General features: G+C 37.5%; 12 protein-coding genes across 17 annotated transcripts; 6 read left to right on the top strand and 6 right to left on the bottom strand.

Moving 5' to 3' along the window:
* The first annotated feature begins 65,905 nt into the window (after positions 1-65,905).
* Positions 65,906-71,988, top strand: LOC134680228 (fork head domain-containing protein FD4-like). 2 transcript variants are annotated; one of them, XM_063539317.1, is made up of 4 exons: positions 65,906-67,186; positions 69,862-70,083; positions 70,702-71,223; positions 71,382-71,988. In XM_063539317.1, the coding sequence occupies exon 1, from the start codon at positions 66,398-66,400 to the stop codon at positions 67,181-67,183; it is 786 nt and encodes a 261-aa protein (XP_063395387.1). In that variant the 5' UTR covers positions 65,906-66,397; the 3' UTR covers positions 67,184-67,186; positions 69,862-70,083; positions 70,702-71,223; positions 71,382-71,988. The 2 variants fall into 2 exon arrangements, with proteins under 2 accessions (XP_063395387.1, XP_063395386.1); XM_063539316.1 differs by having other exon boundaries at positions 70,702-71,988.
* Positions 71,989-85,071: 13,083 nt separating this feature from the next.
* LOC134680299 (uncharacterized) lies at positions 85,072-205,219 on the top strand. 2 transcript variants are annotated; one of them, XM_063539408.1, is made up of 2 exons: positions 85,072-85,083; positions 204,899-205,219. In XM_063539408.1, the coding sequence occupies exon 2, from the start codon at positions 205,000-205,002 to the stop codon at positions 205,150-205,152; it is 153 nt and encodes a 50-aa protein (XP_063395478.1). In that variant the 5' UTR covers positions 85,072-85,083; positions 204,899-204,999; the 3' UTR covers positions 205,153-205,219. The 2 variants fall into 2 exon arrangements, with proteins under 2 accessions (XP_063395478.1, XP_063395479.1); XM_063539409.1 differs by lacking the exon at positions 85,072-85,083 and adding an exon at positions 204,489-204,818 and having other exon boundaries at positions 204,993-205,219.
* On the bottom strand, positions 107,618-109,357 carry LOC134680227 (fork head domain-containing protein FD4-like). The gene has a single exon (XM_063539315.1). It carries the CDS (start codon positions 109,218-109,220, stop codon positions 108,474-108,476), a length of 747 nt encoding a protein of 248 aa, XP_063395385.1. The 5' UTR covers positions 109,221-109,357; the 3' UTR covers positions 107,618-108,473.
* On the bottom strand, positions 139,794-140,947 carry LOC134680560 (fork head domain-containing protein FD4-like). The gene has a single exon (XM_063539673.1). The coding sequence runs from the start codon at positions 140,853-140,855 to the stop codon at positions 140,121-140,123; it is 735 nt and encodes a 244-aa protein (XP_063395743.1). The 5' UTR covers positions 140,856-140,947; the 3' UTR covers positions 139,794-140,120.
* LOC134680225 (electron transfer flavoprotein subunit alpha, mitochondrial) lies at positions 143,020-149,206 on the bottom strand. Its single transcript, XM_063539312.1, has 6 exons — positions 149,049-149,206; positions 148,791-148,931; positions 148,184-148,664; positions 147,588-147,739; positions 146,612-146,722; positions 143,020-143,121 (listed from the first exon to the last, which is right to left on the bottom strand). The coding sequence occupies exons 1-6, from the start codon at positions 149,088-149,090 to the stop codon at positions 143,056-143,058; spliced, it is 993 nt and encodes a 330-aa protein (XP_063395382.1). The 5' UTR covers positions 149,091-149,206; the 3' UTR covers positions 143,020-143,055.
* LOC134680226 (6-pyruvoyl tetrahydrobiopterin synthase) lies at positions 149,404-151,732 on the top strand. Its single transcript, XM_063539314.1, has 4 exons — positions 149,404-149,673; positions 150,141-150,220; positions 150,568-150,713; positions 151,419-151,732. Exons 1-4 carry the CDS (start codon positions 149,606-149,608, stop codon positions 151,626-151,628), a joined length of 504 nt encoding a protein of 167 aa, XP_063395384.1. The 5' UTR covers positions 149,404-149,605; the 3' UTR covers positions 151,629-151,732.
* Positions 159,618-166,188, bottom strand: LOC134680292 (alkaline ceramidase). The gene is made up of 5 exons (XM_063539400.1): positions 165,961-166,188; positions 165,728-165,884; positions 165,349-165,448; positions 160,915-161,052; positions 159,618-160,397 (listed from the first exon to the last, which is right to left on the bottom strand). Exons 1-5 carry the CDS (start codon positions 166,051-166,053, stop codon positions 160,076-160,078), a joined length of 810 nt encoding a protein of 269 aa, XP_063395470.1. The 5' UTR covers positions 166,054-166,188; the 3' UTR covers positions 159,618-160,075.
* On the top strand, positions 169,383-178,490 carry LOC134680277 (uncharacterized). Of its 3 annotated transcripts, XM_063539375.1 has the most exons (17): positions 169,390-169,555; positions 169,712-169,871; positions 169,944-170,163; positions 171,532-171,662; positions 172,071-172,202; positions 172,974-173,091; positions 173,178-173,244; positions 173,337-173,402; positions 173,983-174,044; positions 174,125-174,848; positions 175,075-175,120; positions 175,196-175,293; positions 175,410-175,988; positions 176,220-176,312; positions 176,717-176,866; positions 177,702-177,826; positions 178,262-178,490. In XM_063539375.1, exons 1-17 carry the CDS (start codon positions 169,498-169,500, stop codon positions 178,418-178,420), a joined length of 2,988 nt encoding a protein of 995 aa, XP_063395445.1. In that variant the 5' UTR covers positions 169,390-169,497; the 3' UTR covers positions 178,421-178,490. The 3 variants fall into 3 exon arrangements, with proteins under 3 accessions (XP_063395447.1, XP_063395445.1, XP_063395446.1); XM_063539376.1 differs by lacking the exon at positions 173,337-173,402; XM_063539377.1 differs by lacking the exons at positions 177,702-177,826; positions 178,262-178,490 and having other exon boundaries at positions 169,383-169,555; positions 176,220-176,275; positions 176,717-176,871.
* On the bottom strand, positions 178,788-183,191 carry LOC134680284 (proteasomal ATPase-associated factor 1-like). Its single transcript, XM_063539387.1, has 6 exons — positions 182,948-183,191; positions 182,079-182,398; positions 181,450-181,666; positions 180,948-181,080; positions 180,212-180,376; positions 178,788-179,683 (listed from the first exon to the last, which is right to left on the bottom strand). The coding sequence occupies exons 1-6, from the start codon at positions 183,001-183,003 to the stop codon at positions 179,390-179,392; spliced, it is 1,185 nt and encodes a 394-aa protein (XP_063395457.1). The 5' UTR covers positions 183,004-183,191; the 3' UTR covers positions 178,788-179,389.
* Positions 184,701-200,414, top strand: LOC134680223 (sorting nexin-17). The gene is made up of 8 exons (XM_063539310.1): positions 184,701-184,890; positions 185,032-185,221; positions 189,150-189,504; positions 189,828-189,990; positions 191,299-191,514; positions 193,161-193,313; positions 195,231-195,377; positions 196,203-200,414. Exons 1-8 carry the CDS (start codon positions 184,831-184,833, stop codon positions 196,347-196,349), a joined length of 1,431 nt encoding a protein of 476 aa, XP_063395380.1. The 5' UTR covers positions 184,701-184,830; the 3' UTR covers positions 196,350-200,414.
* Positions 201,514-202,925, bottom strand: LOC134680297 (cytochrome b-c1 complex subunit 7-like). The gene is made up of 3 exons (XM_063539406.1): positions 202,812-202,925; positions 202,657-202,704; positions 201,514-201,808 (listed from the first exon to the last, which is right to left on the bottom strand). The coding sequence occupies exons 1-3, from the start codon at positions 202,840-202,842 to the stop codon at positions 201,561-201,563; spliced, it is 327 nt and encodes a 108-aa protein (XP_063395476.1). The 5' UTR covers positions 202,843-202,925; the 3' UTR covers positions 201,514-201,560.
* Positions 205,220-205,307: 88 nt separating the features above from the next.
* Positions 205,308-216,750, top strand: LOC134680282 (lipoyl amidotransferase LIPT1, mitochondrial). 2 transcript variants are annotated; one of them, XM_063539385.1, is made up of 4 exons: positions 205,308-205,851; positions 206,271-206,378; positions 208,152-208,353; positions 215,546-216,750. In XM_063539385.1, the coding sequence occupies exons 1-4, from the start codon at positions 205,312-205,314 to the stop codon at positions 215,932-215,934; spliced, it is 1,239 nt and encodes a 412-aa protein (XP_063395455.1). In that variant the 5' UTR covers positions 205,308-205,311; the 3' UTR covers positions 215,935-216,750. The 2 variants fall into 2 exon arrangements, with proteins under 2 accessions (XP_063395455.1, XP_063395454.1); XM_063539384.1 differs by having other exon boundaries at positions 208,140-208,353.
* The last annotated feature ends 24,783 nt before the right edge of the window (positions 216,751-241,533 follow it).

The following is a 241,533-nucleotide window of genomic DNA, read 5'->3' as shown; positions in this document are numbered from 1 at the left end:
ACAACTGAGGATTAAAACTGTAGCTAAACTTAGCAAACAGAGGGGCTACCGCGAAAACCGAAATTCGCAAATTGCGGGGATTTTTCCCTTTTACTCCAATGAAGGCGTAATTAGAGTGACAGAGAAAAATGCCCGCATTTTGCGAACTTCGATTTTCGCGGTTATTAGTCCAGTGTACAACGTTCGACATACACGCAAATACGTTTACTTATAGAATATAATAATAAGCAAAATGTCCAGGGGACGAAGGGGGTGAAATTTCATTTGTAAATTTCACCTAAAATAGCTAATATTTATTTAGAACGTATCTTAGGTTCTTACGAGTAGCTAATACTTACACGCTGTCAATCTTGAATGCTAAGAAGTCAAAACGTGCCTTGTTCCTTAGTACATAAAATAAAACTCTGTAGTTACTAACTCTTTCGGTTTGCAGTGAATGAGGCACATTGAATTATAGTATGTAATGTAGGTACATAATTCTTTACAGAACTATGAATCATAGAATAACACTAAGTATGTTCATGAATTTGAATTTACAACTTAATACCTACTTACGATTATTTTTTAGCTATTTCAAAGGTTTGCGCAAATAGGTTTGATGTACCTACCTATTATGTAAAGGCTCATAATAAACCTAAATCAATTACTTAACCCACAATTACGACAGAAAGCACACGATTAATCAAATGTTAACTCGCGGCGTGTCCAATTAATTAACCGAAGATTAAACCCCGGTTAATGTGCGCTCTATTCATAGACAATGGCACATACATTTTGGTGTACAACAATACCTTCCATGTTACCGAATTTGTCTCCCAGCGGGACGCGTTTCCATTTATTTATGGCTTACCAAAACATTTACCCTATTACTGTTATGTTATGGCTGTATTAAACTGCAATAAAATTTATGATGCTTGCAGAAATTTGGCTGAACAACTTTGAAGCTTGACTAGTAAGATTTAGAGTATATTTTTGGGTAAGTGAATTTGTAAGTAGGGTAGGATGACAAACGCGACAGGGCCGACCCCCTCGATTATGGTTTCGCAGGCGAGAAGTCACCGTGACTTCGACTCAGCATATTGCGCGTCGCGATTGTAGGGACATTATAGTCACTGAAGGGGTTCCCTGAATGGCAACGCGGCAAATTGATTGTGCCTCGTAAATGGAATTAAATTCTTGAAAAGATTTCACAAAGCAATTTCATGTCAGTGTAATTAGCTTTGCCTCCGCTTTCAATAGGAGCCGTTACATTTGTTAAAGAACGGACTAGGAAAAAATTGATATCAAAATATGAAATGAACTACAAATTAAATGTGAAACGACTGTGAGTTTCTTCGTGTGTTACTTAGCTACTACTTATGGCAAACAAAACGTACCGATAAATATCAAAAAAGGTATTTCTAAACTTTACATATCTTTTATTATTGCTAGAGAACAATATAAGTTATTTTATTTCATATTTTGATTCATAACTTTAGTTTCCTATTATCTTGCATTAACAAATTAACACAGACACTTATTTAATACAAAAACCTAAAATAATATTAGGTACCTACCTATATTTTATTTTTATTGATTATAAAATATTTAATATAAATAGCAGTTGATAGCAGCCATTAGATTCCTCTACTCTCCACTAGATGGCGCTGTTTGTGCAATTGTCCTACAGATTTTGTTATACTTATTTTTTTGAGGTTTAATTACTACTGTTAGATGATTTGGTTTAATAATTTAGCAAAAAATGTATCGGTATTTCGTTCGATTAATCGATGGAGCATATTCATGTTGTTTACACTCGCACTAGTAGGTAAGTATTTTAGTATCCGAAAACCAAAGTTTCATAGCATTAGAGTCCATTTTCGTATTAAGCTGCATATATTCGGGTAATTCCGATAGATTCCGATAACTCCAATTTGGAATCGTTAATTTTACTACTAATATTTTATACTATTTACGTAAATAAATTTATGTTTGATGCTGGACACAAAAAAAAGCAATCGTAATATGGACCCTCCAAACCATTCTTAGAAACCTAACAAAAACCCGAAGGCACAACTAATCAAACAAATTTTCATTATCTCATCCATCATGTCAAACTTTAATCTCAAGAAGCTCATTAAGGTTGTACCCAGTTAGGGGCAATCAGGACTGGCTGGACCCATAGCTTACCGAGTACTTTCCTCATATGACCCATCATAAGGGTGACCCCGAGATCTTTAAACACGCACGCTTATCTACTGGTTCATTGGAAGTAAGGTGAAAGGAATGGGAATACTCGTAAGTACATTACACAGGGCTGCTCCATATTATGCCACTTATACACTCTCGCGTTTTGTACACATATTTAATTACACAAACGGGTCTACCACTTTTCATTAAGCGGAACGTAAAGTATGTGCTTAGTAATAGGTTAATATAGCTGGTCAAGCAAATGTTGTCAGTAAAGAAAGGCGCGAAATTCAAATTTTCTATGGGATGATATCCCTTCGCGCCTATATTTTTCATAATTGCCGCCTTTTTCTACTGACAAGATCTGCTTGACCAAGTATATGCAATAATTCAGTAGGTAATTTACATATAGCTACCATCGTCGTATCGTCTATGTCTTAAAGGTCGAAAACGTACAGGGAAATAATATCAGGATTATCGCTAGTTCAAGTTCGTATGGATACCTATCCGTGTGGCAACTATATGGATTCTCTATGGACAACCAAAGTTTGGAACATTTCAATACCAAGTTAAAATACTGGCATTACTTTTTGTGTCCTGACAATGGGATGTTCCGACCCTTTCTCTCCAAGAGCGCGATCCTCTTCCCGCTGCGCCGGCGCGTCTGCTCGCGCTGGTCGTTCGAACTTCGAACAATGCCCGAAACTAATTATATACAGCTTGCAATCAAAAGGCCTATAGGGTAAAAAACATAGCTAAAACCCCTGTTGTATGTATGTGAAGTGTTTGGAGAGACATTCCAACATGTAATAATTTACTTTGCTTAAAAGTTTGATTTATCGGTACTGTCTAGTGACTTGTATTACCGTGTCAACTAGTTATCAGTAACGTGAGCGATTTGAGAGTTAATATACCTACTTATAATAATACTCGTATAACTACATACTTAGTTAAAAGGACTAGGAATAAAAAAAAGTTTTACTTCAATTAGGTACCTACCGATTGTACGGCCCTGGAAGTTCCAGGCTGGATCTCCTTGAACCACATTTTATGTATGTGTAATATTATTACATAGATACCTACATGCATATGATGCATATTTATGTTTGGCAGCAAAAATTACTTAATTATAAAATAAGTTTGACTATTTTTTTACTTGTATAGAATAGAATAGAATTCTCACTTTTACTTGTTTGGTGCTTCTTAGACGTTATTTCTCACATTACATTAAAACATTACCTACATTAATTATGAAAACTTTTCCCTTTAATTAAGTAGGTATATATCGCACATACAATGTAAACCTCCACTTATCCACTCCACAGCTCACACTGTCAAATAACGCTCATAGTCTTGTTAGGAGCCTGCATGCGGCCATTAAGTTTATACAGAACTACCCAGTACAGCCGTACATCAATAACTCTCGTAATTTGTGGAGTGAGTTTCAAGATGAGTGCGCTCGGAGTGCACTAGTCGGCCACTACGGCCAGTGATTTATTTATTTCACTTAAACGGAGTCGTAAATATGGCTCAACTGGCCGCAGCGCAGCGTTTGCAAACTATTGCGGGCTGAGCTATTTTTTTTTCGGTATGTCGTCTATGTGCAGTAAAGCAGTGGTGGCCGAGTGGATATGATGCCCGACTTTCAATCCGGAGGTCGCGGGTTCAAATCCCGGCTCGTACCAATGAGTTTTTCGGAACTTATGTACGAAATATCATTTGATATTTACCACTAGCTTTTCGGTGAAGGAAAACATTGTGAGGAAACCTGCATACATCTGCGAAGAAATTCAAAGGTGTATGTGAAGTCCCCAATCCGCATTGGGCTAGCGTGGGGACTATAGCCCAAGCCCTCTCGCGCATGAGAGGAGGCCTGTGCTCAGCAGTGGGACGTATATAGGCTGAAATGATGTCGTCTATGTACTGAAAAACAATCGTATGCGAGTTATACCTACCTACTTAGTGTGGTACCTACCAAAATAATAGGCAGGCATAAAGTTTTACGAGGCCCACAGATTACCAGTTCGCCGGACGATATCAGCCTGTCAGTTGTTCGGAACTACTGTCACAGAGCGCGGCGCGCTCATTCTTTCTTCCGTGACTGTCACCTTCTGCGTTTAACTGACAGGCCGATATCGTCCGGCGACCGGCCGGCAGGATTAATCAGTGGGCTCCTTTAATATATAATGGAGAACAATATCTATTAATAGGTAAGGTGACGTGGGGTAAGAGAAAACGGTGTTTCTCTGGGACAAGAGAAACGGTGTTTCTCTTGTCCCAATGTTTCTTATACCTCATTCAACCTTACATTACTTTTATTCTTCTCAAAGACGGTTCTCCGCATGTACCGATCTATTTTTTTTATTGTAGTTGAAATGTTTATTTCGGTGAAACATCTTACCCTAACCCTAAACTATCACATTGTATCATTCGTGTTCTACATATTCTTCCGTTGTTTTATCCAAGAGGATCTAAAATCGATATATGTACATATTTATGTACTCACCTACCTAGGTACCTACAAATCACCCAACTTTCCTTCTTTAATTTCCAATACATAAATCGCCTTTCTTTATTGCAATTTAAATCTCATTATTCAAAAACGCGAGTCAACGTGCATATTGATAATTTAACGCGGCGAGGTGTGATTTTTCACGTTTTCTCCCGAGACGTTAACGTGACCCGAAGCGGGCTCTATTTATGATCGGTGCACCGAAATGGCCGACAAATGGCCGGCAAATGAGAGGCTTCGTCCGCCGGTGTCGGCCGCTGCTCCTTTCAACTGCCCGCTTTTTGAACAGGCACTAACAACCTCTCTTTAAACCAAGGGATCCAATACTCGCGACCTTCACAAGCAATGTAGTTCTCCTGTATCCAAAGCAGCATTGGAATACGTATTACAAAAGTTAATCTGTGACGTGCAGTGGTAGAGGCGGCCTGGGGCACATTTGATTATACGTTGAGAGAGGGCTAATCGCCCTCGACGGGCGAACACCTCGAGATCAAACACGAGGCGCGCCGCCAGATATTTTTGTTTCTATTAAACAACACCCGACGTAATAATGTTTAACAATCGTGCAGCGATAATTCGAATAGGGAAATCTTTGGAGTCATTGTCATTAAAACACTAATCTCACATTTTATGTGATTGCACGAGTCGCTTCCAAAAACAGGATACGTGCACAAGCATATACAGAGAGGATTTTTTTACGCTACTAAAAATAATAAGGTAAAATTAACTAAAGCTCTACCACATAACGCAGATGAACCGTGAGTTCGTTACGCGGCGATTTTTCTAATCTGACATAATTGTATTCTAGGCGAAAAGTATGAAAATAAATCTGATATTAAATAATTAGTTAAGAGTTTTTTCAATTTATAGTTATCTATAAAATTATTCCAATGTTTCCAATTAATAATGTTAAATATGTGCTTGTTTGCCTAGATTAGCCGTTTCTCTGGGACAAGACTTATCTGAGTGCAAAAAAGGCTTTTTGCAGAAGTTTTTTGTTTAGGTACATACTTCTTGCTTTCAGTTTAGCTTAACATTTAACCCCATTAAATGTAGTTTTAGTATTTTTTTTTAATTACTAAGCACAACACATATAAATCACTTACTCCCAAAATCAGTAGGTAATCACACCGTAGTCAATTATCGAAAATAACTTGATTTAAAGATAGCTTTTTGCAGTTATCGTTTGAAATATTTTTACTAGTGTAATTTATACCCAGCCATAATATTAATCTTATTTTTATGATATATACGAGTGTCGACTCCATAGCTCCCGCAGTTCCGTTGTTTAGATAAGTGGTCCATCTCAGATCCTCGGATTGTTATTAAATATTTGTGTTGTGTGCGATTAGCGCACTCACCGGCCAATTCACCCGGCCCTCTCGACAACTACTACCTTAATGTTATTTAATATGCCAGTACTTAACTACGAGTTCTGACTCAAAAAGAAGCCGCTACGAATCAAATTAAACATCCGCACGCTGCTATACGGAATTTAAACATTATTACGTTACTTCATATTAATTATTTGGTATTTTTCTATGCTGTGGGTTTTAGTAGGTGCGCTCTACATATATATATTTTACAACCGAGTATATATTCAATCCGTTATATTTTAGGTGGCCACTTTCGAGCCTTCCAACAGTCGAAATAGCGTGGCTGCAATCCAAAGTCGGTCCGTGAATGTCAAAAACGTACAATGTTTAATATTAGGATGCCGTCCATTTGGATGAATCCATTGTAACGGCTGCCATTTTGGAAGGCTCGTCAGTGGCCTGCTTACAGTTCCTGTCCTTTTGACGCAGCAATTGGGTTAACCGATTGAGGTAGCTGCGGCCACTTATTTTGCCTAAATTGGTTTCGATTACAGTATTGCATACGAATGCTGAATATAATAATAATAATTTGGCCTAGGTATACCTATACGTCCCACTGCTGGACACAGGCCTCCTCTCAAGCACAAGCTCTCTATAAATATAACAATATTTTTTTTCTATTTAGGTAGTCCGATTTATGCCATCAGTTTAGTGGCTGCGTGCGTGGTACATGTGTGTGTGTTACAAAAGAAAGGAAGTGTGTTACAAATTTACGACAGGAGCAAAGTCATGATCAAGATTTGAAGTTCATGCTTGAATAGCACATATACCTATAACGACAGCGTTTATGATTATTATCTTATATATATGCCGGTTATTATAGTGTAGTGTTGTTCCCAAGCCGACAGATTACCAATACAACATAAGTAACCAACGTTTCAATCCTTAATGAAGGCTAATCCTTATAATCATAAAACACTCCCGCGCTAATGGCGCACAGCAAAAACAAAACGGTTTATTCACATATTAAGTGGTGCTGTTTCATTGCGCGTGATTTAGCCGATCCATATATCTCTGCGAACCATTGTGTTACATAAATAAAAACGCTAAACACCGCTCATTGTCTATTAGGAATTACTTTTCTCCGGGCTTACAATGGTCGGCTTCTCAAAGGGAGATGGTTATCGTACGAGTTACATTAATACGCAACGGGCACGCCCCGATCTCGAAATACTAGATCCGTTTGTGTTATGATACTCGCCGGTAAACGTTGATCTTTATTTTATTTTCATGGTACATTAATTTGTTCGACGCTTGGGCCGTGGGGGCCGAAATGCTTCTGCATATTGTTGCCCTTAATTGGGGCTGTATAACATTTATGTTTATCGTATATGTTTCCAATGTAAATAATAATAATAAAAATACCATATTGCATAATGATTAAAAGTATTTCTACAGCTCATAAGCCTACTATAGTATCCACATATTTAGTGACTGCTTGAAATAATCATATAAATACACAAATTAGTTGTTTTTTTTTATCTGGTGGAAAATGGTACGCAATGAAAAATCTTGACTTGAAAATTAATCTCTCAGAAATAAAGCATGACCCCATACTTTTGAAGAAATCTTAGCTTAAAAGAAACCTAAAACTATAATTACATAAACGTTTTATGGCAATGTTGGATCGATGCGCTCGAGTCCCGATCGATCGCGCGGTAATCGCGTAAAATTGCGTCGCACGCGCTTCGCAATTATTTACATTACCGCCGGATTGAATCGACTGTAAGTTAATGCAATATTGAGGCTCGATTACCGCGAACATCGGCTGTTTTAAATATATCGCGGATAAATTACGTGCAGGAGAGCGGGGACAGGTGACATTGGTGTTTGAATTTGTGACAATGTCAACTAGTTTGGTAACTAATTTGTTTATTCATTATAGTGGCATGCGAGACATTGCTAGCTGAGCATGTAACTTTGGAAAATAATATTAGGCTTATTCAAACGGTTCTTGGTTAAACCTGAATTAGGCTAATAGACATGCTTAAGTACCTTACGTTAGGTACCTAACTAAATAACTGCCAAACTTTATTGGGCTCAATTGTTTACCATAAATAATTTCTTCATGTTTTATCATTGCGATAAATAATACCAGATTTCAAAATTTATAATTATTTAATAGTTTTGCTCACAGCATTAAATTTTGCCTTCACAGCATTTAAAACTTTCGCTTCTCGAAGTAAAAATGAACTTTTTATGAGTGAATTATTGTTAAGCATAATATGACTCCACAGATTGATGACCTAAAAGTTACTTGCCAAAATCATATAGTTAGTTCACGAAAAATGAATCATGATATTATAAATTAAGATGTGAAAGACATTTCTGATTATCATCTAATCAACTTTGCCCAACCTACCCATCGTTACAAGCTTTACATGTAATAATTTCGTATACTCATAATTTATACAAAATTTGTTCAACCTTAATACCAAACCATTTTTTGCATTAAACCATTTTGTAAACGCGTTTATGAATGAACTGCGTGCAAAATGCTTAAACACTTCAAATTACACCTATGAATGGTTAACAAACACAAATTTGAAATAACACATGAATGAAACAAAAGGAAAAAACATCGTATGGCACTAATAGGGAAGAACATCCAATCATGTTTTTAAAGGGGTTTTATTGCATAATTGGCTGCATTTACAACAATCCCCGTGAGCACGACACCCGTTTCTTAGAATTCTATACAATAAATTTGTAAACGATACCACAGAACTTCTGTCTAACAAAAAAACCGGAACCTCTAAAAAATATCTATTATCTATGTTCATGGACATTGCTGTTTGGGATTGAGAGTCTGTCTGCTTGTTCCTTGTGAAACGGGCATTGGATACTATGAAAAGCGATGCTTACGTTCGAAAGAAATCTGATGTAACGTTAGAAGAACACCTGTGTACGGATACCTTTTATGGGTTTATAGCACTGCCTACACCTCCGTTTAGGACACTATAGTAATTGATCCATGAAAGCCTCGTAAATGGATCAATATAACTTCGGTGATATTAATTTAGCGCAATTATCAGTTCACATGTTTTAATTAAATATTTACTAACTTAAGTAATTAACTTGAACTATAATAGTATATCAGTAATAATATATTCTGTGATGTTTTAGTATGATATGTGTAAATGTTGTCGCATTGGGAATCATTAATAATGCTATACTTATTTATTAAATAAATCACCACTTTCCTTTTCAAATTTTGAATGGTGGTACACAATTGAAAAATCCTATTATGTGCGTAAAGTCAAGGCAAATAACGTAAAGCGTTTTGTATGTGGCCACACGACGTCGGACAATGGCACAAAGAGCGCCGGCGCAGGCCTCGTGTCCACATCGCTAATCGAAAATCTGCCACACTGTAAACCAGGATGAGTTAGATCTCGAGATATATAAAAACTTTACGTAAACCGACGTCACTCTAAAACTTATAAGCCTGAGGCGACCACTCCGTTACCAATGGGAATATAAGGCCGCGCGGTAATCTCTCGTCATTAATAAGGGTTCTTCACACGTTGAGTGTTAACATGACAAATGCGGTGGCCACAAAGCCGCCGCGCGCTGCGGGCCGTCCGATTTCGCTCCCGATTATCATTTCCACCTTGCCACACAAATTGAAGATGGATCTCTAAAATTATTTGTTCGAAACGGCACCATGCTATTAGAATGATAGAAGAAAAAACTTGTTACCTTTTTTTCGACTTCGGTCTAAGGTTTATATTAATCACATACACTACAATTGTTTGTTGGGGCAACCCTAACTGAAACTTTGTAGAGTTGTAGGCTAATCCAATCAGACAAGTTATCATAAATAGTGAAACGATTCAATTGCTAATGTCGCGTGCAAATAACAATCGCTCACACACAGCACCTAGTGTACAAATAACTCTACAATGTCGTGTAGTCGGCCCCCGCTGTCCCGGGGCCACTCGCTGCAATTATTGTGAGTAGAAAATTAAATTAACACACACGCACGAGCTTGCCGTGTAACCCGGGGGAGACTAACCAGATAAACTTGGCCTCGGGGAACTCGTAAACTCCGCGCTAAAAATGCAGACTCCTGAACGCAGTTACTACGGGAAGGAGCTCATGCACCTTGGTCGAATTGGCAGCCATTTTGCTTCGTCCACTAATTGCACCCTTCGTAGTTATTTCATCGCTACGTACGTCTTTCTGTCTGTACTCATTAGCTTGTGGTTTGTAGTTTTCGAATTAGCACTTCTATCGTTTCCGTTGTTTTCTGTGGTCTATTGTTATGCGTGGATGATTACAGGCTGTGACAACTGCATGTTATGTCGTTACGCTAACAGAGGCCTTGGTACATTAGTTTATGTCATGCGCTCTGTCATCCATCTACTTGCTTTGCAATCTGTTATTACTTGCCTTTATGCATTATAAGCTCAATGGAATGGATTTTATTATTTTATTCCATACCTATAGGATAGGTAAATACATCTAGTAAATTTTATATTTTCTATTTTTAATTACACAAACGGGTCTACCGCGATATAATTTCATTGTGTTTGTTTACCTTTAATTCCGACGTTTCAGCTGAGTTGCAACAGCTGTGGTCACGGAAAGACTGACGTCCCAACAAACTCAACTCAACTCAACTGAAACGCTGGTGCAACTCAGCTGAAACGTCGGAATTAAAGGTAAAAACAATGAAATTATATCGCGGTAGACCCGTTTGTGTAATTAAATGTGTACAAAACGCGAGAGTTTAAAGTGTTATATTTTCTATTTTGTTGATATATGCTCGTATTTTAGTATTTAAAATTGAATTAGCCTGATTTTCATTGTTCTTATATTTACGTCTCATATGCGTTAGGTTGGCACGTTGAGTCAAAACGTCTAAAACTGAGCGTAGACAACTAATAAAATTTCAAATCGACTGAGAATCTTCGATGTTTTTTAATCGAGACCGTGCTTGATTGGAACCAATCAAATGATGTAATTTATAGCCTGTCTCACATGCCCAATCCAGGAGCCCAATTCTGCTCTAGCATTTTGATATGCCTTTCATCTTGTTTTAATACGACCTTGGCCGTGACCGCCAATCAGCATTAGCGGCTCTCGCTGACTGATGTTGACTAAACGCAGTGAGGATTCGTCCCGTAAGGCATTTCATTCGCTCTTATTGGTGCGCGTGAGATGCATGATAACAGGATGACATATTTAATTATAATATAATTTAATTGTTTTTACCTTTAATTCCGACGTTTCAGCTGAGTCGCACTAGCTGTGGTCACGACACTCCACACTCTGACTCTGGTGACTGTGACTGTGGTGGTGTGGTGTGGTGTGGGTAGATCCGTTTGTATAGAATTAAATTAACAAAACTCTAAATAATCTATCCCCTACCTAAATATGAGTGTAAGAGAAAACTTAAGTCTTGGTTGCTGTCATTAGACTATGATCAAACTGAAAGCATCCTACATTAATATACTCAAATACACACACAATAAATAAATAATTTCTTTAAATATAAAATTAAAAACAAAATGTAGTAGTTAATAATAAGATTTGAAATTCTTCATACAGTTTCTATTGTCTGGGAGAGGACACTGACTTCTGTAACACAGGTCTTTACCTAGCTCAGAAGTCAGGGACTTCAACACCTACCTGTAACTTGTTTTTGTCAGTAAAAATATTTTTATTTTATTTTATTTTTATATTATTAAATATGTGTACAAAACGCGAGAGTTTAAAGTGTTAGATAACAGGATCATATCAAAATATATTAATTTGTTAAAACAAAATCGGCCTCCGATTGTGTCCGAGAGTGTTACTGACCTTGACCTTCGTGAGATGGAGGTCGAGGGATTAATCCTTCGTGACGAATTGCGAGTTAGACGCGGTGTATACCTACTGATTGGATACGTAATAAACGCCTATAAAAAGAGTCCACCGGCATCCGATGCCTTCGCGTTAAGAGGTAAGGGGACGACCGCTGCTCTATACAAACGTAGTCCCCATTTTTTCCTCTGGATATGAATATTATAGAAAGTATGTTTACACAATTTGATGTATATTGACCATAGCTATTACCTCTTAGTTTGCCTTTTTTCGTTTTTTTTTTTATAATTATATAATTTACTAGCGAAAACATATCTGTATGTGACTGTTTGTTTCCTAAAATATATAAAAAAAATAACCAAAATTTTTTGATCTTACAATGATTAAAACTTCTAAATCAAAATCAAATAGGGCATAGCTGTCATTTTGTGGTGTCATATTATACTCGTATTCATTACAAACCTAAGAAAAAAAAAATCAATTTAACTTAAACTAAATTTAATTGTTTACATCGAATTGTGTTAAAATATTTTAATATCCAGAAAGGATGCAATCTTAACCTTTAGTGACTGGTTTTTAAAAAATTATTTACGTGTAAACACTAATAAGACTAAATTAATATTATTTAAATATAACTCGAAGAAGACAGACAAACTTGACGTGTCTATAAATGGAGCTGTCATAGATGTAGTAGACCAGATAAAATGTCTCGGTGTGCGCATAGACTCCCACCTAAATTGGAAACATGAGCTGGAGGTTGTCGAGAGCTCTATTGCATCATCATGCTATGCCTTACGGTGTCTCAGGGAGGTCATGGGAATTGATCAGCTCAAGTCAGTCTATTATGCTTTGATAGAATCTAAGCTAAGATATAGCATTAAACTCTGGGGAAACAGCTACCAGTATAATATTAACAGGGCTCTTATAATACAAAAGAGAGCAGTTCGTACTATGTTTCGCATACCTCCTTGGGTTTCGTGTAGACATTTTTTCAAAGAATTAGGAATTCTCACGGTGCCTAGTTTGTATGTCTTGCTACTGCTCACAAAGCTTCTTAAGAACGAGTCTTGTGAAGAGCAATATGAACGCTTACTTACGCGCACCAAAAATATGAAAGTTATTTTCTGTCCTAGACTCGAGGTTGCTGCGCATTCCGTTGCTCATCAAGCCATAACCCTTTATAATAGATTGCCTACTGAACTAAAAATCATTACGGATCACTCGCTGTTTCATAGTGATTTGAAAAGATTTTTATTGAGAAGTTGCTTTTACACAGTGGATGAAATTTATGATAATGTTTAACATTTATGATACCTACATTATTATCTTTACATTTTATTAAGTGTCTAATAATTTTAGTTTTAAGCCATGTATTTCAAACACAATACTTGTATTGTTTTTTTGAATAAATATATGACTATGACTATGACTATGATAATGGAGACTACGTTTGTATGGAAAGCCCGTTTCGGGGCGGTTGTCCACTTTTCCTCTTAACGGGAATAACAGGATTAGACCTAAATTCATTAGAATCATAACTTGGAGCTTGTTATCATGTGCTTGGACACTTGAATGATTAAGGTGATCGAAAATTATATTTCAGCGAAAATGAGCACACATCTACGGAATACGTAGGTACAAGATACCTATTACATAACTTACTTAGTAATATTATTTGTATTACATTTGTGTAACATATGCATCAATGTTATGAATTGTATTGTGATGTAATTAAGAAGTAGAGACTTCTAATACAATAATCAATAAGAATAATATTTATTTCCTTAAAAATATCCAAAATCATAACAATCGTAATACACTTAAATAGAACTTAACAATAATCAAATTACAGATACAGAAGGCGCTAATTTTGGACACGGCGCGTATAGTAAGTACGTCGGTTCCTCACTCTGCGGCCCTGACCACCGGCAGCTTGGGCCCTGCCCCGCTGCCGGCGGCACCCTAGGTTAGGTTTTTTATAATGTGTTGATATGTATTTTTTATTGTTTTGTGTTTTTATATTCATATTATAAATAACCTAACTTAAGACGAAAAATAAATCAAGAGAATCATAATACTAGCGGGAATCGATTGGAATATAAGCACCTACCTGCATGTGAACGCACTTTGCTATATGCTACATCGATTAATCAGCGACAAAAAACGTCGATTAACCTGATAATACGGGAAGATTGCGGGCGAGATGGTGTTATACTTAATCAGCTGTTGTGGTGTCAGAGGATCCATAACTCGGGGAATTGGGCGCGATGCGGGCGAAATGTGATAGAATTAATTCCCAAATTGCTGGTTCTTCGGGCCAAACCTGTTTTTTTTTGTTATTATTTAGCCTCGCCGTACTCTGTTATTTGGACAATTTGAGGTGTATTGCACCTGCTAACCTGTTTAAATATTTATATTGTTATGAAACTTGGCCGCTATTACCGTTACTTCTGAAATTTACTTGTTTTCTAAAAAAGTTTTGTTAAATAAGTGGTTATTTTGTAAACATTTGAAAGTTTTCTTTCGCGTTGTCGTACAATTTGTGACATAGAGGTATTATAATAATAATAAAATATTTTGACACACGAGATATCGATGAAAATAAGTTACTAAATTATATAAATTAACACAATAAATTTAATAATCAGAACAGACAGCAGCCTTTGTCGTTACCAGTATGCATGCGTGAGGTCAGGATGCAAGTCGCTTTCTTAAACATAAACAATTCTTGGGATTAGGTTGCTGAGCACAGCCCAAGTTTTCTAAGTGAGCCATGGAAAATGCCGGGATAGCAATTATAGGTAAATGATGATGCGTGAGAACTAATCATACGATACTGTTTTAGGTATATTGCCTACTATTTTATGCAAGATGTTGTATAACAGTATCGTGACAAAGAAAGTCATGGGATTTTTTTTTATGTAATAGTCAGCAAACGAGCAGACGAGCCGCCTGATGGGAAGCGGTCATCGTCGCCCATGGACATAGCAACACCACAGGAGCCACTTAAGCGTTGCCGACCCTTGAGAACCCTAAATACCCGCTTCTTGAAGAATCCCATGTCGTAGCTCAAAGGAAATACCTCAGGAGGCAAGTCATTCCACATTCTGGAAATCGTTAATAAAGTAAAACAGTACCCATAGGTACTAACATAATTTCTTTATATCGTTATTAGCGCTCATATCGACCCCGCCCACACGTTTTGTACTATTTCGAGGCGTCCCCTACTTCCGGTGGCTTTTGTGGGGGCCGCTAGTTTTGTAACGTGTCGTTTATGACGAGTACATTATTAATTAACCTGTGATACTTGGCGTGGCTTTTGTGTTTGCAATTATAACTAGAATTTATGAAAATGAAAAACTATGATAACGGTGTAATGGGATTACGCCTAAAAGAGTTCTCTACGGAAAAAAGTAGAAAAGTAGAACGGTGCCAGACTTAGCGGAAAATTAGCAGCTACTTACCGAGAAAGACGACGAGTGTTTTAGCCGGATACTTGTAAATTGAATTGAATTTAATTTAATTTAATATCCTGGAGGAGGAAGATGATAATTGTTTGCAGAAAACAAATTAATAGATAGATAGCGTTTCGTTTCTCTGCGAACGATTGTCATCTTTTATTTAAGTAATTCCGTTCTGTTTTCGGCGGGCTAAGTACATTAGAATGCTATCCCATCCAGTAAAGTTTAAAACCTAAATTGAATCTGAAATGTAAAAATATGTGCTCAATTAAAATGACGGATGACACTCACGCTATAATTAGTTATGTATAATATACTGCCACCATGAACGAGTCAATTTTATAAATAAAGGTTTTGTATACAGTGGTAATAATAATATCGTATACAGGGTGATTTCGGGGTCGTGGAGCAAGAGAGCCAGACATCATACAGAATCCAAAGATGAGCCTAATGATGTTGTTAATTACTGTTTATCACCAATAATGATGATTATTTTCCAGATGACAAGTAGGAAAAAACATGTTTGCATACAATTTGGTGACCCTACTCAATGTGACGTCTTGTCGCTTTCCATACGGCGTATGTCAAGTCATAGAGTGACCATAATTACTTAGTATAACATTAATTTTTCTTGATAAATAAGAATAATTAAAGTAATTATCTTTTAATCAAATACTACCATATGATAATGTGGATCATTTACAGAGTCAGAAAAAGTGATTTTGGATCACGACCCAGAAATCACCCTGTATTATATATAATAGGTTTGGTTAGGTATGTGGAAGAAATTACTAAGCTTATTGTTCTGACATTACAAATTATTTTTACTAGACTTCCACAAGGATCAGATTTCAAAAGATTTCAACGGAAATTCGACCTTTGTACCTACAACGTTCGCACGGTAACTTCAGTCTAGTAATAAGAGTGTTGAATTCAAAGATACTTTTCGCGTGTTGCGTGAAATCGGTATCGAGTTAAAGTGCATATCCGTTTTACAAATGAAGCGGTATTTATTAATTTCATAGCACATGCCGCGTACCAAATGGCAATCATAGAGGTATACCTATACCCATTCAGCCGGTGAGCACGCGACCAAATGTGTAAAAATTCATATACCCCATTTCTGAATCTTCCATTACACCTATCACCATCGTTGGATTTTTAACCTTAAGTGATCGAAATAAAGTGCAAGTTGCTGAGAAAATATATGTCTGATACAAAGTGCAGAAAGTAAGCAGTCAAATTGTCTTGACCGACTGGAACTAAGTGTCATTCCAAACGCTTGTCAAGTGTGGGGAAGAATCACTCAAATCAACCTGTATGAGAGCGTTTTTAACTTCGCATAGGATTTACGAATGTCGGGGTTACGTTAAGCTGGTTATCTTTAGAAACCAATACGATTGGGCTCTCGCGTCTAACTATAACACACGACCAGCATAAATGCAGATGCCGCACCGGTAAAGCACGCGTCTCGATTGCTCGATTACTCGATTACCACCAAATCGATTCGAACGGCTCGTACCGATCCGTAGACTCCTGCTATTACAATTAGGTACACTCGTGCCACGAACATTCCTCTATTAAATAGAACGTTTTTGTTTAAATCTGAGACGAATCGCTAATTTGAATACTGTTGTTATTCGGACTCATCTTATTTACCGGTTTTTATGGAGCCTTCTCATGCGACGGCAATACGGAATGTGTTTATTGGTTCACGCTCCAAGTCCAAGTCTCTACTCATGGATTTCATACTCGATGTCCTGAAATAAAATTCGTTATGGTAATATCTGGGTTCATTTGTACGCTTTTGTAGAATTTGGTGCATTCCTTTGTTTTCTAAATTCCTGTTAAATTAATCCTTTGAAGGATAGAGTGTGGGAAATTAAAAATGACGGGGATTTTTTTTATTTGAACCGTATGCTTTTCTCTTGTGCTATAGAAGTGAGGTAGAAGCCCTTCAATAAACCAGATTTGGGACATATTTCCTACCTACGTTATCTGATCAAAATAGCTGCTAAATATTATAATTTTTAATACAGTCTTTTATTCCTGACTGATTTCATGATAAATTTAAGCAATTGCTCTTCGAGCTTGTAATGAGCACAGACATTTTTTTTTTGCGTTTTTTGTACGGTAGTTCAGTTCATTTGGCTAGGTACCTTCCAGTTGGCATTTCGAGTAAACCTTTCAGCTCTTTTAGACTCCGGGAACTGGTTCTAATTTAATATACCTATTAAAAGTTTGAACAAATAAACACACAGTGACCGAGTGAAATGTAGGTGTAGAAAAATATCCACGAAAAGAGTAAATGACTAATTTCGCTGTTAGACACGCGTGCATTCGTACAAGGACGGTCGAAGTCCTAACTAACCTACCTTTTAGTAGGTTATTAATAAATTAGATATAATTTCCTTGTTTCAACTTAACGGAACACAACGGATGTCTATCTATGTGGTACAGAGATAGTGCGAGAAATGTATTCATCATTTTGTCATTTGAAAGCAAGGGTGAATGGTTTCAGCTAGACAAAGCGTAATTTTTAATAGTTAAACATTGTGTGTCCTTGTTACGGTAAAATCGCATTTTTCCAAAACGCTAGTTGCGCTTCACGGCACATTACGAAGCCATAAAACGGAATGAAATAATGTTTGTTGTGACAGCGCTTCCCGCATGACAAAATAAGCCCATTTATTTCAGACAACAATGTACTAAACATGGAATTTAATGTCCGTGGCGCGATTGTCGCGAAGTAGGTAGCCTTTAATATTGAGAATACATATTGCTACAGTTGTGTAATGTAAGTAAGAATATAGGCTTAAAAAAAGATATGCTATTTCTTATAACCTTTGGGAAGTGAAAGGTACCCGGTTAGTTAAGGGCCAGTTGCACCAACCACATTTGACAGACTGATCAACGTCAGCCGGCGCGCCCCGGCGCTTTACTATGAAACTTTCCATACATAAAAATTTTGCGAACTCTTTAACGATACGAACAGTTCGGTGCAACCGACCCTTAGTCAAACAAATTTTAAAATTAAATAATGACTAAAAGTTATAATCCCAGCGCCGCTAAAATGAAGTATACCACCTGAAGCTGGCATAACACCATAATATAAGGAAGTCATTAACACAGTAATGGTCAGACTTTAGAAACATAACTGACAACAATATAACTCGATACATATTTTATAACGATATGACATCTCGCGCATTGTCCGTTTTCTACTTCGTGCAAAACAAAAAGCCTTTTTATTCGTTGAAAACAAATTGTTTTCATACCGCCGCTGCGGGAGAGAGACGTAACCCGCATCGGGTTTGTCACGGCGTGAAATACGGGACAAGAGCGGAATGGAATCGAATTTATTTGTGCTCGTTCTAATAAATCGGGAGGAGGCGAGTCAGGGTTCACCGCAGGCCCGTAACTCATGTGCAATGTGCCGCGAAATCAATAGAGCTGACACTTCGAACGCAATGGCGAGGCCACTTGCAAACTTTTTGGTTTACGCTACCAGAATTTATTTTATACCATAGGTAGATGGTAGATATTATTACGTATTTGCACCGTTTTGATAACTATGCTAACCATCAATTTCATAATTACTTAGTGAATCTACAATTATTGTGTAACTAATAGATTATTCACCAAGTTTTAGATTAGTTTTATGTTAACTTTTGAATTATTTAAATGTTTTATCATATTATCACCTGGTTTTCAATGACAATTGATGTTGATACTAACCTCAAAATTACAAAATAAAAAAAAAACCATATAAGTGTGAAAAAAAGACTAACTAAAGTTAAATAAACACAAATTTATAAATTTTGTTGCTGTCTTACATTTATCACACAAGTAAAACACATTTCGCTCAATTTACCTTCGTTTTTTAATATGATCTGCGACACTCATTATGTTAAAATAAAATTAATGATTACAAATAACACTTTCTACGTGATTAAAAAAAATATTTTGGCATCAATTCAATAACACACACAAATCATTATCAGATTACAAGCTGTCAATACTGAGAGGCATTTCGGCCGCGAATCGAATAAACTTTAATGGAAACTCGGCGTGTAATCAAATGGCAAGAACAAGCATTAATTTATTAAGGACGCTGAAATATCACCGCATAAATCGCTATCTCGGCTGTCAGTTTATCGACAATTATTCTTAATTGGATTATGAAAGCGGTGCATGCCGTGCATGGTGTCGTGTCGTGGCGGCCCGGCGCGGCGCAAGGGAGAAGAGGTTCGGCTCGGTTCGGAGAATAAATTAGATATCTATTAGACATCATGAAGTTACGATATGGATAATTTAAAGATATTTGTAAGGTAGATATTATTATGTCAAATTTGACGTTTCCGCGATTCTGGACGTCCTCTTGAACGATTTCCACAAGTTATGACTTAGATATCCAAGTCACATCTAGTCGATATCTAATGTAGATCCCAAAAATGTCTAGTTCGTCTCTAATCTTGCAATTATCTCGTTTCCCGAATACGCCTGCTAGTGTGGCTAGTAAAATTTGTTGACCTTGGCTTGTTACGAGTAATTTTACAAAGTTGCGGGATACGAGTATAAAGGTGGCCACTGACGAGCCTTCCAACAGTCCAAATAGCGTGGCTGCAATCCAAAATCGGTCCGTGAATGTCAAAAACGTACAATGTTTAATATTAGGATGCCGTCCATTTGGATGAATCCATTGTAACGGCATCCATTTGGAAGCCTCGTCAGTGGCCTGCTTAAGGATAAATACCTATGTAACTAAAAAAATACCTAAGGATCCTACCTAAGAGTAAAATTGCTCCAAATTTAAATTTACCGAAGTATTTTGTCAGATTTACTTTAAATAGGTACCTGTAGTAATTGACCGAAGTTTAAATTATTTTGGAACAATTTTTGATCGCGATATTTTACATTTTTAACCGGCACGGCAATTAGGTAGGTACAGTACAGTCAGCAGCAGAAGTTGCTAAGCGGGCGCGGTGTTCAAAATTACCTTGACACGCTCTTATTCTCTTAACAATAAAGTCGCGTCAAGATAATTTTGAACACTTACCCCGCTTAGCAACTTCTGCTGCTGACTGTACAGCATTAACTAAATGAACTTTTTAACCATGTAGGTATATTTTATTTTATTGGTTAAAAAAAGGCTGCGCGTCCACCAGAGATGTGTTAGACCAACCACAGTTAGAGTCGGACCAAGCTAACTCTGCACGGCATTTGCAATGACATTGCATGTTAATGTCATCATTCATGTCAAATTTATATGAAAAGCTTAGACGAACTCTAGCGGACACCCAGTCACTCTCAGCATGGAACTATGAAATTTCCCATTTAATAAAATTTTCAAACGCTTCGGTACAACCAACCTTCAACCAGCATAATACCTAATTTAAAATACATGTATAACGACTAAATTAATAAACCTCTAATAGAATGTCAACTAATTGCCAGTGCCATCTTCGGCGCGGGCGACACCGCCGCCTCATTGGCGGAGGAGAAAGGGGCGTCTTGCAGAGACCCGCCTTCACTCTCCTCATAGGCAATGTCAATAGAGCCGTAAACAGATTTTTGAAATACAATTCAATAGTTCTTCTTCATAGTACAACGTCAAAGTAAATATATGTACAAGGAATACGCATATTAAGCAAAACAAAAAGTATCTTGTAAATTTTATAGTTCCTTGTAAGTGTAAGTAAGGTTTGATGGATGGAACTGATGCGAGTATAATTTAAAATTAATACAAGTTATGTTAAAATTTGTATGTTTTTGTTAACACTTGTTTGATCTAAGTTATTAAAGGTCACCCCTACAGCCACGTTAAAAGGTTAAAAATAAATCACAGCTATTTACTTTTAAAGTAGTAAATTAAATACTCGTTTAATATGCTTATCTTGATTATAAATCTCCACACGTTTTAACATACAAACATTTACGAATTTAAAGTTCGTTAAGTAAATAACTAGTTATAGGAACATACCTACCTTCAGAACTTAGATACAATGATAATATAGGAAGATATATTCATGCGACCTACCGGCAAGCTAGTTCAAAGTCTGCCGTCGTGGCATTAGCACACTAATGGTCCTTGATTATGATATTTACTACTAAACTCCGATACCAGTTACACGACAGTCCTGCCACGCGAAATACACATTTACTCACTAGATATAAGGTCTCTCTCGATGGTTTTCTAGTTGTTTTTCTATACATAAGTTGGCCTTAAGCCGAGTTTAAATATTTTCACTGCCTGTCATCAGTAAGCGAGTGTTGGCTTCAGACGAACCGGCTAGTGTATAATCCCCCCGTATTCATCTAAGGCCCCCCCCACATCTGGCGTCTTTCGAGCGTCGGCGTCTGTCGGCGTCGGTCCAGCGCTATGGAAAATGACGTCGCTGCGCAGTTGCGTCGACGCTGCGTTTACGTTGCGTCGACGTCGGCCCTAAATATTGCCTCTATCTCACAAACAAAAATTTTAAAATGACGTATAGGGACAAACGATCACCATCGGCTTGTTAGATTTATATGAATAACGCTACTTAAGACATCTTTCTTTAACAAAATGAGAACATGTTTTTTTTTTGTTGATTGCCATAGCATGGTCGCAGAGCCATATTTTTTCGTTAGGGTGCCGTTTTTGTTGTTAAAGATTTTCAAGACAGTGGCGGGCTTCGGGCCAAGTGTTTTAATAAACAAAGCCAAAGACCGGGCTCTTCACAGGGCTGAAAGACCGGAGTGTCCGAGCGCTTCCGAGAGCTAAAGAGGAAAGCTTAGAATTGGATTTCAAGTAGTATTCTTGACACGAATGCTATGTAAGTGAACGCAACTCGCGGCCAGCTGATGCTTCTACTAAACAAACTTATTAAGCAAATGGACGCAAATTGATGTGTTTAGGATTATGCATTACCATTATGCAGTACACGTGCAAATTGTGCAACTGTGTCGCCAACCGTTCAATGGTAAAGGTTGTAACTGTCATTCCAGGTTGAAATGTTTCATCGAATATTGATGAGTAGGGTATAGGGCTATACACTATACATTGACTAGAATCTAAATAAGGCAGGGAGGGAATATTGGACTGGAATGGAATTCGAAGGCATAGTTAGTAGTTTTGTAACAGAGCCCGGCGGCTAATCCTATTGTCTATTGTTAAGTAAAACCGCACGTGCTACTTACCTGCAAAAAAGGGTCATACTCATTATATTTGGCACCTGAGCGCAGGCTAGTCCAACGCTCAAAAAACCAGTGTAGGTGCGCTCTCCGATAACGCGCCTTTGTTACGCATCTCGATGACACATTTTAGACTGGTTCTGTAGTATTCGACTCGCCGGCACTCAGTAACTGAATTACGCAGGTTTTTATGCAGGTGGTTGTGGCACGTGGCACGAGCGGTTTTACTTAACAATAGACAATAGGATTAGCTCGGGCTCAGTTACAAAACTACGAACTATAATAGCGTCAAGTTCAATGGAACCGAATGAGTTTTTGTGTATGTACATATATACTTTATCGAAAAGGGCGTTCTTTACCAATGAAGGATTGATTATGAAAATAAACAACCAGTCACAAATAAAGCCAATATAGTAAACATAATCCCGAACTCTTATACTATCCCCATAAACATTTCAATAGTGCGATGTAGAAATCGCTACTTACGGTACAGCGCCATCTCGCGTGATATTTGGTTAACATCTTTCTATGAAAGGTAGGTACTTTACGGAAGTATGGACGCGAACACATTGATACACAGATGACATGTGTGCTAAAATTATCAATGATATGCTGCAGTAAAAAAAAAGTCAACCTAACTATTTAAGGGCTACTCTGTTCTCTGCTCTGTCTGTTTGTGGGCTATTCTGTGGGATAACCCTGATACGTATGAACAGCGGTAGTATAAAAAACCAAATCCATGAACCATAATAACTACCAGCTATAAACGTCACGATTAATTATATCCTACATAATTATATTACATCAAGTTTGAGTGCATGGTAGAGTAGGAACAGCTTTTATAGTGGAACCGAACCTTATGCAAATGAGGCGGCGTCGAGCAAAGCGTTGCCTAAATATTAGTTTAATATTTGGGAGATTGTATCACAGACCGGCGGCTGACTGGAATAATGATATAGCTCATTTGCACGAGCTTTTAATAGGCAGGCTGTTGAGTGAGACTATTTGAAATCTCTAGTATTATTTGGTAATGTATTATGTGTATGTATCATAATTCAAAAATAGATCGATTAATAGTGTAAATACACGATTAATAGTTTAGGACGGGAATAAATATTCGGCTTTAAAATATAAATTGTCATTCCATATAAACCCGAGAGTTTTAAGATTCAAATACACGCAAGGCATTCTGCTCGATTCGGACTTTAAGATACGTCAATTAAAAGATCTAGCGACGATATGAATGAGATGTGTCAGTATCAAAAGTGAAGTATTTGTTTGAAGAAACGTCACATTTGACACTGACATATCTAATCCATATCGTTTCTAGATCTATTAATTGACGTATCTTAAAGTTCGAATCGTGCCGACTGACAGCCCACAATTTAGTTTTCTATCCTAATACAATAAATAATTTTCATTGACGCATTTCTATTCAGGACAGTTACCTATAAAAACAACATTAATAAAGTTACAAGTTCAAGTCGGACTCGCGCTTCTATTGATTAGGTATCGAAACTGATATTAATTTGCCGCGTAAACAAAATATGTACATACTTTCGTTTGGCACAAAGAATCGGACAAAACTTTTCAAAGAATCAACAAAGTTCCGTGTGTTGATTCAATGCACTGACAAAGTTACAACCGCCGGGTAGTCAGCCGAATAAATTATGTAAATAGTACGAGGCGGGGTCTCGCTTTCTTGTAAATGATTTGGCGTTTTAGCTCGATCTAATGGCGGCTCGGCCACGCACCTCATCTACATATCCACGAGTCCTTTTCACAAACTCCTATCTTAACCTAACCTGCCGCTGTAAAACCTACCTTAGTCCCTAGTAAATAAAGTTCAAATATAATTGCAAAATGACTGATATGTGAGTTTTATTACGTTATGACAGTATTAATGCCTCAAATTATTTAATTGCCCTTTACTGCGGCTCACACGCAAACCTAGCCTTAATAAACAATGGGTTTTGTTTTATGTCAACGGGCTTTTGATTATTTTAGCTAATTGCAAACAAATTAAGGTAAGTAGAGTACTACTGGTGTCACGATTTTGCTTTCGTATTTAATCTATTAATCAATATGAAACCAGATAATGAGGCGTAGAAAATATAAACACAAAATCATGTTAAGCTTTAAGTTTGAGTTTAAGTCAATCTTAAAGCCAAAGCCCGTCGCCGGTACACGTGAAATTCAAAATATGAATAGCAGCCGTATTCGAACAATGAGATACGTCAAATACTAGATATTTAAACGATATGGATTGGATATGTCAGTGTCAAAAGTGATGTTTTTGTTAGAAGAAACGTCAATTTTGACACTTGTTTGACACGGACACATTATCCAATCCATATCGTTTCTATTAGAAGTATTTGAACAAATTAAATTATTTCAGTCCATATCGTTTCAATATCTAGTATAGCATTGTTCGAATACGGCTGTAGATAGGTACCTACTTTTTTATCAAAATGTGCGTTCTACTCCTAGCCTTAAGATTCTTAAGAATGACTCACGCTAGACCGGGCCGTGGCCGGGCCGAGGCGTCCGACATGTCATTTTCTAAAACGGCTGATCGAAGATCACGTGGTGCTTTCCATATAAAACGAAGCGCTGGAAGCTCCGGCTCGGCCCCGGCCCGGTCTAGCGTGAGTCATCCTTTAAGTACATACACAGGTACGCTTGATCTTGTTACGAGTTCTCGAGATTTCTACAGCCACACAAGCGAAAGCCTGAGCCTTCAATTCGCACGAACCCACGAGGCGCTCGGAATGGCACCTCTGAAGTGCCAAGTGGGCGGGCTCCACTTTACCCCGTCACCTCGTTCCCAGATCGTGAAAAATGGTGGCGGCATCTTTCATCTGCTCAATTCACAAAATCCCTGCTAATGGAATAACAACTCTGTTAACAGGGGTTTAAGGTGCACGTTGCAATAAGCGGGTTTTAGGAAATGTTGGAATGATAATGCAATAACGAAATTTGGAAATAATCGCAAATAGCCTTTAAATGCCCCGAGGGAGATATTTTGAATTAAAAAGTACCTACCTGTGCCAAAATGTTATTATAAAGGGAGACAGATAATAAATATAGGACACACAGATTCATCAAATTTCAATTTTTTTTAAAGATATTAAGGTACATATACGCAATGTGCAATTTTTCATATTTTGTGAACATTCCATTGTTTTGAAACTGAAAAACTTAGATCCTCATTTAAAGCAGAACTTTCTTCGCCATCACCGATTCCCCACCCATGTGCCACTGCTGGGGCTCAGGGCTATAACCGCCAAAATCGAAGTTCGCAAATTGCGGGCATTTTTCTCTATCCCTCTAATTACGCCTTCATTGGAGTAAAAGAGAAAGATGCGAATTTCGGTTTTCGCGGTAGCCCCTCTGAGCATCAGGCCGCTTACCATCAGGCGATTCATATACTGGTTTGCCTCCTATATCATAAAATACTAAATTCGTATTTATCTGCCTCTCCATCGCTCGACTAAAATCGAATCGAAAAAGAACGTTTATCGATTTTCGATTTTGGCGATAGATCCTCTGCTCTCATTGTACAGTCGCCATCAGATATATCTGAGCGGCCAAGGTGTTCACAGTATCTGAACGCGCACACTAACGCCCTGACAATAGAGGCGTAGATATTTGTGAGCACCTTGGCCGCTCCGATATATCTGATGGCGACTGTACTTGTACAAGTTAGTATACAGTTACCTCATGCAATAATATGTTACATTCGAAGGGCATAAAATATCTTATATGCTCTTATGGCTCTACAAATAAGATCATGTCAGATATTTTTGCGGCCCTCGTTGTGTAACATTTTATTGCTGGTGACTGTACGCTACGACTCTGACATCAGAAATGACTACGATCTGTAAAAGTATGTACAAAATGCTGTTATTAAACATTAGATGATAAAAAAGTGAAAGACATGTTACCATATACACTGATTTAAACTTTCACGATTATTAAACATTATCAAACTGCACAACGGGACTTAATCGCGTATTTAAGTTTTAAGATTTACCTCCGACGTTTCGAGGACGGCGTTGTCCCCGTGGTCTCGGAGAAGACTGGCTCAAGTTGACATCAACATCTTCTAGCCGCGCGAGTTTTTCGAACTACCCGCACTTGGAAGATCTCATCCACATGGAATCCAGTCATTAGTAAATGTAAGCGGAAACGAATATCGACAGTCGATAAATCGAATATCGTTAGTGTTGTGTGTCGACAGAGTGACATCCCTAGTGCGCAAAACGTTCAAACTGATAAACAAGACCAAGTGCGGGTAGTTCGAAAAACTCGCGCGGCTAGAAGATGTTGATGTCAACTTGAGCCAGTCTTCTCCGAGACCACGGGGACAACGCCGTCCTCGAAACGTCGGAGGTAAATCTTAAAACTTAAATACGCGATTAAGTCCCGTTGTGCAGTTTGATAATGTTACCATATACTTACCGTACGCGCGTTGATTCGTGGTAATGCCGATATCAATCGTCCGTCATTACATACTGATGCCTCGCAAAATGATTAAAGCATCGCGAAAAATTAAACGAATCCCGTAATTACAGCGAGTCCGACTCATGCATAACAACGATATTTGCTAATTCCGACACAGATAACATTAACACTACAACAGATATGGCACTCACATACACGCTTCTGGAAGGTGGCAAGCTGTATATTAGGTGGGTGGTTTTCGCATTCTGTAATGTTTAAAAAAATTCTAAATAATTATAATAAATTCAATTGGGAGTGAACATAATTAAGGATGATTCGTTTTGCAACAGAGATTAAAGCTGTACTTGTCTTCGCATGTAGCACTGCCAGTGTAATGTAATGGAAACGCAGAATTTAACATAAGTACGGTCACAACCGTTAATTGTTGATCCATTTAGGGTTCAAGCTAATTTGGTTGTCAATAACTAACGATATGAATTGTCCAATATAAAGTGAATCCTAAATGGCTCAAGAATTAAAGTCCGTGACTGTACCTAATATTTTTACGGTTATAGTGGAATAAATAACCGATAATTGGCAGGAAACAGCGCAGGATAGGGAAAAGTTTAGTGGCGCTCTCGTTTTGGAGGTTTTCGTTTTGAGTCGCTGAGCCATATTAGTTAGTTAGTGGAATAGATGAGACGAGGCGAGACGACGCCCAGGATCGCGCAAAGTGGAGGAAAGCAAGTAGGAAAGTGGACCCTGGCAAAGGCCGGGATAACGCTAGGTAGAAGAAATTAGTGGAATAAATAATTATTTTTGTCTTCCACAAACGAAAATTATGTGTTGTGGGTAGTTATTATTTGTACATGATACCCGCATTCATGTGAAATAAACAGTTGCTGTTTTATACTGACGTGTTTCATTACATGGTGGCAGCGGTGTTAGTTATTTTAAATAATTTTGTGGTGCAACGATTACAAATAAGTTGAAGTGCAGTGCCCAAACACCGGACAACTACAGATAACAAAGTTCTTTTGTGTAACACAGTGTTATTGGCGTAGTTAAAAAGATGGAACACGCCAGACCACCACCTGAGTTAAACATGGAGGGCGGTCCCGTTACGCGGGCCGATGCGTGGAAAAGGTGGAAACAGCAATTCCTACTTTTTGTGAAGGCCTCCGGTGTGAGCAGCGAGTCCGCCGCAGTACAAGCCAGCCTGCTTGTTAATCTGATAGGTTCAGAGGGTTTCGATGTATTTCAAACATTTACATTTGACGCCGACTCGGAAAAAGACGACGTACAAGCCATAATTAAAAAGTTTGACGGGTATTTCGGCGCCAAAGTAAACACAACGCTAATGAGGTACAAATTCTTTACACGTAACCAGGAGGAAGGCGAATCGATTCAGGCATATGTGACAGCGCTGAGGCTGTTAAGTAAAAACTGCAATTTCGGTACGCTGGGCGACGATTTTCTTAAGGATCGCATCGTGTGTGGCGTTCGGAACGTCACCGTACGAGACAGGCTTCTACGCTGTGAAGACTTAGATTTAGACAAAGCTATGAAGATGTGTCAAGCCGAGGAAGCTTCCAAGGAAAGCGGTAAACAATTAAGTGTCGCGAGTGAGGGTTCCAGTAGTGCACAGGTACATGCGGTGGAGCGGCGACGGGCGCGCGGCGGCGCTCGGGCCGCTCGGCGCGGCGGCGGCGGCGGCGCGGGCGGCGAGCGGCGCGCGCGCGGCGGCGGGCGCGCCCCGCCCGGCCCGGCGGCGGCGCAGCGCCAGTGCGCCGGCTGCGGCGGGACGCGCTGCGCCAACCAAGAATGCCCGGCACAGTACGTAACATGTTTCTCTTGTGGTCACCGTGGACATTTTGCTCGTATGTGCAGATCTAGGTTTATCAACGATGACAATGGAGTGAAACGAGTGTATGAAATAGAAAAACATGGTTCCGTGAGTAGCGATTCCGATGAACTTGAACCATTTTTTACACGACTGCCCAAACAAAAAGAGTGTATTGTTTTCAGGGTTCATGTTTGTATGTGAGTTTCTTTATTCCACCATAACTTCTGAATGCCTTAACCGATTTAGGTAAATGATATATCATTAGAATCCTTACGTCATCCCGACTAACATAGGCTATGTGACGTCATAATAAAATCAATATGGCGGACATAATACATGATATTGCGTGATGTTTAGAAAGAAAAATCTTGCAAACCTATCGAGTGGGGCCTCAAAATGAAGAGCTTTGAAAGACAATTTAAAATATATATGCAACATACGCGTTCAAGTCTTATTTTGGTAGAATAAGGATTCACAAAATGTGCTAAGAAAAATAAATCCTTCTATCTTGTTTAGTGAGCTATCAAATGTAAGGGTTTTTACCGCTGATCATATAAATATATATAAATCATATGGTATACCTAAGGTAAATACAGGAACTAAACACAAACATGTTCTAAGTCGCGCGCGCTATTGAAATCTAAACGTGTGAAATTCTATTTAAGAGATGGGCTTCGAATAATTTCTGGCTTATTGGATTCTTATATTTCTTGTGAATAAAATTATCCTTGCCTACTAAACCTAATTGGCGAAAAAAATTGATTTTGTTTTAACACGTGCGTAGGTACTAAACTAATTTTCATAATAGGGATACTGCAATGTTCTGCCGAATATGCAAGAGTGATAGCGAAATTTCGATTTTCTTATTTCGCGGTAGAGCCCGAGATTGTGATGGAGTGTAGTAGTGGCGCCCCCTACGCAGAGTTTCGCGTAATATTCCCTATTGTAAGAAGTATCTATGAGACAATGTTTATACATATTATGTCTCTTCCTTCCCTCTCAAATGCTTCGAACCTTCCTTTATTCATTCCTAACCTAACTAGTAGTAGTAGACATTTGTCTAAATTCAAAAGCCGAAATATGAGCTCCGCGTAGGCTCCAAGGGCCAGAGCGCGCGCTTAGGGGCCAAAGGCCGAGCTGCAAGAGTGTTGTGTTCAAACACAGACCAATAGAAGAATTAGTGTCTAGATGCGCAGGCCAAAGTCCGAGCTGGGGTAGGGTCGAAGGCCAGGATCATCTGACAGGTGGAACTCACTTACTGCAATTTCCCCTAGTATAGCTGCAATCTCCCCTTTTATAGCACTAAAAAAGCCTAAACTTTGTGGACGAACTAAATGTCCGGGTAATCTTTATAAATGATAGTTTTAGCTCGTTTTGTCACTAAAATGTGTAAAATAAAATAAATTAATTAAAAAATTAAAAACACGACTGCTGAATTTTAAAGCGAACTGAAAAGCTGAAAATAATGTTAATATGTTAGTTACATAAGGGGTCATGCACATTTATGACCGTGACTGTAGGTAGGTACGTGTGCATTTAGTTTCGATTACAGTCGGGGGACCTTCATTTACCTACTGCATTATTTCATTTAAAAGGTCCCCCGACTGCAATCGGCAGTTCATCATTTGTAAGTAGGTAGTAATTACTGCCACATAAAGATGTTAGCGTCGCGTAGACTGAACAATGAAATGCAATCAGACGCATAATATGATTGTTGTTCGATTTGTTGCTAACAACGTGCTATTTAGCCTAGGGCCATGTGCGTTCTGCTAAAGTCGCATCGAAGGTAATCGAGTCAATAACTTTTTTAGTGGGAGTTAAAGTTATGAGTCTTTACTGTGGACCTTCAAACCCTCATGGACATGTTAAAAACTTCTACTTCTTTTTAAGAAGCTTTAAGGGAAAATGTCAAATGTCCCATATCGTGAACACATCCACATATTATCCACAGAAAAGACGCCGGTATTCCGGAACGGTGAGTTTAATTAAAAGGTTCCAGTCCCAGGAGCTAATATCCACATAAAGAGAACTTTGTGGACAAACTAAATGCCCGGGTAATCTTTATAAATGATAGTTTTAGCTCGTTTTGTCACTAAAATGTGTAAAATAAAATAAATTAATTAAAAAATTAAAAACACGACTGCTGAATTTTAAAGCGAACTGAAAAGCTAAAAATAATGTTAATATGTTAGTTACATAAGGGGTCATGCACATTTATGACCGTGACTGTAGGTAGGTACGTGTGCATTTAGTTTCGATTGCAGTCGGGGGACCTTTTAAATGAAATAATGCAGTAGGTAAATGAAGGTCCCCCGACTGTAATCGAAACTAAATGCACACGTACCTACCTACAGTCACGGTCATAAATGTGCATGACCCCTTATGTAACTAACATATTAACATTATTTTTAGCTTTTCAGTTCGCTTTAAAATTCAGCAGTCGTGTTTTTAATTTTTTAATTAATTTATTTTATTATAGACATGGTTTCGTCTTCGAGCGGTAAAGGGCGTTGGATGGAAACTCTGTTTTGTGAACACGGTTCTGAACGATTTAAACTCGACTCGGGGGCAGATTTTAATGTTATGTCTTTTGATAAATTTATATCACTAGGTTTCGACGAAAGTATGTTAAAAATACCGAAAATAAATCTTGAATCGTTTACTAAACACAAAATTCCTATAAAAGGTGTGTGTAACTTAATATGGTGGTATAAGGAAAAAAGTTATAACTTGCCGTTTGCGATTGCCGATATGGAAGTTGGAAGCGTGTTGGGACGAGAGACATGTGAAGATATGGGCTTAGTAAAAAGAATTAATAGCATACAACTAGATGATTATTCTGATCTATTCACGGGTTTAGGGTGCCTGCCAGGTAAATACCATATAGTTGTAGATAAGTCAGTCCCGCCGGTCATAAGCGCTACTAGGAAGATTCCGTTAGGCCTGAGAGATCGACTGTATGACGAGCTCAAAAACATGGAAAAGATGGGGGTAATCAGGAGAGTGACGCATCCTACTCAATGGGTGCATCCCCTAGTTTTAGTTGCCAAAAAGAATGGCGGCATACGCATATGTCTTGATCCGCGCGAGTTAAACGTGGCGGTGCGACGCGCGCACTACCAGCTGCCCTCGCTCACCGAGCTGGCCACGCGCCTGCGCGGCGCCACCTGCTTCTCGGTGCTGGATGCCAACTCGGGCTTCTGGGTCGTACAGCTAGACGACGAGAGCGCCGACCTGTGTACGTTTGCTACACCATTCGGTAGATGGCAGTTTTTGCGCTTACCTTTTGGTATTAATTCTGCTAGTGAGGTGTTTCATGGTAAGATGCGACAACTTCTAGAAGATTTAGAGGGAGTAGACAGCTTTATCGATGATATTATCGTATGGGGAAAAACTAGGCGCGAGCATGACGAGAGACTAGGCGCGCTTCTGAATAGAGCTAAAGAGATTAATCTTAAATTTAATAAACAAAAATGCAAAATAGGGGTACAGTCAGTAACATATTTAGGGCATATTTTCGACGCAAACGGAATGCGGCCTGACGATAATAAGGTTAGGGCAATAAAAGAGATGCCGACGCCACACGACAGGAAAAGTTTGGAAAGGTTTTTGGGGGCAGTGAATTATCTATCTAAATTCATACCAAACCATTCGCAACGTGCGGCGCCGTTGACAAATTTGTTAAAAAAAGATAATGACTGGCGATGGGAGCAGAACGAGCAAAAGGCATTCGAAGACTTAAAAGAAGTAGTGTGTGGGGCAGGGGTATTGGCTTTGTACGATGTGGAAGCGCCGGTGCTGCTGTCGGTTGACGCGTCGCGTGACGCCCTGGGCGCCGTGATCATGCAGGGCGGGCGGCCAGTGGAGTTTGCTTCGCGTACCCTAACCGACGCGCAGCGCCGTTACGCACAGGTGGAGAAAGAGCTTTTGGCGATAGTGTTTGCATGCGAGCGCTTTCACCAGTACATATTCGGTAAGGAAAGGGTAGTCGTAGAATCGGACCATAAACCCCTAGAGAGTATTTTTAAAAAGCCGTTAATGTCTGTCCCAGCACGCTTGCAGCGCATGTTGCTGCGATTACAACACTATGACTTGCATGTCACTTATAAACCAGGAAAATACATGTATATTCCAGATACCTTGTCTCGTGCCTCGCTGCCGGATCTTTACAGTGACGATGTGCATAAAAACAATATATGTCAAGTAAAATTACTCGTGGGTAATTTACCAATGTCAAATAACAAACTTTCGCACATTAAAAAAGAAACCAAACGTGACTCTGATTTTTTAAAATTAAGCGAGTACATAAATAAAGGTTGGCCAGATCACAAATCTGAGGTCGTGAGCGAATTAAAATTGTACTGGTCATTTAGAGAAGAGCTATTTATAGTGGATGGAGTAATATTTAAAAACAACTTAGTATTAGTACCGCGAGCGCTAAGAGCAGATATGCTCGAAACTATTCACGAAGGTCACATGGGTATTGACCGGTGCAAGCGACGCGCGAGGCAAGTCGTATTCTGGCCTGGTATCACGCAGGATATCGAGGCATTTGTGAAGCGCTGCCGCACCTGTCAGGAGAGTCTAAACGCTCCCGCGAGAGAACCACTGATTCCAGTTGAGATTCCTGAGCTGCCATGGCAAAAAATCGGCTCCGATATATTTGAGTTACAGAAGAAATATTTTTTAATCATTGTAGACTACTACTCTAACTATGTAGAAGTATGTAATTTGCCAAATATAACTTCTAACTTAGTAATACAAAGCATGAAAGAAGTTTTCTCTCGCCATGGCATCCCAGAAACCCTGATTAGTGACAACGGAACTCAATATAGCAGTCGAGAGTTTAAAATGTTCGCTAGACAATGGGGGTTCAATCATGTGACGTCATCGCCAAACTATGCACAATCGAACGGTAAGAGCGAACGCGCGGTGCAGACAGTAAAATCTCTTCTTAAGAAAGCGATTAATACAAACGGCGATTTTTATTTAGCCTTGCTAAACTATCGTAACACTCCCAGGGACGGTTTAAGCTCTCCTGCACAGCTTCTGATGGGTCGTCAACTTAAATGTAAGCTCCCGGTGCACCCTAGGTTGTTGACCCCGCGGCCAATTGACTCATCAGAACATTCGACAATGTTGCGTAATCAAATAAAGGTTAAAGAATATTACGATAAACACACAAGGACACTTCCTTCGCTTCACGCAGGCGATGAAGTCGTGTGTATAGACGGAAAGACGAGAACTCGAGCTACCGTTGTAGGTAACGCCGAGACTCCTCGCTCATATATAATTGAAAATAAGCTAGGTGGTAGGTTTAGGCGCAATCGACGCCATTTAATTAAGTGCGAAACTAGTACTAATGCACCGTCCTCGGATTCGATGCAGCCAGTGTCAGCTGATGCCGACGACGAGTTCAAGGACGCGTGCGAGGAAGTAGGTCAAACAAGTAAAATTGAACCTAATGCTGTCGACAATAAGGTTGATAGCGGCAGTAGGCCTACTGTTATAATGACTCGTAGTCGAGCCAAACTTATTAATCAAAAATAATCATACAGCTAGACTAAGTGAACATAAACGATTACATATTTATTTAGAAATATAGTAAACAGCCCATTTTAATTTCATTAAAATTAAAAATACAAGAGTTATGAATATGTAATCGTTATGTCTCGATCGCATATACTTACCTAAGTATTTTTATTCTGATAGTCTGTAATTTTTCTTTTGTGTACCTTTTACCTAGTATTTTAAATAAAATTATGTAAAGGTGTGTTAGGTACGAGTATGTCATATCTTTGGGTAGCAACAAAGATCTAACATGCTAATAAAGGAACACAACAAGTGAATCAGTATAGTCGCCTTCCTATGGATATAATTAATAATTTTTACCATCGAAGTTTCACTGATTCAATGGTCTGTGAACCTTATTGCTATGAAATAAGGTCTTGTCATGATCGATTAAGAGTGTTATCGTGTGTACGTACGTAGGAAATAGCGTAAACTAGACAGATAAGTATTAAACATAAATATCCTTATGTACCTAACGTTATTTTAAGGGGAGGATAGGATGGTAGTCAAGATGCAACAAAATATAATATCGTATACATATATGTTTTATAAGACTACTGCTATCTACATTCTTATGTTCATGTCTAGGCCGTGTTTATGAAATGTAAAATGGATAACTTAACTTAACTGTATTGCATAACTTTTTGGTGTTGGGTCTTATGTATACCTTTTGGGGGAGATGTTGTGGGTAGTTATTATTTGTACATGATACCCGCATTCATGTGAAATAAACAGTTGCTGTTTTATACTGACGTGTTTCATTACATAATCTGTGATTCCGCGGAATCCTTGCCCATTGTCTAAGGGCGATTATCGAAATGGCGCCCCATTACATTGATAGTCGCTTCTGCGATAATATGCCTTAATGTGATACGCGTAATTACATACATGCGAGGGAATTGCCTTACAGTAGCCGATGAAGATGTAATGGCGACTTGTCGTTAAAGCTAATAGGTGCGTGATGTGCCAGTTTGTCGTAGGTGGCCTGGGCCATAGAGAAAATACATAGAGTGCACACTCCATATATCAGTTTTAGTACCAAAACGACTATTATTTTCGTAGTCGACACCTAGCATCGAGTGGGGAAGTGAGCACTCTATTTAATTCTTATCTACTATAGGTATTTACGAGTATCTATGCCTGGGTTTAGGGCGCATTTGCATTAGCTCAACGAATACAACAGCAGGCCTATTATGGATAGCTTTATCCACGTGACAAAATATCCGTCGTACACTCGTACTAACTATTTAGTGTAGGTATGCCTACCTGTGTAGGTACTAGCGAGTCAGCGAGATGCACAAGCAATGATACGTAAATAAGTAAGATTAAATTGAAATAAGTAAGGTTAAATTGACATTATTTTTCCCTAGAGATCCTTAAAAGGTATTTCTTGTTTTCGACTGTACTTTCTTCCAAAAGTTTTGTAAAACTTAAATAAAAGTTATAGGTACTTGTGTTCATAATAGTTCTTATTATGTTGATTGCGAAGCATTGTTCATACCAAATTGTAATCATACTTTATGTTTCTGAATATACCCTAGAGGGCCTACTGTGAACCACGTTCGACGTGTTGCCTCTCTGCCGCACTTGTAAATTCGTACATAAGTGTGACAGGGAGGCAACACGTCGAACGTGGTTCGCGGTAGGCCCTTAGAGTAGGGAGCTTGACGGGCTCACTTCCGCTTGCTATTCAGCCCTCGGTGCACACAAGAATGCATTTAAATGTCAACCGTCTATTATTTTACCTTTATCAAAGAGCTAACTAAATATGGGTTTAGCAATTGAAAAATTATATTGTACGCGTTCCTTGCTGACATGCAAATTAGTATCGTAACTGAAGCAGCTACGAATCAACCAAGTGGCAAGTAGAAGTTACTATTTATGTGTTCCGTATAAAAGAGGTATAACGCTAAAGCTTATTTATCACAACGTAATTTAAGGTAATTTTTATAAATGCTATTCTATTAATTTTTGCAATTTATTCTAAACCGCCATACAAATTCATCGTGCAGCGAAATTAGGGACCGCTTTTGAATTTGGTAAAGTCCCAGATTCACTCGTTGGAATTTCGTTGGGTGACAAGCAAAAGTCACTAAGTACCACCACAAGTTCATAGCCATAGTGAACCATATTAGTACTAAAACAAGGTTGATTTTTGTTTAATTTTTTTTAGTAATTAGCTAATTAGAGACTTGCTTGTCACCTGACGATTTGCTACGGGCCCCGCGCTTGCGTAATCTAACACGGTCAAATGAAAAAGCTTTCCTGCTTAGATCATTATATACCCACAAATTATAATGGGTCTAACCGGAACCCTAGAAAATTAAGGTCACATTTCGACATTTTTCATGCAGCTCGTGATACAATTTTACAACGTTTAGGACGCAAGGGACCAAACAGCGCATTTACATGTGAAATCCAACTAAAGACATTCTTATTTTGTCGTTGAACAATTATGATCTATTATATTATTTTGCGTTAGAAAAGAAATAGAAAATCCTTTAGGGTCAAACAGATCACTGTGTTACGTTCTTTCCTGTGGACATACACAAAGTTAAGGGCTATAAAGGTTAATTTTCTTATTTAACCCTAACCCACGTAAAAAGGTCCTCCTTTTATTTACAGAACTATGATAAAATCATTACTTACATGCCCACAAGCTGTTAACTATTGCCCACAGGGGAGAAAAATGTACAGTTCGCGCGAACACGCTAGTTTTCTCTCCTGTGGGCAATAGTTAACAGCTTGTGGGCATGTAAGTAATGATTTTATCATAGTTCTGTAAATAAAAGGAGGACCTTTTTACGTGGATAAGGGTTAAATAAGAAAATTAATCTTTATGGCCCTTAACTTTGTGTATGTCCACAGGAAAGAACGTAACACAGTGATCTGTTTGACCCTTTAACAAATAAGTTGGTTTACGCAGGAGCAGCCCATTATTTAATATCATCTGCAGCAAAAAGTGTTTATTTGTCTTTAACGATATTTATTTAGATTTATAACAAACAAAATAGTCTAAACCTCAATTTACCCAACCCGTCATTAAATCAAAAACAACTTATTTTTTTCATAAACACGAAACTCAAAGGCGCACAAAAAGCCAATCAAAGGTTAACATTCAATTTGTAATTTATGCGTCAATCAAACTTGTTTATTTTAGTCAGAAGTGGATCACATTGAGCAACGGCCACGGCTTCTGTGCTATAATTATGATGAAGCCTGCGTTCATTCGGACGCTGTTTTTGGAACTACCTGTCATTAATTGAAGTTACCTACTAGTTATCCAACACGAGTTTGTTTACGTATCATTCAAAACATTTTTAAATGCTTTCATACTAAAGCCGACCACTGACTAACAGTCCGCCGGACGATATCGGCCGGTCAGTTGTTCGAAACTGTCAAATTTTTGTTCTAACTGACAGGCCGATATCGTCAGGCGGCCTGTTACTCAGTGGTCGGCTTAAGTAGAGTGTCGCGCAAAAATTCCGATGTAATGGCACTTAGATATACTGTCGTATAAAGTGCCAGATTGAGTTCAAAATTGCTATCTGAAGATCGAAGAATAGAGCTGAGAACTATCATCGGTCAAAGCTGTCTGTACTACAACGAAACCTCTAAAAAGCTCATCGTGTTTTATTGCAACAGCTACCAGTACCACATTGATGTAGCTATTATTTACCCATATTTATTAGAACATTTTGGCGTTAAAAGTTTAAAACATAATGCTGAGCTGTGTCTTTCTTTTTCCTCTCTCTCTCTCTCTCTCTCTCTCTCGGTCCAGTTGCGTTTTTAATTTTCCCGATAGGTATTCCTTGCAGAGTTGACCAATATATTTTCCAAGACTTTTCGGTTATAGCCTCTGCTTCGGTGACCATTACCTACCTACTGAGTGAAAAAACGCAAACTACCTACTTCAGATTAAGGATTTTTTGGGATATTTAATTTATCACCCAATCTGTCAGATAATTGCTCCTCTTGTAAGCAAGGCATGTAACGTTCCCTTATTAATCGCAGTTAAGGAAGACAGAGTTATGATTAAAGGCTTACAGAATTACCAAGTTAAAAGAGCTATGTTTCAATCAAATTTGACACTTATTTCAATATGAAAAGGGTTTAACTTTTGTGTTGTTTGTCGCGGTTCTGCTAACCACGTATCGCGCAATTATTGTGTAATTGCGGCTTGACGGGCTCAAATTTTAATTAGTGGCAAACGCATACGTAAGGAGTACCTAGAAGCCGGTAGTTTCCATATAACGTTGTGCGCTATTCGTTACTGCCGTAAACGACGCTTTTGGCGCGCTTGCGAGTTCTGGGACCACATTGGTCAGGTCACAGACTTAGAACCGGTCTGTGACCTGAAGTCTGTGATAGTGAAACGTTGAAAATAGATGACGTTATGAAGTTAAGCGAACAAACTGACAAAATGGCCTTCAAAAACAGTAATGTCCTCATTACTGCGTTACTACACGAACGATCTTTATAAGAGATTAACAGTCTTAATTATTTTCTTGTCTCTGTTTACAAATAAGTGCCATTCCAAAAGGCGTCAATCAGCAGTGTTGTGGGTTTGCGTCTCTTAGTAGAGACGAACCAAGCTCCACACAACCAAGGTCTGCACAGAATTTGCGATGAATAGGTGTGGAAGTATCACCATAAAATAAACGTCAAGTTTCTGTGAAAATATGACACTTATTTTGAGACTCCCATACTTTGCCACGTTAAAGTTGGCGTAGAGATAGCTTAGACGGAGTCTAGCTATTTCAGTCAGTATAAATGGCTTAAAAAGCTAAGAAGTGCCGTTAATGTTGCAAAAAGTGCCACACATGTATCAGTACCTTTACTATACAACACTTAGTCTAAAGTGCCAAGCATTGTTATTAACAAGAGACTTTAAGATGCAACACGTCCATACAATTGCGTGGTTACACGCCATAACACCTTTGTTCAAATCGGAACAGCATCAATTCATTAGACTCGTCAAAACAATTGAATATCTAAAACACGAGCGCAACAAATCGTGACCGCGTGCCATTTGAATCTAGCATTCAATTCGTTAACCTCGTATCTTCTATAACACGCCATTGTAAAGTCAGTCTTACGGTTTATGTAATAAAGGTGGTATTTTAATTGTAGAGTATTTATGTTACGAGGTTTAGAAACATAGTGGAGAAAAGATTTCACAGTGCTTGTTCGATTACATACATAACGCCGTATTTTGACGTTAATAACACGGATTGAATCTGTCAGCCATTTAACAATATTGTCTCTGACCAATTGTCGAATTGGCTGCGCACGAGCGTTAGATTTCTGTATAATTTCAGGATCGTGATCACTAACGATTAACGATTTAATAGGAACATGTCTTCGCTGGTTATACTCGGCAAACTTTCTTTAGCATTTATTTAGACTGCTCTAGCTATGCTGTTCCGACAGTTGAATGTACAAATTCATCTGCATTTTTGTAAGATTTTTTTTTAATGAAAATTAGTGAATAGGTTCTCCCTTTTCTTCACGGTAGTGAGGAGGAAATTTATATTTCGTTCTAGTCTATCTTCGGCTAAATATATGAGTAACATAAGAAATAATAATTTAAATTATGAAGAAATATTAACAATATAATTTAAGAAATCTTTTTAAATATTAGGTACAATTTTAAAATTAACTGAATGAAACAAAATTATGGCTATTTATGAAATAAAACTAAAGTCTAAACCTACACACACACACACACACACACACACACACACACACACACACACACACACACACATATGGACTTGCAAGTCCATATTCTCATTAGGTTAAATTAAACTTACTTAAGTATAAGAAATTATTTTTGTTTTTTGTTATTCTCTCGTGTGAAATTTTATTTCATTTAATATCTATGTTAATTTTAAAATATATACATAACAAGGAAGAGCGGTGCCTCTTAACACAGGTATTTATTACTTAAAAAGAGGCGCCAACACTTACAATTGTATAAGTACTTCGTAAACTGAATAAATATTTTTTTTTTTTTAATAAAAAATAAATAAAAATACCTAAAATAAAGCCCGACCTCTTGAGAAGATGCCCATCACGCATGCAGGCAGCATTCCCGCGCTGTATTGCGATAGCAAGCCTTTGCGCGAGAAAGCTTCCCGCGCGAGGATCCCCCGTATTCTCCCCACAACCGCTTCCCGATTAAAATTGATTGTAAATTTAAAAAAAATCTGATATTTTATGTATTTTTTTTATACGCAATCCTCACAAACTTCTAGCAAGGTTCGTGTATTTGGCAATAACAAGTTCGCAGATTGATGAAGTGACTAGGTCAAATTCGTAAGCGAAAAGCGGCGCTTAAATGTGACTGTGTCACGCCAAGCGATGTCATTCCACGATTTACCGAACGTTTGTTATGGGCCCGTCGCACGCGCCGCTATTTAGAAACGTATAACTGACATAACTGTACGCATACCACACACATGGTGAGTTTCAGGATGCGGGTGGCAAAATTGCGATTTTTCTACAGTTACCTACTGACTGGGCCAGTGGTATTTATCAAAATGTTTAGTCGACAGGGCACTTTCGAGTTTATACTTTAAATATTTTTAATAAAGAATTATTATTATGAATTTTAGAATAATGAATTTTAACTTTCCTTCAGTGTACTTCGTTTTAATACTTATCTCATCATCTCATCATCTCAGCCATAAGACGTCCACTGCTGAACATAGGCCTCCCCCTTAATACTACCTTAATACTTATCTACCTACTTTTTATTATTGGTAAACTTACTAAATTCTCTAACTAAGTCATAATTACTGAAAATCTTAGAGTCAGGACTTGGTGCCCATATTCGCATCTAAAACTTAATAGTCTGATATCATCGATGATATGGAACTAACTATTGGTTACCTATGTTATTATTATGTATTTACCTACAGCCCTGAAGCGTAGCGTAACTTGAAATTTTTAGTTCAGGATTTTTAGGTGTCGATGTCGTTTAGATACCTTTGATTTTGTTGCCAGTACTACTACTAGACACATATACATACCTAAATACGTACTGCATATTAGCACTCAAGTGCCAGGGGCAAATCTTGCTCATCACACAAATATTAGCACAGACCGGGAGAACGTTCTCAAAATTCGCGCATGTTTCCCCATAGATCGTTTAGGTGTGTAGCGCTCTCGGGGCGTCAAGAACGCTCTCGGGGCGTTAAGAACGCTCGTTTATCGAAGGCACCACGAACAAAGGCTGCCTCGTCTTAATTATTATGATTAATGACGCGGGCCGCGGCGCGTTTCAACTCGCTTTACTGTTGTAATCGAGAAATAAATTAATTTTATTAGTCGCCTTTCTAATAGAATATGACCGTCAAGAACTGATGAGAGTCGTAAAAAGTTTGAGAATGCTGCTAGTTTGACAGTCAGATTAGTTTTCAATTAAGATACTTATTTTTTTATTAATACATATATACTTACTGTAAGAGTGCGTATTATAATTATGTTTTCAATCTATTGCTTATTTGGAACAAATAAACAATGTGAGATATTTTTCCATATAATATTATACACCGTGTTTTTTTTGTTTTCCGTTAATTTCAAGGGTGCATTCCTGAGCTTAAATCAAGTAACTTTCTCAAAGACACCGATATTCTAATTAACTCCATTTCGGAGATAATCAATATTTTATTTTTTTTCCTATAAGGCCTCTACACGCGTGTACACTTGCCTTAGGGCCGGTTTACATATTGATTAGTGTTTAGAATGAGTTCATACATTTGCGAGTAAACTTAAGCACAATCTCGGTCGATCGATGTTCGAAATGGCATTGATATGTCACAGATTTCAATTGTTTGGTTGAGTTAAATGTAATGCCCGTTTTACAACAACGCTATATGCTACATTGCATACAAAATTAACTATGCCATTTAGTTATCTTAAATGTACTTAACCATACCCCGAAGTTAACGGAATTCAATAAAAACACGGTGTATAGTGTATTTACTTGGCTTCTTATGTTACTAAATAAACATACGAAGGAACAATGTCTTTCTAGTAATATTGGATCGCAAACAAATGGAAATAATGCCGTACAAAACAAAGAGACTCCACCACTTGTTACCATTTCGAACATTTTCTCATGTGTCTAAGTGAAGCCGCGTATCTATGACAACAGTTGAATCCAGCATGCTTTATTACCGTGAGATAGGGATGCATTTTGATTGATTTCCCACAGCCGCCTTAGGGCGAGATCGTGGCAGAGATAATTAGAGGCCGGCTCTGTGGGAGCCATAAAAACGGCAAATTGACCGGCGGGATAACCAGAAAGGCACAATGTGTTAGATAATAATTTCCAAATTACAGGTTATGTTGGTTTGCGAGCGAGTATCGACGCGCTCTTTTTTGACCGAGGTGCTAAGGGCAGGATAATTATTATTTGGGTATCAGAGCGAGGTTTAGTACAGCTGCTACCTGTATAAATATTTATTATTTAAACTTCCAACGCCAATTTTGATGGAATCCAATTTGTGTGAGCTAATTAAATCGGCTATAAATATTGGAACGGGTTGCCGATGTCCGCGCTAGGAGCCGTGGGTGCTGTGCAGTTGCTAAACATTTTTTTTTATAGTTTTTATTACGACAATAAAGTTATGTCGTATCTTAATAGCATTTTGGGGTTCCTTTGATATTTATGATATTTAACTTTTTTGGTGTACGTTTATTATATAGGCTGCTTAAGTTTGGCATTGGTGGTCAGATTTTATATATATTTTTTATTCTTTGGCGAGATTGAAAGGCTTCGCTACACTTGTCATTCCATTTAATTAGCCTACTAACCAGTCACCAGTCACATTGCCTTGCAGTCACATCCTTGTTATCATAAAACTGAATTTCGGAAAAATAAAATAGCCCAATGTTTTCTTTTTGCTAGCTTATTAAGGTGTCCCACTGTATTTAATTTATCCCAATGTATTTAATCCGTATTAATGTAATAACACTTTGGCATTATCTAATCTAAATACGCGGAACCCGCATCATAGACAAGGAAGTTTCATAATAAACGATTTTTTCCATTAGCTCTTAATGGATCCAAATCTATTGAGATTGAAATAATTTTCGTGTGAGAATCACAATTAGAGAGAGAGGATTAGGTTGCATCCAATTCTTTCTAAAACGACTTCTGTAAGCATAAAACAAGTTGTCGAGCGAGATCGAAGGAGTAGTTTATATACATAAATTATTCATAAGTTAAATATGGCTTTCGTTTAATTGTAAACAAACTTTATTTATAAATTTTTAGATATGCCGGAATAAATAAATAGATACTTAGGGGAGCCCGTACCTATTGAGGAACCAATTCTGTTGGAAACAGAAGCAAATGAAATAAACGTTTTTATCTAATAACTTTAATTGGCTTGCTAACGGATTGTATTTGCTTGTAGAACCTTATACCATACCCAGAAGCGGCATCATGGTCGCATTGTTATCACGTGTCATGCCATGCGTCACTTTCGCACTTACATTTTTGTAAGAACATGACAGACATGGTGACAAATGATAAAAAGCGGACCATCTTAGCCCTACTGAAGGGTTCCAAACCTGAACCCTTACAAAACATTTCCACATTTACACACGACACAACATAGTTGCACTGATGATCTTCAATTAATTGCGACATTTATTACACTTTATGGCCAAAAACGAGTTCCAATAACGATGGGTGTTGTTTGTTTTTGCACGAGACCAATCAAGATAAACATTGTTTCCTCTTATAACGACACACAATACATACTCATGAGTGTGGGCTCGATTCGGATTTTGAAATAGATATCTATTAGATATCTTTTAGACATCACCAAGATACGATAACGATATGTTTAAGATCTAACCTGTCAAATTTGACATTTGCGCGATTCTGGAAATACTCTTGAACGATTTCCACAGGATATGAGTTAGAGATCTAATTCACATTTAATAGATATCTTACTCTATTTAACGTAAAGGTGACAATGGTTGCCCGAATTGCGCTGCAAAAGAGAACTAGTTGATATCTAAACTAAAACGTATCTAGAATGAATCTAGTACGTGTCGTCTCTTGTGAATATCTTGAAGTTCGAATACGGCAGTGTTACCATTTATTGATATCGGTTGTATATTATACTGGAATTGATAGGGTTTTACTGTGTGAGAAATTCATTTCACCTATAACATGAGCCTTGCACGAGTAGTTAAGTCAGTATCCAATTTCGTCAAATGTCGTGAATAGTTATTTGTACAACAAGAGATCAAAGTTTGATATTTCTTCGAGTGCTTATTTTGAGTCCCGTGCAAGCGAAAGATTCTATAATAGATTCACGAGCGTAGAGAGTGAATCTAATTTAGAATCTTGAGCGTAGTAAGGGATTCAAAAGCGCACGAGATGTAAATAACTTTGATCTCGTGTATAGTACACAAAATTTTTCACCCTAAGCAGTGAGAACATACCTAGAGGGACAGAGATAGGTAATAGAACCCAAGTATATCGAACTTGTATTAGACCCCGCATGTTGAAATGACATTTGACTATAAAGGTCACTTGAATGTCATTTTGTCTCACTCAGTGAGCAAAATAGCATTTTGCTCACGTAGTGAGACACACTCAGTGAGCAAAATGCGATTTTGCTCACTGAGTGAGACAAAATGACTCAGTGAGCAAAATCGCATTTTGCTCACTGTTTTTAAGAAGCAAAGTACCCTTGTTCGAGCTGCTGAGGTGAAAATGTATTTTTAAGTTTGATTTTATATTTTATTTAGGTACGAGTACCTACCTGTTTTATTTCTGTGTTGCCATTAATATCATCCCTTTTCATGACTCCTACTACTTATCGTATCGAATCCTTTCAAAATTTATTTGATGGTAACACAAGTTATTTTGCTAAGGCGTTTTGGGGTGATTTGGCTCAAAATTTACATGTTATGATTTTATTTATACTGATGCTATTATGTTTGGATATACCTGCCTATGGATTGGCGCTTTATGACAGAACTGTTCAAAAGTCATCATTATCATCTTACTAGCGTTCTCCCTTTTTGACAAGTTTTGAAATTTTAATTCAAGCTTAGGAGATTAGCACAGGGAACAATCCCCTGAATGTCTTACGGGTATTAAAAAATAAGTTTTTTTTTATTTATTCCCCTTTACACTGACAACAAACTGATAACCTAAATACCAGTAGGATATACATACTAGGACCGTGATCTAAGTGAAATCCGGCCGCTTTAATATGCACTAATGTTTATTTTAAGCTCACGCAAACTAACGCAAACGCTTCACTCACCAGTTTGCATAAGGCGCACTATCGTCCGTCGCCATGAAATGTCACAGGATGGCCCGCGGTAAGACAATCGTGGAGAGCAGCTGGTGCAGGGCCCGGGCGCCGCCATTGGCCCGGGCCGCGAGGGCGGGGCTCCGTTCCCGCCTCCGCTGCTTTCCTAGATTAATGTCTCGTTAAACTGACATCCTATTCTCTTTGAGGATGTCGAGACATTTCAAGTGATAGGTAAGCGTCTTCGTTAGCAATGGCATTATGAATGTCGTGAACAAAGCCATCGTATTCACTTTACTGATTAGTGATACCTAGCTGTTGTTCTGGCTTGCGGTTGCATCAATAAAAAAGAATTGGAATTTTGATGACAGTCGACCAATCAAAATGTTGATGGAATATGGAAGCCGAGTTCAACATAATCTACCTATTATAACGCCAAATTTAACATTAAATTAAATATAAAAGGGTAAAAAAAATTATGAACACTGAATTACAGAAAAAATAAACAGTTTCTTTAATAATAATTATTATTATTGCATTACGTGAATAAAAAATGACTGTTAATTAATACAAAAAAAATATCCGTCCGTTGATCTGGTGGTCAAACATATAAAGAGACCTCAAACAATGCCAGATATCAAAAGAAACAACCCAATATAGACTATGTAAGTACTTACTTGGCGTAGAAGAGTGAAGGGAATTAAAGGGAACAGGGAAAAAAGAAGAAGAAGAAACCAAGTTAATAAATAACCTAAAATTAAGTTAGGGGATTAAAAACTTAGGTAATACAATGCCAGATATCAAAAGAGACAACCCAATACAGAGTATGTAAGTACTTACTTGTCGCAGAAGAGTGAAGGGAATTAAAGGGAACAGGGAAAAAAGAAGAATAAGAAACCAAGTTAATAAATAACCTAAAATTAAGTTAGGTAATTAAAAACTTAGGTAATACCTATAAAACTAAAAATCTAATTCTATAGTTGGTTCTGTGGCATGGTGCTAAAAATGCTGACAGCATTTCCTCTCCGAATCGCAATACTTACCTAATTATTACGTTTTATTCTATAATGCTAAGGAACAGGCAATTTATTTGTTAAACTATAGCGACGCGCCCCGGCTTCACACCGGTAAACCTTAACAAATTACAGACCTAAAACTTCCTCGGGAATCAGTATATTGATAGATGAAAACCGCATGAAAATCCGTACAGTAGCTTTTTGAATTTATCGCGAACATACAAACATACGGACGCGGCGGGAACTTTGTTTTATAAAGTGTAGTGATATTGTGAAATATTGTGCTGAATTTTATGCAGAATTTTGTCGAGTATTATAGCTGTGATCCAGAATCACTGGAGTATGTATTCCAATATGTTTGTCCACCAATTTTTCGAGCCCTGTCGCAATACAATTGTATTTGTCAATGATAAATGGCCGCGGTCCTTTTCATCTCCTGCAGTCAAAGGCACCGACGCCAACACTCTCTCCTCGATTGAGAACCTTACATGTCATAGTTATAGAGTTCTATATTGATTGTCAATTTATAATTACAACACGGGACTAAATGATACGGTACTAATCAAGGCCGGGAATAAACGCGGATAATGCGGTTTAATATCGTTTGAAAAGAGCCTTTCGGCGGGTAGTCGCATTCAGACATAATGAGTTTATTCAAGGTTTTAATCGAGTGAATCGTCGTAAGCAAACAGTACTTGAGAGGTGCCGGTGTGGAGTGGCGCTGCGGGGGCTCCGATAGTAATTCGTTTTCAATTTATTTATATGTGTGAATCAACAATAGTGCAGTCAAGTATACAAAAAAACTAGTAACGCTTTAACGTAATGGTACAAATGAGATTCATATAGTCAATAAATTACATTGAAATCATTATTTCAATATAAAACCCAAAATAAATTAAAGACTAAGAAACATTCCTACATCGCCTGATCTAAAGGTGCCAAAAATACTACCGGCGTTGCCGCGTTGTACCTACCTACTTACGTCAAGCAAGATTTTCTGTACCAGGTAAAAGTCGGAACGGGGGTCACAAACCCCTTTGCCTAAAATGCCGCTCTAAAGTGTTGATGAATAATTTGGCCTGAATGAGGCCAAACGAGGGGAAATCTGGTGAATCAAAGAGATCTCAAGCATCCCCAAAAATCGAAAGAGGGTATAGCCAAAATAATAGGAACAAGCAAAAGAAAAGGAGAACGTAAATTTTATGCATCAATACTGAAAATAAGAAGCCCTGGACCTGCAATATTGATCAGTTGATCACTAACTTAGCAACATATGTAAGTATGATATCAGATTAGTTAAATATTTAGTTGACAGTAAAATAAAAAATATGTGTAATGATTATAGCGAGTTATTCCCACTTTGTAAAATTTTACCTGTACAAAAAAAAATTAAATACCTGATTGCTTTAGAAAATTATTACTTAGATGAGTATAAACGGCCAGCATTTAATAAATACAACACGAGGAGGGTACGTGAAGGGAAGTTAATACAGCCTGCGGCGGTTAATTATTATGGGAAAAGGTTAAATAAATATTTAGTGCCTAGGCTGTTTAACGAAATAGGGTGGTTAAGAGGTAAACCTAGGTTAAGTAAGCCGATCCTTAAAAAGAGATTAAAAACATACCTTTTAGAAAATTAAACTTTGAGACAATGTGAAGACTTGTTAGGCATCTATGCATGTTAGTTTTTTATATTATAATAAAGATTTCCTATTGTTTAAGTTACTAATTGTTTTGTTTAGGTGCATGATTCGATTAGTTAAGTGAGCGCTTCATTCGCCAACAAACTGGTTACAGTTTGGCGATATTGTAAATTTTGTTTATGAGCATGTATATGTACCTTTTGTGTAAATAAATTAAAAAAAAAAAATGTCACCGGTGGCGATAGGACTAGTTTTAAGACTTTTAAGTGGGTACCTACCTCCGTTACCCTCCTACCCTTGAGATAAATACATTAAAACACCACCATCACACACCACACACGCATTACCAAGCGACGTAACTTTAGTATAATAATTAAAAAGCTATGTGAACTAAAAGCCTGTAAATGATTCAATCTGCGAGCATTTTCATTTAGGAACGAAGATACATTTTACAATATACCTAACTGCTTACCCAACTCACGACTTTGACACATGTACAATAGCACGATATGCGTAATCGCGCTCCAAAAGACATTTGCGGTTATTGCCGACACAATAAATTCAAGTAAAATTACCGCCATTTCTCGACAATAATGACTGTAGACATTAAACAGGAGAGTTAATGCATTTAAAATCAATGCAGGGATTGTTGTAGTACAATGGTTGCCGGGAGGTGTGCCGGGATCGTCTCAATTCGGCACGCTCCGGCGGTGCCGTGACAACGCCACAATGCGCGAGAGCATGCCGCGATTCAACGCGTTAGATAAAAGATTAACGACGCAGGTTGTGCATTCCTATTGTAGAACAAGCTCTTGAGTAACCGGTCAAGTGCGAGCTCAGGATTTGTAGCGACTATGTGTAATCTGGGGGCGGGCTTATACTGGATATGTCGAACCTTCGACTCGCCCAGGGTCGTTAAAAGAGGTTGAAAATACATTTCAGGACCACCTCGAGTGAGCGCCAGCCATTTGTTTCAATACACTTTCACCACACGCGCTTTGATAGAATATTTATAATAATATGGCGAAACAAGCACGCATATTTTAGTTGCAGTGATTGATTGGTAGGTGTGGGAGTGTTAGCTAAGCTGCCAGGTACCTACTTGTTCATCAACTTAATCGTAAGTGATAGAATAACTCTTGTAAGAACTGACCTGACTGGGACTTGATACCTTAGATAGGCACATAAACAGCAAATGCGGACACGGATACGTTCTTAAATTCTGAAATTACTTATTTTCAATAAGGTTTTACAATAACAATATATCCCTTTACCCGACATGGCTTTTTCAAACAGTTTTCACCAGCCTTGATGCTGACTGACGTACGGATAGATTAAATTAAGCCCGACACTATCGCCAATGCAGTTACCTACTCTATATCTTTACAGGTACTTGAATAAAATTAAACAAATAATTTGTAAATTTTTGGGTCGTTATAACATTTTATTGATTAACCAACCAAATACAAAACTAGGTACCTGGATCTGTCACTGAACGAACTGACTTTAACCTACATTATTTGATCATGTAATGGTTTCATCTACCCTAAACTGGCTTAAGTAGCCACTTGAGGGTAGATTTTGCTTACTCCTTTTTAAATACCTAAAGATAACAGTATACAGTGCGATGGCGATATTGACCGTGACGTGAAAAACCGGATTAGCACAGGATGGATGAAATGGCGACAGGTCACGGGAACCATTTGCGACGCCCGAATGCCTCTTCGGTTGAAGGGTAAAATTTATAAATCAGTCATAAGACCTGTCGTCATGTATGGATCAGAGTGTTGGGCCCTAAAGGTGACGGATGAAAAGAGATTGCACGTAGCGGAGATGAGAATGTTGAGATGGATGTGTGGCGTGACGAGAATGGATAGGATAAGGAATGAGTATATAAGAGGAAGCCTGAAAGTTGCACCCATAACAGAAAAAGTAAGGGCAAATCGCCTAGCGTGGTACGGGCATGTGATGCGGAGGGATGAAAGTCATGTGACGAGAAAGGTATTACGAATTAATGTGGAGGGAAGTACGAGGAAAGGAAAACCGAGGAAAAGGTGGATGGACTGTGTGAGAGATGATATGAAACGAATGCAAGTGAATGATGAAATGACGGGCGACAGAGAGGCGTGGAAGAGAAAGACATGCTGCGCCGACCCCAAGTGAATGGGACAAGGGCAGGAGAATGATGATACAGTATAAGAGTAAATCTGCTCTCCCACTCTCGGTCGTTTTTGCTTTAATTTTCGCAGTGGCTATAAGCCACCGACTTGAACAACTTCAAAACACATTCAGGGATTCAGAAACAATAACATGTTGTTCCTGATATGTAAATGTAAAGTTGGAGGTAGATTTACAGCCAGCATTAAAGTCTCACAATGGCGTGCGGTCGGGAGCAATGCGGGTGCGTTGCGCGGCTTTATGCGACCAATTACCCTTTACTGCCACTTTTACTACCCCGCGTATTTAGTAAACATTGTCCCATTCTACATAATACTCGCTTTTGCGACTGTTTCTTTGGTTTTACCCGCCCCTAACTACCGTATGCGAAACTACTAATAATGTGCACGAAACACAAGACGCAATGTTGCTGGACACAAATACTCTGGGCAGCTACAATAGGTGTTTAAAATTATACCTTTCACATTACAAAATATTCACAAAAAATGGCATGGCAATATGTACTTACTCACTTAAATGTTTGCTAATTAAACTTACTTGCATAACAGGTTTTGAATATCTTCACGCCAGATTGATACCTACTACTTTCAGATTGATACGTACTTATTGATATATTATGTCACTAGCTAAGTACCTAAGCCTCGACAGTGGTAAGTAGGTAGTGAAATGCATTTCTGTCTTTCTTATTTTTCATCTCAAATATATTCCTTTGAAACTGATGTTTTAAAAATTATAAATGCCCATATCTTTTTACACTTTGTAAAATCTCTGACAGAGACTGCATTCCTCGTCCACTTTCGGAAAGTTTTTAAAAACTTGGATAAATTCTTGGATAAAGGGAGCATTTATGATATCTGGTATTAAGTTTTTGAGAAACTTTCTGCAACTTGCACACGTGTAAATTAGTGAATCTACTTTTAATACATCACCTTAAAAACGTGCAAATTCATAAAATGAAATCGGCGGATTTAGTCACCGCCTGGACAACGGAGGAAACAATAACCAACCGTGTTAAGTGAAAGTATAAAACACTTGGCGAGTACACGTTTGATAATAATTGTTATAAACATCCAACACCCTTCACACCAAACTCATAATTAAACCTTAATAATAAACCCAGGAACAAAACCAACATGATAAGTTTTAGTAAATTACAGCTGTCAGATCGACAGCAAAACGCCGTAAACCCTGTTTCTGGCTCGAGAAATATAAAAGTGAGTCAGCCCCTGTAATTAGGAGGATGCTCTTTCCACCGCCGCCAAATGGTCTGCCGGCAATCAATTAAAACAATATTTGAAATAGTGCCCAAAAAAAGTTAAAAGGAAGTGCTCGAGCTATAAACATTTTGTATTATGTCCGATACGTGTCGGCGTCCTCGTCTCTCGTAGGGCGTCTCGCTCACTTGCGCCGATACGTCTACGTAGACCGGGAATATTATTCCCATAGCATAGCACATCAGGCTTTGGTTTCAATCTAACCAGTAATGAATCGTATTCTGATTTAGATTTTAAATTAGAGTGGGATTTCAAGCAGACTCTTTTTTATTTGGTTTTGCATAAGCTTTTTTTTATTTTATTTTTAATGTTTTATTGATTTCTTTAAGTAGCTTTGATTATACCTACTGTTCCTATTTTTTTATTTAATTTCACTTTTTTGATGTGAAACCAAAACATACTTACCAATAAACAAATAATGCTGTGTATATTGTCTACTGTGCCACACAGTATTAGTATGTATCTGTGTGAGTACTACTACAGATACTAAAACTTTTAAATAAGGGCCCCCCCACATCTGGCGTCTTTCGAGCGTCGGCGTCTGTCGGCGTCGGTCCAGCGCTATGGAAAATGACGTCGCTGCGCAGTTGCGTCGACGCTGCGTCGACGTTGCGTCGACGTCGGCCATAGAATTGTAGACGCCGACGCTCGAAAGACGCCAGATGTGGGGGGGCCCTTAGGTATATGTAATAATGTTGTAACAACCAGGATGCTACTAATCATTTTTGCATTGGTTTTGTACATTTAATGTATCCCTGTTGTAAAAAAATACGCATAGTTATTATGATTCCCGTGGTATTTTGCTGACACTGGTTTTCCCTGAGGCGATTGGTTGCCTGCCCACGGTAATGTGTAATATGGGGTCGGCACAAAGAAAACGCGCTCGGATGAGTTATGGCCGCGCGCGTTACCGTCAAAGCCTCCTTGTTTGAGAGAGCCGAAAGTAATTAACTTCAACTTAGTTGAGATTACGACTTTTAAATCTCCGCAAGTGATCATTTTTGAATAGTTTGTGAGGTTTGTACTCTAATCGATGAGGTATGCTTTTACATAATTGTAATTTTACTTTAAATATAGAGTTGCGTCCTAACCAGATAATTAGTTAAAGCAGCTACGTTACCTCTATTTACTGTATGACAAGTAATCGCAACCAGTAACGGCAAAATAAATTCACTTCCGGTAAGTGCTTCCCTTATCGGCCTTATCCTATGCTTTTATTGCTTATCCTTTTTATGTTGCTGATTATAATAAATAGCATAAATTGTTTAAATAAATAAAAGCATAATTTGTTTGTATAAATTTAAAAAATATATTTACGGGTCGTTGTAAATCAATTTTTGAAACAGTTATTAAACTTACACTTAGTTACTACATATATAGCGAATTAATACACTGATCAAATAAATAAATAAATATTATGAGAGATAGTAAGCTGATTAAGGCTTGTGTTGTGGGTAATAGACAACTTTAACTAATAATCTTACTTAGCACCTGACTAATTAACTGTACCGCGGGTGTGGCCTGTAACATGAGCAAATAATTAAAACATAGATTGTACTCCTCAAACGGTGACACTTTAGTTCAACAACTTTTAAAAATTATGAAGTATTTAGACTACCTATTTTTCATACAAAATAAATATTATCTTCAATGGACGCCATCGCCACGCCATATCATTGTGATTGACGTTGCTTGACGTTGCTTATCAAGCCTTAAACATAACAAAATTCGCAATACATTGCGTCTTTGAATAACCTTTAAAGTGTATTAAAAATCAAAGTACAACTTATTTTCAAAAGTCGCTGAACAAATGCTGATCAGTATGAGGAGTCCAGCCTACATTTAATTTTTTTGCTTATATTACAGGCCACACCCGGTATAAGTACCTTCTTTATGTATAGTCATTAACTGTTGCCATAAGCAACAACAGCGCATTGCTACCGAACTGCACAAATTAGACAAATGCCTTCATTTACAACAAAATACAAGAATATTTCAAATACTTAGAAAATAAGAGCTCTGCGAACAGTTTTGTGCGGAGCTCTCAAAAGTTAGGTAACTTAAGGTAACATTCCATTTCCAACGACAGCTGCACTACCGTCAATTTTACTATGGAAATTGACAATGACAGCGACGCGTTCAGTACCGGTAGTGCAGCTGCGGTTAGAAATGGAATGTTACCATTAGATTCACCCGCTGCTCTCCTATGATTTAGACCGCGTATAAGAGGCACCATTGAAACAGCTAATCGAGTTTGTCGGCCGATGCTATCTCTGACCGTGCGTTAATAATACTAACGCCTCTGCGGCTATCGTGTGTTATGATGCAGGATGACCTTCACTGATTTATGAGAGTCTAAATGCCTAGTTTAAACACGAAACGTTATAAGGTTTAGATATTTTAGAGTATTTAGGGATAACTATGCAATTTTATCACAGAGAATATGCAACACCCGAGAGTTGGCTTTTTCGATTCGAGTCGATTTTAAAGAGTGTAAAGAACTTAGAAATATGAGTCTACCCTAAAACATTGTAAGCATAAAATGGTAATTTCAATTCTGATAACAATCAGCAAAACACTGATTTTAACTTTCACGATTTTTCTCGTGGAACCCAGCAATTTGTACTTATTTAAGCGAAAATTAGATCAAAAACTCGCGCGCCTAGTAGATATTGATGTCAACTTTAGCCAGTCTTCTCCGAGACCACGAGGAGAACGCTGTCCTTGAAACGTCGGAGGTAAAAATTTAATTTTACGCGATTAAGGGCTGATTTAGAAGACGCGCGAACTCGCATGCGATGTTAGTTACCTACATTGCGGACTGTTACGTCCACTTCAACCGACCGATCAAAACCCGCTGTAATGAAACTCGCATGCGATTTCTCGCATCGTCTATAGTTCGTTTTTTTTAGAATTAGAAAGAACTTAAAAGAAGGTAAGCGATCTTGGCATGTCTTTTAATTGAAAAACGCTTTTTAAAAATCAATAAAGTTACTATTACTTATGAAAGCAGAAATATATTCATAAATGATCGTATTAGATTCATATATAATTGTTACATATTTGCCGTAACTTATTTTTAAAACGTGTTTTTTAATTAAAAGACACATCAAGATTGTTTACCTAATTTCTAATGCTAAAAAAAACGAAGTATAAATCAGCTCAAAGTCCCATCGTTGTAAATAATATAATAGTCAGCAAGTACAGCGACTGCAGGCTCCTTTGCGCTCTACATTGAACCACCTAAAATACCTAAGATAATAAGGGCATGTCGCCGTACGACACGCGGCGTCACTGAGGAACGTGCCATCACTGCGTCCACTCGGAAATGGAATAACACCTTTACTTTTATTACACCGATAGATAAAGTTGCGAGTACCTGACATACATGCAATCATGCCCATTAATCAGGACAGTTTCGCTGCTCAGTTTGTCCGGAAGCAATACTTCAGGTACTGTTGTTTCATAAAAGCATCCATTTGTTTCAATGTAATATAATACCTATTGTTCCAAGAGGCCTATAAAGAATCGCGGGAAGCTATTTGCGCTTATCGTTGAATATTATTTTAACTATACAGAGATATCTGGGTTAGATAAGGTGTAAATAATACAGGGCCGCTACGCTATTCGGTCGCGTTAAAGTAACATGCAATGATTCAGATTGTATAAGATAATATATCAAAATAAAGACCTCCAATGAGGTGTGAAAGGTATATTACTCATAAGACTAATATGGTACCAAAATATTAGAAAGACAAACCTTAGCAAGATATGAAACAAGCGGCTCTCTATTGTAGGAACCAGCATATTTTGGTGATTGAAAAGGTTATTCTCCGATTTTGAAAAGGCCGTGTTTGCATAAAAAATGTGAATACATTTATTCCCTTCCAGGGTATTAAGCTTGTTTATACCTACGTAGTAAAAATATGCTTAAAATATAGGTAGACACAGATACTTTTGATAGGTACTCATTCTAATATCATGGAAAAATGTTTAATTTTTTGTAAAACATCTACCTAAACAAAATTTTAGAATTAGGTGCCCTATAAGTATACAACATGCTGTGGTTTATTTTTCGCGATGTAAAACTCTAGAATAATAAAATTGGCTACAAACAGAAGCTGTATTACTTTTGCTGACGTTTTTATTATACCCTTAGCGGAAAATTTGAAAGAATATTGAAATTTCAATTGTTTCCATTATTCTTTCAACTTTCCTGTTATTGTTGGGGTCGCGAAGGAAAATAATGGATAGATGGTGTTACTGCTTATTATTCATTGTACCAAGGGGCTGGGCGCCGTGATTTGGCTCATTTTTTAAAGTAACAAAACAAGTACCTAGCGCCTCTCGAAATATTGCCATGAAAAGTTTTTCTTTCTGACAGGGTAATACGGAAGCCTCTTTGGAATAAAAAATATTTTCCTTAAAGTGGGTTATTGATTATGCCTGCAGTAGAAAGAAAATATTTTTCATCGTGGTTTGTGTGACTTTCATAACGGAGGTCGCATTAATTCTGGCTTCTAACTGAACCATTGCACGAGTTCGCAGAACAGAACTCATATAGGTAAGACTAATACCCACGAACTAACATTATTAATGGATTTTAGACTCAAGAGAGCATCGTGGGAAAATTTTATTAGGTATATCTATCTACAAATTGTAGATATATGAAGTTTTCTGCATGGGGACTGTCCGGACCGGACTACATCAGTTCTACTTATTCCTCTCGTGCACAGGAGAACGCGCAGGCGCGCCTATAACGGCTGATGAAAAGAATGAAACCCGCTACCGAAGCGTTTGCTATCGTCTTACTATCCGCTCGAGCGAACACAGCCACTATTCCTATTCAATCAAATCAAAGGCTTTAATCAACCTAGCCATATTTTAAATCAAACATTCAATTCAAATCGAACTAAATCGATCTGCTACGCTCATAATCAAAAGTTCGTGATGCAACAAAAAACTAATTGACAACAATCAACAATGTTGCAACAAAAAACAATATTTTCTATCATTGTCATTAATAATGGTTAGAAAAAAGTCATTCACACCTTTGGAGCGCTAACATGACAAATGCGGCGGTGCGGCGGCACAAAGCCGCGCCCGCGCCGCGCCGCGGGGCGCACTGCCTAAATATTAATTATCTACAACACAACGAACACCTTTTAAAAGATTATCGCGACTTGTTGCTGTGTACAACATCTAGATAGCGCCGACTGCGCCTGTCTTCTGTGTGGCGGGTGGGGGAATTAAGATAACATTTATTATACCAACCTTGACTTGGCACGACCGTGCGGTGACAGAAGGTAGAAACCTGATCTAATGATCTCTAAATAAATAAAGTAAACTACGACATATTGGAGCTACCTGATTAAAATAGCAAACGTATTTTACGGATTTGAATATATTTTCAGCTATTTCTATGTAAGGCTAGGTACTTACCGTGTTTTGCATAGCCAAAGGGAGTCATAGGTCATAGATGTCGCATACCGTATAAAACTACACGAATCGCGTGCCCAGCGGCGACTGAGGCTGGTATGGCCTGGTAAAAACCGAATCTGCAGAACTCCCCCTCCTCTATCTTCTCTTCCGTCCATTATCTCCTCTTATATCCCTCTTTTTCTGACTCTTTTCCTACTACTGTACATGATCACTCCTCAAAGCTACAATGTTCAACGAGCATAATTTTTCATAGGTACGCCAGAGCAGAGAGAGAGCATTGTCCGCAGCCCCGAAGCCGTTGAAATTATTATAGTATTTCTATTTGACCAATCAATATCTACTTATTACGATTAGTTAATTAATAATATTCTTATTTATACTTTCACGATTATTAAACATTATTAGTGCGGAGTGCGGGTAGTTCGAAAAACTCGCGCAGCTAGAAGATGTTGATGTCAACTTTTGCCAGTCTTCTCCGAGACCACGGGGACAAAGCCGTCCTCGAAACGTCGGAGGTAAAGCTTAAAACTTAAATACGCTTCATTACCAGAAATTTATTTTTGGCAGTATTTAGGATTTTAACATAGCTTGTGGTCAGTGTACAAATGTGTTACAAATCGAGCCGCAGGCGGCGCCATGTGTGCGGGACACGCACTGCCAACGAAATGTGAACAGATACAACTGTTAATCTTACTTTTTATTAAATATCCGGTCGATAGTTTCATAACATCAGGAGCTTAATAATACCTACACATACTACATAATTTTTGTGACTATTAATCTCCTATCATGGACGAATTTGATGCACTTTTTATCATTCGCATGTGCTTCTTGCTGCCTAGTACGTGTAAAAAGTTAAAATGCGAGTGTGACCGCTAAATTGCGTAATTTCATATTGTTTTATCTAACACCTTGTCTATTGGGCATGTCAGATTAGAAGTTGACGTACTACAACTGAGAACGAGCTGCCACTAAAATATGCCAATTTGCATCTTTAGTGCGAGACGAGGTCATTTTTTTACCATTGGCTTATCTACTGGTAAGATTTTGTATTTATGAATTCATTCGTTATGTTTAATTTAAAATATAACAACTAACATTTAAATCTGCCACTGGAAATAGACGATCACACTGACCTTAGTAAATCCATCTCACAGAGGACAAAGTTTATTTACATAACAAACTGTATTAGAATAAAATACTAATCAAATATTGTAATTTGTGAGTTCAATACAACCGGCCTGACAACAGACGCGCCGACATAAGCCGCGACAACTAGTCAAATAAATATCAAATAATTCTAAACTTTCCGGCCTTACCGCCGTCTTTCAAACCAATCTAATAAAAATTGGACCAAGTAATAACGTATTTAGGGATTAATGTCGCGTTACAGTAAATAATAAGCTGGCTTAAGGGGAATCGTAAGGTGATGCTCATTTGCGTCGTTCAAAAGGTTCCTTTTTGACTGTTTGCTCTTCTAGCGGAAGCAGTTATAAAGTCGACCCAAAAAATTTCAATTTTTTTTTGTAAAATTCATCCCCTAACAGGGTTAAAAAGGGTTGAAAGTTTGAATCCATTACAAATCCGAGTAGACGCACGCTTCTTTTTGCCTCCCAGGCTAGAAATGCTTAGAATTACTCAAATATCAGATGTGATGAAGCTCATAGCTTAATAAAAGAAATTTGGGTCATGTATGGCAGCGATACATATATAACTGATTCCAGTATTCCAGATAATGAAACATTATCTATTGTCCTGGTGATTAAATCAGATCGAACGTATAAAAATATTGGAATATCAACCGATATACAAAAGTTTACAAGATTTTGGCTCAAGTCAGAGTCAGAAACTAAAGTCTACATAGACTTGAGATGAGTTTTGACCTAAGCTGTTTGTAAAAAAAAGGTTATATAGACTTAGCTAATAATACAAGTTTTAAATATTTAGATAGAATACCAGCTCATACTTCCTCTTAAATTTTACTTAATTCCGACGACGTAATGTACATTTAAACTTGTCAGACAAAAATCAATTTTCGTAGATTACGATAAGAATTAAAATCGGTTAATCATACTAACACGTAAAGTTTATGGGAACGTTAAAGGTGGGAGATCCGAAATGAGTGTTAAATCTCCAGCTAGCAGATGGCGGCTCGACGTTGATACAAACTCAATTATTTACACTCAATAAAAAGGACATTATACGAGCATTAGAAAATAACCTGCTGAAGGGCTCTTGAGGTCTTATTCCAATCCCTTATCTAACCAAGGCAAACCAGTACGGTGTGCTCTCAGATTACACAAAATAGTTATGGTTTAAGAGGTCACATCTACATTGGTTTGCTAAGCATTAGACTCGCCTGCACTCCTAAAACGATAGGAATACAAGGCCAAGACAGAACAGCGGTTTACGATATAAGAAATTATCTTTGGCAAGTGTTGTATCATTCCAAGTCGGCTTTGTTCAAACAGTTTTTAATACTTACGTCTTTTAACGATCGCAGTATTACTGAAAATACCTTATTCCCTGAGATAATGAAGCGGCATTGTGTAAAAAGCTGAAGAAAGTAGGCGTCCCCATCATGTAGCAAGCTCTCATCTCAGATAAACCAGTATACAAGTGATCTCTAATTACGAATATTTAGTACCAATATCTAGGTCAAACTTATAATGGATCATTCACTGGCTTATAAAACCTTAGTGAAGGAGACTACGAGATGCGCCAAACACGGCGCTTGTGACGCGCCGAGCTACCCTTCAACTGCTTGTAATGTAAGTACGTAAATACCGAGATAAACGGTCCACTCTGTAGCCATGACTTTGTATTTCATTTCACATTCTCATGGGTATGATAGGGACATACATGCTAACCCCCTTATTCATAAAACTTAGCAACCGTTTACAAACCCTTATTAAATTTTGTTTCTTTCGAACAAACCAAAATGACAAAATGACGGATATGGACAAACGATGCATAACTACGAATAATAATGATTCATCCCGCAAACAACCAGTAGGTACCTATATAAACAAGTTATTTACATACTACATATCTGCTTATTGATACTATTGTAAGGAATTTAGTACCATCAATTAGAATAGACCTGGAAACGAAACTAATCTAGTGACTCACGTTCAAGTTCATAAAACCTATTGGGCTCAGCCAAAACACGACCGAGGATTAGTTATTAATGTACTGTGTTTAATTAAAATTAGCATTTATAGCATCCTTGATCCCGTCATAGCAAATATAACAAATGTTGCTTGAAAAAACACAGGTAGACGCAAATATTTGTGAACAATTTGTAGAATTCACACTTAATAACGTTGATTTTTTCCAACGAATGTTTAGGAGCGGCGGCGCATCAAAGGAGCAATCATTAGGGCGATATGACTATGAGTGAGGTGCTATGATTGCTTCTTCTCTGGGATACCGCAACAGGTGACAGCGACCTTCGAGTAAAAAATGATAAGTAGGTAATCTAAAGTGGTTTCATTGTTCTTTTTTATGTTTTAGTTTTTTGTGATGTCCGAATGACTTTGGTTCTAATATTTAACGAGATCAGACACGTCATTTATGAACATACAAAGAGAGTACTTAAAGAGTACCTATCAATAACTATACTATAACGTATATGTACAGTACTTTTTGTACTATGACTGACTGAAGAAGAATCCTTAATCCCATAACACAAAATATGATTTCATGCATTTTGTATTAGTATCAAATAACAATTGAATTATACTCTTACGTACAGTTTTATTATTTATGGTATTATACCAAAACACGTTTCAGTTATTTTGTAAATAAAATTGTGTCATAGTTATGTACCTAATGAAATTTTAAAAGTTGATTTTACGCTGCTCATAATTGTGTAAAGCAAAGTCTAATGAACTAGGAAGCAGTTACTTATGTGTAAGTACAGGATCTATTTTATCATCCGAATTCCTTCATAGCGCCCAGTTCATAACGGCTGAACTGATTTTATCGCCATTTAACCTATAAGATGTAGATTCTCACAATTTTCTTCTAAGAATCGTATAGTGACAACGGCTGATTTTAGTGGAAATTTACCATACAACAGTTTAACCACACGTCGCCTCCATTGTGTGAAGCTAAACGGTCTAATAATACATTTAAGTACTTACATTAAGGTAATTTATGTAATTTGATACAAGAAGAAAGCTGATCCTTCGGGTAGGACAATAGGAACATATTTGGTATACAGAGCACGAGGAAGCCTCAGTGCTGATGCTGACCCGCTCGGTGTTAAGTTAATATCTCTAAATTACATAGTGGACGGATAAGTGACGCTTCTGTCCTCTTGTAGCGGGACCGATTGAATTTAATGGCCCTATTTGCGCAGACGCCGATAATTTAGCGCGACGTGGCTGGCGTACAGATGGATGGAGAGATAATGCCGTGGCTGCCTATTATACTATTAGGATGGATCATCTATGACATTCTGTGTCTCGGTTTGATAATGTCTTTAACTATACCATGTACAATCGTAATATCACTGCTTGTTGCCATGCATATACACACGAGAATATTCGGCATGAACCAAATAAGAAAAAATTCAAAAGCGCATTAAAACTGTACCTACTGCAAACACTTAAGTGACAATTGCACGCGTGCAAGTGTCACTTAAGTGCTTATAGTGCTTATACATATTAAATAATAATTAAGTATAATAATATACATGTATGTAGAGACTCTTACCTGCAGGCAAACTGTAAATACAGTTTTGCAGGGATCTGTATAGATTTAAGCTCTGTACTGTGTATTAATAATAAATAAATAAATAAACACTGTCAAGAACACGTTAGGAGTTTTCATTTAGTTCCTATTGGAAAATGCCACTACCTAGTTGTCACTTAGTGTTAAATTAAAGGCTTTAATTAATCAGCATGCTTAATTCTTCTGAAAATAAGAGTAATTATCACAGAATCATACTCATATGCCCGCAGATTGATACCTTAATAATTCACTAAGATCTACTCACTAAGATTATATTTTTAGTGACCTAATATTTACTATGCACCCGGATCGGTGGGCCAAGTTGGCTACCGAATGGACACCGCAGATTAGCCGGGGCAGAGGCAGATCAAAAATGAGATGGCGTTGCAGCGACTGGCGGGATCATGCAACAAACCGTGATGAGTGGCGGAAGAAAGCTCTGAGCGGCTTTGCCCAGCAGTGGGGCACAAAATAGGCTTATAAAAAAATCTTTCACAAATCAGTGCGTTTAGCTTTCATTGGATTAATGGTAGCTAATTTCTTCACTTGCAACAACGCACTAAGTGCAAATTTTCTCCTTTCAAGCCAGAAAGGCAAGTGGCAAGTAACAAATCTGGCTTTCTAAAAGCTTTGCAAATACGAGGGCGTTACACGACGGGCCATTAGAGCCGAACAAGTGAGGGTAGTTAGCACCCCCGCATTAGTCGGGGACTATTTACTCCCGAGTGCGGTAATCCAAACACAGAAACTACAAATCACTGTGCTTTTACTTTATTTTATTCTTCGTGTAACTTTTAGGGATTCCAAATCGGCTTTTTACTGCAGTAGGGTTCCTTTAGCGTACCTACGTCTAAATTTTGAATGATTTTAAATTAAACAGTATGTATCCAAATCAATACTTATATTTTTAAGTGTTTTATTAATATGTACTTATTGTAGACACATTTGAGAATCTGGAATATTTTTTCGTACTAGTGTATTGTAAGTAATATATATGATTTAAGTGAGGAGAGTAGAGTCAACAATTAATCCCTTTTTACCTGACATGACAGCGCGAGGCAAAAGAAGGTAATGTGTTTATCAATCAATGTAAGTTTGTATTTAGGTATGTCCTTTGTGGCACTCTAGGGACCAAACGCGTGGGCTGAGGAAACAAACACAAATAAAAATAAAAAATTGATAACCTCCTTCTTTTTGAAGCCGGTTAAAATTAAACAATGGTGACAATTAAACACCATATTGTTAAAAGAGAAATAAAATCGAAGTAGGTACTGTTTGAGTGAGGTATACTACTCCTAAAAATACGTGTGATACCTCATCAGATTCGTCATGATGCCTAGAAAAATGAATTCGGAGAGTGTATGAGCACAAAAAAAATATCAAAATTTATAAACAAAAAAAGGGGGGAAAAGTAGCTATTTTTTATTTCCCCAATATCTCAAAAAGTATTAATAATTAAGAAACCAAAATTTATATCATAAAATAGGAGGATATTTCCAATAAAATATTCCATATTTGCAGAACTGTATCTTTATTATTTATACTTTTTATTGAACACTGAACACAGCGTGAATACTTTTTTTGATATTGAGGAAATAAAAAATAACTAATTTTCTTCCCCCTTTTTTGTTTATAACTTTTGATATTTTTGTGTGCTAATACACTCTTCGAATACATTTTTCTAGGCACCATGACGAATCTAATGAGGTATCACACGTATTTTTAGGAGTAGTATCTTTATTTTTCACCGTTTTCAGGATCTAGAACAGACTACGTACAGTTTGGCAAAAAAGAGTAGAAATTAAAAAGTGGCATCACTGTAGTGTCGTCCCTTTCAAACCAATTAGTATAAGAAAACGGGACGACACTACAGTGTTGCCACTTTTTAATTTCTACTCTTTTTTGCCAAGCTGTAGCATCTATTATTTGTCTGCGATCACGTTTATAACAGCAGCGTTATCCGCGCAGCACGTCGTCGATCACAACGTCGCCGCCAGCAGCTCGTTCGTCGCGAACCTTAGCATTTTCGCGGGCCGCAGGCGCACGTTGTGTTAAGTGTAGTGATGTACCGGTCTCGCATGTTATCGACAACTGCCCTTAACGCTGGCCTAGGAGTGTTCAGTGCCTTATTTATTTTGTATTTTTACCCCCTTATTCATAAACGCGCTACAAATCTCAATTAGTTAATAATCGTTTGTCCTTATCTGTCATATGGACTTATGTATCTGTAAGAAAGGGATAAAGCATAATTTAACTAAATCAGTCCCGTAAAGTTTTATGAATAAGGGGGTTAATGATTATCATTTATTTATCAAATCTAGACTGAAAAAACCTGATTATTGGCACTGCATGGTACTACTTTTGTACTCAGGTCAATTTTTGCTTTAAATTAAGGTTGTAAGTTCAAACGGTTTCAGATATGTAATAATCTACACTATAATGGTCCCTGCAAAAAGTTGTTTAGGGCTAAAAATTTAACAAATCATACGAAACTCAAGAGAAGACCCGAAGATAAATGGGGAAAGGGTAAAAGTTGAAACGATTATAGTATTATTACATGCAGGAGGATCGAAATCTTTTACTCAACAATCTTCTGTGATTAGGAAACTGAAACAATAGATTGTGACCTGTTTATGTATTTATGGCCTTCTTCATTAACATGTCTTCACTAACTTTCCGGCATATGATACTATCTATTCATCCGCAGTTCATTTATTACTTGTAATATTTTTCCAGGAATGAAAATATAGGTAGCGGCGCATCACTATGCGAAGGAGCACTGCTAGTCTACGAGCTATAGGGATGAAATAGTGAGAGATTTATTGTAGGCGCTAGCAGTTTAGAGTTATCGGGAGCATTATGCATGTTATTAGGAATATGCTCGAATATTTTAGTTTTAGATTTGAAGACCTCTGCAGGTTTTTTTACATGATATTTACAATTTTTTACGACGATAATTGATTGCAAATTAAGGAGTGCCATAACTGCGATGTCGAGCCTTTGTCCGAGGATCATGAGAATTCTCCATGTTGACAACGTAAGGCAGAATTTTATACTTAATAGGTAACTTACATATTAGGTAAATGCGAAAAGTTACCGCTCTAATGCTAATTTATTTACCTAATACACAGGACTTAGGAAAGTTAAGAAAGAAGCTTTCAACAAAATTAACTTTACGTCCGCAGCTATAACTGACGTATTGTCATTAAATGAAAGGTCATTACGATATTGTCATTTCATGAATAAAATATGAAAAACAATAATTTTTAATACAGTTGCTCAAAAAGTGCTACTTTACGTAGCTGTTTAGCGTGCGGAAAGTTGGTTATCTCGAACTAGTGCTTTTTACTTTTCCAATTTTTTTAAATTTATACCTGTTCCAATTCACGACTACTTATTGATGAGTGTTAATATTAGTTTCCTTTAAACGTCGTAATCAGCATAAAAACCTACCGTTAATGTAAGAATACGAAAAATATTACATATTTCATATTTAATTACTTACCTCTTCATCATTATAACACGTTTATTTTTTAATATCCAATATTGAAAATTCCGTTCTTAATAAGTTGACTGAATGGAACGGAATAGCTGCCAAACGCCCATAGATATAATATACTTAAAGACGACGTCTAACCGAGCTGTCACTGTTACCACTTTTGTTTAGTGTACGATTAACAATGTTTTTCTTATTTTTTCGCAACTGTATTAAAAAACGTCGTTCGATACACGTGCGGAAATGTCATTCTTCCGCACTAGCATCGAAATGTACTATTACAGGCTTTTAAATATCAAATTGCAATTAAATAAATCCATAACTAAAGTTAATTACAAAAAACACACCTTAAATAAAATAAAAACTTCTTTAAACAAAAAAATATATATTAAATATATGTACATATATATACCTACATAATATTATGCACTTACATAATTCAATATTATATAGCAGAAATTACAAATATAAATTCTTGCAAAATTGTAACAGTATCCCTCTATTCATATGACTTCTAGATAGTTCCACTGTTGTAAAGTGCCGCGAGCTCTAGTTGCACACCCGCTCCGCTAATAGGGATCATCTCCCATCATTTCAACTCTCTCACCCAGCATCGATAAGTACCCACCTACCTACTTCTTTAATCATTGCAATTTCGAAACAAGCTCAAGCGTTGTCGGTGTCGAATAAATTTTGTATAATGTAAACGTGATAACAATTTAAATTCCTCTGTAAAGGGTCTCGAGCCGACAAAAACAACAAACAAACGGAGAGGCGCGCGATTGGCGCAGCGGCAAGGGGCGGCGCCGGCGGCAGGCCCCTCCTGCCTCATGCGCCAGTCTCGCTCGCTCGCCCAGTCCTTATCTTCCACTCCGCTGCGGGAGACGTGTGATCAGCCAATTTTCAATTGACAATAATAATCAAAATAATAACGGGTTAGTGATAAACTATGCCTCGACCCACACGCGAGTCCTACGGAGACCAAAAACCACCGTTCTCATACATAGCTCTGACCGCCATGGCCATCTGGAGTTCTCCAGAGCGCATGCTGCCGCTCTCAGAGATCTACCGGTTCATCACGGACCGCTTCCCGTACTACCGGCGCAACACGCAGCGCTGGCAGAACTCGCTGCGGCACAACCTCTCCTTCAACGACTGCTTCGTGAAGGTGCCGCGCCGCCCGGACCGGCCCGGCAAGGGTGCCTACTGGACGCTGCATCCTCAGGCCTTCGACATGTTCGAGAATGGCTCGCTATTGAGGAGACGCAAGCGGTTTAAGTTGCATAAGGGAGAGAAAGACAGTTTGAATGCGGAGCTGGCGGCGTTGGCAAGTTTTAATCGAGCGTTTTTGGCGCGTCAGGCGGGCGGGCCGCCGCCGCCACCGAGTATGCCGAGTGGAGGATTGTATGGCCCCACTGTGAACCTATGTTCGAGGTTGAGTCCCGAGCCACTGGAAGCGCCGGATACGGCAGCGCTACTGCCGGCGGGGACGCGGCCGCGGCGCGCGTTTACGATCGACGCGCTATTAGAGCCGGAGCCGCGGCGCTCGCCATCACCACCGCCGCCGCCACCCATGCAGCCGCACTGCCCGCTGCCGCTACCTCCCGCACCCTACTTGTTGGCGGCGCAGCGCTACCACGCAGAGCTGCTGGCCGGACTGCAGCAGTCTTGCCTACCCCCGTTGTGGACGTGGAGAGACACAAACCAGTTTTCACATTATACGCTTAATTCATGAATGGTGAGTGTCTTACATATGTAAATTAATAACTTACACGAATAACATACATGCACGTATTTTTAAATGGCTTAAAGTACTAGGTACCTACATACCTAAGTGCCAACAAGACATAACCTACCTAGTCGTACTTACAATAACATTAATTACTAAGGTGGTAGCTAGATACAAAATAGCAAAATACCTAACTACTAGTACAATCGTATTAGGACAAACCTCGAAATCTCAGGAACAGTCTTGAAATTTGGTATGTATGTTAATTAAAGGCCCTTTATTCATATCCATACCATGTGACATTTGGGGACCTCGAGGAACCGCCGCCATCTTGGAAGATGTGTACCATCTTGGAGAAATTCGTGTTATACTCTGAATCTACGTTCTCCATAAAAAATATGGCGTAAGGAAACATTGAAAGGTTATTAAATTTCACACACAAAAAAGTCTGATATAAGTCTGATATGAGTCTGAGTCTGATATTTTACGCCTTTGTGGAAAAAATACATATTGTTATAGAAAACACTTACTGAATCCAGATTTAACGTTTATACTCTTCCAGGGGATATTCTCTTCATATGAAACTTGGAAGAATGGAAAAAATATTTTTTCTATAAATTTGTATTTGATCTAGCCCAATATCATAATTTTACTCGATGGCGATTTAACCAGAAAGAAGAGTATTGAGCTTAAGTAATGATGATTCCATACATCCTTACGCTAACGTTTCTTAAAATTAGAGCTTTAGGGACCACAGGGACCAGGCACCATCTTGGAAAGTATGCGCGTTTTTCATTTACTTATAATATTATGTATTATAATAAAATGCAATTTAGGTACATACGTATGCTGTGATATATTAGTAGTAATCTATTCATTTACGGATTAATCTAGGTCTCTTTTATGCTGCTTCCTCTACAATCTCTTGCTTTCTTGCTGATAATAAGAGCTTGGGGCTATAAAAAAGATGGAAGTGGTAAATATAATTCAATTCAAGAAAATCCGAAGATTTTTAATAAAGTTTGATGTGATTTGTTTGATCTTCAAAAATGAAATCTTTTTCATAACATAGCTACTTACCATACCTACTTATGTTTCTAACCCAATTTCGGCTCTAATCTTGATTAAATGACATAAATTTAATATTTACTTATAAGTTATATATAAATAGAGTTGCATTAAAAAGTTCATGATAATATAATGGCCGTTGCGTTCAGTAACGTACGGATCAAACGAGGGCCAATGATAGAACTTCTTAAAAGCTACCAATATATATATAGCATATATGTTCAGTGAAAATTTATGGAATAAAAAACAATATTAAAGAAAAGAAAAAAGCTGTAAGTTTATGTACCTACAAAGTTATATTTGTATTTGACGGCATATGTCATTGTATGAAGACAACTGCAAAATAACGTTTGTATCTCACTTTGTCATCAAAATACATAGTGACAGTAAAATGATGAAAGTACAATTCGTATTCGTTAACGTATTATTCGTTGCATAATTATTATCATGACAATGTTTAGTCAAATAAGCTTAATGTGTAGTAGATTGAAGTTTCTTGACTTTTATTTTGTTAGTGCATATATAGCACTTACATTCATAAATTTTATAACAAATCAGCAAAGTAATTAAGTTACAAATGTTAGGTTAACGGTTACTCGTACACAACTACCCAATCGGTCCATAAATTCTGTCGCAAATTTTTTACTGAAAAAAAATGTATAGGTATGTAGTACCCATATAGGTATTATTCGTGCATATGGTTTAAAATCTTATTTAATGGTTAATTACAATATAAATGAACTTAATTTGCTGTCACAGTTTTGCATAAAGGCCGAGCCACACCGGCTTGCGTGTGCGTGACGTGCGCGTGTGCGTGCGCTAAAATGTTGGAGCCGCACACGCACACGTCACGCAAGCGGTGTGCCGTTTCTCATAAGGATCTGTATACTACAACGCCGCACGCGCACGTGCACGTCACGCACACGCAGCCGGTGTGCACAGGCCTTAATTCTATGAACCTAATATTCGGAGAGAGTCATAAAGATACACGTCAAAAAGACGCTCCCTGTTGCCTTAGTGTGATTTTGATCCCCATCTATTTATTATTCTATACTGTATATGTTTTATTACCAAATCTTCTCGTTGTATGGTAATCAAATCGCGTGTTCCTAAAAAGTTTGAAAGGTAATGGCTGAAGTACAGACTGGTCGGAGAATTAAATGCTTGAACTGTGAGAGTCAGGATGGCGGGTGTACACAAAAGCAAATTAAGTACACTGGCTAACCCCCCTTTCCTTTTTTTTAAGAGGAAAGAAGACGGCCGTAGGTATCTCCATAAAAAAATTGTACCCCTTTTTCCTTTTTGGATATTGACATTAGGTATGGAAAATATCTTTACATAAGTTGATGTATGGATGTTGATGGATGATATTAACCATATCTATGCCCCTACGTTTGATTTTTTTTTCGATTTTTTTTATTATTATTAAAATTTGGAGCGACTGCTAGGAACATCGAAAAAATAACGTAGAGGAGAACGAGGAGGAGAACTTTGGTTCTTTGTAAATAGGTAGTTACTAGTAGGGGGTATGTAACATTGACTAATTCATAGTACATTTATAATACATTAATTACTAAATTACGTATTGTATTGAATAAAATTTTCTTTGTCTACAGGTACTTAGATCAACAGATTTAATTTAAAAACGATCTCAAGATAACTCTAGACTTAGGAAAAACCTAGAGTCTGTTTCATATTGGAAATATCTAAATAAATCAATAAAGGAGATTAATTAGTGGAATGGACTTAGAACTTTACACTATAATAAATTAGACTGGGAGGCCGATGGTAATATTGGCATCGAGTCTAATGACCACTAACGGGATAACCATAACGCGGTAAGTTTCATGTAGTGCCTAAGTACCTATCACACACACAAATTGTCAATTTGAGGATTGACACAAATGTGTGTTCAGCACGTGCGTGTCATTTGAAAAACGTATTATGAATATTATCAACAACAAAATTGGGCCAAAAACCTGCATCGCCAAATTCTTTTTGTAATTTCTACACAGTACAGTGATAATTAAAACAGCTTACAGTTTTTAAGAGGTTGCCGACACCTGAGCCTTAAAAGGCGGGTGCACAGTTTATATACTTTATAAATGACGTACTATGTAGCCTTATTTATTTACGTTTTCATATGTTAAAATAACAGAACCCCTGCACTAAAATAAAATAGAGGAAATTGTAAAGTTATTCGATTTTTTTTTTACTTTTTGCTATGATAATTCTTGATTTTTACATTAAGAACAACAAGATACGAATTTTACAAGCTTTCTTTGTTTTCCCATAAACTTTTTCTTTCGACAGTTATTAATCATAAAAATGTATACCTAGTTTCGCTTTTGCAATTAGCAATAACATTGCACACCTCAAAAACAAAACATTACAAAGCATACTAATGAAATTATCAAAAGTTTTGAATTGAATTGATGTGAGTTTTCTCTTTTCAGGTTTCGCGTTTTGCTACAAACTACAAATTAGTGAAAACCATTGAACTCGACTGCCCCTCATGCCCAGATTTATTATTAATTGCCTTGTCGATTTATTTGAAGGAAAAAATCTATGTCCAGGCTAGAAAAACTTCTACATGTTCTAATTTGTTTTTCCTGTTTCTGAAGTTAGCATTTCCCTATGTAAATAACAATTGCCATAATAACAAGGTTTTCATTGCAATGTCGCATAGCGTAGGTGAAAAAGTTAGAGTTAGGCCAAAATTCTATGAAATTATGACGTATAAATAACACTTGCACCGCGTGGGCTATCAAAGTTGCTGCAGACTTTTATTGGTGCGACTATACCCTACTGCTATTTATAATTTCAAACCCTTAAAGTGGATTTGTCTGACCGCAGTTATAGTCACAAAAATAGATTTAAATTAAAGCATAAAGCATTTTGAATCTTTATAAAAGGTTTAGTAATCTCAAAACTAGATGGCGCTATGGAAGGGGCTGGATTCAGCCACCAAAAACGGTGTTACTCCGATGTTACACCATAAATCGTCTGCAATAGACGAAAAGGCCTATGAATGAATGAATAAGAAAATAATAAAATGCCTAGAATGCTTTTATTGTGTTTACACCTACCTACTTTTGTGCATGTGATAGCCGCCAGGAAAGTGGAATACGTTTAGAAGTCATAAATAGCAGTACTAGGTAATAATCGGATCGGTGTTGAGCGTAAAAAGTTAATATGGAAAAATCGTGATGTTATTTGGAGCTTATCGGTCTTGATTATTTTACTAGTCTCTGATATTATTTTGGCCTTAATTCTACAAATACTTAAGCCGATGCAGCGGTTATTTTTTAAAGATCAAAATAAAGCTCCAATGTCTATGCTATGAACTTTCAGAAACTGGAAAAAATTTTGTTCGAGTAGGTACAGTCATCAGCAATAGTATCTTACACAACTAGGGCCCCAAAAATATGTGACACGTTCTTATTTGGAGCGCAATAAGAGCGCGTCATATATTTTTGCGGCCCTAGTTGTGTATATTGCTGATGACTGTACCTACTCGAACAAAATATTTTTATGGCCCAACTAAACTAGAAACGTAAACATTCCTAAAGTAGTAGCGAGATTGTTTAACTGTGATATTCATGCTAGAATGTAGATAAATTATGAATTGTAAATACTGTACAGCTTGTTTAGATAAATGTACTTGTTATAATAATTTATTTTAGAAAATGTAACCTGAGGTAAATCGAAAAAATAATATAGAAATATTGTGTTTATTGTTTTATGTTGGTTTGATTTCTAACTTCCTTCCTTGTGTAGGTTGTAAGATAAAGGATTAACTAATTAGTCTTATTACCTATTAGTGTTCTCTATAGCGTGTTATATTGTACACACATCTGAAAACAATTAGCCAACTGAACTGATCCATCCTAAATTGCAATATACTTCAAATAATGTAATTAATTTCATACATCACCAAGTGCATGTCGGTAGATGGACAAGCCCAAATGGATATGGTGGGATAACCTGGACACCTTCCTTGACAACTGGCTGGAGGAAGCTTCTTAACTGGACGACCTGGAAATTAAGGGGAGAGGCCGTTGCCCAACAGTGGGAAACTCAAATTGGCTAGTTTAATAAATATTAATAAAGTATACCTAGTTAAAGAATAAATGCGTGTAAGTACAACTACAAGAACATGTTAAATCGCATTATATTTCGTTTTTAGGGTTCCGTACCCAAAGGGTAAAACGGGACCCTATTACTAAAACTTCGCTGTCCGTCCGTCCGTCCGTCCGTTCGTCCGTCTGTCTGTCACCAGGCTGTATCTCACGAACCGTGATAGCTAGACAGTTGAAATTTTCACAGATGATGTATTTCTGTTGCCGCTATAACAACAAATACTAAAAACAGAATAAAATAAAGATTTAAGTGGGGCTCCCATACAGCAAACGTGATTTTTGACCAAAGTTAAGCAACGTCGGGCGTGGTCAGTACTTGGATGGGTGACCGTTTTCTTTTTGCATTTTTTCCGTTTTTTTTTTGCTTTATAGTACGGAACCCTTCGTGCGCGAGTCCGACTCGCACTTGCCCGGTTTTTATTTAGCATTAGAAAAAAGATAAACAATCTTGAAGTGTCTTTATTGAAAAGCACTTTTTAAAAATATGTCACGGCATATATGTAACCATTATGAATCGATTATGATTATTTATATTCTTCTGCTTTCATAAGTAACAGTTATTGATTTTTTAAAAGCGTTTTTCAATTAAAATAAAAGACATATCAAGATCGCTTACCTTCTTTCTAATGCTAAAAAACGAACTATAGTAGGTACAACTCTCTTCCACGTGATAAAAAAGGTATTAGGATAGGCGTAGACTAGAATAAAACTAGTATACCTGATGACAGAAACATATGGCAGAAACCATATCTCAACGGTGGAACCGTTCTCTAAGCACCGTACTGGGCTGGCTGAGATGCAGGATCAGTATCGCCGTTATCCGCGCCACCAGCATGTGCATCCGAGGCACACGCCACCGGTTTAAGTCCACCGCCAGGTGGCTTGGGTTCGACGACGGTGCCGCCCTTCCACACTTCGAATGAAACCCCTTTTCTACCCTACCTACATATGTCTTACCTAACCCTTTGCCTATGTATTACTTATGATTGTTGTAATGGGTCATAAACTCGTAATAAATTTCCAATAGCATAAGTGTATACCTATGACTCAGAATGATTCTTGTACATAGTTCGATGGCTCAAACTATTAATGTATAAATGTAGTCATAAAAACCACCACCTGTTCACCAGCAGCTGTATATGTCTAATAGGCTATTAGGTAATACATATAATAATGTTCATTTGTTAATTAACGATTTCTTGCACAACAAACATTAAACATTATCGCATAATATCAATAATCGATGTGGAAAACAATAAAAAATATTCGATATTAAACTTTCGTATACGACAACGGTTTCACTCACTTGAATTTCGCCAATAGCGACTAAATATTCAAGTGAGTGAAACCATTGTCGTATAAACAATTTAATAAAAAATATATTAATTTTGACACATAATATAATATTAATTATTTTCATGCACAGCTGTGTGAAGTATAATAACTGTAAATAAGGAAATGAAAATCGTGAAAACACCTTAGATAAATTATATTTGAGCTTTTCTATTATTCTTCTGCATTACATATTATTAATTTACAGTAGATATGGTGCCTAAATACCGCCCTAGTGCGGTAACTAGCACTATACATAATACTATATAACACTTTCAACTCTCGCGTTTTGTACACATATTTAATTACACAAACGGGTCTACCGCGATATCAAACAACAACAACAATGAAACAATGATATTATATCGCGGTAGACTCGTTTGTGTAATTAATATATGTATACATAATACTATTAGTTATTACTTATTCTGTGACTGTACGTGAGTATGTCGTTAAAGGCTCATATGTACCGTAAAATATATACTCGTGCGAAAAGGTACATTCATGTCGATTAAAATACTCCCTTCGGTGGTGTTTTAATTTATCGCTACTCGTTGCAAATTTCCTACTTTTCACACTTGTATCTTAATGTAATGTGAGTGTACTGTGTGTGTGTGTGGTGAACTTTGTTTTCAGTAGCCATTACCATGACTTGACACTTGACGTTTATGATCAGTGACAGAATTAAATTAATATATTTATCTATTTACACCCGCCTTATGATGCCACCGATGAGAGTAACGTTATTTTGGTGGACAGTGTCACCTATATATTTATATAAATGTTAATACTAAAATATATATTATGTATAATACATGAACGCAATACTCATCAACAATGATTAATTAAAGGACTGACAAAAAACTTCCAATTATACATGTAAATATTAATAGACGTAGGGAAGGTTTGAAAAAAGCATCCCATCCTTTACACGCTGAAGCATGCTTTAAGTACCTACATAAGTATTTCACATATTTTTAAACATATTCACATAATACATAATATAGGCATGTAAGCATGAGTAAGTAATGCGATTTTAATTGCGTTAGCCATTATGTGCTATATGAAAGTAACGGGACATTACCGAATTGGTCACACCTACCCCTTTACCAATTGTATGTATGTTACCGTACGTGTTTTCATGTTCGTGATTTAAAATTAACTCCTTTTTAATGGTTCCGTAAATGGCATTATTCATAATGGTCTTTAAAGACCTGGTTTAAAGAAAAATCATTTTTAAACACCGTTAGCTTGTACCTATTGTTATTATTATTACCTAAATACTTAGTAATTCGCATTGATTGCGATTGTCAATCTCGCGTTATTGAAGCAGGTGATTATCAGTCGCAGTTACCTTATATAATAAAATTGCAGACAATTGGCAGAAATGTTGATTGTCGCCACCAATTCTTTTAATGTTTATTTGGGCACAAACGGTACAATAATTCTTACAAATAGTACCTATTATTAGTTAAATAATATTATTTATATATAAAATAATTATTATTTCTCACTTATTATTTGTTTATGTTTGGCAGGTGTGAAGATTGAAACTCAAAGACGTATGAGCATCGTGTCTCGATTGAAATTGTATCAATAACTTATCTAACTTATGTGTTATTGGCAATCGCTATTAATCGTATAAGAACAACACGTCAGCTGCCATAGTTCACATATCTACAAGTTACAGTTACGTATCTATTACGTCTCGTCTGTACTGTAAGTATAATATGTAGAGTTGTAGACTATGTAGTAGCAAATTATGCAGATACTTAAACGCGTATTTTTTATCATCAACAAGCTTAAGTATTAATAACGATATTTGTTAGATTAAGCAGAAAAGCAGCTTCTAATAAGAGTTGTTTCAATTAAATCCTGATTATGCAACAATATTGGAACGTACAAGTAGCATCATGTGCAAACTATTGAAACCTGACTTTGAAATATTAACCATAGCGAAAATTGTCTGGGGTAAATACGAAGTATACTTACCATCAGTACCGTCTTTACCATAAGGGTACACGGGGCCCGTGCCCAGGGCCCCCAACCTCAGAGGGCCCCGTAGGACAGACAGTAACAGTATATATTATTTGATTACCCATAATAAATAGAAGATCATATGTAGTAGAAAAATGTTAGTTTAATTCGCTTTCTTTACTTTCCAAAAGGGCCCCATATTCTTATTTGCCCAAGGGCACAGGGACAGGGACAAAATAATTACTTATTTGAGATTAATATGGTAATTACGCAGATCAACAGAACTCACAGTCCTAATATTCTATTTAATACGCAGGCACTAACTAGACGAAGATATTTTATACGTTATAGTTATACATATATTTAGATAAACAAAATACTTATACATAAAGTAGGAAACATCTTTAACTTGGGAACAAATAATATAATAGTTATACTCGTAGGTATAGGTATGTATTAGCTGATGTTATAGAGGTGTTTAGTTACATATTGCATATTTTACAATCTTTGTTAAGTACATAAATTGTACATGTTTATGGAAACATTGTCTCATTTAGAAAGAGATCTGACGGTTTAAGAAAAGTACAGTCAGTGAACATTTACAATATAGGTACATAATTTTTATTTAATGTTGAAATCCCCTTTAAATATTAATGTAAATTGTATGTTGATATGTTTTGTTATTCAACGGAACCAAAACGACTGAATTTATGTGTGGTTTGCATAAAATTTGGTAGATAAGTATTACACAAATAGTTTAACTTGGTTTGAATGTGGGTTTAAAATTTGTATGGGAGTGCCAAGAATCTTCGGATAGAGACCGAGCGAGTTCCAATTTAAAATAAATTGCGTGCCAGTCTTTATACTCGTTTAACCGTCAAACGTCTTAGGCCCACTTGCACCATCCCACTAACCCGGGGTTAAGCGGTTAAACCGTTTTGTACGTGATTTGGTCTGAAACTATAAGCTTGCATTATCAAATAAATGAAACCGTTAACCCAGTTGTCAAATTGTACTGGTAACCATGGTAACTTCAGGCTTACTCGGTTAACCCAAGGTTAGTGGAATGGTGCAAGTAGGTCTTAGAAGTAAAGGGCCCTTACAGTATGATCATTCATATTTTTTACCATCGAATATTCACACTGACTGTACCTCTTAGCATTTCAATATTTATGGAGACATTTAAATGCTCCGAGGTGGTTGGTACTCACTGTAGGCAATTTCCCAAGCTATTCAAGAACGGCTATAGTATTTCTAAATAACGTTAGTAATTCAATATGTCATCTAGTAAGGTTTCATAATTGTGTGTCTAGGTATAGGATAGGTAACACAAGAAGCCAAGTTTCCATCTTTGAAATTGACTGTGCAATATGAGTTACACCTTCGAACTGTAGTCTGTACAGTTTACAGTATTACCTACTTACCGTTAAGGATGACTGACGTTAGATCGAGCCGTGTCCGGGCCGGAGCTTCCGGCGCATTGTTTTCGATGGTAAGCATCACGTGATCGCCGGCATGTCAAGAAAAGTAAGCTCCGGATCCGGAAGGTCCTGCCCGAACACGGCGGTAGGTAGATAGCCAAGCTAGCAAGGCAAAAGGCGACTGGACACAAGCCGTGGGTAATATAGACTCTGACTACGCTAACTTTGCACAAACTTGGCAGTAAGAATGCATATTAGTTACATATCCCTAGAAACATCATACTTGACGTAGGTACCACTTGGCATGAAAACTTACCGTGATCTAACTGTAATATATTAAGTATTAGGTATATGAACCATTTGCGCCACTTTCCTTTTGACCTTCGCTCACAAACACTTAGTACAAAATGTACTCTGCGTGTCCGGCTAAATAATTCATGATATATACTTTGTTGCACCCTAGTCGTATGTCGTAGTGTCGGTGTAGGTATAGACATTAAACTCTCAGCTCCATTATAAACAGAATTCTTATCTCCGTGCTTTTTACCTCCTCACTAAATTGCAAGACCTAAGTCTTGCGCAACTGTAAACACGGCCCTTTGCATCTGATTTACCTGCATAATAGCTATTCAATGGCAACAAAGCTCAGTCCATAAAACATTTGAAGTCATACGTCAGCTATGTCGGCGGGCGGCCGACAAACGATATGTCACGGCACGTAGTACAATGCAAACAGTCGGCGTCTATGTCGGCGCGTGTGATGCGTTGTGCGAGTGTCACAACAGTCGCGGGACGGCGCCGCGACCGCGGCGAATCGCGCGACAATACCGCCGGACCGCCGACGCGATGAAAGCCTCGCGGTGGCCACAAAGCCTTTGTGTCTACACACCGGTCATTTGCGCGGCGCGCTGCACCCTCGAATCAGTGACTCGAAATTGGTTAATGTGCCGCTTAGATTACAAAACCATATACCACCGCTAAGAATAATTGGTTACATATCAGAATACCGAAAACTGATTTACCTAATGTTGAATCACCTATGCTTGATTCACCTATTTTTAAATTACCTATCGAACATTTTACCTAAACATTGACTGACCTCTAAGTTTATAATACCTAAGCTCAAATAACCTAATGGACGAAACACCTAATGCACGATATACCTAATGCACGTTTTACCTATTGCACGTTTCACCTAAAGCTATTATACCTAATGCACGAATCACCTATAGCTGATATACCTAATGGACGATACACCTAAAGCTGATATACCTAATGAACGATGTACCTAAACTTGATTTACCTAATGGACGAAATACCTAAAACTGTTAAACCTATCGCACGAAATACCTAAAGTTGATATACTTCCTGCACGAATTACCTAATGTCGATATGCACGGAATACCTAAAGTCCATATACCTAGAACAAAATTCATATCATTTTGCCTAATGATCAAGTGGCAATTCCACCCAATAATTCGTATGATTTCCCAATCTTACAGTAGAAACTGTTTGTTCGGATAGCAACTTAAAAATACACTTTTTGAAACGCTACTTTTTAGGTAGTAGAATGATTTTGTAAGTCTGATACAAAATTCGTTATCTTATCCTATCTTATTAAAAACTTAATTTTTGTAAGTTAACATCATGACGATGAAATAAAAGTCGGTTTTGGCACTGTTTGGCCGCAGTTAACCTAACACGCTCCTCCTCGCTTTACTCGTCGTCGCACCTATCTCGACTCTGATAAATGACTAGACCTTATATTATAGTAAAAAATAGCCAATTGAATGATTTGGCTAAAAAATGTATACTAAATGTTGTATGTCCTAGTAATATTCTACTAAACAATAATTATATTTTTTATTTTAGGTACATATTTCGTTCATTAAGTGCATCGACTTCAGGTATTTCGTTCATTAGGTATGTTAACTTTAGGTAATTCGATCATTAGGTATACCGACTTTAGGTAATTCGTGCAGTAGGTATGTTAACTTTAGGCAATTCGATCATTAGGTATACCGAGTTTAGGTATTTCGTGCATTAGGTATATCAACATTAGGTGTTTCGTGTATTAGGTATATTAGCTTTAGGTCTTTCGAGTATTAGGTGTTTCAACTTTAGGTGAATTGAGCATAGGTATTCTGAGCCTAGGTAAACCAATTGTAGGTGAAACGTGCCATAGGTCATTCGTTCATTAGGTGTTATGAGCTTAGGTTAATTGATCATTAGGTATTTAAAAAAATAGGTGAAACGAGCATAGGTGATTCAACATTAGGTAAATCGATTTTCGGTATTCTGATATGTAACCGAATAATTCAGAACTAATCTGTGAAAAGCAGTCTGCAGCTGATTATAAACTATGGATTAGTAAATTTTGCGATGGAGCCCTAGGGGCTGAATAGTTTCTTAAAGAAAACAGCATCAAACACAATACGATAAATGGGGAAAGGCATATTCACAAATAAAAAATAAATTAAAATTCTGGCTGAAAGTTAAAGTCCAAAAATCTTCTATCTATCTATCTATATCTTCTATACATATAATAAAGCTGTAGACGGTCGAAAGTCTGTACATGGAAGATATTTGAAAAAAAGTTGGCTGGGGATACTTAGAATCGATAACAGAACACGTTCCAATAGTTTTTAGAATTTTTGTCTGTTTGTCTGTTTATCTGTTTATCTGTTTATCTGTTTGTCTGTTTATTTGAACGCGCATCACGTGAAAACGGCTGAACGGATTTTGATGAAAACTTTACTAATCTGTCGAGAAAATCTCTGGCCAGGTTATAGGCTATAAAAATTCAACCCCTATAAGGGGAGGTAGTCACAATACTAGCTTGATTTAAGTTTGCCCCTGAATCTTATGGCGCTACTTAGGAAGGAGGGGCAAACTTTTTTGCGCCTGGTTGGGACTAAAAGCAACAAGACCGAAGTGATCCCATAAGTGTTCCGTAAACAAAGTTTTGTACGGAACACTAAAAATGTACAACTGTCTATCAAATTGCATTTTTTATATCGAAAAATTTTCGCGCTCGCTCCGCTCGCGTTTTCAATACTTACTTTCTGCGGTATGATAAGGATGATATTCCGGTGACAACTGCAGCAGCATTACGACTCGTAATTTACGAGTAAGTACTCTGTTGCAACGTTACTGCTGCAGCACTGTCAATTTTCGTGATAAAATGATGTGACTGATTTCCATGCTGAAAGTAAAAAACTAAAACTGTCTATCAAATTACGGTTTTATATCGAAAAATTTTCGCGCTCGCTTCGCTCGCGTTTTCAATTACATTCTATGATATGATAAAGGTGATATTCGGTTGGCAACTGCAGCAGCATTACTCTGTTGCAACGTTACTGCTGCTGGACTGTCAATTTTCGTCATAAAATGATGTGACTGATTTCCATACTAAAAGTAAGAGAATGAGGGTACGTAAGTATGACCCAACGTACGCATTTGATTTGACCTTACGCGGACGCCCTTGAAGTCACCGAAAAAATCTTGCTTTCGGGCTTGCGGCCAGCCGATTTTTTCGACATAGGTTACCGATTTTATAGCGAATTTTGCGCTCTTGCACGGCAGATTTGTCGGCCAAGGCGAGTTGCTACTTAGCCGCGATCCTGAGACCTAACTGTCAGAGTGATAACACTTTGGCAGATAGGTCTCAGGGGCCCCGTGAAAGCCGACAACTAAAAGCATCCTATCAAGTAGCGCTTTCGAGTGAAGCCAAAGAGCGAGCAGTAGAAGAGTCGTGATTACGTGCATAGATTCGATTTCAAGCCACTCTTTTGCAGTTCGGCGTTAGGTCTTATGCAAGGCATTCTCCCTTACGGCAAAGTTGATCTTCTGCCTTAATTACACTTGGGCGTGGATCCAAATCCAAGCTTTCCTCTTTCGCAGCTGAGCCTTCTGCCTTGCTTACATTTCGCCAATTCAATTCACTTGGTCAATTCCAAGCTCTGCTTTCTTGCATCTTTTCTGTATGAAAACAACCTCGCTGAGACCCTTAAATATCGAGCTCTATGCGAAGCTAGGCTGATAGAAAACTGTCCCATCCCGTCTCTGTATGAAATCCTGGATTCGCGCCTGGTTGGGACTAAAAGTAAAAATGTACAACTGTCTATTACGTGTTGCGTTTTTATATCGAAAAATTTTCGCGCTCGCTTCGCTCGCGTTTTCTATAACATTCTGAGATGTGATAAGGGTGATATTCGGGTGGCGACTGCAGCAGCATTACTCTGTTACAACGTTACTGCTGCAGGACTGACAATTTTCGTGATAAAATGATGTGACTGATTTCCATATCCAACTGTAATGCAGCAATGAACGTCACTCAATTTACCAAAAAAACTTCAATATAATTTTGATGACCTTAGAGAGAGGGGGTACCATGGTCTAGAAATGCTTAGGGCATCAAAATATCTTAATCCGGCACTGGTCGTTTGCGGAGTCAAACGATTTGGAACTCGCATTTTATACGCATTACCATGCCTTCCCCAAAAAAATCGAATGATTCGCGAAAGTCTCGCAACGCATTGAGGTTACAAGGGGCACGTGGTCTTCCTCAGGAGTCTGGGCTATAACCGCGAAAATCGAAGTTCGCAAATTGCGGGGATTTTTCTCTGTCACTCTAATTACGCCTTCATTGGAATAAAAGAGAAAGATCCCAGCAATTTGCGAATTTCGGTTTTCGCGGTAGCCGCTCTGAAGAAGACCACGGTGAGTGGCGCTTTAGCCAGGCAGGCCGCTTCACTTTCGCTCGCGCGCGTATACCTTACTGTATCGTCCGATATACACGTACTACTCTGTCGTTTAAATCACGTGTATAATTTGAATAAGGGCGAAAAAACTATTAATTTTGGAGTGTAGTTTTATTTAGTGGCACCTAATTGTAAAATATTTTATCTGGACTACAGTCCCCTAGCATATCGATCTGTCAACTTTACTTCAAGTTCCGCCTCCAGGGGAGAGGGAGAGAAATAGAACAGACTGAATTCCACGCGGGCGGAGCCGCGGGCACAGCTAGTCTGTAATATGTAGGTACCTAAGAGCTGTTTCCATAAGAGTCAGAGGCACGACACGACATATCAAAACGTTCGAATGTGAAGAAAGAGTAGGAATACTGTACAGCAAATTATTACTGAAGGTGAAAATCCTTCAAGATATTTATACATGATATATATGGATGGATTATTTTACTTAATTTGCGCTGACGTAATTAAAGCAAAGAATTATTTAAAATAATTATTAAAATGCTCAGCATGACATTGAATAACACGTTCAATTTAACGTGTTATTCAATGTTGGTGTATTAGGTAAACAGCTGGTAATATTAACAACAGGGTAAAACGTATTTTGTATTCAGTTATCACCGCACTTTCATCGAGCACCATTAATATACCAGCAACAAAGTGTAACTGGTGAGGCTGGTATTTTAATTGGTTCATTACGATCGCTCGCTTTTGCACATATGCGCTGTCCGCTAGATGGTATCGTGTGCCCATAACCACCCGTAACACGAGTAACTGCCCTATTCGAACTTTAAGATACGTCAGCTAATAGATCTTGAAACGATATGGATTAGATATGTCAGTGTCAAAAGTGTCATTTTTCTTTGAAGAAACGTCACATTTGACACTGACATATCTAATCCATATCTTTTCAAGATCTATTAGCTGACGTATCTTAAAGTTCGAATAGGGCCGTAGTGCGCTCTCGGTTCCGACAAGATTGCAAATCTGACCCAATCATCTGTCAGCCTTTATTAATCCATTCTTCATTAGATACCTACCGTCAGATCCGCCGCTTTCAATTGAAACAATATTTTAATGCTTTGCCGCCACAAGAATAAAATAAAACGGTAGAACCATAAACATTCCACATTTATATTCGACCTCAGACGTTCGGTCGAATGCGGCGTCTCGTTTTGGCCCGTACGGTGTCTCATTCTCTCTGCGCCGAATCGTCTGCGGGAACCGTGCTCCTCAGGTCCGTTTAAGATCCGAGAGGGAGATAAAAATTGTATGGCTCATAATGTTTTAACAGTCTCATCGTTTGAGAGCATCGAGCCGAAGCCCAATTTAATTTTCCTCCTCGGGTTAGTAATAATTGAGTCGATTTGTTCTATGAGACGGGAGCCCGCCGCACCTCGTGAGCGATTTAATTAATTCATTCTACTTGTGCATTTGGTGCAATAATACGATTTTATTTTTATAGTAGGTAGTATTTATAATTCTCAACTGTATTAATATACATTTTACAAAAACTATTCTAGTAGCTTTAAGGTTGATTTGTAACCCACCATAGAACCTTTACACAGTAAGTGTCACATTTTTAAAATCAATGTAATGACAATTGTAGTACATATGAAAAGGTTACACAGTGGGACAGGAATCAAGTCGTTAGATAGATTCGAAAAGTACCGGCTTTTGCGGAGATAAGAGGTTTGCGACTTTAGCCATCGACATTTTTTTTTCTAAACTGAAATACAATATATATACAGTGGTACAACTAAACGAAATTAATAACCAGCTTAAATCTAAAATAGGCCCCTGAAACACTGTACCAAGGATGCTGGCGGCATTTCCCCGCTGTATCGCAATACTGATACTTTGTGCGAGGTAGCCGCCAGCTCTTCGGTCACCAGTTACGTCAACCAGACGCTTCGCGATTTCTGCGAACAACTTATGCGCGCTGGGACCCCATGGACCTAGAGTTTCAACTCCAAATGGTACAAAATGGTACTCTCTACCGAGGCTCTTAACTCTCAACTGAAATGAATGTCATATACTACCACAAAAAGTGACCAAGGCCTCCAGTGCCCCAGGCTGGAATCGAACCAGCGTCCTCTGCTATCGCGGTAGGTGCCTGTTTGTTGTTAGAATTATCATTACATACCTACATCATGTACATTTTTTTGTTATAATTATCATAAAAAAAAATATCAACTATATAGTTCGTTTTTAGGGTTCCGTACCCAAAGGGTAAAACGGGACCCTATTACTAAGACTTCGCTGTCCGTCCGTCCGTCCGTCCGTCCGTCCGTCCGTCTGTCACCAGGCTGTATCTCACGAACCGTGATAGCTAGACAGTTGAAATTTTCACAGATGATGTATTTCTGTTGCCGTTATAACAACAAATACTAAAAACAGAATAAAATAAAGATTTAAATGGGGCTCCCATACAACAAACGTGATTTTTGACCAAAGTTAAGCAACGTCGGGAGGGGTCAGTACTTGGATGGGTGACCGTTTTTTTTTGCTTTTTTTTGTTTTTTGCTGTATGGTACGGAACCCTTCGTGCGCGAGTCAGACTCGCACTTGCCCGGTTTTTTTTAGCATTAGAAAGAACTCCGCAGAAGAAAGCGTGCAGTTTATGTCAGGCTCTTTAATTGTTAATAATTATTGAATTATCTAATGTAGCATGGTCAATACATATAATTTACTTCAAATTATTACCGCTAAAAGTGCCGGATTTGGAACCACAAGCTTACTTCTGCGAAGTTCTTTCTAATGCTAAAAAAAACGGACTATAGATAGATACATGTCTCTTATAGTGTCTAATCGGTTCATGATCGAGTAAATATTAATTTGCAAGTAGGAAACGAGGGTAAGTTACGTTCTTACGTCTTTTAACCGTTGTAAAATATCAATGTTTGAATTTCTACGGCAACAACCTGATTCGTAAATAAAAACAAAGGACGAGCGTGTACTGACAAATATTGTAAATTTTGCAATGTTATTATCTCACAAACAGGGATTGGTCACAGTCCGCGCTGAATAGCCCAGCCCAGCTCCGCCATTCAACGTAACATTTGTCGGCACGCCGCAAAGACTCCTCGAGTATACAAATAAATAACACGGGAACAACAAATATTTTAATAAGCACCTCTAAAGAATTTGTTCTACGCTTAGTTACATATGAGTGTGACACACATCGCGTCGCTTACCCACCTGCTTGTACGCTTGATTTCAACCACCAACGCATTATGACCCAAAACTCTTTAGCCATAAGAGTGTGTTTCGCATGTACGATTCGGGTTCTTTAAGAAGAATGCGCGCAGACAGCATGACCAATGTCGAAGTGTGGAGTCGACCGGTAAACGTCGGTTTTTGAAAACAAGTTTTATGGCGATACAAGGAAGAATCGACGGAAAATTGGGAAAGGTAAGCGTGAAATCTTAGCAGATGTGGGATCGCCGTAAATCAGGCGGGTGGTATCTGTTCAGGCTATTAAATTAAATTCTACATCTGGACAAACACTTAATATAGCAATATGAAAAAGCCCGGATGATCCTATTCAAGGACTATAATATTTGTAGTTATTTGTATGAATCGAATGTCCCCATAACCACCACCATGTGTGTGATCACTATAAGTTCTCTTAAATACTTTACTCATGAAGCAAGGTGGAACAACATTTGCACCGATAATTAAAATTCTAAATATATAGTGTGCTTCAATTTCAAAACAGTAGCATTGAAATTGGACCAACAGTCTTATCCGAGTTTTAGTTATTCGATCTGTTTCCGATATGATACTGATCTGTTAGTCAAGACTTATATCGACCGGGATATGAACCGTGGTGTGTATAAGTCTAGTGAAACTAACCGTGAATCATTCAAAACTGTGATCTGCTGACACTGTGTTAGTGTCAAATGTGACATTTCTTCAACTAAAAACGTCATTTTTGATACTAGCGTATCAGTATCATATAGAAAACAGGCTGTATAACTAAAACTGGAGTTGGCCTATAAGTATAGCCTTTGATAAAATCTTCTTTTGCGGGTGGATCTTCAGTAAGATATATCACCAGATCTTTGATAAGAAAAGTCTTATAAACTGAAATAAATGTCATATAGGTACTAAGAAAAATTCTAAGAAATTATTTTTCTTAGTATATGACATTTATTTCAGTTTATAATTTATATAGTAGTGTTTCTACTTGATAAAAACAAATTAAAATAATTTCTGAAAAATAATTTAATTAGTTCAAATACTTCTAATAGTAAGAAAAGTCTTATCTAGCTACTAAGTAACCAGTACCTAACTAGTAAATCGTTTTTGTTTCTCCAGGGGCCGGGAAATACAAATAGTGGGTCACGCGCAGACAACCGGGCGGGCGCGGCAGACGGGCGGGCACCACCTGATTTATACCCCACAGATAACTTTAAGGTAAATAATATAAGGTACTGTACTTTTTACGTCCATTTGTAAACCAGCAGTAATACACTAAAGAACAATAAAACACGAATAACTTAATTTTTCATAGAAATCTTATAACAACTCCTTTATTTTTTGGGTTATACATTTGGTCATTTAGGCATGCTGTGATTGCCTTTAAGTGGGGGATCAATAATAAATGTGTCCTTTTAGTACATTAATTGTATCTTCTGTTGGTGATCCTAACAAACAAAAAAAAAAAAGAAAATCTGGCTCATCAAAATCACCATACGTAGAAAACCAAAAACTGAGGCCTTTCTAAATTCGCATAGAAAGACTGTGGATGCAGTCTACGAAATTCTACGCCGCTACGCATTAGCTACGCCATGTCTACGCCGCGCCACAAGCTTTTAAGCTATTTAAATTCGTGCATCATCGACGTCGCATTCATTTAAATCATTTCATTGCATAAATGTTTTACTTTACATGTAAATGTAAACCGAGTATTTGTGTGAGTGGTAATAATGATTATTAAAGTAGTTTAAAATTTAGTGGCATAATTTTATAAAACATACATTAATGATTAATTTTCACACTCTACCCAGAACGTTGGCATTTTTTTTGTTTCTGCCTGTTATTTATGAAAAAGAACATTACGCCGAGCTCGCAACACATAATAGCTTCGCTTACTAATACCGCTCGCAAAATGGTTCGCTTTCATCTCGCTAACTTTTTCGCGTCTTTTTGGCCCCGAATCCATCAATTCTCGTGATGGATGGACCATTGGACCCGGCTGGCAATCGAAATTCAAATTCGCTAAATCTTCCCACACGGCATCAAAAACAGGTCGGGTCGTTAACAGAGTACGCCGCGTTGTATTTGGGTTTTTTTCTGTTTGCTCTGGAGGTATTCGCCTGGAGGCGCGGGGCGAGGGGGGTGCGTTCCGGGCAGGGAGGGGAAGGGGGACCGGCGCAGACGCACGGGCAACAGAGGCGTGATTACAGGGCTGTGCGGCTAATCACTCCGCAACACGGCCGGGCACTCGGTGCACGGAGCACGGAAAGTAACGAGACTGCCCGTAATAACCATAGGTTGCACTTACAATATGAGATAATTGCAGCCTCATTATATAATCTGGGTAGCAAATTGATAAGCTATAGCGGCACTAGTTAGTGGTCACTATTTAAGTCAGCTGGCCAAAGTTACATTGCGGCTAAATAATCGGAATTAACTAGTTAGAGAGCCAAATAAGTGTAATTGACTTGCAATTGAATTTTCCTGTCAATAAAATATGCGATAAACTGGGTTGAATATTAGCGTAACTAACTTGCTGTCAGTTAACACATTTATGTCTTTTTGATGGTATGACACGATCTAAGCCTCTTACTAGAGTGATTATGTAGCTGATTACGCTAACCGAACCAGTAGGTAAGTTACTCTCAGGCTCTATCCTAACTTTTCTTCTAAAAGTCCATTTCTGATCAATTTGTAACAAAAAATATGTAATATGCACGAGTACAATATCGCCGACAGCCATTCGCGCATTCTTAGTTAGCTCGTCTTCGCTGCCATTCAAAAGCTACACGAAATCGTCTACTCTCCGTACTTTCGTCCTCCCATCCACGGAGGGTCGGCTCATTGCTGTTAATAACAAACAAGGCAAAGTCTCACCGTTAACTACACACGTTTCTCTGCATCTCGCGTTTTTTCATCGCCGACGATAACGCATGGAATATGATCACAGTAGAATTAACATTAGCAGCACCTTGACTTTATGGAAAGTCGTTAGGCGATTCGAACACAGCACTATTCGTTTTATTATCTCTAGTTTACCCTCACTTATCATATTTACTTATGTACTTATGGACAGTTTGAAGTATTGAAAGCTCCGGAGCTGAAGAACAGTTAATAATTAATGTAGAGTATTACAAAAGCCTACAACATTCGTCCTTGCCGGTTTGTTATAAAGACATAACCCTCAAGGTCGAGGTAATATTGTTAATATATTGTCACTAATAATAACCACATACCTTATTCTAACAAGCGCGACAGTCGCTATTGCATGTTTGTCATCTTAGCGCCACTTGCACTATACCACCAACCCGAGGTTAACCGGTTAAACTGTTAACCCAGCGTCAAATTGTACGGGCAACCATGGTAACTCCAGGTTTGACCGGCTAACTCCGGGTTAGTGAATGGTGCAAGTGGCCCTTAAACATATAAACTGAAGCTCTCGATGTTCAAAGTCAATGTACTGTTTACGATATTTATTCCGTGATATGATGCGCTGTCCCCCAGAGCTGTTCGCCGCGGCATAAACGCTGGACTAAAGACAGAAAATTAGGTGCAATGATCGCTCCTCGCCGAGTGTGATTAATCTTCTCTAAATAATTCTCCGACCCTGTTTATCGTAGTATTCTCGCCGCCTAGTTTACTCATAGCGAAGAACTATGCTGTCAGATGTGCTGTGTGGGTTTTTGATTTGTTGAAATGTTAAGTTATGGTGGAACTAACTATCTTTTAGCTAACGGGACGGTCACATATATGTTTGTTTGAGTAATACTAAGCGGAATTATGTTTTGAACAATCATTTCACATAGGTATCAGTAAAACAAGTAGATACTTATAACAATGATAACATCGCATCGCGGTCTTAACACAACAAACTTTATCGCGTTCCTAGTCAGATTCCCCAATAATGTGAATTCAACTAGCAAACAATCAATTTGTTTTATGAAACATTTTGTTTTGTGTTATTTTATATGTACTAAAACTAAATAGATGTCATGCATTAAAGACTAAAGACTTCAATATAACAGTCATTTAATTTAGCCATGAGATCCACATTAATGTTAAATACTTAGGCCCACTTGCACCATTCCACCAACCCGGGGTTAACCGGATAAACCTAGAGTTACCATGGTTACCAGTACAAATTGACACTAGGTTAATGGTTTAACCGCTTAACCACGGCTTAGTGGGATGGTGTAAGTGGCCCTTAAAATAATAAATAAATATTGGGGACAATCTTACACAGATCGACCTAGCCCTAAACTAAGCAAAGCTTGTACTTAGAAGTATCGTTAAAATTATGTAACATCCTAACACCGGGATACATAAATGTATACGAGTAGGTTATTTAAATACATTTTCATCTGTGTCTACTATTCAAGTATTAACGCACCATTACCATGTCTTGTGATAATCAACGTTGTCTTAAAACCGATTAACCGCCTTCATTAACTTCTATTCGAGCTACTATAATCATTAATTCGACTATAATTACAAATAAAACAATGTTGAAACATTACTTAAATTCATTTCTTGTAACCAAGTGTATTAACTAACTGTTGTTAGACAGTACTAAAATTTATACAAACATATGCATGCATTTATTTGTCAAATGATGAAATGTTATTTTTATTAATCATCATCATCATCATCATCATCATCTCAGCCTATATACGTCCCACTGCTGGGCACAGGCCTCCTCTCGAGCGCGAGAGGGCTTGGGCTATAGTCCCCACGCTAGCCCAATGCGGATTGGGGACTTCACATACACCTTTGAATTTCTTCGCAGATGTATGCAGGTTTCCTCGCGATGTTTTCCTTCACCGAAAAGCGACTGGTAAATATCAATTGATATTTCGTACATAAGTTCCGAAAAACTCATTGGTACGAGCCGGGGTTTGAACTCGCGACCTCCGGATTACAAGTCGCACGCTCTTACCGCTAGGCCACCAGCGCTCTCGATTTTTATTAATATCTTTAATTAATTATTTTAGCTACCTTTTTACTCACACAACATACCACGTTACTATTAACCTGTTTTTTTACACAATAAAATGTTGTTTTTATTCAAATAAACCACAGACAAATGTAGAAAAACCTGTCCTGTTAGTAGTAGTAGAAATACGGTGTAAATAATTGTTATATTTTGAATAATGTACTTCATTTTCTGCCAATATAACTTGGACTGAGCAGTAAATAGTAGTATTTAACTTCAGTGTTGCTACTGTTAGTCAGTGGATTAGCTACCTAATCCAATCCAGGATACCTTTAGGGCCTTGTCATAAGTTGATGAATTCTCCGCCGGGTAACGATCTTTAAGAACAGTTACCTAGGTGTAATTGATAATTAAGTACATATTTCTTTTTGTCCATGATTTTTCTGGAAATATTCAAAACCGGCAGAGCCTTAGTGGGTTCGCTAGTCTTCAAATCGAAAAGTCTATTTAATAAGAATATCAAGTTAAAAAGATTTAAGAGTCACAAAAATGAATTAAATGTAAACAGGTAGCTATAAGAAGTAAAAGAAAGAAGTAAAGAAAATGTAATATTAAGTCTATTTAATTATAGTATGTACACAGATTTTTAATTTATAATATGGATCCATTTTCATTGCTCATGAGTGTACTTAGTTCTTCTGTCATTTTAGTTAGACGACACAGGCGCCTCGAAGGCGACCTGCCGCGTCGCGTCAGCCATCACTGTGACAGCCGTCAGCCACGCTCGTCAAACTTTACGGCCGCAATATTAGAGCAAAATTTAATTCAATCCCGCGACATTTCGTTCACAATGCGATTGCTTCTCATTACGACTTCATTTTGTTATAACAACAATACGGGCGCGTTTGCATTCATCCACCGAGCTTGACAGCCTTTGTGCGGGAATCAATCTTGCGGCCATAATGTAATGATGCAAAATCAGTTCCAGTGCGCAATAAAGAAGTCACTGATGTTGTTTATTCCTTTATTTCTTTCTGAAAGGGAAAATCATGAAAAAAAATATATTTAATTCAGCGTTCTAATAAATAAATGTGAGAAACTACTTATATTAAAAGTAAAAGTCTGACCGCAACTGTTATGCGGTTTGACATGACGTAAATATTGCATCATTTCCGTTAAAAGATTTGCACTTGTTTCTGACGTTTCAAAAATTACTCTCTCGAGAACATGAACTACAAAAAGTACAAAAACGCTAATAAGTTCAAAGTAGATTTTAATGGAAGTGTTTTAACGGGCGGCGCGTTGCGTTTTTTGTCGCAACCCTTCGTCGATCCGACATCCGACACTTGGGAGCTAATTCTGAGCAAATAGTCGCAGGCGCCAGCCTGAACACACAGTAATGGGTAAATAAAGACAGGGTGCGATCTCTGCCAACACCCAGCCATCTAGGAGCTCGTTTATTTGCTATCTAAAGAAGCAACCAGAAAAACCTGCTCAGCGAGTCTTTCTGAATTATGTTCTGACTTGATGCTTGTCCATTATCCGTGGGCATCTGCCTGGCGTATGGTGTCAATTAGTATCTATGCTGCTGTTTGTAATGTTTAGTAAGTTTTTCCTATATGCACCTATGTCTAAAAATGTTCTAAATATTAATATACATAAATTCATTAATTGACTAACTAACTGAATCAAATCTTGAAATATTTATATTCGTAAGCAGTTTTTACTAAATTCTAAGTACTTAAAACCTGATTAGAACTATATCTTATCTATTTCGGTTAGTAAATTACAATCAATTTGTATGATTGATAGCCTGCTCCCTACTAACTCCAACAATAATAGTAATTCATAAAGAATTGATCAATCATGAGCAATTGAGGTCGGTCGTGCATTGAATTCATAATTACTAAAAACAGGCATTAAATATAACACGTAAACAATGAACTAGTTTTTGTACAAAACCGATCACAAAATGGAATCACTTCAAAATCGTATTACGAGCTCGGAATTCAACAATAACAAACAAAAATGAATTAACAATGGTTCCCTACGTGTCAAGTCCCACACACTCGGCATTACAAACATCCACAAAAAAGAGGTTGCGTCCTAAACGCACGCTACAAAAAGTGGCTCATACAAAACGGTACCGGCGGCGTCTTCAAAGCGAGAACAGTCATTTTACACCATCATCCTGGCGGCCTGCTTTGCGTGACCTAATGACAACTGCAGCGCATATTTCACGTATGCGCCGTCAAATGACACCACATAAATTAGACTCTATATGTATTGCATGTAGGTGTCAAATAGAATCAACTAGTTTTTTTGCGGTTTACTGCAATTATTTTATGAAATTCGTTGCAAAAAATAAGATCACTACAACGCTAGAGAATAAAAACTTTTTACAAAAAAAAGAAAACCGACTTCAAAAAGGATGAAATAAAATATTATCCTTTTTAAGTCTATGCGTTACCAACTGATATGTTTGAAGTCGGTGCCAAGCCAACTTTTGAAGCATACCATTATTTTAGTGCGATTCGATAAGGATGTACCTTGGATTGCCTTACAATGAACGTACTTTCTGTAGGTACAGTCGACGTTAAAAATATGTTTACACTTCTCGTCTTATTACAAAGGAGTAAGGTGCAAAAGTGTATAATACCTTTCTTTGACGTCGACTGTACCTAAGAACACACGATCACGATCGATCTTCTTGGCACAGTCCGTACCGTATGTTTGTCGGCATGCAAGCGTGGGATTGGAACTGAAGTTATTTCCCGTACCTTATTCAGAGGACTACATTTCAAAATATAAAACAATTCAAAGAATTTACGTTCTTGCCAAATTTCACCTAAAGCGGTTCAATTGTTTAGCCATAAAAAGGTGACAAAGAGGCAGACCGAATTACTTACACATTTATAATAGTTCTAATGGTACACTTCTAATGGGATTTATAGTCATAAAGCTGATTATTTTTGACGGGTATTCTTTACTACTTGGCTTGGCACCGACTTCAAACATATCAGTTGGTAACGCATAGACTTAAAAAGGATAATATTTTATTTCATCCTTTTTGAAGTCGGTTTTCTTTTTTTTGTAAAAAGTTTTTATTTTTCCATTTTTAGTTTTAACGCATTGTTAATAGCGCGACGCGTGAATGAAAAACATCATGATTAACACTAAATTCGTGTATTTACTTTAATAAATATGTAATCTGGAATTTTCTCGAGTCCGTCTGGGAAATTATAATTCCTGTCACTACACTAAATCCATCCTCCGCCCCGCCACTGACCCAATCCCTCAACCCCCCCGATCACTCAACCTCATAGCGTATCAACCCCTGATCCATGTACCCTTCGGCCCTGAACCAGCCGCCCTTCAACCACCATTACCCGACCCCTTAATCCCCGACCCCTTAACTCCTAACCCTAACCCCCGATCAGTAGCCTTACCAGCTTACCAAGAGTTTGACATTGATTTATTCGCTAGCGCGTGTGTGTAACTTACTTTCTTTGCATCTCGCTCGTACTGGCATATTAGTGCGAGCGAGGTGCATAAAAAGTAAGTTACGAAGACGTTAGCGTCGCTAACTTAGCGAATATGTCAATGTCAAACTCGTGGTAAGGCTACACTTGCACTACGTCAAATTGGCGGTGTTCGGAAGCAAATGCTCGAGTTACTTTAGAAAACACCGAAATCACTTTACACGTGCCTTTAAAAACTGAGGAGTTCCCTCAATTCCTCATCAGACCAGAACCAAAAATAATACGGAAACACCTTGGAGGCAACTCCTTCCAAACAAAAAAAGAATTACTCAAATCGGATCACAGGTGCCGGAGTAATCGCTGAACATACTACATTTAATAAATCATCATCATTATCATCAAAACAATCATCATCATCAGGTCTACTTCATCAAAGTGGTGGTTTTCGGGAGAAAATGCTCGAGTTGCTTAAGAAAATACCCAAATCACCATGCATGTGCCTTTAAAAATTGAGGAGTTCCCTCAATTCCTCATGGATCCCATCATCAGAACAGAACCAAATTAAAATGGGACCAACTCGGAGGTAGCTCCTTTCAAACAAAAAAAGAATTACTCAAATCGGACTACGGATGTCGGAGTAATCGGTGAACGTACATAGAAAAAAAAAAATAGCCACAACCGAATACAGAACCTCCTCCTTCTATGAAATGGAAGTCGGTTAAAAATAGCTTTTCTGGACAGGCGAGTACAATTTATACGAAGACATATTTACATATACCTACATATATGTACATATCTTTATTGTGTTATAGTTATAGAATAAGCGGCTATGATTTGCTTGTCATTGTATTTTAATAAGACAAAAGCCATGACTTTCAATATGCTTTAATAATATTTATTGGCTACACACTCAAACAATACTCTAGGTAGGTCCACAAAGTTCCGTACTTGTTTCCTTTAAATGTTTTGTTCTGCTATTATCGTCCAAGGTAGTAATTAAAATTTAATCTATCGTAAATAATCCATAAAATATTAAACAAAAGGTCTTTGGTTACTATTATACAAGTTATACAATGTTCTGTTGACGGAAGTATTTAAGAAGGAATAACGCTTGATCGAGCGTGTCATCTCGGCTCCATTGTTTTAATGGTAAAGTACCGGTTATTAGCTAACAGTGTTTTTGAATAATAGCGTAGGAGTAGGTACAGTCAGCAGCAGAAGTTGCTAAGCGGGCGAGGTGTTCAAAATTACCTTGACCCGCTCTTATTGCCTTAACAATAAAGTCGCGTCACAAGATCATTTTGAAAACCTGGCCCATTTAGCAACTTCTGCTGCTGACTGTACGGGAAATTAACACCGCGTACGGATACCAGCCACCTATGCATTTGGCCAAGACTGTAACTTAGTGTTACAAACTTGTTTAAGTAGTAGGGAACTAGTCTTTCAAAGAAAAGTCTGAATTCCCCTTCGGGCAGCCTCTTTCGTAAGAACTAATGCCTTCGACGATTCTTGGGATAAGGTTACCAAAACGCTAGAGACGAAGGGATCGAAATCGTGGGATTTGAATCCTGACTCGTACTTACCAATAACTTATTCGGAAAGTACGTAAGAATCTCATTTGGTATTTAGTTATTTACCAACTTCAACGAAGAAAAACTATTTGCTGAAAACTGGCGCGCGATTCAATAAACAGCTTATTACGGTTTTAGATTATGTTTTGATACTTACGACCTTGAAGTTAATGTCGTGCACGCCAATCACTAAGACCATCTTCAAGGTCGTATCAAAACCACAACAAATTCATAAGATAGAATCGACCTCATGCATTTATCAACGAAGAAATTTCTATTTAAATTATATTTATGGACTCTCGGAAGCGAGTAGCCTTAAACATTCTTGTAAACTGAGAGAATTCATCTGCCTGCAGTGGTAGACGTATAGGTAAGTATAAGCTGGCTATAACCATGACAAACACAACATAACATGACAATTTTTTTTTTAAGTACTTATTTGCTCTCGTCGTCCTTTATGTGTATCCAAAATTCTCATAGTGCTATTTGTCCATATTAAATTGTCTTTCACCTGTTAGTATCTGATCCTTTCGCATTTTCTCAAAGGTTAGCTGGAAGAGATCCCTTTTAGGGATAAGTTCGCCTTTGTACATAACATTTTTATTTTTGTTTTGTTTTTGTCCATTTTATGTAAACTTGTTTATGTGCAATAAAGTGACATACATACATACATACCTAAAAACTCTGAGAAACAAGCATTACAATTATTGTTCCTGCTAACTTCACCTAGAGTACCCACATACTTACATCAGGAGCAAAACAGATTAACAATCACGTCAATCACCTTTACTTTGTAACATCCACTTTCCTCACATTATCCTATCAAAACAGTACAAGCTACTTTTCCTCATAGAAAATCTAAGAGCCGTCAAATTCTATTAAGCTCACTCTCAAGTTATCCATTATAGTCATGTAAGTCAAGTGTAAAGTGCCTAAAGGGGCGGTCCCCACGACACAATCGCCGGAACCACACGGCGGGACGCCGAGAGGTCGCCCATTCAAGCGACCGACGATTGTCGGCTGCACCGACTAGACTCCGGGGAGATACCGACAGTACCGACACGACTGTCTTCGTTTCGTTGATGAATATCGGACTAGACCTCGATACTTACTGGCTCGTTATGCGCTTGGTCAAATTTTAGATACCTGCCTAACTACTTTTCAATTACTTTTGTAGAAATGTCAAATACAATATCAAGTTTATAAGTAGGTACGGAATAATTAACAAACTGCCGTATTCAAACTTCAAGATATTCACAAGAGACGACACGTACTAGATCCATTCTAGATACGTTATAGTTTAGATATCAACTATAGTTCTCTTTTGCAGCGCAATTCGGGCAACCAATGTCACTTTTACGTTAGATAGAGTAAGATATCTCTCTTCTTGATCGGAACACTCTTGACAGAGCGGTCGTGGTCATCATTGGAAGTCTCCCTTTGTGAAACGTTTGACGGCTCGCCTCCACTCCTCCCTGACGGCTGCGCGTTTAGCGCATTCGTGCAAGGGGCCGTCCATTGCTGCCTTTATTTGGTCCGTCCACCTCATGGGCGACCTTCCTCGCGCTCGGGTACCTTCTACTCTGCCCTGCACTACCAGTCGCTCTATGGACACATCTCCACGTCGAGAAACGTGTCCAAAGAAAGTGAGGATGCGAGCTTGAACGATGGAGGATAGACGCTGCTTGATGCCGAGCTCTTGGAGTATGGAGACGTTGGTGCGGTGTTCGGTCCACGATAGTCCAAGCATTCTTCGCCAGCACCACATTTCCAGGGCATCCACCCTCTTCCTCTCACTCTCCCGCAGGGTCCACGTCTCAGCGGCGTAAAGAAATATGGGGAATACGAGTGCTCTAACGAGCCGGATTTTTGTGGATTTTGTGATGTTACGATTCCGCCATATTTTTCGTAACTTGTCCATAGCGCTTCTAGTAATTGCCATACGACGTTTGATCTCGTCTACACATCCTCCGTTGTTGGAAATCAGAGCTCCCAGATATACATATGATTTTACAACGTCACAATTCGCTATGTGTGTGACTTCGGGCGAATTGTCGTTGACACGATCGATAATCATTATCTTGGTCTTACTGCGGTTGATCTTTAAACCAAATTCCAGGCTAACCCTCTCCATTCTGCGTAGCAGATCCTCCATATAGCCAGCACCAGTAGCGAATAAGGTGGTATCATCCGCGTAACGGAGGTTTGAGATCTTTAGTCCTCCGATTGCAACTCTGTCGGGCCAGTCTTCAAGGGCAGTTCTCATGATGAGCTCCGCGTGTAGATGTTAAACAGGAGTGGAGATATGATACACCCCTGTCTGACACCCGGACTAGGGTGGAAGTGACTCGACAGGACATCGTCCGTTCTCACCGATGCTGTTCCATCTTCATCTTCGTAAGATATCTATTAGATGTGAATTGGATCTCTAAGTCATATCCTGTGGGGATCGTTCAAGAGTATCTCCAGAATCGCGCAAATGTGAAATTTGACAGGTTAGATCTTAAACATATCGTTATCGTATCTTGGTGATGTCTAAAAGATATCTAATGGATGTCTATTTCAAAATCCGAATCGGGCCCAAAGGAACTTTTGAAAATATACCTAGTTAGGTACTAGATTTTTAGAGAGTGCGCTTGCCATCATAGTCATTGTTTAATAGAAAGCCTGCCAAATTCCTGCCTGTAGAAAATTAACGTTAGTCAGACATTACACATTAGGCGTTAATGTACAAGTAAGTTTGGTCACTACTGCACCAACAGAAACACCAAATAATTTATATTATAAAAAACAATAATTAATATAGGTACCTATATCTAAATTCCGGCTCGTGCTTCTTTTAAGTATTGATAATATCTGTACCTAATAAAAGATACCGCTCTTCCACAAGAAGATACATTTTTTCTTTCTTTACAGAGATTTGTGTTGTTCAATTAATAATTAATAAATATATAAGGTTAAAAATATAAGGTTTAGCCAGTGTTAACTACAAGCTTTATCTACTTACACAACTGGTTCGAGTGAGTGCTCAAATGTTCACCTGCCTAGTAGGCAAGTCGAAAACGCAGGCGTGTGAATAAATAGCTAAATGAATTTTCAATTACAGGTCTAGCGGGCCGGGCGCAGCGCAATCACGCATTAATCGTTTAACTGTGGTTTACACTCGCTCGGCACTTCACTTACTGCCGTATTCGAACTTCAAGATATTCACAAGAGACGACACGTACTAGATCCATTCTAGATAAGTTATAGTTTAGGTATCAACTAGTTCTCTTTTGCAGCGCAATTCGGGCAACCAATGTCACTTTTACGTTAGATAGAGTAAGATATCAATTAGATGTGACTTGGATCTCTAAGTCATATCCTGATGAAATCGTTTAAGAGTATCTCCAGAATCGCACAAATGTCAAATTTGACAAGTTAGATCTTAAACATATCGTTATCGTATCTTGGTGATATCTAAAAGATATCTAATAGATGTCTATTTCAAAATCCGAATCGGGCCCTTACTTCCCAACTACAAGTTTCATCAGCATAAACGTGATTACATTGCCCACTAGTCATTTAGCTCGAGTGCAGACAGATATGCCTACGTAAGGATACAGACACGGAAATTTAAAAAAAAATTTGAAGAAATCTAAGAAATCACCAATAAAAGCGTGTGATGCTTGAATTCATTAATGGGCTATTTAAAAAAGCAGATACTTCCAAGAAACAGTCCATGGAACAGATTTCTCTTTTATTATTTATTAAATATCAGATTTATTTACACCGAATAAAGCAGATATTGCCTTAAAATACTATTAACTATATCACAGTATAAATAATTAGCAGTTAGGGTGTCGGTAAAGATATAAAAACAGCAAATTGAGGGACGGATGGATAGACACAATGTGTTAGATATTAATTTCAAAATTATAGACTACGGCTATCTGTGCCAAGGTGTTTGGGCAATAATACCTACTTCCCAAGCGTGTAATTGGCCCTCTCAAACAGCTGCCTCTACAAATATTTATTAAGTGCATAAGACTTGATTTGGGTTCACACAAAAAACTTTTGTGTGATTGTAATGAACTAACAAAAGACAAGCGGCGCTCTGATAATGACAGGCCATTGAAAGAATAGGTGTTGTTGTTGTTATACTTATATTCTTAAAAAAGTCCCGCTCGTCTAAGATATATTTACAAGCTTTTTTTACTGAACAGACTAAAGTTGGGAATGGGATTCTATTGTACCCTCCATTAGAAAGGACTTACCTACATATATTTATTTATGTATATATATATACATACATATTGGAAAATATGAAACGTCAATCCAATATAATAACTAAACAAATTCTTTTATTCTAGAAATAGTAGGTACTTCGCTGATTTAAATTTTCACAATTTTTACTCATTATTATTCACATAATCCATATTCCATAACCTAACTAGAAAAGACAGCAGAAAAGGACGAGTGACATATCTTTTGATAGGTCTTTAAAAACTACTATTAAGTTTCTAAGAAATATATACAAATACATGACGGATGGCACCAGCAGCAGCATGGGGTATTTACACAGGATGGCGGGTGGGCGTAGTATCTCAATGTATTACTTCACAGCTAACTCAGTATGCTACCAGTGCATGAAATAAACTTTCGGACTTGTTAACCATACTAGTGCCTACTAAAATGTCTAGTCGCTATTGGGATGTATTTGGATTGCACTCAAATAAAAGGATCACAAAAAATCGTTCAAGTCTTTATTCACATCAAACTAGGCCGGCTCCAACCGTACACCTCTGACCTGAGAAGATTTAGCCCTTTATGGGACCGGCAACAAACTCAGCGGGACACATCTTTTCAAAACAACACTTCTTCTCTTTATTTTACAAAGGTAAGCTTCTAATCACACGTAAGAAATCAAAATAACACTTGGAATAAAACACTTAGCTAAATGGTTAAAGAATGTTGGATTCTATAAGCTTTCAGAATAATCCTTCAGGTATAAGCCTTCAAGAACGTGGCGAATTAGGCACGAGGTTGGCTAACGTCCGATCTCTAGCGCGGTCCGATCAAGTCTGATTACGGAGCCTCACCGCTCCCGCCTTTTAAGTCGAGCAGGCACACCTGCTCGACCGGTCCACCAACATAACGTCAAAACTACCAACTCGTGCCTACCTTCACCCAAGAGAACCCTCTTGACGTTCCAAAGCCTTCTACCTGTCATCTTAGTTCAACAACACGCCAATAGATGGCGTTACTCTCTACGCAACATTATGAATTTCGTTACAATCCAGTAATACGTAGCCAAACATTGCTAATCGACTTTATACAGGCGTCTTTAACTATGAACTGTAACGCTGCAATACGTCCTTCTGGAGTCACGCTCCGACACGGCCGTCCTGCGGTACACACGTCCTCGTGTGTGGGTGTATGCATTTGCTTCTGAAACAAGGTACACAGCACAGTATCATATCGCTCGGTCACTCCTGACCAACAATTTGGGTCTCATTCATCATCGAATAAAATCAATGATCACATGTGATTCTTATTGCTCGGCTAACCTGACCAATTATACGGTCGGGGTAGATAAAACAAAAACAGGGTCACCAAAGACAGTCTTTCAATCAATCTAGATCTAATGATCGCAACAGCAATTGCACAAATGTACTGTGTTTAAATTACACTCGTTAAATCTATAAAGGCTATAAAGCTCACAATGACCACCATCATCATGAACTCATGTTCGGACCACCATCCGATCATCTCGCAATGCTACACTCACAATGACAACCATCATCATGAATGCATGACCGGACCACCATCCGATCATCTAGCAACGCTACACTCACAATGACCACCATCATCATGAATGCATGACCGGACCACCATCCGATCATCTAGCAATGCTACACTCACAATGACCACCATCATCATGAATGCATGACCAGACCACCATCTGGTCATCTCGCAATGCTACATTCACAATGACCACCATCATCATGAATGCACGACCAGACCACCATCTGGTCATTTCGCAATGCTACACCTAGCAACTGAGTCACAACGGCCCCGCTCATCTGGTGACCATAGAAACAACTGCCTTCATCCGGCCACAGCTCCAGCCGATCACACAGACCAAACGCACGCCACCACTTGTGGCCGCACAGCAACGGAAAAGAACATAAAAATCTACTTCCGGTGTTTTACGCCTACGTCTACGCTTGGTAAGTGTAATCTGACTGACTGTAACTGAACATTATGAATTGCACGATAACACATTTTAATCATTACAACTACAATAGACAATACCTTCGCTCGGTTATTCTGACCGTGCGCACTTGAGACCTTGTGACAATGTGTATTGAAACTCATAACTCCAAACGATCGCATTTAATCTCTATTCAAATGGTATACCAACTATACCATACACATTAAATTTCAACATCCATTGTCACAAAATTATCTTAAATCAACATCAAATAGCGCCGCACCAACGGCTCATCTTACTTTCGCTTTCTACTTTAGCTTTAAACAAAAACTCGCTCAAGAATTCTAAACCGAAGTAAAACAACTCAAAATAATCCCAACAAAATGTGAACTGCTCACCAGATTGTCCAGGTGTCTAAATCAAAGGTTGTGGTGGTGAAGACCAACCCAAGCACGAAGGCTGATGCTTTCCGCCTTGCAGTTGCCGTTACTGTGGCAGATGGCGAGATGCACGATGTGGTTTATCGTAACTGGCTGTTACTGAAATCATCATTTGCACGGTATCAGTTCTATCATGTATGCAGCTTAAACTCCAAGGTTTGTGAAATGCCCTAGTAGCGCACACAAAAGGCATGTTACCAATGGATACAGGACTTTTAAAAACTCAGAATATGATTTAAACTTCAATGAGTGTGTTTTATTTTACTCCATGAACAAACACGTGTTCCTAAAATGAGTAAAAAGGTAAAAGGGCCAATACGAAAAGTGACAGCTAATTAGTTACGTTCGACTGTTATGCTTCGCCATTACACTCAAAATAAAAATCACTAATAAACAATCAGAACGAAACCTGTCCTTTTATTTCCAAATCTCCATCACAGACGATACTGCACAGCTGCTTCTGTGTTACAGGCGTGATGGCATCTGTAAGTTGTCTCTGCTCAGGTTGCAGCACACTGTAACATAAATTTTCACATGCGTAGCTCATGTTTTCAAAGTAAGCACGATTTGTTATCTATCACGCCATTACGGGCAATGATTTGTCACAACTTGTTAATTACAAAACGATACAAAGGATGTCATAATCTTAATAGGAACATTTTCTACCAGTTCATTTCTATTTTCATTAAAAATCCATTTTTGAGGGTTGATTCACAAGTCAGCGATGAAATAATATCACGTCGTGATAGTCAATAATTGGTTTTAATTGAGAATATGGATTTCACAACAAAATAACTCAAGATCACTTTGATTTACATGGATTATAAAAAACAATTACAAAGAAACGTGGCGATACCAGAGATAACGTCACGTCACGACTGCTCTGTTAGACAGTCTCAATCATAATTCACAATTTCACAATAATTCACATCAAATAACATAATGACACTCACCTCAATTCAGCTTAGACACGTGAGCTTACCATTACCACGTGTCCAGATTATAGCATGTAGGTTACCAAAAACACACCGTAAATACACCGCACTCCCACGTGGCTCTGTAAGCAATACATGAGACTCGGCATCCCACTTCTGATGACGGATGGCACCAGCAGCAGCATGGGGTATTTACACAGGATGGCGGGTGGGCGTAGTATCTCAATGTATTACTTCACAGCTAACTCAGTATGCTACCAGTGCATGAAATAAACTTTCGGACTTGTTAACCATACTAGTGCCTACTAAAATGTCTAGTCGCTATTGGGATGTATTTGGATTGCACTCAAATAAAAGGATCACAAAAAATCGTTCAAGTCTTTATTCACATCAAACTAGGCCGGCTCCAACCGTACACCTCTGACCTGAGAAGATTTAGCCCTTTATGGGACCGGCAACAAACTCAGCGGGACACATCTTTTCAAAACAACACTTCTTCTCTTTATTTTACAAAGGTAAGCTTCTAATCACACGTAAGAAATCAAAATAACACTTGGAATAAAACACTTAGCTAAATGGTTAAAGAATGTTGGATTCTATAAGCTTTCAGAATCCTTCAGGTATAAGCCTTCAAGAACGTGGCGAATTAGGCACGAGGTTGGCTAACGTCCGATCTCTAGCGCGGTCCGATCAAGTCTGATTACGGAGCCTCACCGCTCCCGCCTTTTAAGTCGAGCAGGCACACCTGCTCGACCGGTCCACCAACATAACGTCAAAACTACCAACTCGTGCCTACCTTCACCCAAGAGAACCCTCTTGACGTTCCAAAGCCTTCTACCTGTCATCTTAGTTCAACAACACGCCAATAGATGGCGTTACTCTCTACGCAACATTATGAATTTCGTTACAATCCAGTAATACGTAGCCAAACATTGCTAATCGACTTTATACAGGCGTCTTTAACTATGAACTGTAACGCTGCAATACGTCCTTCTGGAGTCACGCTCCGACATACATATATATATACGAGCAGGTACCTACGTAGGTACATACATTGTACGTATAGATATACATACATAGACGTCATTTATGTACATGGAAAATTATTAATAAAAGAACATTGTTCAACAGCAGATGTTTGTTTTATTACTTCGTTCTGTAGTCTTAATGTAAACTATTACAACTTAGTAATATAATTTATTTTAAAGAGTCAATATATTTTAATGATAGCTATACAATGGATTTTACTTTAGGTCTGAACAGTTTATAAATTTATAGTACAGTCGCCATCAGATATATCGAAGCGGCCAAGGTGTTCACAATATCTGAACACGCACTCTAACGCCTTGATAATAGAGGCGTGTTCAGATATTTGTGAGCACCTTGACCGCTCCGATATATCTGCTGGCGACTGTAAGTACCTTAGTAGATAATGTTTTTGTAAAGTATATTGGCGTGTTACTCGTAACTGTAAGTAGGTACGAGTACCATAAAATATCTCTAAAAAAGTCCTTTCTTATTCATAGAAGCATTATTTTGTTCTAAAATCTAAATGTAAAATATATATGCATTTAAGTTTTTTTTTTATCATTAATAATACTAATACTCCTAACCATACCTAAATTCTTCCTTAGTAGTTTTTTTTTTAATCATTCGCATGTACTTAAATTGACGCAGTTCTTCGACCCTATGATTGATTGGTAAAACATTAAGGCATTAAGTCCACACTCAGTGGTTAACTATATGGCCCTCCCCCCGTGAATATATAGGGTTCTTTGAAATCCAACCTCTCACGTGAAAACTTATATTACAGTAGGTTCCAGAATTTTCCACATCGTGTCGTTGTTTGTAAAAACGTATTTTTATCTTTTTGTATGTAAAGTTAATTCGGTAAAATACCGATTTAGTATGCCGCATACTTACATACTAATGAATGACGCAAAACTCGGCCCCACCCCCCACCTGTACAAATATCTTCATTACACTATTTGTTATTGTAATTGTTCTGTGGAAATTCCCACAAGGAGCCAAGTTAATAACTTGTCAATCAAAATCTCTTATATCGGATGGGTCTTATTAAAGGCGATAGACTTAAATGTAGATAATTATAACTCAGTAAAATAATTAATCATACATTTAGACCGGGCCAAAGTTTTTCGTAATTCTTACTCCTAAGGTAAGGGCGAGATTTAAATAATTCTTCGTGTTGATAATAAGCTATTTAGCAAGACCCTGATCCAGGAACCAAGTCTGGAGTGATCATCAAACTTCCTCATCCCACGGCGCGTGTAGGAGAGCACGTGTATCCAGATCTTAACGCTTCCACGCGTCCTAATTGATATTCCTGGCTGGAAATCCTACATCCTATGCTGCACACAATTAACTATCCCACCCTACCAAGAACCAAGAACTCCCAGTGTGCTTCAGTTAACATTTAAAAGACTTTTTTTAGTTTAGAGTGCTCAGTAAGCTACGGACTTACTATGTCTATGTATTTTTACAGGTTTTTATTTTACTTGACATGTTCGTATGAAACTAACTTTGAAACTTGCAAACCATTTTTCAACCAATTCCTGATATCCGATGAAGCTGCGTACTTATGTAAGTCGGGTGACAATCCAATATTATGGTACCATCGAGCTGATCTGTTCATGGAGACAGGTGGTGGCCATGGCCATAGGAACTCTGTGATAAAACAGCTCAACCTAATTGTGTTTGGAGTTTTTAGAATGGTCTCGAGGAGTATTAGTTGCCTGTGGAAAGAAGTAGGTACAGTCAGCGATAAAAGATTGTACCAAAAATGAAATTTATATCAAAAACTTACTTGTTTATTTTTAATTATACCTATATCAATTTAATCCGGGTTGTTACTCTTCCTTTGAACGACTAAACGTCACAATATTAAATATTCCACGATATGTACTGCAGTTCAAAGCTACCTAGTTTTAGCTTCATTTATTACCTATTTTATAATGTGTATCATAAACTCTTTTAAGTTAGATAGTACAGTCAGTATCAAAAAGATAGTGACGGCCAACTTGGCCAAATATATCGTAACATTAACATAAGGTACCTTTGTTAGGGCTCATTTAGACTATGCGAGAACTTGCATGCGAGTTTCATTACATTGCAGGTTTTGATCGGTCGGTTGAATTGGACGTAACCAACAATCCGCGATGCAACAATCCGCAAACTAAACTCGCATGCGAGTTCACGCGCCGTCTAGTTCAGCCATTACTTGCTACCATAGGAATAATGATGAGTTTCGATATATTTAGCCACTTTGACCGTCACTATCAATTCGATGCTGACTGTAAGGTCAATGTGGCGAAGTCCGGCATACTTTTTTTTTTACTTTGGAGTGATCTAGTTCCGTTAATTATTCACCTATGTTACTGCTTGTAATCGCATACGATGAAGAATTTAATAATTCATCGTTTAGCCTTAGTCACAGATCATTTCAAGCAGGAATTAAGCAAAAACAATGGCATTTATTAAAATTCGGCGAGTAGACGGACTTCCCGTGCAGTTTAAGGGAAGTCCGTCTAGCTATGATATCAGCCAATCTATGGATGCGTATATGTTCGTAGTCAAATTGCTAAAAAGAATGGATCAAGACAATGAAAAGTCTACTTTAAACTTGCTAATATACTGTTCAGATTCGAAATAAACACCATTTTTCTAAAACAAAGGCAAGTCCGGCAATATACTACCAAAATGGGGTGGTAAACTTTTTTTGGCAAATAATTAAACATAATTATTTATTTGATTTCCGAAATAAAAGATCAATAGTAATTTTAAAATGAATCTTTATCGTTTCTTTTAATTTACTGAGATCAAAATTTTATAAAGTAACATCATGCGCAAAGTCAGGAGGATTTTTTGATACCTTATCAAATCGTTATAATATTAAAGTCGCAAAAACAGTTGGTAATCTCTGATTTAACGAAAGTCCACGGCGAAACGAAACATATGACGGACTTGCCTTGAACATAATAGACGGACTTTCCAACTTAGTCAAATTTTAATATGATAAATTGTGAAACGTATAATTACAAAACTAAGCTAATTTCTGATATTTTAAAAATAGAATAAAGACAGCTGGTTCTTATGCTAGGTACCTACGTAGTTACTTTCTGATGCACAATCTTTTCAAAAACTATTTTTAACAATTTTTTTTCGAACGGCTGTCGCACTATGACTTCGAGTTCAAAACACGAAATGACTTGTTGAGGCGGATTGCTCTGAAGTTGGTTGTCACAGCGCCATCTGTTTTACAGAGACGGAACTAGCGCGAAAAACTGGTTAATCGACTGGATTCCAAAGTCGCATACGCCTTCAAATTCAAAAGTTATAACGTGTTTACGGACTTGCCTTGTAGACGGTCTTACCCACATTGACCTTACCTATATTTACGAATATTTCTACATCGTTGGTATTATGTACTAACGGAAGTAGTTGCGCTAGTTAGTTAAAAACTTAAAATCATATTGATGAGTGTTTATAGTTTTTGTTCTGGAACGTTTTTGCTGCTAATATCGATTGAGTAAATAATCGTGTTTAATCTCTCCAATAAATTTAATTAAGCAAATCTTATGAAATCAATTCTCGGTTTGATTTCAAATCTCTTTTTTAATCCGTCAAGAGCCAACGATGCTTGAAGGTGAAGGAGCGCTCTTCGCTCAAAGAATTATCTGCCTATTAAAGCGTTGGTTCCACTTCTGAAGAAGAAGGTATGCCTAACAAGAGGGTGGATGACTCGGCACCAGCTCGGGCCAATATCAGTGGTTATTAGTCGACAAAACGCGCGCGTTTCGCCGCGTTACGCGTGAAACGGACCACCGAACTAGACCTTTTTTACAGAAACGCTTTTTATCCCTTTAGCCCGCCCCCCACGACGATATACTAAAATCTCCCACATAATTCTAAACTGTGATTTCTAATTTAAGAAGTTAATGTTTGAATAAAATGAAACAAAATTTGTACTAATAAGAAAATTTTCATTTAATATTCCTATACATAATTTTTAACAATTTAAACAATATTTACAGATATAATACTTATCTAACTGTTTTTTTTTATAAAACAGGTAAACAATAAAGTTATTTCTTTAAACAACTAAAATAAATAACAGTTCTTACGAAATTTAGCACTTCGTAGGTATTTTTGCGTTTTCAGACAAGAAAACTAAGATAATATTTAGGTACAGTACATCAACATTTAATCTATTCTGTCCAGATGATGACTATAAAATTGTTCGTTGCAAACATTGTACGAGAACTTCATATGAAGCGTCCAATTATGTTTTAGGATATAGGTATTTTAACATGATCATCAAAGTCTTCAAATCTACCTACCTACTGATTAAATAAATAGGTGTTCCTTAACTCTAATGTACACATAAACTAATTATACACCTACATTTCTATATGTGAGATCACTAAAATAACAACAGATATTTTTAATCGGGTTATTCGTTTAGCCACGGTTGCCGGGTTCCTCGCCGCGCTCGGTCGGCCAATTACAACCATTTAGGCCTCACTGCTGCGCGACTCTTTGGGTTAGCGACGGTTATGTTTATAAGAAATATACTTATAGCAGTTATAAGTATACCAGACGTAAATGCCACAAAATGTAACTTATTTGGTAAATTTGACTTAACTAAGTAGATGATTCGTTGTGTTTTATTTTAAATATACGGAGTATGAGTATTTAAGTATGTTTCTGACTTGAAATTTTCATCGACGAGCACTTTGAAATCTGCACAAATATTGTTCGTATCTCGAGTACTTACAATCTAGCATTGCACGTAATGTTGTGGCAGGTCGAGTGAGCGGTGTGTCACGCGACGGGCAGCGGCGGCGGCGGCAAGTAGCAGGGGCGCAGCGCGTGCGCCGCCGCCTGCAGCAGCTCGGCGTGGTAGCGCTGCGCTGCCAGGATGTACGGCGCCGGCATCGCCAACTCCAGGCGCGGCATCGCCAGCTGTGGCGGTGACTGCGCCGGCTCCGGCTCCAGCAACGCGTCTATCGTGAACGCTCGTCGTGGTCTTTGTGGAGGTAACATCGTCACTGTTGCTACTTCAGGTAATTCTGCGGGCTCTGGACTGAGTTGGGGACACAGAGGAGGAGTGTAGAGGCTCGCACTCGGCAAAGCTGGCGGCGGCGGTGGCGCACCCGCTTGACGAGCCAAAAATGCACGATTAAAACTGGCCAGTGCAGCAAGCTCCGCGTTAAGGTTGTCTTTCTCTCCTTTTTGCAACTTAAAACGTTTGCGTCTCCTCAGTAACGAGCCGTTTTCGAACATGTCGAAGGCCTGCGGGTGCAATGTCCAGTAGGCTCCCTTGCCGGGCCGGTCCGGGCGGCGCGGCACTTTCACGAAGCAGTCGTTGAAGGAGAGGTTGTGCCGCAGAGAGTTCTGCCAGCGCTGCGTGTTGCGCCGGTAATATGGGAAGCGGTCTGTGATGAAGCGGTAGATCTCTGAGAGCGGCAGCATGCGCTCCGGGGAACTCCATATCGCCATCGCCGTCAATGAAATGTACGAGTAGGGCGGCTTTTGATCCCCGTACGATTCTCGGGAAGGTCGCGGCATTGTCACTACCACAGACTAGGAACAGTTCGAAAAATTTACAAAATTTGAGGAGAACTAAAACACAAATGTGCGCTCACGTCACTTCGTAGCGAGGTGTGTGAAGGAACTGAGGCGCGGAGAGCTCGATCCGCACTCGACCCGCCCGCTGCCGCGGCGCGGCGGAGCGCCCCGGCCGGTACCCAGACCCCGGCCCTCATTGGTTGATCTGGCGACCAATCGCAAGCCTCCACTTTCAGGTATAATGTCGGCTTTCGCTCCACTAACAAGGAATTTAAATTGATATTATGTTTATATTGCCTCCAAATATCTTTTGTGATGACACCGCTTTTTATTTAGCGTATGTAAATTACGGTGATACAGAAAAAGAGATTTGAATTATACACCAATCCGACGATGAATGAGCAAATTAAAATTTTGAGTAAGTATTATAATGTCTCCTTGAAGATTAAAAGGTGCCGTTGAATTTTATCGAATCATCGAATAAAGGTTGAAATGCATTAAGCTCTATTATTATTTTATTTGGTAGGTTTTTGCACCTATACCTACTCAGATTAATAATGCTAGTAGGTATCTATAGCAATGCACGCACGAGAACTTTCCAAAGTTGCGAAACTTTCCACATGAGAATTTCTCGGTAACTTCTGAGAATGTTCTCGAGAACGAGAATTTATTTATTTATCGTAGTTTATACCATGAATATTCACGATAGTTTAGGTGTAGTCCTTACCCCCAGAAAATTCCGACTTTTGGTCGTCCGCTTCCGGTCAGAAAAATGTATGACGGCCCGGCCAAACGGTCAGACTTAGGTGGGGGGTGCTCGACCAAATGTCATAGAGGGACCCTGGCAGTTTTTGACGCCGCCATTTTTTTTCAATATGGCCGACTTTTTTTTAAACTTTTTTAATTTTGTCCTAGCGCGCTGAAATTTTGGTCACGGAATCTCGGAGTCCCCTAGATACCTATGAAAAAATTTATTTTGGAAAAATTCCATAATTGCCGGAAAACTGGCCACTTTTATTTTGTATGGCAACTTTTAAACGGTGCGTGATAGGTGTGTTCGCCCAAATGTCATAGAGGGCCCCAAGACAAAACAAACTGCATTAAAAAAAATCAAAATGGCCGACTTTTTTTTTAATTTTTTCAAGTTGGTCCGAGCGCGCTGAGATTTGGCATGGCGGGAGATAGAGGCCTCTAGATTCTAATGAAAAAAAAAATTTTTTTTTGGAAAAAATTGTCGAAAGTCGAAATGTTCTCTGAAATACAGTGAGAATTTAAGCAATTTATTGGTAAACTTAGCACATCAACAAAATAGCTAACTGTAATAGACAATAATATATGCATAATAACATTTAGTTTTAAGTTATGCCTATTTAAACTTTATTTCAAGTATATTCTCTTGTTTAAACAATAATTTCCATGTTGCAGTAATGTTCTGAGAACATTCTCGAGAACGTTTCCGCTTTTTGGGAATGTTCTGCAATTTGTACATTGCTAGGTATCTATACTTATTGGTCGGTTTCATTTTGATAAATATTCCAAAATCACTATCAATCCTAATGCTAAAAAATTGTTAAAAATATTTTTTATGAATAAGTATTTAAGTTTCCACTACGCCACGCACTAGATACAAGTTAAAATAACTTCACACTAAAACGTCACGTAATTGGACGGACATTTTAGGACATGGTTGTTTAATGGTAGGATAGAGAATGCTCCCAATTCTGAGTAGAATGAGTATAGCCCAAGAAAGTCCAATCGTCAGGTCTTGTAAGAATTAGGTTTACAATATTTTTTTCTGAAATCACTCATTTACCTACACGCCTAAGGACAAACAACTAGGGTTGCCAGATGGTCGGGATTTGGCGGGATTCTCCCGATTTTTAGCATGTGTTCCCGATTCCCGACAAAGTGAAAACTGTCCCGAAAAACAGCTTCACGTTATAAAACAATAATTTCATGTTCCGAACTGTCGTCGAGCGAGCGAGCGACCCGCGTTGATTATTACGTTTTTTTGTTTGTTCAAGATCTCAAAGAATTTATACTATTTTCATATAAAAATGTCTATGGGCAGAGCAACAGACGTAGTGCCAATAATGTAAAATATCGCTGTATTTAATACAATTACTTTAATTTCAATGTTTTATTTTCCCGACTTAAGTCCCAAAATCCCGAAAAAGTGATATTTTTTCCCGATAATAGCGCCTTTCGATCTGGCAACCCTACAAACAACGGACAGAGACGCACAGACAGACAGACAGTCGGAGGGTCAAATATGATGACAAAACTAGAAAGGTTCCGCTTTTAGGTATCATTGTGGCTATGGAACCTCAAAAAAAACTTATTACCTAAGAGGAGATTCATTTAAAAAAAACTTTTGAATACAAATGGCCGACTTAAATAGGCAGGTATTTCATGAATGGAATTGGTATCGTTCTACACTAATTGAATAGCTGTTAGTAAGTTTAAAAACTACCGTTGCAGGCATTGGAAATGTTACTGAACGGTGAGAGACAATCATTTATTTTTCTCTGCAGGAAAAAGTGTCGATACCTAAAATACAATTCGAGAAAACGAAGCCGCCCAATTCACAACACTCTTTTTCTGGCGCTTTTCCCTCTTCCATATAGCTTGAGCCTGAGATCCAGGAAAAGTATGCTTACTCACAGATCATACTCATACTGGATAGTTTAAGATGAAGCATTGGAGAATCTTTATCAATAACAACAGCAGTGCTAACGGCTCAAACAAAATGTCGGTTTTACGCACTAATAGAGCTGCACCAGAGTTTGTCACAGTAGTTTTTGCCGGAGTTCATTTACCCTGCCGTCATTCACGAATTCGAGAAACGGTATCCGGTAAAAAATAACGAATCGTGACCGATAAGTTAATCTACTTACTCTAATTTTATTTTTGCTTGACAACCAACAATTGAGTTTATATTAAGTTGAAAGGGCTACAAGATTTCAATTTCCAATTAGACGGAGATGGCGGGACGAATAGACACCTTCATTAATAACTGGCCGGAAAAAGCTCAATCAGTAATCAATAATCAGTAATTTATTGCTTTCATAGATACAATTAGGTCTTACATTAGAATGGTGAACAAGCTATGAACCCTGTAAGGGCACTACAATTTAAGTAAGTATGTAGCTTACAATCTAACAACAACGGAAGTCGTGAAAATCAAGGGGAGAGGCCTTTGCTCAGCAGTGCAGCACTAAGTATAACAGGCTATTAAAAAAAATAGACAATGCCTATTTTATTTAGACAATGCTGATTTTGAAAACACTGCGGAAATCACAGGAAATGTTACGCTTTTCAAAAAGATGCAGAATGTTTATAAAAAGGTGCAGGTATAACTACTAAGTAAACCCAAAACGCCTCAATAATATGTATTTTTCGTGCCTGCATAATTAATCTAATAATTTTTTAATTGTTCTGTATCTATCTAATTGATCAATGCGAATAACTGACTGAGGTCATATTTTTAAGTGGCTTCCTTCTTACTCCTCACCTAAAACGTGATTAACTAGTCGTATCTACTGGAAAAGCACTTTTAAGATGAGGAACGCCGTTTGATATCTCATACCACGAGGTTTCATAGGAACACGGACATCAGAATTAGGTATATTTAAATCATATCATTTAGTTATCGTCTCTCCAATTAATGTACAAACAAGTAGGGAGCTAAATGCACAGATAACTAAATAACAGGACTCAAGTATCATTCTGATGTCAGTATACCTACTACGTTCGAATTGGCCTGTTGGTAGGTAGATACTTTTCCAGATATACCTACTATCTAGAAGAAGGGTGATTCACTTTTGTATGGAGAAAAAAAAAGTTGTAATATTTTTCCTGACTTTGCTCACCAATGGAGTCTGCCCACACTAAAAACTATCCATTTCAATTTTCAAAACAATCGAATAACGTTTAGAGGGTCAAACAGATCACTGTGTTACGTTATTTCCTGTGGACATACACAAAGTTAAGGGCTATAAAGATTAATTTTCTTATTGAACCCTTATCCACGTAAAAAGGTTCTCCTTTTATTTACAGAACTATGATAAAATCATTACTTACATGCCCACAAGCTGTTAACTATTGCCCACAGGAGAGAAAACTAGCGTGTTCGCGCGAACTTTACATTTTTCTCCCCTGTGGGCAATAGTTAACAGCTTGTGGGCATGTAAGTAATGATTTAATCATAGTTCTGTAAATAAAAGGACCTTTTTACGTGGGTTAGGGTTAAATAAGAAAATTAACCTTTATATAGCCCTTTAACTTTGTGTATGTCCACAGGAAAGAACGTAACACAGTGATCTGTTTGACCCTTAGAGGTTGCACAAGTTGAAAAGATAGAGTGAGAACCCCATACATTGCGTGAAAATGAACTATGTTCTAAAATGACAAATTATAATGAACTGATACTAAAATCGAATGAGAAAACTGAATTTTGCGTCTAAAACACGATAAAAGCACTTTTGCTTTGGAAAAAGGTGGAAAAACTGAAAAATCTTAATTAGAACATTTGTCGAGTAACAAAAATCGAAGTTTACTACTAATTTTAAAATTTATTTATATGTAGAAGGTTCAGTATCACACTACTCTCCGCTTTGATGATAGCCCGCTTAAACCATTTTCTACGCTCCGATGTAGAGTCGTTGGTTATTTGAAAAATCTTTGTTGATGATGTGCAATCTCTAAATGTTGACCGAATTGAATTTTTTTTAACGTATAATATTTTTTTATCAGTTAGAAGAAGAATTCGAGCAAAGTCAGGTGAAAATCGAAAATTCGGAATAATGAAACACCCTATTTCTCAAGAGCACGAAAAACAATGGTATGTTTGACACATTTATTATAAGGTGCAGGCGGGGCATTTCGACTGCGGGGTAATTTCAACTAATCGAAATATCTTCCAATTTTTACATTATTAACTAAAGTGCCATATAATTATGTACAGATAGCTGAAAACTTAAAAGTAGTGTTATGTGACTCTAGTTAATAATTAATGAAATGAAATGAAAACATTTATTGATCCATAGATAAATACCTTAAAACTAGCATACATATTATAACAAAATATATCTTAAAACTAAAACACACAATTATGGCTGCAATGCAGTTCATAACCCCGCCGTGTCAGGGAGCCGGCCGCGGAACCGCCAGAACTTGACACCCTTCGGCCAAAACTCCTCCTTGGTGAAGGTGATAATTAGTGATGTACCGACTATTGATTTGGTCGACTCGCCGACTAGCCGAAGCCGACGCTCGGATGGCCGATTAGTCGGCCGACTAGTTGGCTAGTCGGCCAGTTCATTAGTTTCGTCTAAGTTCGGTTCAGATGCACTTAAAAACAATCGTTTTGCCCCTATCGTCGCGCTATCCATCTACCTAAAGGCAAAAAGGTGGTAAAGCTAAAAAATAAAAAAACCTAAGGCTATATTTCATACGACAACCGGACAATCGGACATAAGAAAGCGACGACATTTCAATAATTCGAACAAAATTTTCGTAAGCACCCTAAATAGGAATTTGGGTAAAATAGGTGAAATAGGCTTAGGTAAATATTTGCTGTTTATTTCTTGTAGCCCTGTTTTTCTGTCACTTATAAAGTGCCGAGTAATCGGCCTATTTTGCCGACTAGTCGCCGACTAATCGCCGACTAAAAATGAGACCAGATATAGTCGGCTCTCCCGACTACTAGTAGTCGGCGACTAGTCGGTACATCCCTAGTAATAATGTAAACATGGAAGATATTTCGATTATTAGTTTACAAAAGAGGTACCTACTTAAGTGCATTTTGTTTGTATTTTTATAAAATAACTAAATTTATATCTTTAAAATCGGCGATAGAATAATGTACTTAAAACTAACTTCTGGGACTTTTTTCACTCTAGGTAGGTAGAAAAAACGAGTCTTACTGACAAAGAAATAAAACCGTATAAGTATTAAGATTATTAAAAAGCATTCACGCTCAATAATAATGGCACTTTATGAATCATTCTTTAAATGAGCATTTAAGAAACAGGTGGTCGATTAGCAATTAGTAGGTAGAAGCAAGATTTTGAAATCATGGTAGGATATTATTAGCATTTGAGAGACAGGTGGTCAATCAGCGTGGAAAGTAGAGCGGGATGTGATTAGGTTATATTATAGTCAACATGTATTAATGGTTAAATTAATGGTTCTTAACAAAATGTTTGTTCTAATTAAGTATTTACTTATACTTACTAATTAATTTCCTTATTTGCATTTGTCCGGGTAACGTGGATATCCATTTCTAGGTTAGAAGCTCTATGTGTTAATGAATAACTCGATTATAGCCGGTATTCAAATTGGAGAAGTGTTCCTATCACCAACACACGAGATGGACGTGACAGAAGAGATTGAGAACCTTTGCTGAAGCGCAATCTGCCACGGATAACCTGGTCGTGACATTATCATTCTTCTTTATTCCACAGTGCATTCAATAAAACGAAATTATATGTTACATGGTACAGGGTCGTCTTAAGGTAGCCCAAAAATCTGCCTTTAGGTACTGCCTGCCTGGCACAACTAAAATATCACATTGTTCTGTGTCACTAAATATTTTCTATAAATTCAATATCCTGGAAGGAAACGACGGATTACGTTTGTATGGAGGAGCGGTCGTCTACTATCGTCTTAAGTTTATTAGTCTTCTTGTACCACCTTTATTCTCTCCCAAAAAGCCGAAATAAACTGTGAGACGACGAGCATTATAATTGGAAATAAATTTATATCGATACGAATATCTCGGTCATTTTCTTAGGACAAAAAGTTAAACGTTCTAAGGTAATTAGATATTGTTTAATTTTGAACTTTCTCATTTCGTGTGTAGGTGTTATTTTTGGTTGGCCATTATGTTTGATAAGTCGTTTTTCAGTTGGTTGGTTGGAGCAGCATGCATAGTCCGATGGTGCGAATTCGTCACGGATGCTTATCGAGCAGGCAGTCGATAAAGGCGGCTTGTCGATATTTTATTATTACAGGGGACGGGTAATCATAAACCGACGCTCTGCTTTCGACGAGGGCCGAGCCCAACACTCATTAAACGCCATATTGATCTTTTAATATGTACGCTTTACAAGCAAATATATGATAGCCGCTTTACTCATTAAAGCTTAACTTACCTACATACCCATCGTAACATGTTAAAGGTAATTCAAAACTTTTCGTAGCATAGGGTAGCCAGTTCGTAAAATATTTACTAAGGGCCTATTCCTTTTGATAAATCTGGAAATAGGCCTTAAACCATCTTTAACTTGGAATAAATTTGAACATATTATGGACAAGTCTGGAGTAAAGCTCCTTTCTCTCTTAAAAAGAAACGCTTTCAAAGCGTCTTAGTTAGTCTTGTTTATACCTATTGCAATGTTTAATCGATCGCATAAATAGTTCCCGAGAAATTGAGCGATATGACAGACAGACGGAGGACCAACCATCAAAAAGGAACCCTTCCTTTACCTACGGAATCCTGAAAAGAGTACCTAGTATGTATAATCAAAACATAGTTTTTTGATATTATTTCCATAAATTACTACCCTATGACTATTTCCTTACGTGTGTGTCTTATTTTAATAATACAATAACTAGACTAAGTACTTGATAAATATAGAGGTCGTGAACATTTTAAACTAATTGTTTATTGCAACAGTTAGCATAAAAATAATTACCAGCTTAAGCCATTGAACCCTATTTGTATTCATAACATGCATTAATTGCACCAGATGGATGTTACGTATAATACGTAGCATGTTAATGCGCCTTGTACCTACATGCTCTTGTTTAAACAACATTATACACCAGGAGCTCAAATCAATTAATATTTGTTAAACAATAAATATATTTATTTATTATACAAAAGGTTAATGGTACATAAATAATCATACAAAAGTAACTTAAATATATCTAATTATTAAAATATTTTAATCTAAAAGACCTCCGCGGGCTGTACCAGGTGCAAAGGTGCCCATGATACTTGCCGCGTTCCCACGTTGGATAGCGATGGCCAGCCTTTGCACCAGGTACGAACCCGCGCGAGCATCAGAGGTCCTCTCCCTGATTCTACCTAAACTAATTATTACTATTTTCTAAATTAAATGTTACTTTGTCTGTAGGAAAATCATTTCATACTATTCTATCAAATATTTCAGAAAACTGCCGAAACTTAAGTATAAACTGACTTAACCCTTATCTCATAACGGCAACATACTTGCCATCTCTACAATAAGAATTTAGAAATCAAAACAAAGGTATGTCAAATTTAATTAGGGTTATAATTTTAATGTTTCATTTCTGTTCCCAACCTTAATCATAATACATATATGATCATTTCATTCAAAGGAAGTATTTTACTTGACAACAATATACTGATGCTATCCTCGTTTAACCGTCCAAGTTCAAGCGATTTTCCATGTTTCTGTACTGTATGTAAACATGAACACTTTAATTGATTATAATAAGAATTTCTGATGTGTTTTATCGTTTGCCACCTCCTAGATCACTAACGTTGGGCGAAATGAAGACACCACGCACATAATGAGTATAATGACACACCAGTTAGGTACAATTTCATTTGATATCAAAGTTATGAGCGCTATCTACCTGACGTATCTCGATTGCAAGTCGTGTAGCGTGACCACTGCACACTGCAACTACATTTTAGCGTTAGCTGAGCAAATAAGCATGGTTACGTTTCAAACAATGTAATATATTTACTCGACAAATGTTTTTTTTGTTGAAGATATATTTTTCAGCCTATTTTTGATGTACGGATTTTTTATGTAGGTATTCAATAATCGACACTTTTATCACTATTCCAACAATTTGAAGTAGGTATATATTCTGCAATTGTCTTGAATATTTTGTTGCAAGTAGCAAGCGGCGATAATATTTTTATTATGTTATATGAAAAGCCAAGACGTGGAAACACAATAAACAATATTTACTTAGTCCATATATTTGGCTCTATGTTATTGAAACTTATTCCAATATCTGACACACAAAACAATCAAAACATATATTTATAACTACATGTATTTATTATGTATTGTGATGTGATATTTAAAGAGCGCAATAATGCATTTATTAATAAATTCGAGACCAACTTTCTTTAACGAAGGTATCTTCCATCTACGCGGTGTCGCTTTCAGTACAGAACAAAGAGTTAGTATTGGATCAATCCAGTAAAAATAATGGATTAAAGATAATACTTGCTCATCTAAATGTGTCGAATAGATCGCCATTCACGATTCCATAGTGCATTATTAGTAAGATCCCACAGCATTTGAGCATTATTTAATGTTCATTGTAATTTTTGACGTGCACAATATTCCGTTATACTGCAAAACGTAATTCAAGACCAAAAAAAGTAAGACAATGTTGCCAGTGCAATAATATGTTTGTAAAATAGTAAGTTCATTTTGATAAATAATCACGCTAAGATTATTTATTTATTAGTAATTTTACTCCTGCAATTTAAAAAGAGTACTTTATTTACTTATTTTTACATAAATACAAGACGCGCTAGTAAAAAAGTGGCAACATTTCTTACTTTTTTTGGTCTTGAATTACGTTTTGCAGTTTAGGTGCCGCGATAAGAAAAACAATGACGAAGCTTTTACTGTTTTTGGGAGAGCGGTGACAGCACTTCGCTATTAACTACTTATTGGCTAAGATTATTAATTCCATCACCGTCCGGGGTGACTTAAAAAAGCTCTCAGAGTGCGTTAGTCATTACTTGCATATTTTTGTTGGAAGTAGATCGCATTTTTTCGCGCCCTCGCCGAGCCAGAGGGTGATTTATGACAAAAGTTATAAGCGGCATTTTTAATATCAACGAGCCTTTTAAACTGAGCCCTTTGAAGATGCCGCTGGGAGATAACCTAATTAACAAACGTTTATATATCACTGGCCAGTGAGCGAGCGCAAATACGAGATTTTATTTATTAACCGGGCTTGGAAAAGTGGTTATGTATGTGCGCCGGCGCGCTTAATTGCTTCTTATCTGGGATCTGGCAATCGACGAGATCACAACTTCAGTATAAACAGCCGCAGATATCGCGAACCAATTGCCTGTTCATTACATACTTTATTACATATGTTTGGTTTTAACTTATTACCAGTATAGTAACAGCACCAGTCATGGGACATTTAAGAGGGAATTTGGAGTATTTGTGATATTTCCCTAATACATGTGAATGGTCTACCGCTTAGCGTATTGAAAGATGAAAGTCCTACCCGTCTTTCATGTTTCAGGCGTGTTGTATCAAAGATACTGCAATGAGTTTCCACATACTTAACAAATTAAAACTATGCTATTTTTCTCCAGTCATGGACACCAAAGCTCCAGTAATGGGCCCCCCAGTAATGGACACTGCTCTATCAGTATAAAATATTGAAATAGGTCATCAGATCTGGTCCATGTTATCATAATATTGCATTATCATCCGATTTGCATATTTAATTACGAATACAAAATTTCAACTCAATCGGAAAACGGGAAAGTGGCTCAAACTCGGCTACCAAGATTTGACCCACACTAAAAAACGATATTAATTTATCCGAAGTCCGAGCATACCTCCTGGTTGACATATTTCGTAACTACATTTTACTTCTGTATTGTTTAAACATGAAATGATGGCATGGCAAGCATCATTATGTAAATTTCCCATTATAGGAGGTATGCAGTTTTACAGCTCCTATAATGGGATTGGGCCAAATACCACTATTTTTTTACATCTGTGGACTCACAACATAGTATGTTGAATACCTTATCTCATGGTAAATGCAATTAACAAAACACATTTTAGTTTTCATCAAGTATTAATTAATTAAAATTTAATAAATTAACTCACCTCTCTTAGCGAAGTTGTTAAGAATTCGTAGTGGTATTTTTTTTCAGTGACACGACAACTTTTGGGTTGACGCCAATTTCTTAAAAAACAACCAAATTTAATAAAAATTCAAACTGAAACAGCTCTAGGACTCTTATTTATGATAATATACAGGCAGTGTTTATAAACTACTTTTAGACACTTATTTTACAGGATTTGTGGTTTTGTGTCCCATTACTGGTTCCACGCCCATCATAGGGTACACTACTATATCACTTCCAGACATATTATTTTGAAAGTTATTTTATACATTTGTCGATTATACTTACATTTATTAAATACAATTCAAGATTTATATGTAGCAGATAAAATCAATTCTTATAAGGAGAAAATCGCACTTGCCACTGTGTAGGTACTGCGTACCTAACATACAAACATTGCGTTTTTCTTTCATGCCTAACCATTATGTCCGTACGTACTGGCAGTCATAAGAAGAATCAATATATTGTCACAGAATAAATAATGTATTGTTTGTTTACAAAAAAAAACTAGGTAATGGTCAGTAAAACATGATAAATATGTAAAATATAAATACATACTTAATCATAATCATAATTTATAACTGAGAAAGTAATAGTAGGTACTTAGATAAAATAAAGGGTTTTACACTATAGTTCGTTTTTTTTAGCATTATAAAGAACTTGGAAGAAGGTAAGCGATTTTGGCATGTCTTTTAATTGAAAAACGCTTATTAAAAATCAGTAACTATCATTTATGAAAGCAGAATGAATATAAATGATCGTATTAGATTCATAATTATTACATATTTGCCGTAACTTATTTTTAAAATGTGTTTTTCAATTAATAGCCACATCAAGATTGTTTACCTTATTTCTAACTAGCTGTGCCCGCGGCTCCGCCCGCGTGGAATTCGGTCTGTTCTATTTCTCTCCCTCTCCCCTGGAGGCGGAACTTGAAGTAAAGTTGACAGATGGATATGCTAGGGGACTGTAGTCCAGATAAAATATTTTACAATTAGGTGCCACTAAATAAAACTACACTCCAAAATTAATAGTTTTTTCGCCCTTATTCAAATTATACACGTGATTTAAACGACAGAGTAGTACGTGTATATCGGACGATACAGTAAGGTATACGCGCGCGAGCGAAAGTGAAGCGGCCTGCCTGGCTAAAGCGCCACTCACCGTGGTCTTCTTCAGAGCGGCTACCGCGAAAACCGAAATTCGCAAATTGCTGGGATCTTTCTCTTTTATTCCAATGAAGGCGTAATTAGAGTGACAGAGAAAAATCCCCGCAATTTGCGAACTTCGATTTTCGCGGTTATAGCCCAGACTCCTGAGGAAGACCACGTGCCCCTTGTAACCTCAATGCGTTGCGAGACTTTCGCGAATCATTCGATTTTTTTGGGGAAGGCATGGTAATGCGTATAAAATGCGAGTTCCAAATCGTTTGACTCCGCAAACGACCAGTGCCGGATTAAGATATTTTGATGCCCTAAGCATTTCTAGACCATGGTACCCCCTCTCTCTAAGGTCATCAAAATTATATTGAAGTTTTTTTGGTAAATTGAGTGACGTTCATTGCTGCATTACAGTTGGATATGGAAATCAGTCACATCATTTTATCACGAAAATTGTCAGTCCTGCAGCAGTAACGTTGTAACAGAGTAATGCTGCTGCAGTCGCCACCCGAATATCACCCTTATCACATCTCAGAATGTTATAGAAAACGCGAGCGAAGCGAGCGCGAAAATTTTTCGATATAAAAACGCAACACGTAATAGACAGTTGTACATTTTTACTTTTAGTCCCAACCAGGCGCGAATCCAGGATTTCATACAGAGACGGGATGGGACAGTTTTCTATCAGCCTAGCTTCGCATAGAGCTCGATATTTAAGGGTCTCAGCGAGGTTGTTTTCATACAGAAAAGATGCAAGAAAGCAGAGCTTGGAATTGACCAAGTGAATTGAATTGGCGAAATGTAAGCAAGGCAGAAGGCTCAGCTGCGAAAGAGGAAAGCTTGGATTTGGATCCACGCCCAAGTGTAATTAAGGCAGAAGATCAACTTTGCCGTAAGGGAGAATGCCTTGCATAAGACCTAACGCCGAACTGCAAAAGAGTGGCTTGAAATCGAATCTATGCACGTAATCACGACTCTTCTACTGCTCGCTCTTTGGCTTCACTCGAAAGCGCTACTTGATAGGATGCTTTTAGTTGTCGGCTTTCACGGGGCCCCTGAGACCTATCTGCTAAAGTGTTATCACTCTGACAGTTAGGTCTCAGGATCGCGGCTAAGTAGCAACTCGCCTTGGCCGACAAATCTGCCGTGCAAGAGCGCAAAATTCGCTATAAAATCGGTAACCTATGTCGAAAAAATCGGCTGGCCGCAAGCCCGAAAGCAAGATTTTTTCGGTGACTTCAAGGGCGTCCGCGTAAGGTCAAATCAAATGCCTACGTTTGGGTCATACTTACGTACCCTCATTCTCTTACTTTTAGTATGGAAATCAGTCACATCATTTTATGACGAAAATTGACAGTCCAGCAGCAGTAACGTTGCAACAGAGTAATGCTGCTGCAGTTGCCAACCGAATATCACCTTTATCATATCATAGAATGTAATTGAAAACGCGAGCGAAGCGAGCGCGAAAATTTTTCGATATAAAACCGTAATTTGATAGACAGTTTTAGTTTTTTACTTTCAGCATGGAAATCAGTCACATCATTTTATCACGAAAATTGACAGTGCTGCAGCAGTAACGTTGCAACAGAGTACTTACTCGTAAATTACGAGTCGTAATGCTGCTGCAGTTGTCACCGGAATATCATCGTTATCATACCGCAGAAAGTAAGTATTGAAAACGCGAGCGGAGCGAGCGCGAAAACTACGAATGTTGGTGAGTGGGAAAGTTTTATGGTGTGTTTCCACCGTAGCGTCAAACGGCCGTATTCGAACAATGCTTATCAGATAAGGTGTCACAGCGATACGATACCAATCCGTCAGTGTCAAAAATGATTTTATGAATGATCATTTCTTTAACTATATAAAAACGTCGCTTTTGAAACTGACAGATCGGTTTCGTATAGCTACGAGGCTGTGACATTATAAGCATTGTTAGAATACGGCCGTTTTTTACTTTTCCACCAAATCCAAACTTTCTTAAAATACGAATAAGACAATGGAAGTATCGAACGGCTCACGAGTACCTAGTAATAACGTCTCGTTATTTGTGGCCTCAAACCTGCCAGCCTATTACGGACGAACCGCTTTTCGAACTTCATACCTATTCGCATTACGAAACTAGACCTTATTCTCTTTTATTTAAAGATTATATTTATGAAGTGTGTTTTGACTGAATGTTTATTATAGTTAGCGGACCGATGTTAAAGAGAATCCGATTATTGTTATTGAATTACATATCAAGCAGTCGTGACTGGAGAGCGAGACACTGGATCGTATAGCGAAAGCTTTCGCAAAGTGATACTAAGTATGTATATATACATATATGTTTAAGTTTGGCAATATTATACAGGGTAACTTGGTATAACTTACTTACACGACAGTAAATGTTGTCAGATGAATCGTATGTTACCTATTTCTTTGCAACTGATATTTCCTATTTTAGTTAGAGAGAGTTGGGACTTATTTTTTCGACTGTCGGATTGACTATTATTTATAAAATATTCACTTGATCTTATATCTTTTAAATTTTATCTTTTATCTTTTAAAGGGTAAAACGCGACCCTATTACTAAGACTCCATTGTCCGTCCGTCCATCTGTCACCTGGCTGTATCTCACAAACCGTGATAGCTAGACAGTTGAAATTTTCACAGATGATGTATTTCTGTTCCCGCTGTAACAACAAATACTAAAAAGTACGGAACCCTCGGTGGGTGAGTCCGACTCGCACTTGTCCGATTTTTTTTATATTTTGATTCTGATTTTTATATCACTTTGTTAGCTTGATTGATTATACTCATGCCATATTTCAGTTTTCTGGTAACTAAGCCGTGGAAGGACAGAGGAACAGACAAACGGACATGGCGGAACTTTAAGGGTTCCGATAAAAAGGATAGATTAGGTACATTAAATTTACATATCTTATTAAGAACATACTTAATAAAAGTAAGTTTTATACTAAGGTCAAAATAAAATATTGTAAGGCGCCTCGATTCATAAAAATACACCACTACCACTAGTTTCTACGTATAACCTAAGTATGCAACTCACCCTTCCTGACTAATACTATTCGCATAAATTTCACTAAGCACGGAAGCTTAAAAAGACATAGTAGCATAGCACACGTAAGTAATAGAAAGCAAGCATCGATGTTTATGTTAGTTTTCCTCAAAGCGCCTGAGCAAACGAAGTCACGTCAGCCAGGCGAAATCACGATAACGCTCCACTACCGAACTTGTACCAAAATCTCCATAAAAAAAGATATTTAAATCATACACAACATCCATTGAAAGCATTGCATTGCCATGTACATGAGTGTAGAATCTAAACAGGCAATGGAGTTCGAACAATCCAATACTTTGGTTAGTAAAATACGTGTTTAGCTACGGAAACGGAAGCGCCAGGTTGTACTGGTAATGAATTTGCGAGGGCGGGCGCCGCCCTAGGAAAATAAATTGCGCTGTAGTTTCCTTGTTTTGCTTTAAAAGCTTTAGTTTGACTTGAAAAACTTGTGGGTTAGTGGGTAAAATGGTTCAGTAGTCGTGTGGGTTTACTTCACATTCTGTTACGAATTTTCCTTTATTCAAATCTTGTATTATATTTCTGCGATACATGTTTTAACGTGATTTAATCATTGTTTGATATTATTATGCTGTTTCAAATTTTGCAGACATTTATATTTAGATAAAGGTTTTATTTATAAAGGGTAGGTAACATGGGAGTGAAAAGCACTTGTAGGGAATCCTCATATAAACAGTTTCTCTTGCCCCGAAATAAACTATGTTTCTCTCACACCACCTGGTCTTAAATGTAATCATGTTAGTCCATGAATGTATACCTACCTATTTAATTAACATAATGTTTAACCTTGATACAAAATATTAGAAAACTATTACAAATGTTATAAAACTTCAATAAAACGAAATAGCTATTTACGATACAAGTGCGGAAAAGAGGAATTACCTATTCGCGCGTGTATCGTACAACGTTTTACAATACATATGGCCCTTTAAACTTTTGAGATACGCACGAAAAAGTGATATTTTACGCACTTGTGCGGGAAAATAGGACCATATGTAGTGTAAAAATTATTCCTCACTTATTAATAATATTTAAAGGCCAAACATACGTTTCGAATAACTTCAAATAATAATATTTATACCTAAATATCAACCGATCGAAGCAAACTAGCAACTTCCTTCGTAATAGGGTATAAGAATAAAATATTCAAAAGAATTGAATCATTGATACTCATAATTTTTTCAACCTTCCTGTCAACACGGACAGTGGACTTTGAAAAGGCCATTTATAAATAGAAACAGTTTATAGATTTCTATTACTGATCTACTAATAAGTATTTAATTACACAAACGGGTCTACCGCGATATAATTTCATTGTTTATACCTTTAATTCCGACGTTTCAGCTGAGCTGCACCAGCTGTGGTCACGGAAAGACTGACTGACTGGCTGAACTGGTGCAACAGCTGAAACGTCGGAATTAAAGGTAAAAACAATGAAAATATATCGCGGTAGACCCGTTTCTGTAATTAAATATGTGTACAAAACGCGAGAGTTTAAAGTGTTATACTAATAAGTATTAGTTAATCAGAGATTTCCAATATTTTACAAATATTAATAAAAGGGTTATACATGAATGGTCCTTTGTTTAAGGCGCCTGAACAAATGGCTCTTTTCTTACCATTACTTTAGGTAGTCACAGAAAACTACATAATTGCAATTGGGTACATACGCTCCTCTACTTAAAATAAATTATTTCACACCGTGCACGGAATAAAGCACCAGATCATTATTAGAAAAACATAGATAGCAGTTATTTTTAAACACAATTTCTATTTAATAAATCGGATGGAAGTATCAAAAAACTGGGTGAGTTGACTACTTATGACGTCACTACACACGTTTTCATATAAATTCCATATTAGCAAATCGTTATGACAGTTCTAAAAAAGCTGATTTGACTTACTAGTAGATTTGATTTCCTACTGGAAAGTAGCCAATTTGCTCCTTGAACAGTGAACAAGAAGAAAATTATTCCCATAGTAGATAAAATGTTTGCGGATCTTATCGCGTAGGTAGTTATCTAAATCGGTTCATGTAGATATAGAAGGCGCCAATTTAATTAACAACCGCTACTTCGACAGACAAAGCTAAATCTGATTCTGATCAAAGCTAAAATCACAACAAAGGGGCGACCGTTAGCCGGCCATTGCACGAAATTCAATTTGTGGCCGCGAGTAGAGTGACCACAAAAACGCTCTCCAAACAGCGGTGGATAACAATTATTGTCTTGATTACGGCATCGCGGGCCTAATAATTCACTCTAGGCCTTAAACTCTGTAATTACGCGGATGGAAACGTCGGCTCACCGTTTGAGATAAAAATCGGGGTACGGAACCCATGAGCTCCGATTCTTGGTTATACTCAGGAGCCACAATATTATAAACAGACATATGTAGGTAACCGCTGAAATGACGCTTTTGTCCTTTTTAGTTTAGTATGGAAAACTGAACGCTTCTCGGACCATCTAATTACCATCCCTTACAACTCTACAAAACACACTTTTATTACACTAATAATAACGCCGCTTGTTTGTCTGAATAACTGTTAACTTTTAATTTTTCTGCGAGCATAAAAAAATTGAATGCAAAATTTAATATACGACCATTTTCGTTTAAGAATATTGCATCCTAGCTTTACTAGAGTTTTATTACATTATATTATTAAATTCAAGGTGCTTTTAAATAAATACTGTTTTTATTGGCAAGAAGAAGCTAAGAGGCAAATTGGAATATAAGTACGGTTTACAATTGCCCTTCTACGTTTACTTTATTTATTTGTTCTTAACTTAAGAACAGACCAGCAAAACTATCGTCAGTAATGTCGATTAAATAAATCACTACCTACACATTAAGATTAAATTACTATAAGTAACCATAAAGCAACATTTTTTTTGTCTTAGAGATATTCACTTGACGTTTTATTTGTTGTAATGAAACTATAATATACCTAAGTTCAGAAAACTTGAATATTGGCCTTCCCTTTAAAATTACTTTTTCGGAATTAGTATGGTTAGGTTAAGAAAAATCTGCGAAAATGCGCTGGCAAGTGCGTACACGGCCTAAAGCGCAGTGTAAATAGAGCCGCATTTCTATTCACAAAACATTGTTTACTCGACTGCGATATCGTCCCTAGACTAACTTGAATCCAAGATTCATAACAACTTATACTAGTCTATCTGCAGAAAAGAACCGGTAAGCTTTGTGAATGGCGCCTCTGGCTAGTTCATTTCAGAGAAGCTCGTCTGGCGGCACCGTAATGACAGGCCTACGATCCACGCTTGCCCTAATTTCACGCGCCGCTCTTGCCCAAACATTCCAATTAGAATAATGACCATATTATAGCACGCGTTTGTCTATTTGGACGGCGTATTGTTACTGTAATCGAGCTACAGTAAAAGCTACCTGTACCCTGGGTATAACTACAGCAAATAATTTATTTCATTATAGTAAAATCAGACTAAAAAACTGGCCCCTCATTTGGACATTCTGTCTATAACGCAATCTCTTAAATTTATCTACACCCAAAATTCTACAATATATACAATATATATAACTAAAAAGAGTATAGGAAAAAAATTATACAAAACATCAGGCGTAAATAATATAACATTACACAAACATAAACATGATTAAGCACAATATAGGTACATATGCTACCGTTGCAGCCATAATACACGCCATCAGGGAAAAGTAATGTTTCTACTTACATAAAAGTGTAACGACGTTTAAAGCGATTTATACGCGATAATTCCGCCGCATAAAACATTTCATTATAAGCGAGGTCCCATTATTCAAAGATATTTATTCATGTCGAATGATTGCCTTTCTTTTGTGGATCGACAATGGCGTTCGGGGCTTATTCCATTTGCGCGGCTCGTTCATTGTGCACGCAAGTGTTTTGTTTCTTCTTACCGCCTCGCACCATTCTATTCTCCAATGAAATGGAGACAAGATTGATGAGTTTAGACACGACCTGTGACACGCACTACCGAATGACGGCCGAAGCCGAAGCGTTTGTTTGGTATGCGCTTTATTTCACCCTTTATAATGTGTGGTAATTATCCGCTGGTAGCGAACGCGGGCGTATTTATGTAGAAGATATCGGTTCGTTTTTGTCTAATGTTTGGGCGCGTTCGTCCGACTAATAGGATTTTTTGTTGATCGAGTTTGTTATAACTTTGCTGGTCTGACACTGCTAGAATAGCCATATTAATTTGACGTTAATTTATCTTTAGCCAGCCGCCTGATAGCTGTTATGAACATCACTTTGTCAGATTGTATCGTCAGATTACACGAATATCATTCCTGCTTTTCTCCATTAATGTAGATTAAACTATTTAGTAACGACGTAGTTTTGAGCCAACATTTTATTTTAACGGGGACTCCCACACAACCTTATTCAAAATAGTATCTACCGGCCACTTAACATGTATACCGCTCGCTACCTTAATCTCGAGTAAAACGTGTTTTGACCAGAAATTTAACAAAATAATGACCTATATTGAATTAGAAGATTTACATTTTAAACACATTTAATTAAAGTGTCTAATAATAAATGCATTTAATACATATTATAAATCTATTCAATTTTAGTAACAACGTGAAGACATTTCATTGAACCTGACATCATAAACAGACCTTCCGTTAGTAATCCAGCCAGCCGGTTTATGTACAGTCACCACACGGGATTGTTCTGCCATATAGGGTTCTCGCTAAATTGGAAATTCTATAGCGTAAGTATTAAACAACTAATTTAACTAAGACCCTAATTGGCCCAACAATTGCGGAGCGTGATGGTAGGTACGTCTCGCCTATTTTAACCACATACACAATTTGGTCAACAAACCGTACCAAAGTTATTATCCAGAACGGCCTACCTATGTCTTAACATAATTGGAGGCACTTTATCAGCGACATCTCAGTTTTAATTACATTGTTTGTATAAATTAATTAAAACAGCCGACTAAAATGTTTCTCAAGAGTTGTAAAAGCATACATTGAATGTTTAAAAGCTCGTTCCCACAGAATGCGTATTATCCAGCACGAACAATATAAGCAGCGAAATATTCACATTTTGTTTAGGTAATTTAACTTCAGCTTTTTCATTCAAGCAGTTGTATATAATTATAGGTATGTATTATATATAACTACTTACCTACGTACATAATTTAATTTACAACAATATTGCACATTGAATAAAGCATCTTTATACAGTGCCGTACGGTAGAAAAACATATCTAGCCAAAATATGAGCCACACATTTGGACACCAAATATTGTAGAACATTTTATGGAAAATATTTTGTTGTAGGTAACTTTAACCATTTTTTAAAAACAATTAGCTATAAAAATGACCTTCACATAAGTAGGTTAAGCCGGTGAAGCATTCACTTATTACTGAATCGCAATTAGAAAGGGATTGAGATAGCTGTCAATCCATATTGATTTTGACGTAAGTGTATGGAAATCTGTTATTTCTAATCCCTTTCTGATCGCGGCATGATAATAATAAGCTGCTTCCTTTTCTATTTTTTTTTCTTAGCTATATATGCTACATGCATGCCAAGTTGCCAAGATTCATGCTTTATCCGGATATACTTTTGAAAGTTAGGCAAAAGAGGCGGATGATAGACATCTCCTACTAACTAAATTGCACTGATTGTGGGCTAATCAAAGCAGCGAAATTTATCTGATCCATATAAAGAACGAACGAAGCATTGTTCAACATTATTGGCATTCATTGAAAACTCGACCTAGCATGTGAAACCGTCTCTGATACCTACACTGGAGCTCGTTCCTTATCAGCATGTTGGAACCAAAATATTTATCCACCTAATAATATAAGAGCTCTAAATAGGTATTTAAATTATATAATTAGGTACATAAAACCTCGAACGAAAATTTGTTTAGCTATTCGGATGTTCCTTAGAAGCGTAGTGGTAGATGCGTCAAAATAATCTACCATTTTCTAAAGAAGATATGCAAAACAATTTGCTACTATTGAAGCTGACTATATGTAAGTACCTACGAATTTGTTGTGTAGCATGAGATCTGAACACGATACTTACGCTCCCTTATCTTATCAATCTGCAAATGTTTAAAGATCGTTCTTGGATGATACAGTACTCGCGGTAGGTCATTTAGACGATAGATTCCGAATCTAATAGCATTAATTACACTGTGACGCGCAACAGAGCGGAGCCGTGGCGTAGCCTCCAGCCTATCTTTTCACAAAACATTTTCTACCCAATTTTGAACTCATCCCTAGAATAATATGATCCCTCGATTCGTTTCACTATGCACTATCGGTGGTCAATCTTATGCTGGTTCTTGCGTTGCGATGCGCTTATGAATAAGAGAACAGGACCGCGGGACACGCTCTTCCAATAAATCAATTTAATCTAATTTAATTTGGGCCGAGCTTCCTTGGAACGTTTTCGTAAAGTCACGCGATGCTATTACATGCAATTACGTGGCGATCGACTAATTTTTCAGAGCGGCTGTTTCAGAACGATTGTGGCTTCAGAAATTCGGTAGGGATATCGGAAATAAGTATGAGTTGAAAAACCGATCTTGAACACCAATTTTGAACAGCTACGAAATATTCGTATTTAAAGTATTTTCACTCACGTATTAACTCATTCACTCAGGCACTGTTAGTGCTTGAAAATGGAGACCTAGGCTCTCCGAAACATGTCGCGCGAGTGACTAAAATACGTGAGTGAAATCGTAAATTAGCTTCAAGCCATGAAATATGTATAGCAAACTGTAACATCTCGACAAGCTCGCAGTGACTACGATTGAAAAAAATAGTTTTACCGATTTATTCAAACATTTAGCTGTCTTCTAACATGTGTTACAGTTACACACCAAAGGCCACCTGCACCATACTACTAGCCCGGGGTTAATCAGTTAAATCTGGAGTTATCATGGTTACCAGTACAGATTGACACTGGGTTAACGGTTTAACCGGTCAAGCCCGGGTTAGTGGGATGGTGCAAGTGGCGCTAAGTCATGAAATGTAGCAATGTATCAATTTCAAGATTCGATTTCACCAGCTGTCAAAAAAATTATAACTTAATAAATATTCGTGGACAATCTTACACAGATCGTCCTAGCCCCAAACTAAGCAATGTATTGTGGGAAAACATGCAGAATTTTACACATATGTATGATATTGTTTCATCGTAAAATTCGTAAACGGCGTAAACCATTAGATTAAAATAATAATATAAATATCACGAATATGATCTTCGACAGTAAGTCGTACCTGACCCATGGAAACTACAATTTTAACCGATTCGAATTCAAAAATAGCAAAGCCCGCTATATCTCACCAAAAAAGTTATTTCTAGATACAAAACTTTCTAAGCAGAGCTGAATAAATCGGTTCTCACGGACACGCGCGGTGTCGTCCGCGTAAAAAACCTACAGTCGAATACGGTAGCGGCGCATTAATCAGATGCGACCGCGCAGTGCGCGATGTGTACAGGCGGACAGACAAGCGGAAACTGGGAGCTTCTAGGTATACCTAGAATGAGACTTATGCGACTTAATAAATTCTCCAAAATGGAGAAACAAATAATAATAATTTGGCCTATATATGTACGTCCCACTGCTGGGCACAGACCTCTTCTCAAGCATGAGACGGTTTGGCTTGCAGTCCCCACGCTGGCCCAATGCGTGTTGGGGACTTCACATACACCTTTGAATTTCTTCGCAGATGTATATATGCAAACGATCTTTTCCTTCACCGAAAAGCTAGTGGTAAATATGAATGATAATAAGACTTATGATCATTGATCATCAATATTAAAATGGGTCTAGTCCTGTGGGTTAAGCATTCTCCATTCTACCCTGTGTTAAACCAAAAATTAGGCTAACGGTTGCACTTCCAGGTTTGTGTGACTATGGCAGTCCTCGTCTGAATGCCAGGCCTTGCCTAGTGGCCTATGAAAAAATATTATTTAGAACTTTCTGTTTTTGTTAAACTCTAAAGCTTAATGATAAGCTGAAGCAGTCATTGGAGAGAACGAACAGAGAAGTTAATACAAGTAAATTGTAATTGGATTTACGTATTATACTCTGGCAAGCCAACATTGTCAGTAGAAAAAGGCGCAAAATTCTAAATATATAATCTAATTCTACTGACTAAAAGAGCTTGTTAGAGTACCTATAACTCTCACCCATTTCCAGCATCAGTTCAACGAAAAGCTACTGAAAGCTACGATAGAGAGCTGCGCTTATCTGTACCTACCGCGCTGCACTGTCCGTGCGTGTCGGATCCACTCAGCGTCGCATTCACGGCAAGTCAAATGTTTAATTTGCTCTATGAATCACGCCATTAAAAACATTTCAAGGGTGTCATCGCGGCACCGATCTCATTGGGGACGTGACCGGCCGCGCGCTGTGTGGCCGCCTGCCGGCTACCGGACATCGGTATTCCTTCATTGTTAACGTGGACTAAACTATTGTGATGACGAGTAGACCAAATTCAATTTGGTGGGAATAAATTGAATTAAATATTAACTTACGTTTGTCGGTGTGTTTTATTTTGTTCTGTTTATAGCGTGTGAAGTAAGTCTGTTAGGAGGCTCGTACTGCTGTAATATTATTTTATTTTTATATATGAAGCGCGCCGTAGCCCGCACATACTGCTGGCTTTTCAAAAAATTAAAATGTTACTTTTTTGCCTATTTTCCGTTAAACATCATTTCTTCAAATACCTATTTATGAATTTCACAGTTGGGTGGGATGGTCATGATTTTTCAAACGTTTTCTTAGCCTAAACATGTAGTCGGGTCGGTAGTGGCCCAGCCAACAAAACTAGAAACTCTGTGGGTTCTAAATCCGGAAAGGCCACGAATGTTTGTTGGGTTGTATTAGAAATTTAAACATTTACCTATTATATACATACCGGGTGTGGCTTGTAATATGAGCAAAAAATTAAACTGTAGGCTGTACTCCTCATACTGACCAACATTTGTCCAGCGACTTTTAAAAATAACTTGTGGTTTGATTTTTAATACACTTTAAAGTTTATTTTAAGACGCAATGTATTGCGAATTTTGATGTTTAAGACGTGACAAGCAACGTCAATTACAATGAAATGGCGTGCCGATGGCGTCCATTGAAGATGATATTTATTTTGTACGAAAAATAGCGTGTCTAAATGCTTCATAATTTTTAAAAGTTGTTGAAGAAAAGTGTCACCGTTTGAGGAGTACCACGAGCAAATAATTAAAACATAGGTTATTTTAATTATTTGCTCGTGTTACAGGCCACACCTATATATAGATTGATCATCTTACTTAGACAACTAGGCGGACTAGTAACAAATCAAAGATCAAAATCAACTTCATAAAATATATACGTAAGCTCTACGAGGCCTACGGCGTAGCACACGACTCGCGACAATCGCGACATAGTTAACTAAGTACTCGTGCATAATTGGCCAGTCCATCCAACCACAGGCACCAACGCTAAACCACTCCACTAACTGGTTAGTCGGACATCGCCTTAATTGCTTTCTCGATATTCGCAGTCATATTGATTGAATTATTACTTCAAATAAAATAAAAATTCCTAACGGAATCAAATTAACTAGCTGAATCCATTTGTATGAATAATAACGCGGAAAAGGAAGCTTCTAACTATTTGTAGATATACAATTTTATTACTAAAGCTTAATTTGATTGATGCTTAAGTGTATGTACGTCTTCGATTTGTGTGTTGTTAACTGTGTGCGAATAGTTTGAGGAAGCGTCGAAGATGTAATATAACATGACTTTCTAGTATATATATTTTTAATTAAGATCCAGAACTCTTAACATTTGCTGTTTTAGTATAATTTGTAGGTCGTTTTTTTATGGTTTGATAGATACCAATCTATCAAATCATAAAAAACGCGTAAAAGAAATTGAAACATTTATAGAAATAACTCGGGAACAAATATTTGTGATAATCACAATAAATGCTTTCAAACATCAGACGTCTTGTCTATTTCCTATCACGCAAGAAGGTTTGTTAGTTAGGTATTTAAGAAGTATTTATTCTTGATTTATTCTTAGTATTTCATTTTTGCAAGTTCATTGCTTAGTTCTTAGGCAGAGGCATTATATGATCGCTACCGACCAGGCAGGCTAAATATAGTAGGTACCAAAGGAGGCTCATCTCATTACAAGCGGCCGTCTAATATTTGTTATAGGTCCCCGGGAGCCGCAAGTGCCCATTGTACGCTAACGCGAGCCTTTAGAAGCCGGAGTGTGATGATGATCAGGGACAAGTAAATTATTAGGATTGCTAGTGCTTCAATACTTTCTAAAGTAAACTGTTGGTGGCCGAAAGGAACACTGAGAGAAAAGTACAACAAAAAAACACTTAGAATTACAAAAATAAACTTAATCCGGGGACAAGGAGAGTTATCTAATAGGAACAAATTGACTTTTGCAATTTCTATTAGTTCTTGCAATTTCTATTATCTGATTGTTGAAATTATATTTGGGATTACTGAGCTGTTTGTAGAAATAAATAAACTTAACAGAAATAGTGAAACGTCCATAATTATTACTAAAACTTCATTTTTTCCCCCAGTACAGAACTGTTTTTTAATTCCTGGTGATGATTTTTCTCTCAGTGAAGATTCTCCGCAAAATCCTCGGCCCAACGCAGAGACCCGATAGCAGTTGGAGAATCCGAAAGAACGCCGAAGTTGAAGAACTAGCTGCTGAAACAAACATCATTGGTGTGACAAAGGCGCAAAGGCTTCGGTGGCTCAGCCATCTTGAGCGAATGGGAGGTGATCGGGCGGTGAAAAGAGCGTTTGAGGGAAAACCGATAGGACGCCTCCCGGTCGGTCGACCTAGGTATCGATGGGCGGATGTAGTGGACGCTGATCTGCACGAGCTTCGGGTTGAGAACTGGCGAGAAACGGCACAGGAACGGGATCAGTGGCGAGCAGTCGTGTTGGAGGCCAAGACACACTTTGGGTCGCTGCGACAGAGGAGTAGTAGTAGTAGTAGCTAGTGCTTCAATACTATACATAACGAACAACAACTCCTTATTTGTGTGTACTTACTGAAATCCATATGTTTAACTTGATATAGGCGACTATAGGCACCAGTGCTAAAATGTGCTCTATTACATTACCATTAACGTGAGATATGCTCAGCCAAATTAGTGGTATTTCCGATTTTTTTTTCTTGTTACGAATGCTATTTAATTTTACTACAACACTATTAAATAAATAAATTACCGATTGAATTTTCAATCGAGCTAATTTTATGCAATCGTGTAACCAATAAGCGAAGTCACTGGTTCTGATTCGGCACTGAAGACTTTCGCCCAATTACTGAACCATTCACTAGACCTCCGCTGAACAGTGACATTGCTTTAACTGGTGCCGTATAGGTAGAGCAGAAAAAAAAGCAGTGGTGGCCGAGTGGATATGACGTCTGACTTTCAATCCGGAGGTCGCGGGTTCAAATCCTGGCTCGTACCAATGAGTTTTTCGGAACTTATGTACGAAATATCATTTGATATTTACCACTAGCTTTTCGGTGAAGGAAAACATCGTGAGGAAACCTGCATACATCTGCGAAGAAATTCAAAGGTGTATGTGAAGTCCCCAATCCGCATTGGGCTAGCGTGGGGACTATAGCCCAAGCCCTCTCGCGCATGAGAGGAGGCCTGTGCTCAGCAGTGGGACGTATATAGGCTGAAATGATGATGATGATGTATAGGTAGAGCAACGATTAACTGTTTTTATTACTAACTAGTCTGTGATATGGTAAACATTGTAGTCAATAATAAGCATCAGCTAGCAGCTGGGCTTGCATCCTGCTATGAATTACAGTAAAATTTTATGTGGATGCTTTCAATCCTTCTCAACTCAAAATGACTCAAGGTAACTAGGTACCTATGTACTTTGTACTAAGTTAAATAAGTACGAGTACCTACAAGTCTACCCCGCTATCACTCAAATTGCATAGGCAATTATAAGGATATAATACATATTTTAACGTTCGTGGCTCGGGTAAACTTGAAAAAATTTCCAGACAATGCAATAGACACGGTGCTTTAAATAGTTAGCGAAGTCTATTATCGAGAGTGATCTAGGTAGGTATATACAATTTTTTCCGCATTTTCCCATGTGTTATTTATGTGCATGACATAGGTATCTTGTCAGACCATTGTACAGTGAATGCTTTCGTACTTTAATAAAAGTGTGACGTATTCCGCTGCTCTACTTTTGTAAAGAGGTTTACATAGGTTTTATGGTGTACTTTCGTTTCGGCCAAATACATTTCGCCAAATTTCACTTCCCAACAAACTTATCGCAATAGTTTCATTTCCCAAAGGAACCTTTAGCAAAGTTACACTTCGCATATAATTTATTTGGTCAAATTATCATTTGGCATGATTTTACTTTGTCAAATGTTATTAGGACAAAAACTTATTTAGCAAACGTTTTTTATTGTCTAATATTATATTCCAAAAAGATGTTTGGTCAAAATTGTCACTTCGCAAATTTGACAAATAGGCATCTCTATTTAAAGTACTTTTTGTTATGTTATAATAGGTACGTTAAATTCTACGTAATTTGGGTGGGTTGGGTTAGGTTTGAACTGCGATCCTCACAAAACGGAATCGCTATCAGAAAAGTGGGTTAGGTTAGGTTAGAACTGTCACCCTCACAGAATCGAAATGCTATTAGAAAAGTGGGTTAGGTTAGGTTAGAACTGCGGTCCTTACAGAAACGAAATTCTATGTACTAAAAAAAGGTCATCGAAGTGGATTAATTAATTTAATAGAATAACGAGATGTAAAAAAATTGCATGACATTTTAAACTAAAATATTGGTGGTTTGAATATTGGTGGTTATTTACTATTTTTGGGTTACAATGATTACTTTGGTGTTATTTGCTTTAATAGAATAGCAAGATGTAACAAATTTGGTTGTCATTTTACATTACAATGGAGTTTTAATTTTAGTGATCATTTACTACATATTTTTGGCAGTAAGAATGTATTTTTTTGACGTTACATTTTTTTTTTATTATGAATGGGCTTACTCATGGCCACAGACTAGCCGAGGCGTAGACGTGGCCATTTTACTATGTATATGTAATGATCAGTTAAATACTAGACAAATAAAATTCTGCAGCCTCCACTTTATTGGTATGTAAATTGTATGCCATACAATATTTTGGGACATGTAAGTTATGCTTAATGATACATTTGACTAAATAATATTTGGTAAAATGAAATTTGTCCAAGTAATTAATTGCTAAACAATAACTTGCCAAAAAAGACTATTGCTAACTGAAAATTTGCGATAAGTTGTTTTGCCAAACATTTTTTTGGGAAATGATAATTTGGGAAACATAGTTTGGGATGTGATACTTTGGGAAACGATTTTGGCCCATTCGTTAGTAAACCAGGTTTTATATTTAAATATTATTTATTTTCTTTTGGAACCTTGTCACTGTAAATAATTGAATATGTTGCTATAACAGTCTACAAAACATCCTCATCATGCCAACACATATTTTTGTAATTTTTTCCTGTAATTAAATTGTGCTTCGTTTAACAATCGTTTCTGTGTATAGCGTGACCATTACAAAAAGCTAAATATTTACCTAGCAAATCTTTATGGCACTTTTATACATCATCAACTTTATTTTAAAAGCATGACTCTTGTCGGTGGAGTACTACGGTGGAGCTGTTGAGACTGACCTTGACTTCCTTTAGTTTGGTTTTAAACTCGCCTCTTGGTCTTCTTCTGCGTCTCCTTATTTCTTGTGTCTTTAATTAAAGAACTCTAAAAACTAGCTTACAAAACTTTTCAGCTTAAGAGAAATCAGAGTAGGCAGTCTACACTTATCTATTATGCCATGCTTCGTTTAAATTCGATTAGAAGCGCAACATAAATTTAATCAAATTGTTGTTCTACCGCCCATTAATATATCAAAACTCATTTAGATTTATCGCTCCTACATCAGACTAACCCCCGTGCATCCTTAAAATAGTGTGTAATTGGTGACACCAAAGTTAATACCCGACAACCCCGAAAGGTGTTCGCTCGCGCGCTGCGCCCCGCCCGCGGGTAAACGGCACTCAATTTAACCATTTCTCTATATTAATTACCAAAACGGCCCCAACAAAGCCGTTGCACATAAATAACAAAAAAATGACAAGTACCCAACACCCGCCCGTCACGGGGTCTGATTCGGCCGATTACATTCGTACCCTCCTTTCTTTCAGCTTAAACTAGAGAAAGGCGATTTATCACATATTACATTTTAACAGTTTGAAATCATGCGCTATGCAAAACCCATAAAATATGTAGTTTATAGTGCGTTGAAAGATATCACCTGCCGGTCGGTGTGAACAGCGGAGTTGGTTGGGGAGGAGAATAGCTTTATGCAAATTAGACAAATACAAATTGCTACTAAGTAACTTATTTAAACGTATAAGTATGTAGTTCTCACATGTACCTAGGTGGGTAAAATGTAAGTATATACTTAAGTATAAAGAACTTATTATATTACTACAAAGCGGCTATATTTATCACAGACATATTATCTGCTACCAGCAAGTTCACTGTCAACAGAGAAATAAGATATACTTTAGTTCCAACTAGGTAGGTACTTACCTACTTATCATAGATGTAAAAGAGAAGGTACAGAACGAAATCTAATGTGGTAGTACAGTACGAGTATACTCGTACCGCGTAAATCGTCCTAACTTAATTTTATATTATAAATTATAAGTAAGTAAATACTTATCTAATATTTTAATCATTACTATTCGGAGGCCACAGCATCTGAAATTTAAAATAGGCAGGTACTAAAACAGTGAAAGAACACTTTAGGTTCTCTTGGGACGAGGTGATATGACAATGATCTGAATGAACAGATGATGATGATGACAAACATGACAAACATAATATATAATATATCATATTATATATCATATTATTAACCGGTATATATCATATTATGGTTGTTAGTTATGTTTTTGAAGTAGAAAAGGAAGCCTGCCTTGTCACGCGTAACAAGCGTAACAGCGATTGAAAAACCAGCTTGAGTATTAACATTTCTTATGTACCTAAGAATACTCGTAGTTCCACTAAAAAATTGAATGAATTATCCGTAAACTGTTGAGGCTGTTATGGATATAGGTTTTTTCGGTACTATATGCCTATTCTACTTTTTCTTCAGCTTTTCATTAGGTAGTATTTGTTTTTTTTTTATATTAAGGTTTGCCCCTCTTAGTTAATCAAAATTGACAATATTCCATCTGGATCTGCGATGCAAGGTAAATCTTAGTTTAGTTTTATATGTAAGTATACATAGTTTAAGGTATATCTATGCTTACATAATTATGACCACCAGGGTGTTATGAAATGTTTCTGTTTGTATCAAAAAGTAGATATTTATTGAACAAAATTAATAATGACAATCATAAATAACATCAATCATAAGTATCTTGCTTTAACAATCAATAGGTATCTAATTATAAATTGCGAAGGATATATATTATAGGTAATTTATCTGATCAAATTAAATTATATGAGCGGAATAAGAACTACCTACCTACGCATAACAATGTTATATTCACTAAGTAGGAGTAAACAACTAGATAAGGTTTTCCTAAGTTATACCATTTCTGGTTGCAAACAGGCAAAATAATGCATTTGGCTGATAAATTCAGCCTAAAGTAGGTAATACCTACGTGTAACTACTTTAAAAGATCTTACCGTGGTCGAAACGGCGAATGAAAATATGCATCACTAAAGTTATTCCCAAAAGGTAATGTGAACTGTACTGGTGGGAACACCAGAGGCAGGTGCGGTGGCCACATCGCCGCGCACAACGCCAGCATCTCTGGCCTGTACCCCAGCATGGTCACCGGACCCTCGGTCACACTCACTTCCATATGGTCCTCATGAGAATCCAGGGCACAGGGTCTTTCCACATCACTTTTTAACAAACTGTCTATCATGAAGGACGTATTAGGTTTTAATTTCGGAACTGTGAGATTCAGCTCAGGCACCGCTTGTGTTTCAAGGGCTGGCAGCGGGGGTACCCGAGCGTGTAGCATATGATTGAAGTTAAACAGCGTCGTCAACTCTGAGGATGAATTTTCTTCCTGGTGTATCTTGAACCGCTTGCGTCTTCTCAGCAGTGAGCCGTTTTCGAACATGTCAAAGGCCTGCGGATGCAGCGTCCAGTAGGCACCCTTGCCGGGTCGATCCGGGCGGCGCGGCACCTTCACGAAGCAGTCGTTGAAGGAGAGGTTATGCCGCAGCGAGTTCTGCCAGCGCTGCGTGTTGCGCCGGTAGAACGGAAAGCGGTCGGTGATAAATCGGTAGATTTCCGAGAGCGGCAGCATGCGTTCCGGGGAGCTCCAAATAGCCATAGCGGTTAAAGAGATGTAGGAGTATGGTGGTTTGTGTTCGCCATAGGATTCGCGCGACGGTCGCGGCATGGTCGGGCGCTGTGAGCGCGGCGCGCGGGCGTGTCGGCCGGGCGGGGCCTGCGCCGCTCCGCCTTCCCTCCCCGCAGATATGATAACGAGGATGCCACTCGTCGAAACCGCATCTCCCTCTTAGGTACTATCATTACCGGCGTGATTGACTACGTACCTTTTGCTTGTTAAATACCTATCTTTCTACGTGCGTAGATCGTAATGTGGGCAGGTTATGTGCATCCCACGCTGCATGCATTTTCAAGCGCTCGAGTACTTAATGAAATACAATATTTTAACAAAGGCTGGAATATTTTAACGAATAACAAGATTCATTATTATCTTTTTTTTTTTGGAGAAAACAATTTATTTACCTATTTCTTACAGGTACAATTAAATACACGAATAGGTACAATTTAATTAACAATAACAATATGTATATAGGTACATTACATTAACAGTTTTCGTCTATTTTAGTTTTATAAATAAATAAATAAATATTATAGGACATTCTTACACAGATTGACTAAGTCCCACAGTAAGCTCAAGAAGGCTTGTGTTGTGGGTACTCAGACAACGATATATATAATATACAAATACTTAAATACATAGAAAACACCCATGACTCAGGAACAAATATCTGTATCATCATACAAATAAATGCCCTTACTGGGATTCGAACCCAGGACCATCGGCTTCGCAGGCAGGGTCACTACCCACTAGGCCAGACCGGTTGTCATCATAAATAAATCAAACACCTTTTGTTTCGAATCCTAAATAGTTATCTTTCATTATAATTTACATAATTTGAATTTATATAACTTGATATAACCATACCTACCAGCGCCATCTAGCGGCCAGTAGCGGGTTTTTACGAAAGCATGTAACGTGCATTTAAAATTAAAACTTAATTAATAATAATATGTGTGAAGTGCCGTACTACAAGTACTCACCTGCGCCAGTTCTCGAAAATGATCGTGCCACGCTCTATTGGGATCGATCTATCATCACTGACAGGACTATTGTAGCCAATAAGCCTGACATCGTGCTGATAGATCGATCGCAGCGCCGGGCCGTGCTCGTCGACGTCACCATCCCCCATGATGAGAATCTCGTGAAGGCCGAGAAGGACAAGTCCAGCAAGTACCTAGACAGCTCACGAGATAACCGCCATGTGGGATGTTGACTCGACGATCATTGTTCCTATAGTCGTGTCAGCGAACGGTCTCATAGCGAAGAGTCTCGACCAACAACTAGAGAGACTCTCGCTAGGTGGTTGGATCAAGGGTCAGATGCAGAAGGCGGTAATTTTGGACACGGCGCGTATAGTACGTCGATTCCTCACTCTGCGGCCCTGACCACCGGCAGCTTGGGCCCTGCCCCGCTGCCGGCGGCACCCTAGGTTAGGTTTTTTATAATGTGTTTATAATTTTTTTTTTATTGTTTTGTAAGTGTTTTTATATTTTACTTTTATATTCATATTATAATTAACCTAACTTAAGAAGAAAAATAAATAAAGAAGATATATGTAATACAACACACGACAAATTAAAATGTTATAATGTTTCACTATCTGATAAGAAAAATCTTGGATTGAATAGTATGCTTTGTTATTAAAAATCTTATTTTTTTATATCATTCATTTTATTCTGTTGTTTTTTGGGTTCCGTACCCAAAGGGTAAAAACGGGACCCCATTACTAAGGCTCCACCGTCCGTCTGTACGTCTGTCTATCTGTCACCAGGCTGTATCTCATGAACCGTGATAGCTAAACAATTGAAATTTTCACAAATGATGTATTTTTGCTGCGGCATCAGCAATAAGAACAAATACTGAAAACAGAATAAAATAAATATTCATGTGGGGCTTCCATACAATTAACGTGATTTCTTTTTGCCGCTTTTGCATAAAGGTACGGAACTCCTCGTGCGCGAGTCGGACTCGCACTTGGCCGGTTTTTTATTATACACTGTTAACACTATTAAAAGTGTCAAAAGTACATTACTATCCGGAGCGATCAAATATTATATACTTTTATATTATAAAAGTAAACAAATTACAGTAACAACTTTTATTTGTATAAATAGCAAGTTTACACATGATCAAGATTACACATCAACAATTGTACAATTTTCGAAAAATCTCATGGTGCGCGAATTGGAGGTAATGAGAAATTTTCATTATACATTATACTATTAGCTAAAATGTTGCGGCTGCCGGTTTACAACTTGCCGGTTAACTCTGGGACGGCCTTGAACAGGTCCGCAACCAAACCGTAGTCTGCAACCTGGAACAGAGGACACATCGTTAAAAGGTCTCGATGATGAGATGTACCCCCCCTATTTGTTAATATTTTACGGGACTGATTTAGTTAAATTATGTTGTTCCCTTTCTTACAAATACATAAGTTGGATAAAGACAAACGATCCATAGCTAAGGGTTCCATTTTTCTGTTGACTACGGAACCCAAAAAAAAATGCACTCCTAAATACAAATACGTATGCAGGGATGCTATTTATAGTTTTGCTGAATACATATAATAAGTATAACTCTATATTTATAACTCAAAATATTTTTTGAATATAATGAATAGGGGCTATTCATAAATTACGTCATTTCAAATTAGGGGGGGGGGTCTGGACATCGTATGATGGTAGCATGACGTAGGAGGAAACGGGATCATTCGAAGCATGATTTTTGGATGATTATAGGGGGGGGGGATCAAAATCGTCAAAAAACGATGACGTAATTTATGGACAGCCCCATAGGCGTCATGTTTTTTGGGTGGTGGAGACTTCACGTACAGCAGAAACAACCACAGCATTTGTGAATAATCGCTTAAAAACCCGTCAAGAACAACAGTAACTTTGAAATAAAAAACAATAACAACGTGAGAACATGATAAAGCTATTAGCGATAAGATTTTATAGTTCCATGTTTATTTTTATAACAGAGACTGTATTGTATAATAACGATGACGTAATTTAATAAGAGCACTATAATCAGTGAAGGCATATACAAGGAAACCGCCTTTGGGAACATTGACATTCAAATTCTCGGCACAAATTAGCACACATACACAATTACGCCTACATTTAAATAAGACGATACGTTTACAGAGCCTGTAATCGAAGCTGGTAAACGGAATAATAGTCATCTCTATTACACAAATGTACACAGCTAAGTGTAGATGAAATGCATATAACGTCAATAACTACCAATCAGCGACATTAATCCGCTAATAACCTTCTTGCTGTACGTACTGGCCGCTGAGAGTCCGCGGTTCATATTTGATTAGAATATGACTTGGACAGGGATAGGTTTATGCAATACATTGAAGAACCAGTCAAATAATTCACGTATAATAATTTAATGCAATTAAAAGATAACTAGTTAAAATTTTGTTATGAAATAACAGACTAACTCAACATAAGTAAATATTCATTTTTGTATAAATGTATTCCGCTGTTTTAAGTATTTTTCACAGCTAGGTATATTTTATTAGCAATCTGTATGGCAGAGCGAAGTCACGTTCAGGTATAGTCTGTCCGTTTTTCCAAGATCAAGATCGAGTATAGTAAATGTATGGCGAGCTTGATCTTAGAAATCGGACAGGCTATTCAGCCTGCAAAATTTACATGGGTACACGAATCGGGTTAAAAAATTTCTCAGCTTCACTTTCAATTCCAATGGAAATATTTTATATGTATATAGCCGGTCAAGCAAGTTTGTCAGTACAAAAAGGCGCAAAATTAAAATTTTGTATGGGACTATAACCGTTCGCGCGCTTACATTTTCTAAATTTGGCGCTCTTTTTTGCTGACGGAAATGGCTTGAGAGAGTACCTGGTCGTAGCATATAGTCGTGACAGCAGAGGATGGCTTCAAATGATCAACATATTCAGATAATGTGTGTATTTGATAAACTAATTGTGAAGAATGTTCTATCCAAACATACCTTCTTTCAGAAGACTAACCTCGTTGCCATGGTAGCAACATCCGTATGAAATAACGTTCGTGTCAAAGATTTGAATATACTTCAAATAACTTATAAATTGTACTAAGACGTATTAAATAAATAATAATTAAAAATGCTTCAGCTTTCTTGTTCTAAACGTGAGTACTTCTCATAAATTTGAGAACTTCACACTAATTCATTGAAAGAGTGACAGAAAAAACATATCTACATATAGGAGACCGGGTATGGTTATCTCATGGGTACAAATCGGTAAAGCAGTTTTATTAAGCTGCGTGAAGTCGTGAACCCTTTTTCTGACAAGTGGAAATCTTCATCTTTGAAATGAATAGAACATATTCTAGATCTCTTTTCAGGCATCCAATCAATTTCATGTCTTTCTAATTGGACAGCTTTTGTCCATAGTTCTCTGCGAATAGGATCTTAAGGGAATCTGAATGGAAAGTAACATAACAAATACTCGAATATCAATACGAAATTTGATAATTAGGTAATTTGAAATAACTAGGTAGTTTTTATACCTCCATCCCATGAAAGAAAAAAGGATGATATAAATATGTAAGAAGGAATTTATTACAATGTAGGATACCTAAATCAAACTAAGTTAATAAAATTGTCTACTTATTTTAGCATAACATCATCCCTATTATCCTCGTAATTTAAAAAGTCGTATGTTATTATGAAAGTCGTATGCAGGTGTTACGTTTTAGCTTAGCATGGTAATATTGAAAAAATGTCGTCATTTTTATTCCAAATTTTAGTGAATTTATCTGTTTACTTACATGTGAAAAGTGATTCCAGTGGCCTTGGTATGAGCAGAGTAACTTCTGCACCACTTCCAGACACATGAAGCCATTTTTAGTTATAAAAAAACCTTGTTTTTATAAACTAATTTAGCCATTTGTCACTGACTGTCAACTCGGTCGAACTGAGGTAGCCAATCGAGCAGTTTGTAAGTACCGCCTATCGCGGGGTAGTTTACGTTGGGTCATAATTGAGCGGACAGAATGTTTCCTTGTATATTCGTTCACTGACTATAATGAAGCCACCAAGCTTGGCCATCTCGAAAGGATGGGTGAAGATCGGGCAGCCAAAAGGGCCTACCAACCACCAACTGGGCACCGTCCTGTTGGTCGTCCTAAATACCGTTGGGCAGATAGAGTGGAGGCAGATCTCCGTGAGCTCGGCGTCGGCGAAAGCTGGCGGGATACCGCTCTGGACCGATCAAAGTGGCGTGCTCTTGTGTTGGAGGCCGAGACTCATTTTGGATCGCCGCGCCAACCAAGTAAGTAAGTACTATACAGGGTGATTCATGAGACGTGAGCAGGACTAATCCTGCACACTCAGTAACTGATAATTGATCGATCTCCGTCGTATTTAGGTAAAACAACTACAATTTTTCCTATTTTTCAACTTTTTGGTGAGGGCAATTTTAATTCTCTACAATCATGGTCACCCTACAAGACCTAATTAATAAACATAAAACCTCTTTTACGAAGGAAATAAAATGTCAAACCTTAGTGAGATATGAGTTTTTAAAAGTAACCAGAGCGTGATGACAGTGATGACAGTGATGACATTGAATTTGACACAGAATATCTGTAGTTTAGTATTCTAATTTTAGGGCGACCATGCATGTCGTAAATAAATTGAAAAAATTTGTTTTCAACACTTGTAGAAAATTTACGTCAATCTCACTAATACTGATACGAAACAGTTGCTTATAATTTACAAAATGCGCAGTGTTAGTCCTGCTCACGTCTCCTGAATCACCCTGTTATAATGAACATTTAAATATTAACCTGGAAAATGGGTGCTTCAGGGTCCTTGTTGATGGCGACGATGGTCTTGGAGTCCTTCATGCCGGCGAGATGCTGGATGGCGCCGCTGATGCCCACAGCGATGTATAGGTCCTGTGTGATAAAGTGATAAAACACTTTAGGTTATCTCGTATGACAACGAATAAAACCGACAAAAAAATACATATTTACTTTTCATGATTATTACTTATCAATTTTGCAAGTCTATATTATGTACTTACTGCTAAGAAATGGCTTTAGTAGAAAGAAATCACAGTACCTCGTAAAACCCAGGACAATTTTAGCGCTTTTGAATTTGGAACTTGCTTTTATTTCTATAAGAGGTCAAAACTCGAATATAATTTGTACTTGTACAAGTACACGGAGACTTACGAGGTTATAATATTTGTAATATTGTAATTCCGATTCCCATAATAGCAGCTAATTCTGAAGAACCATAATAAGATAATGGTCCATTTATGGAATTAGCAGACATCCATAAACAAGTTGGAATTATTCTTATACACTTTATTCTTAAAACTAATGATTTTCATAGGTCTAAGTAGACCCTGCATAGGTCTAAGTAGAGCGCTAGTGGCCTAGCGGTAAGAGCGTGCGACTTTCAATCCGGACGCGGATGTCGCGGGTTCAAACACCAGCTCGTACCAATAAGTTTTTCGGACCTTAAGTACGAAATATCATTTAAGATTTACCAGTCGCTTTTCGGTGAAGGAAACATTGTGAGGAAACCTGCATACATCTGCGAAGAAACTCAAAGGTGTATGTGAAGTCCCCAATCCGCATTGGGCTAGCGTGGGGACTATCGCTCGAGAGGAGGCCTGTGCCCAGTAGTGGGACGTATATAGGCTGAATTATTATAAATAGACCCTGGGGGTTCCAAATACCTCCATCATGGCGATATTCAGTTTGTCCACTGCATCCTACAGAAGCAGGAGGTTGGTTGACACTGTATACTTACTGGAGCAACAATCTTGCCGGTCTGGCCAATCTGCAGGTCATTAGGCACGAAGCCAGCGTCGACGGCCGCGCGAGAGGCTCCCACGGCAGCGTTCAGCTTGTCAGCTAGGTCATACAGGAGCTTGAAGTTGTCGCCCGACTTCAGACCACGGCCTGAGAAGTTATATTATGAGGTAAGAAATACACAATACAGTAGCCTTGATGTCAACATTGATTTATGGTTAGTTACAATGAGCAAATTTAATTCTAGATATGATTATTTGTATGTATTTTTAATTATAAACTTAACATAATAAACATTTTATATTAGTACTCATAGGGGCTGTCCATAAATTACGTCATCTATTTTTCGTCGTCATCATCCGATGTCCAGATCCCCCCCCCCCTAATTTGAAATGACGTAATTTATGAATAGCCCCATATCAGTGTCTAGTTAAAACTAGATTTTGCCAAATCATTCTCAATGTTTATCACATTTTTATCACATTTGTTTACAGTTGAAAGGCAAAGTGATGCAGATATCCAATATATCCATACAGCTTTGAACTGCCTCAGCACTTATAAAAATTTAAGTAAACAGTGAAAACTTTTTATTACCTCCAGACACAATATTCTTAGCGCTGGTAAGCTCGGGCCTGTCCGATTTCGAGAGCTCCTGTGATACCCACTGCACCAAGTCAGTCTTGTAGTCCCCTTCAGGAGCCTTCTCCACAGCAGCGGAGCCTCCTTCCAGGGAATCAGGGGGGAAGGCAGTGCCTCGGACAGTGATGACTTTAATTGCATCCTTGGCTTCAAGCGTCAGCACTGCATTTCCAGCATAGATGGTCCTCACAAATGTGTTAGCATCCTTGACACCAATAATGTCAGTGATAGGCGACACATCCAGTTTGGCCGCAACTCGCGGAAGCACAGCCTTTCCAATAGCAGTGGCTGGGGCCAGGATGTGCGTAAAGTTGAACTGCTTCTGAGTCGCAAGGATAAGAGGAGTGAGTGATTCCGCAGTAAAGCCTTTGAACGCCTCACTCTCAGCTACAAGGACCTTGGAGACACCACCGGCCTTGGCAATCTTCTCAGCTGCCTATAAATTATTTAAAAAAATGCTTACTAGCACCATCAGTATTGTAATGTGTTGATTTCACAAGAAATGTAAAGTAAATTGCTATGATAATGTTTACTTAACCTAATAGTGCTTCCTGGTACTTACTGGACCACATTTAGTGCCTGCAACTAATACTGAAATGTCTCCACCGATTTTCTTGGCTGCGCTCAAGGCATTCTGGGTAACTGCAGATAACGCCTCATTATTGTGTTCGGCGATGACCAGCGTGCTCTGCAATCTACGCAACTAGAACCAAGCATTAAGTAATACATTAGTGCCATCAAGATTTGATTATCAAATTAATCTTTGAACTCTTATCAACGCAATGAGAGCATTATCAAAACTACTGTTCAATTGAATTACCTGGGTAGAATACAACAAGTGCCTTGCAGATGGCGAAAACATTTTGCCAGCCAGTATTTAAACAAATTTTAATAAAGTACCACTCGATGAAAAATAATATCTAAAAAGGTTACAAAGTCCACTGTGTATCTGCCAATGCCAACCAGCCAGATACGAAACAATAAACTGTCAATATTAGATTCTTTGTGTAGTTTTTATGATGGGCTTAAACAGGTTAAATTTTATTTTTTTAATATTGCTAGTGTAAAACTCTCAAGCTCAAGGAACATAGAAAACTAACTTGATTCCATCACTGTCGTCTGTCACAAGTGTCAATGTCTATTGTCTCCCTCTCCCCTTCTTGTTCTCATTTCAAGTTCAAGTCAAGTAGAATGTAATTGGATCATTCGTTAGGCTATCATTTGTCTTAATGACTGCTAATTAACTATTTCTTTAATATAAATATATCATTGCCATTTAGTAAGTAACTGATTACGTTACCGTTGAGTACTAGTGTCAATATTGATTGAAAAAACTCACAAGTATTATAAGTCTCGTTTTACTTTTGTTATAATAAAATGTCGTCGTTGCCTATTGTATCTATAACAAGAAGAGAAACATTCAGCTCTTGTCACCGTTTACACAGGTACTGGTGTATTATTTCATGTATTTCCATAATTCCATGAACAAAGTAACGACAGTCGAGTCAGCAAAGTTTATTTACTTGTTGCTGTCAGCAGTAAATCTGTCATTTCTGTTAGACAATATTAAATTATCTGGCATGGGGTTAAGGTTTAATTTCTATTGTAGGTACGTAAGATATGACACGTGAATAAATCGCATGTCGTTTGCCTTTTAATTCAAATTCACCGATGTAGATTTTCGCGAAGCGACTATTACTTTATAGTGTGACAAAATATTATTGTACAAATCTGTGTATAATTAAAAAACATATCAATAAAAAAAGGACAATATTTTGGATAAAGATGTTAGATTATAAAACAAAGTTAAAGTAGTTTTTGTACCCTAATCAATTCAGCGAAGTATAAACACATTATGGCCTATTTTCTCAGATGAATGGTATATACTAACCAATTCATTGCTTTTTTACAGTCCATTTTTAAGTGACGAGGAAAATAAGAAACTTTATGGAAAGTGTAATAACCCAAATGGCCATGGGCACAACTATGTTGGTAAGTAAAGTTTAGGCTCTTAATCTTAACCTACAGCTGCAGCTAGCAGTTACACCCATGCAACTAAAAGCAATGCAGCTATTCATAATAATAATATAAATGTTGTGTCAAATTCACATCACATGTTCAATAAAGTATTTATGTTAACTACCTAAAAGTTACATCTTATTTTGAAATAACTCCAAAACTTAACCATTTTAAGGTCTTTATAGTCAAGAACTACTTTTACTTACTAAATATAGAAACCTCTAGACTAATAGGCTATCAACAAAAAAAAAACAACAGTTTAAGACAATGACCTCTTGCATTGACCTTGTAAAGAATCAAGAAGTACATTTCTCTTACAGTTCTGGTGACAGTAAAGGGTCCAGTGGATGCTCACACCGGGATGGTGATGAACATCCATGACCTGAAGCAGTACATGAAGGAGGCCATCATGGACCCCCTGGACCACAAGAACTTGGATCAGGATGTGCCTTATTTTAAGACAGTGGTAAGAAAATAATTATTCTGATACTATAAGTATAATAAGTATTACAAGGCATAGTTTTACTAAAAACAAAGTACCCACTTTGCAGATTACACCAGATAATAAATGATTTCACATATGATGTACCCACATCATATATGAAATCATATCCAGTTTGCTTAATCAGTAGCACAGGAAGGGCGCGACAATATCTTGCCCGCAAGATAGACTACCGGGTTATTCCCACCACAGTTTGTTACCACCAAGTTGTTACCAGTGGTAACTACTGGGAATTTTTTTCCCACCTTTTACCACTAAAGTAAAGAGGGCCAGTGGCCTATTTTATAAAGCTACAAGTTACAATTTACAAGCGGAAGTCTCGTTCTAACACATAGGGTTAGAAAGAGACTTCCGCTTGTAAATTGTAACTTGTAGCTTTATAAAATAGGCCACAGGTAGTCTATCTCGCAGACGAGATACTGTCGCGCCAAAATATAAAACCAGGAGAAAATATTTAATTTGAAAATGCACTTTTGTCTAAACATTGCACAAAAAGATGCAATATTTAATTTCATGACCATATGCAAATTAAAATATAAAATGCCACTAATAGATATTTGATTGATTTCTAATTACTTTCTTAAAATGCCTGTATAATATAATTAACGTTTATTAAATTACTCATTTACTTAATAGATGTCATATTTTACATTTTCTTGGAATGTTCAGGTGAGCACCACAGAAAATTTAGCAATTTACATCTGGGACCATCTACAGAAAGTAATGGAGAAGCCTTCTCTATTGCATGAAGTGAAAATATTAGAAACTGAGAAGAACCACGTGGTTTACCGCGGCGGCTCCACTTACCCGCGCAAGAAACACGAGAACTCCAGCCTACATTCCAGCCGCCACCACAATGTGTCCTCCGATTCAGATTGAGAAATCAATATAATGCAACATTATATAATCTGTAAGAAGAAATATTGACATGTTTATATTGTGCTTATAATTGTTAGAATAAAAAACTAACAATATCTAACAAAGTTTTCGTTATTCCCTATAATATATTCCTTTAAATTCAGTTTTGGCCAGTTTGGTTGGCTTTTTTGATTACTGAGCAGTTAAATATATAAAATGGCTTTCTATACGCCGTTGCCAAAACTTTGATATATAAACCCATCATATGGGATCACACCTGGGATGTGTTACACTCTTGGAGGTTAATTACTCCGAGGTTACACTATAGTCTGTTTTTTTTAGCATTAGAAAGAACTTCGCAGAAGTAAGCTTATGGTTCCAAATCGGGCACTTTTAGCGGTAATAATTTCAAGTAAATTATATGTATTGACCATGCTACATTAGATAATTCAATAATTATTAACAATTAAAGAGCCTGATAAAAACTGCACGCTTGCTTCTGCGGAGTTCTTTCTAATGCTAAAAAAACGAACTATAGTTACGAATACAGCGAATAGTCGAATAGAATACCTACTCTCTCGCTCAATTGAGTTTAGTTCCGCTATCCGACACTAGATGGCAAAACGGTCGTAGTAACGATAGTATGATTGTCGCATATTCTCTAGTGATCAAAGACATATATAACTTCGTATAAGATGAATAAAGTCTAAGAAAAAAACGTGCCTCGGAAATCAAGAAAGTCATTCTCAGATAGATGGCGCACACACCTTTGGCCTCGGCTAGATGGCGTGACGACACCGTTTCATATTTAACACATGGATATCAGGGAATGAACATTTTTTTGATAATTCTATACGTCTTTATTTTGAGTTTTAGTCGTGTGTCGATATATGGCAGTAATTTTACAGTGACTACAAAATTTACTATCTATTCTTTTTGCTAGTGATGTAGTGAATTTAATCAATATTCTGATCTATATGTATAGGCCACGATTAGTTGTTGTTCCCATCTGTATTGAATGTAGGGCAAATCGTAAAGTTAAATTATAGTCAGCTGCAGACTGCAGAGGGGTGACCCCCCTGCATGCATACAATCAGTCTATGCATGTGTGTAACATCTACCTATTTTTAATGCATGCTCGTGGTAAGTTTTTGTTTCAGTGACATCATACACATACATTGATTTATTGTAGGTTTGCCAATGAACTTGAAGTAGAATAAACAACGTAAGTTTTAAAACGCTTTATTGTAATGGTAAATATATATTATATATATATGAACTATTCGTAAAACATTGCCATTCGAGCCAAAAAGTTAATAAATAATATAGAAAACAAAAAAAAATCACAGCAAAAATATACATTTGGTTCGTTCTAACATGTTCTAATAAGAGAATTCTAAGTAACAATATAATACTATAAAAATAATACAATTTCAATGATAATGCATACTTATACTTGGTAATAGCGAGCACGTTTAGAAGATTTAAAAGATGCTCCATAACTTATTTACACCTAATCTAGGTACCTGGGTAAAGTGGAGTTTTTCGCATGTCCCCCCTTACATTTTTAGAGATTTACTCTTAAGACGATTTTTTTAACTGGGCAAATGATGTTTTTTATTGAAATATATTATACTTATAGACACATCATTTGGTCTATCCCTAATATTAGGCATACTCACAAGCTAAGATTCATAGATTGTAAATAATGTCGTGTAAGACAAATCGTGTTTAGGATTTGACAGTTAATGTAGATAGATGGCACTGTACAGCTTCGTACATTATGCAGTAGCTCTGGTTGTCAAAAGTTGAGGTTCGACAATACAGTTACCACAAAAGATGACACCATAGAGCGACATCTGGTTTAGCTTCGAAACTCGAGGGCACGTTTTTACTTAGAATTTACATATAAGTACTACAATCATGAACTTTTTGTTAAAAGGTTAAAACGGTTTCTAAAAGGACATTATAATTTATATTTATATAGAATGACGTGCGTACCTAATTATTTTCTTTTCGCATCTACAACGACGACTCCATTGTTTGAATCGTCTATGTACAATAAGGCAACCCAGCCGCACATAGGGGTATTTCACTAGAAAAGCTGGCCAAAATGATTTATGTACATTTGTATCAGGAGTTCTATTGTGTGAATCCAAATATGCTATTTTAATTTATTTTATACAACTTTTATACATTTGCCGGTTGGTGTAGTGTTGTATCGTTTATATACCGGTCAATAGCAGAATAAAACATTCTTCAAGTTTTAATTATTTGATAAACAGCTACTATCTGATCAATCAGACGACCCTTCATCACTTTCACCTGTTGAATCTGATGATAAGTCATCTGACATCGCGTTTGCGTCTATGTTTGGGCCAAGCATCATGTCCCTAGCAGCAAGGCTAAATGGTTTCGCTGATTTTAGAGGCTTAGGCCTAATGCTGCTCAAAAACGGATCTGACGTAAGTAGCAGCCGATTTAAGACGTCCAAATTGCACTGCTCTCTCGAGAACTTCCTTGAAAAGCTCTTCTTAAATTCTCGGAAGTGCTTATTTCTGGCCTCGGCTGCCTCTTCGGACAAATTTCCTATAGGGAGAAGGGCATATTTCATTACAACAGGATAAAATTTTGTGCACGGTTGGGGTCATTTTATTCATGACTGCATCAAGTTTTTGTAGAAATTGGGGTTCGTTACAGTCTTTCATCATACGAAAAATGTATTCTCTGGTCACTACTCTCACGCCAGAAGGACCTGCCATGATAAATCAGAAAATTATTTTTTCCGACCGCAAAAAGAAACTTTGTTTGGTAATATCGCTCAGTGTAAAAATTATCGTAATTCGTTAATGGGCACTTTTGGGCACCCTAATTTTAAATAAAATTGCTAGAGAATTAAATGTCCTGTCGAATAGAACTACAAATTTAGCCCAATATAGCCCAATAGAACAACTTTCGGCCTTTTGAGTTCAAGTCAAATTCGTAAATTCATAGTGCAAGAGAGTACTTACTGAAATTTGATATTAAATGTATATAACCCTTAGTAAGAAAATAATAATAAACAAATTCAATTAAGCATACCTGGTGAATCCATTTCCCGAACAGACATTTTAAAATATCACCTTATTTGTTGTCTACACAACGCATAACAATTTTAATATTTATTATCGAATTTCCGCTTTCGTAGATGTGTTTTAGTAAGAGCGGTTAAATGACACCGATTTCACAAATACCCACCACACGCAGCGAAAAATAAATATTGTTCTAGTATCTATGAATTATATGACTAAGGAGTTCGGCTACCCTTTTCCCGGGATTCTACGTTTTGATACATTCTACTAATGGCCAGCTTTTTTAGTGAAATACCCCTATGTGAGCCGATTGAATTGATTTATTCAAGGTTCTCGCCTGTAGACTAAACACGTTCTAGGAAGTATAATATGGTACGCCTCATAGTTAGAATTGAAGCTTAGGTTACATACAAAAAACTAGCTCCAAAATATAGGTATTAAGTAAATCGTGGAGAGGCTACACGCATAACAACATTAAACTATACTTTTTAAGCAATTTCCGTCAATAGAAAAGAGCGGCAAAAAATATAGGCGCTAAGAGTTATCGTCCCAAAGAAAATTTGAATTACGCGCCTTTTTCTACTGACAAACTTGTTTGTCCAGCTATATTATGAGCCCACTCCACTGACACTTTTATAATGTCACAGATTAATACTAGTTATTTACCACATATTTCTATCTATACATGTTTTGATTTAGATTTAACTACATATCTCTTTGTAATTTGTCTGCTACCTTAATATCCTAATAATAATTTACCACCAAATAAATGCATTAATTACAATATAGATCTAAAAGTAATAAATATATGGGTATCTATATGTGCACACACGTTATACACAAGATTTACATTGCAATTTTCAGCACAATAATAATTAAAATTTAAAAAAATAAAAAAGAATATTCTCACTCATTACATTATCAGCTAATAGTAAAATATACATTCTTTATATGTAAGTCTACTTAATGCTTAGTCATAATATCTATAATCTGTTTTTTTTAGGTATTTAAAACAATGTAAACGAATTTGGTTACTATTGATATGATAACAATTGAATACGTGACGTCATATTAATAATTATTATTTATAACACGTTACATTATTGGCATCCTTATGCGGCACATAGTGCGCACCCCGTAGCAACACCATATGAGAATCCGAATTATAATGTCTAACAAATGCACAGTGTGTGATTTTGCCTTAGTTGCGGCCATCCCTTTTTTTGCGCTTTTTGGATAGATAATAACCATCAAAAGCTTGTGTTAAAACTCCAATGGCTTTAAGTACCATAGTTTTTGAGATATTTAAAAAATCGAGAAAAGTCCTGAAAAACCATAGAAACGCATTTTATGCTCTGTCGAAGCAGATTAATCAATAAATGCTTCCTGGTATGCTAGACATGACTTAATAGCACCATTATACGCATATAAACATAAAGATATACTCTCAAGTAGTCGTCAATTAATTAATTTCTTTGATATGTCAATTATTATTTTTTCGGCTATTCCCTTCACGGTCGCATTTTTTTTCACTGCGTATATGTTAAGCAAGATGATAACTATTACCATAAAAAATATCAAACGCAACTAAGGCAGGAATAAGGAGATACAATTTTTTCAAATTTTAGGTTAGGGTTGTCACATCTCTAGTCTGCTACAACAAAATATTTTCTTTTTCAGGAAAAATGGTAGAGCGACAGTGCTCCTCTCTCTTTCATCATCACATCATCAATAGTTTTCATTAACAATCTTCGATATTATGTGGGATTGGGAAGGGGTCCGCCCTCGTTAGACACTAGTCGAAACCCAATTCCTATACATAATATCTGGAGAAGCGGGGGTGAGGTGTCATGGAGCCGTTAAAGACCCATGGCACTGCTTTGCCTCAGCAGGCACTGACCCGTCCTGCTGAGGGATGTCCTTCTGGGCCCCGACCAGAGGACTTAATGCTAGGGGGGCATGAGGGCGCCAACCCTCATGCTGGTCAGCGAGTGGCAATTCCAAAATCCGCCTACCAAAGCATGAATGAGGATCAAAAGAAATCGCTCACGAAACTAGATATTTACAGAATTCTACAAGATAAGGCACATTCATATGGTGTTAAGACGAGACCATTGAATCTTGATAGTGACGAACGATGCCTTACTGTATTAAAAGCTTTATATCCGAATGGAATTCCGAGCATTATTGACACGGAAAACAAAGAATTTAAAAACAGGATTACTAAGTTTTTAGACAAATGTGAAACCTTATATGTACAAGAATAGTAAAAGAAACTTTAACCGATTTTGCAATAAAAACAAAACCTGGCTATCGACCATTTTCGAAATCGAAGTACCAAAATTGAACATCCAAGAAAGTCCTTTATCACAACCTAACGTTATAGAACCGGAAACACCACATATATTAACTTCAGATAATCCATCAACTTCATTAGACACAGAAACTTGTAGCTTTTCCCTACAAGATACTTTAAAACTACAAAAACATGAACTATCAGTAGATCCAAAACCTGGAACTTCTTTTGATAGTCCTAGCTGTTCTACCCATTCTTTTGAAGATTTAAGTGACCGCCAAAAACGTCGTGCATGCAGAACTCTCCAGGAATCGCTTCAAGAAGAACCTCATGCCAAAATTATTAAAGTTATGTCACGTATTGTTAAAGATGAAACCGGCAAGAATCTTGACAAAAGTTCAGCTCGGGAATTAGAATTTGTAGTAAATGAATGTTTGAAAAGTCCTACACGTCCTAAAAAAATTGCAACGACCTTAAAATCCATGTCGGCGCCTAAACCCTATACCTCTGACGAAGCTCTGTCATACATAATTGATAGAAAACTAACTGTATATGATTACACTACACAGCAGAAAGATTTGAAAGAAAGAGGATTCCCAGCTTATCCTCCGTATTATAAGGTACAAATAGCTAAGAAGAAATGTTACCCGGAAGAGGAAATAACCGTTACTGAAAGAGAAGCAAGTGTTTCGTTACAAAGTCTGTTGATACACACATTCCGAAGGATTGTAGAAGTCTGCGATGAACAAATATCAGAATACTGCAGGCAAAAGCAAAAAAATGATCTTTATTGTACACTTGAAGGTTCCTGGGGGTTTGACGGCAGTACAGGCCAGTCTTTTTATAAACAAAAGTTCATAGATGCCGAAGACGATGATAATGAAAATTGCTTATTCGCAACTACATACATACCATTGCAACTAAAAACACAAGACGGCTTTGTCCTGTGGACTAACCCCTGTCCACAATCCTTTCGTTTTTGCCGCCCACTAAAAATACAGTACAGGAAAGAGACTAAAGGACTGGTAACGAGCGAAAAACAACGCGTTGAGGATGAAATTAAAACTTTAGTTCCGATTTATGCTGAAACTCTTTCCAGTCATACGTTGATCGCAGATCCTTTGCTACACTTAACCATCATTGATGGTAAGGTGTACAATATAATAACGGGAACAACTTCACAACTTCGTTGCGCGTGCTGCAGTGCTACATCGACTGAGTTTAATAATCTTAGGCTTGTTCGTGAAAAGAAAATAAATCATGAAGCTTTAAGACATGGATTAAGCCCACTACACGCCTGGATCAGGATTTTTGAATTTTTACTGCATTTAGGCTATAAAAATGATCCAGCGGTTATGAAGTGGCGAGTAAACAAAAACACTCCGGAAGCGAAGATAGTCGAAGAACGAAAAAAGTCAATACAGGCGGAAATTAGAGCAAAAATGTCACTGTTAGTTGATGTTGTTCGCCCTAATGCAGGGACGACAAATGATGGTAATACTGCACGCACAGCATTATCGGATGAACACCGAAAAACGTTTGCTGAAATCTTAGGTCTAGAGATGTGGCTTGTAGAAGACTTGCATACAATATTGGTAGCTCTATCGAGTGGGTTACATATTGATACAGAGAAATTTGAAGAATTTTGTAGCTCACTTGCAAAGAAATACGTGAAAAAATATGAGTGGTTTAACATGTCAGTTTCGTTACATAAGATATTGATACATGGTCGAAGCATTATAGAGGCTAGTACGCTGCCGATAGGTATGTTGTCTGAACAAGCTGGCGAGTCAAGAAATAAATACTGGCGTTATGACAGGGAGCACCATACCAGAAAATTAAATCGTATGACGACTATTTTAGACTTATTCCACAGAGCCTTAGAATCGTCCGACCCCTACTTGTCTTCCATCAGCTTACGAAATAAACAACAAAAACGTTTGCCTATACCGAACAAAGTACTTCGCCTCCTGAAAGTAACGTCTGATAATATTCATTATAATGCACTAAACAGTGAAACGGATAACATAACTTTAACAAGAACAGATGACATCATAATATAGATCAAGATAAACAATTGAATTCAACTTTCAGTACAAATCGAATGGAATCAATTTTACATAAATTTTGTGACAACCCTATTTCCATAGAAATCGGAAAAAAACTTAGAAACGCAATATCTCCGAGTTCCTGCAAGATAATTTAACAGAATTTTCAAAGTTGAAAGGTACATTTATAAAGTTAATTTTACGAGTAAAAAAAAATGCGACCCTTTTGTAGTTAATTATTAATTAACACTTTCTTTAAATTTCAAAATTTATTAATATACCGTTATCCTTTGCCATCAGGGTCCTGAAACTTTCACCACTATAATACGTTTTAAACTGATAAACATTATGTATTTCATTTTAAGCGGTAGTTGGATTATTTTAGGAGATTTCAATTGAAACATTTTTTATGAAGGTCGTTGACCTCTCAGAAAAAAAAATATAATTAAGAAACTAAGTGAAATATTGCAACGGGAGTTTCTTTCTCGGCTTACTTACAACCAAACACTTCATAATATTAAATAAATTAATGACGTCCGGAACTAAGGCAAAATCACACACTGTGAAATGCTACGCTATTCATGATTCGAGGTGAGCACTGTTCAATAGCGATTAGAAGTTTGTTACCGGACCGAACATTGTGATCAAAAATATCAGAACACAAAACGGGTATTTGAGAATGTTTAGATTGGCTACTGTTATTTGGTATCTAAACTTATTTAAATTGAATTTCACGGTAATAATCAAACCACATTATTTACATTAGGTATCCTACGCTACGTTCAGCGAGCTGCATTTGTTTTACATTTACAGCGTTTAGCTAAACAAAGACATCACGATTTACAGTCTAATTCACACTCACATATCACATTCGATTTAGCGACTCATTTAGGGCACGTGCACATTAAGTTTGGTTACGGTCAGCCATCAGTTGGCATACTTAATATTTAGAATAGAGTGTTTACACTACGGATACAGTACACCAAGAGTACGGCTGATCAAACCTAATGTGAACATGTCTTTAATACATATTACAAATATAGAAAAAGCGTTTTATATTGCCAAATCTTCATCTTTCTTACACGGACGTTTGACAGAAATATACGGGATACCCAATTCGAAGTCGTTGCTTGGCCAATACTTGAGCACAGGTTTTTGGTCCGGGTTTTCCTCGGAGACATTGAAATAGGCGAACACTACGAACGCCGTGTAGGTGGCGATGAAGCTAAGGATGTGCCAAACGCCGTGCATGTAGGGGAAGTCGATGGAGAGCCAGGCGTCGCAGAAGAGGCGGTCGATGATCCAGCAGAATAGGGCTAGGAAACAGACGGCCATGCTGCGCAACCCTAAGCGGTACACGCGCGCGCATTTTACTCTGAAATGGTACACGAATATTTCATCTAACGGTTTCCCATAAGGGGTCATTAAATCATTATTACGGGTCTCTATTGTTTCCCAAATAGTTTTAAGTCATAATGCATGTTTTGTCCGAATTTTCGTTAGTCATAATTGATTTTTCTCAGACACCCGTAACTTTTCAGGATTGCCATAAAACAAATCTAACCTAACCTAACCTATCTATAGAATAACCTTAGGAAAATCCTGAAAAGTTAACGGTTTCAGTTTTATGACTAACAATAATATGACAAACAATACATTATGACTTAAAACTTTATGGGAAACAAAGGGACCCCCATTATTACATATAAGCGCTTGACAAGAGGGGCAACTTCTATATTTTCAGTAATACTCGGCGTCAAAAAAGTTAGTAAGAGTACTTACCTAATTTTATTACGCTATTTGATAATCCGGTTCGAAGGACCAAATACAAAAGCATCAGTAAACTACCATATTTAAACCACCTACGCTACAAAATTCTGATGCAAGTTTACCTTAATAACTCCTTGTACATGAACATTAAACTGGGTACGACGAGCGCCATCAGAGCAAAGGCATTTGCGAATGGGTACATCAGCAGGAAGCCAGTTGATACAAATGAGAAAACACACGCGTACAATGCTAGCATTTTTCTGGAAAAGAAAACATATAAATTGAAAAAAGATAAAGATCATATGTATATTGATTTACGATAGGTACCTAATCAATTGCCGGCTGACGCTATAATAGTATTTTATACAATCGTGATATAATAGAGAGCTTTTTTTGAAAAGCTTGATTATATCACTATTGTATTCAATACTTTTTAGGGTTCCGTACCCAAAGGGTAAAACGGGACCCTATTACTAAGACTCTGCTGTCCGTCTGTCACCAGGCTGTATCTCACGAACCGTGATAGCTAGACAGTTGAAATTGTCAATTTATTCAACGCTCATATCGGTCGGTACTCACTCAAAAACTGTTAAAACTATCTCATATACCTAAAAGATACAGTCACGTTATGAACCCCTTGTACTTTTAATTAGATTTTCAATTATTAATTATTTACTTTAAGTAAGTCGAAAATAAATAGAATAAACACCGTTGTTTTTTTTTTAGGTTCATTGAAAATTAGGGATTCCAGACATTCAGCAACAGAAAAACCTACAAACCTATTTATAAATAGGCATAATCATAAATTCATGAGAACAAAGCATCTAATTGAATGCTGTGTCAACACTAGAGTCATTAAGTATGCTAACAATGATTTAAGGACTGTAGGTCATACACAAACAATTTATTAGTCTTATCAACTAAGACGGTGCCAATGTAATGAGAGAACTTATTTCTAGTTCAAGGTAAAGTTATTTAGTTGGTATATTAGTACCTACACCATCTACAGACACTCAACCAAATAATAGAAAAGCACCATGAATTCGACCTTCCTCTCTACCTTGCATTCGTTGATTATACAAAAGCCTTTGACAGCATTTCTCATAAATCGATATTTACTGCTTTAGAAGAACAAAACATAGATCCCACATATATAAATCTCTTACGCAACATTTACAATAACAGCACAGCAAATATAAAATTACAGTCTTCTGGCCCAACTTTCAGAATTGAAAAAGGCGTCAAACAAGGTGACCCGCTATCTCCCAAATTATTTACGTCCACCTTGGAACAGGCCTTCCGTAAGCTGGCGACCGAATGGGAAGATAGGGGCGTTGAAGTCGGCGGCAGACGGTTAACAAACCTTCGCTTTGCTGACGACATCGTCCTTTTCTCAGCGTCGGCCACAGAACTCGAAAGCATGCTCCAACAACTGAGCACGGTAAGCCTTGAGATCGGACTGCAAATGAACATGTCAAAGACCAAACTAATGACAAACAGCGCCAAACGTAGGATTCAAGTAGACGGCGGAGGAATTGAATATGTCCATGAGTACATTTACTTGGGCCAAATAGTCTCTTTCCAGGCACGACAAGACAAGGAGGTCGCAAGACGTACCGAAAATGCCTGGAAGAGCTATTGGTCCATGAAAGAATACATGAAGGGAGACCTTCCTATATCGCTGAAACGCAAACTCATGGATATGTGTATTCTTCCGATCCTCACCTACGGCGCTCAGACTTGGTCTTTGACTAATGCTCAAAAGCTTTCCCTCAAGGTTTGCCAGAGAGCGATGGAGCGCAGTATTCTTGGTGTCAAATTGACTGACAGAATCAGAAATTCCATCTTGCGCTCCAAAACCAAAGTAGCCGACGTAGCCCTGACAGCCGCCAAGCTTAAATGGGACTGGGCCGGACACATCTGCCGTATGCCAAACGACTTGTGGGCCAAGAAAACTACCGAGTGGACACCAAACATAGTGCGGCGTCACGGCAGACCTAGAAGGAGGTGGCGGCACGATCTCGACGTCTTTCGGAAAGATTGGCCTAATATTGCCATAGAACGAGACGCGTGGAAGAAAGAGAGGGAGGCCTTTGCCCAGCAGTGGGACACAACAGGCTAACAAATAATAATAATAATAATAATAATATTAGTACCTAAGACTTGCATGCTTGTGCTATGGGTGTAGTAGGCAACAAAATAGGTACATAGATAGTTATGAAAACTTGATCTTCGAAAGAACATGGACCCAGGCTAGCCTACCCATTAGGTTGGGCGGCCTGGGCATCCGCAAAATTTCCAGCGTGGCGCTACCCGCTTTCTTGGCTTCGGTACACGGTGCTCAAAACCTCATTGGGAAAATTTTAGCCCCTTCCCTTGGGGCCCTGGAGGCTTCGCACTGTACCGAGGCCAAGAACGTATGGCATTTAACATGTCCTAACACAGACCCGCCTGTCAACCCATGTTCGCAGAGGCAGTGGGACGAGCCTCTCTGCCGTCTAACTAGGAACCGTCTCCTAGATTCGGCACTTAGTCCGACAGATCGCGCTCGTCTTCTTGCCACTGCGGAATGGGAGTCGGGTCTGTGGTTACAGACACTACCATCCACAACTGTGGGCACATTGCTGGATAATACTACATTCCGTTTGGCCACATGTTTAAGAATAGGGGCATCAACAAACATACCCCACCGGTGCCAATGCGGAATTATGGTGGATAATCTGGGCCACCACGGCCTCTCATGCAGCCGTAGCGCTGGAAGGATCCCCCGCCACGCCAGCCTCAACGACGTCATCCGAAGGGCCCTTGTCAGTGCCAAGGTCCGGCGGTCCTCGAGCCCAACGGTCTGGCCAGGGTCGATGGCAAGAGGCCTGACGGAATGACGCTGGTGCCTTGGAGTATGGGACGGCCACTTGTCTGGGACGCTACGTGCGTAGATACCCTGGCGCCGTCCCATATTCCAGGCACCAAAGTTGGCGCTGGTGCGGCCGCATCCTCGGCCGAAAGCCTCAAACGCCGCAAATATGTAACACTAGGTAGTAGCTACATATTTGCGGCGTTTGGTGTGGAAACCTTGGGGCCGTGGGGACCAAGCGCGCGTCGCCTCTATGGGGAGTTATCAAAGCGCCTGATAGAGGCCTCCGGTGACCAGAGGGCTGGCCTATATTTTGCCCAAAGGATCAGCATTGCCATCCAGCGGGGCAATGCGGCCAGCCTTCTGGGCACCCTACCTACGGACCATGACTTAGGGCAAATTTTTTATTTATAAGTTTTAGTGTTTTGCTATAAAGTTGTAAAAATGCTTTATTATTTATATTTTAGTTTCTGTCATAACTAACTCAAAACACTAAGATAAAAGTTAGACACTCATAATTCTCTTCTTCCTATATTATTTGTATTGTTTTCTGTAACGTGGTGTGCAATAAACAGTATTTGTATTGTATAGTATCCTCTATAAATCTTAAAATTAATTTTACATCTAGACAACTTTCAAGCTGTTTCTATCCCTCTCCAGCTCAACTTTTGTAATATACATTACTATGTACTATTTACAATAGTATTATGTAAACAGTAATGTTTGTGGTACAGACTAAAAGAGAGAAACCTCATGCTTTGGTTTAAGTACTTTAGCCTCGTGCCGCCCAATGTACATTAGGATGTACACTTAGTTTCGTTGGAATGTCAACCTTAATTAAAAACAAAGTAGGTAGCATTTCATTTGTCTCGAAAATTTTTCGAACAAATGAAATTCAACCTAATCGAAAATACAATAGGATTCTAACTTCCTTGGCTCTAATTTTGTATGGTGGGCGGCACGAGGTTAGAAGATCTATACAATACTCAATTCAGAGCAGAACAATACAAACAGTTTAATTAGTGCAGTAATAATCAAATCAGCTACATGTGCATGTGAAGAAGCAATATTCAAGCCAAGGTCATATTATATAGGTATTTTTGCTGAGCAAGTATACAGTAATTTTTGCATAACTGCTATTTGGAAATCTACAAAAACAAATACATATAAAGTTTACTGAAAGCTTTTCTGGAATGTCGTTTTTATTCATTTTTTAACATATTGGTAGTTTACAATTTTAACACTAAACATCCTAATTAATACTTTAAAATTTGTGCAATTGTTCAAAAAATTATCACATCTAGGTTACAGTACAATACAAATATCTACTCTTTATTGCACACCTCAATAAATGAAAACAATACAAAAGAAAACAGAAACACAAGCAGAGGTAATCAACAGGCGGTCTTACTGCTAAAAAGCAATCTCTTCCGGGCAACCTTTGGGTAGTGGTTAGCGAAATACATAATTCATAGTTGTTTGGGATTGGGTTTTATTTCCAAGGGATGTTTGTTTTTCATTGTGTATTTGTCACTCTGTAGGTAAGTGGTAATTTAGAATTGGCCTAAGAGGGCTAAGAGTTTAAGTGGGTGTATGTGCTTGTGCTTCCCTCTATTTTTGGAATTTTGTAGTGTATGTTGAGTGTTGAGAAGTTGACTGACCATTAAACTGAACATAATAATTATGAGTCAACAAAGCTTACCTATTACCTCCTAAGAATTTGGGGAAATATCTTCTTGGCAGAAACATAGCGAATGTAGCAATAAACACCCACAGTATAGCTATCTCATCCAGTAGTTGACCTGAAAGCAATATAACAAAATAAAGTAGGTATCATAAAGAGGTGACTCACTTTTTCAAGTCCATTGAACCAGTCCAGTAAAAACTGTTTACAATTAGGTACATCAGGCCACCAATGTGTCGAGCTGTAGTTATAATTATGTCATAAATTGAATTGAATACATATCAAGTTCTTGTTAAAGATTTTACTGCAGCTTTGTTCCTAATTTTTTAATTCAGGTTGATTAAATCAGTTTTAGCTGTATACTTATTTTAGTTAGTTTAATTAAGAGCTTACTTACCAACTAAACTGAGGGTCGCGTGAAAATAGGCCGAGCTCAGGCCCACTACCATCAGCATAATCCATAATAAATTGATGGCTGGATTAACAAACTTTGCATACTCTTGGAACAAATGAATGAGAACCGGTGGAAACAGGAAAAACAAGATGTTGCTGACCTGCAAATAAAAAAATCCTTTCTGAAAGAGATCGTCAACCGCAGAATAAACAAATATTTGAAATAAAACTACGTACTGTGTTAACGAACTCGGCGATCATAGGAGATATAGAGTAATTAGATTCGCACCAATCTACGGGCGAACTACCCCGTTGAAGATGAGACCACATTATGGAATTCACAATCCTTTGTTTACCAACAAAGAATTTCCACAAAGAAAATCGCTCTTTTTAATTCAGGAGTTTTACGCGCAATTAACAAAACTTTGACTTTCAATCCATCAATCGCTACTAAGTATATTTGGCAGTTTATGATATTCAAATTACACAAATTTTAATTATTCCGAAGTATACGAGTAATACAGCGAATCGGCCACTAACTACGCTTCGATTTGATTTTCCTTGACGATATGACAGCAAAGTAAATGACAAGTGAAGTCAAGGCGTAATAGTGCTGGGTTACCAGTTTACAGTATTGCCACATGATACAAAAAAATGCATAGATATAATATATTTAAAGATTACGTCCAAGCGAGCTGTCACTGTGACCACTTTTGTTTAGTGTACGATTAACAATAATGGACGCGATTCTACGTGCACATCGCCTAAATAGCCTAAAATTAAAATGTCTAAGTTTTAATCATATTTTAGACGGCGGATTTAACAAGTGCTATTCCAGAACGTCAAGCTGACTAAATTTAGCCAGATTTTAGACGGATTCTAAAATTTCTAAGTTGAATTGAGTGTGTTGCCACTTTAAAAAAATAAGTGAACGAATGAATGAATGATATCTGTATAAAAACTGTAAAATCGTATTTTCTTTTGGGTGAAATATGATAATTTAATGAATTTTATTCCATTACATATATTTAACACTAGTGTACACACCTTAGACCACTAAAACGTTACTTTTTAATTATGTAATTAAAAATAATTAATCAAATTTTAATAGGCAACATTTAAAAAAATCTGCTGTCAAGTACGAAGAAGTTTGGCGGCGAAGTACGGTGGCGATGAAGGCATCTAAATTTGTTTTTTAATACTCCAAAGCACATCTCTATGACCCCTCTCGCCTGTGCATGGCACCTATTAAATCTTGCCTCTGGTGACTCGGCAACTGGGTCAGGATGAGGTGTCATCAGCCACGGGAGAAGTGGGTAGCCTTTGTCCCCAAGAAGCCACTCCATCGCTTGGTTCTGAAGATACTGCCCTTCGAGGTGCTGGTGCACATTGCTGCTCCTCCAAACAGCAGCATCATGGGTTGAACCCGGAAAGTTAGGGTTTACGCTAGTGATCCGACCTGTGGCATCGCACACCACTTGACAATTTATACTATAAAACCCTTTTCTGTTGTAGAAAATATTACCCGGGGCTATAGGGTGGTTATTTGGGGGTTTGTGTATAGGGATGTGACTCCCATCTACCGCACCCAATGTATATGGCATTCCAAAATTGTCCTGGAACTCCCGCATTGCCCTGTCTTTCTCCAGTCTGGTCACTGGGAATTTGATCCACTGTGGGGTCAACCTTTCTATAATAACAGGACACACATCTGCCAGACTGCGGCTTATTGTTGGCTGACTTTGAGCTAGTATATTAATTTCTCCCACAGCAGTCTGGTAGCTGCCATGGGCAAAAAAGTTCAGTGCACTTAGGACCTTTAAATGTGGTGGCACCGTCCCCGCTCGTAGCGCATCGCCTTCACACAGAGTGTCCACTACGTGACGGCCCATGGCCCGCGACAGCCTAAACAATTTACGGAACTTCCGCTCGGACCGGTCAAATGGGTTAGACCCGTCTCGCAACCTCTTCAAATAATTTTTTTCACCCTCGCCCTCGCCATACTCCCTCTCTTCGGCCACCACAGCAGCTATGACGTATTCTTCATCCATTTCGAAAAAGAAATTCTGCAAAACTTGACTTTTTTGTGTTATCGTATTTTAAACGGGACTATTTTATTCGCCGCTAAAATTAGTCAGTTTAGCTTGACGTTTCTATGTTTTTGTTTAAAAAAGACATGTACTGAATAGAATTTAAGCAGCTAAACCTAAATTGAATAGACCGCCTAAATTAAGAAACGTCAGATTCAAATTGGTGTTGTCATTTGATTATGACAGCTGCTCATAGAATAGCAAAGTGGTTTAGCGACGCCTAAATAAAATTAGGAGGTTTAGCGGCCGCCGTAGAATCGCGTCCAATGTGGAAACACCTTGCTGTAGCCATGTCGATAAAGTTATATCGATAAACTATCGGCATTTCTTCCAGTTTTAGTTTTACTTCAAAGGTTTAACCAGGTTGTGTATATGTGTGCGTAAAAACGTATATGTGTGCTCTTTTAGGGATGTAAAAAGTCGATTTTAATCATGTTATATATCGATAAACTCTACACGGCGGAACGAAACAGCGATTAATTGAAGCTTCAATATCTTCGTTAAACATAAACATAATTGAAATGCTAATTGATAATGAATATATTATAATATAATAAAATAATTCAATTATTGCGGAACACGTATTTTAATAGGTATTTATGTATTTTAATTAAATATCTTAACTTTCCCTTGGTTCCCTGCTGGGGCGTGACGATAAAATTGTGATCAACCACAATAAAGAATAAAAGCGTTTTTGTTCATTTTAGGTATCGTTAAAACTTTGAAGTAAAATTAAAATTGCAAGAAATGTCGATAGTTTATGGATATGACTATCGACATGGCTACAGCAAGGTGGAGTTAAAGTTGGTCAAGCAGATCTTGTCAGTAGAAAAAGGCGGCAAATTTGAAAAATGTAGGCGCGAAGGGATATTGTCTCATAGAAAATATGAATTTCGCGCCTTTTTCTACTGACAAGATTTGCTTGACCGTCTATACATTGTTAATCGTACACTAAACAAAAGTGGTCACAGTGCCAGCTCGCATAGACGTAATCTTTAAGTATATTATATCTATGGATCTGTCATGAAACCGGAAATAAGTAAAAATGGCGGCAAACGTCGATACAAGCCGCGGCGGAAAATTTAACACAATATTTTTAACAAAGTTTTTGAAAGCCTGACAAGAGACGAAGAAGAATATGTTGTTATCTACCTTTATTTTCGTTTCGAGGCCTTGGTATATACCTAATTAAATTAATGTTCAATTTTTAGTGCTCCGTTAGGTTCCATAAAAAACTTTGTTCACGGAACACTTATTTTAAATGACGGGGGGCTATTCATAAATTACGTCATTTTAAATAAGAGGGGGGGGGGTCTGGACATCGGATGACGGTAGCTTGAAGTAGGAGGAAATGGGGTCATTTGAAGCATGATTTTTGGATGATTATAGGAGGGGGGGGGGGGTCAAAAATCGTCAAAAATCGATAACTTATGGACAGCCCCCGGGCAAGTAGATAATTTTATTTCGACGTAAACAATTGGATATGGAGGAGACAGTAAAAGTTATAGTTCATAATGTTCCATTCAGTTCCATTGCTTAATAGATTTTATGAGTTTAAAATACTTGTCAATGTCAGTTGGTGTTTTAAGTCTAAAAGCAATTACCCATACTTGCTTTCGGTTTTAAATAGACTGCGTGTTTAGGTACGCCTTCAAAATTATTTGTTATGACGACTTAATTTACAATGCAAAACCAATTTAAGAAATCCTATCCAATGAGTCGTATTTCATACCCTACCTCCGGTAAGTTTAAATTCTGGTGTTTAGGGACTTTAGGGTATTACAGTCTATTCCATGTAGGTATATTGTAGGAGTCTATAGGGCTATACATCCATTACTCTTGTGCCTCGGACTTCAAGGCGATGAGACCGCTCTATACTCACCGTATATACCTTTCAGATGCAGAGTTAGAAACATGGGTCGAACAAACTATTCAAAGTGAAATCGCCCGAGGTCGAATGCTCCAAGACCAGAAGTCAATAGCCTCGGAACGCTCAAATAATGTCAATGTCCTCATCAAGTCGCCAAAACTTGCCAACGGCGGAAACTTCCATAGAAGGTTCATTCTCTTGTAAATATTATGTAAAATTCTAGTTTTACTTATCACTTTAACCTGTTAATTTATGTCCAGAACTATTTCGAAATGGAACAAACGCGGTCGTAGTAAGTCCCCACTCAAGAAGAATGCCAGGCTGAGTTCGTCAGCGTCACGAGATGACAGTTGTTCATATCAAAGTCCACGGGTGGGCCGGCCAGCGTGCTCTATGCGAATCAGCGAGTTAGCTGCGCCGACCAAGCGACAGTGTATGGCTTCGTGGAGAGCCAATGCTAATATACTGCCGGAAGTAATGGTGAGTTGTTATGAAAAGTCGTCGATTGCGATGGTAACACGATTGTAGTCTAAACTTCGAAAGATTCTAGTATTTTTGTTACCAATAAAATGAAATATTCCTCTCTGATACCTAAATGTGCTTATTAGGTATAGCAAATTCCGATGCCAAAGTCTTTCTGTTGATAATTATGATGACAATCAATGGTGAAATTAGTGAATGTAGCATGCAAAGAATCAGGTTTTCTACAGGTGACTCCCACTCAGGGCCGTCTTAAACTATGCTTGGGCCCTTGGGCACTTAAGAATTTGGGGCCCTTTTGGAAAGTAAAGAAAGCGAATTAAACTAACATTTTTCTACTATGATCTTCTATTTGTTATAATCAAATTACTACTTTACTATAGTTTGAATAATCTCAGGTGAATTTTTCGAGCTCGGGTGCTAATCCGTTAAACAAAAGCCTTTGTTTCTTTTAAGCGGTCTACAGCCACGTGCCAAAGCAACCAGGTCGTTTAAAAAGCAACTATCGTGATAGTATTAAGGTTCAAATTCATATGACAGCTTGTTCAGAGAACAATTAGGGTGGTCTTGTTTTTAGAGATAGCAAAAACGTGTTATCTCCGAATAAGCTGATTCAAGAATTTGAACCATATAATTAGAATGGTAAATTTGCTTTTTAAATGGGTTTGTTCCCGTTACTTACGTCGGGGCTATTAGCAGTAAGCATTGTAACCACTGCATAAAGGAAACAATATCTGAGCCCGAAAAATTCACCTGAGATTATTCAAACTATACTATAATCAAATTTACTGTTACGGTCTGTCCTTCGGGGCCCCCTGACGATGGGGGCCCTGGGCACGGGCCCCGTGTGCCCTTATGGCAGGTGTGGCTCACTCCGCGATTTCGTCGCTTTGCTACAGGTAGCTAAAAGTACATCCGTTCGGCCTCAATTTTGGGGTTTGCCATAAGCCGCGCGTGGCGCTGTCGCCACCTAGCGGCCATATCTGTGCTGATCGAAACAGACGCGTTTTGTTAGGGAGTGAGTCTTCTGTACCTAGTACTATTATTTATTCTGTGCTTATGGTAAAGACGGTATACTGCTCCCACTTAATAATACGAGTAAGTAGTAAGCTTTCCGTCGGGGCAAGATAAATAGGTATACAATAAGCCAAATGGGTAATGAACTTATGTAATAAGTGTAATCTACACAATTAAGTCCCGATTCAGTTTTATAAAATTATGACTCAAAATCGTGTTAGTTAAAATCAATATTAAGGGGGGGTTGGCTAGGATCTGAACTGATCCGAAAGCATTCCCTAGTCGGGACTTGTACATTTTTTATCTGTGATATGGATATGGGTAATTGGGTATATTACGGATCGGTTTCAGATAAATCGGCTGAAACAGCGTGTTACGGACCAAGAACCAATAGTTAAAGTCTCTGATGCCGTAAATTGTTTGGCACGTAACAGGCGCTCATCTGATACTCGTAACAACGTCATAATTACGCCAAGTAAAAGGTAATTACTAACTTTATATACTTACTTACATAGGTGACCTTCACTTACATATTGTACATACGTGAATTTCTGATTTTATCCATACCTACTGGCTAATTTCATTACCACGAACAGAGGCGGATTTGCCCTAAGGCACAGTAGGCCCGGGCCTAGGGCGGCAAGATATTTAGGGGCGGCAAATTGTGACAAAAAATTCGCTGATGGCAACAAGAAATAACTCAAAATGTAGTCAATATTATGGGTGCCTTGAATGGGGCGGCTACAGGGCCTGGGGCCTAGGGCGGCAAAGACTGCAAATCCACCACTGACCACGAAGTAGAAAAAAACGGTTTTTACGTTATCGTTTATCATTTTCTCATTTTCAACTCGCGTTTTAAATTGTTCGATCCTGTCACAATTCTGTTTTAGGGCGTCAAGAAAAATAAACAAGGAGGCAATGCGGAGCAAGATCCAAGCTGAATATAAAGTTTTAAGTGACGCATTTGGAGTAAAAATAGCTGAGTTATTAATGAAGCCGATTGTTATAAAATTGAATTCTCGGTAAGATGATGATGTTTTCTTAGGTAAACTCAGAATAGGCAAGTGCATTCACAAGGAACGACAGCAGGTAGACCTCTAGATCTAGGTTTATTAGTATTTTACTTTAGTATTAGGTATTTAATTTGTACCATGGGAGCACTTTAGTAATCCCCATACAGATGTAGTTCATAATTGTTTTCCATCGTACTTTCTCGGAAACATTCGTATTTGTCATGATAGTTCAGTCAGTCTGTACGTTTTGTACCGAGACTGACTGAAATAGCAAGACACGTTCGTAATTTTCCGGGAAAATACGATGGAGAATATTTATGCACAACAGATGTACCTAATATTGTTCCTAGGCATGATGTATTTCCTATGGTATTTGTATATCGGGTACCTAATGATTCTCCGAAAAACTTTTAGCAGTTTCAATGAATACTACGAGTATATGAAAGTTAATTTAGTAAAGTAATAAATTAGGAAGAAATTTTTCTAGTCAATATTAATGCCAAATGAACATTCGCCCTATTGTGTTTCGACCAATGGTTTCTCGGGTAATTATGACAGTTACTAAATGATTATTCTGCGAATAGTAAATATGCGTATCAATGTTCTGCTTATTGACTAATCTCGCAAACGACTACTATGCGTAATGAGATTCGGCCAATCGTTACTCTGCCAAAGAACCCGTCGGCGAATCGTTGTCGGCGAAACAAAAATCGGCGTAGTTTTTTTCGGAATATCAATAGGGCACCTTGTATATCTAATGTTATTTGTTCAACGAATTAGGTTACAAAACATCGCAAACATCATCAGTGAAGAAATATACAACATTATAAAAGATACAACAACGTTTAAAGTGGATAAAACAATTAATAAGCGAATGGTGCGAGAAGTATCAGAAAAGGTACCTAGGTGTTTATTATCACTAACAAAGTAAATTGTAAATAGCACCAATTCGACTATGCTAATCTATTTTTATTATACTATCAGGTAACTATTTGGATAGCCGAAATACTTGAAGATTCGTCAGAAAAATTACTGGAAGAAGAATTAAGGGGTAATTTTTCGAATTACCTTTACTTGTTTTTACTTTATGAACTGTTATGTCATGTCATTAGATTTTTTGTTTATTTTTTTATGTTATTTTAGCAAGAGCTTTACTTCCTGCTGGAGATATGGCAACCCTCATAGAAATAATCACATACCAGGAACGAGGTTTATATTTTTTTTTTAAGTTTTAGATTTATTTTTTAAGGATCATATTAAATATTAGAGCACTAAAAAGCGCGGCACCAGACCAGCGCCGCATCATCAACTCATCCGCTTGCCGTCAACTGTGTGTGTCAAGCATAATAATATTGATTAATATAGCTGGTCAAACATCATGGTTGAGGCGTAGTCTACATTCAAGTTCCCAAAACCCCACCAAAAAATCCGCTTATTAGTTCTGCAGAGAATATTGATTGAGTCGGGTTGAGGTGGTAGTTACCGATCTAGTCCCGAACTTTTTGGTGTGCGACAACCTTAAAATATTGCCATCTCATTTGCAATACCATCTATAGCTGGTCAAGCAAATCTTGTCAGTAGAAAAAGGCGCGAAATTCAAATTTTCTATGGGACGATAACCTTCGCGCCTACATTTTTTAAATTTTAAATTTGCCGCCTTTTTCTACTGACAAGATTTGCTTGACCATCTATAAATTGTTTACCAGTTACTAACACTCATTTAGAGACAGTTATTTAGAGAGCTGTGTAGTCTATATTTGTAATACAACTTACTAATACATATTGTCAGATCTAGAAGAACAAGAAGGGCCCGTTCTTGATTTACTAGACGACTTCGTGGACAGTATTTTGGTAAGTATAATATGCACATAAACACTGTAGTAATAAAATTAAAAGTGTCTATAACCTTTCCTTCCTACTAATCATTCTAGCATAAATGTATCAAAACTCCATCGGACATTCTGACGCCAGAATTCTTAAGTGTAACTTCAGAAGACGTCGAAAAAGATGAGCAACAGGAAACCGACCATCAAACAGCTGATGAAGAAGCTACACCAGATGATGCTACTACAATGGATGAAAAATCCAATGAAGATACCATAGAAAATGATATTATGAAACAATTATTAACCGTTATAGACTCTGTTACACAAGAAGATTCTATAGAAAGCCCTAGCAAAATATCTGACGTTCGTTCAATGAGTAATGAAGAAAAACCTGATATCAAATCGGAACCTGATATTCAATCTGAAGGTTATATCAATCCTGAATCTGAAATTCAATCTCAATTTGATATCAAACCTGAACATAATACTAAAGTTGAACCTGATATTGATGTACTGTACAGTAACGATACTCCGTTAGCAATGCCCGAAGATGATAACGATGATGAGCATAATGAAAATATAAGTGGCTCGCCAGAATTAAGTTCGACCCAGCTACCCTCAAATGAGATTACTGAAGCACAAATGATTGAAATTGAAAATAAAAACGATGGAAAACTGGAAGATAATACCTCATTGGCGCCTGAGGAAAAGAACGTTACAGATAGAAATGAGGAACCAAGCTCAAACGTGAGTGACGCAGTTGAAGTAATAACTGAAGAATTATCTGAGGGAAAGAACAAAACAGTTCAATTTTCCAAAGAAAACCTTGGTAATATTTATTTTAAATTATTTTTCTAGATTTTATCAGTAGAAAGTACCCCTGAATTTTCTAATGATGTCAATCTTGTATGAGTTTTTTACGTCGCGTACCACGACTGCACTTAGTTACCTTAGTCGTAGGTACTCATATAGGTACATACCAAAATTACGTAGGTAAGTAGTCCTAACCTAAACCTTGCAAGTTTAATTATAAGAATGATTTATTTTCTTTACAGACTCAATAAATGATATTCTTAAGGATCAAAATAATCCGCTTAACAGGTATACTGCTATACAGGTATATTTTGTCAATAAAAGTGCAATTAATTCTAAACTAAACAGATTTTATTCTTATAGGAAAAAATTACATTTAGAAGATGAACAGCTATTAGAAAATATTGCATACTTTGACAGACCTCATATAGATTTTGCCCCACCAAATGAAGAATTGTTGAGTAAGTTTGTCATCTACTTATTGCCTTATATAATATTTTAACCCCCCATGCAAATAGCAAGTGAACGTAAAAATGGAGACAGGTTTTGCGATTTATACAATTTATATTTTTTTAAGGTGACGCTGACGAATCATGGCCAGAAACGAAACCTTTAACTAAACCCAGTGCGAGTGTAACACGTTCCATCACATCTATGGGGAAATTATTAGAAGCGGATGAGATGTTTTCTACTGCTCTTGATGACGCTACTGAGTATTTACTTAAAACTACGGACTCTAAGAAACATAACGAGGGTGACAACGATGATAATAATCGACAAGGAACTGTAAGCCCAAATGTAGCAGAAGAGATTAGCGATTTGCAGAGTAGCAAAGAATCGCTCCATGTTAACGAAAAAGGTGATCAGCCAGACGGACCATTGGTCGAATCTGAAATATACTATCCAAGTGAAACTTTGTTAGAACCGACACAGGAAAGTCAGGAAGTCACGTCTATACGAAAAGATGACTCTGTTATTTTGATATGTGATGAAGATGAGCAAGATTCTGAATTATATGACCATATTATTTGTGAATCAGATAAGTCAAAATTTAACAAGTCGCAAACTCCTGAACATTTGCAGAAAGACACAACTAATGACGATGTGAATGAAAGACAGAATGCTGAAGAGTTAATTTCGCAGAAGATTGATTATCGTTAGTATATTTGGAAATATATTAGAGTTGATCAAGTGTATGTGAGTTCTACACCATTTTAATCCAAACAGTTACATGTATCTATATATGAAATCATACCTAACTATATTTTCGTATAGTTATACATATCTTCTGACACTTTCTACCTAAGTAAAACTTGAATTTAGAGCGTAGAAGGTACCCAGCTACCATGTAACCTAACAAAAACTTACATCGGTGAGTGTTTTTTAGGAGTTCATCTAAAAGATGCCCCTGCCTGGATAAGACGCGGACAAGGCGAACCCAACGTAGGACATTGCACCTGCATGTCATTGAATCATTCAGGTATGCGATTTATTACATGGACCGTGGAGCGCATAACTTACAAACTATACTTGGTCAAGCAGATCTTGTCAGTAGAAAAAGCGGCAGAAAAATGTAGGTGCGAAGGGATATATATCGTCTCATAGAAAATTTTAATATCGCGTCTTTTTCTACTGACAAGATTTGTTTGACCATCTATAAGTATTTTATGTTTAAAATATTGTCGTCGATTAGGTAATACCGCGATAGTTACTCATGAAATAAAACTATTTAAACGGATTGTACCGCGTATGATGAATTTAAAATATGTAGGTACACCCAGAGTACGTATTGTAATTTTAAATTCAATATAGCGACATAATCCGTTAAAACGATTTTAATTTGAAATATCTTCTTTCATAAAATAAAACTTCTATAAAATGCAGGTTATGTAAGAACAGAAAAAATGCAAGATCAGGTGCGTCAATATCAAAAATGGTGCCAAGATTTGGACTTTATTCTAATGAACCTAGATAAATGGAACAAGTGGATAAAGTACATATCAAAATATATTACCGATTTGAAACGAAAAGCAGGTAAACGTGATTAACAACAACTGACCGGGAAATGGTATTTATTATAAATATTATAATTATGAGTAGATTCAAGAACAGACTGATAGAATTGAATTTTTTGACTGATGCCAAAAAAGTTATATAATATATAAACTTAGTAATTAATTAGGTTTAAAATAAAATGGATTTGGCAATTTGATTCAGAAATTGTTTTATTCTTATTGTTTCTTATTGACATTGTTTTCTTTATCATAAAGACGATCCTTATTGGGAGATACTCGTATTATTTGTATTTTGTTTGTGAATTTATATTTTGGATTTGTAAGTATTTACCTACACTTATTCTAATTGTTCTGACAATCCTTATTGGAGCTATAATTTAATTTCATTAGTATTGTTATTGTTTTCATTTTATTTTGCCGATCATGATTCATGATTGATAGAAATTCTTATATTTTTGACGACCGGTCTGGCCTAGTGGGTAGTGACCCTGCCTGCGAAGCCGATGGTCCTGGGTTCGAATCCCAGTAAGGGCATTTATTTGTATGATGATACAGATATTTGTTCCTGAGTCATGGTTGTTGTCTATGGTTGTATTTAAGTATTTGTATATTATATATATCGTTGTCTGAGTACCCACAACACAAGCCTTCTTGAGCTTACTGTGGGACTTAGTCAATCTGTGTAAGAATGTCCTATAATATTTATTTATTTATTTTATATTGACATCAATGCAAACTTAATGTAATTGTCTTTCATGAAATAAACCATCTATTCTACTCATCTAATCAATACATCCAATAAGTACTGTTTCCTGAAAGAGTAGGTATTAAATTTATAAATAATTTTACGACAGGCAAAATTAACAAAGGGCGACAAAGACCACCTGCAGGCACAGAAGAGGACGTAACATGGCGGCAGTTACACAAGCGCGCTACAGGCGTGGAAGTGCGGAGGCAAGATCAGACCGTGAAACTCAAGGTCTCACCTCACTTACTCAACCCAAGAAAAATCACCTCACAAAATTCCAACTACCTATACTACAGTTAGTATAGTTGGAATTTTCTGAGGTGATTTCTTGAGCTCAAACCCCTAATCTGTTAAACAAAAGGTATTGTTTCCTTTATGCAGTGAGTTAGGTACTTCTGCTACTGCTAAAAACACCGTCATAAGTAAACGGGAACGAGCCGTTTAAAAACCAGTTTTACCACCCTATTTACATGGTTCAAATTCATGAAACAGCCCATTCGATGATAACAAGTTTTGTTATCTCCAAAAATAATGGCCTGTTGGTTTCCCCACCCGCGTGTCTGATTGTTCTTCGAATAAGGAATTAAGGATTAAACCACGTAGTTTCGACAGTTGTCAATTATTATATTAGCGAAATTATAATAGCGAAAATAATTTTAATTCCAGATTCCCTCTGCACCATTAAAATTTTGTCTAAATTGTGGACGTAGAAAACCAAATCCAAGTAAAAAGCGTCCCCATCAAAGCATATTAAAAAACAATGCCGAATCAAAATGCAAGAGACACCACAGACGTGAACAAGAGGCCCATCTACGCAAGAACTGAATGCTAAAGATTTTAATTACCCCTTTTCGTGTACTCCGTGTAGCAATGGAATACAGTGATTTAAACTTTCTCGTTTTTACACATTCTTATTAAGTTAAAGTGGACATACTGGAATGGGCTTACGGGACTAGTTATATAGAGTTGAGGACCTACCGCGAAAAGCGAAATTCGCAAATTGCGCGCATCTTTCTCTTTGACTCTAATTAAGGCGTAATTAATAGAGCGACAGAAAAATACCTGCAATTTGCGAACTTCGGTCGGTGTTCGCGGTAGGGCTTTTGACATCAACATCTAGGCGCGCGAGTTTTTCGAACTATAGTATGTGGGCATAATATTAGTACTTAGGTACAACAAACAAAACGAAATGTATGTCTTGGACATATTTTATTTAGCTAAATGTATAAATCACTAGGCACTAGATCATTCCAAATTGTTTTTACTTGCTTTATAAGTATTTGAGCAGAAAATGACTACTTTTGGGGAGAAGCATTGTGGCGGGTAAAACTTCGCAGTACTTCGATTTTCGTGTAAAGAGATAAATAGTGTTTGCTCTGAAGTTCAACAAGACTACTTAATTTAATCGAGAACTCTTAATTCAGTCAATAACAATCCTATCCCTATTAAACGTTTGGCCGCCAAGACACGGTCCCAGATAACGTGCCCAAGACACGCTCGACCCACCAAAATACATGAATTGTTGTTATTTGAGCTGTTGGTGGATATGTTATTTTAAAAATCTATTTATAATCAAAGCTAGAAGTCGATAAGGATTATCTATAGCAATAGCAAAATTACAGAAACATATTTGTATTATTTGTAGATTTACTTATCTCTATTAGTACTTCATAACGTGTATACACGTTATGGCACTAAAGAAAGACACTTTCCGAGCACGTGTATGGACGTTCTTGGCGGTCAAAGAGTATAAAAAAATTAACTTACAGATATTGTCACATGAAGTAATAACTCTCACTTAAAATGTACGATCACTTGATTGAAGTCATACTTCCTAACATTACAGTCACGGCAGGCAGCAAAAATCCATTTTCCATTGAAGGCTAGGTCTCTGATTCCGTCGCAATCTGAGCCGGTCAGCTGTACTCGGGTGGCGCCGTGGGCTTCGTGTAGTGACATGACAGTGCACGTGCCGTCTTGGCGTCCGACTGCGAACATCTGGTTGGGCAATGTTACCATGCTTAAGACTGGGCTCGCGGATTCGTGTAACTCCCCTAGTTCCCCGTTTTGAAGGTTGAGGAGCATTATCTGTAAGTGAAAATATACGGGTTTTAATTAGTTTTTTTTTCTTATAAGAGCCACCCCACACTAGCGTCTTATGAGCGCTATGGAAAATGGCGTTGCTGCGCAGGTACGCCGACGTTGCGTCGAGCAGGAGCCATAGAGCTGGCTAGAAGCCAACGCTCGGAATACGCTAGTGTGGCGTAGCCCTTAGAGCTCTTGCATCAATTTATCTCAAGTTCAATCTTGTCAAAATACCTCCCACAGTAAGCTCAATAAGGCTTGTCTTGCGGGTAAGACGATGATATTAATTATTATATGTATGTATACAAAGAAAACATCCATATCTCAAGAACAAATATCCGAGATAAACACACAAATAGAGTCTGTGCGGAAAGAGAAGAGTCGTGGAATATGGAATGGGGCCCAATACATCCCAAGACTCTTCTCTTTTCGAACAGACTCTAACAAACAATTGTTTAGATCAAATTAATAAAAACCATTTGTCAATACCAAACTACAAGTAATCTGTAATGTAAATAAATGTTGGTTTACCTTCCCACTGCTACAGCCAATGATGGCATTCTGCCCTACAACAATGCAAGCATTGCAGGCGGAGTCCATCTGCTTCCGAAAAACTTCCTCCCTTTTGGCCACGTGGGCGCCAACGACTAGGCCACTCTCGCAACCAATTATTAGTAGTTTGTTACTTGTTCCCACCTAAAAATAGGCAATACAACTTAGGCTAATCTAAAAATAATTGTAAAAATAAAATAGCAGCCAGCAAGGGACTTCAGAGTCTTCAGACACGTAATTGCACACCGTCATAACCACTCGCCACATTGCAAATCTGATGCATTGCAAATAATACAAAATAAGTTCGTTTTTATCCATACATTTGTGCAATGGTTAGGAGCCAGCCAATCGTCAACCTTTTTTTGTTAGGTCTTAAAGACGGTTTTGACTTGTAACATGAATTTGCTTAAAGGTAACCTGGCTGTGTCGCAAGTTGTGTAGGTATCATTGGCTGGAGCCCATCATGTTAGTTGTTGCCAGCTAAATATGAGCCATTCATAGGGATTTTTAATTAACAAATTCACATTAATCTGACTTTGACTTTCATTTATGGTTTTTTTTTGTGTTGCTTGAATACCTTACAAACATCACACCAAAATAAAATAAATGAATAGGTACAGTCAAGGAATTTAAATTCCGACCCATTTCGTACTTTGTCACAGTGACAACCGTATGAGGTCTCTAGATTGTACTATCTAGACCGTATGAACTTTACCTCTCTCTCATTCTCAACAGGCACCTCATCGGTTGTTGTTGTCAGGGTGCAGCAATTTATCTCACCATGACCTTCAACAATATTGGCCAAACATGCTGCTTGACCAACATCCCACAGCTTTGCTGTACCATCCCTTGAAAGAAAAGAAATATTTAATAGTTATTAAATAAATATCAAGAGACAAGCAAACAGAAATCATTCAAATCTGAAGCATTAAGAATTTCAGAATAAACTCTTGAATATTGAAATCATTTATTAAGTTAATTAAATACCTTACATAGGAAATACATACATAATCACCCAAAAACTAGCTAAAAACGTATGACGTGATTAATGGATGCCCCCTATGGATTATTTTAATTTTAATCATTCAAAATACCTCAGAATTTACAATAATTCCAAAAATTCCACTATATTAGAGTCATTATTGTACACTAAACTGTTTAACTCGCACTTAAAATTACCACATATGACATGATATGACGTAATATTTGAGCCTTACTTGCTGACAGAAATGACATTCCTTCCAACTTCAACAATAGCTATATCACAAACGGCCAATGTGTGGCCTATCAGTGTGACAGGGTTGACTCCAGTCTCTGCAGACCAGATCCGACATGATCCATCTGCACCAGCCGATATCACCACTACACCAGAATTGAAGAATTTGCTTTTATATGCTGGACCACCATGGCCTTTAAGGTCTTGCATGACTTCACCTGTAAAACACATAGTGTTTATGAAACATAAAAAAAATTTCAAACAGGCACCAATACCCAGGCCCACACAGAGCGAACATACGCGCGAGGCAATTTCCGCGCACTCAAAACAGCCAGTATAAACGTGCGTCGCGCGTATGTTCGCTCTGTGTGGACCCGGATAATTTATTGTTTTTTTAATGTAGCTACTCAAATGGACAATTTAACAAATTCGAATAAAAAACTGTACTTTATATTAATAAATAATTGATATTAAAATAAACTTCAAATTAAAAATTCTTTAAATTATGTAAAATTGTTCTATTGAAAGAGGGCTGTATGATTAACCTCTTGTGTGCCGTGTTTTTTTTTCTAATATTTTCTTAGTATCCGGCATATAAATTCTAGATTTGCACATTATAAGAATTTTTACCTGTCCTGCTGTCCCATACTAAGAGTTGGTCACCATCGCAAGCAGATATAGCCAAGGCATTCTCTGTGCCAGATGCAGACACAGTTATGACTCCCTTCTCATGCACTTTATAAGCCTTTGTCGGGGCCACAAAGGCTGTCTTCAAACCAGATATGTGCTTTATCACAAGGCTGAGGTTTCCATGAGATATATACTGGTAGTTATCTGAGAATTCTATTTTAATCTTCCCGTCACTATTATTTAAGCTTGTTCTAAATTCATCGTGGACACTATTTTGATTTAAATATTTGCAGGATATCCAAGCTTTGCACTTTGGTAGTCTGTAAAGAAATTAAACAATACAGGCATTTAAGCATTGCTTGTGAGACATCATTCCATACTATAATTTTATAAAAGATACTTATTTCAAATAATAACCATTCTAATTTCATTGTACAGTTATCACTTATCAGCCACACAAAGGGATCGTATTTACACATAGAGTTTGTTTGGAAAGAGAAGAGTCGTGAAATGTATTGGGCCCCATACATTCCACGACTCTTCTCTTTCCGCACAGACTCTAATGGAGTTATTTGTAAACAAAAAGATAATAACCAAACTCTTTATGCATGCACAACTCATTTTCATGTTCCAAAAGTTGTCATGTGGCATATACAGTCAAAGTGAAATAATTAGGGGCACAAACCGAGTTCGCAAGATATAATAGTAGACATAAACTGAACAGGGCACGGCATAGGGCGGGGCATAGATGGCGGAAGGACTAACACCTACTCAACAAATTATGCACTTCTGGGGATCGGGGCTTTCTGTTAATCAGTTGGCCAGGCTCGGGCTTCCTAATAAAAGAAACCTTTTATCTAGTAACTTACTTTATGACTTCATTCCAATCGCATTGAATTGTAATAACCGGGAATTTCGCCGACATGCTTTTAATAAGTTAAAATAAAAAGTTTTTGACGGAGACTTTCCAAATCAAATACCACCAGGTGTGGATTAGCTTTTTTAATTGTTAAGACGCTTATATTCTATCAACGCACATAATTGAGCGAAAAGAAGCAATAACAATGAAAATTAACAACACTTTCAAGATGAGTTGCCTAAAGATCCGAATTTTGAAACTGACACTTGACAGCTGACAGATAAAGGGTTACGTTCTTAATGAGTAAAGTTATTAAACAAAGTAAAGATAAACATGAATTAAACAAACATTTTGAATGAGTATATTGTCTCTACAATGAATATCAACATGACTAAGCATAGGGTTGCCAGATCGAAAGGCGCTATTATCGGGAAACAACATAAATTTTTCGGGATTTAGGGACTTAAGTCGGGAAAAAAAATACATTGAAATTAAAGTAATTGTTTTAAAAACAACGATATTTTACATTATTGGCACTACGTCAGCTCGCTCGCTCGACGACAGTTCGGAATTTGAAATTGTTGTTTTATAACGTGAAGCTGTTTTTCGGGACAGTTTAGACTTTGTCGGGAATCGGGAACACATGCTAAAAATCGGGAGAATCCCGCCAAATCCCGACCATCTGGCAACCCTAACTAAGCATCAGGTGTGTTATTTATTTTACGTTAAATAGATTATTCATAGAATTACCTAGTTTTTCTTCTTATTTTTATCTGCAACGAATCTGTGGTTTTCGAACATACCATAGACTTACAATATATAGAGACGGGGTCTCAGCGAGCTGTCACTGTTGCCACTTTTGTTTAGTGTACGATTAACAATTTAACACCACCTTGCTGTAGCCATGTCGATAAAGTCATATCGATAAACTATCGACATTTCTTACAATTTTAATTTTACTTCAAAGGTTTGACGATATCTAAAATGAACATAAACGCTTTTATTCTTTATTGTGGTTATCAGAGGGCCTACCGCGAACCACGTTCGACGTGTTGCCTTCCTGTCACACTTACGTACGAATTTACAAGTGCGATAAAGACGCAACACGTCGAACGTGGTTCGCGGTAGGCCCTCAGATCACAATTTTATCGTCACGCCCCAGCAGGGAACCAAGGGAAAGTTCAGATATTTAATTAAAATACATAAAATACCTACTAAGATATGTGTTCCGCAATAATTGAAATATTTTATTATATTCTAATATATTTATTATTCATTAGCATTTCAATTATGTATATGTTTAACGAAGATATTGAAGCTTCAATTAATAGCTATTTCGTTCCACTGTGTAGCGTTTATCGATATATAAAACGATTAAAATCGACTTTTCACATCCCTAAAAGAGCACACATACACGTTTTTACGCACACATACACAGCCTGGATGCATCAAAAAAGGCAACACTTGATTTGAAGTTCACCTTGTCAACAGTATGGTTGTCCTTTTTTGACAAATGGCACTTTAAAAGAGCGAGGAGAAAGAAATGATACTAGTTGCTGCGCCGTCAAAGAGAACAGAAAACGTAGGGGCCTTGGAACATACCCAAAAAGATATTTAAGCTACATTTATTATCGCTAAAAATATGCTTAAATAATTGTAAAAATATCAATGCTACCAATATTGAAAGGATTGAAAGCTTGGTTCTCTACGTTCTCTATCTTTATCTGTGCAGTCTGGCGTCTGGCAGATCGTTTCATGTTTAGTCTGTGGGCTGAAACGACAAACGAAAGTGGGCGAATATGTGTTTGTTTTTATTGTAATAAATAGTGGAATCGAGGCGCCTAAAATCGTATACTGGTAAAGTTATGTCAAGTAATAAGTTTCTTTGCAAAAATGCATTTTTCTATACCTGATCTGCAGCAGTTCCAAGATGACAACGGAGTTTCATACACGGTAAGATATTTTTGAGAATGCCGTCCAAAGTATCCATCTGTTTAGTTATTGTTTTGTTACTTGTTAATTAAATAATGTATTTGTGTTGTGTTCAGTCAACGCATGTTGTTCAACGTTATTAATTGTGATTTTACCTTTTAGGGCTACAATATTTACATAGATGGATTTTTCCACTGCACAACAAGGTATAAGCAGCTGCTTTGCCTTCACGAACAGTTGCAAGCACAAAATCCTTATTTTAAGTTACCACAATTCCCACCTAAGAAATTATTTCTAACCAGTTCCCAACTAGAGGAAAGGCGGATCTTATTGGAAAAGTATATTCAACTGGGTGAGTAAACATTCAGTAACTTAGTTTTTAAAATATCAAATGATAATTGTTTGCTATTTCCTGATGTGTTTGGTGAATAGTCATTAATTATTCTATTATTAGCAATGCGAAATGCATGTGTTTAGCAATCTTAATAGGCAAAACAATATCATTATATCATATTTAGTTATACTGGGCATTTTCCACTAATTAAGAGCCCAATAACAATTTATAAAATTAGCCTTTGATTCTCTTAACTGTGATGTCTACAGGAAAGACGCGATCGAGTTAAGCATACAATGCATATGAACTTTATGTCCATATCTTCTTTATTTTTCAATCAGTCAAATTTTATTTGCTATAAGTAAGCACATTAGGGGCATTTCATATGAAGCGGACAGGAAAAAAAAGTGAGGTTCCCGAATTTGTTTATATTTGGTTTAGTTCTTCTTCTAGTAGGTATAAAACCGGACGCCAAATATTTTTTATATATGACGTTTATTTAAAAACTTATGAGCTTTTAAAAAATTACCGTAATTGAAATTCCGATTTTTTGAAACTCGAATATCGAATAATTAAAATGTATAACTTATTATTAAACCAAGCGTTTTGTATAGAATTTTTAATGATCTTTTCAGCGAAGAAATCAATTTTGAAAAATAAAAATAAAAAAATGGTTAAAACCGGAAGTAAACTTTTCAAAACCATTTTTCGAAAACTTTGACCAGTTTTTTTTTATTTTTTTTTATCTCAAAATATAGCCCTAAGTATGTACAAAATACACTAGAAATTGCAGAATGGGATCTCCATTGGTTAAGACAATAGGTCAATAAATGTACATACATGTCGCCCTGAGTGCGAGGTACCGTACTGGTATACATACGAGGGGTGGTCAAAATATTCTCGGTATGAGAATGAAAACAAACAAGTACGAAAAGTTTGATATTTTTATTTTTCAATATACTCCCCCCCTATGTTCATCCACTTAAAAGATCGATCAATATTTATTTTTTAATCCCTCATAAAAATATTTTTATTCTTTGGTATAAAAATGCTCCTCCACTGCCGCCTTCAATGCTTCATCGTCAGAAAAAAAAAATCCACGCAGATGCTTTTTAAGATTGGGGAACAAAAAGAAGTAGCTGGGGGCTAAGTCCGGACTATACGGTGGGTGAGTAGCAGTTTCAAACCCACATTCAACAATAGCTGCCTTGGCAATATGAGCAGTATGGACGGGGGCGTTGTCACGCAGAAGCAGAACACCTTTGGTTAACTTTCCTCGCCTCTTTTCTTTGATTGCATCCTTTAATTGACGTAGAATGTTAGTGTAGTACTGTCCTGTGATATTTACACCTTTTTCTTTATAATCAATTAATAATATTCCTTCACAATCCCAAAATATCGTGGCCATGACCTTGCCAGCTGAAGGGACGACCTTGAACTTCTTGGGATGAGCTGAACCCTTAATGTGCCACTGCATGGACTCTTGTTTACTTTCTCGATCATAATGATAAACCCAGGTTTCATCTCCAGTAACTATTCTTTGCAGCACCGCATCATCATTTTCACCGCACAGGTCAATAACATCGGAACAACACGCTGCACGCATGCCTTTTTGAAGCTGAGTCAGCATTCGCGGAACCCATCTTGCACTTACTTTTGACATATTAAGATGGTCATGGATAATATCATGTACGATACCAATAGAAAGATTGGTTACTTGAGCTATAGATTTTACCTTCACTCGACCATCTTTCAATATAAGTTTTTCCACTTTATCAATATTTTCTTGTGAAGTAGCTACTACAGGCCGACCAGGTCTAGGGTCATCTTCAATACTCTCCCTTCCACGTTTAAATTCGCTTGACCACTTTTGAATGGTAGATAAAGAAGGAGCAGACTCACGGTAAACACAATCCATTTCCACTTTTATGGTTTTTTTATTTTTCCCTGTTTTGTCGAGAATCTTATGACGCATTGATGTTCTAATTTAGTTAACATTGTCAATTCGCACGTGATGTTCATGTTTGTTCAGCAATTGCAGAAAAACAAAAGAACATCTCGGTTTGAATTATACTTTTTTTTAATGTCAATGAATAAACCTTAGCGGCCAGTAACGAAAGAAATTTAAGAAGAGGTTGTAAGATATCAATACCGAGAATATTTTGAACGCCCCTCGTACATATAGCAGCTGTTTAGCTTATAAGAACATGTATTCATTAAGACTGCTGGTAAATTCTAATCATAACATAATGAAATAAGAAAGTCAACAATTCTAACCAGTTTATTTCATATTTTTTATTATTTTACAATAAGAATCTATGCTAGAGCTCGTTCTTTTTACAAGAAGACCGTCAGTTATCGGAATAAACGTATGAAACTTTTTTGTTCCTGGAATCGTGACTGCGGAGTCAAACCTGGCCTGCAAAAATATCCTCTGACGTTGAATATCGTCTTTAGAGCAATAGTAGATTGCCGTTTGCTTCAAAGATGATTTTGCCCAGTCATACAATCGCATTGGTGAAATTATTGATCTACTTGGAGGTAACTGCAAACTTGCACGCGTCGCCAAACGTTTCAGGTTCCCTCCGAGACCGTCGAGGCCCTTTACCGTGAGATGTTGCGTGAAAATGTGCCTCTGCATTCGTATTAAAATCATCCTTGTAATAAATAAGATTAACAAAGTTAAACCTATTTTTAAAATGTTGTGAAGCACCATCGGTTATATAACCAATGGTGCCTAAAAAGAAATAGTTGCATCTAAAATCATATACATATATATGTATATGATTTTAGATGCAACTATTTCTTTTTCTGAAAGGTGCTTGTATAGTAATATTTGGTAAGCATAATAGGTAGCTGTGTCATGTTTTAAGTCATCGGAAATCATGACAATGCTGTCGTGTTTTATTTCAGTGCCATCTCTATAGTAATAAACCGAATGCAGAGGCACATTTTCACGCAACATCCCACGGTAAAGGGCCTCGACAGTCTCGGAGGGAATCTGAAACGTTTGGCGACGCGTGCAAGTTTGCAGTTACCTCCAAGTAGATCAATAATTTCACCAATGCGATTGTATGACTGGGCAAAATCATCTTTGAAGCAAACGGCAATCTACTATTGCTCTAAAGACGATATTCAACGTCAGAGGATATTTTTGCAGGCCAGGTTTGACTCCGCAGTCACGATTCCAGGAACAAAAAAGTTTCATACGTTTATTCCGATAACTGACGGTCTTCTTGTAAAAAGAACGAGCTCTAGCATAGATTCTTATTGTAAAATAATAAAAATTATGAAATAAACTGGTTAGAATTGTTGACTTTCTTATTTCATTATGTTATGATTAGAATTTACCAGCAGTCTTACTGAATACATGTTCTTATAAGCTAAACAGCTGCTATATGTATGTATACCAGTACGGTACCTCGCACTCAGGGCGACATGTATGTACATTTATTGACCTATTGTCTTAACCAATGGAGATCCCATTCTGCAACTTCTAGTGTATTTTGTACATACTTAGGGCTATATTTTGAGATAAAAAAAATAAAAAAAAACTGGTCAAAGTTTTCGAAAAATGGTTTTGAAAAGTTTACTTCCGGTTTTAACCATTTTTTTATTTTTATTTTTCAAAATTGATTTCTTCGCTGAAAAGATCATTAAAAATTCTATACAAAACGCTTGGTTTAATAATAAGTTATATATTTTAATTATTCGATATTCGAGTTTCAAAAAATCGGAATTTCAATTACGGTAATTTTTTAAAAGCTCATAATTTTTAAAATAAACGTCATATATAAAAAATATTTGGCGTCCGGTTTTATACCTACTAGAAGAAGAACTAAACCAAATATAAACAAATTCGGGAACCTCACTTTTTTTTTCCTGTCCGCTTCATATGAAATGCCCCATTAGCTTATTAGCAACATAAGGACTATGTTTATTGCAGTTGGGCAAAATCCTATGTTGGCAAACTCCGAACTTCTGATCACTTTCCTGTTCTCGGCGCAACAAGAAACACATTCTGTGAGGATGCACGAAGTAGACATTGAAATATCTCTAATGAACGGTTACCGAATACCCCTCTCCGTCTCATCCACAGACTCCTCAAGCACAATACTTGACATTGCTTGTAATTATATCAATTTGCCAAAAGAACTGTCAAAATACTTTTCACTGTATCTTTTTAACTGGAGTTGTGCTAAGGACGGACAGCCGGCATTGAAAAAGCTGGAGGAGTATGAGTCTCCATACATATCTCAAAAGTATGTTAGGCCTGAAGATAAAATCGTTTTAAGGAAGAGGTGAGGCAACAATATAAGTTTGAGTTTTTAATCTGACCACAGTAAATTATAATTGGATGTAATTTAGGGAAACGGAAGCAATCCATTTCAATAAAATTAGAACATTTTGTTAAACACAAAAATCATTATTATGTACCTTGATGTAATTTTTTTTTTAGTATGGATTCTTTTTGCTAAACTACGTCCAATTGTTTAAATAAGAATGCAAAGTTTTCTAATACATGTAAAATACAGGTAACCATACAAAGTTAGCATGATTGTTTCATTTATTTTAAGGGCTTAAACATTTAAGTTTTATATCATTCAATATTTTTTAATTTCAGTTACTGGGACCTGTGCTATGATCTGGATTTAATGATAGATAGGGTATCACTAGACCTTTTATATTTACAAACAATAGAAGAGCTTGATCTGGGCTGGTTAACAGCTGAGTCACATATCAAAGACATACTGAAATCATATGAAGAAAAGAAACAAAAGAGAGAGGTAAGATTTTTAATTAACATTTGTATTTATTTTGTGGCCTGTTTCATGTCAACAACTGTTGGACCTTGCAATACCCTTGTTTTTCCAGTTATTGACCATTAATTAAAAGGCTCCTATCATCCATCTCATCTTACTGGAACTTGTTATTAAAAAACCGGTCAAGTGCGAGTCGGACTCGCGTTCCAAGGGATCCGTACATCACACAATTTTTAACAATGTACTTTTTTATGTGGAATGAGAATGAAATGTCTTTTAAAAATCCGTACGGGTCGGATAACAAACTAAGTAATAAAATCTGACTAATGCTTGACTGCACATTTCTAATAGATTTTCCTGTCAGCTATAGGTAAAGAACTATTTTGTATATTTTTTCGAAATTATAGACCTAGTAGTTTCATAGTTAAAGGGGGAGGGGGTTTGGTCGGACAGACAGACAGACGCACGGGTGATCCTATAAGGGTTCCGTTTTTTTCCTTTTGAGGTATGAAACTCTAAAAATATAAAAGACTGTGCCATCAATATAATTTTAATTGAGTATGTTTTTATTATAGACTTCGGAATCTTCGGATGATTCTCATTTAGGTTTACAGTACAGTTTGTGAATGAAATGAAAACCCGGTGTAGGGTCTGATAAAATAAATACCTACCGTGATAGCATGTAATGAAATAACATAGAAATTATCTTAAAGTGGCTATCAGTAATGTTCTTTGTAGAGACATAACAGTTAATTTGGATCACAAACATCCTTATCTGACAGTAAAGAATATAATTATCCTATTATTATGTGTACATTAGTCTTGAGATAATGTGGATAATTCCACACATAACACACTAAGTAGGTATTAATACTTAGTAGATTTAGTGTTATGTGTGAGGTGGTAAGTAAAAATGCAGAATGGCAACTTAGTAAATTTTTTACATTTTTACCCAGCAGCTGGTAACAACTTTCCTCCTTCATAAACGCGCTACAAGCCTTAATCAGCTAATAATCGTTTGTCTTTATCTGTCATTTTGACTTACATACCTATATATTTGTAAGAAAGTGATCAAACATAATTTAACTAAATCAGACCCGTAAAGTTTTATGCATAAGGGGGTGTCTCCATAAAATTCCACCCTGCATATTTCTGGTATAAAAAGTAGCCTATATGTTGATTCATATTTAAACTATGTTCATGCCAATTTTTTTACCAAAATCATCTCAGCTTTTTTTGCATCATACACATTTATTTTTATTTTATTCTTAAGTGTTATGATGGTGTTATGACAATTTTTAGCCAATATGTTAAGCCAGATTATAATTTCAGTACTTAGAGCTGGCGCGGACTTTGAGGCACTACGGGCAGATACCGGCAGGCGAGGCGGTGACGGACGCGAGCAACATATCAGGAGCGACCGGCGCCACCTGCCGCATATCCGTGGCGCTCGCCGGCCGCGAGCTCATGCTGACCAGCCCTCAAGCCAGGGAGCAACGGTACAAGGTCACGAGGATGCGGTGCTGGAGGATCACAACTTTACATGGGGTAAGTAGATGTAGTACAGGGATGCCCGGCCGGAAACAAACGGGATGACGTGCGCACGTTGCGTTCATTCAGCCCATGGGGTAAGTAACAGCGACTTTGCATGGTAGTCAGTCTTTTAGCAGTAAATATTGTGCCAAATTTTTAGGCTTTGAGTTGGTACGACGCGCGACGTTGACAACCTGGCGCCATAGACTAGGAATTGCTAGGAATCCTCTAGACCGAGTTTAGAGCAATTATTTCATGCAACCAATGATGCCAAAAATGCGGGGGTGCGCGGGACGAGGTGAGCGAAATCCCGTGCCGTGATTGGTCCATTCAAAGACACGGACGTCACACAAAGACACTTTTGACTCGAACATGGAGTAAAACTCAAGTGTTGGCCGGAAGTTAATGCGAATTGAAAATGTTGCCCATTAACCATTATAAATTGAACCTTAAACCGTAACGAACGATTACAGTTTACGATTCAATTCATAATGGTTAATGGCCAGCATTTTCAATTTGGATTAACTTTCGGCCAACACTGGTAAAACTACCGTATGCGTGGCAGAGGGGGTAGCGCGACTAATGCTCGGTCTGCAGGATGTCTTGTCTGTGCCTGGCGCCGACCAGCCCTCAAGTTAGAGCGCAACGATAGATAGGCCACGAGGATACGCCGCTGCAGGATCAAAACTTAACTCATGGTAGGTTAGTAACAGCGATTTTCCTTAAATTGATAGTCGGTCTCACCTTTAAAGGTGGTAAGGATTTGAGCAACATTTTAAAAGTAGGTACTCTCTAATATGACCGCGTGGGGTTCCATTTGTCTATATTTCTCCTTGCTCCAACCCTCCATTAGGGTGTAAATTACAAAAATTGACATGCCCTAGCATCGAAATTGGTTCTAGCGTATACCTACCTACCTATCACGTCATATACTTATATTGAGCGATTCGTAAGTTTTATTCATTCGTCTCTCTATGAGTAATGTAGGTAAAATCGCAACATATGTTGCAAATACGTAAATGATTTGTTTTACCAGACTTGAAACTCGATATGTCTGTTGATTTTGTTGTTAGTGATCTCACGTCAAAGTGGCTTGGATTTATTTTATGAATCATTGTTTTAAAGTAAACATCAACGTTTTGTTATCTTTCTGATCGGTAGGCTAAAATGCAAAGTGCATTTAGACACCTCGGTTGCGTCAAGTGTATTGAACCTTATCATGCCATTACATACTATCTTAATGGCATGGTAGTTGATCATAGTTCACCAATCATTTATAAAATACCTATATTTTAGATCCACTAAGTATTCTTACCTACTCTTATTGATTTTCGATTGCGATATGAAAGGTAGTTGGATATACGTTGTCCTATATACTATACTACTCTTTGATATATGTACGTCCAACGGTGTTAGTATGAAGTCTGGGGCCTTTAATCATATTTTTTTATATAAGTAAACTTTGTTACTGCAGAAGTGCAGACGTACAGTATTATCAGATAACTACGAAATTACGATACGTGGAATGAACATGAACAATTGAACATTATTTATAAAGTCTATCATTCAAATTTGAATCCTAGCAAGTAGCAAGGTCGAAATTTAATCATAGCAATTTATAAAACAGCGACGATTATTTAATTCATAACGTTTTTTTACAGGTAGACCAATCACTATCAAACGGCCACCGCTCTCTACTGGAGGAGTCGAACAAGAACTTCGAGCTGTCCTTCGAATACCTCATCAGCAAAGACAACCTCAAGTGGATCACCTTGAAGACGGAACATGCCACGTTTATAAGCGTCTGTTTGCAGGTACATTTTTAATGTGTACCTACGCTAAGCCTTAACATTACTTTTAGGGTTCCGTACCCAAAGGGTAAAACGGGACCCTATTACTAAGACTTCGCTGTCCGTCCGTCCGTCTGTCACCAGGCTGTATCTCACGAACCGTGATAGCTAGACAGTTGAAATTTTCACAGACGATGTATTTCTGTTGCCGCTATAACATAACAACAAATACTAAAAACAGAATAAAATAAAGATTTAAATGGGGCTCCCATACAACAAACGTGATTTTTGACCAAAGTTAAGCAACGTCGGGAGTGGTCAGTACTTGGATGGGTGACCGTTTTTTTTTTGCTTTTGTTTGTTTTTTTTTTGCATTATGGTACGGAACCCTTCTTGCGCGAGTCCGACTCGCACTTGCCCGGTTTTTTCATTTTAACAAGGCCGTGTATGTTATGTTATGAAATTACTTTTATGTGTGAAAAATATGTAAATTTGAAAAAAAAGACTAGATACATCAAAAGTGTCTTTGAGGGTGTGGTCTTAAAATGAAGCCTCTTGGCGATGAAGGTTTCTCGCCTAGAACACACTATTATCAGGCCTATGGAACTTTCCGCGCGAGCTCGGATTAATACCTACGAGTCGGCTCCCGTTCACGGTAGATAGGCAAGCCAGTTGGTTGCCACACGCGCTCACGTACGCACGTCACCGCGCGCCGCACTGTCAATTTTTACGATAGTTACAATACAAGCTACGTAGTAGGTGCCTACCTACTATTGAATTTCTTTAATTAAACATGTAGTGTTTTTTATGTATGACAAATGTATAGTTTTAGATGTCTATCTATTTGAAATAGGTTGAAGTAAATGTTTATTTTAACGACAGTAAGTTAACTTTACACCGGAAAGTGCCTACTCATTTTTGCTCTGGTTAACTTATAATTAGTTACCTTTATTGACGGGGTTTCTATTATTTTTCTTTATAGTATAACATTTATCCCTATCTGGTTTTAAATTACACGAAGTTTTAAAACTAATTCTTGCTGGGATTATTGCGCGGCTTATAAAACGGCGTAAACACTGCGGTTACTGCAGGGACATACGACCTTTTAAAAAGACTATTTCGCAAACACTAACGCATAATTGGAATATTAGGTATAATTTAAGATTTAGCTTTCCTTTTATTACACTCGGCTGTTTACGTAGGTATTTATTTATCATTTCTAAGCGTCAGCAACCCTAGCGTTGTGCCGGTGCGCGCGGTGCGGGGAGCGGCGCGCTGAAGGTCACTCCATTGTATTTTTGTGTAGGTATCAAAACGGTAGGTATTTGCGTTTTGTTTGAGAGATAAGTATCTGTTCGTAAGAACTATTATATAATCTGTGCTATTATCCTATCAGTACCAAGAAGGGTGAGAAGATAGAATTCTTTTCAAATTTATTTTTATGCATAAGCGATATTTTTATTTTATAAAATGTAATTATTGAGCCACTTTTATACCAATAGGGAATATTAGGCAAAGCTCTGCGTAGGTGGCACCATTAGCACATACAGTAAACAAACCTCATTGACATCATCAGTGACACATTGTGTGTCACTAGGTCACATGGCCTACCGCCGTGAAACACGACAATCGAAAAATCAGTTTCTGCCTCTCTATCACTCTTGCCTATTCGATCAATAGAGAAGCAGATAAAGAAATTTAGATTTTCGCGTATCGAGGTACGCCACCTGTAAACAAACCGCCTTGGTGCATCAATGTCATATTGAAAACTTGTCAAAAAAACTGTTTAAGGCCACTAGGCCTTAGACCATAGATTAACTTATACATACTAATGTATAAGTTACTCTATGGTTTACTAAACAAATTAGTGCTGCACTCTGGCGGCAGAATATTGCAGTAATACTCCCTATAAGTATTTTATTTTGGTTTGGTAATTCGCAGTCAATCGTGGACGAGCTGATGCGGCAGAAGGGCGGGTCGGGGCCGGCGTCGCCGCGCTCGCGGGGTGCGGGGCTCACGTACCTGCGCCGCGACGGCTCCTCCCACCGCGTCACCCCCTCCTCCTCCAGCGACACGCTCAGCTCCGCCGTGAGTACCTACCTCAATATACCCAACATAGTATATAGTCTCATTCTAAGATCAATCGTGGACGAGCTGATGCAGCAGAAGGGCGGGTCGGGGACTTTAAAATTTCAACTGACGGAGACTTTATGCTAGACCTTATCACATTACCAGTGATCGGACTAATCATCGCAAAACGCTAATTAAAACTAGAGAATGGGACGAAAAGGGACTTAGATCTTAATTCCTTTCATATATTCTCATACCTCTAGTCTAGACGATTGATGCTTCAAATATTAAAGGTATAAGTATTAAATATTTTAAGTGTGGAACTGTTAAAATAAATAGTGTTAATTAGCGTTTTAGCGATGATTAGTCCGATAACTGCACATTACCTACACTCATCGCAGTTTATCTTACGGTTTCGAAAGCCGATTAGACATTCCGTATTCGGTAGGAGTTTCTAAAACAGACTTTGATTTATTTTTAGGAAACCCGGTTTCCAAACAAGACGAATAATTCCGTTTTCTCTACTGGTTTCGAAAGTGGCCGAAAGGACTAAATCAACCTTTTGCTAGCACGTATTTGCGCGGGTCGAAAACAGGGAGAGATGATCTTGATGATGATGATGGATTGATTTGAATCATTAAGTTTCCCAAATAATAAAATATAAAGAAGAAAACTTCGAAATGATTATCAATAAAATCTTGTTATTACCTCGACACCGAACGCTTATGTCACATACTCGTAGTGACGGCATTCGAACCCACTGAAGGTTTCCGTCATGCCTTGCTATACCTCTTTTATTAGTCTGTTAATATACAAATGTGACAAGACATTTAAACTTTACAGAATGGAGATTCATTCAACTCTGGCAGCTCTCGAGAGATATTCTCAGTTCAGAAGTTGACTGAGAAGTTCGCATCCGTCGCCTTCAAGACCGGCAAGGATTGCGTCGAGAACAACGCATTCGAAGCTATCGGGGACGAGGAGCTATAAACCACTGAGGAACGGAACGGTTAGTCTTCTTGAAAAGCCCAAATTCACAGGTTGATGCACGAATGGTGGAACGAATGGAATGAACGAAGCGTTCATTGTATGGGTGATACACACCTGTATCGGTAATATCGGTATACAGTCAGAGCCACCATTTTATTGGTTAATTTCATGGGCGAATCAATTTTTTCGTGACACTCGTTCTCATGGTTACATGGGACAAAAGACTTGAAATCCTGTGTTAAATGTATCAAACATGCATTTTTGTGGTAGTCAGCTCATAACTAATTTCCATAATAGGCCATCTACTAAGCATGCTAATAGAACGGCATACAACATCTCTTCAAAGTGCGCCAGTATTGTTCCTTGGACAACAGGCCGGATAACAACACAAAAAAGTTGATACACACATAAATTTCACATTTTCATTCACTCATTCATTCCATTCGTGCCAGCTCTTGTGAGTCAACCTGTACCTAATTCGCGAATCACACGCAGGACATAGTTTCACAGGCAGCTTTGTCGTTTTTATTCATTGTAATTGTGTCATTTTGTAAGTTCACGGGTGAATTGTGTTCATGTGTAAGAGAGGTTTATGCTTGGCTTTTCAACCAGTCGTAGTTTAAAAAAAACTGTATACTGTCTAATCTAGGCCTAAACTGTGACTGTGACATAGATCATATAAAAATGATGTGAATTCAGACAGTCAATACAAGCAATTAATATTCTTTTTCAGTGTAGATTGTAGAATTATTAAAATTCAGCTTTATCATTTAGCCCATTTCTTAAAAGACTACAATAGTTGTGTGAATGTGAACTTGTGTGCCTTGAAAGCTACGCCTAAGTGCGTCAGGCAAGTCAAAGAAAGAGGAACGAATTATTGTCACGGCCTTTTTTAATCGTAATAGATACCGTCTATTCTAACTTTGCACCGACTTGAATATAACAAAGTTTAAGTAACAAGAGACAGTGACATTTTAAAAGTCACATTTTCATATAAATTTGACATCAATGAAAATAAAGCTATGTCATTGCGAATGCAATGCAGAGTTAGCTTGGGTCGGTTCTACTTATTTACAAGACTAAATGTGACGTTATCTATGAAAAGGGACCTTATGTGCAATTACTATCCGCAATGCCGCGCGACGCTGTGCGGCGTAAGCGCCATCGATAATAAGGTTCCTTCATAGATAAAGCCCCAAATTTGTTTGAATTATAAAAGTACATAATTATAACCCTCAAATCCCTGAATTAACATTTCGAAAGCATTAAAGTTCGCTAAAACTAGACAGGTTTAAGCCATTAGAAATATTTGTACTATTTGTACGTTAAGCTCGAACAAAAGGTTCTCCAAAGATCACAATGTCATTGAAGAAATTAGTTGCCAATCCAATCTATAAAGATAGTTGTAAAAAAGTAATAAATTCCATTAATTAGGTAATGTACAGCTAATCAATTAAAATTAAGCTATACTGTTATACTTGTATTATAATTATTTACATTGATAAGGCTATGAACAGAATCTGTCCTCCTTGGCGTTAGGTTAGGTGGTTTTAAAGTCAAACTTTCGGAGTTAGTATAATTAATTAATTATACATAATTTAGTTATTTCTTTTTTGTCTCTCTATTGCATAATTAAATGGCACATTTAAAGATTATTTTGGACAAGCTTTTACGATGTCGTTTATATTATGATGAATTATTTACATTTGATTCGGTTCTGTTTGTTTTCCTAATTTTCTGCCTAATAATATTTATAATTCCTTGAATATCAGAATTTTCAAATGTAATAGATAGATATATGAATGAAAAAAAGATCAAAATCCTAAATAGCGAATGCTATACCTACTTTTGATGTAATTATGATGGTTATGCCATATATTTGCCATTGTTTACAATAATTATTATATTGTAGGCTTTATACAGGCTCAAAACGTTTAGTATGTAAGCAATTATTTTGTATAATATTATTGTATTTCCTTATTAATATGATTTGTATAGGATGTGTTTGTTTTACATCGAATATTAACTAGTCGTAAATATGTATCTCTATTTTAATCGTGGTAAAACAGGGGAAATATATAGTTAAATATAACTAATGTCATAACACTAACTAACACTAGAACTAATCTAAACTATTTTCGCCCGTGATTTCCTAAGATGGCCGTAGTAGTGTTTAGTCCATCTACGCTAAAATTTTACATATTTAAATAACTGTTTATATTAATAAAGTATACCATAGATAATTAAAGATCTCTTTTATGGACTAAATTAATTTCCTAATTATACAATGTAAAATTATAAATCAATTTTGTAGGTCACAGTTATTGTAAATGTAGCCTTGATAATGAGCATCATCGACAGCCCAATACCCCTGTTTATTTGCTATGTACCAAATTTGTTTAAGAAAACTGATATAAAAAAAATTGTATCAGAGTCTAATACTTATCAAATATGGCAACAATATATGTTATAATACGTTCGACCATTAAATACCTAGTTATGCGGCAAAATTGAATCAAAGTTCATAAGACAAGTTTTATATGAATTGTAACATTATATTTGTTATTTGTGAACATTTCAATGCGTTATTAAATAGTAAAGAAATGTACCTAATGCATTTTATAAATAAATTAATACCTTTTATATGTAATACTTAACGCAAATGCTACCAACCAATATTGATTGTATTAAAATTTGTAAGTGTAAAAAATGCATTTTCTGTTTGAATCAATGTAAGGCATTTTAAACAAGTAAAAACCCACCGTATCATTTTATTACAGCATGAGAATTTTTCTATTCCCTAGCTAGATGGACGTATTGTGAAATTTTGTATAATTTCCCTATAATATCGGCGTTACAATACATTTTTCTACTTCATAGTTATTTTATACTTAATTTGCATGTTTTTTTATGTTTTCTTTGTTCTGAGTTATGTTATGTTCAGAGTAATAAACTCATATTTTAATTTTATTATGTAATATTTACTTATAGGTTTAGGGGTCATCCATTAATTACATCACACGTTTAGAGGGAGGGAGGGGGTCAAGAAAATGTGACATATTGTGACATGGGGGAGGGGGGGAGTCACAAACTTTGTGACGTCACTTTAACTTCATCAGTAACCGAAAATTTATTTAAATTATTTTATTCGCTGTGCATTTAAATAACAAGTTTTTAAAACGATAATCGTTTTTATTCGTTTAATTTTCTTTCCTAAGCAGTTTTGGGACTTTTGGGTTATAAAATTACTAATATTTATATCGTCAAAACTATTTTGATAAAATATGAATAATACTTAGGCACTTACTTAATTCGATTTGGCGATTTCGTAGAAAAATGTGACGTCACACTAGGGGGTTTGCCAAATGTGACCCAGTGTGACAAGGAGGGGGGGAGGGTCAAAAAACCTAGAAATTCGTGTGACGTAATTAATGGATGACACCTTATATTTGTAAACACATTTAAATATTTTTTCAAAAATGCATTTTTAGGGGTTTTATTTACATTAATGTTACCGCCGTATGGAAGTGGTCAAAACTTAGAAAAGCTCTTTTTTCCTAAACTGGTATCTAAGGTAAAGATAGGTAATATATAGGGACTATACCTACTGGGAATAAGACAAATATTTACCCTTATCGATTTGTACTTTGGTACCTATTATAGATATTACTAAAATTTGCTGAGATTGGGAAAGACGAACACTATATTATCTAGTTCTAGTAACAAGTATAGCCTGTTTGTTTTGCCCAACATCTTAACTTATGCATGAAAAAACTAAAAAAAAATTACCTAAAGAAAATCAAATGTATTACTTGAACTATAAGGCAGGAATTCCTATGATTCATTACTTATCTATTTGGAAGTTATGTTGTGTAAGAGTGATTATTATTGTTGTATCAATTTGTCTTGTTATTTAGATACATTATAAAATTATTGTTTCAGAGGGACCATAGTCGTTAATTATAGTTTCAGTCTTATCATAGTTATCATGAAAGGCCATAAGTAAGCCCATCTTTTGCCATACTATTCTCCATCCTTTATTTTTAATTATGTAAAATATTTATAGTAATAAAACAATTTTACCTAAACTGTTTTTTTTATACAAACTGACCAGCGGCCCTAGTTTCAGCTTCAGGCCCCAAGATAGAGCGTAATGTAGCTATAAATACTCTACGCTCAAATTTGGCAGCTGATGTAGAGGCACAGAATAAATAATAGTACTAAGTAGTAAGTACAGAAGACTCACTCTCTAACAAAATGCGTCTGTTACGATCAGCAGATATGGCTGCTAGGTGGCGACAGCGCCACGCGCGGCTTATGGCAAACCCCAAAATTGGGGCCGAACGGATGTACTTTTAGCTACCTGTAGCAAAGCGACGAAATCGCGGAGTGAGACACGCACGCCTGGTAGAGGGCACTTATACCCTCTTATTCATAAACGCGTTACAAACCTCAATTAGCTAATAATCGTTTGTCCTTATCTGTCATTTTTACTTATGTATTTGTAAAAAAGTGATAAAACATAATTTAACTAAATCATCAGGCCCGTAAAGTTTCATTAATAAGGGATAAACTATGCGGTAACTATAGTCTGTATCTTTAGGTGTTTAACATATTTTCGACTTATAAGCAGCAAAATATGTATATATTATTAATATACAACAACAACAACAAGTCGAAAATATGATTTCACTAAAGTAAACCAGTAAATAAATAAATAAATATTGGGGACATCTTACACAGATCAACCTAGCCCCAAAGTAAGCAAAGCTTGTACTATGGACTATGGGTGCTAGGCGACGATATACATACTTATATAGATAAATACATACTTATATACATAGAAAACACCCATGACTCAGGAACAAATATTAGTGTTCATCACACAAATAAATGCCCTTACTGGGATTCTAACCCAGGACCATCGGCTTCGCAGGCAGGGTCACTAGGCCAGACCGGTCGTCCAAAACCAGTGCCCTGTTTATTAAAAGCTTGTAATTTGTAATACAAGTGGTGCCCTGTTTATTACGAGCTTGTAACTTGTAATACAAGTGGAAGTCACTTTTTGACAGCTTTTCTTAGAAAGGTACTTTCACTTGTATTGCAAAGTTTGTAAAAGCTTGTAAAGCTTTTGTCGGGTCCCAGATGTAAATAAAACTCCTCGTACAATTACCTAACTTTATTTAAATTAAATTATTAAACAACAAACATCTAATAGTTGGCTTCCCACGCCTCCCTCTCCTTGCGTTCTTTCTCAACCTGCTTGACGACAGGGGAGAGGTACAGCACATCCTCCTCGAGCTTGGTCCACTCCTCCTTGGGCAGGATGGTCTTCTGCAGGGAGAGTTGCATGGCGCGGACGATGCGGAAGTTGCGCTCGTCCACGACATGGTCAGGGATACGGCGCAGGGCTTCCTGGACATCTTCGGTTTCGTAGAGGCAGTCGTCGCGCATTAGGCCTGGAGATTGAAATATTTATAATTAAATATGGGAGTTGTGGAAATAAGAGGGAGAGGCCTTTGCCCAACAGTGGGACACTACAACGGGCTAATAAAATAAAAAAAAAGTGTAGCAAGGGTGTATGAAAGAAATGAAATGAACTACAATCTATTGTACAATCTCACTAATATGGCAATAATGCTGACACAAGAGAGCAGGATTCCTGGAATATCGGGTTACTGGATTTAGAGCAAATCTGCATAATTATTATTGATGTGTTTTTAGTATGTTATAGAAGTACATTTTACTAAAATACTAAATTCAAAGAAAATTCTACTCTTATCTGGAACTTAGCCATTTATCAAGAGATATTAGGGCGAAAATGTAAGTGCACATAGTAAATTAGTACATAGAATAGAATGCTCATTTGTATCCCAAATTTAGTGGTGGATTACTGTATATACTGGACCATGAAGTACCAGATTAATTGAGATTACACTCACTGTAGTTGTAGCAGAATGTAACTTCGATTGTGTGGTGTCAGCTAGATTTATGTGACTCATGAGCACTTTCTGTGCGCCAAGGCGGGAAGGGAAGGTAATGTTTATGCTAGGGAAATATTTGTGACGTTATCAACCAAAAGGTACCACATTGTCAGTTGTTGATAAGGTTAATTTAAAATTGAAGCTATATGGAAATAGTGCCTTATTGATAACCAACGAGAATGGCACATTAAATTTAACCATGTAGGTAGGTATTGATCTGGGCACTGTGGACATTTTGGTATCTGCTGAGGTATTTTTTATCAGCAGAATCACAATGGCAATATAAAAAAAATGTACACAAACTGATTGGAAATGCCACTTACCATATCTGTTAAATCCTGACATATTATAAGCCCATTGTTTCATGCTGCCTGGAAAAAAGAAGTTACGTTATATAACAAGAAAATACATGTAGAAACAATGAATATAAGAGTGTTGTAACTTCAATCTACATTAAAAATATCAATATTTTTCTTACTTAAACGAACTGCAGTAGCCCGGAGTGCCATTTTTGCTAAATTTACAACAGAAAAGTTGTAATTTAGTCGTCAATAACCAAATTACGATTTTTTTTACTCAAATGTCAAAGTCACCCGTGCCATGTGAGAGATGTATTTTCATAAGAGTTCTGAAGAGTTCATATTCAATGGTCCAAATCATGCTTAAAACATCATACCTGTTGACCGTTTGGTATGGTTCGTTGTTAAATTGCCTATCACATAATAATATATGCACTATTTACTCGACTGTATTTACTATAAAACAATAGTTGGTTAAACTAATTTGTCAGTCAGTAGTCAGTGAGAACCAGGAAACCTATACTCATCCTTTTCTTTTGGATGCTAATACTAGTTTAAGAGAAAGATAGTATGATTCTCTCCGTCCTTTGACAAACTATATATATTACGTCTTTTTCTACGCTTTGATAAAAATAACATAAATGATTCATTACTTCAAGTTGGACCAATAAATTGTCGTAGTTGTTAAAATATAAATAGAAAAATACTCTTGTCACTACAACTGGGTCTTAGGGATGCAATAATAATTATCGATTATCGAGAAAATGGGGTTAATATCTGCCAAAGGACTTGATGCCATAGGACACTTTTTTAGCAACTGTTTCTCCATAGGTCATCCCACATCCGATATCGGATCAGACACTCTGAAAACGCTTTTACCCGTCTCATGGTCATGGGAGGCACTCAGAGGCAGCACCCCCCAGGGTGTAAAGACTATTTAAATTTGATGGAATCAAAAATATTATAGGCCGCTAGGTGAAAGCGATTAACTAAGTACTGGGCTATGGGATAAAAAAAAACTGCCTAATATTATAAATCCAATTATATTTCCAGTCCAACATGATTTGCCCCCACAAAAAGTGATATTTATGATGAGCCAAGGGCTACACCGGTAGTGCCAGATTGCCTAAAGGCTCAGTAGGCCCGGCCTAGGGCGGCAAGATATTAGGGGCGGCAAATGGTGACAAAAATTCGCTGATGATAACAAGAAATAACTCAAAATGTAGTCAATATGATAGGTGCTGAGAAAGGGGCGGCTACAGGGCCTAGGGCCTAGGGCGGCAAAGACTGCAAATCCGCCACTGTACATCGGTGTAGAACGTTAGGGGCAGAGAGGTGTCACTGGCCTTTAAACATTATATATGCATGAAATGGATGAGCAAATTGCATCTCTTTTTCTTAATGTGCCAGATGAAAGTTACGCCGTGACGACGCAAACTATGAAATGAGTTATCCGGCTTAGAACATCCTTATCGATGTTTTATATCAATAGTCGCAAACATATTAAAAATTAAAAAAAATAGAATATTCAATATACTAGTTTCTTATCAAGGTATCACACTTTTGAAATACTATTTTTAGCACAGTGTTTTTCGCTTGTAAGACAGAGTTTTCGGCAATAGAAATAATTCAGTTATGAGAAGAGATAGGTGTCTGATTTATTTTGTGCTTGTTAGCTTTGTTGCATTTTTATTAACAATATCGATTAAACTATATATGTCTGCCTTGTCTACTGACAAGATTTGCTTGACCATCTATAATTCTTTTTCGCTAGGTTCTATTGATGTTTTCTTGACATTTTATCGATAGATCACGCACGGATTTTGACGTGACATGATGACATCCCTAGCTAGCCAATAAAAGAAAATTGAGAAAAATCTTAAAATTAGGCTGTGTTTTGTAATCTAATTATTTAATTTAACAAGGTAAAGTTGTATTGCAATATGTGGTTGATATGTAATGTAACTATCGTAAGCTTAACACAATACATAAAATTGTAATGACGTTATCCTAGTGTTATCAGGCCGATCTGCTTTTGAAGCTACACGATAAGAATTGGTTACGCGTGGCTCCTTCGTGCCTCTTATCAGGTTGTTTGCCGTCTTAGCGTGAACTTCGAATGCCCTCGCCCGACCTCATAGTTCCTCGGCCGGCTTATCACGATGAATAAAATGAGACGACGGAAGGTAACGAATTCATTCTATATCGTCGCGCGGTCTCGTACAGTTCGCTGATACGCATATCGTTTGAACAGTTGTCTTATAACAAGTACATACTACCATTGTTATTGTTCTCTTCGCGAGTGTTAAGTTATACTTATAAACTAACCTAGTAATTTTTTCTTTCATCCTGCATCCAAGAGGAGGAATGCCAAGTGACTGTCGGGATTGTCTGGGAATTCGTTTTCGAATTAGCACCCTGCACCAGACTTGGAAGTGGCTGCATCAGACCATCGCCCTTCACGAGTACCTCATCGCCCTCTCAGCGTCTGCTGCCGATGCTCCTTGTGCTCAACACTAGAGTGTTCCACCAGAATCTTTGAACACAAACTTTAGTGATTTAATTAGGACTATTACTACCAAATTAAGGTAAATCTACGCTTATAAACTGTTCTTATCTTTTCATACAAAAAAGTGTCTATTTGTGAACTGTTGAAACTAAAATTTATAAAGCACTAAAATGGCCCAAGCAATGATGAAAAAGGTGGCCGGCAGCGCCTGTGTGGTGATCGGCATCACCCGCAGGACTAGCTCCCGCAGCCTGGTGACTGCCAACAAGACCCTGGCTGCTAAGAAGGAAAGGGAGCTTCCCGCTGAGAGGGAGGTCACAAAGTCTGTATTCATGTCTCAGTCCACTGACATCTACACTAACCTGGCTTTAGAAGACTGGATGTACCGTAACATGGACTTCTCCAAGCACCATGTGATGATGGTATGGAGGAATGAGCCCTGCGTTGTGGTCGGAAGGCACCAGAATCCTTGGCTGGAAGCTAATGTACCCCTGTTGGCCGAGAAAGAGATAGCCCTGGCTCGCCGCAACAGTGGTGGCGGTACTGTCTACCATGACCGTGGCAACCTCAATGTCACATTCTTCACTCCCCGTGAGAGATATGACAGAAAGTACAACTTGGAGCTCATCAAGAGAGCTCTCTTCAGAGGCTTCGGAGTCAATGCCGTCATCAACGAGCGCCAAGACATCATCGTCAGAGATAAATACAAAGTATCCTTTTCAAACAACAGCCATTTTCTACCTTTTCACGGCGTAGATTCTTATTTACGCCACAGCATAAGGTTGTTATTAAATACTGTGGCTATTAATCACAGAAATAAAATAATTTCATAGTATACCATATTATATTGACACAGCTGTATCCTTTGTTTCCAACTTTAATGTGGAATTATCTAGACACGCGGCAGCGTGTCAAGCCAAGTTCAAGCAAAGGAACTGGCTAGCCAGCGCCAAGTGTAATATTACACGAACCACTTGGTGCCACTTTTGATTATCATCCGGTTTTTACCTATTAATAGAGTGATTCTTGAGGAACGTTTTGGTGTATAATTTGTTAAGGTTTTGCAGGTCGCTATAGTACCAAAACCAATCAAAATGCATCCACAAAAATTTCCTTAATAGTAACCTAGGTTTCTGGAACTGCTGCCAAGCTCGGCCGCCTCTCAGCATACCACCACTGCACCCTCCTTGTAGACGCTAACAAGTCTGATCTCAGCAAAGCCCTAGGCAAGCGGGAGGTGAGTCAAAGTCCACATGACTGGACCTTTATTTCACCTTTGTTATTGAACTACTTAAATACAATAGAAGTATTTGTCCTTGTAGAGTTTTAATTTTAAATCTAGCCTTTAAAAATCATTGATTTTTGAACAAAGTTTTATGGCGTTATTCGTAAACGCGTTCCATGCCTGATTTAGCTATGAATCGTTTGTCTTTATCTGTCATTTTGACTGATGTATTTGTAAGAAAGGGATAAGACAATTTAACTAAATCAGGCCTGTAAAGTTTTATGAATAAGGGAGTAACAGTTACTATGCACTCAACATGCAATTGAAAGCGACTTTCACTGAATATTAATATTGAATAGAATTGACTCCTAACCCCTTTTTGGTTTCCGAATGAATGAATTGGGAAAATCACCTTTATAAGCGAAGCATTAAATGTTTAAAGTACTTTGATAAATACCATAGGCTCCTGCCTCTCGGCGTTCTTATAAGACGAGAGGCAAGCTTGGTGCCGCGAATGTTTTGATTCAAAATAAATATACAGTATAGGGTAAATAGCTTGATTCTGCGATATAAGAAATGTTTGTATGTCCTATGTATTTTCATTGTTACAAAACTGGACAAGTGCGAGTCGGACTTGCCCACCAAGGGTTCCGTACTTTTTAATATTTGTTGTTATAGCGGCAACAGAATTACATCATCTGTGAAAATTTCAACTGTCTAGCTATCACGGTTCTTGAGATACAGCCTGGTGACAGACAGAAGGACAGTGGAGTCTTAGTAATAAATAGGGTCCCGTTTTTACCCTTTGGGTACGGAATCCTAAAAACCTGTACCTAATTTACTAGCGCCTTATATAATCAACTTTGTAGTTACGTTAGTTGTTAGGTTGTTACTATGTAGATTTGAACATGTGGCATTGTTTTTCTTTGCCGCGCGTTGCAGAGTTTTTACATATTCAGTAATGTCACAATGTCAGCTTGCGCATAGGCATGATCATGATTCACGTGCGACTTTATAAAGGAATGTAAATGGGTTTCAATTGTTTGTTCTGTGCAACTTTAGTACTTAACTCTATACAATAGTACCTATATGTATGCTCTTATTTATAATGACTAATCTAGTTTTGAGAATGGAATTTATTTTCTCTAAGTTTTCTGTAGTAGGCCTGTCCATATTCTTTTTGTTCTTGGCCATGCTCATTTTATGTTTATCTGGAGCGGGTATAAAAAAATAAAAGCCTATGATAATGAAGTGATATCTTGTTACTTTTTGTAGATATAATTACTTATTTGATAATATGATAAATACCTATTATCCGCTGTATGATAAAGAATAAAATGAAATAATTAATACCTGCTCCAGATAATAATACCTAGGCATAGGCACATAATCTAACTTACTAGTTTTCTATTTCTTCTATTGACAAAATTGCACAGTGCCAGCGCCATCTAGTGAAGTTCCATCTGTACCTCGCTAATTTAAACTCCTAATTCTCAGAGTTTTTGAATTTAGGATTATCTCTGATTCCATGTGTTGAAATTTGATTTATTTTGTCCATATATAAAAGGACATCGGGAATTGGGAGTCTAAATGGAGACTTTGCCGTAAAATTTCATAGTAGAAAGTCAATAACCCGCTTTTTAGACTAACAGTAAATCAGCATTATTTCAGACTAACGTATCTACCTAACCTAAATAACGCTATCCATCCTTTTTCTTGACTAACTACCTTCCTCCCCAAATAAATAGTCTAAGGGCATATAATTCTATTTAGCATGGCATACAGACGAACGCGACCGCGTCCGTGCCTTCGCCCGTGGCCAACCTGTCAGAGGTGAACAACCGCGTTACGGTGGACGCGCTGCAGACGGCGCTGGGGTACGAGTACATGCGGACCCCGGCGCTGAGCCTCGGCGATGGGGGACAGAACCTGATCTCCCAGCAGCGGGGCTTCCAGTTCGTTAATCCTTCGGAAGACTGGTTTCCAGGTGGGTTTGTTCTTCATATGTGTACACTATACTATACACAGTCATGTATAGTGTTCCATTGGCTTATCGTCGATTTAGTCGCAAACCTCGTATCTCCATTTCAAGAAAATTAGTTATTGCTACCTTGGATAACCTTGGATAACCGGAGGAGTTCCAAGGTTTGCGACGTAAGCCGACTTTATATTTATAAAGAGGGCTCTTACGGGCACTAAGAATGGTGCTAGTCCAGCGGTGTCATTCACGAATTCGAGCCAACCGTGCAGTCTAATGCAACTAGTTTTGACCAATCGCGCGCGTAATTCACTCGGCAACCAATCGCGTTGCGGCGTTTAACTGCACAATTGGCTCGAATTCGTGTGCCCGTATGGCCCGTCTTTATAAGTACGAGGGTTGCACTGAAAATGTCGGGAATAGAGAATACTGTCGCATCTAGACAGTCAATCTTTATTTTAATGCATACTTAATCTCAAACTGACCACGCATATAAATTTTCTTTTGAAAGTAATCATTCTGTAATGCACACGGCTCATAATCCCAAAGTCCTTTTTGTATGGCGATTTTGGAGCCTTAGTGGTTTTGTATGAAATTCGTGGAGTAGCCAACGGAATTGAAGTTTTTTTTACATATATATATATATATAATATTTTTTTACTGTTGTCATATGAATATTTAGGAATGTCGAAATCTGCCGATATGCAACTTTTTTGGCAGTCTTTTTAATTAACAGCACAAATGCGATTTTAATTTTTGACGTCGCTTTGGAATGACATGCTTCTTTAAGATCATCTATGGGATAAAATGAAAGTGACTTTCATATTTAATTTTAACCGCAAACGAGCGTACGATGAACTCTAGTTCATAAAAAAATAACAGAAGCCCATTGTAACTTTTATTTGTTCGCTGAGGGCATATTGAAAACCGTTTAAAAATTTGATCGGAAAAATCACTTTGCCAAAAATTCAAATAATGTTCGACATACAATTTTCAAATTGCCAGTAATTCTTAAATACAAATGACAACCAAATGAAATATACCTTAAAAGTTTTATAAAGAGTTACATTTTTATAAATTATATGCCTCTTTCTATTATGTTATTTCTAAGTGTCCCATTCCCGAATATTTCAGTGCGACCCTCGTATAAGTCAATGAGTATAGTTCGTGAGAAAAGATTGTTAAGACATTGGACTTTAATTTGCAATAGTCGAACGAGCGAGCGAAGCGAAGCGAAGTTCTTACATTCGACTTCGGACACGCGGCCGGCTAGCGGCACGTCCCGGCATTTCGATGTTTTTAAGCTGAACTGTCAGAAGATAGTTTGATACTCAAGAACTTAAGTAAATTTGTCCTAATTTAAATGAAATTGGGTAAACGTGTAGTTGAGGGCAGTAAATTTTAGTCATTAAATTATGAGCAGGCTTTATCAAGAGGTTATTAAGCTAGAAGAGCTTAAAATGCTAAAAAGCTATTTGTGAGGGGCCATGCATTTCTGGTCATCTTTTTTGTAAGAAAGTATGGTCGAGTTTGGTATCAAATGAAAGCGCTCGGCTTGCACTTTTATAATATCGTCTTTAAATTTACCATTTTGAAATAATTAGCAAGATAAAAATAAACATAGTATAGGTATTTGACATTTGGCAAGAAACTATGGAAGGTACTGGTTCTACACTCCATAGGCACAAGAAACATCACGGCTTACCACAGATACAGTTTATTTTAATCTCTATGGTGAATCAGTTAACGGCTCCACAGAGCTTACAATTATAGTTTGTCAAAGGACTGTCGTTTCAAACACAGACAGAGAGAATCATACTATCTTTGTCTTACACCAGTACTAGCACCCGAAAGAAAAGGACGAGTATAGTTTTTTTGTTCTTATTTACTGACAAATTTGATTTGACAACTATATTCGCAAGCGTTTTCAATCCATTGTCGACTTTAGCCTGGCCATAAGGCCACAGACGTTCGGAATGGGGTTGGCAACTGTCAAAGGTTTGCATAGATGGCGCCATCATAGCTTGCCTCTTTGTTTATGAGATAATTTGGCTTGAATGACTGGCATCCAGGACATATTCATTAAAAAACAAAAAATTGACACAATTCTAGGGATTGACAGGGCAAGCTATGCTGGCGCCATCTTCAAAATACTTCGACCGGCCAACGCCATTTTCCGAACGGAATGACATTTGTAGAGCGACGTCCCGTTCCTACCTGTCATTCCGTACGGAAACTGAATGAAAAGCGGCCAAGATAAGTGTGCAACAAAATATAGATGAAGATGGCGGCCATGCACTATGTCATAAAAATCGTCATGGATGTCGTTTTTTAGATTTTGGGGGGCGCAGATTTCGATGATGATGATTATTTTGAAATCCAACATGGCGTCCATGCACTATGTCATAAAAGTCGTCATGGGTGTCGTTTTATAGGTTTTAGGGGGCACAGATTTCGAAAACGATGACCATTTCGGATTCCAAAATGGCGGCCATGCACTATGTATTGCTGAAATCAGTGCCCTGCCTTGTTTTACTACAAACGCTTTCTCTCTTACCCCAGCCACAGATGAGGAGATTAGAAAAACAATAATGTCTGTGAAATCGAATGCTGTTGGCCATGACGAGTTAAGTAGAACTATGATTACTTCCATTTTAGAATGTATTCTCCCTGTTATTACGCATGTTATTAATTTCTCTATGTCTTCTGGGGTTTTTCCTTCGTTATGGCGTCACGCCTATGTCATTCCTCTGCCTAAAGTTTCCAACCCTAGTGCACTTAAAGATTTTAGACCCATTTCTATTCTCCCCTTTCTTTCAAAAATTTTAGAAGCTATTGTCCATAAACAACTGTCCACTTACATTTATTCCAATCAATTACTTTCTTCATTTCAGTCTGGTTTTCGTCGTGGCCACAGTACTTCCACCGCTTTGCTCAAAGTGGTCGATGACGTGAGGCTCGGCATGGACTCCTCATTGTTGACAGTGTTGGTCCTTATCGATTTCTCCAATGCTTTTAACGCTGTTAACCATGATCTGTTACTGGCCACTCTTAGGCATCTGAATATATCTTCATCTGCGGCTGGTTGGTTCTCTTCGTATCTTCAGGACCGTCGTCAGGCGGTTCGTTCTGATCGTACGTTTTCTGACTGGTGCACTCTCACTTCTGGAGTTCCACAGGGCGGAATTCTCTCACCTCTTCTTTTCTCGATTTTTATTAACCTTATTACTTCTAAAATTAAATGCTCTTACCATCTGTATGCTGATGACTTGCAGCTTTATACCCAAGCGAGTGGTAAGGATCTGGACCAGGCAATCGCTGAAATAAACTTAGACCTTAACCATATCTCCACTTGGTCACATTGCTTTGGTATCACAGTCAACCCAGCTAAATGCCAGGCCATATTACTTGGCAGCACCCGCTTACTCTCTTTGGTAAACACTGTGGAATTGGCGCCAGTTCTCTTTGAAACTGAAGTTATTCCGCTTTCATCGCAAGTGAAGAACCTGGGGCTAACAATTGACAGTGGGCTCACATGGGAACCACAGGTGTCCGACGTTAGTCGTAGAGTAATTAACACGTTAAGAGCACTCTATCGCCATAAACATTTTCTTCCGGTCAGCACAAAAACTCTCCTTGTCCAAGCTCTTGTTCTGCCTGTCCTTGATTATGCTGATGTTTGTTACACTAATCTCACTCAAGATTCTTTAAATAAATTTGACCGGCTACTTAATAGCTGCATTCGGTTCGTGTTTGGACTTCGTAAGTATGACCATATCTCTGCTTTTCGTAGAAAACTTAATTGGCTCCCTATACGAGATCGTAGGTCCCTTGGTATTCTGTGTACTCTCTACTCAATCTTGTTTGATCCGTCCGCCCCAGAGTATCTCCGCTCGAAATTTAAATTTGTTACCCCACGTCCAGGCACAGATCTCCGCTCTTCCCGTAGCCTTAAGCTCATTGTCCCCCAACATCGAACGGGTTTCATGTCCAATTCTTTCACTGTCCAGGCTATCAGGCTTTGGAACGGTCTCCCACTCTCTATCAGACAAGCGCAGACCAAATTCACATTCAAGCGCATGCTGCGCAAACATTTCCTTGACAAACTTTCTTCTTCGTCAAGTTAATGATTCACACAAGGTATATAATTATGTATATTATGTATGTAAGTCTATTTGTATTAAGTATATGTGTAAGTTTATCACCATAGTTTATATTCATATAGAGTCTTGTTTACAAACTTATTTACTTTAAAGACACTGCACCTACTTAATCTTTCTGGTTTGACCCATTGGTTGACTGGTAGAGAATGCCTTAAGGCATTAAGTCCGCCATTTGTACCTTCATGTATTGTGCAATAAAGATTAAAATAAATAAATAAATAAATATGTCATAAAAGTCGTCATGGATGTCGTTTTATAGGTTTTGGGGGGCACAGATTTCGATAATGATGACCATTTTGGATTCCAAAATGGCGGCCATGCACTATGTTATAAAAGTCGTCATGGATGTCGTTTTATAGGTTTTAGGGGGCCCCGATTTCGAAAATGATGACCTTTTTGGATTCCAAAATGGCGGCCATGCACTATGTCATAAAAGTCGTCATGGATGTCGTTTTATAGGTTTTGGGGGGCCCCGATTTCGAAAATGATGACCATTTTGGAATCCAAAATGGCGGCCATGCACTATGTCATAAAAGTCGTCATGGGTGTCGTTTTATAGGTTTTAGGGGGCACAGATTTCGAAAATGATGACCATTTCGGATTCCAAAATGGCGGCCATGCACTATGTCATAAAAGTCGTCATGGATGTCGTTTTATAGGTTTTGGGGGGCGCAGATTTCGATAATGATGACCTTTTTGGATTTCAAAATGGCGGCCATGCACTATGTCATAAAAGTCGTCATGGATGTCGTTTTATAGGTTTTGGGGGGCCCCGATTTCGAAAATGATGACCATTTTGGAATCCTAAATGGCGGCCATGCACTATGTCATAAAAGTCGTCATGGATGTCGTTTTATAGGTTTTGGGGGGCACAGATTTCGATAATGATGACCATTTTGGATTCCAAAATGGCGGCCATGCACTATGTCATAAAAGTCGTCATGGATGTCGTTTTATAGGTTTTGGGGGGCCCCGATTTCGAAAATGATGACCATTTTGGAATCCAATACTGGTAATTGTAGTAATCGAAAATTGATTCCTGATTCCTCAAATGGAATTGTACTTAGTAATTCCGTATTGTTAGATTACAAAGTAATCTGGGAATCGGTAATCAGATTACAAAGTAATTTCAAGTAATCGTGGAATCAGGAATCAATTACGAAATGCCCATTTCGGACTAAGTAGCACTGCATTCAATTGATCTTTTTGGTGAACCGCGAGTTCACAGTTCGGGGCGAACTACTAGTTAGAACATACTTTTAAGAGAAGCTTTGCACAGTGTTTCAGATATACCTAAGAGGCTTAGCATTCCGCCGTCGCTTTTGTAAAGAGCATTATGAAAAATAACAAAGTCCTTTGGTTTCTCTTACTTATACGAAATAGCTTAGCTGTCTAAGGTACTAACAACTCGGTGTAGTATCGAAGGAAGACTTAAGCACAAATATGTAGGTAGTTGCTATTGCGTACATTCAGCAGAAATAGTAGAGGATGAGACTACGCGTCAAATTATGTACCTGTATATGTCTATAATATAATAAAACACAATTGGTGTGGCAGATACTTTGGAACTGTGTAGATAATGTCGCTAGTAGTACATAGTAGTAATGGTAGTATAGTATCGAAGTGCCTTTTGCGCGTTTTTACATGACAACATGACATAAGTGCGATAATATTTTTGCCACAATAACAACCAAATATTTCCTATCGCAAATAATTTCGACGAATGTTCAGAAACGTGACCATTACAACTAGTCTTTCTTTATCTGGGCCTTGAGACCAGAGGGTCGCGACCCACACTTGAGAAACACTTTGTTTAAATTAATTTGTAGCCGCATAGTAACCGTAATAAAGTTGGACCAATGAATTTATTTACTAAATTAAATATGCGGGTACGTTCAATTCATATCTACTTTATTCAAGGATTTACCTTTTTATCGTTCGCACGGAAGTCTTTTGTCTATTCATTATTTAAATGAATTCATCTGACCCACAATAGTGAACCATATAGGTAAAAATGTTATAATTAGATAGTTGTACTAAGCATCGTTGTTAGGCACCTGTATACATTTTTTGGCATTAAAGGGCCATTGCATAATGGGTCCCATTACTCCACCGAAATCCGCTAATCACGAGTATAATCTCGTTAAATACGGTGAAGTTTTCCAATTTTCGTTTGATAATAAAATCTTTGTACAGCTTTACTTCGAAAGAAAAAAAAATGTTTAGCAATGAAGTGACACCACTTATATCCCTTAATTATTTACTTGTTCTCTTATTATCTGTTCAATCCCGCCTGTCTGTATATACAGCTGTCTGTATATGCAATAATGCAACACTGACTGCACCATTGTTATTTATGATACCACATGTAGACTACTCAAGTAAACAACGTTATCACACGCAAATAATACTTAATTAGTGCCACTGTAAATACATTTATCTCTTGAATGATAAATCCAATATTTAAAATTGTGATAAGCGAAATAAATACAATGATATGATTTATTTCTGTGCTAGTTTTCGTAGCTAAGATAATCAGAAAAATATTCACTAAGTTTTTTAAATACTACGACGCAATAGTTTCACTCTTTTCCATCAAAAAAAAAATTGACCTACGGCACAAAAGGTAGACTATAATTTCTGTTTTATAGTAGTTAGCAGTGGCGTGGTATTAACCTTTTGGACGCCAATAACCGATATATCCGTACCGCAGGTTCAACGCCAAAGACCGATTAAACGGTCACAGACCACAGAGCAACATAGACCTACGTGCATATGCATAAAGTTAAATTTCAGTTTTGACACTTCGGTGACGTGGCGTCCGAGTGACAGCTTTTGCGTTTGACACAGCGTCTAAAAGGTTATCAAAAATACTCTAAGGCTATCCGTAGTTAATTTGACGCACCTACTTTTCAGTTGATTGTAGAATAATGTGCTGTAATGTCGCCTATGCTTGAAATAGGAACGCCACGCCACTGGTAGTTAGGTTTTGCTTTGTTGATAATACTGTATATAATAATATTATTGCGTTGTTACAGGTCTCTCGGAAATCAGGAACGAGCTCCAAAGCTGGGACTGGTGCTTCGGGCGAACTCCCGTCTTCACCGTGAGCCGCACCTTCCCAGTACCCGAAGAACTGCTAGCACCATCCAAAGTATACTCCGCGACGCAGGAGCTCTCCATCAACATGAAAGTAGAGAAAGGTCTGATCAGTGACGTGACCTTGAACATCGCGCCTGGCCTCATGGAATCCGGGTTCCACGGCGAAGCCTCTGTGATCACTCATCTGATCGGGAAACGCTTCACGAGCGAAGCCCTCACCGCGCTCCAAGACGCGATGCTCACTCGCAGGGATTCGGGCGCCAAACTTGACGACCGAGAACAGTTCGTGGCCAAGTGCTTTGATCAGGTCGTCAATACCGTCTAATGTATTAACGCGATCGTAGCGGTTTACTGAACATTTTCACGAGGAAAAGTACATCCAGGTTACAAAGTGGGATAAATAGTATTTTCCCCTTTGCAATCTAAATGCTTTAAGTGTATCTTCTCGCGATAGTGCTCTAACATGTAATCTTTTACGATTTTGTATTGTATAGATATAGACAGTGTGTATCATTGTAAGTATAATTGTAAATGTACAAATAATGTAGATAATATAACTTGGTCTCGTTGTGTAACTTTATGTAGAGTTAAAATGTGCCTTAAATTGTTGTATCAATCAACCTCTTTCTTATTTTTTGGCTGCATATTCTTTTAACATCTATTCTTCTTTTGCGTTTGTACAGAATTTTATGTTCTACTAATTACTTTTCTGCTTGTTCGATACGTGTTATAGTTTAGTCTAATGTTTAACGCGAGACGCACTTCGCGCCGCAACAAGAATGCATCATATCATTTGTTTTAATTTAATTATTATTTCGTAGCTGAATTAATCCAAGTAATCCTACTTATTGATACATTTAACGTTACTTAGCATATGTTTTATAATGTGCCCTTCACACTTGCGCACACACACATATGACGCGAGTGTGGAGTGCTTATATTGTTTTCATTATTTTAACGTATGTTAACACATGTCTTACCTATAGTCTGAATACCATTTCATAACCTTTATTACTTTGCCGTAAGATCTGCCCTAAACAGGGACTTTTTTGTATGGAATGGAAGTAATATTAGTTATTTTTAATTTAGTTTTAAATGCTCTGTATCTCAGGATTTTATTAAAATATATTACATGACATTATATATTTGTTTTCTTTATCACCTCGAATCGAAGGTCGGTATGTTTATCTACTATGTAGTCGTTGGCAGGTTAAAGGTTGCCTCGCTACAATATGTTATTGATTACGTTTAGAATAGGCGTAATAAGGAGCTTTTAGCGGTGGTATACCCGCAGGCTGTGCGCGCATTAAGCGGCTATGGATGGATTAGTGGAAGCGTTGTCCTCGCACAATGAAAACTGGCTTGGAAGCTCCTCTCGCTTTGGAGGTGGTTGCGCCCGCGCCAGTCCGCGCTCGCACTCGGCCGCACGCGCGCGCTCGAGCGCCATATTGAATTGTGACGCGTTGTCATGACAACCACGTAAACAGATCTTTGCCGCGTGTTTTTGAACTGCTTGAAGCTTAGTGCTGTGATTTAGTATTTGAATGCGATCGGATAGAGATCTTTTTACACTTTGAAGTGAGTATAATAGGGTATACCTAATCAAATATTTATTTTTAGATTAAATTAATACCTGCTTACTAACTTTTAATCCTAAGTAAGTATTCTAAGTTTAAGTAAACTGGAGAGATTTCTGTAAAGATAAACCCCACCACCTGAATTTCACCTACCTAATAAGAGTAAACATAAGTAGGTACCTAATACGCATCTATAGATATTAACTAGGTAATAGCTAAGATAAACCTATTTTTTTCATTAAGGGACCTGTTCGAGCCAATAGCTAACCCAAAAATGTTTTTGTAAAACTGATTTGTTACTAAGGCACGGCTAGTGAAGGAAGCTAAAATACCTACAAGTTATAGGTAGCTTTTTGTGTTTGTCGTAATGTCAAAATTAAGTATGAAAATATAGGAATTTGTTGAAATTTTCTTGATCATAGACTGATCCTATGTGATGCTGATGGTGATGATTGACCATAAAGGCTGTTGGGCGCAAGCTCGAATTCCGGCTTGTATTAGGGCTGATTTAGACGGCGCGCGAACTCGCATGCGATTTTAGTTACATTGCGGACTGTTGGTGATGTCCAAATTTAGGGTTGCCAACCGTACTATATTATATAGTATTGTACTATATTTTGGCTCTCTGTACTATATACTTTTGAAAAAATATATAGTACGCTAAAATACTATATTTCCGATTAAACGTATATTACACTCATGTTTAGTATTTTATCTAAAAGTACTATCATCATCATCATCATCTCAGCCATAAGACGTCCACTGCTGAACATAGGCCTCCCCCTTGGACCTCCACTCGCACCGGTTGGAAGCGACCCGCATCCAGCGTCTTCCGGCGGCCTTAACAAGGTCGTCCGTCCATCTTGTGGGTGGGAAAAGTACTATATTTTTTTGAAATGTACTATATTTTTGATGCCTTATTCTGGAAAATACTATATTCCACCGAAAAAAAGTTGGCAACCCTATGTCCAATTCAACCGACCGATCAAAAACCGCAATGTAATGAAACTCGCATGCGAGTTCTCGCATCGTCTAAATCAACCCTTAAGAGAGTTTTTAATCCCCCCGGCTGGCTCAATATTAAAATAAAATTTTGCGTTAGCCCTCTGTAGGTCAGCTGCTACGCCATCGAGCTTAAAAACAAGTTTTTGTCCAGATAATTAATAATAATTAGGTACTAAATAATAGGTGCTAAAAGGTACTTCTATACTAAAATATAGAAGCAATCTGAGTGTTTACTATAAAAATTATCATAAATTTAAATACGTATTACAGACATAGAGGCATATTTGTGTTTAACGTCCTTTTAAACAAATTCTACAACATAGGCAGGCGTGTCTCACTCCGCGATTTCGTCGCTTTGCTACAGGTAGCTAAAAGAACATTCGTTCGGCCCCAATTTTGGGGTTTGCCATAAGCCGCGCGTGGCGCTGTCGCCACCTAGCGGCCATATCTGTGCTGATCGTAACAGACGCGTTTTGTTAGAGAGTGAGTCTTCTGTACTTAGTACTATTATTTATTCTGTGACATAGGTGCGGGATCTGGCTAAGCTATAAAATGCTATAATACACCTAATTATGCAATACTCGCTTAATATGAATATACATTGCGTGGTTAGCACTTAAAAGGCAATAAAATTGGTAATATTAAGTAATAACACATCCCTCCACTGCTATGCTGGAAGCATCAAATTAAAAACAAAATATTCTACTTACTGGTATGTCTATTGCCTTTTAGCACGCTATCAGTAGCATCTTCTATCGGTACGTACCTAGTTTCCTAAAAATAAAGTTAATAGTATTTTATACAACGTGATATAATAGAGAGCTTTTCAGTCGAGTACCGTGTTTAAGCTTTGTTGCCTAAGTGAGGTACGACATTAAAAAGCTTGATTAAGTATATCACTATTGTATAGCCATTTTAAGTTGGGTACCCACTACCCAGGAAATAAAATAGCTTTTTAAATTATTTTTGTCCTTTACCTAAATAAGACTAAGTACCTACATACGAAAGTTACTAGGTACACTCTACTTATTTAGCACTAAAGTACCTATATATATGTATATGTACAGTCAGTAACACCACTCGCTTAGCACCTTTGCATACAAACTTTTATACATATAAGTACCGGGTTGGGCGGAAAAGGGTAGGTAGTGGCACCTTTTCCCTGCAGCTGCAGCTGACTGTACATCGTACCTTAGCAAGTTAAACTTCTTCTTCATATTTCTTAAGTATACCTACAGTTATACTTATTGTGCAGTGTGCTTATTTTTATAAATCGTAGGTAACTAATTTAACCTGTGACTAGTAAAACTGGTAAGAAAGCTAATCCCGTAAAAAGCGTTGCCAACAGATAAAGTGTTCATTAGGTGCACGTTAAGTTTCTATACACGTTACAAGTTCATTAAGTTCATTTCGACATAATTAGACGTTACTGACCATCCTCTCACTCGCCTGTCCTTTCAAACTTCTCGTAACCACTTCCTTCCATTTGTGTTCACAAAATTTGTAAAACGCTAAGGTTTTACACCGTGTTTTTTTAACTTCGTTAATTTGAAGGGTGCATTCCTGAGCTTAAATTAAGTTACTTTCTCAAAGATACCGGGTATTCTATGTCATTTCGTTATTTTAAATGTACCTACTACCCCAAAGTTAACGTAGTCACGCTATCTAGAAATGTGCAAATAAAACGCAACTCTTTTGGCTTTAAGAATAGTTTACAAGGAGCTTCAATTATGATATTAAGGCTAGTTTGCCGCATCTGACCAGTTAGATTTCTAATTCTAATCTACCTGATCCTAAGACTAACCCAGGTAGTTTAATCACCTATGGCTAATAAGGGTATTTTCATAACGTGTTAAATCAGCTGCTTTTCAAGAAATTCAAGGCAAATACGAAAGACTCGTGCTGAAAGCTTTGACATTACCTCAGTAGGGCTATAGTTAAGTTTGGCCTTGTCTTTCTTTAATTTCCCAAAAAGATGTGTAAAATATATTTTTTTCATTTACGAGTACATGGTCTAAAAAAAGTTTTTGGCAAAAATTTCATTTTTGGTACAAGCTTTTATAGCTGACTGTACTTTTCTTTCCACGGGCAACTAACTAATACTCATTGAGACAATCCTAAAAACCCCAAACACAATTAGGTTTCGTTGTTTTACCACAGAGTGCCTATGGCCACCTCCTGTCTCCATCATCAGATCAGTTCGATGGTACCATAATATTGCATTGTCATCCGATTTATACATGCATGCAAAATTTCAGCTCAATCGGAAACCGGGAAGTGGATAAAATTTAACTTGCAAGATTTGACTAAGGACTGTATCGTTTATTATGAATACAACTTTACTTAGCCGTTTTTTCTGGTATTATATTTTTATTAAAAAATTACACATATAGTTTAATTAGTGCTTTAATAATAAGTAACATTTCGTCCTGGGAGATCACGTAAAGCATATGGTTTGGATAATTATTTACCCAATCCTCCCGAGTAACTACAACGATTTTGGACAAATACTACAAGAAAATTTACGGTTTACGAACAAGACGAGATATTACACAAAAAAAATCGTACTATGTAAACAGCAATTACATATGATTCGTAAAGCGAAACATCTGGGCATAGTCTAATCATTTCTTTTAGTTGGAAAAAAAGTTTTGGATCTGTGTTTGGTGGCCTTTTAGAGAATATGGCATGTTACTAACGACAACCCCGACTTTGGTATACAATATAACCATCATGGAGCGTTTCTATCGACCTGTTCTAGCCATGGTTCAACGCCATGAATGTCCGTTAGGCTTTGGATTTCGGTAGATTCTTTTAGCTGTTTCCCTCATTTCGCTGGCGTCAGAAATTGACGGGAATCCAAAATGTTGCATAAAAAGTCGTTTTCATGTAAAGATAAAAATTCACCGCATTTATTCTGTGGATGTTCAATTGAGCAATCATGAAAAGGACACTTAGATGGCATATTTTGGCAGCATATTAACCTTTTGTTTCTTTAAATCGTACCAAGGAATCGGTGAAATAGTCTCAAATTAAGCTCGATAGGCTTGTCCAAATTACATTTGCTAGACGGTATTATAATCATCTAGCTAGGGTTCTAAGTGACAAAAAAAGGTCGAACCTTTTTTTTCTTGATTAAAGCATGAAACTTGGCACAGTTGTTCCTTATATCAAAACAAGCCGATTTCGATCGGTAGCCCGAAGGAGCCTCCCCTCTGGGGCCCGAGAGGGGGGGGTCAAAGTACCGCTCCGCCCGGCTTCATTCTTAAAATTCTAACAGGCCCCGTTTAGCTAATAGGTCATATTTGGTATCAATTTCGGATAAATCAATAACGTAGAATTCATTTCTGGTATAAAAATTTAGCAATTTGTAGAAAAAATTAAAAAAAAACTCATAGTATCTAATTTTTCAAGTGTAATTTTTGTTTCTTATTTATTGTCAAAATTAAACTGCCTGGTTTTTCTACATTAAAAAAATATGATGATAAAGCCTATTTAATGCAGATTTTAAAAACATAACTTTTACATACCTTTATTTAGAGGAAATCGCATAAAAAAAACTTTTATCGTCTCGCGCCGGTGAATATCTTTTTACTGACATCGGCATCGATATAGACAACATCCGAAGTACACACTCTGGAGACCAATTAAAAGTATTGTTTATTGTTGTAGATCCTATTATAAAGATAGAAAAGCGTACAAATATTTTTTTATGTGTCGTTCAGTGAAAAAAGGGACCTTGGAACAAATTATCACAGAGCCTCGCGTTTGTATAGAAGCATACTCGTATTTAGTTAGTGCCAACCACTCCATGGACTCCATGGTCGCTGTTCTCAATATGGGATATTACTGCAATGTTCTGCCGCCAGAGTGCAGCACTACCGACTCTAGTAAATTCATAGACTAACTTATACATGTAGATGTAGATGTAGTGTAGGGACGCCCGGTCAGAAGCAGGCGGGCTGTCGATCGCTTGTCGCGTTCATTCAGCCCAGTTCCCTGGAGTTGGAGCTTCAGGTTACTGTCCCGGTGGCATTCCCACACTATTCTCCTCAAATCTTCTTGTTTTCCTGCAGAATAAAAGGACATCTTTGAGTTCGACGTCCTTTAGTTCGTTTTCTTTTAGTGTGTCTCTACCGAATGTATTATATCGCGGTGCCGCGTACATAGTACATTCTGCTAGTAAGTGTAAGTTAGTCTTCTCCTTACCACAATGTGGATAGGAGGCGTCTCTACTAATTTCCATTATCTTGAGGTGTCTGTTGAGAGTATTGTGACCTGTAATGATACCTGTCAATAGTCTCAGACTGCTCTTACCTAGTTTCAGAAGATACCTGGTTCTCCTGTGGTCTATACCTTTGATCATCATCTTCGACTGTCTGCATCCAGTCTCTTCTTCCCATTCTCTCTGTGCTTCCATCTCTTTTACCTTCTCTATGACTCCCTTCGTGACATCCGCTGACATAGGCAGAGCCGGTTCCGGACCTATGTATTCCGTCTCCGCCCTTATCCTCGCCAGCTCGTCAGCTTTCTCGTTTCCCGTTACTCCCTGGTGTCCTGGAACCCATGCCACCGTGACACTTCTTTGCTTGCCTATCAAGTTGAGCTCCTCTCGACATTCTATCACGAGAGAGGAGGTAACTGATATTTTCTTTAGTGCCTTTAGTGCTGCCTGGCTGTCTGAGTATATTACGACAGCGCCCTCTTGTTTTACGCTCTTCTTGATTATGCTTGCGCAGCGCGTTATAGCACATACCTCGGCTTGGAACACGCTAGCATATCTACCCAGTGGTACTGATTCTCTCCCAGTTTGAGGATCACTATGCCCGCTCCTGCTAGTTTCATCGAGCTTCTTCTTGAGCCATCCGTGAAGCAGATGGTCGTCGGGTGTCCGACTTCCACCTTCCAGTTATCTCTGTCTCCTATGTGTATTCTATATTTCTTGTCAAATATCTCCTGCCTCTTTATAAGGTCATTATTGGCCATCAACATTTCAAGTTTTGATAGTGCCTCTCTTTGTATCAGCGCGTGTCTCTTGTCTACGCAGCTTCCTCTCCATTCGTTGCATGCTTTCATTCTGTACCACTGTTCGGTGGCTCTTTTCTCTACCTCAATCCAGAGTGGCTTCAAGCCTAGCATTACCTCCATTGCGTGTGTCGGGGTCATTCTCATAGCCCCCGTCATCATGAGGCACGCTAATCTCTGGACTTTGGTTAGGTGGTCTCTTTGGTTTTCTTTAATATGTGCTCTATACCACCATGTCACGGCTCCATATAGCACCCTGGGTAGTATTATCGCCTTGTAGATCCAGTGGATCATTCCTGGCTTCAGTCCCCAGTTCTTTCCTATTGCCCTTTTGCATTGGAACAGTGTTCTTATAGCTTTAGCCGTCTGCTCCTTGATGTAAGTTTTGTACCTGAGTTTACTGTCTAAAGTAACGCCCAGATATTTCAACTCCTCCACCATGTCTAGTTCTATACCTTGTATCTTTATGGGTTTCATCTCCTTTATTCTTCTATTAGTGAATAGCACCAGCTTTTTTTTCGATGGATTGAGATCCAACCCTCTCTCTCTACACCATCTCAGTACCCGTCTGAGACTTCTTATCATTATATCTCTTATCGCAGTGACAACCATTCCTCTCTCTAACAGCACTCCATCATCAGAGTAAGCCTGCATGTACATGCCTCCTCTGTTGAGCTCTTTTACCGTTGAGTTTAGAAGTGGGCACCACATCAGGGGGGACAGGCATCCCCCTTGTGGGATGAACCCTCTTCTTGGACTAATCGTCTTTGTTACTCCTCCCAGCTCCGCCGTAATGGATCTACCTTTTAGCATTTTCCCTATCCATTGCGCTATTGCCGGTCAGATGCCCTCACTCTTCAGACTTTCCTCCACGGCCTCGAAGGTTGCTGTGTCAAAAGCCCCCTCAACGCTCAGTCTGTCTTCTTGGGAATGGAAGCAAAAAGCAAATGACTGTTTCCAAACTGTTCCTACTGTGGCCAGAATATGATTGAAACTGACATATATACTTACAGTTTACTTCTTATTCATTGAGAACAGCGACCATGGAGTCCTTGGAGTGGTTGGCACTAATTAAATACGAGTATGCTTCTATACAAACGCGAGGCTCTGTGATAATTTTTTCCTAGGTCCCTTTTTTCACTGAACGACACATAAATAATAATATATGTACGCTTTTCTATCTTTATAATAGGATCTACAACAATAAACAATACATTTAATCGGTCTCCAAAGTGTGTACTTCGGATGTTGTCTATAACGATGCCGATGTCGGTAAAAAGATATTCACCGGCGCGAGACGGTATAAGTTTTTTTATGCAATTTTCTTTTAATAAAGGTAAATAAAAGTTATGTTTTTAAAATCTGCATTAAATAGGCTTTATTGTCATATTGTTTTTATGTAGAAAAACCAGGCAGTTTAATTTTGACACCAAATAAAACATAAAAATTACACTTGAAAAATTAGATTATTTTTAATTTTTTTTAATTTTGTTCGACAGATTGCAATTTTTTAATAACAGAAATGAATTCTACGTTATTGATTTATCCGAAATTGATACCAAATATGACCTATTAGCTAAACGAGGCCTGTTAGATTTTTTAGAATGAAGCCGGGCGGAGCGGTTCTTTGACCCCCCCTCCCTGGCCCCAGAGGGGGGGGGGGTCCTTCGGGCTACCGATCTAAATCGGCTTATTTTGATATAAGGAACTGCTGTGCCAAGTTTCATGCTTTAATCAAACAAAAAAAGGTTGTTGCACTTAACATCCTCACTAATCATAAAGTCCCTAAAATAAAATAAATGTAAAACCTTCTTATATCAGATATGGCTTAAAAATACCCCCAGATTATACCTTAAGAACATAGTAATACAACATAATACACACGTCAACAGTTAGACCAGGTTTTATCTGTATTTATAATAAACGATACAGTCCTTACACACAGACAGTCAGACAGACAGACAGGCAACGGTCAGGTGAAACTAAATAAAAGCTTGTAAAATGGCTAAAAAGTTCACTTAGTTTGAGCGCCAAAGTATCTCGTCAGAAGTGGGAGCCTTTCATCCCAATTACAATCTGTATATTCGCGCAGTTACTTATTAAATATCTAGCGCAAAGCGGTCTGCCTCAACTTAGGTTGCGTTACGATTTTCGCCATTTAATCATACGGTCCAAATTTATCTGTAAACAGTCTGTAGCTGTAAATATTTTATTTCTTATTGCCGGACACTCACGTGTATATGGTATACTTTTGTTTGGGATTGGGAAACCGGGAGGCGAAAGGGTTAATCGCATTGGAAGTGCAATAAAGTCTTATTCAAATTTACATAATTGTTCTGCTTTTAACTTTGACTTTGGTCCTTCGAGCCGAACAGGGTCGCTGGCCCGTGGTTCTTTCAGTTCCGCCCGACGTAGAAATCGCACGCGCATCCGTCGGAATGGCGCCGGCGCTTGCGAAATGAAACACTTGCATATTTTATGTTCGTATCAATAAAATCTTGTAAACCTTAATTTAATTAACAGTTTTGAGCACGCCTTTTGTTATAATAAGCTCGAGGTTTCACCTTCGGTAATGACATAAATAAAGTAATAATATGCGTGTTTTATGACTGTCCTGATTTTCCTAAAAGGACAAGATCTCTTACACTGTGTATACGCACGGTAAAAGATACCCCCTCAGTAGGCAAGCACGAGACACAGGCCACCATAATATTTGCATTTGTCGCGCGATAATGACAAGAACTCCCGAGGCCTAGTACAGTCAAGTGGTTTTATATGTGACGTTCCACGGGAAAAGGTACCTTATGAGGGTTTCTAGTTTCGGAGATATGAAATGTTTTGTAAAGAGGTGAAAAAATGCTCAATTTTTTTTTATTGTGTGATCTGAAACCTTAATGCGTAACGTTTGTTTACCTGTTTTTATTTTTGTTATAAGTTAGTTATAAGCCTAGTAATGTCGTCTCAGAGTTTAGTCGAAAAGGTACCTTATGGAAAAAAGATTGAAAATTCCCAAAAAACTAGTCAATACGGGAAAAGAAGTTTGGTAGAGAACTGTATTAGCATTCTGCAAAACTAATTTGATAATTTCAGTTCTGGTTGGGGCGCCTAGCAAATATTATAACCGTACATCGACCGACATTACAAATCCAAGTAGCCTGCTATTATACCAAAGTTACTCTCGTCAAGTCTTTCTTAACTAGAATAATCTTCATTTGGTTTGGTCGCATGCAATAAATCAGCCATTGGTTTGCTGAAAAATGCCAATACCCGACGCATTACCTTATGGAATATCTGAGGTCATTGAACCTCAATGCCGCTTGTCTTCAATGGCAACCAAAATATATTATTGATAAGAAATAGACTATTTATACCATCTTTACCCCAAAATATTATTAGTTTATCCTAACTGTTCCATCATTATCATGCCTCATCATGTAACTTAACCACAAGGTACCTTTTCATTACATACAAATTATTGGTCTTTTTTAAGATTATTATGACGAAGAACTAATTAAATTTGTGGCAGTTTAATGTAAATTAATATTTTCTATCCATAAAAGATAAACTTCAATGTGATTGATGTTTTGTAGTGATGTATTATTAGATTTATTTCCATAAGGTACCTTTTCGTAAATGTATGGAGCAAATAGTGTAATTGTTATGTAAGTTTAAAGTGGCATAAGGGGTTAAATATAGTATCTAGTTGGGGTTTTAGGATTTATTTCATTTGAATGATAGAATTTCTTTCATATGTGCTCAGAAAAATTGATTGTTTGTTACATTAAAAGTAAAAATATTCAATTTTCTGATTTCATATTAAAAAGTCAGAAAATACATTTTCACCTCTAAATCGGTATTGCTTTTTGCTTAAACTGTCTCTCAGTGTCGTTTTCTAATAGATACAATTTAAATCTTGAGAGCTCATTGCAATCAATCGTGAAAATGAAATAAAACTTTATTTTCAAGAGATTGGTTAGTATACACATAAATCAGTCGATATCAAAGGTTTCTATTTGCATTACAGAACAAGTCGCAACATTTTTTTAATCTCAGATATATAAGGTATTATTATTTGTAGTCAACTATGTAACTTACTTCAGGAACATAGTTTTTTAGGCGGCTAAACTTAAAACTTCTCTATTGTAAAGTTGCTCATTTCACAACATTATTTTCAAAAAATCATATCTCTGTAACTACGCAACTTAGAAGGTTGATCTTTTGTGTTATCGATAGCTTATTTATTGTAGATTACTGGGGTATGCATAACTCCATACCCGCCATAAGGTACCTTTGCCCGTGGGACGTCACATATAAGTACGTAATACACTAAAACGACCCATATGTACCTATATGTGTACCTTATTGTTATCGCGTTATTATTTCTGTGCTACTTTCTGATTCACTTGGAATTAAAAATGCTGTGTCACAGTAAAACAAATAAAGCTATAAATCGCATTTTTATTAGTTTGATATGATGTAAATATCTAAACTTGCCACTTGCCAAAGCCATTTTTTTGTTTAGGAATTATGGAACTTACCTAGCACAGATCGATTTAACGGCCTAACAGTTATTTAATCAGTGAACCTAATAGGTATATAAATTATTTCAGAAATCTAATCTTTGTGGGACGTAGCGAATCAGATCACAAATTACCAATTTTCTAAAGTATAGGTACTAACGCAATTCGTCTTTTGTTAATTTGCTCTCCCGTCTCTACCGCAGTAGGCTATTGCACCCAAAGAGGTTTCAGGAAAATTACACAATTATTTCAGTAATCGTCCCAAAGCTTAACAATGTCTCTGTGCAATTGTTGTCAGTTCGGATACGTATCATGTTCGGTAACCGCGAACTTGACGAGCGGATTAGGCCACTGCCAGTCTGCCACAACACACCACTGTTTTGAACAGCACATTGACTCTACGCATTTACCTTGCATGACCGCGTATATTCAGTAAGTTAGTACATTATTAGCGATTCTACTCTTAATTATTTATTGATTAAATTTTAATCTAATCCCAAAATAGATTATTTATGTGTACCTAATGTAAATAAATGATTTAAATAAATTAATATGTATATTTTTTTAATTTAATTTAAAGCAAATTATTATGTACTTACGTAAATTATTTAAATCGTATTAAAAAAATAAAGTCAATAAATTATCTACATTCTAGTTTAATTAGAGTTGTGGATTTTTAATCACTATATTTTAAAGTACCTACCTACCTAATATGTTTTTATCGTGTTTGCTGGAAGATACTTAACGAAAATTTACCGAATGTTGGTTGGAATCTTGGAAAGTGAAATTCGGGCAATAAAACTTCGGCGAAAAGGCAGAACCCCAATGGACATGCACTTTTGCAGCTCGCTGTAGGTATATATTTTGAGTACGACACTTCATTTAGCGTAGCGTAGGTACCCATTCCAGTTATGGCACAAACAAATCCAATTAAATCTATATGAAAACAAATAAAGCAGATAGTGCAGATACTGGTAATGCGTACACCGCGGCACTGCTCTCGTCAGTGTGTCCGTCTTCATTGCACAATGAAATGATCCGTAACATCACGTGACGTAACGCCGCGCCGGCCGCAATGAGGCTGCGCACACGTCCCGAGATAAATCGATAGATATCGGACATCGTATTGTATTTATTATGCATGGTGATGCGAGCTGTCGGTTGTTCACAATACTCGTACATTTGTCTCCACTGTGAGTGGAAGTCCCAAGTGTATGAGTAACTTACATCTTAATTTAGTATTCCTTCTACAATTTATTTGTAATTTTTCAACCACTCTCACTGAATTAAAATAATTAAATAGGTAGCGCAGTTGGCAATGCTTGGTAATTTTAGATGATAGTGAATCATTTTTGTCTCTCACACCTCCCTACAGTCCCTACTCATCCTATTTCCTGAGTGACTAGCCAAGATGCGAATCGTTTGCGCTGTAGCGAACGAAACGGTAATGACTCTTTGCTCCTTTGACAACTCGCCTGTCGCCTGCCATGTCGAGCCACTCAGAGGGATGTCTGGGTACTCCATATCCTGCATTAGTGAGCCTTCCCACGTGTAGATTAGGTCTGCCCACTTTAAGTTCACTGGATCTGTAGCTTTACGCGGCTTCTAAGAGGTTTTGCCGCTTATTTATTTGTCGTACTACGAGTAATATAGAAGAGTAATAGAGAAACATTACCGTTTCGTTCGCTACAGTGCAAACGATTGGCATCTTGGATAGTCACTGGTGGTTCTCATCAGCCGCTACGCTCAGTGAGCGTTGTGAATTAATCCGATGAGGTAATGAGGGGTGTCCGATTCTTGCATGAACCCGATTGTTAGACAGCGTGGCGATCGTGTCATAATGACGGGTTATTAATGAGATCTCACCTACGTGCGATAAAGATGAATAATGAATGACGTTAAGCATGTATGTCTTAGGTTAAGAAGGGACGGAGAAAGTAATAAGTAATGTTTGCCGCAATTTTAACTGCTAATTACTTGCAATGCCGCGCTATAGGATGCTATGGACTGTGATGGAACATGAATAAAGTGCCCAAATATCGAAGAAAATAACAATAATAACGGTATTGGACCCCTTAAAACATAGGTAGATACATATGTCGTCAAGTTTCCCAACCACCATTTGTTTTTAATAAGGTAACTCGCAACTCGCAATGTCATATTAGTAGGTATGTGATAATTAACTGAGTTTAGAGACCTATGGCGCACAACTACAAAAACGTAGTAGGTTAGATAATTACAATTAGGCATACTTATTTACTTACTGTATTCCTTTCGCAGCCGCGAGGCTGACAGTACAATGCTCCATTTCCAAAGATAATTTATAGGTATTTCATAACATACCTACATACTCGTCTCGCGTCCTATCCTATGTTATTTCATAATTAGGTACTTTCACTGACTATCGTAGGTGAGGTACCTATATAATACCATTAATCGAATGGAATGTAATGCAAACGGAGGAAGCTTCGGGAAATGCTTGAAATATGCTAATTCGTTATCGATAGCGATAGCGGCATGTTTATGTTGTTCCTGATACTACTTCTTAGATTTAATCGACCAAGTACGCTACTCGTACCTAATTGTATCTTGTCATGAATATGCGAGCGTGTATGTGGAGCTTGTATAATTAGTGGAACTTAACCACTTAGAAATTAAAATATCTGTGCTAAGTATAATTTCCTCGAATTCTTTATGATGCTACTGCGTATTATGTATCTGTTTGTATTTTATCCTATTTTTGTGTCCACCTATTCATATACATAAATATGTAGGTATATATTACAATTTCAATTATTTTAGGCACCTTGTATAGAAATAAAACAAATCCATCAGGTTGACTTTCCACTGAGGCGGAAATGGAAGAGTGACCGGAGATGAGGTGTGGATTAAAATTAAAACCAATGCTATTGGTTTATTTTATTCCCGCACATCTCCTCTCATCTTCACTTCAGTGGAAAGACTGTCTTAGACCGTATCTTGGCTCTTAATGAGAATATAAATAACACCTACTATAGTCCATCCTTAACACCTACCTATAGACCATCATTAAATTCATTAATGACAGTATCACATTACTCATTTCACCTTTTCCTACCAATGCAACAAACCGTATAGAAACCAGAAGTTACTCCGTACGTTATACAACGGACAACTCAGACAAGCATATCGAATCGGCCAATGGAAATGCGAAAATGATTAGCTTCAGTACACCTGCCCTGCTCCTGAAAGTTGTTTGCTAAAATCTATTGGTAACCAGCGTTAAGAAACGCTCCGATTTTGCGTAAGTGCAAGTATCGGGGCGCTGCTAGTTTTGCATTTTAATAAGTGCAAGCAATTAAGAAATCGCATGCGTGCGATACTATTGGTTTGCTATTATGTATGTTATGGCAATAGCATAGATGACTTACACATTAGATACTAAATATACGATATGACTAGCGGTCACCATAGCTTTCAGCGGCAAGCAATCGGTCTTTATGGCTGCGACTACGTCCACTACCAGGGTGTGTAGCGAATATGCCAATCGTTTACGCTCCGTAGCGAACGAAACGTTTGGAAGAGTGATAGAGAGACACAAAGCGTTTTGTTATCGTAGCGTAAGCGATTGTCACCTTGGCTAGGCACCCTGGAGCCTGTTTTAAAAAAGCTTGATGTAATCTGTTATGCCGTGGGAAATCTCTTTTTAAGTACTTACTTACTTATTTTTATTAAAACGGATTTCAAAAGTTACATACCACATACCTACTTCGTGAAACGGATCCCAGTACTCATGCATAGGAATTTATAATTTATGAACATAATGAGCCCTAGAGGTAGGAAGCTGGGCTGCTGCAGTATAACACGATGTACCTAATAGCTAATTAGCTAGGATAGGATGATAGGATGTATGAAACTGGACGGCACAGCTGGTGTTGTACAAAAAACAGCCTGTTTTTATAACTATCCACTATGAGGACTTGAGGAGTCAGTGAGGGGTAGTCTATGGACAATAGGCAATAGTGTCTTTGTCGTGTCGTGGGAGTCGAGTGTTCTCGCGAGTATCGCACACCGTTAATTACAGCTATTAACACAATCGTGGGCCGAATACTTCCATTATTTCTAATCTGAATTGGTAAATAGTTAAATACCATCCCTAAATTATGCAAGGATGTCTATTGTGGTTAACGAACGTTCTGTAATATTGCTGACATTATGACTATATGACTACAACTTATAAAACAAAGTCCCCTGCCGTGTCTGTCTGTTTGTTTGTTCGCGATAAACTCAAAAACTACTAAACGGATTTTCATGCGGTTTTCACCTGTCATTAGAGTGATTCTTGAGGAAGGTTTACGTGTACAATTTGTTAACCCGTGCGAAGCTGGGGCGGGTAGCTAGTGTGTCAATAGAACGTTTAGGTATTTTTTGCCTTTGTGCAATGCTTAACATTTGATGCCGTTAGATCGATTACCAATGATTACGGATAAGCGACGTCTGACCGCTGATTCGGTGAATCATAATTCATTTGATGTTGCGGTGCTTGTGATTTGGCAAACCCAAGAAGCTTGCACAGAAGCAATAAACTGTCGATTGCACATACAGCAAACACTTGAGGGAGAGTTTATTGACCTGCAGTACCTATGCTCTATTTATCTGCCATCCTGCCGAAAGAGAGAAAGAAACTGCTTGCCTCAAATTTTTGTTACGTGTATATGTATAGTGTGCAGTTTTTTGTTACGTGTTAGGTATCCTTCAGTGTTATTAACTTATTACTTATACAACACAAGCCTTATTGATCTAGCCCCACAGTGAGATCATCAACCTAGATCAATCGACCTAGGTCGATTCGTTATTTCGTAAGATTGCCCCATAATATTTATTTTTAGTAAGTCATCTGTGGATTTGAGATGGGCTTCTCGGCGCTCGGGTTGGTAATTATCTAATTATATAGAAAAACGTTAATTGACGGTTAACGAAAACCTAATGAACCTTGGCAATTCAATGCAATGGTTGCGTATAATTTCAAAGTTTAAAAAAAAGCTTTGCTCCATGCTTCAATAGCGCATTTAAATATTTACTTACTAAAATATATGTACTTCTTTATGTATCGCCCACACTTATGCCTTTTGTAATAAGGGCCACCGATGTAAAGTTAGGAGTGTTGCTGTTTGTACATTTAGTTAAGAAAGTTAACCTTAAATCTAATTTATTTGTTATTATTTTCAGAAGAACTCCAACAACATAAGTTAGCAAACACTGCAGTAAGATGGAGAAGGACAAGATAGTATTCAAGGTAAGTTTTTTTATAACGAGCAACGAGTAATATTATGTTCGATGCAATTTATCTACTATTAATTCGGATACTTAGGATTGGACGATGAACTTTAGTCATTTATATATAATATTTGATAAGATAACAATGGAATAGTTTGTACCCATGCTAATCTATACGACTTATTGCCAAATAAGTACAATATTATAACCTTTGATGTCGCAGTATAGTACCAATAGTAGGTACTATGTATAGTATACCAACTAAGTACTCGGATAGTATTGACGCCTGGCTACTGATAACGAGCCCAGATATTTACACACAGAATTTACTTAACTGAAATATCATGCACCTTACAGACACACGCGTATTGTGCAATCAAAATGCAAATTTATGATACGATACTACGCCCGCGTTAAATTCGTTGTCTTAATTATATTCCACGTTTTACTAGCACTGTCGAACCGCCGCTGACTAATAACTTGCCATTGAAAAATATTAGATCGAGAGTGGTTTCCACGAGGGTGCGCCTTCTAGTGGGACGTAATTAGGCGGCAAAGGTGACACGGAAATTCTTACCAATGAAGAAATTACGTAGATTTTTTTTGACTCGGCTGGAAGCCAATTTTTAAAGCTACAAGAAAGAAAGGGGGCGTGATAATTTTTTTTACCACAGGAATTTAATACAAAAATGGGGTAGGGAACTATCACGTAGATTTCCTTCTTCCACGCATAACATACATTCCAAAAGTCATTCAATTGTTTACATATTATGTTTTCGCGCAACAAATTTCCCATTCACACTGTTTAAACCTGTGACACAACCTTGATAGATTTCCTTTTTCAATGTCTAAGCATGCGAATCTCAAGCTAAGAAGATGGTTATACCTACACCTATTAGTTAGTGTAGTTTATACAACAAACGGGGTAATAAATGCAATGTCAACTGATGCAATAGATAGTCTGACACGTCGTGTCGTACCTATTGCACATTCACGGTTCAGAGGACAATTCAATTAGCATAATAATGACAGAAACAGAACTGACCATTTACAGGCGAAGTGCAAACAACTCATTGAAATATATTTTGCCCAACTTATGCTCATCGTGAAACACTTAGTGTTCAAAAGAACAATGACTAACTCGGGCTAATGTATGTTTAAGAGTCATAAGAACCCGCTGCCAAAAAACCGCTCACGACATACTCACGTTATGAACAACAGTCACGTATATGAACCTTGGAATATTTACGTTTCTATATCTAAGTATATCTAGGTCATAATTATGTTTATGTCCAAACATAGATATTTATTCTCACTAATGGATACCTAGATTCTAATACTACTAGGTACTGTATTATACTATTTAGTAATCTTTTAATAAAAAATCTTATAAAATCAAATACACTGAGTAGGAGTTTTGTATGTAAAACTACTCGCTCTTATTTCTGTGTAAGTATCGGAAGGTTGCCTGTCCACTAATTTTAAGGCGTAGACGAGCGGAGTTTTATGGAATCAAGCAATAGCATGTTTTCAATTGGTTGTAATCTCCATTCCGCTGGCTTTTTCACCAATTTCAGAATGTTCGTTCTTCGTTTTGAAATGAGAGCTTAACTTCATTTGTATGGCTGGGGCGAGGTTCGTGTGAGTCTTAAGACAATTTTCGTGGTTTAAAAGCGTCAATTAGTTCAACTACCTATTTGTTCCTCCTTTTAGGCATGCTACTTATGTGTTGCATTAGGTATAACAACAGGATGTTAGGTTACATTTTCTATTGTTACGTCATGTAGCCATAAGAGACTCATCAAATACCTACAAAACATCACAAGAGGGCATCGTGAAAGTTCCGGTCCGGTACACTTCATAACATTAGATTGATCTTCCTATTCATCGGTCCAGTACTGGTGTGAGACTTGGATGATAAATGTCTAACACGAACGTTTCCATATCCTTGATTTTACAATCGGTTGTGGACGTTGTGGTTATGAACCTATGACTTATTGTGTGGTTGCGGCCAAATATGAAATGAATTGCAAAGAAACATTATATAAATATGTTAAACTATCCATTTTGCTCTACAGATTTCTAAGAAAGATATTATAGATTTTTAAATAGGTATGTTAAAGTATTCATTTTGCTCTACATATTTCAAAGAAACATTATAAATTATGAATATGTTAAACTATGTATTTTGTTCTACATATTGAGAAATCATGGACAAAGTAATAAATATTTATCAAGATTTTTTGGCAGCCAAATGTTGGCTAAACCGTGTAAAAATTGTGGACGGTACGGTGCAATAAGTATTACATTTTATTAAACAAAAGTGTTACCTATTGGGATAGTAATCCAAACCCAATCTTTTAAAGGACAAGGCTGTGCAAATTAGTCCATTGTAGGATGAAGCCCCGAGGGCCTACCGCGACCACGTTCGACGTGTTGCCTCTCTGCCGCACTTGTAAATTCGTACGTAAGTGTGATAGGGAGGCAACACGTCGAACGTGATTCGCGGTAGACCCTCTGTGTCCCTTGTGTCACGTCACCAGACCAGTCATCAAGGCACGCCGGGTCGTGCGGGCGGTGCATTCCTCGCGTGCCTACGCACCAAGGCTCTGCCTTCACCGGACAATTTTGAGCTACCAATTATTAAGTTAATATTGAAAATAAACAAGTACATAATCGTTCCTGTATCATGGGAGCGACGTGGTTGATTTGGTTTACTCCTCCGAAGGATCCGAGGACCTATTTTTGGATCCATACCTACACAATGAGGCTTAATAAAGCGAGAGTATAAATCAGACGAAGTTTAAGAAGATAGTACAGCCTTCAGATACCGGACTGGAATATCTTTTCAATACTGTACGTTTGTATTGTTTTTTGTTGTTTGTCAGCATCAAAAACACGGCCAAAGTGGTCAAATAAATCGTAACTCACCTTTGTTGCCATATAAGTAAAGATGTGTACCGATACAGTTGGCTGCTGTAGGCTGTAGGTGTTTCTATTTTTGTAGTGTTTATCTATTTAATGACTATCCCTGGGTCAAACAGATCACTGTGTTACGTTCTTTCCTGTGGACATACACAAAGTTAAGGGCTATAAAGATTAATTTTCTTATTTAACCCTTATCCACGTAAAAAGGTCCTCCTTTTATTTACAGAACTATGATAAAATCATTACTTACATGCCCACAAGCTGTTAACTATTGCCCACAGGAGAGAAAACTAGCGTGTTCGCGCGAACTGTACATTTTTCTCCCCTGTGGGCAATAGTTAACAGCTTGTGGGCATGTAAGTAATGATTTTATCATAGTTCTGTAAATAAAAGGAGGACCTTTTTACGTGGGTTAGGGTTAAATAAGAAAATTAACCTTTATAGCCCTTAACTTTGTGTATGTCCACAGGAAAGAACGTAACACAGTGATCTGTTTGACCCCCCTGCGTCATATTCGAGTCGATAGACACAGGTTCGGCACAAGTTCGAAGTGCACAATTTTGTGTCGAAGGCCTAAACGGTTTTGTATCATATGCCTAAGCGAAGACATTAAAGTTAATTAGGAAATATTACTGCTATTATATTGACATCACACATTAAATCATCCTTCTCTTACTATTATCTAGTTAGCTACTTGTATTAGCAATTAGTGTTGGTATCATGCCAGTATTCCTGCAGCATTATGAATTTATATTACTTTAATTAGCAATACTAGTACTCGTACTTCTAATCTTAAGTACTATATCTAAAGTTGATATATGTCCCTCGTTAAACCTTTAACATGGGATCAATTAAAATTAAACGCACGGTACGCGAACCCGTCTCTCGAGCCACTGCACTTAGTGCAACAGGTGCGTTCGCAACGATTATCAACCACCTTACCTCATACTGACCAGTTTAAGCTTGACCCCCGGTGAGATGTAGTTCTTAAGTATCTTCGGATCAAGTTATACTATGGACGTGCTTATATTCGACTCAAAATAAATAGATAACTTGTGCAGGAATGATTAATCGTCCTCCCGCTAAGAAGGCATTTCAAACCGGCCCATCGACTTCGAAGCTATTACACTCTTATATGTATATGCTCTTATACGCCGAATAGTCAGGCGTCGAGTTAAAAATAATTTAGCAGTATAGTAACAATGTTTTTAATGTTTAATTGACAATTACCGTAGCTGACCGGTTGTAAACAAGTTCGGCGCCGTGGCCGTAGCGTCGCAGGTCGCAGTTGAGGCGAATGACATTCCTCTATCTTTTTTTTATCGAGACGCAAGTGGATAACACCTTGAATTAAATGCCTTTAAGTGATGTCATTACTAGAGGATGTACATTGTAGAAGCGGTTGTATTCAAACAACGTAAATAAGTAAACAGGTATACAGGCGAATCTAAATTCAAAACCGAGTCCTGGGTTCAAATCCAGGCCTTTCGTTTCATTCAAATTTGGGAAAAAATTACAGAGTACCTACCTATTTTAGAATTTCCATCAATTAGGTCTTCAGCAAAAGAAAACATTTCTACAAACATAATTGTGAGGTTAAATCTGTAAAATAATAGCATGTGAAATATTGAAACCGCATTGGGACAGCCACAGGCCACAGCCACATTAGTTAGCCATAAAGTGTTGCGTTACCCATGAATGGCTCTATACTCGTACCACACACTCCGACGCAGGCAGATAAACAGACGGATGATGATAAGATAATAACGAACCATTTTTATCATTGGACTTCGGATAACAGATAGGTAAGGGACAAATTACTAAATTTCCACGGAATTAAACAATAGAAACACTGTCACAATCAAAACTGTTATTGTAAACAATAGAAGTTTACATAATCAGAATTCATAGAAAACAAATATGTGAAATTCTTCCGATTTCTATTACTTGCCAGTAGCTAGTAACGTTGTACCAATCTAATAAGAACACAATAGGAATTTGAGCGAGGTATAGAAATTGAAAACCAATAGTTTCTGTGAAGACACAGACAGTGTGGAAAACAATGTTGATAAAGGAGTTTGATTTTAAAGCACAAGTTACCAACCTACCTACTGCCGGATTCGAACTTTAAGATACGTCAATTAATAGATCTGCAAACGATATGGATGAGATATGTCAGTGTCAAAAGTGACGTATTTGTTTGAAGAAACGTCACATTTGACACTGACATATCTAATCCATATCGTTTCCAGATCTATTAATTGACGTATCTAAAAGTTAGAATCGGGCCGTTAGAAACGATTTATTAACCGACTTCCATTTCATAGAAGGAGGAGGTTCTGTATTCGGTTGTGGCTATTTTTTTTTTCTATGTTCGTTCACCGATTACTCCGACATCCGTAGTCCGATTTGAGTAATTCTTTTTTTGTTTGAAAGGAGCTACCTCCGAGTTGGTCCCATTTTAATTTGGTTCTGTTCTGATGATGGGATCCATGAGGAACTGGGGAACACCTCAATTTTTAAAGGCACATGCATGGCGATTTGGGTGTTTTCTGAAGCAACTCGAGCATTTTCTCCCGAAAACCACCACTTTGATGAAGTAGACCTGATGATGATGATTGTTTTGATGATAATGATGATGATTTATTAAATGTAGTATGTTCAGCGATTACTCCCGCACCTGTGATCCGATTTGAGTAATTCTTTTTTTGTTTGGAAGGAGTTGCCTCCAAGGTGTTTCCGTATTATTTTTGGTTCTGGTCTGATGATGGAATCCATGAGGAATTGAGGGAACTCCTCAGTTTTTAAAGGCACGTGTAAAGTGATTTCGGTGTTTTCTAAAGTAACTCGAGCATTTGCTTCCGAACTCCGCCAATTTGATGTAGTGCAAGTGTAGCCTTACCACGAGTTTGACATTGACATGTTCGCTAAGTTAGCGACGCTAACGTCTTCGTAACTTACTTTTTATGCATCTCGCTCGCACTAATATGCCAGTACGAGCGAGATGCAAAGAAAGTAAGTTACACACACGCTAGCGAATAAATCAATGTCAAACTCTTGGTAAGCTGGTAAGGCTACTGATCGGGGGTTAGGGTTAGGAGTTAAGGGGTCGGGTAATAGTGGTTGAAGGGGTGCTGGTTCAGGGCCGAGGGGTACATGGATCAGGGGTTGATACGCTATGAGGTTGAGTGATCGGGGGGGTTGAGGGATTGGGTCAGTGGCGGGGCGGAGGATGAATTTAGTGTAGTGACAAGAATTATAATTTCCCAGACGGACTCGAGAAAATTCCAGATTACATATTTATTAAAGTAGATACACGAATTTAGTGTTAATCATGATGTTGTTTTTCATTCACGCGTCGCGCTATTAACAATGCGTTAAAACTAAAAATGGAAAAATAAAAACTTTTTACAGAAAAAAGAAAACCGACTTCAAAAAGGATGAAATAAAATATTATCCTTTTTAAGTCATATCAGTTGGTAACGCATAGACTTAAAAAGGATAATATTTTATTTCATCCTTTTTGAAGTCGGTTTTCTTTTTTTTGTAAAAAGTTTTTATTATACATATATTTGAAATGAGCTGTTCTACTTGCCTGTTCATCTCTATGTATCAAATTGCTTTGTAAAACGCATATAAACAAGTAACTTACCGTGTGTAATAATTGTCAGAGCAAAAAAACGGATTCCTAACAAGGTAAATATGTGTAACATACACAAGAACTATGTCTGTTCGAGTGAGGCGAACTGTATGGAACTGTTCCGGCAGGACGTTTTTGTTAAGGCATTGAAGCTTGAAGCATTACGAAACGTCACTATCCCAACCTCGTATCTATTCCGAAAGTTCATTTGAAACTGGACTTTATATTGTACTTATCAGAGTTGCTTATTTCCATGTATGAATATTATGAAACGAGATTAGGATAGCTAGTAAACTATCGAAGCATTAATACAATTCGGAGGTGCGGCGCCCAGTGAGACGTGAATCGTTATGCCATGAGCTGTTAAGTAGCCATCCGGCAACAAACCTTACTTAGCACGAATGTCACGACCACGGCTCAGGTAGTGACATTCCTAAAATGCCCATACTTATCACGTAACTACTGTACTTAGATCTAATTGATGGCTACATTAAAAGATACTAATCGGTGCTATTTTGCAATCAATTATAAACTTAATGTAAGAAACATACAACCTTTTAACTAAGGATAAATTAATAATAGATTTACGTTAATCACACATCATTATTCTGGGGCGTCTTTTTAAATTTGGCGCCCTGGGCCAATAAGTTTCGCCGCCCCAAAAGTCAAGGAAGGAAAACAAAATACAATCCGCCAAGAGCGGTACCTTGGCGGATTGGCGGCCCGGGCCATGGCCCGGATGGCCCTAGGGTAATTATAGCGTGTATATTTTAGAAAAAAAAAGAACGAATGTGCGGCACGCATGTTGGTATTAAACAGCTCACACGAAGCCCCCTTAATTAATACGTCGTTCAAGCAGTAGGTAGGTACTTACAACGTGTTTTGGCTGACAAATTGAACTTGACAAGTTAATTGAAACAAGATGAGTGATGTAGTGTGGGTTTAGTTCCTTGAAAATCTCATTAGCAAGCATGGTCGCACTCTATTACCTATTCTATTTATCTGGCGATTTAATAAAAAATACACGTTTTGACGCAAATTAAGAATTGACTCTTTATCTTTGTAATCGTAAGGTTACTTTTATTTTCAGGTGTATAAATAAGAATTAATGTTTATATGTGCGCCAAAGACCATTTCCATTTGATATATGCCATTCCGTTCGTAAATGCACGAGTGTGATAAATGATAATATCAAATACGTTCGTACGAATTTATGATGTCTTAACTTGAAATTAATTAGATATTAACGGCTTACAATCCAGATCGCATGGCTGTTTAACAATTAGTAGTTACATAAATTTATGAGCTGAGTCATGTGCAACACGTGCATTCAAAAAGCTGTGTCCTATATGGTTAATATTACTAGTCTGTTATTTTGCCTGCCATTGAAGTACCTTACCTATTAATTACTTGTCAAGTGCTCTAATCTCTATTGTATTCTAATTTGTTTATACGTATCTGTTTAAGAACGCTAAGGCTAATCTGGTCACGACCTCTTCTCGGTGACATTGCATATTACGAGTATATAGTGCATGAGTAATTTGAAATCCGAAAGATTGATGATTTTATAGTTATTGTAAAGATCTATTGGCTTCTGAGCTCAGAATAAACGGCGTCATCATGCTTTTAACCCGCGAACTATCGATTTCTCTCCGTGTATATTTAAAAGAGCGGATACTACGTTATCTTTCACGGTTTAAGCTGTAGGTACCTACATCTGTAATTAAGTGAAATGCTCATCGAGTCTTGTGTCACGCCGAAGTGTTTAACTGATTTGACCTACCTGGGTCGTGAAGACATATATTTTATTGTCAGCAGCCGGTGTTGCGTAGTGTGCGCATTTGCATATAAGAAACGAAGATGTTTTACTCGTGAATAAAAAGAGGCGACTGACATCTTTACTATTTGGCCACACTTGTCTGTTATTAACTTGCAAAAACATTAATTAAACGAAAGCGTTTAATGATTGCAAA

This window comes from Cydia fagiglandana, chromosome 3, assembly GCF_963556715.1.
Source record: "Cydia fagiglandana chromosome 3, ilCydFagi1.1, whole genome shotgun sequence".
NCBI lineage: Eukaryota > Metazoa > Arthropoda > Insecta > Lepidoptera > Tortricidae > Cydia > Cydia fagiglandana.
This window is presented reverse-complemented; position numbering and strand designations above follow the sequence as displayed.

Excerpts from the sequence above, each read along its gene's own strand:
- LOC134680228 (XM_063539317.1), top strand. The coding sequence starts at position 66,398 with ATGCCTCGACCCACACGCGAGTCCTACGGAGACCAAAAACCACCGTTC.
- LOC134680227 (XM_063539315.1), bottom strand. The coding sequence starts at position 109,220 with ATGCCGCGACCTTCCCGAGAATCGTACGGGGATCAAAAGCCGCCCTAC.
- LOC134680560 (XM_063539673.1), bottom strand. The coding sequence starts at position 140,855 with ATGCCGCGACCGTCGCGCGAATCCTATGGCGAACACAAACCACCATAC.
- LOC134680225 (XM_063539312.1), bottom strand. The coding sequence starts at position 149,090 with ATGTTTTCGCCATCTGCAAGGCACTTGTTGTATTCTACCCAG. Across the intron at positions 146,723-147,587 it reads CCGGCAAGATTGTTGCTCCA|GACCTATACATCGCTGTGGG; the intron begins GTAAGTATACAG and ends TTTATCACACAG. Across the intron at positions 143,122-146,611 it reads CTGAAGCACCCATTTTCCAG|GTTGCAGACTACGGTTTGGT; the intron begins GTTAATATTTAA and ends CCTCTGTTCCAG.
- LOC134680226 (XM_063539314.1), top strand. The coding sequence starts at position 149,606 with ATGTCGTCGTTGCCTATTGTATCTATAACAAGAAGAGAAACATTCAGC. Across the intron at positions 149,674-150,140 it reads TCTTGTCACCGTTTACACAG|TCCATTTTTAAGTGACGAGG; the intron begins GTACTGGTGTAT and ends GCTTTTTTACAG. Across the intron at positions 150,714-151,418 it reads TGCCTTATTTTAAGACAGTG|GTGAGCACCACAGAAAATTT; the intron begins GTAAGAAAATAA and ends TGGAATGTTCAG.
- LOC134680292 (XM_063539400.1), bottom strand. The coding sequence starts at position 166,053 with ATGTGGTCTCATCTTCAACGGGGTAGTTCGCCCGTAGATTGGTGCGAA. Across the intron at positions 165,885-165,960 it reads TCGCCGAGTTCGTTAACACA|GTCAGCAACATCTTGTTTTT; the intron begins GTACGTAGTTTT and ends TTTTATTTGCAG. Across the intron at positions 161,053-165,348 it reads AAATTCTTAGGAGGTAATAG|AAAAATGCTAGCATTGTACG; the intron begins GTAAGCTTTGTT and ends TTTCTTTTCCAG.
- LOC134680277 (XM_063539375.1), top strand. The coding sequence starts at position 169,498 with ATGCAAAACCAATTTAAGAAATCCTATCCAATGAGTCGTATTTCATAC. Across the intron at positions 173,245-173,336 it reads ACTGGAAGAAGAATTAAGGG|CAAGAGCTTTACTTCCTGCT; the intron begins GTAATTTTTCGA and ends ATGTTATTTTAG. Across the intron at positions 176,867-177,701 it reads CGATTTGAAACGAAAAGCAG|GCAAAATTAACAAAGGGCGA; the intron begins GTAAACGTGATT and ends ATTTTACGACAG.
- LOC134680284 (XM_063539387.1), bottom strand. The coding sequence starts at position 183,003 with ATGTCGGCGAAATTCCCGGTTATTACAATTCAATGCGATTGGAATGAA. Across the intron at positions 180,377-180,947 it reads CTGTTGAGAATGAGAGAGAG|GTGGGAACAAGTAACAAACT; the intron begins GTAAAGTTCATA and ends GCCTATTTTTAG. Across the intron at positions 179,684-180,211 it reads TTGGCTGTAGCAGTGGGAAG|ATAATGCTCCTCAACCTTCA; the intron begins GTAAACCAACAT and ends TTTCACTTACAG.
- LOC134680223 (XM_063539310.1), top strand. The coding sequence starts at position 184,831 with ATGCATTTTTCTATACCTGATCTGCAGCAGTTCCAAGATGACAACGGA. Across the intron at positions 191,515-193,160 it reads GGATCACAACTTTACATGGG|GTAGACCAATCACTATCAAA; the intron begins GTAAGTAGATGT and ends GTTTTTTTACAG. Across the intron at positions 195,378-196,202 it reads GCGACACGCTCAGCTCCGCC|AATGGAGATTCATTCAACTC; the intron begins GTGAGTACCTAC and ends TAAACTTTACAG.
- LOC134680297 (XM_063539406.1), bottom strand. The coding sequence starts at position 202,842 with ATGGCACTCCGGGCTACTGCAGTTCGTTTAA. Across the intron at positions 202,705-202,811 it reads GGCTACTGCAGTTCGTTTAA|GCAGCATGAAACAATGGGCT; the intron begins GTAAGAAAAATA and ends TCTTTTTTCCAG. Across the intron at positions 201,809-202,656 it reads GTCAGGATTTAACAGATATG|GCCTAATGCGCGACGACTGC; the intron begins GTAAGTGGCATT and ends TTCAATCTCCAG.
- LOC134680299 (XM_063539408.1), top strand. The coding sequence starts at position 205,000 with ATGCCAAGTGACTGTCGGGATTGTCTGGGAATTCGTTTTCGAATTAGC.
- LOC134680282 (XM_063539384.1), top strand. The coding sequence starts at position 205,312 with ATGGCCCAAGCAATGATGAAAAAGGTGGCCGGCAGCGCCTGTGTGGTG. Across the intron at positions 206,379-208,139 it reads AAGCCCTAGGCAAGCGGGAG|CATGGCATACAGACGAACGC; the intron begins GTGAGTCAAAGT and ends AATTCTATTTAG. Across the intron at positions 208,354-215,545 it reads TTCGGAAGACTGGTTTCCAG|GTCTCTCGGAAATCAGGAAC; the intron begins GTGGGTTTGTTC and ends GCGTTGTTACAG.